Source organism: Ursus arctos, unplaced genomic scaffold, assembly GCF_023065955.2.
Source record: "Ursus arctos isolate Adak ecotype North America unplaced genomic scaffold, UrsArc2.0 scaffold_21, whole genome shotgun sequence".
Lineage (NCBI taxonomy): Eukaryota > Metazoa > Chordata > Mammalia > Carnivora > Ursidae > Ursus > Ursus arctos.
Window position 1 is genome coordinate 49,946,428 of NW_026622886.1, and position 246,466 is coordinate 50,192,893.

Below are 246,466 nucleotides of genomic sequence, written 5' to 3' on the forward strand. Positions count from 1 at the left end.
TCCCTGTTTCCCAGACTAGGGAACCCCTTATCTAGACCCCTGCAAATGAGAAATGAAGATCAATTCCTGCACTGATACAGGCTTAGAAAGAGGCGCTATCAGGGTAATGCATGTGTTTAACTAGAGTATTGTGCTGGGATAACACGACAAAAATAAAAGTTGCTCTGATTTGATCTGACTTGCCGGTAGATTCTATTTTCTCATTTTTCTACCTGGTAAGTCCATTGAATGAGAACTGTTTTGGGGCCTCCTGCCCAGAAATCATTGGCATTCCTGCCTTTTGCCTCCCTGCTTCCCCAGAAGAGACTGGGGAATTTTTCCTGATCTAGGTTCAGGTCTAGAGAAATCCTTAGGGTGACAGGGATATGAGGCAGGAAGAGCAGTTAGCCACAAAGGGCGATGGCCCTTTTGTCAGCATGGGGCAAAGGTGAGGGGGAAAAGCCTGAGCCAGGAAGAGGTGGATAAATATTTGTGAACATCTGTCCTGCACTGTTTTCAGAAGGGCCAACTTTTTTTGGCTGGGGTGTAGAGAAGGTGAGCCCTAGGAAGTTGTCATTCAGATTAGAGAAGCACCGAGGAAAGGACGTGTTTGGGCCATCTTGTTCCTCCGGCTTGTTTCTTTCTGGAGCAGGTAAGGACTGCCCACAGCTTGTAAGGGTGGGGGTGAAGCTATGTCCAGGGTAACTGAAGTTCCCAAGGGTAGAGCCACTTCTTAGCTCTGAGTGGTCTTGGTGTCTGTTTATCCCAAGCCTTTCCCCACTTCCCACCCCGACCACTACTTCCTTCCTGTTTCCTGTGAGCTGTTCCTGCTGACCCACCATGAGCCAGGCTGTGCTGCTCTTTTGCTGTGTCTTTTTTTAAATTATTTTTAAGATTTTATTTTTAAGTAATCTCTACACTCAACATAGGGCTCGAACTTATAGCCCTGAGATCGAGTCTCATGCTCTACCAACTGGGCCAGCCAGGCACCCCTTTGCTGTGTCTTGCTGTCCGCGTTGGCTGTCTCTCCAAGAAATGCCCAGAAAGGGGCCCTGAACTTCCAGCCATCTTTCACAAAAACTGGCCATCCTCCAAACACACTCTCCAGCCAGGTCCCTCTTCCAGATCCCAAGACCTGCCCAGATCTCTTGCACACTGCCCCCTCCTTAGCCCCTCTGCCTGAGTACCTATCCAGCTCAGCTCTGGGGGTGGCCCTGGAGGAGGCTGGTCACCCGACTGAGGCCCACGCTCTGCAGCTTCAGCTTGTTAGGGTGGGAGGGAAGGACATCGCTGAAACTGCCCCCCCCCCACCATGAGAGGAGAGCACAATGAGGAGAAAAGCGTTGGCAATACTAAGGTCACTCGGAGGGATCTGGGGGGGCCTGCAGGGAAGCTTGGATGAACCTAACAGCTGTTTACCCTGAGGACTGTATTGCCGGTGGCGAATACACACATGGGCGTGCTAGGTCCTCCAGCCGTCTGCCGTGCTGCCGAGGTCAGTATCCCCTAGAGCTGCAGGAATGAGTGCTGGGAGTGTGAGGAAGAATTGGGCAAAAAGCTGAAGAAACCTGGAAGTTAAGAACCTCTCAGTGTCTACAGATGATGATAATTTATCAAACGTTCCACAGTTATTTGGGAGTGCTTTATGGAGAGATTCGTTCAGGAATTTGTCTAGGTTTACTTCAGATATTCAATGCCACTTAGGCAACAAGTCTCTCTTCTCAGGACTATGCTCAAGGATGGGACATAGTAAGTAGTTAGAAATGTAGAAGACCAGGGGCGCCTGGGGGGCTCAGTCGGTTAGGCATCTGCCCTCGGCTCAGGTCATGATCCCATGGATCCTAGGATCGAGCCCTGCGTTGGACTCCCTGCTCAGCAGAGTCTGCTTCCCTCTCCCTCTGCCCCTCTCCCCTGCTCCTGTGTGCGCTCTCTCTCTCTCAAATAAATGAAATCTTTAAAACAAAGAAAAACAAATGTAGAAGACCGCTCAGGACAGATGTACTTTATTTCATGCCAGTGCTAAAACACACGTGACTGGTGTTAGCCTTGACCCTCTCCACTTAGTAGTTCCCGGCCCCTCTTATTCCATTTTTCTTTTTCTTTCTTTCTTTTTTATTTATTTATTTATTTTTTGGGTCTTTTCTTTCAGTCATCATATACTGTGCATGTAATATGTACTAAGCATGAGAGGTGATTTGACCTTTTTCTCATTCATCCACCCTGTACTAAATCCTAACTTAATTCTTAAACTGAAAAGAGATACAATGAGAGAGAGAATCACAGATATCTAATCTCTCCTAACTCTGGGTCTCCCAGCTCATATCATGAGCTAGAGTGGAAAAGTGACAGGAACGTGTAGGAAATGCCAAGGAATAGGGTCTTAGGTGTTGAGGTCAATGTGTGACAAGGGGACAAGGTTTGAGCAGCCAATACAAATGGACAAATATTTGCAGAGATTGCATCTTACTGATTATGGGGAAAAGCAAATATCTCCTCTCTTCATGGGGCAGAGGAGGAGGCAGAACTGGATCAAGGAGCAACCAAACTTATCAAAACATTCTCACTTCGCGCCTGAACTTTGTGGTACTTTGGGGCCCCCTATAAATGGGTGGAAATGAAGCAGAGGATGTCTGTGGTGACTGGAAGATCGGGAAGGCCAAGTGGGAACAATTAGGCTGCATTTCCTGATTCTTGGGCCTTTGCCTAAAATAACAAGTCTGGAGATGATGGATGGGGTGTGCCCTGAGCCACGGGCTCATTTCAGACCACAGCCCTTAGGGAAATGGTTTGTATGTTTCTGGTTTCTCCCCTCTCCAGTGTACTCTGTTTCAGACATGAGTGGCTTCAGATCCATCACGATACAAGTTGAGCTGCTTTTTTGCTACCTCTTGCTGCACCCTGTGGATGTCATTTCATATGGAAACCGGACAAATATTCCCTCATCCTTGAAACCCTGGCCACCTTCCTCAGACCCCTTGTCCTGCCAGACACTGCTCCCAAAGTCCCTGCCTGGCTTCACCCACATGGCTCCTCTACCCAAGTTCCTGGTAGCCTTGCCACTGGTGATCGCCCTGGAAAAAGCCGGTTGCCTGGCTGATGTCTGGACCCTGCAACTTCAGCTGTACCGCCAGGGGGGTATACAAGCTACACAGAAACTCATCCAACATCTTCAAGAGCTCCAGAAAAGTAGAAGCACAGGGAGGGCAGTTTCAGTGGATGCCCTGGTCTCTGCTCTACAGCTGTTGGCCAGGGAGCAACCAGGCCCCAAACGGGCCCAACGCTCCCTCCCTATCAATGACTGTGACCAGGAGCAGGAGCAAGGCGTGCACAATATACTCCAGTGGTTTCCAGGAGTGGACACCTACTACAATCTTGGCACAGCTTTGTATTACGCTGCTCAGAACTGTCCAGTCAAGGCCAAGGAACGAGGCCAAGATGGGGTCATAGATATGGGTTATGACCTTCTGATGACCATGGCTGGATTGTCTGGAGGACCCACAGGACTACTAATCAACGCTGCACTTAAACCTGCAGTGAAGGCTGGGATTGAGCAGTTGATCCAGTATTACTATGTGAAAGAGGCAAACACCGCTCTGCCAGAGATCAGCAGGGGGGCCTGGGGGGGGACCTCAGATGTGAGTGACCTGGAAGAAACAACTACCGTGGCCTTTTAGTGTTGGTTCAGCTTGCTGATTAGTTCAGGGCTTATTTAATGGCTATGACTTAGATCCTGGGAATGGCAGTCTTGGGATATAAAAGGTGATGATCACGGAATGAAAAAATCTAATATTTTGACAAGCTGTAATGTGTGTATGTTCAAAATCCAAATCTCTGGTTTGTTTTTTTTTTTTTTTTTTAAATCTCTGGTTTGTTATCAAGGAGGAAGGCAGTGCTGTAAAATGGAGGAATTTTAAAGTTTGGGGTTTGGAGTCCGAGGATTTGGATTTGAATCCAGGCTCCACTTGTAAGAGCCTCAGTGATCGCTGACCAATAACAATTTTTCTCCAAGCTCAGTTTTTAAAACGTCTGAAGTAGTGGTAATCCTTTTCACCTGGCTGGGTTTTGTGGCAATTAAAAACGATACAATGAACCTCAAATTCTTAGCAACGTACCATCAAAAATATTTATGACTACAAAATATACAAAAAAATATTATGACTACAGCTCGTCCTTTCCTATCCCAAAGTGTCCCACCTCTCATGGAGCGCTCAGAGCCTACAGTGCCCTGGGCTAATCTCGGTTTCGTTCCTACGGCGCGGGTTCTCGGAAATCAGCTGTTACAGTCCCGGGCTATTCCATTAATCGGACTCCTCCCTCCGCGGACATGGTAGTTGAGGATCCCACCAATCGCTGGGGCTGGAGGTGTGGTTTCGGCGCTTGAATGGCAGCCAGCGTCGGGGTTGCCAGGCAGCGAATGGCGAGCTCCCGGGTTCAGCCGTCCGCCCCAGCCCGTCAGCTACAAGGGGCGGATCCGAGGGGCGGGCCGAAGCCGAGGGCGGAGCGCGAGCGCGGGTGCAGGAGGTCTTGCGGCCGGAAGCCTTACCCTGAGCCGCTGGAGAGAGCGGGGATTGAGACCCTAACCAGGTACGGGCCCAGAGGGGACGCGCGGGGGTCTGGGTGCAGGCGCGAGTTCCTACCTGGGAAAGACGGCAGGCCCCGGGGGTATGTCCCGTAGTGGTAGACTTCGTCCCCAGCTGTCGCCTGCTGCATAACCGAATCTCCCCATCCAGCCCAGCTCTCCAACCCATCTTCCCAAGTCTCCGGCAGCCTACGATAGCTACTTAGCCAATGCGTTTACCTTCCGGTCTGTCTTAATTTTGATTCTCACCAAGAAAAAAAACAAACAAAAAAAACGGTGTCTACAGGTAGATACGATTTTACTTCATTGTTATGTTAAGAAGTATAAGGGACAGGGGCGCCTGGGTGGCGCAGTCGTTAAGCGTCTGCCTTCGGCTCAGGGTGTGATCCCGTTGTTTCGGGATCGAGTCCCACATCGGGCTCCTCCGCTGGGAGCCTGTTTCTTCCTCTCCCACTCCCTGCTATGTTCCCTCTGTCGCTGGCTGTCTCTCTGTCACATAAATAAATAAAATCTTAAAAAAAAAAAAGTATAAGGGACAGAAAGGTGAAACTATTGGCCTGAGGTCACATACAAAATGCAATTCTTTTCCGAAAAGCAGATTGAGCACAAAATATATACCTAAGAGAGTGAGGGATAGCGGAAAAAAACGTAAGTGTTACAGCCTTTAACCCTCGTGTTTGGGATCTGTTTGGAAAGACCATGGTTTTTGTTGTTTTGCTTTTTTATATTTAAACCTCAGGATTAACCTGCCCACCTTGCTCTTTTAATACTAGCCAGATTCGTTCTTTGAGAAGTGGGGCGTCTCCTTTGTGTTTTTTTGTTTTTGTTTTTTTTAAGCAGTACAGGTGCATAGTTTAAAAAGCTAAGAACTAGTAAGAGGATTAAAATGAAAAATAGGAGCTCCTGACCAGTCCTTTCCTCCCCGTCTTTCTACTTCAAAGAAGTAGAAAAACATGTCATGATTATTCATACTGGTGGAAGAGAATCTCTCCCACCCCAGGCATTTTTCTTTCATTTGTAATAAGATCATGTGACCTTTTTTAGACCACAGATGTATGTAAATAACTCTTTTCTGTTAGGTTCAGGCTGCAGCAAGAATAAGTTTTGATTTCCTAAACAGACAGATGGCAGGGGGTGGGGAAAGAGAGGAAGAAAGATTCTTCGCCCAGCCTACTTGGTGACAGGCAAAAATGAGTTTTGAGTGAAATTTCACGGTGAAAAAACAAACACCTTTGCTTTCTTTGCCCAACCCCTCCCCAGTGGGGAAAAAAAAAAGACATTTCCGGGTCTTTCACAAATTTGGTATTCTACCTGAAGAATCAGAGGTCAATAGAGGTCTTAAAAGTATCCCAGTCTTAGGGATTGAGTAACCCCTTGCACGGGATTTAAATATCTAGAATGGAGTTCCTCCTTCCTATATGGAGAGCAGATTATAAGGTATACCAATCTCAAAAGAGGTGTCAGCCCTTGATAAAGCTTTGGGGCTGGCAGGGATCATGCTGAAATAAATATTTATCACCCACTTATGATCTTGAAATGCTCCAGCATAAGTGAATACAAACACAAACAAATCTAAGATAAATTCATTGAGGGCGATAGATGAAACAAAGATGGTGGAAATGTTTAGTGAAGCTGAGTGATGGGTACATGGATGATTCTTGTACTAGTCACATTACTTGGTGTGTGTTTGAAAATTATCATTAAAACAAAAAGGCCCATATATTGGCGCTCTTAGATAGTACTCTCTGGAAGAAAGTGAACCAAACTAATAATACTGGTTACCTGTGGAGAGAAGGGGAGGGGACCAAGATTGGGAGTGGGGTCAGTGTAGCTTTAATTTGTGTGTGTGTGTGTGTGTGTGTGTGTGTGTGTGTGTATTTTTTTCTTACCTGTATAATTAAAAATTTTTATTGTAGTGATAAACAATCATGAGACTGTAGATGATTTAGTCCAGCAAAATTTCTGGTTGGGAACCTACATCCTTCAGACTCAGATCCCAAATGGCGCAGTGGGAGATGTTGCAGAATCTCAGCAGCCCATTTCAGGACCGGCTGCACCAGCTGTACTCAGATAGCCTCCTGCCAATGGACATTCGACAGTGCTTAGCTGTCTGGATTGAAGACCAGAACTGGTGAGTGCCTCAGGAAGTTGGGTGCGGGTGGGATGAGGAAAGTAGTTTCTTCTGAGCCCCCAGGATCCTGGAGACACCAAGGGCAGGGAGGGGTTAGAAGGCCTCAAAAGACAGTAGCAACCCTGCAGAGATGCTAATCCCTGGTCCCCAGGCAGGAGGCTGCACTGGGCAATGATGATTCCAAGGCTACCGTGCTGTTCTTCCACTTCTTGGACCAACTGAACAACGAGTGTGGCCGCTGCAGCCAGGACCCCGATCTCTTGTTACTACAGCACAACTTGCGAAAATTCTCTCGGGACATTCAGGTACTTGGAGGAGCCAGGAATAGTCAAAAAGCTGAATAGAAAGGGAACTGAGCGTAGAGGAGTATGGTTTAGGTTATGGAACAGGACCTGGAGAGGTGAAGGGGTGGGGGCAGATCTGGGGAAAGAGAGGACGAGGTCTGGACTTGGGGGATCACTGGCAGAGAGAAAGGCAAAGTCTAGATGACCCTGTTGGGGAGAGGCTGGGTTCTGGGGTACCATGGTGAAGAGGGGAAGGGCTAGGGACTCCGAAGGGGGGGGAAGAGCTGGGGTCGCTGGTGGGGAAGGTCTGGAGGGCTAGATCATTGAAGACAGTTGAGTTCAATCAGTTCTTTCTCTTCCTACTGCAGGCCTTTCCCCAGGGCCCTACCCAATTGGCTGAGATGATCTTTAATCTCCTTCTGGAAGAAAAAAGAATTCTGATCCAGGCCCAGAGGGCTCAGTTGGTAAGAACAATTTGTAGTGATTTTGAAAGCTCCTGGAGTAGAGAGTGACTGTGGAAAGGACTCAGGAAGTTTGTCTCAGAACAGGATCCCCCCACATCCTGTGACATAATTGCAGGCCTGGATTTCAGGGATGAAAGGTCGGAATTGAAATGTGCTCAGAGTCTCTTATTTCAGGAGCAAGGAGAGCCAGCCCTCGAAGCACCCGTAGAGAGCCAGCAGCATGAGATTGAGTCCCGGATACTGGAATTAAAGACTATGATGGAGGTTAGTGGATGTGGAAAGAGTCAGGGTGGGTAGGGCTCATCCTGCCGCCTCCCACAGAAGCAGCCTCATCTTGGTCTTATCCCCCGTACAGACGCTGGTGAAATCCATCTCCCAGCTGAAAGACCAGCAGGATGTCTTCTGCTTCCGGTATAAGACCCAGGCCCAAGGTAGGAAGCAAGCACACCAAGGAGTGGGAGAAAGACAGGTGCCTGCTAGGAGGCCAAGGGTGGAAGAGAGGAGAAGTGACAAGCCCCCGTAAGCAGTAATCTCTGGCTGCTACGCTGCGCTGGCTACAGTCCCGCTGCCATGCAAAGCTAAAAGTGCCAGCGTGTGATGGAGGTTGAGCTGGAGATGTGGCTGAGGGACAGCTGCTGTGTGTTGGGGGAGATGCATGGAAAACTGGCTTAGCAGATTGAGTGGGCTTTTGGTGCCAGCATGACCATTCAGAATTTGCCCGAGGGGCCAGAGGTGCCTCTGCTTTGCTTGGTTCCCCTTCTCCCTTCAAACTTCCCCCCACCTGACTCTGACTGAGGTCCTGGTCAGGATGGAAAGGGAAGGAGCCCTAGGTCTGAGCTCCTACTTCTGCCATCCAGTGAAGACACTCTCTTTAGACCCCCATCAGACGAGACAGCGGCAGCTGCTGCAGGAGACTCTCAATGAACTGGACAGAAGGAGAAAGGTGGGAGGCAGACAGAGGGAGTGGGCGGCAGGGAACTGGGGAAGATGAGGGATGCGGGGGCCCTGGCCTCTTAGCCCTGGCTACTTTGTCTCTTCCTCCCCAGTTGGGCGGTGGGGGGTGATGATGAGAAGTGCTCACCACTCACTTTATGTCTTTCTTAGGAGGTGCTGGACGCCACCAAAGCCTTGCTAGGCCAATTAACAACCCTCGTTGAGCTACTGCTGCCCAAGTTGGAGGAATGGAAAGTCCAGCAGCAGAAAGCCTGCGTTGGAGCCCCTCTGGATGCAGGGTTGGAACAGCTGGAGAAGTGGTAAGGGGCACCTCCCGCCCAGCCCTGTCCCAGCCACCCCGCTGTGCTTTGTAAGTTGTAAACTGTGAATTGTAATGAATTTTCTCATTCCTGCAATGAATTGCCTCTCCAGGCAAGAGCTATTGCTGTCCTTGCTCTCTGCTCCCAAAATGATCCCAGCTCCCTCCCTTGACCTGACTACAGTGACTCTCTCTTCATTCTTACCACGCAGGGAACCCAAAGCCCAGTCTTGGCTTAGGTGAAAGGAGTGGATTAATCCACAAGGTGGTTTCTCCTTCCTTTTTAATCATCCAAGAAATAAATAAATATATATATATTTAAGATTTATTTATTTATTTTAGAGAGGGAATGGGGGGGGGAGGGACAGAGGGAGAGGGAGAGAGAATCATTAAGCAGATTCCCCACTGAGTATGGAGCCCGACACAGGGCTAGATCCCAGGACCCTGAGATGATGATATGAGCCGAGATCCAAGCCAGCCACTTAGCCAGCTGAGCTACCCAGGTGCCCCTCTACTTTTTTTTTTTTTTTAACTGTAATGACTATAATGTCGGAAAAAAAGAATGACCATTACCTATTATCTTACTACCCAGATGTAGCTACTGTAATATACAAAAATTGAATTGTATTTTTGTGCTGTTTTGAGAACTGTGGTTTTTGCTTTCTAACTTAGCAGTGTATTACAGTATTTAGCCATGTCATTTATTTTTATTTATTTATTTTTAAAAATTTTTTAAAGGATTTTAGTATTTGAGAGAGAGAGAGAGTGCGTGAGCAGGGGTGGGAGGAGCAGAGGGAGGGAGAGAAGCAGACTCCCCACTGAGCAGGGAGCCCTATGTGGGGCTCAATCCCAGGACCCCTGGGATCATGACCCAAGCCAAAGGCAGAGCTTAACTGACTGAGCCACCCAGGCGCCCATATTTATTTATTTTTTTAAATAAGACAGGCTGATGTTTCTTTTTTTTTAAGACTTTATTTATTTATTAAGTAAACTCTACACCTGACGTTGGGCTCAAACTCGCCACCGCGAGATCAAGAGTCACGTGCTGTACCACCGGAGCTAGCCAGGCACCCCTGCCCATGTTTTGGGGTTTGTTTAAGTAGGCTCCAAGCCCAGCATGAACCCAGTGTGGGGCTTGAACTCACGACCCTGAGATCAAGACCTGAGCTGAAATAAGAGTCAGCGCTTAACCAGCTGAGCCACCCAGGTGTCCCATACGCATGTTATTTTTAATGGTTGCTTCATAGTTCCCTATATGGAGGTAACATAAGTTAGTTAATGAGCTCCTATTTTTGGACATTTAGGTTTTTTAATTTCTTGCTATTTTTTTAGTAAGCTCTTTTATATTAATTTTTTTGTAATGTGGAGAAAGTAACTAGTATGTCTTTCAATACTTAGAATACCTACTGTTTTAAATATTTTCTAATGAGAAAATTCAATATAATTTATTAAAAATGGGGGTGCCTGGCTGGTTCAGTTGGTAGAGCATGCAACTCTTAATCTTGGGGTCATGAGTTCAAGCCCCATATTGGGGGTAGAGTTTACTTTTTTAAAAAATAAATCATATTTTAAAAAGTAAATTATTGGGGTGCCTGGGTGGCTCAGTCAGTTAATCATCTGCCTTCAGCTCAGGTCCTGGGATTGCGCCCTGTGTCGGCCTCCCTGCTCCACGGGGAGTCTGCTTCTCCCTCTCCCTCTGCTGCTCCCCCTGCTTGTACTCTCTCTCCCCCCTCTCTCTGTCTCTGTCAAATAAATAAATAAAAATCTTAAAAATAAATAAATAAAAAGTAAGCTATTAAGAATGAATCACAACAACGTTCAGGTAAATTGAAAACAGGTCTATAGGGCTTAGTCACCGAATCACTATTTAAATTGCAGTTGCAAACATATCCATCATTTGTATTAGCAAACTATGACCTACTAGTGATATCTTGCTACTTTTAATTTTTAAATTTTTTTTTTTTTAAGTTCCAGGTTAGTTAACATAGTTTCAGGAGTAGAAGTCAGGTATTCATCACTTACATACAACACCCAGTGCTCATCACAACAAATGTCCTCCTTAGTGCCCATCACCCAGTTAGCCCCTCTCCCCGCCCACCTCCCCTCCAGCAACCCTCAGTTTGTTCTGTATCATTTAAGAGTCTGTTTTCTGGTATGCCTCTATCTGTTTCATTTCTTAAGTTCCACACATGAGTGAAATCACATGGTATTTGTCGGTCTCTGACTGACTTATCTCGCTTAGCATACTACCCTCTGGCTCCATCCACGTCATTGCAAATGGCAAGACTATTCTTTTTATGGCTGAGAATTCCATTGTATATATTCAACAAATACTTCAGGGAGTTTTTTCCCCCCAAGTTTTGTATTTCCTTTCTTTTTTTGGGGGGGGGTGGAATGGGTCAGTTATTAGGTTCTTTGTAAGAAGTGTAGAACACCAGGTTGTGAGGGTAAACTCCATTTGTGGGAGAAAACACGGAGCAGAGGTAGCCCTGAAGCTGAGGAACAGCTTTGAGTTTTGGCAGAATTCACGAGTGCACAGCTTTCTGATCAACCTTGCTGTACTCTGTAATCTCACATTTCTCTTTCTCCCTGTCAAAGACCTTCCCAGTGTCTGGGTTTACATCACTTCTTCTAGAAATAAGCATCAGTGAGATGCTTGGGAGTTTTCACACTGCTGATAGCAATTTTTGTGGAGGTGGGAATGACAGATTTCTGGTGTGTTCTTCATAGAGGAACTCAACTGAGGACCAGAGGTCCAGTCACAAGTAGCAAGCCACTGCTCAGATACTTCAGGAAAACCATTCTCTTGCCTCTATGGTGCCCAGTGAGGTTGATCACAGTGGTGCCAGGAGGGGCACCTGGGTGGCCCAGTCAGTTAAGTGTCTGCCTTCCGCTCAGATCATGATCTCAGGGTCCTGGGATCGAGCCCTGCATGGGGTTCCCTGCTCAGCTTCTCCTTCTTCTTCTCCCTCTGCCCTTCTCCCTGCTCATGCTCTCTCTCTCTCTCTCTCTCAGGTAAATAAATAAAATCTTATTTTTTAAAAAATGGTGCCAGGAGTGACGCTAGCTTGCAGTTTTCTCACATGCTGACTGAGAGGGTTTTCTTTCCTCTGTGGCTCAATAGCTTTCAGGCCACATCTTCAGTAGGATAATACCTAGACATTTTGTGAAGTTTAACCACTCATGTACCTTGTCACCACCAGCTTATTTTGTGACAGTAGCAAGAACTTTCTCCTTTTTCTTTTCAACTCTGGGTTTAGCTGCTGAATACTTCCCGTTGTACGTGGCCTTTGTGGAATACGTAGCCGATGGGAAATATCTGCCAATCCCTCCGACTAGGACAGGGTTTTGGCGGCAGTGGGGCTTCCCTTTCTTTGGCATTTTAGCCTTGAGGTTGCCCTTCTTAATCTTGCCACGAGCATCAGCCTTCTTGATTCCAGGTTTCTTCTCCTTAGTGTCCGGCTTCTCAGCTTTTTTCACCCACCATCTTGCAAGATGGGATTGGATTTTTTTTTAAGTTTATTTATTTTTTATTTAAACAATCTCTGCACCTAATGTGGGGCTCAAACTCACAACCCTGGGATCAAGAATTGTGGGCTCATCTGACTGAGCCAGCTGGGTGCCCCGCTTTCTTGCTATTTTAAACAGTGCTGCAGTAAATATCCTCATAGCTACATCTTTATTTACATCCCTCATTATTTCTGTGATAGAAATTCTCAGAAGTGGTATTCCTGGGTTAAAGGATATACCTTTTCTTTTTGGTGGTGTTACTGTGTTTCATTATTTGTTTTGTTTTTATTTTTTTTAAGATTTTATTTATTTATTTGTCAGAGAGAGCGAGCACAAGCAGGGGGAGCAGCAGGCAGAGGGAGAAGCAGGCTCCCCTCTGAGCAAGGAACTCATGTGGGACTCGATCCCAGGACCCTGGGGTCATGACCTGAGCTGAAGGCAGACTCTTAACCAGCTGAGCCATCCAGGCATCCCTTGTTTTGTTTTTAAAGATTTTATTTATTTATTTATTTATTTATTTATTTATTTATTTATTTATTTGAGAGGGTATGAGGGGGGGAGGGAGGAAGGGGCAGAGGGAGAGGGCAAGAAGCAGACTCCCCACTGAGCATAGAGCCCAACATGGGGCTCCATCCCCGGACCCTGAGATCGTGACCTGAGCCAAAATCAGTCGGTTAAGCATCCAACTCTTGCTTTGGGGCAGGTCATGGTCTTGGGGTCATGGGATTGAACCCTGTGGGGGGTTGCCCACTCAGTGTGGAGTCTGCTTGAGATTCTTTGCCCCTCCTTTTCTCTCCCCCTCTTCTCCCCACCGCCACTCTCCCTCTCTCTAAAATAAATAAATAAAATCTTTAAGGGGCGCCTGGGTGGCACAGCGGTTAAGCATCTGCCTTCAGCTCAGGGCGTGATCCCAGCGTTTGGGATCGAGCCCCACATCAGGCTCCTCCGCTCGGAGCCTGCTTCTTCCTCTCCCACTCCCCCTGCTTGTGTTCCCTCTCTCGCTGGCTGTCTCTCTATGTCAGATTAATAAAAATAAAATAAAATAAAATAAAATCTTTTAAAAAAAAAGAAAGCTTTATTGATTTTTCTGATTATAAATATGTGTCCCAATTGGAAAAAGAAAATTCAGACAACCTAAAAGAAAGTAAAAACTGCCCATCTGCATAACCTGATCATGCAGGGGTACTCATTAGGGCTTTTGAATACATTTTTTTAGATTTTCCCTATGCATATACATAAATATACATCTATACATCTATTTTAAAGATTTTAAGTAATTGCTACACCCAACATGGGGCTCGAACTTACAACCCTAAGATCAAGAGTCACATGTTCCACTGACTGAGCCAGCTGGGCGCCCCAAATGTATATTTTATCTTTTTAAAAAAGATTTTATTTATTTATTTGAGAGCGAGAGCGAGAGAGCACAAGCAGGGGGAGCAGGAGAGGAAGAGGGAGAAGCAGACTCCCCACTGAGCAGGGAGCCCGATGTGGGACTCGATCCCAGGACTCCAGGATTATGGCCTGAGCTGAAAGCAGACGCTTAACTGACTTAGCTGCCCCGGTACCCCTATACATTTATTTTAAACAGAAGTCATATATGTACTGTCTTGTGATTTTTAAAAATTTAATATTTTGGGATATTTTTTCCAAGTTAAAAATTTGAGCCTGGGGCTGGCTGGCTCAGTTTGTGGAGTGTGTGACTCTTGATCTCAGGGTTGTGAGTTTGAGCTCTACGCTGGGTGTAGAGATGACTTAAATAAATGAATAAACTTAAAAACAGTTGAGTCTATATGATTATTTTTAATAGTTGCTGTTTGATTATTTCCTTAGGACACAGCTTAGAAATGGAATACTGCGGGGGCACCGGGGTGGCTGTGTCCAACTCTTGATCTTAGCTCAGGTCTTGATCTCAGGGTTGTGAGTTCAAGGCCCATGTTGGGCTCCATGCTGGGCGTGGAGCCTACTTTAAAAAAAAAAAAAAGGAATACTGCAAATTGTGTGCATGTTTTTTGAGGCTTTTTAAAAGATAGTTCCAAATTGCTATCCCAGTCTATTTGCTGATATGTACTATGATTGGCTTCCTGTCACCACATTGCCTATTTTTTTTTTTTTTAAGATTTTATTTATTTATTCGACAGAGAGAGACAGCCAGCGAGAGAGGGAACACAAGCAGGGGTTGTGGGAGAGGAAGAAGCAGGCTCACAGCAGAAGAGCCTGACGTGGGGCTCGATCCCAGAACTCCGGGGTCACGCCCTGAGCCGAAGGCAGAGGCCCAACCGCTGTGCCACCCAGGCGCCCCCACATTGCCTATTATTATTACTTTTGGTTACAGAGACAGTAAAGGACAGAAGTTAAAAGTGTTATGGCTGGCTCAGTCGGAAGGGCATGTGACTCTCAATCTCGGGGTCGTGAGTTCGAGCCCCACGCTGGGTGTGGAGCCTACTTAAAAAACTACGGATTGTGCAGCCAGGCTACCCGGATCAGCTACAGCTCACTCCATACTGGGTCTGTGACCTGGAGCGAGTCACTTAACCTTTCTCTACTTGAGTTTAATTATCTGTAAAATGGGGCTAATCATCGTAGCTACCTCACAGGGTTGTTACGAGGATTAAATACATTAAGTACTTGGAATAATAGTACATACTAAGCATTATATGAAAAGTAGCTTCATTATAGAAATAAATCTTTCACCAGTTTTATCTGCGAAAGTGGCTTTGATTTTTATTTCTTGGATTATGAGTCATGTTGCATAATCTTGCGTATGCTTCTGGGTTCTTTTTTTGTCCCAATCAGTTCTGCCTCTACATGCGTAGTTAAAGGGGAGCTTCTGGCGCTTGCCGGGGGCACCGGGAAACTCATCAGTTCTCTCTCTCTGGAATCCTGTCACCCAGGTTCACAGCCGGAGCCAGGCTGCTGTTTCACCTGCGTCAGCTGTTGAAGGAGCTGGAGGGACTGAGTCGCCTGGTTAGCTATAAGGATGACCCTCTGACCACCGGGGTGGACCTGCGGAAGGCCCAGGTCACGGAGTTGCTACAGCACCTGCTCCAGAGGTCTAGAAGCCAGGGCAGGCCCTCCCGGGAGGGAAGGAGAGAGCAAGAAGGGCCATTCGTACAGGGACTGAGCTATATTCTCTCTGCCCTCTCTCTCTGCAGGGCCTTTGTGGTAGAAACCCAGCCCTGCATGCCCCAAATTCCCCATCGACCCCTCATCCTCAAGACTGGGAGCAAGTTCATTGTCCAAGCAAGGTTGGCATTTCAGAACTCATCCCTGCTTCCTTTTTCCAGTCCTGGTACTACGGTTTGCTCTCTGACTTTACAGATCTTTCCGCTCCTGTCTTCTCTCTTTTCTCCTCCACCCACCCACCTCTTCTTCTTCTTCTTCTTCCCCCCCCCACCTACCTCTTCTAATCTCTTACCTTTGCTTTTGCAAACATCTGATCTATCCAGGAGATTGAGGCTGAGCGCTTTCCGCTATCCACCCCCCTTCTCCCTAGGCTGCTCGTGAGACTCCAGGAAGGCAATGAGTCACTAACGGCAGAAGTCTCCATTGACAGGTAAGCTGGGGCCCATGCAGCCACAGGGTGGCCGGGCACGGGCTGCTGGGGCTGAGGAGACACACACTCTTCAGCATAGGGCCTTGGGGCTGTGTCCTTACCCCTCCATTCCTACCTCAGAAGTAATAACTCCTCGATTTTCTTGAGCACTATATGACATGCAGTTTGTCAAGTGCTCATTTGTCATGGGAGCCCCGTGAGTTAGCTATCATCAGTGCACCATTCAAATGAAGAAACAAGCCCAGAGAGATTGTGTCTCTTGTGCAAGGCCACATGGCTAGTGAGCACAGATCTGGGTTTGAACCCAGGTCTGTCTGATCCTAAAGACTAAATTCCTAACTTCTACACTATTGTGCTTCCCAATGATTTTTTTTAATGTCTTTTCAGGAATCCTCCTCAGTCACAAGGGTAGGTGTCTGACAAGGGTGCTGCAAACATTTGTGCACTGCATGGCCTGCATGACCACACGGGGGCGCAGACGAGGAGGTTGATTTGGTTGGGGTATGGACGAAGGGAGAAGGGGAGGTCTGAAATGAAGTGGAAATTTTGTTGTTTTTCCTGCTGAGTTGTGAGAGTAACTCTGTTCCTATTCTCCATATATCTTCTTCCTCCTGGAATAGCTTCCGGAAGTTCAACATTCTAACCTCAAACCAGAAAACTTTGACCCCCGAGAAGGGGCAGAGTCAGGGCTTAATTTGGGACTTCGGCTATCTGGTAAGAAGGGCTAGTAGCTTAAGCTTCTGGTCCAATGGAACAGGCTGAGGGAAGTTCCCAGGCCTTGGGAAGTCTTGAGGTAAAATAGGGGGTTCCAGGGACCCTGGGGTCCCCACTCTGGCATTTTTCTCTCCTTCTCTCAACTCACAGACTCTAGTGGAGCAACGTTCAGGTGGCTCAGGAAAGGGCTGCAATAAGGTGAGGCCTGGACAGAGGATTGGGGGTGGGAGGAACTGGCCAAAGGGCCCTCTGACCGTGTGTCTTCGGCCATCCTAGGGAATGCTGGGCGTGACAGAGGAGCTGCACGTCATCAGCATTACGGTCAACTACACCTACCAGGGTCTGAAGCAGGAGCTGAGAGTGAGTGCAAATGGAGGGCAGGGGGAGATGAAGCAGCTTTGGCAGAAGGCATTAAGGAGGGGTTAAATAGAAGCCTCTCAGTGTGGGAAGTTCTCCCCCTTTGCCCCTGTCAAAGCTGGAAACGTCACGTCCCTCCTCTGACTCCTGTTTTCTCTTCAGACGGACACCCTCCCTGTGGTGATTATATCTAACATGAGCCAAGTCTCCATTGCCTGGGCCTCGGTTCTTTGGTTCAATCTGCTTAGCTCAAACCCCCAGGTAGGAGGTGGGGCCGACAGTGAAGGATGCCCAGGAGGGGTGTGGAAGCTTGATATAAGGGCACTCCTTCTGAGCCGCTCTGCCCTCTTCCCACCCTTGCAGAATCAGCAGTTCTTCTCCAGCCCCCCCAAGGCCCCCTGGAACTTGCTGGGCCCTGCTCTCAGTTGGCAGTTCTCCTCCTACGTTGGCCGAGGCCTTGACCCAGACCAGCTGAGCATGCTGAGGAACAAGCTGTTTGGTACAGACCTCCTTTCCTCTCAGCCTTTCCCTGGCCGTCATCTCCCCAGCCCTCCGTCCTTTCTATTCCAGGGACCCTGGCCTTGCCTCCTTCCATTATCTGAACTGTCTCTCTGCCCGCAGGGCAGAACTCTAGGACTGAGGGTGCATCGTTATCCTGGGCTGACTTCACTAAGGTAACTCCCTGCATCCCTTGCGGCTAGATCTAGCCCCTATGCAAACGCTAGTCCTTCCCCTCCATACTCCTTCTGCTCACTTCGGGCAACTCCACATTTCTTCGCGCGTTTCCATTCCTCCTGCAGCGAGAGAGCCCTCCTGGCAAGCTACCATTCTGGACATGGTTAGACAAAATTCTGGAGCTGGTGCATGACCACCTGAAGGATCTCTGGAATGATGGGTAAGGCCTTGGTCAGCCTCCCTCTCCCCACCCCTACCTTTCTGCCTTTCTGGGCTTGAGAGCGGACCCCGTGCGCCCTCATGTGGCAGAAAGGGAGAGAGCAAACACTGGTGCGAGGTTGCAAGGTCACAGCCTCCCATTTGCGAAAATAGCCCTAGCCCACGTGTGTCCGGCATCTGCCATGCTCCAGAGCCTCTGGGCGCTCTTTATGAATGCTGTCGTGTAATCCTTACAGCCACGCTGAGTCGCAGAGAGGTGAAAGAATTCACCCAATGGGCAGAGTTGGGATTCAAACCCAGGCCTGTCTGACTGCAGGCCTGTGCTCCCCCCACGACACTGCCTGCTCAGTGGTACAGCCGTTGCCTCTTACAAGGTGCTTTTTGGCTGTGTGACCTCGCTGATGCCTCGTCCTCCTCCAGCTCTGGAAGGTGGACACTGTCCGTACGATGAAGTGACTAGGCCGAGAGAAGCAGGCCGTGCCGTACAGGCGGGAGAGCAGGGAGGCAGGGCAGCCTCGCAGCAGCTCTCGGTGTTTCAGACGCATCATGGGCTTTGTGAGCCGGAGCCAGGAGCGCAAGCTGCTGAAGAAGACCATCTCCGGCACCTTCCTGCTGCGCTTCAGCGAGACGTCGGAGGGAGGCATTACCTGCTCCTGGGTGGAACACCAGGACGATGGTCAGCTGCTCCGCCCAGACGCTCCCCCAGCCTGTCCTCCCTGTCCCTCGGCCGGCCCTTGGCTTCCCTGGCTCTGTCCCGAACCTCGCCGCGGGCTTGGGGTTGGACAGCCAGGGCGGGGACGTCCCAGGCCCAGCCTCTTCTTTCAGGCCTGCCTGTCCCCACGTCCATTCTACAGATAGGGTGCTCATCTACTCTGTGCAGCCCTTCACCAAGGAAGTGCTGCAGTCTCTCCCGCTGACCAAAATCATTCGCCACTACCAGCTGCTCACGGACGAGAACATCCCCGAGAACCCACTGTGCTTCCTCTACCCCCGGATACCCCGGGATGAGGCTTTCGGGCACTACTACCAGGAGAAAGGTGAGAATCCTTGACATATGTCACCGGAAGATGGCAGGGATTCTACAAATCTGACTCCTTTCTTCCAGACGTGGAAAAACCGATAGCCAGAGAAGTGAAAAGATTTGTGCCTGGGATACTGCTCGTTAGTAGGGAGACCTGATTATCAGGACCATTTGCACAAGGGGTCCTTGGGTACACGTCCAGCCCACTGACCTCCCTGTCCTCCTGCATATGCGCCCACAGTTAACCTCGAGGAACGGAGGAAGTACCTGAAACATAAGCTCATTGTGGTCTCTAACAGGTGAGAGATGCATTTTTCGCCCACCCTCCCTAACCCTTGTTGGCTGATGTACTGACCCAAACCTGCTCGCGTCACCTCGCCGGCCTTCTCTCCTGCTGACCCATACTCTGCAGCCTCTAGGCCTTTTTTCTGGTTCTGCTAGCCTCTTTCCTCTCTAGCGTTCTGCTGCCATCCTTAGGTTGCTTCCACGGGGCCTCCCTGCTAATAATCATCATAATCACTGACGGTCATGGGCGTCTGCATGAAGCATGGTACTAGACATTTTTTTTAAGAACAGATTTTTTCATTTTATTGAATTCTTTTGAGAACCCATCCAAGTAAGTGATAACAGCCACATTTAATACAAGTTTATTATATGGCAGGTATGGGGCTAAGTGTTTGTGTTTAGTTTCTTATTTTTCGAATCTCCATAATAGTCCCGTGAGGCTGACTTGGGTATGACTCTTTTTTAGCCGCAGAAGCGGAGGTTCAGTGTGGTGAGGTGGCATGCCTGAGGCACACGGCTAATAAATGATCCAGGTCTGCCAGATTCCAAAGTCCTGCTTTTAACCATCCTCCTGCCTCTCGAGTGTTGTTAGGCGGTGGTGTTGCCGTTCCATCGATGCCATATCTGAGGCTCAGAAAGCTAAAGATGACCCAGCTAATAAACGATAGGAGGCAGACGCTGGCAAACCTGATTCCGAAGCCTGCACTCTTAAGCCCTCTGCTCTGTTCCCCCCTACTCTTCCTCCTCCTCCTCCTTCTTTCTTCTTTCTTCTATTTTCTTCTTCTTCGATTTTATTTATTTATTTTAGAGAGAAAGAGCAAGTGAGCGTGGGGCAGGGGGGTAGAGGGAGAGGCAGAGAGAAAATCTCAAGCAGACTTCCCATTGAGTGTGGAGCCTGCCTCGGGGTTCAGTCTCACAACCCCGAGATCCTGACCGGAGCCGAAATCAAGAGTCAGCTGCTTCACTGACTGAGCCAGCCACGCGCCCCCGCTCTGTTGCCTTGTAGCCTAGAGAGACAGTGTCTGCTTGCTCTGCCATTCCCCACTTCACCGAACCATCCAAGCCCTGCCCCTTTGTCTGTACTGCCGTATCCAGACAGGTTGATGAGCTGCAGCAACCACCGGACCTTAAGCTGGAGCCAGAAGCGGAGTCGTTTGAGCTGGAGTCAGGACTGGCCCCACTGCTACAGCTAGAGCCAGGCCTGGAGTTGGAGCCACTGCTGGAGGCAGGACTGAATCTGGGGCCAGCCCTGGAGCCCCTGCTGGAGCCCGCACTGGATGTGGCACAAAGAGTGTCAGAGCCAGACTTGGGACCAGAGCTGAAGCTGGAGCCTATTCTAGACCCCGCATCACAGGCAGTGCCAGAGCCAGATTTGCCCCATGATCTGAGACACTTGAACACCGAGGAAATGGAAAGTAAGTGATGAGATGGGGCTGGGGAAGAGAGGACACATTCCCTTTACCACCTGCCCTCCCTTACCCGTTATAGGCAAGGCCGAACGCTAAGCTCCGCATTGGAGGAAGGCTCATTTCTTTGTGATTCCTTTTATTAGGAACCACACATGCCTCCTCCTTCCCGGACCTAAGTGCCTCCTCAGGCCTTGTTCAGGCCTCCACTGCCATCCTGCCTCATTTTCCCTACTGGGTTGGGAACTCCTTACCTAAGATCAGGGCCTGATTTCTTTCTTTGGACTACTTAGTCTTCAGAAACAGTATGAAGATTGAAGAAATCATGCCAAATGGTGACCCACTGTTTGCTGGACAGAACACCGTGGACGAGGCTTACGCTTTCCATCCCAGCCATTTCTGCACGGACGGGCCCTTGATTCCTTCTGACTACTAGAAACGACGTTTCCTCTGTTCTTGCTGTATCTTCTGCCCTCCTACCCCGCACGTGATGTTGCTCTCCAAGGATGGAAAATCCATTCTAAGCTGGATAACTCTGGGTTTTGGAGTGGGAAAAAAAGGCGTACTATGGGTAAGGAAGGGGCCCCAGTGAATCAGAATAGATGTTAGCCATGGCTCTAACCAGGATCTTTGAGGCCAGCTGCTGTTTGGGGAGGTATAGGAGTTCTGAGGGTAGGCCAGTGCAGTTAGGAGGTACTGAGATGGCTCAGGCACTTGGAGTGGCTTCTTTCCAGTATGGGAGGATGTCAACATTTGAATAGTTGGTAAGGCTAACGTAGTGGTGCCCACTAGCATTGGCCATCAGTAGGGAACAGAGATGTGAGATAGGATTCCATTTCTCTCTTCTGGTTCTTTCATGTCTACAATAATCTTTTCCTTCCTTCTTCCCCTCACACCTGATTCAAGTCCTAAATTCCTTTGTTTCCTGCAGAGACTGAGAGCTTTCTGCTTCAGCCCACCATGTGCAGCTCCCCTCAGAAGAAGGGAATAGGAGATAAGCCTCCTCTGCTTGCCAGTCTCCCCCATTGCCCCCCCAAGATGGCCACACCCATTCCTTCCCCTAAAATGATCCTGCCAGTCTAATATGCCTCTGTAGCTTTGCACAGTAATTTATTCTGTCTAGTCTCCACTTCCTCAGTGCTTAGGAGACGAATCACTCTTGGAGGCCAGGGATCGTCGGGTGGCTGAGAATTTAGAGATCACTTTTTATAGTATTAGATGGAATTTCGTATTTTCACAGAGGAAGAGAAGCCCTGGGTCTTAGATATTTCTTTGTTAAGATAACCATTCATTCTTTTGTACGATATATTGCTTATCTGAAAGAGTTTCTATTCCTTGGTTGTGGACCTGGGCAAAGACCAGGTTCCTGGAACTTAGAACCTTGAGCGTTTATCATGGGGCTTTGGACAACCTCACACATGAGTCATTCCCAGGGAGCCCCAGGACAACTGCCTTTGCTCTAAGATGTGTTTCTAGTATAACTTGAGATGTAATGAAAGGCCCTGAACATGTGGCTGTTTTCTGGCTGGTATGTTAGAGGAATAGTCCTGTTCAGAAAGAGGCCCTTCTGAGCAGAAGTGGCTAATAAACTTTGTGCTGATCTAGAAGTGTTTCTTCTCCGAACTTCTTCACTTCTCTGCTCACAAAGACTGACAATGTCCTTGGACACACCAGCAGGCCATGTAGGATCAAGGTCAGCAAATCGTGACCTATCTTCCAGCCACCCCAGTAGGCACCCTCTTGTAATGTTTTTCTTCTCACCCGTTTAGAACAGCTTTTCCTGTCCTTTAGATTCTTCTGCGGGACTGGGAGCCATATATGAGTTGAGGGGTATGGTGAGCAGTTCTGTAACTAGCCCATTGTCACTTGCCTGGTTGGTGACAAAGCCAAGATAAAAGCCTGGGTCTGTTTGACCTCAATGCCCATGTGTTTTTAATGTTGTGACTATGGAGAAAAGGAAGGGGAATGACCACAGGAGCCTTCCCCTTCTCTTTATTTCAAAGGTAGTTGACCTCCCCTTGGGTAGTCAAACTGTCTGATGGGGCTCACAGATGTCCATTAAGGGAGAATCCCATTAATTTGGGGGATTTACCACCATCTTCTTGGAATGCCCTTCCTGCTTGAAACAGCTCTGACTTTCGATCCTGCAGTGATCGGGACTCCTGTCTTTGGCCAAGTACACTCTTCACCAAGAAAGTAAGGAGGCACAGGGTCAGGCAGCAAAAGCAGTCACATTTAGGGGCCCAACTTCCTAATCTTAACCCTTGGTAATCCCGTTCAGCTTACTCAGCTATCAGGGATCCAGACCAAAAAGATCCCTGTTACTGTACGTATACACCAGAGGGTCGTGAGGATAGAGCCTTCTCCTCTGGAGCCGTGCAGACTAGAAGGACGCATATTGGAGTCCTTGGGCCCTATCTTTCCTGTTCCTAACCAAGCCTAGGAATCAGACTCGGATATCCACATAAATAAGTCTTTATTGAAAAAAGTACATAATTCAGAATAAATATAATAAATAATCCTCCCCCAGCTGCTGCCCTGAGGATAAATAATCTCAAGTTTTCCCTTCCTATTTAATAAATAGTCAACTTTGTCCTAGGTCAGCAGCATAAATTAGTCAGTATTGGTAATTTTCAACATAGGCAAGTCTCATTAGAATTAATGGACTAACTTGTTGGCTCACAGGTGCCTGGGCTGATTGATTTTAGCACTGCTGAGCCGTGGAGATCTGGGTGCCATCCTTAAACCGTTGGCTTTAGGGGCTCAGGGTTGCTGCTCCGTGGGCAAAGACCCGAGCAGCTACAGCCACAAAGGCCTGGAGGCTGCGAAGGATCTTGAAGCGGAGAAGGAGGCGCTGCCATGGCTGGCTGGGGCTGGGGCTTGGAGTTTGTTCAGTCTCTCTGTGGTGACCCTCAGGCTGAAAGGACACAGGACACAATCAGAGAGAACTCTAGATCCTTCACCCTCCAGTCCTTGCCTCTGATACCTGCAAGCCCCCGCTCTCCAGGCCCCTAGTTCATACCTGCAAAAGTTGCCTAAGGCCCAGGAGGGAGGCGTGAAGCTGGCCCACAGGGCCATCGGGAAGTAGAGAAGGCTCCCCTGTGAAAATGTCTGAGCCCAGCAGCTTCTCATAAAAAACCAGGCCCTGGTGGATCCTTTGTAAGCAGAACTGGGAGGGAAAAGAAAGCGGTGAAAGGAAACAGATCCCTTCCTCCCACTCCATTCACCAAAGACCCACCTAGTTCTTTGCCATTCCTAGACACTGCTATGGGCTGAATGTTTGTGTCCCCACAAAATTCAGATGTTGAATTCCAACCCCGCCCCCCCAAGTATAATGGCTTTGGGAGGATGGGCTTTCACGAGGTGATGACGTCATGAGGGTGGGGCCCTTCTGAATGCAATTAGTAGTCTTCTAAAAGAGACCCACGGGACTCCCAAGGCCCCCGCCATATGAAGACACAAGGAGAAGTCCGCAGTCTGGAAGAAGGCCCTCACCTGACCGTGCTAGCACCCTGATCTCTGACTTCCGGCCTCCAGAACAGTGAGAACTAAATTTTTGATGTTCATAAGCCACCCGGTCTGTGTTAGTTATTATAGCAGGCTGAACGGATGAGGACAGAACTTTCACTAATTCAGCATGATACCCAACGATGTCCCAGTCCCCTCTTCCTTGTGGTCCAGCCTCATCTTACTACCTGACTGTTGTCTCTGAGTCCTTGGGGATCACAGCCATCCCCACACTGGATGCGGGGGACCTCATCTGTAGTCTCGTCATCTCCCTCTTCTCTTGGTAGGTCCTGGAATGGAGGAGGGGGTGGGGAGAGTGAAGAGGTAAGAGAAGTGCTTTCAAACTCCACTAGGACCCTCAGGCTCATGACTCTCCCAGGAGCCCCACTCCCCCATCCTCTCTTACTCTGTGATGACCTTCGACCCTCTAGCTTCCATCGAAAGCCAGAGTCTTCCCCTGCAGCCTTGGAGAGCTTGGATAGGCTCCTGTTTGGAGCCGGAGCCCGTTACTTACCACCTGTCCCATCGGCGGATGTGCGCTCCAGGCCAGCGTGCAGAGCCTCTGTGAGAGCTGCTGGCCCTGAACCCAGGCAGGGCGACCGCCCGCAGGCACAGCCCGGGTCTGAGCCCCCCAGAGCAGCAGCAGAAGCAGCATCACAGCCCTGCTCCCCAGCATCTTGTTGGCTGCTTCTCAAATCTGGCTGGATCCGCGCCTCGAACTGGTCCTTGTGGAATCTCTGCCCACTTCCCTTTCTTCTGAGCCTGATGCTGTCCGTTCTGTGCGTCTCTGGTTTGGTTCCTTCTGTTGTTCACTAAGTTCCTGAGCAGGTTCCTGCTGTTTTTCTCCCCTTGTCTCTGAGTCTCTTTTTAAGGTCCCTGCATTGAAAGGCCCGCCCTTTATACTGGCAGGTGACTCACAGCAGGTGGGATTCCCCTCCCTGCATCATCCCCCTCCGCGGGGAGCCCAGGTATGCAGGCCTCAGTTCCAAGGGAAATGAGATGTGTGGTTGCTGTGGCTGGAGGCCTGGGATGGGGCCTATGTGTAATGCTCTCCATGAATCGCAATGGCTTGTGGAGGGGGTGGGGGTAGGAGGAATGAATATTTAAATGAATCTCGTCTCAAGTTCCTTCCTGTTTAACTTTCCCTCATCTTTTTGCCTCTCAAAGCTATATCCTTCACCCCCAGTACCTAATTTCCTTACCTCCCGCCTGAGGAAAAACCAAAAACGGAAGCATTCATTTGTTTCCCAAAAGAATAGCGAGCTCCGTTTGGAATGAAGTTTGATTCCCACACGGTGCCCTCTGTCTGAGAACCGAGGGGGGGGGGGGTTCTTTTTCTCCCTTGGGAACAGTAATTTTCACTGGAAGAGAATGGACTCGATGCACATTGTGAACTGGGAAGCCATATAATGCCGCATAAGGTATTTCTGCTCCCACTTCAGGCCTCACTGTGGAAGTTAGGAGGGCTCTTGGAGGGAGAGAGTTGTTGCTAAGAACCATCTGATTCCTCAGCCTTAGTGGCCAAAAGTTTCATAGGCTCTGTGGAGTTCAGGTGATGGTGCTTTTGGGATACCAATGTAAGCAAGGGCTAGAAGTCAAATTTAGATATTCTGGCAACCAGCCGCTATCCCACAGCTAGGAAATCCAGGAGTTCTGGGGAGTTGAAGGTATACCGTGTCAGTGACCCTGGCCAGTCCTTCAGCCTGTTGCATCCATGGGTAAAATCCGCTGACACTGATTTCATCACCCTCCCTGATGCAACATCCAGTGAAACAGCTGAGAATGTGAGGTTGGGCGTGGGAGTGGGGGGTGGTCCAAATCTGGGACTGCCCCAACCCCAGTGGAGGGTCCCAGAACAATTTGGACGTCAGAATGAGGACATGGCTGACCACACGGATGGTCCTCAAAGCCTCCCCCAAGAGGTTGACCCTTCTCTGAGAAAGTTACCCTTGATAGAAGTCTCCCTTCCCTTAGAACTATTCAAAATTGCCCAATGAAATATTTGATTCAAATATTAGGACTCTGTGGTAAATCTATCCTTTGGATAGAACGTTCCCAGCATCAGGACAGGTTATCTCAGTTTGAGTGAGAAATGGTTTGCCTCTCTCTACATATGGTAGACACAAATGGAATAAGAAAATGGGTGGGAGGGAGGAGGGGAAGCTCCCCTCACTTGTGTTTAATATCTCTTGCGTTCTTCCCTTCTCTAGCCCCATTCTGGGAGGCTAAAGGTTAGGGGATGAAAGGTAAAAGAAGGAAGAGGAAGTAGACTCCTGGGGGATGGGATGACAGGGACAAGGGTGAGTTGGAGGCACGGGGCTCTGCTGCTTTGTTTCACTTCCTGGTACTTCGAGAATTGGGTAGGAAGCAAGGTTGGTGGGGTGATTGTGGGACTGTTCTGTGGCAGGAACTACTTCCAGGACTAGATCTGACCTGGAGCTGCAGTGACCCCTTGACGTCAGCAGGGCCTCAACCGTTATGCAAATCACATTCACAGGACACTCCTAAGCAGGCCTTTCCAGTTGGATGCCCAGGCTCCAAATCCAGTTGAAGTTCCCCTAGGGAGTTAATAATGATGGCTAATATATATGCAACTCTCACTTTATGCCAAGTACTTGGTCTAAGTACTTTTCATATATTAACGCATTTAATCCTCACAGCAACCCAGTGACGTAGGTACTCTTATTATCCCTATATTACATACATTACATATGAAGAAACAGAGGTAAGTAATTTACCCAAGATCACAGAGCTGAGTGGCCAGAATTCCAGGGCAGACAAACTGGTTTCAGATCCTGCATTTTCAATCATTCTATTACACTGGACACTGTGAAGACACACAAAGTATCTTTATAAAGTGGGTCATTTAGCCCAGATATCTCTGAGTATCTCAGGCCCTATAATTTTCATGGGTCTGTGAAGTCTTTCTCAATCTGAGACCTCGATGTGGAAATTTCTCAAAGGGTACAAACTGTCCAGGTCTTTCAGCACCCATCTTTTCCCGAGATTTTAAATCTAGTCAACTGTGAAGTCAGATCAGTTTGACAGACCCTCTGAATTAAGGTGTTTTTCTCTCCATCTTTGACTTCTGACTGATTCTAGGACCCCTGTGAATCCTGGAAGTCTAAACTATGGAGTCCTTTCCTTTTTTAAAAGATTTTATTTATTTATTTATTTATTTATTTATTTATTTATTTATAAAGATTTTATTTTTATTTATTTGACAGAGCGAGCACAAATAGGGGGAGCAGCAGGCAGAGGGAGAAGCAGGCTCCCCGCTGAGCAGGAAGCCGGATGTGGGGCTCAATCCCAGGACCCTGGGATCATGACCTGAGCCAAAGGCAGACTCTTAACAACTGAGACATCCAGGCGCCCCAAATATTTTATTTATTTGAGAGAGAGAGAGAGAGCAGAGAGAGCACGAGTGGGGGGAGGGGCAGCGGGAGAGGGAGAAGCAGGCTCCCCACTGAGCAGGGAGCCCGATGTGGGGTGATCAGGACCTGAGCCAAAGACAGATGCTTTACTGACTGAGCCACCCAGGAACCCCTTAAGTCCTTTATAAAGTGTATTGAGAGAGAAATGCTTTAACACTCTATCCTCGGTGAGAAGTTCCTTCCATCAGAGAGGCTCCATGTGGCCTTTAGAAACTAGCTAAAGTGCCGTGGAGACGTGTCACAACCTGACCCCATTCCACAGCAGTTCCAGCTCAGAATTAGACCCCAAGAATCCCTAAAAATAACTGTTGGCGCTAAATCTGTAAGAGTTTGGGGTAAGCAAATGCCCCAATTTGCCCTGCTCATCCCCCTCTGAGTGAGAATGCCGAGCTTCAAGAGCTAGGGGAATTTGATAGCTGAGGGGTCTTGCTCCCTGGGACTACCACCGGGGCATATGGGGAGGGGATAATCACAGATGGGAGTTTCAGATGGATGCCTACAGAATCGTAGAAGACGCGGCTAGTTGGGCCGTGTTAAGAGCCTAGCTCCCGCTTCCTTTTTTCTCTCCCATTCCTGGAAATGATAGGAAATGCCGGCGAGTTTCGGGGGCAACAGGGTGAGAGGTGGCGGAGTAGCTCACAAGAGTACCGCGGCCAGAGGGGGTGGACTGGACCATCCTGGGAATACCCAGCAGTCGATTCCCAGTACTTTACCTTGGGCGTCCCTTATTCTAGAGTCTCTAAAGTTATAGGGAGTCTGAGAGTTCAGGTTTCCAAGCGAGTTCTCTAGTTTTGTTCAAACAAAGGTTTAAAAAGAAGGGGTTACGTTTCACGACACCAAATACGGCCAAGGTCTGACACCGTTTGTCCCCACCGGCGGCCCGTAACCTTGTTTTTGCCCAGTCCTTACGTCACGGGTCTTCTCGCGGAGCCTTCTGTACCTGGCTCCTTCTGATTGGCTTAGGTGAGCCCCACACCCTTCCTGATTGGAAGCTCCGAGTGGGAGAGCGACGTCCTTTCCGCCGTAGGGTTTGGTTGAGCATCAGGCGCGGGGGAGAATTGGGGAAACTGGAATTTCCCGCGGAGCTGACGGCGCTTTCTCTCCCCCTACTCGTTTTAATTCCACGCGCTCCAAAATATCCGCCATGGAGAAATCTTGGTAATGACCCAATCCCCATAAGCATCCCAAGAACACATCTGACCCCTGCCCTAATCCCTCCCCTCCCCGCTGCCGGGGGAGAATTCTGGGTAATTGATTTCTCTGGTTCCCCTAGAGAATTGTGGGTAACTAACCATTTTCATCATGTCCCCCCACCCCCGCCCCAGTTGTGGGTAACTGGACATTCTTATTTTTCCCTGGAGAATCCTGGGTAACATTGCAGAGGATTCTGGGAAACTGACTTCTCTGGTTCTCACCTCCCAACCCCCCACTCCTCATCCCTAATTTGGGGAAACAAGCACTTTAGCCCCCCTGCCTAACTCTAATCCCGCAGTTGCTGCTCCTTCCACTGATGGTTCTGGGGTGAACCAGGCAAGTGAGCAGGCCTGAAGGGAGATGGAAAGGAAGTCAAGTATTAGGTGAGATAGTGGGGTGGTGGAGAGTACAGAAGGACCAGAGGAGAAAAAGGGACTAGACGTTCACCTCTACCCCCACTGCCCATCCCCTCCCTGCCTGCTTCGTCCCCTACCTGGCATTTTCACATCTGCCTGCCTCATCTCCCTCCTGCCCTGATAATGGAGAACACACTAAATACAAGTACTTGGGCCTGCCACTGACTCAGCTACCTCTTTCCCTTTGCAGGCCAGGATGTCCAGTCTAGGCCCACTGGTGCTGTTCTGCTGAAGGTTGGGTCAGGCCTCTTACGGGGCTGTTGCAAGGGAGGGTGTGACAAGGGTCTAATCTGCCATCGTCATCATGAACTTCGAGGGTCTGGACCCTGGACTGGCAGAGTATGCCCCAGCCATGCATTCTGCCCTGGACCCTGTCCTGGACGCCCACCTGAACCCAAGTCTGCTACAGAATGTGGAGCTGGATCCGGAGGGGGTGGCCTTGGAGGCTCTTCCTGTCCAGGAGTCAGTGCACATAATGGAAGGTGTCTACTCTGAATTGCACAGTGTGGTGGCTGAAGTGGGTGTGCCTGTCTCCGTCTCCCACTTTGACTTGCACGAGGAGATGCTGTGGGTGGGAAGCCACGGGGTAAGAACTGTACCCCTTTGTGAGGGATGAAACGAGATGTTGGAGGTCTTTTATCTGGTTTTAGCCCAAAACAGCTGCTTTACTGGGAGCCAGAGAATTAGTTGTGTCTCAGTCAAGTCAGGAGGAGGGCAGTGGAAGGAACCATAGGATCCAGGGAGAAGTTACATAGGCATTCTTTTTCAGAAGTCGTCCTATTTCTACCACTATTTGCCCCTTCCAAGCTTTGATTAATCTTGATAACTGTACCCATCAGTTAGTCTGTGGTGTCCAAATCCAGTCTCTAATGCGCCTCCTCTGTTTTCCATTTTTATAATTATAGAATGTTTAATACATGTTTCTGTGTACCTTACATGGAATCATTTTGTCTTCTCTGGCTGATTTTAATCTCTGTGAGAGCAGTTATCAAGGCTGATTTTTGAAAATTTTTTTAAAAAAATTACCAATATGCTAGGGAGCCCAAGATTTTGTAAGAAATAACATGTTATCCTTGGTTTACTAATATACTTTCCATAGAGCATGAATTGTGCTTTTTTCATTAGAAAGAATGAGCTTTTTCGGTAATACATTCATTTCAGTAGGCACTGTTTACTGCTATGCTAGGCCCAGGCAATAAAGCTGAATGAAACATAATCCTTACCTTCAAGGAATTTATAGAACAATGAGGAAAAAACGATATGTAAACAGATAACTTCATGATCCTTTAGAAGAAACTAAACTGTTCCACTTTTTTAAAAATTATTTATTTATTTGACAGAGAGACAGCAAGAGAGGAAACGCAAATGGGGGGGGGGGTGTGAGAGGGAGAAGCAGGCTTCCCGCTGAGCAGGGAGCCCAGTGTGGGGCTTGGACCCTGGGATCAGGACCTGAGCCGAAGGCAGACCCATAACAGCTGAGCCACCCAGGCGCCCCTAAACTGTTTCACTTACTAATTACAAACTTAAGATATAAACTACTAAGTGCCAGTATAAAAACATGTACTGGGTAGAGAAGGGTCAGAGGGCCCCCAGAAGGAAGTGATACCTGAAGTGAGTTTTTGAGACGTGAGTAGAAGTCAGGTGAAGAAGAGGGGAAAATGCTGTCTTGGCCAAAGCAACAGGAGAAAGATTTCCAAGATACTATACAGTGTAACAGCAGAGTGCAGGAACTATAAGCAATGGGGGTTTACTGCACTGGGAGATAAAGCTGAAGAGATAGACATGACTTCATTCAACTAGTGTTTTTTGAGCGCCTACTAGGTGCCAGACCTTGCTCTGTGGTCTAGGTTTAGAATGAACATTTAAGAGGGCAACAAAAATCTTTTTGTAATATATTAAATGTTGTTTAGTATCTTTAAGGAAAATAAAGTGGAGTTAAGGGGGTTGAGGTAACGAAGGTTGGGAGGTGTTACTGTTTTAGATAGTTGGTCGGGGAAAGGTCTCTCTGATACAAAGCCACATTTGAGTAGAGACCTGGATGCAGGCCATGCTGTCCATTCTAAGTCTTCTAGAGGGGAGAGAGGAAGCCATGTAGATACCTGGGGGGAGAACATTCCAGAGAAACCTCATATGCTGTGTTAAAAAAGCTTGGACTTGACACCACTGAAGATTTTTATCCAGAATGATAAGGCTAGGGGCACCTCGGTGGCTCAGTCCTTAAGTGTCTGCCTTCGGCTCAGGGCGTGATCCCGGCGTTCTGGGATCGAGCCCCACATCAGGCTCCTCTGCTGGGAGCCTGCTTCTTCCTCTCCCACTCCCCCTGCTTGTGTTCCCTCTCTCGCTGGCTGTCTCTATCTTTGTCGAATAAATAAATAAAATCTTAAAAAAAAGAATGATAAGGTTAGGTTTGTATCTTAGAGGGCTGAGGTAGAAGTAGAGAGTTTGGTTTAAGGGGGACAGGGCAGGACTCCATGAGGTCAGTTTGGAGGTTATTGTAGCAGTTCGCATAGAATATGAAGGCCTGAGTGAAGCATTTAGAGATGTATACGTGAGCACACGTGAGCACAGATTTGGGAAATACTTAGGAAGTAAACAAGACTTAAGTTGACTATCAATGACTTAGTCCATTACATAGATCATGGTACCATAGGGAATGTATTTAAGAAGGATTGAAATGAGGTCAAAATGACATTTAATTTGGAATGTAATGAGTTTGGGGTTCTCATGGAATATCTAAAGAGAGATGTGTGTAGGTATTTGGATGTATAAGTCTGAAGCTTGAGGCAGTGGTCTGGGCTAGGGAAGGGAGTAAGGATCCATCAGTTTAAAAACATGGATGGCTAAAACCTTGAGAATGGATGAGATTACCTAGGAACACTAGTGAGAAAATAGTGGACTGGGAATAGCCATGTCTCAAGAGAGTGGTCTGAAGGGAAACAGAGAAGGAGAAGGTATGAGCTAAGAGTCAGCAGAGAAACCAGTAGTGAACGATGTCGTAGGAGTCAAGGGTGGAATGAGTTTCACATTCTCTCTGTTCCAGCCTGTGACCCACAGTACACATTTCGCAGACAGCCGGTAGAGAATAAGACTTGACTATGGAACCAGAAAGCCACTGCAGGATCGGACCCACGTCCCTGACCTGAAACTATTCTAACCAACTGAGCCCTTACCGGTTCAGCAGGGTCATTGTGAGGATAAAATGAGGTAGTGTTTACAAAAGTACTTTGTAAAGCATTAAAGGAACATAGATAGTATCATCAATGTCTTTATCACTTAGATCGGTCCCTGGGCTAATGCCTTAGGGGCTGCCCGCGGGAAAGGCCAAGCAAGAATGGAGGAAAGCTGAACAACGTCCAGGCCCTGACCTGTATCTGGGATGGCCCCGCCCCTCCATTCAGGGTGTGTCTCATCTTTTTCCCCACAGGGCCATGCTACTTCGTTTTTCGGCCCAGCCTTGGAGCGTTACTCATCCTTTCAGGTCAATGGCAGTGATGACATACGACAGATCCAGAGCCTGGAAAATGGTATCCTTTTTCTCACCAAGAACAACCTCAAGTATATGGCCCGTGGGGGCCTCATTATATTTGATTACCTGTAAGTGGTTTCTCAGCTCTAGACTGGGAAAGAGGGTCCCTCCTAGAACGGGAAGACTAAAGAATTGGAAGCTTCTGAGGGCCGGGTCCCTTAGCCTTTTCTCTGCACCACAGGCTAGAGGAAAGTGAGGATATGCACAGTCTCCTGCTGACGGACAGCAGCACTCTGCTTGTTGGTGGGCTGCAGAACCACATATTGGAGATTGACCTTAACACTGTCCAGGAGACTCAGAAGGTACAAGCCTGGGGCAGGAAAGACCCAGCAGCGTCTGAGACTTTCGGGGAGCTGGGGATATATCTGGGCTGGGAACATGACTAAGTGTATGTGCGACCTTTCTGTTCCTTTGGTCTGTGGGAAGAATTATTCTCACTGGTTTTTCTTGCTTTCCTCCCCAGTATGCCGTCGAAACGCCTGGAGTCACTATTATGAGGCAGACAAATCGCTTCTTCTTCTGTGGCCACACGTCTGGCAAGGTGGCTCGGTTCTGTGTTTCCTCCTACCACAAGGCCGTTTCATCAGACGTGTGCTTGGGCTCTTCCTTTCCCTCAATGCTGGGGCTGTAGTGGGAGGGACGGGAGGAGTGAACGGAGTTCCTCCTCAGCCACATTATACTAGATTATCTTTCACCCTAACGGTTTCTGTTGTAACTAGATACCTTCCAGGCGAAAGAGTAAACAAGAGCTCTCTTTGGGGTCCCTTTCAACGCTTGGCTTCTCTTTCTGCCTCTTCTGCGCTTTAATTGCCTGTATCCTAGAGCCTTAGTTCTTTGGGCAGGGGCCTTGAGGTAGGTGGCAGGTCCTTTTCCTGATGACAGTGTTGGAAGATAACCCCGTCATCTCTTCTTCAGGTTTCCCTGCGAGACCTCCGTACTTTTAAGGTGGAGCATGAGTTTGATGCTTTCTCGGGGAGTCTGTCGGATTTTGATGTGCATGGCAACCTGCTGGCCGCCTGTGGCTTCTCCAGCCGCCTCACCGGCCTGGCCTGTGACCGTTTCCTCAAGGTGTATGACCTGCGCATGATGCGTGCCATCACCCCGCTCCAAGTACACGTGGATCCCGCCTTCTTGCGCTTCATCCCTACATACACCTCTCGACTTGCTATCATCTCCCAGTCAGGTAGGAAGGAATATAGGGTGGGGTAGGGGGCACTGATGAGTGAAGGGGAACTAGGTACCAGAAGGACCGTACTCCCGGGAACCTCTTTGTTGGAGAAAACAGTAACCTTTCAGTGGGCTGTCAGGGTCTCACTTAGTTTTGGTCAGAGAGTAGGACTTTTATTTTTCCCCCAGTATGAAGAACACAGAACAAGATAAAGGCAGAGCAGGCAAAACAACCTTAGAACTGCCTTTACTGGGTAGCAGACTTGCCTGTGGTTTGTGGGAAGGCATCCGATGGTATTCTTTGTATCTCTAGGCATGAATTGAGGCCCCATCTTTCCTTGATACCAGGGCATAAAAGAACGGCCCCCTTTCAGCTTCCCAGGGCTCATTGAGCTTCCTCCTCTCTTCTAGGGCAGTGCCAGTTTTGTGAGCCCACAGGCCTGGCCAACCCAGCAGACATCTTTCATGTGAATCCTGTAGGGCCTCTGCTAATGACATTTGACGTATCAGCCAGCAAGCAGGCCCTGGCCTTTGGGGATTCTGAGGGCTGTGTGCACCTCTGGACTGATTCCCCTGAGCCTTCCTTCAACCCTTACTCCCGTGAGACCGAGTTTGCTTTGCCCTGTCTCGTGGACTCACTGCCTCCTCTGGACTGGAGTCAGGACCTGCTGCCTCTTTCCCTCATCCCTGTCCCGCTCACCACTGACACACTTCTCTCTGATTGGCCTGCGGCCAACTCCGCTCCAGCTCCCAGGTTGTACCTTACATCTGGGCCAAAAGGAGGGAGGGGAAAGGGCCGAGATGCCAGGATTCTCAGCAAGCCCTGTAGTAGTCATTGCCTTTCCTGATTTTTGTCTGCCTTCAGTATCTTCTTTTTTTCTGGCTCCTTGGGCGTTGGTTGGGTTTTGGTGGGCAGACACCACAACCTCCCAGCCTTAGAACTATACTACATTACAGACGCGCACCCCCTGTGGATGCAGAGATTCTTCGCACCATGAAGAAGGTGGGCTTCATTGGCTATGCGCCCAACCCCCGCACCCGGTTGCGCAATCAGGTATGTTCAGAGGGGAGAGGGGCAGCTCCCAGCCATTCTCCTGTCTTGTTTCTTTACTAGTCTGCAGGAGTTTTTGCTTTTAGTCAGTCAGTAAAGGTGTTTTGAGGCCTACTGAATCAAAGGTACCATGCTAGGTGTGAGGGAGAATTCAGAGATACAGAAGATTGTCTTTACTGTTAAGAAGTTTAGTTTTTAGTTGGTAAAGATAAGACCTGTCTGGAACAAATTATGTTCTCTTGTGAAACACTGAAGGATTGTTACAAACATTTGGTGCCAGGGCTGTTTGGAGGGAAAGTGTTATTCTGGGCCAGAGTAGTCAGGGAAGACCTACTGAAAAAGGTGGATATTGAGCTGGAAAGGTGAAAGATGGGTAAGTAGAAAGTAACATGGGTGCATGTTCAAGATGAGAGATCAGTGTTAGCAAAGGTCTCAAGAAGCATAACTGCAAAAGGCATGTCTGGTGGGGACTGTGACTGGACCAGTCTGGCTATAGCAGTGGTCAGTATTGAGAAATCGCCAGACGTTAAGGTTGGAAGGGGCCCAGTTGTGAAGCCTCGAATACCAAGTGTATAGTGGGAGAAGTGACGTGCTGAAATAGGCTTTTTGGAAGAGTTTGGTAGTGGGATGCCGGACAAGGTGAATGTGCAGATCCCGGTGGGGAAGCCATCATCGTTGTCCAGCTGTGATGAGGTGGGGTGTTGGCAGTGGGAATAAAAAGGAAGCAGTGGCTGCTGAAAACCCCCACGAAATCTGAATGTTCCGTGTTGGGATAAAGGTGGGGGGAAACCAAAGATAATTAAGACATCCAACAAAATTACCTCTTCTTAAAAATTCTAGATTCCTTACCGACTCAAGGAGTCTGACAGTGAATTTGACAGCTTCAGCCAGGTCACTGAGTCACCAATAGGGCGGGAAGAGGAGCCACATCTCCACATGGTTTCTAAGAAGTACCGCAAGGTGCTGGGGGATACCAAGGAAGGAGCCCTCGGGGACGTGGGGAAAGGTTCCCTGGGAAAAGGGGTCATACGAGAAAGGACTGAAGGACTCAGTCGAGATGCCTTCACCTACCACCTGGACTCGGGAGGGAGGTTCCGGGGAAGGTTATGACTACTCGGAAGATACAGGGGACTCTGAGGATATCTTCATCTTGCTCAGACTGTTTCTGCCTCAGGTAACCATCAAATATTCCAAGCTAGGGCTGGAGGACTTTGACTTCAAACACTACAATAAGACCCTGTTTGCTGGATTAGAGCCCCACATCCCCAATGCCTACTGTAACTGCATGATCCAGGTAAGGGTGGGTACGCCTGCGACTTGAACACGCCTACTGCATTTCTCCTTCTCTGTAGCCCTACACCCACTACTCTTTTTCCAGGCCTCTCCAACCAAGCCCACTTTACCATGGCCTCCGCTACCATTCTTTCTTGCTCCGCAGCCTTCAAATCGCCTGTGCGCATTCCATTCTTCAGTGGCCTCCTGCTTTGTATTCTTCACCAGCTCCCTTAACCTTCCCGTCTTTCTTTCTCCCCACACCGGTTGCCTTTCCCACCAGGTGCTCTACTTCCTGGAGCCTGTTCGCTGTCTAATCCAGAACCATCTTTGCCAGAAGGAGTTCTGCTTGGCGTGTGAGCTGGGCTTCCTCTTCCACATGTTGGATCTCTCTCGAGGTGACCCTTGTCAGGTCAGTGTCTGGAGACCTGAGACCATAAAAGGGGAAGGGAGGTGGAGAGTAGGTGGGGACATTGCTGTGCAAATGACCACAAAAGAGAAAATTGCCCCATTTTACCAACATACTTCCTGGATTCCAGGGCAGTAATTTTCTTCGGGCATTCCGCACCATCCCTGAGGCGTCAGCCCTTGGTCTGATCCTGGCTGACTCAGATGAGGCTTCAGGCAAAGGCAATCTGGCCAGGCTTATTCAGAGGTGGAATCGCTTCATTCTCACTCAGCTGCATCAGGACATGCAGGAGCTCGAAGTACCCCAGGCTTATCGAGGTGCTGGAGGCAGGTATGATATCGGGCCGTGAACAGTGAAGGCCCCTTGGTGACTTCACGGGTCTCCTAACTGCCTCCATGTGCATGCATTGCCTTCCCCACTCTTAGCAGCTTTTGCTCATCGGGGGACTCGGTCATCGGGCAGCTGTTCAGCTGTGAGATGGAGAACTGCAGCCTCTGCCGCTGTGGCAGTGAGACCGTGCGAGCCTCATCCACCCTGCTCTTCACGCTCTCCTACCCCGAGGGTAGCACCAGTGGTATACCCTGCAGCTGGGTCGGGAAGCCTCCCCCACACGTCCCGGAACATCAAGGAGAGGGTGTTGGGGGGCTAACAGTGGGCCAAAGGGTGGACATAGAGTGAAGCATCCAGTTTCCCTGCAGATAAAACCGGGAAGAGCTGTGACTTTGCTCAGGTCCTAAAGCGAAGCATCTGCCTGGAGCAGAATACACAGGCCTGGTGTGACAACTGTGAAAAGTACCAGCCCACGGTGAGCCCTCCGTGCTGGGGACTTGGCTGCACTCTCCTCTGCCACTGGCCGTGTCAGCACTGCCATCCAGGGAGCCATAGGGAGTGGGAGGAACCTCAGTTCAAAAGTGCAGGCCCAAGTTTCTCTGTTCCCGTCCAGGTTCCTTTCGTGTAGGCTCCCTGCCACTCCTTGTTTGTTTTGTCCTCTCAGATTCAGACCCGCAACATCCGCCATCTGCCAGATATTCTCGTCATCAACTGTGAGGTGAACAGCTTGAAAGAAGCTGATTTCTGGAGAATGCAGGCTGAGGTAAGGACCAGGTCTGGAAGCAGGGCTTTAGGTGTACTTTTTAGTTTGCTCTCCGTTCTGTGCTCCATTTGTGATTAATGTTCCTGGGGAATCAGGTTTTTTGTTGTTTTTTTTTTAAGATTTTATTTACCTATTTGAGGGAGGGAGAGAGAGCGCGTGAGCGCAGGGCGAGGAGCAGAGGGAGAGGGACAAACACACTCTGCTGAGTGCAGAGCCTGACACGGGGCTTGATCCCATGACCCTGAGATCATGACCTGAGCTGAAACCAAGAGTTGGACATTTAACCAGCTGAGCCAGCCACGCACCCTGGGAATCAGATATTTTTTCTTTTGTGTTCAGGTTGCCTTCAAAATGGCAATAAAGAAGCATGGTGGAGAAATCTCCAAGAACAAGGAGTTTGCTTTGGCTGATTGGTACGTACAGCCTGAGGCAGTAGTCAAAGGATTGAGCTACCCAGTGGCTCCTCTTGTCACTGGCTAGATTTCAGAACAAATTTCTAATTCTCTTGTCCTGATAGGAAAGAACTAGGAAGTCCAGAGGGCATGCTCATGTGTTCCTCCATTGAGGAGTTGAAGAATGTCTGGCTTCCTTTCTCCATTCGCATGAAGATGACCAAGAACAAAGGGCTGGATGTTTGCAATTGGACTGATGGGGATGAGATACAGGTTGTTGAACAACTGGGAAGAGAAAGGGGAATAAGGGAGAGAAGGTTGGGACAGAAGCAGGGCAAGGGGAAGATGGAACTTAGTATAGGGAAAAGGAAGGGAATAAAGCCGAGGATTTACCAGTTGTGGGCTTTTCCAGAGTGACTCAGTTCAGTATTGAGACTCATAGCTGGGCTAGGATGGAGAGAACACACCCTGGTCCCCCATCCCCATACTCCAAACTCCCTGTCCTCTATCCCCATTCCCCTTCTTTCCCCATCCTTAAACTTAGCTTAGCAGCCTGGGTACCCCCTCACAGTGGGGCCCAGCCAGGGCAGAGGAGGAGCATGGTGTCTATGTGTATGACCTGATGGCTACTGTGGTGCACATCCTGGACTCACGCACAGGGGGCAGCCTGGTGGCTCACATCAAAGTTGGAGAGACCTACCACCAGCGTAAGGAGGTAAGTGAGATTATACGCGGCAGGGACACTCCTGGTGGTAGCCACTGAGGAGTCCCAGGTCTGTCCCTATCTTGAGTCTGAGCCGGTGTGGTCCAGCTGTCACTTTAGCATCCATCTTTTTTCTGTATCTTCACAGGGTGTTACCCACCAGCAGTGGTATCTCTTCAATGACTTTCTTATTGAACCTATTGATAAGGTTAGTTGTAACACATTCCGTTGTCCCTTTCATCTCCCCCTTTCCTCGCGTTCCCATCCTCATCCTAGAGAATGCCACGCAGATTCGGGAGGGAGGCGGGGATCCTTAAGAATAAAAAGCGTTAGCAGAATTAAAAATAGCACCTGAGTTCTATCTTTTGTCTGGCTAGGGAAAAAGGAAAAAGGGACATATACGTAGGCCATTAAGTGCTTTTTCTTTTATAGCACGAAGCTGTGCAGTTTGACATGAATTGGAAAGTACCTGCTATCCTTTATTACGTCAAAAGGAATCTTAATTCCAAATACAACCTGAACAGTAAGTGGTACAGAGTAGACCAAAGGGTGTGGGCACTTTAGATTGGTCTTTAGGAAGAGATCTTGTTAAGATTAGGACAGGTAACAGTGTTAATATTTCCAGGGATACTAAAGATAGTCCTGTTCATCGGCCCTTAAATTTAGAATCTGGAGATCCTGAGGTGTAGTGGGGAAGAGCTGATGGGGGGAAATCTGATCAAAATGACTAAGGTTATGATTTTGATTCTAATCATTCTTCCCCCCCCCCAAGTGAAGCTTTCATCTTCTTTTGGAGATTAACTCCTTATTAAGGCCCTTTTTGGTGCCTTTATTTTATTTTTTATTTTTTAAAGATTTTATTTATTTATTTTACAGAGAGAGAGACAGCCAGTGAGAGAGGGAACACAAGCAGGGGGAGTGGGAGAGGAAGAAGCAGGCTCCCAGCAGAGGAGCCTGATGCGGGGCTCGATCCCAGAATGCTGGGATCACGCCCTGAGCCGAAGGCAGACGCCTAACGACTGAGCCACCCAGGCACCCCCTTTTTGGTGCCTTTAAACCGTAGTTTCCCTGCAACTTTATTTTTCTGGTTTTTTAAAGCTAAAGACCAAAGCTAAAGTCTTACTCTTTCTTCTCTTTTTTGTTTTTTCTTTTTTCTTTTCTTTTCTTTTTTTTTTTTAAAGATTTTATTTATTTATTTGACAGAGATAGAGACAGCCAGCGAGAGAGGGAACACAAGCAGGGGGAGTGGGAGAGGAAGAAGCAGGCTCATAGCGGAAGAGCCTGATGTGGGACTCGATCCCGTAACGCCGGGATCACGCCCTGAGCCGAAGGCAGACGCTTAACCGCTGTGCCACCCAGGCGTCCCCCTTTTTTGTTTTTTCTTAACATATTTCTTAATAGTTTTCTGATTTGATCTGTTCCATCCATCTGTTCATCAGACATGATCTTTTTACTCACATGCTTTGATGATTGAGGGATCACAGTGTAGACCCAGTCTCTGGTCAGCCATCTGGATTTCCCTTCTACGGTTACTTCCCTTTCCCCAGCCATCTGTCTTCTGGACTTTCCCTTCCAGTCAAGAACCCTATTGAGGCAAGTGTCCTGCTGGCTGAAGCCTCACTAGCACGGAAGCAGCGGAAAACACATACTACCTTTATTCCACTGATGCTGAATGAGATGCCACAGGTTGGGGACCTGGTGGGCCTGGATGCTGAGTTTGTCACCCTTAATGAGGTAACAAAGTCCAAAAGGCTGTGGTGGTGGAACAGAACCCTGGAGATAGTAGGAGTCATAAGCAGTTCTCTGATTTCCTTATCAACTCTTCTCACGTAGGAGGAAGCAGAGTTACGCAGTGATGGCACCAAGTCTACCATCAAACCAAGCCAGATGTCAGTAGCGAGGATCACCTGTGTTCGGGGCCAGGGACCCAATGAGGGTATTCCCTTCATTGATGACTACATCTCTACCCAGGAGCAGGTATTAGGATATGGAGGGGCAAGTGAGACGGACCTTGTGTGTATGTAGAGTGCTCTAGAACCCAGGGAGGAGTGGTAGAGGGATACTCTGCACCTCACCTCCCAAGCGACTGACCCTTTTCTCTGTGCCTAGGTGGTGGATTACTTGACTCAGTACTCGGGGATAAAGCCAGGAGACCTAGATGCGAAGATTTCCTCTAAGCACCTCACAACTCTCAAGTCTACCTACTTAAAGCTTCGTTTTCTTATTGACATTGGAGTCAAGTTTGTGGGTCATGGTCTGCAGAAGGACTTCCGGGTCATCAACCTCATGGTTCGGGCAGGGCTTTTTTTTTTTTTTTTTTTTAAGATTTTATTTATTTATTCGACGGAGATAGAGACAGCCAGCGAGAGAGGGAACACATGCAGGGGGAGTGGGAGAGGAAGAAGCAGGCTCATAGCAGAGGAGCCTGATGTGGGGCTCGATCCCATAACGCCGGGATCACGCCCTGAGCCGAAGGCAGACGCTTAACCGCTGTGCCACCCAGGCGCCCCTGGGCAGGGCTCTTTTAGGAGTCTTTGAATGTGGGCCCTTTAGGGTATATGTTGTGCTTTTGGAGAATGGGAAATTATGATCACCTGCCTTCAGTTTCCCACTCTTTTATCTCTGCCAGGTGCCCAAGGACCAAGTCCTTGACACTGTCTATCTCTTTCACATGCCCCGAAAACGAATGATTTCCCTGCGATTCCTTGCTTGGTACTTTCTAGGTGAGTTGGTGTACCTTGTAGGCCCTTGTGGTGCTCAGTAAGCAGAAAAAAATGTTGGAGTTGTCAGAGGAGTAGGGAGGACCCTGAGTTAGTGGTGAGAGTTACTAATGGATTTAAGTAGCTTCAGTATCCCTGTGCACTAGGGATGGTGTTTGGCTCTTTCCCTTAGGGGCAGTCAAGTTTTTTATTGTTTATTGGGAGCTGGAGATGTGAGTAGAGGACATGTTCTTACCTTCCTTTGCTAGGTACCAAACTGTTCCACTTCTAATTCCCCCAGACTTGAAGATTCAAGGGGAAACCCATGACAGTATTGAGGATGCCCGCACAGCTCTTCAGCTCTACCGAAAATATCTGGAGCTAAGCAAAAATGGCACCGAGCCTGAGTCCTTCCACAAAGTGCTCAAGGGTCTTTACGAGAAGGGTCGAAAGATGGACTGGAAGGTGCCTGAACCTGAGGGCCAGACAAGCCCCAAGAGTAAGACCTGAAGTGGGACAAGGGAAACTGGACAGGGTGGGGTTAGATTGCATATGTGAAGATTATACCCACAATGATAATAATGATCATGGTGATGTCAGCAACAGTACCACCCCTACCTTGTATTTGTAAGGCACTCAGTAGTTCATAAAGCACTTAATCTTCCCAACATTCAGTGAGATAGATTTTACTACTGAAACTCCATTGATCCTGACCTCCTTTTGTCCAGTTCTAAAATGTTTGGGCAGGCTTGCCCTCTTTTCTCTTGCTTTTTCTACACTCACCTTAAGAGTCAATGCTCTTGGTTTTGTCTCTGACAGATGCAGCTGTCTTCTCCTCAGTGTTGGCGCTCTGACCTCACCCTCTCCCAGCGAACTACCCCTCTCCCTTCAGTGTTCTGTGGCCCCAGAACTGGGAGATGGCTTCCCAAGTTGGCTATACCTTGTCCGCTTCCAGAATTGGACCTGCTCAGGGTCTGCAGATGGTGCTATTAATAGAACTGGAATGCAGCAGAATTGTTGCAAAGGGAAGAGGAGCCAGATTCCTTTTTCATCCTTTGCAAAATAGCAGGCCAGAAACAGAGTCTAGAAATGACCCAAATGGAAAGTAATTGGTATTCTCAATAAATATCCTGGGTAATTAATATCCAAGCAAACACACAACACAACACAACACAACACAACAAAATGCTCCTGGAACTAGTACTCTCAGTTCCTACTTGGCTAAGGACTGAAGTCTTGGACAGTGACAGGCTTACAACAGAAACTCAAGACAGCTCAAATCTCTGACTGCTTGAGGGTTGCCTGGAGGGGCCAGGACATAGAGTATTGGTGGCCCTAGCAAATCAGTGTTGCCAACACCATCATTGCCAAAAGGGCCTCTGGGTCCTAGATGAAGCTTGGCTGCTGGCTTCACTCCTGCTGACAGCTGAGAAGCATCTGTCTTCCATCCACTCTCCTGTTCCAAGTTTTGTTACTTTTTAAAATTTTGTTTTAAACTGCATGTTTTATAAAATAAAAACAAAACTGTTACTGGCTGTCATCTATGTCATTAGAGACCTGGGACTGTGGGATGCTCGGACTTAAGCCCTCCTCTACTTTTTGTTTGGCTTTCTCTTACAACTGGAAAAAAACAAAGCTTTCAAATTTCCATCTAGAAATGAAGGTGAAGCTCTGGAGTCCAAAGTTAAAGATGTTGGAGGAATATAATTATGACTTTCCTGCACAATGTTAGGTCTTTGCTGTGGCTGCCTGGTACCCTAAGGTCGGATTCTTTTAAACGTACGGTATGGTTTCCTCCTTAATTGTGCAAAAGGAAAGTTGGAGGAGCTGACAAACTACAGGTTTCAGGTTATCTTGAGACCTGTAGATATTAACAGGATCTCTGTAGTGCTGCGGTGCTTCCTGGGAGATGTAGTTTCTTGACTAGAAACCAGGACTTCTCACCCGCTAGCCGTGCACCTTTCTTCTGGAAGGTCCTAGCCCACCTAGACTGACACGCGCGCGCGTCTGACCGCCACCTTACGTCACGCCGCGCTCTGTCCTTGCTTCAGGCCACTCCTATTCTTCGGCTGACCCCTGGTGGTCACGTGGAGCTGCTCGCCACGCAAGTCTGGGTCCTTCTGCGATCCACCGGGGTCCTCGATGCCTGGAAGCCGGTCCTGAGCTGCCTGTTCGCGCGAGAGTTTGGAGGGGCGGGTTTGGGGTCGGTCTCTCGTGTGGGGCTCGCACCGCCGTGCACCGGAGCCCTGCTTAGGCGCCCGCTTAGAGTGGGGGGAGCTGGGTCAGGCAGTCGCTGGGGCACCCGTGCCTGGAAAGTGCCGGAGCGCTCTGGAGAAGCCTGGACAGCCCCGCTCCCCAGCAGCCAGGTGCTAGGGTCCGGAGCTAAAGTGAGAGTCCGGCCGTTTTCGAGCGCCTGGGCCACGGCGGCGGCCCTGGGAGCAGAGGTGGGACGGGTGCGAGTGGCCCTAAGTGTCGGGGATGGACTCGAGCGAAGGCCGTGGCGGCGTCCTTAGAAAGGGGGCTGGTCCGCACGGGAAATAGCTTATAGGCTGGAGGTGGGGATGCTGTAATCTAAGGTGGTGGGTCCAAATAGGCCCCAGTTACTGAGTGCTCTTCTCCCGCCCACCACCTCGCTGCCTCCTGGCGGGAATCAGCTGCCTCCCTTGCCGGCAGCTCCTCTGTGCCTGCCGTCCTCGCTTAGTGGCCAGCCTCTGTTCCGCAGCTGCCACATAACCCTGTGCGCCCTAGGCAGCCGACGCTGAAGTACCAACATCTGGGGCCTCACCTGTCGACGTAGCATCTGGAGGGCTGAGCCCCAAGTCCCTAGCTCGCGCTCTCACTCACCGCCGGGAGAATCCGAGTCCTCAAGCGCTGGGAACAGAGGAGTCCCTTTGTGTCCTGGCCATTTCCTGAAAAGTAGAGTCAGAGTCACAGTGAGGCCTTTGTAGGCCTTGGGATGAGGGATGGGGGGGTGGGGGTCATGGAGCCGCCTGTTCACACCTATGTTTTATTCCAACCCAAATCCAGGTGGAGCAACCCCGTTCCGCTAAAGATGAAAGGCTGGGGTTGTCTGGCCCTGCTTCTGGGGGCCCTGCTGGGAACTGCCTGGGCTCGAAGGAGCCAGGATCTACACTGTGGAGGTAAGGGTACAAAGAGAAGTGAGAGAAGGAGGGTGGGGAAAACAGAGCCTTGGGAGAGCATGAGATCCAGGGCCTGGGAGAAGGATGAATGGAAACCCCTGGGTGATTCCCTTCTTCCCTCCTCCCTCCTCCCATCTCTCCCCTCACACCAGCTTGCAGGGCTCTGGTGGATGAACTAGAGTGGGAAATTGCCCAGGTGGATCCCAAGAAGACCCTTCAGATGGGCTCTTTCCGAATTAATCCGGATGGCAGCCAGTCAGTGGTGGAGGTAACTGTTACTGTTCCCCCAAATAAAGTAGCTCACTCGGACTTTGAATGAGAACTCAACTAATTAAGGACCTTGGTTTAATAGAAATGAAGAAAACATTGACCCAGAGAGATATCGAAAAGATTGGGCTGTCTCATTTGTAAGAGGCTGGAGGCTTATACCCTATGCACTTGCTTCCTGGCCCCAAATCTTAAGACTTTATTTCTGCTGTAGTTGTTAGCAAACCCTGACCAGCCTCCTTCTCCACATCCTTAATTCATGTCACTCATGTTTTCACTATGGCATAATCGTATACATACAAACATTCATTCAAAAAAGAAGGTCTTATTCTTGTATTTAGGAAATTTATGTTTTAGTTGAAAACGTAACACAAATACACAAAGCTGTATCTGGTGAGCAGTATATAAAGAAAAGTTAAGGCTATGATGTTTGTGAGATGCTTTAATAATTGTTATCCTCCAAGCCTATACTGCCTCTCTAATGCTTTTGTTGAGGATAGGTATTAGTCTGCTTAATACAAAGAAAGAAAATCATTAGCTTACACCCATAAGAATTAAGGGAATTCACAGGAAAAGAACACATAGTTAACTAGGATTAATCCAAGAGGTCTCTGTTTATCTAGAATTTGGAGCTAATGACACTTTGCATTTCTTAGAATTGTATAGTGAGGTAAATAAGGTCATATATTTGAAAGCATTTGGAACTATACAGATAAACTACTGTTTTTCATTAGGGAAGGCTTTTTAGAATAGGTTGGTTGAACTAGATTTGGAAGGAAAAGTAAGGATATAAATTACTAATGTACAGACGTAGCAGAATGTGACCCAAGGCTGAGGACATTTCTAGGTGCCTTATGCTCGCTCAGAGGCCCACCTCACAGAGCTGCTAGAGGAGGTATGTGACCGGATGAAGGAGTATGGGGAACAGATTGACCCTTCCACTCACCGCAAGAACTACGTACGTGTAGTGGGCCGGAATGGAGAATCCAGTGAACTGGACCTACAGGGCATCCGAATTGATTCAGACATCAGTGGCACTCTCAAGTTTGCGGTGAGCTTTGGGAGTGGGTAGCTGGTTTTTGAAAATTCGGGGAGTTATTGGAGCCCAAGTGGCAAGTTGTGTCCTCTTCCTCTCTGGAGGTGGGGGCAGAAGGCTTCTTCTTGCCACCCCCTCTCACTCATTTCTCCCTTGGGTTGACAGTGTGAGAGCATTGTGGAGGAATATGAGGATGAACTCATTGAATTCTTTTCCCGAGAGGCTGACAATGTTAAAGACAAACTTTGTAGTAAGCGAACAGGTAAACTACTCCCGCTTTACTGCCTGTCCTCAGAGCCCTTTGGAACCCGGCACATTCTCTAGCATGTTCCTCCACCTCCCTCCCCCCGCCCCCCCCATCCTCTGATATCAGCTCAAGACTTGGCTTCGATTACCTGTGACTTAGGGACTTGGGTTCTTCCTCTCCATTCTCTTCCTGTCAGCTTTCAGAATTTGTGGCTCCCTCACCTGAGATACAGGTGAGAGGATAGTGAGAATGTTTTGTCATTTAAAAGGTTACGCTCTGAAAAATGGTGGATGGTGTGTGCCAGTTTGGTTTTGGGTATTTTCTCGGTAGTGGCTTATATCAGTATGAGCGTGGCATTTTCCTTCAAACTGTTATGTGCTATTTGCAGATCTATGTGACCATGCCCTGCACATATCGCATGATGAGCTATGAACCACTGGAGCGGCCCAGGCTGACAGGCTTGATGGATCACCCCCAGGAGGGGAAGAGGGTGGCAATGCCTTTTATATAATGTTTTTACTGAAATGAACTGAAAAATTGTGAAACCAAAAGTATGAACTGTGTTGTCTTTTCATACCCAGAATCAACCCTTACAGTAGGCTTGAAGATAGGGGATTCCAGATAGGAAAGGAAAGGGAAGGAGGAGCTTTGGAAATGGTGTAGCATGAAGGTAAGAGGAGTCTGAGGCTTACATTCTTTTGCCATCTGAGATTTCTGCTGGACTCACAGACTAGATAAGCACTTAGCAGTGCTTCCTCAGTACCATGTGTTTAGAGTCTAATTGTGGAGAGAAGAGGAACCTCTCTGAATAAGCAAGGGAACATAGGTAAGTGTACGGTAGTATGGGATTCTAGAAATTACTTGTATTTATACTGATGAAACATACAGTAAGACAGAGCTTGGTCTTGGAATAACGGACGTGCATTATTCTCCCCTCCCTGCCCTTCCAGATGGAGGGGTCAGCAATAGCAGACAGAAAGGGGAAATGGATATGATCAACTCATCTGAAAAGTAAGGGCTTTCTCAGATAGGGAGAGATGAGGTAAGCACTGTTATTTCATGAAGGCCCTTGCTTGCTGGCCTGAGCTTTTAGATTTGATGCCAAGTGCAACACTAAAGTATACCTTTATCATCTCCATCTGTCACTCTGGACTGTAAGTCTGTCCCCACTTTGTATGTGTAGAGATTCTGTACTGGGTCCTGGGGATGAAAACCTAAAGGACGCCGTCTCTGAGGAGCTTCTTAAACACCCTGATCCCCAGGTGTGTCTGTCTCAGGGTTTGGAATGGAGCATTTGTATCCCAGGAGTGCCTCAGGGAAAGAACACCTGAATAAACATTTTGAAGACTTTTTAAATTAAGCGTTTTAGAATCTAAAGAGACCTTGGAGGTCGTCTGCTTCACCTCTGCCCATTTTACAGATGAAGAAACTGAGGCCCAGAGATACCATAGGTCCTGAAGTTCTGTGGTGGCAAAATTGGATCAATAAGCTAATGTTCCCAAGTGTCAATCTGATCTAATATAGCTGTAAAGTAGCTTCTATTTTACGTCTTTTTTTCTCTTAATATCTTGCACTAAGCCTGGCACACATAGTGAATGGGTTCAGTGAAGCTTTCTTGTACCACAAATCCCTATGAAATCTAACACACGAACTAATTCAGAGCAAGTATCCTGATGTTAGTTGACAACTAAACTCAGGGTCTAGTGTTAATTCCTTCTTCTCTCATTCAGCCATAAGAAATGCTATATCCTTGCTATATCCTGTCAAGTCCATTCTCCAGACCAGCTGTTACTAACCATTATTTCTTCTGTGATGCACATGAATCATGTTCATATGCTTCACACCCCTGTGAGTATACCCAGGATTCTGTCCATCGCCTACTTCGTGTCTAAAAACTTACTCTTCCTTCAGAAAGCTTATCAGAAAAGTGAGAAAACTCTTAGAAGGAACTCAAAATTGTGTTAATGTACAAAAAAGCAAATTATTTGCAAGTATTAATAAAATACTGTTAGTTGGTAATACATTACTTGTGATACACCTCACTAGTCTGTCAAGATACAGCTGTTAAGAACTCTCCTGCCCAAGAGTCTTTGCCGTTGCTACCCAGGGGTGTGTCCTACATAGGGAAGAGTGCACATTATCGTCCTTGACTTGATCCTCAGAACGGTAGGAGGATATAGTTTGCACATCACTATTCACATCAGAGGTCACCACAAGGAATCCACGAATTTATCTGATCCCTTCTGGAGGCTCCCGACAGCAAATTATTCTAGCCCAGTATTTGGGCAGATCAAACAGTAACGTTGCGTATCTGGTTATACCTTAAGCTTTAGATGTCTTCTAAATTAATTTATCAGTAAAATGTTAGAACTTAAACATTCTCAAAGACAGTTTTAAATGAGATCTGGATGTGACTAAGAAAAATTATTATGTGAAAATCTAGTCCTTTAAAAGTTTTAAAGGTGGCTCAGTTAAGCATCTGTCTTTGGCTCAGGTCATGATCCCAGGGTCCTGGGTCAAGCCCCACATAGGGCTCCCTGCTCAGTGGGGATCCTGCTTCTCCCTCTCCCCCTGCTCATGTGCTTTCTCTTTCCCACTCTTTCTCTCAAATAAATAAATAAATAAATAAATAAATAAATAAATAAAATCTTATAAAAAATAAACAAAAATAAGTTTTAGAGGGTTTTTATGCTGTTAAAAAGGATCCAGAGCAGGGACAAGATTCCTTTAAATACAGGACAGGAATGAATAGCAAGGGCAAAGGAACTAAGACATGGCGGCGACTCCTATAACAAGCACATACACCTTATTTAATCTTTCCAAGTCTAAGAAGTAGATGCTACTCCCATTTTACAGATGAAGAAACTAAGCTCAAAGAGGTGGTGTTCTGGGGAGTCAAGACTTCAACCTTAGTGATCGTCTTATCCCTAGGCCAGTGGTCTTTCTGCCACATCCCGTTCCCTGTAGTGGAGTCTCCATGTAGTCCCCAGTGACTGTGCACACTAGTACTTGTATTTGTTTGAAAACTACCTCCAAGTCTGAACACATGCCCTCTGACTCTAATAATCAGTAGTGAAAAGGCATCATATCCTCCTTTCAGCTATTTCTCCAGACTGATTATTCATTGTAATGAGAAACCCATCCTACCCCCGGGTCACTTTAGGTGCTAGATGTCTGTCTTTCCTAACTTTATGTATTCCGGGAGGGTCACAATTTCTCATGTATTTCAGGTATGGATGTACAAAGGTTTTACAGATATTTGTAAAATATTTTAAAATATAGAACACACTGAGCTGGTGTGCCCAGGAGACAGTTAACAATGACTCAGAGTTGCAGCTGATAGTTCACAGTCATCACCATATAAACAATACAGCTTAGTAGTTAAGATACAGCTTCTGGCCAATTAGGTACTATGATCTTCAACAGGATACTTTATCTAAACCTTGGTTTCCTCCTCTGTAGAGATACTATTATCTACATCCCTTAGAGGAGTTGTGAGGATTAATTAAGATAATGTGTGTACCACATTTAGATAGTACCTAGAAATTGTAAGTATTTAATAAATTTTAGCTATTACCCATTAAATACAGGACTCTTGATTTACTGAAGTAGACAGTTTCAACTGATGTTTAGACTGCATTTTCCCACTTACCCTTAACCACCAGGGGGCACCATTGCCTCTGTCCATTTTAAAGAGGTCCTTCCAAGGTCAAGATGACTTCAATTGTAAGCCTTCTCTCCATTGCCCCCTCTTCTCAGGCACTTAGGTGTATTTGGACCTAAAGCTCATTTGGCTACTTTATTCATGCCAATCCTCCCTTAACTTTCTTCTCTCCTCCCCAGGTCCCATTCACATTTAGAAAGAGATTCGGGGAGGACTGGGTGGCTCAGTCGTTACGTGGCTGCCTTCAGCTCAGGTCATGATCTCAGTGTTCTGGGATCAAGTCCCGCATCGCATCAGGCTCCCCACTCAGCGGAAGCCTGCTTCTCCCTCTCTCACTCCCCCTTGTGTGTTCCCTCTCTCACTGCCTCTCTCTCTGTCAAATAAATAAGTAAAATATAGAAAGAGAAAGAAAGAAAGAAAGAAAGAAAGAAAGAAAGAAAGAAAGAAAGAAAGAAAGAAAGAAAGAAAGAAGAAAGAAAGAAAGAGAAGAAGAAGAAAGGAAGGAAGAAAAAGATAGATAGATAGATAGATAGATAGATTCTAAGCTAGCTCCTAGGAGGAAACATTTAGTCCTTCTGATCCCTGGGCTTTCCCACTGGCTTTTTAGTAGTGGGCATCAGGACTAAACAACTTCAAAACAAGCCCATAAAGACTTCATAACACTAGGCTCCAGGACACAGTGTCAAGGTGCTTAGAGCATTGCTGTTTCCCATCCTCCCTCCAATCATTAGAGCTCCAAAATAGGTTACCCTTATGGCCACTCAATGGTTATCTCTTTGGGGGGGGGGGGACCTGGCTGGTTCACTAGGTAAAGCATGTGACTCTTGATCTCATGGTTGTGAGTTTGAGCCCCACACTGGGTATAGAGATTACTTAAAAATAAACTTTCCAACAATAATAAATATAATAATATTGATAATAATAACTATTATTATTTGGTAGCCTTACCCTGAGAATGCCCCTGTCTTTTGGGGGCACTGGAGTTCAAGCCTCTGGTCAGCTGGTTTGTCTCTGTGGATAATTAACCAGAGAGCAGAAACCAGGTCAGACTATTCTAGGGTTAGGAGGAAATCCTCTGTGAGATGCTAAATTGGGAGCAAATATTGATCAGTGGAGCTTTGAAGTCACCGAGAAGGTAGTTGAGGTCAGCGTTCCTTTGGGGCTCTGCTTGGCTTCTCTTTTTGAAGTTCTTTCCTAAGACCTACCTATTTGATCCCCAAGCCAAAGGAGTATTGTTTGGTAGGTGTGAAGCTAGGTACAAGGTAACTTGAGAAGAGAAAATGGTGGTTTTCCTCTCTTTCCCCAACTCGAAGCTATACACTACTTTCTTTATAAAGTAGGTCTATTTAAACCTGGGTTGAATGGTACTGAGACTCCTGAATCTTGTTACTGCTATGTGAAGAGATAAAAGGACTGTTCATCTGGGGCTTAGGATTTATAGATAAGGTGTTCTGGTCCTTGCGTCAGTTCTCCTCTGCCCTTAGGTCAATGACAAAGATATTCTTAGGAGGTAGAAAGGTCCTGAGGTCTTGTCTACCTACAGGAGTTAGTCAAGAGTGATGTGGAAGATTACTTTAGTACCGTGGTTCATTTAATGGTCTCTGGGAAGCATAGGATAAGAGTGTCTAGAAGACGGCCAAGTAGGAGAAGGGACCCAGAGGCCCTATGGGAGTGATGGGAGTGATGAAAAGGGAGGGTGCTTAATGCCTGATTTTGGTTATGGGGCTAGTCTGCAGCTTTTGATCTTATGGCCAGTTGTGGGGTGGGCTGGCTGCATGGGGTTATGTGACTGGAGTGGCAGTGAGACTAATGCCCAGGACTCCAAGGTTCTGGCCTGTGCTAGAAGCCTTCATTTGTTTTGTTTTTTACGATTTTATTTATTTAAGTAATCTCTACACCCAAGGTAGGGCTCCAGCCTACAACCCTGATATCAAAAGTGACATGCTCCACCTATAGAGCCAGCCAGGCGCCCTTTGAAGCCTTCATATTAAGGGGGCATGTCAAAGACTTAGATTTCCCGACGCTGGACGCCCAACTGACAGCCTGCCTTTGCTTTCCTTTTCCACATATTGGGGTCTCTTCGTATCTATAATACCATGGCCTCGGCTGACCTCAAATGATCACCAGGCAGCCAACTCTGGCACCATAGCCTGTGTCCACATGACGTCACCTCTATGGCCATTAAGTCATTCACCAAAGACATTGATCACGAAAGCGTGCCAACAGGGTAGGAGGAGCCCGCAATGATCAGTAGCGGTGATAGTATGTTAAGGGATTGGCTTCCGAGGACCTTCTAAGGTCGGACTCCTTGGGGCCTTTTTCTCTCATATTCACATCAGAACAAACCCCAAATGTATTAAGGACAAGAAGGGAAGCCTAAGAAGGAAGTTAACTGAGTTATCAGGCACATATTTAGTCACCTACACGTCCCCCCGCACCAACCCATCCTTAATTAGCCTAACCCAGGCGGTCCAATCCTGCCCTCCACAACTGCTGTCAACGGCTCAGGTCCCGCCCCCACACACACCGGACCAATGGCCGAGCCCGAAGCGAGTCCCCTGAGAGGGGCGGGAGCGAGTTCGGGCAATGGGCGGGGCCTCACTGAGGACCCCGGGCTGGGCGCCGCCGCCGGTTTGTCTACCCTTTCCCTCAGCCACCTCCTTTCAACCTTGTCCACCCGTCGGCGCGGCCTTTGGTGCAGCGGCGGCGGCTCCCGTTCCTGCCGCAGCTCTCTCCCCTCCTGCCCTCCCCACCAGATCCCTGAGTTCGCCCGTCATGGCTTTACTCACTGCGGCAGCCCGGCTCTTCGGAGCCAAGGTGAGCAACTCTGGGAGGGAGCGCGCGGCCCCAGGGTGGGGCTGAGGCGACTGCAGGCCCTCCAGCGCCGGGGTCTCCCTCCCCTACCCATACGCACCCCCGCGAGCCTTAAAGGGGCCCTGCGCTCGGCTGGCCGCCAGCCCCCTGTGGGGCTCTCAGGACCATGTGCTACGCTGGCCTTCTGCCCCTGGGGGTGAAGAGAGCGCTGCCCGCCCCCGGCGTGCGGTCTTGGGCGGGTGGAGAGCTCGGACCCTGCTGTCACCCGCGTGTCTAGGGTGGAAGAGCCCTGGGAAAAAGAGGAGCTGCCGGTGGAGAACATAGGTGTTGTGTTCCATTGGAGTTAGGGAAAGGGCCTGTTTGGAGGAGGGGGTGCGGGGGTAGGAGAAGTGGCAAGGGTGAACAGATGTGCTCACTGTCCCAGGACCAGAGCTGGAGCGGTGGCTAATTTCGGCTTCTGTTTTGTAGGGCAGGCCTTGTCGGTTCCTAAACTGCCTTTTTCTCCGACCAATTTCTGAAGCTTTTAGTGACCAAGCTTTAGCAGTTCCTGCTAGTGGAGTGGGACTCTGGTCCTTTTTGTCCTTGGGACTCTTGCACTTAGTCTTCATATAGGAGGAGCTTGGGTGGGGTGGAGCCCTTCTGTAAAATGTTCTGCATGATTATCACATATGATTGGAGAAAGAACCAGAAAGATTGTTCCTCCAAACCGCAGGCCAATAAGTGAAGATACTGGGCAGGATATAGTACTGCGAAAGTCACATGACCAACCCTACTACTTGCTCACTCAGGTTTAGCTATTGCTCTTAAGTCAACCCCGGAGAGTCCTCTCATTCTTTGAGGCCCTAATTTACTTGAATTCTGTTGCCTTTGGATCATAGGAATCTTGTTGCAGGTAATGGTGTTTTCAATTTCAAATTGCCAGTACTTTTGTCTCTGGGTAACTTAGCTCTTTAAATAGAGAAACTGCTGTGTAGAGGGGGAGTCCCAGTCCTCTAATCCAGGCAGGGACAGTCCCACAAGTGACCTTGACTTCTGCAAAGAATTTATACTTTCTCTTCTGCAGATTAAAGCTGCCAGCACCTGAAGGAAAGGAAAATCTTAGAATGGTTTTGCTGTGTGTTACCTTGCATGGTTGGCAGTTAAGGTGAAGCCTGTAGAATTACACTGGGGTTCTTCCAGGTACCCAGCAGCAAGGTGGAGACTGATCATTTGGGAGACACTTGTCTTACTTGACTGTTGCTTCTTCTGCTGCCAGGGAACAGGGTAAGGAAGCCTCTTGGGAAATGAAGCAAGTTCTAGATAGTGTTTTGGCAGAATAGGGGACACGACGCTATAATTAGCTCATTCCGGAGCTCCTAACCCGGACCAGATAGATAATCTAACCCTTCGGTGAATTTGAAAAAGCTTTTAGAATTTACCTTTTGAATATATTTTGTCTTTTAAGCCTCTGGGGGAAGCCCAGAAAGCTTTTGGGATGACAGCGCTACATAATTGTAGAATCATTATTGTTTTGTTTACTTTACTGTTAGGAATGAACCTAAGGATCCCAGAAACCTGTAACTTGGAAGCGGTTTGAAGTCTTTTGACCCTTAAAACTAGCAAAGCCCAAAAAACGCAGGAGTGGAAATTTCCTGAGATCTAAGTAGAATGACCAGGATACCAGGAAGCCTGTTCAGTTTGTCAGCATTGCTAGCACCTGCTTGAGGTTTCCAGATGTGCCTGCAGCTTAACTGGTACTCAGTTTTACTCTTGCTATTAAGGTAGGCTTTAAAAGGCAAAAATAAATAGTTTTCTGATCTGGGAGAACTCACCACCCTACCACTTTGATTCTCAAGGTCAGATGTAGTTTCACTTTTCTCAGAAGAGATTTTTTTTTTAACCTTGCTGGGTGACACAAATGCCAGTCGTTGTTGTTCCACCTTACCCACTTTAAGGTAATTTAATGAACACCTGAGTTGAAGAGCGACAAATTCAGAGCCTCCAGACTGTTTGACTTCTTGTTTACCCAGATGACTTTATACTAAGCAATGGCCTTAGTATCAGCTGTGGGTGCCTTAGCTTTATGATGTATTATCTTTTCACATGTGATCTGGGTCTGGATTTGGGTTGGGAGTTAGAGTATGGCCACCAATTCACTTCTGGACTCTTAACACCAGTGTGACTTAACAAATCCTAGTTACTTCTTGTACCATTGAGAATTGCTCCTCTAAGCTAGGATGTTCAATGACTTTGAGAAAATCAAGCCAAAAGTGTTTTTATGTTATTTCTAGACCTTTTCAAGAAGGTATCACTTAAATGAATACCCATTATTCCTTTACAGTAGACCTACACCACTGAACATCTGTATAAATCCTTGTCTGAAACTGGGTTCAACAAAACTAAGTCAGTTTTTTCTGTGAAATGTAAGTTAGGCTTACAGCCCAGAACTTTAATTTTTATATTTTTAACATTTTTTTAAGTTTATTTAAGTAATCTGTACACCCAGCATAGGGCTTGAACCCACAACCCCAAGATCAAGAGTCCCATGCTCTTCCAACTGAGCCAGCCAGGCGCCCTTTACAGCCGAGAACTTTAAAGGCAAGCACTCAAATCTGTGTGCCTTCACTTTGGTTACCAGCCTACCCAGAGTGATGTCAGTTCCTTGATGCTTACTAGATGGGCTAAAGATGAAAACAGAAAGTAAAGCCTCCTCGTGTGCTAATGGTGGGATGCCTGCATTTGTCCTTCCTAGTGGCCTTTAGATTGGTAACAGATGAATACGTGGGTGTGAGGAAGCAGTGAGGTGAGCAGTGCTAAAGTGGATCATTAGAAGGGAAGACTGGCATTCCTGTTTCTTAGAATCCAAGTGGGCAGAAGGTAGGAAGCCAGATGTGGATCTCTCTAAAACTACACTGTAATTCTTTTTGCCCTGTTTCAGTGCTTTATGTGATAAAGTTGAGTAGGGCATGAAATTTAAAGCAGTAGTGAAGCAAGCTAGCAGTAGGTCTTTCTGGCTATTTGACTGTCTTTCAGTTTTTCCCTCAACTGCCCAAATTCTTCTTTTTTTTTTTTTTTAAGATTTTGTTTTTAAACAATCTCTACACCCGACATGGGGCTCAAACTCATGACCCCAAGATCAAGAGTCACACACCCTCGACTGAGCCAGTGCTCCTGAACTACCCAGATTCTTTACGTCCCTGTATTTCGTTTATTTTTTTTTTAAGATTTTATTCATTTGAGAGAGAGTGCAGGGTGAGGGGCAGAGGGAGAAGCAGACTTCCCACTGAGCAAGGAGCCCGATGTGGGGCCTGATCCAGGGACTCCAGGATCATGACCCGAGCTGAAGGCAGATCCCCAACCAGCTGAGCCACCCAGGCGCCCCTGGGTCCCTGTATTTCTTTTAACACATTATCATTTTAAAAGTTCTTGGGGTGCCTGGGTGGCTCATTTGTTTTAAGCATGTGGCTCTTGATTTTGAGATCAAGCCCCGAGTTGGGCTTAGTGCTGGGCATAGAGCCTGCTTGAGATTCTGTCTGTCTCTCTCCTTCTGCCCCTCCCCACCCCGAAAGAAATGAAAAATATAAATAGGGGCACATGGGTGGCTCGGTCAGTTGAGTGTCTGCCTTCGACTCAGGTCATGATTCTGGGATCCCGGGAGCGAGCCCTGTGTTGGACTCCCTGCTCGGTCTGCTTCTCCCTCTGCCTCTCACCCGGCTCGTGCTCACTCTCTCACTCTTTCTGTCCCTCAAATAAATAAATAAATAATCTAAAATATATTTAAAAGAGAAAAAAATAATAAAAAGGTGAAAGTTCTATAAATGCACAGTGGGCATCATCACCTGGGTTTCTTGTTCACATTGCAAATTCATGAATCCTGTCTTCAGATTCTGATTCAGCAAAGGTGGGATGAGATCTGGAAACTTGTTTTTTTTTTTCCCCCAAGTACTTCTGTTGATTGATGATGCCTGGTGGTCCCCTTCTGTTGGGCCAGTAAAGCCACATGCAGGCCTTTTTATTTGCAACTTTATTGAATATATATATGAAATTTTTGAGTATTTGGGCTTTTTTTTTAGTTAGTGATTATTTTAAAAATGTACTTCAAAAGTGATTATTCTAAGCAATAGTTCATTTAGGCTATTTTCTCTAGGTTTATCTTCCTAGACCTTTTTTTCAAATGCCTTTAGAAAAGTTTCTCGGGATCCCTGGATGGCTCAGGTGGTTCCTGTCCGACTCAGGTCATGATCCCAGGGTCCTGGGATCTAGTACTGCTTTGGGCTCCTTGCTCAGTGAAGAGCCTGCTTCTCTGCCAGCTTCTCCTCCTGCTTGTACGCTCGCTCTCTTTGATAAATAAAATCTTTGGAAGGAAGGAAAGTTTGGAAAGTTTCTTATCAATTTTTGGACCAAAGTGTTAGGCACTAAAATTTGTAAGTACTCCTAGTGGAAGTGAGAACAGTTACTAGTTCCCCAGAAATTAGGACAGCAGATCCTATATACTTTATTCACTAGTGTACACGTAGTATGTGCAGAATAAGTAAGCGTTCAGAAAATATTTGTTAAAGAACTGTAAGGATTTCTGTTGAAAGCAAAATTAGGACTCTTGAGTATTTTCTGAGGTCTTTGGTGGTCTTCCTTGGAGTGAATCTGTAGGGAAGAGTCTGTTAGAAAATGACAATTAGGGGCGCCTGGGTGGCACAGCGGTTAAGCGTCTGCCTTCAGCTCAGGGCGTGATCCTGGCGTTATGGGATCGAGCCCCACATCGGGCTCCTCCACTAGGAGCCTGCTTCTTCCTCTCCCACTCCCCCTGCTTGTGTTCCCTCTCTCGCTGGCTGTCTGTCTCTGTCAAATAAATAAATAAAATCTTAAAAAAAAAAAAAGAAAATGACAATTAGATAGAATTATTAAGGAAACTCCTGTCAGTATGAAGGGGGTCAATGTATGAAATCTGAAGATTACTGTGCTCTGGCTGTTAAGTGGCCTGACCAAGTAGTGCAGGCTGACTTCCAATATCACCATTGTGAAACACAAATGTTAGAAGGCTTTAGTTCTCTGACCTGGTTTTGGGGAGAGAGGAGCCTTTGTCTTATGCGTGTTCTTTTTCCCTTAATGCAAGTCGTTCCTTCTGCATTGGAAGCCTTTGCAGCACAAGATTTTTCCTACCAGTTATTAGTGCATTGTGTTTGCTTCATCAACTAAGCCAGTTTTGCTGGCTTGGCAAGCTCTGATATTTTTTTGATGAAGGACAAGGGCTCTATTAAAATCAGGAGCATTTCTCTCAGGCTTTTAATGTTGGAGCTCTTGGATATATTGCAGGACATGTTCTGTATGTGCCTGGGATGGAGGGTCAAATAAAATGGCTTTTCCCCTTTGGAGTAAAGGTCCAGGGTGTGGATCAATGATAATAGGCTAAGAGGAGTAAGAGGGAAAGAACCACTTTTTAAAGTGCTTATTCAAATAGGATTCTTTTGTTCCTAGAATTTTAGGGAAGAGAGAGTAGTTTCAGATGATTTTTGGTGATTCATCCAATACCCTATTCCAGAAATACCCTAAGTATTATAGGCAAGGCAAGTCTTTGGCATGGCAGAATTTCCTGCATTTACTATTTGTCCTTATCCTCTCTTGGTCCTTTAAGATAGTGGTTCTTTTAATTATATTGTTCTGTTCTAGCACATTTGAGAACTACAGTGCAGTTCATCAATAATAGCGAACTCACTAGGAGAGTTCTTGCAAGGGGTGGCAGCATTTGAGGTTTGAAGAAAGCCTCTTAGTGATTGTAATACCCCCACCCCCACCCTGCAGAGAATCCTGGCTGTCAAACACGTGAGCCAGGCCCTTGTTTTTGGAAGTAGCTCTCCCCATGAAAGAGCTGACCTATTGAATGAGGTGACTCTCTGATTCACCTGACAGCTGCTGTTCCAGTAGGGTGACTCTACACGTGGCATGCTACCAGAAGGCAAAAGTCTAGTTGCCACACCTCTGGGATTTAGGGGGAGGAGCTGGTAGGTGAAAGTTCAGGGATGACTCAGAGGTTTGTAATCTGCCTGTCCCATCAGTGAGTATAGTCTGAACGTACTATACAAAGCTATTCAGCAGGTTTCTTTGGCAGCTAGGAGGTAGATGAACTGAGGTGTGTAGCCTTGGTGTAAGAGTCCTCCAGTATCTCCTTTCTAGTCATTTGTTCTGGGTAGTTAAATTTGTTTCCTCTCCTTGAGACTCCTCCCCTTTTGATCGGGAGGCTCTTAAGGCCCTTAAAACGGAAATCAGGGCTTTATTTCCTGTTCTACAGGTAGAGGGAATTACCCGTTCACCCCTTCCTCAGGCTTGACTGCCTCTTTCCCGGAATCCAACTCTAGGAGAGAGTAGTGACACTTGACATGGTAGGTAATAGGCCAACACTTTTCTAAGAAACACATATTTATTTATTGAACTCGCTTATGTAGAAGGCACTGTTCTAGATGCTTTCATGCAGATTATTTTGTACAGTCTACTTGTCTACCCCAAAATTGGCTTTATTATTATCCATTTAGAGACATGGAACCTGAGACTTAGAAGTTAGGTCATATAGCCAAGGTAACATGGCAAGATAGTGGCAGAGCCTGGATTTAACACTTGATCTTAATAACTATACATCCCAGGGTCTACATTCTACCCTTCTGTTCCCTTGCTTAACACTTTAAACTATGTATGTGTCTCAAACTTTATTGTTCATATGAATCACGTAGTGAGCTTCTTAAACTGTAGATTTGGATGCAGTAGGTCCGAGGTGAGGCCCAAGATTGTGTATTTCTTTTTTTCTTTTCTTAAGATTTTATTTATTTACTTGACAGAGAGCTAGAGAGCACAAGCAGGGGGAGAGGGAGAAGCAGGCTCCTTGCTGAGCAGGGAGCCCCAGGTGGGGCTCGATCCCAGGACACTGGGATCATGACCTGAGCTGAAGGCAGACACTTAACCGACGGAGCCACCCAGGTGCCCCAAGATTCTGAATTTCTTTTTTTTTTGTAAAGATTTTATTTATTCATTTGACAGAGAGAGAGACAGCCAGTGAGAGAGGGAACACAAGCAGGAGGAGTGGGAGAGAAAGAAGCAGGCTCCCAGCGGAAGAGCCTGACGTGGGGCTCGATCCCAGAACTCCAGGATCACGCCCTGAGCCGAAGGCAGACGCTTAACGACTGAGCCACCCAGGCGCCCCAAGATTCTGAATTTCTGACAAGCTCCAAGTAATGCTAATGCTGCTGGCTAGGCAGTCATATACTAAATAGCAAGGCTTTTGAGTACCTTTACATATGTCCTTATTAGACTTATCAGACTTTGAGCTAAGTACCTTGAGTGTTGTTCTAAATATGGAGAAGGAAAGGGAAACAATACAGTTGACCCTTGAGCAACATAGTTTGAACTGTGCTGGTCCACTTATATGTGGATTTTTTACAGTATAGTACTGCAAATATATTTTCGTTTCTTTATGATTTTCTTAGTAACATTTTCTCTAGCTTTTTTGTAAGAATACAGTGTGTAGTCTATATATATACAAGATAGGTATGAATAGACTTTATATTATCAGTAAAGCTTCTGGTCAACAGTAGGCTATTAGTAGTTAAGTTTTGGGAGAGTCAAGAGTTATAACCAGATTTTTGACTGCATGGGGGGGGGGGGCACCGGTCTGCATCTGTAATTCCTATATTGTTCAAGAGTCAACTGTAGTTAGTTGTTTTGCTTTGGATGTCTGTTATTTAGTAATGGAGCTGGGCTAGAACCCAGATTTCTTTTCCAAATTCCAAGTTATGTGCTCTGTCTTCTACATTAGGTAAAATTGTCCTAACTTGAATTTTTCCTGTTCTGCGCTTTCGAGTGGTTATATCAATGAATTGCTGCCTTTAAAGTCCTTCTAATTTCTTCAGTCCTTCTTTTTCTTTTAAGCTGCAGGGTTAGCTAAAAACATGACTAATCCTGATGCTGAAGGGTGTGAGAAAATGGCCATACTGTTTAATTTTATATATTTATTATATAACAAATGCAGAGTATTTGCTTTAGGCCAGACGTCATTTTAAGAGCTTTGTAAGTCTTGACTTAATTAAATCCTCACAGCAATCCTTTGAAATAGATACTGATATTGTTCCCATTTTACAGATAAGGAAATGGAGGCATAGAAACATTAAATGACTTGGCTGGAATCACATAGGTAATAAGTGGCAGAAAGGGCAGTAGAAACAGAATATGCTAGCTTTAGTCTATAGCTCCATAGCCACACTATCCACAAACTGGTGTTGCTCTGCAAAGTGGAGATCTGGCTAAGAAGTGTTGCTGATGGAGATCAGGGACAGTTGAGGTCAGCCCTCTAAGTTACTCCTGAAGCCCCTCACATGAAATGGCAAAGATGCTCAGTGCAAAGGTAATGAAGATGTCACTGATGGTGGAAGTGGGGTGATAGTTCAGTTCTAAGTGTCTTTTCCTATGCATTCTTTTAAAGTAACATTCATATAAATAGATCTGAGAAATGACTATAATAAAGCAGCAGTCATGACCCATCTGATTCCTTTAAATGATGTCTCATTCTCACAGCCTTGTTAGGTGATCTGCCATTCTTTTCTTTCTGATTTCCTCTTTTTTGTTGTTTTTTGTTTGTTTGTTTTATCTTGAAGTAAAAGAAAAGGGCAGCTCATTAATTCTAGCAGTTCTCTCTCACAAGGAGGAAAGAAGCTATTTTTGTTTTATGTTCATATTTGTGAAAGAAAAGGCCTCCAAGCTGAGGGAATTCCATTTTCGTCTTTTTTTTTTTTTAAGATTTTATTTATTTATTTGAGACAGAGAGAGAGCATGAGTAAGGGGAAGGGGCAGAGGTAGAGGGACAAGCAGACTTCCTGCTGACCGCAGAGCCCAATGTGGGGTTTGATCCCAGGACCCTGAGATCATGACCTGAGCCAAAGTCAGACACTTTGACCAACTGAGCCACCCAGGCATCACTCCATTTTTATCTTAATTAAGATCTGGACAGTCACTCTTTGCTGAGCTTGGATAGATTTTTTTATTAAAAATTCCCATTTTACAGATAAGGAAATGGAGGCATAGAAACATTAAATGACTTGGCTGGAATCACATAGGTAATAAGTGGCAAAAAGGGCAGTAGAAACAGGGCTTGAACTCAACCTCAAGATAAGAGTCGCATGCTCTTCCGACTGAGCCAGCAGGGTGTCCCTGCCATTATAGAAACTTAAAGATGATTTAAAAGTGGAAAAATGGGGGCGCCTGGGTGGCACAGCGGTTAAGCGTCTGCCTTTGGCTCAAGGCGTGATCCTGGTGTTGTGGGATTGAGCCCCACATCAGGCTCCTCCGCTATGAGCCTGCTTCTTCCTCTCCCACTCTCCCTGCTTGTGTTCCCTCTCTCGCTGGCTGTCTCTCTCTCTCTCTGTCGAATAAATAAATAAAAAATCTTTAAAAAAAAAAAGTGGAAAAATGATCATTATGAAGAGATTTTTAACGTCTTTCTTCTCTCAGATGAGATGTTCCCCTGTAGCCTTTTTGGAAACCAAACCACCACAACAACCAACCACCCACAATTAAAAGGTCTGCTGCGGGGCTGATATAGTCTCTGGGAGGTGGCCCTTCTATAACAGGGGATCTGTGGGACCGTGGAGCATGGAATAGAACTTACTCGCATGTTTTCTCTTGTACCCTTTTTGGTGACTAGTAAGAAAAGGTAAAATTATTTCTTAGGTGCTAGGTCAAGTTCCCATTTACCCCATGTAGGGTGAAGAGACTAACGGCCTGTTTGTGCTACCTCCTTTTGCCCCAGTGGTCCTCAGTGAGGCAGAAGAGACTCTTTTGGAAGTTAATGAAAGAAGTTAAATTCAGGCCTGGTTAACAAGCTGAGGTAGTCCCCCTTTGCTTTAGGGACATAGTAGCTTACTTGGTACTCTCTGAATTTAGCTTTGAATTGTTTGTTTTTTTTTTTAAGATTGTATTTGTTTATTTGACAGAGAGACAGCCAGCGGGAGAGGGAACACAAGCAGGGGGAGTGGGAGAGGAAGAAGCAGGCTCCCAGCGGAGGAGCCCGATGTGGAGCTCGATCCCATAACGCCGGGTTCACACCCTGAGCCGAAAGCAGACGCTTAACGACTGAGCCACCCAGACACCCCTGAATTGATTATTTTTATTTATTTTTTATTTTTCTAATCTTTTTAGTTTTTAAGGATTTTATTTAGAGAGTGTGTGTGCGTGCACGTGGGAGAGGAGCAGGGGGAGGGAGCAGAGGGACAGACAGAATCTCAAGCGGTCTTCACACTCTTGATTTTGGCTAAGGTCATAATCTCAGGGTCATGGGATCAAGCTCTGCTTGGCTCCTCGCTTGGTGCAGAACCTGCTTAAGATTCTCCCTCCCTCTCCCTTTGCCCCTCCCCCTTCTCTAAAAAACAAAACAAAAAAAACACCTTTTTTTTTTTTTAAAGATTTTATTTATTTATTTGTCAGAGCACAAGCAGGGGGAGCAGCAGGCAGAGCAGGCAGAGGGAAAAGCAGGCTCCCCGCTGAGCAGGGAGCCCCCATGCGGAACTTAATCCTGGGACCCTGGGATCATGACCTGAGCCAAAGGCAGACATTTAACCAACTGAGCCACCCAGGCATCCCCCTTTTCTGAAGGATCTCATCCCTTTTCAGTTCTCCCTGATGCCCCAACAGAAGGAGTACTAAATTCTAAAAAATCTCCAGCCTTACTGAACTCTCACTTTAGGCATGTAGTGTTTTGGGAGTTTACACAGTACTATTGCTTCAAATGATTTTCAGCACAATCCAACAGCAATGCAATAGTTACAAGAAAAGGTGTATCTGGCCTTTTGGCAAAGACAGGAAAGGCTTGGTCTTGCTCATGGATTAGTTTGTATGTGTATGTAATCTTTTTAGTTTGCAAAGTGCTTTCACATCATTGTAATTTAATTATTACAAGACAGCCTGTGAGATGTGTGGTGGGTATTTAACACCAGTTTTATAGATGAGGCTTACTTTGACTATCTCATTTTATCTTCAAAATAATCTTGTGCAGAAAAGTTAAATCTTGTCAAATTTATAGCTAGTTAGTATAATTGGTTGTCCTTTTCAAAGGCAGTGTAGAACTTTCTGTTGCTACTCAGCAATCTTCTCATAGAAAATAGCTTTTCTTTTGGGGAGAAAAACCTATCTCTAAACATAGAAAACATAGCCTAGCTACACTATTCATCTTTGTAGTGAAGAATAGGCTTGAATCTCAGACCTGTCTTTACGGTTCTCAAGTATATCTTTAAAAATTCCTTTAGTACAGTTGTGTAGGTGATAAACTCAGCTTTTGTTTATCTGAAATGTCCTTACTTCACCCCCTTCGTTAAGACTTTTTCCTCACCTGGATATACAACTTTAGCTTAATAATTATTTTCTGTCAGCACTTGAAAGGCAATTTTCCAGTTTTCTAGTTTCCCAGTGCTGTTGTTGAGTAGTCCGTCAGTTGTTACATTGTAGGTATTCTGTCTTCTCTGCTTTTTCCAGGAACCTTTGAAGTAGTGTGGTGAAAGGCTGCCTCTGCCTGTGGGCTCTCTAGGCTGGAGAGGTTGAAGTACTGCCAAAAGACTAGGTGCTGGAGAGATCTTACCAGCAGGGTTAAGTAGTTGATCAGTTTCCTCTTTTGCTTTTCTGAGGGCCACTGAGAACTATTGACGGCTAGATTGGGATGGCCTGGGTACTCTAACAGCTGCCTCTCTGACCTTTTCTGTGCCTAACAAAACCCAGCCCGGAAACCCAGGTGATGGGAAAGAGCCTCTCCTCAGGGAATGCTACTAAAGCTATTGGATGCAAGACGCAGAGTGAAATCTGCAATTGCCTCCAGACTGGGAACTCCTTCAGAGCTGTTCAGGGCCTTTTACAGTTTTTTTATGTCAGACTGTCCTTGGAGGCTAAGGTGGAGAGAAAGAGGATGAGTCACTATTACTCCTTCTTGTTAATATATAGGAGGGAAGAGTAACTGTTGCATAAGGTTTTGTGTTTTCTTTTCAGAATGCATCTTGTCTTCTTCTTGCTGCTCGGCATGCCAGTGCTTCCTCTACGGTAAGGTTTGGAAAAGAGGACTGAGAATCACTGAGGCAGTCTGACCCTAGGATGGTTGGGTGGGGAGCAGCAGTTGGTTACTACCTGGCCTCTCATCGTTATCCTAAGTAACTCTGAGAGGTGTCCATTGTTATTGTTGTTATAGCTATTAGTATTACTACTATTTTAAGAAATAATTTATTCAGTGGTGTAGTGAGATCGGAATATGAAATATTTTTGCCTAATGTTTTTAAGTTGTATAAAATAGGCATCACATAAAATTTTCCATTTTAAGCGTCTTTAAGTGTGTAGTTTAGTGACAGTAAGCGCATTCACATCGTTGTACAGCAGTCACCGCTGTCCATCTCCAGAACTTTCTCATCTTCCCAAACTGAAATTCTGTACCTACTAAATAATAAACTCTCCACTCCCTTCCCTCTCTGCCTAATTCTTTACCTCATCTCTGCAGAGCATCTGTCCAGATTTCTCTGGCAGAGAGAGCCAAATTCTAAAAAGCAGTCTCAATATACCTACTTTGTCGGAAAAATCTAATCAACATTTTGACCATCACTTAACCTCTCTACTTCTCTTGTTAGAATTTGAAAGACATATTGGCCGATCTGATACCTAAGGAGCAGGCCAGAATAAAGACTTTCAGGCAGCAACATGGGAAGACGGTGGTGGGCCAAATCACTGTGGACATGGTAAGATTATGGGGTTTTGGCTGGAAAAAGTAGCTGGAAAAACAAAAGTACCATTCTCTTCACAGACTATTCAGAAGCATCCTGTCCCATACATGGAAATATTGGTGCTTATGATGTTCATTAGAAATTAGACTGTTTTTTTTTCTGTGAATTTAATAGTTCAGCCTAACCTAATTTACCTATGGGAGGGATGAATGAAGTTTCTATTCTTCTTCCCAACACCTGAGCTTTTGGGGCCAGGACTGTTAGAATTAATGCTGTGCTGGTCATCCATTTATACCACAGCTCTAGCAGGCCATCTAGAACAGTTTTAGGATGGCTGCTTCTCCAGCCTGAAGAGTCTGAGCAGCTCAAATAATTCTACAGCAGTGTTTAGCCTTTGGTCTTCTATCTCCTTTCCCTGTTGTAGATCCCGTTCTTTCTTTTTTTCCCTTAAGATTTTACTTATGTATTTGACAGACAACACAAGCGGGGGGGGGGGGGGGTGTCAGGCAGAGGGAGAGGGAGAAGCAGGCTCCCCACTGAGTAGAGAGCCTGAAGTGGGGCTCAGTCCCAGGACTCTGGGATCATGACCTGAGCCGAAGGCAGTGGCCTTCGTCTGAGCCACCCAGGCGCCCCTGTAGATCCCATTCTCTTGACTTTGGTTGGTGGAAATGAGGGTGTAAGAGTGGGTAGAAGAAAAAATAAAATACAAGAGGGGCGCCTGGGTGGCTCAGTTGGTTGAGTGTCTACCTTTGGCTCGGGTCGTGGTCCCGGGGTCCTGGGCTCGAGCCCCACATCGGGCTTCCCTCCTCGGCGGGGAGCCTGCTTCTCCCTCTCCCTCTGCCTGCTGCTCCCCCTACTTGCTCTCTCCCTCTCTGTCAAATAATAAAATCTTTAAAAAAATAAAATAAAATACCAGAAGAAAAGGAAGCAAACAGACGCAGACACATTAAATAAAGATAGCGATTTTTCAACTTAAAAATTTCATTTCCAATGTTAGCAGGCTTTCTTACAAAGTTTTAAGTTTCCTCCTCAGAAATCTTCCCACAAATGACGTCTTGCAAGTCAGAGAATGTATTTCCTCTCTCAGATCCCATGAAACACTAACAAGCTCTAGCCTGAATTATTCTGACTACTGGTTACATCCTGTCTTTCTTTAGATGTACGGTGGCATGAGAGGCATGAAGGGATTGGTATATGAAACATCAGTTCTTGATCCTGATGAGGTAAGAGACCCTCACGTCAGTACTAATAATCACTGAGTTTACTGACTGTTGTGCACACCATGGATGAGACTGGTGAGGGTAAGGGAAACAAAGCATCTGCCTTCGTGTTTTGGAAGATGGAAAATAGGTACATATGGAAAAACTGACGAACAAGTCTACATTTTCAGTATATCAACAAGTAAAACTAAAAGTACCAAACAGAATTATGTGAAGATTTAAGCTTTAAAAATTCTTTTTTTTTTTTTTAAGCTTTAGAAATTCTAACTTGTTAAAAGGTGTGATAAGAGTGAGAGTAGTCAATTATGTAACTTCCAGGCTGATAAATTTAAGATTTGCACCTCTTACTCTTTTCCATCAAGGGCATCCGTTTCCGAGGCTACAGTATCCCTGAATGCCAGAAACTGCTGCCCAAGGCTAAAGGGGGTGAAGAACCCCTGCCAGAGGGCTTATTTTGGTTGCTGGTAACTGGACAAATCCCAACAGAGGAACAGGTAAAGCAGGATATTAGCCCTTCTCATTCTCCTCCTCCTTTGCCTTTCTCTAATCTCAGACACTTAATCCTGATCTGGCTCTGGGTGGTGGTTTATAGTGATGTGTAGTGAGGGGAAGGAATCAGAGCAGAGTTCTGCTGTATAAGTGGCCTGGGTTGAATTCTCTTGGATTTTCTTTACTCTGTTGTCACTGTCTTTTTATTTCTCTTCTTTTCCCTTGCCTAGTGTTCTGAGCAATGTTTCCCTTTCCACAGGTGTCTTGGCTCTCAAAAGAATGGGCAAAGAGGGCAGCTCTACCTTCCCATGTGGTCACCATGCTGGACAACTTTCCCACCAATCTACACCCCATGTCTCAGCTCAGTGCAGCCATTACAGCCCTCAACAGTGAAAGTAACTTTGCCCGAGCATATGCAGAGGGTATCAACCGAACCAAGTATTGGGAGGTAGGAAATTTTGATGCAATGATTGACGTGTGGTGGGGATTCAAAGGACTTGAGTGTGAAGGAAGAAAAAGGAATGTAGAATCTTCAGAAGAATGGCTTCTCTGAGTTATGCCAGAAGCTCATTTAACAAATTTTTATTTTAGGCTTGCTTTCTTTCAGTCCTTGGGATTACATAGATAAATGGAACATGCTTTCTATCACCAAGGTTATTGGTTTGGTTAGGGTGATATACATGTAAAAAATTGCAATTCAGTAATCTTGCTGTAATAGAGGTATTACACAGGGCTGTTGGAACATTGGAAAGGATGTGACTTAACTGCAGGGTCCCTGGGGAAGATTTCGCGGAGTAGTCTTACCCTAGCCCCAGAAAGTCCCTTCTTCTTGTTCTTCAAATAAAGAGAACCTTGAGATGTTAGGTGAATGGCAGCTAAGGCAGTTCTAGAGTCTAGGAGGACTAATGCCAGTGAGCCACTGTTCTGTACTGTCCGGCTCAAGGTACCTCTCAGAGGCAGAGGGATGGTTGGTGTCCTGGAAGTAGGATCCAGACACAAACGAGCTTTATTTTCTGAAAATGAAATGTGACCCTAATAGCTTGAACTGGTCAGAGTATGTAAAGACTATTGTGCCTTGTCCCAGTGCATAGTACATAATTCCTTTCATCCTCTTTCCAGTACCCTACATGGTACTTACAAGACACTGGGTAAAGGACAAGTTATCTGGCTAGGTTTACAGCAGGACATCTCATTTTCTTTTCTTGTTTGGAGACAGATAATATGGGAACAGAATGGTTTCGTTTTGTAAAGCAAGTACGCTAGATGATTTGACCAGGAGAGAGCCCCCCCAGAGTTCACCTGATGCATGGCACAGAAGAGCATGCGTAGCCCACTGGGCTGATGCAATCCTCTTGGGGTTTTGGCAAATCCTGCTTCATTTGGTTGGTCAATATTTACTCAGTGCCAACTGTGTATAAAGAATTGTGTTTGCTCTCGGGGGAGAGTGAGTTTGAAATTAGTCTGGTTGGCATTGAGAAGGAAGGTATAGGAATGATAGAAAATATACACATTCACAAGCACTTGAAGCATATATAAAGCCATACATGAGCAGGTTCAGAAGTTTGTATAATCTGAATCTGTTGCTTTCCATTTTCTTTTTTAAATGCTATTCAAGCAGTTCTTACTTGTGTGGGTCACCCTGACAGAAAAGGTGAAATTGAGATCAGCAGTTCTCCTATTTTAAAACTTCTCTTTTAGAAATTGACCACTCAGATGTGCCCGTTACTGCTTACAGTGCTGTTGTCTTGACTGTCACAAGAGGGGGAGAAAACAGCTGCTTCATGCTTTACAATAGATGCCTATAAGGTATTTCCGAGGCATCCAAACATGCTTCATTGCTGCATACTATCCTTTATCGAATCGTTAAAATGAATCTTGTTTCAACGTATAGTCATTGATTGTCTTGCCATTACCTGTTCGTGAGATGTCATGTGAGTGTGGTTGTCTTGAGGTGAATGTGTTGTATATATTCCAGGACGTTGCCGATCTTTTGGAGAGTATTATATAAGCAGTACTGATGTATTTGTCAGCCTTAGGCTGTGTGTCTGATAAGTTGACACGGCACAAATATTAGCACCAGTAATTGCTTTAGTTTGGTAGAACTTCATGCTCTTTTGCTATTACACCTTGTATCTCTCTCAAAGGCCAGACACACTCTTTCTGTTCAATTCTCTGCCTTGGTTAATTTAACCATAGGCTTCTTAAGTAGAAATGCATGACATCATTAGGCTGGTTATTTCTGTTTACAAATCTATGTTGAGGCGTTTATGTATGACCTGAGTTGTTACTAGAGCCATCAGTTCATACTGTTTTTTTTACATATACCTCAAGAGGATGATCTGCATGCAACATTTCTTCCGTAACAGAGATACATAGTATAATCTATTGAGTTGAAGAAGTTAGGTCTGTTGTTGAATGACCTCACTTCACTCATGACCAAGAGATTGCTATGATGCAACCAGCTGTGTAATTGTGAAATAGCCTTAAGATGTTGAATTCAGTAAAATTTGCTAAGTAGCTGAGAGATCAGGTTTTGCTGATAATGCCACCTTTGTAAAGCCAATGAACGGTATACATATGTTTTGAATTTTTTATAATAAAATCATCATCCAAACACCTGAAAACTCTTGAAAACATGCCACATATTATGCTTAAATGCTTTATAATCATTATCTGATTTAATCCTCAGAGCAACCCTATGAGGTAGATTTTACTTGTTATTCTCATTTTACTGAATGGGAAAACTGAGGACTAGAGAAGTAGCTTGCCCGAGGTCATGCAGCTAATAAGTGATAGAGACCAGATTCAGACTTGAGTTTCTTTCCCCCAAGGGGCTCTTCGCCATTAATACTAGCTTTCTTTTTTTTCTGTGTCTCCTTAATAATGATTGAAAGCTAACTACCTGGCCAGGATTTTACTAATAGAGATGCTGGCTCACGTTGGTGATTACAATCAGCTTTGTAACCTTTATTCCAGATAATTGTGACGTTGGCATGTCTTAATTGTCTTTTTATTTCCAAGGCTTTATCGATGAAGAATGTGTTGGTACAAATAGCTAATAGCACCTCATTCTTAGCTTATTAAAGAAGAAATAGCAGGAGTTCTCTGTCAGATTTTGTTTTGTTTTGATCTCTTCTTAACTATACAGCATTGACCATGACAAAAAGCAGGGTAAGGATCCCACATTGTCACACCTGGTCTGATACATGTTGATTCATAAACTTCATTCTCCGTAGCGGAAATTGACACGATCTCCTTGATGTGTTTTCTTTTTGATGCGGCCATTCATACTTTCCAGATAGTTTTGCAAGTTAGTATATATTCCATAGATAACAGTTTATCTAGCCCAGGATCCTGTTCTTTGCATTATTAATAAGCTAATCAATCTGGGTCTCTTAGAACTGCATATACTTGATGCAGGCTTCTGGAAGTAACCTACTTCCTTGGGGGATATAAAGGAAGTGTACTTAGTAGTATGATTGTCATGTAAGTAATCTCTTGAGAACCTGAAAGTGTTAGGCTGTGTCTTGCTTCAAGTAGCTTTTTAATTTTGGCAGTATTCTTATTGAATCCAGTGGCATTGACAAAATTCACTGTTTGATACTTTTTAAAAGTTGTTTTAAAAAGGAAAACAGTACCTAAACCCTGTCTTCTCCCTAAGGAACTTAAAATCCCTTTGAGAAGATAAAATTGAGACATAAGAGTTGAGCAAGCTATTAATATCACAGGCAACTAGATTATATGTTTCTCTTTTTTAAAAAGATTTCATTTTTAACTAATCTCTACACCCAATGTGGGGCTCAAACTTACAACCCCAAGATCAAGAGTCTCATGCTCTACCAACTGTGTTTCTCTTTTTTTCTTTTTCTATATTTCTCTTAACAAATGAGCACAACGCTATTTATCAGGTAGTCTCTTCTGTTTTAAGTTTAAATTCCAGTTAACATACAGTGTAATATTAGTTTCCGATTACAGTACAGTGGTTCAATACTTCCATACGTCACTGTGTGCTCATTCGGGTAGTCTTCCTAAAGAAAAATTGAATCTGAATCTACTCAAGCCTTTAGATCGAACTCTCAGTTTGTAGGAAATACAGTAGACAGAGAAACACATTTAATGATATCACAGGTATATAAGCAGCAAAATCTAAACTGGGAAATTCTCTAGAATTGTGTGATCCGATTTTCCACGAATGAATTGCGAAGTTAAAAGAAAGAGAGAGCGAGCACAAGAGGGAGCTTAACATTGATTAAAAGAGACTTCAGAGACATATGAGATGATTGCAATGTGGGCTGTTTTCAGTCCTGAATCAAACAAATGAGGTGGGGGGCTTTATGATCAGGGAAATTTGAATACTGAGTAGATATTTAATGATATTGAGGATTTAATTTTTTCCTGTGGGATAATGGTTTTGTGATTTTTATTTATCAATAGCTTTTATCTTTTAGAGATATATGCTTAAATATTTATACGTTGGAATATATAATGTCTGGAATTCACTAACAGTAATTTGGGAGGGGAAAGTAAGGGTGTGATGAAACAGGAGTGTCCGTGAGTTGATTGTTTAAGCTACATGATGCTTATAGCCAAGTGGGTAACTTTGGGCCAGTTACTTGACCTGGCCAAGCCCCAGTTTCTTCATTTATAAAATGAGGGATAGGGGCGCCTGGGTGCCTCAGTCGTTAGGCATCTGCCTTCGGCTCGAGTCATGATCCCAGGGTGCTGGGATCGAGCCCTGCGTCGGGCTCCCTGCTCAGCCGGGAGCCTGCTTCTCCCTCTCCCACTTGCCCTGCTTGTGTTCCCTCTCTCGCTGTCTTTCTCTGTCAAATAAATAAATAAAATCTAAAAAATAAATAAATAAATAAATAAATGCTGTATTACCTTACAGGACTATTGTGGGAAAAGAAAAAAAAATGCAGATAACCTGTCATAGTGCCTGTTACATAGTTAAGTGCTTAAAAAATGGAAGCCTTTGTTATTAATTAACAATTGAATGCCAGTCTTTGACCCTTGGCATATATGGTGAATTTTCTTTGAAAGATGGAACATAGAATTAATAGTTAAAACCTGGTGTCTTAGCACATTCATTGGGTCATGTACTGGGAAAGATCATGATTAAACATAAAAGTCTTCAAAATCTGACTTTGGGGGCGTCTAGGTAACTTAGTTGGTTAAGCATCTGACTCTTGATTTTGGCTCAGGTGTCATGAGGTAGACCCCTGCATGGGATTCCGTGCTCAGTGGAGAGTCTGCTTGAGATTCTCTCCCCTCTCCTTTTGCCTCTTCCCCCCCCAATAAATAAATAAATCTTTTTTAAAAATCTGACTTCTGCATTTAACTGAATGCTCTGAGCTTTAGTTCCCTCATCTTTAAAATAGAGGTCATTATGTAATTCGTTGAGTGGTAAAAATTGGAAATAAATAAATAAAATCTTTAAAAAAAATAAATAAAATCTTTAAAAAAATTATTTGACATAGAGAGAGAGGGAGCACAAGGACGGGAAGCAGCAGAGGGAGAGGGAGAAGCAGGCTCTCCGCTGAGCAGGGAGCCCAGGACTCTGGAATCATGACCTGAGTTGAAGGCAGACACTTAACCGATTGAGCCCCCCAGGCGCCCCGGAAATAATGTTTTAATACACACAAGATATACATGAGATATTATGTGTGAATCACTTAGTGCAGAGCCTGGGTCATAAAATTATTGAGTTAAACAGTTATTGTTGACCTCCCTATATAACCACTGAGCATAAAACCATCAACCAAGTAGCCCAATCCCTGGAGGACAAACAACATCCTTGCCTAATTCTTTTTTGTTGATAAATCGTTTTCTTTTTTTTCCCATTTCCTCCTCTCATCAGTTGATTTACGAAGATTGTATGGATCTGATCGCAAAGCTACCTTGTGTGGCAGCAAAGATCTACCGGAATCTCTACCGGGAGGGCAGCAGTATTGGGGCTATTGACTCTAAGCTGGACTGGTCCCACAATTTCACCAACATGTTAGGCTATACCGATGCTCAGTTCACCGAGCTCATGCGCTTGTACCTCACCATCCACAGGTAAGCTAGACGCAGAACCGTAGCCCCCAGATGGCCGCTTGGCAGGGAATTGTAAGAAAAGCTCCTTAACAGTCTCATCTTCTGGGAACAGGTGGTAGGCAACACGGAGATGGAAACATGGCATAAGGGATCACACAGGGCAAGAAAGGAGTCTAGTCAAGGAAGTCTAGAGGTGTGCGGAAACTAACCGCAATCATATGAAGAAGAAAGTAATGCTTCTAAGAAACTGGGGAGAGGTACTAGTTGGTCACAGTAGGTGATCTTTCAGCTTTCCAGGAGTCTAGTCAAGGAAGTCTATAATATATAATATATATATATTATAATATATTATATATATATTATAATATATATATATAATATATAATCATATGAAGAAGAAAGTAATGCTTCTAAGAAACTGGGGAGAGGTACTAGTTGGTCACAGTAGGTGATCTTTCAGCTTTCCAGGAGCTCCCTCTTCTGGCCATTGCTATTAAAGCTGGAGTGAGAGTCTGGAAGCTTGGCACACAGGCATCATCAACCAGTGACCTCTCCAGCCCTGTGGATTAGGAAACAAAGGCTGGTAGTGAGATTGGGACATCTCTTACCAGAGCTTTTCTCCTTTCTCATTTCCCCCACAGTGACCATGAGGGAGGCAATGTAAGTGCCCATACCAGCCACCTGGTGGGCAGTACCCTTTCAGACCCCTACCTGTCCTTTGCAGCAGCCATGAACGGGCTAGCAGGGCCCCTGCATGGTTTGGCAAACCAGGTAAGACTCTTCCTTTTCTTTTCCTGCTCCATGTTTTTCTTACTCCCACGCTTTTCTTCTGATTTTGGCATTCTCTGCTGGCATATGTGTTGATACTGTCTTACTCCCCAAACCTTACCCATAGGAAGTACTTGTTTGGTTGACACAACTACAGAAAGAAGTTGGCAAAGATGTGTCAGATGAGAAGTTACGAGACTACATATGGAACACACTGAACTCAGGACGGGTAAGCAGAGATGCTTAACAGCTAGGAAAGAAGCCAAGACCCAAATTGTGCAATTTGGAAGAATTGAGAATAGAATAAAAGAGGTCCCCTAAGTCAGAGAAGACTTTTCCCCCCCATATTTGTCTATCCTGAAGAATTTAAAAAGACAGGAACTTCTACTTGAGAATACAACTGGCTTTTTTACCCTCATTCTTTGCAGGTTGTCCCAGGCTATGGCCATGCGGTACTAAGGAAGACAGATCCACGATATACCTGTCAGCGAGAGTTTGCTCTGAAACACCTGCCTCATGACTCCATGTTTAAGCTGGTTGCTCAACTGTACAAGATTGTGCCCAATGTCCTGTTAGAGCAGGGCAAGGCCAAGAATCCGTGGCCCAATGTAGATGCTCACAGTGGGGTGCTGCTCCAGGTGAGTCTTCCCTTCCCTGCTTTCCCTTGAATTTGTGCCAAACCCATGTTCGCTGCCATGCAGAAAGTCACCTTCCTAGTCAGAGCAAGGACTCATGCCTCCTTCCTTATCCCTTTGATAAAGTTGCCTATGGCGGAGGGCAGGTGCAGGCAGGAGGAAAGGAGTGTTCTCTTTTCAGAATCCCAGTTACTGTACTTTTCCTAGTGTCATTTCTATTTAAGGCTGACTCGGTTAAGGTTTCTGTCACCCTGGACTTGTGCGTGCCATTACCTCGGGGCGTTTAACAAAACTTTTTTCTCTTTTATCTTACAGTACTACGGCATGACAGAGATGAATTACTACACAGTCCTGTTTGGGGTGTCACGGGCACTGGGTGTACTGGCACAGCTCATCTGGAGCCGAGCCCTAGGCTTTCCACTAGAGAGGCCCAAGTCCATGAGCACGGATGGTCTGATGAAGTTTGTGGACTCTAAGTCAGGGTAAAACTGAAGACTGGGGGAAACTACCAGAAAGTGAGGGAGCTTTAAAAAAAAGTATAATTTTGTTTTGTTTCAGGGGGCTTTTTAAGACTTAAGATTAAATTGTATCTGAGGCACTGATAATAAGTTTGAGGTTAAAATATAAATTAAGACTTTAAAAGATAAAAAGTAACCCTTTCTTCCCCAACCAGTTCCTTTTTCCTGCCTGGTGAGTTGCCCATCAACTGTAGGGTGACCAGGACTAGTGCATGTGGTATGGGTTAGGTTTGGGCCTCCCACCATCTCTAGAGTGAGAATCTGGCTCTTCTTTGCCTCAGTCAAAGCTGTTTGCAGAGAATCTGTAGTCACTTCAGAGCTTTTGGTTCTACTCTCTCCAGCCCTTCATAGGCCAGCAAATCAGGATTCTGCCTCTTCTGTTTCCATAGGAATCATGTTGGATTGTCAGCTTTATCAAGCCCCATTGCCCTCTCCCGTGCACACAGACACTTCCTAGCAAGACCTGTAGTTAGTTGGACATCTTTGGCATTTTTTTTATGCTACCAGGTGACCATAAATGCCATGGCATTTGTTGTGACTGGCACCCAGTGTTCGATTTTTTTAAATTATCCTATGAAAATTAAGATCTGGAGTGTCCTTTTCCCCACTACTTTAATACTCCCCTCCTTGCAGATTTTCTATACCTACTGCACCTCAAGCTGAGGGTGCTGTGGACCTCCCCTTCTTGGTCCTCACTAGAGACCTCTTTCAGCAGGCTGTATATGCCACTGTCTAAGCTGTGGTCCTTCCCAGTCATTTGGCTTTTTCAGTGCTTAACATGAACTGAGTTTTCACTTCTGTGGAACATAAACCACTACCCTCTGACTTCTTTCCCCCTTTATTTTAATATGCCATGGGCCATCAAATAAGGACTTGGGAATGACCAGCATGGTATCTTCATAGTCTGGTTCCAGGGATATGGGTACTTCTTTCTGAGCAGGGAAATTATTTAAGATTGAATGTGGTTTCCTTTGAATATCAGGTCCTGGGGCTGAGAACATTAAAAATAGTAGGCCTCCCTCCTCTTTCCCTGCTACAAGGAAATATCCCTTTATTTATCAAGGTCCTTATCCAGCCCCTTCGCCAAGAGCTCACAGTACAGTGTTTGTTTTTTAGAAGCCCCATTTGCACAGGTTTTCAGTGACTCAGAATGCTCTACTGCCTTTTCTTTAAGAAAGGATTGAAATACACTCCTCCTGTGCCCCTTCCTTCCCTTGCAACTCCTGCCTGTGTTTGTGTGGACCCCTAATCCCAGAACCACTCTGAGATGGACACACTGTCTGTAAACCCCTGGGTAACTGTCAAGTCATGATCCAGACTTCAGGTTGTTCTGTATAAAATGCAAAATAAATGTTTTTATTAACAATGCTTGAGCCTGCTATCAAATAAGGCCTGGAAGAATCTCTGTTATAAGGTAAGGAATCTGGCTAGCAAGATCCTGGACAAAGTGGGTTCTAAGTTATGCTGCACATCCCTTTATCGTTAGGTGGGTTTGACATTCATTTACCCTAATAAGACAGGGTCTCTATGAAATTTCCAAAGGAGAGTTCTGTTTTTCCTCAGTGTTAGAAGTCCTTGACCTTTAGCTCCCCCATCCTTCCTAATTTTGTTGGAAGATAGAACACTCAAGGACCATAGCTGAGACCTCACAACTGCTTGTGACTAATGCAAGGAAACTGGTGCAGCCCCCTGGGTGAAAAGAACAAACCATACCAAGGGCAAACGGAGGAGGACTGCTAGCTCTGGACCCGAGCCACTAGAGGGCTCTGGTACTGTGTGGAATGCCTATTCTTTGCAGTCTCTCTTAAGGAAGTCCTCAAAATAAGAGGTGGTCCTAAGCCCATCAGCTATGTGGTAGATCTGAGGCCAGATTATTCTGTCCTGAGATTCCTGCTGCAACTGACCTTCTGAAAAAGTCTATAAATAGGCGAGGGAGTGGGTACTAGGTCCTGGCTTGTAGAATGTGCTACTATAGTTAGCAGGGACACTATGTCCAAGAGGCCTTCTTGCACCTTTACTCCCCTGAGGAAGGAAGCCATGACTTTCTTCTGCTCTGCTATAGCTACATCATTCCCCCAAGACACAGTATAAAAAAGCCAAATTCACACTGTCACAATTAATTTATTGACATTTTATAAAAACTCAGCCAAGTAGAAGAAAAAGGTACAACCCAAGAGTACAATTCTCTTCAGTGCTTTTTTTCTCCTTGCCCCTGTGGCACTGATGTTAAGACAGCCCCTTGCTCTCCACTAACCAGGCAGCATAGAAATATTCTTAAAGTGAGGTCCTATGGATTTCAAGCTGGGGCCAGGTCTCAGGCATTTCCTGAGGCATCTCAGGCAGGCAACAGTTACCACCCAATACCTCTGTCAGAGGAAAAAGCTCAGTTTATTCAGTCCCTAGAAAATTGCTATCTTCCCCTGGTCAGACACTAAGGCACCCTGACAGGGTCAAAGACAGCCAACAGTCCTGACTATAATTCACTGTAAGAAGGCTGCAGACATCAGGCATATGGGGCACTCAAGATGAGCCTGACCATTTCCTAGGCATGTCTCCTTTCCATAACCTCCTGCCTTTCCACCCCAGCATTTCCAGCCAGCTTATAACCCAATTTCTGGGGAAGTGAGGGGGAGAACATCATCATGAACACAGACTCTTCTCTTAGATTGGAGCAGGAGCCAAATGCAATAAATAAGAGAGTTGGGTTGGGAGGGAGAGGAGAGGAGAGGCTAGGGAAAAATCCTGCCTCAAGTCTGGTGCACCTCATGGAACATCAGTTCACGGGGGATGGCTGTTTCTGGACCAAACTTGGTAGCTGCCCGACGCTCGAAGGCAGCGACATTCTGCTTGACAACCTCATCAAAAAACATGGTGGCCAGCTGGGAGTGCAGCAGAGAACGAAATTCAAAGGAAATCTGGGAATAGGTAAGAGACAGAAATCATTCAGGACCATGTTGGATAGTCCCTGGCCAAACACAAGAATACTATTCAGTGTCTTTCCCCCTGCCCCGCCCCGTTCCTTAGATCCCCTCAAAAGCCCTTACTTAGGACTGAGCACAGAATACAAGTTTGATGTAAGCTCAGACCTGTGGCAATTGACGGGAAATGCTAAGTGCAAGCTATACTTAATAACTTCATGATACCTTGCTCAACCCTCACAACCTAGTTGTAGCTCTATGCTACATAGCCTCCTGACTCACCGAAAAGTCCACAGTGCAAGTTCGCGGGTAGGCAGGAATACCAGGGCTGAATCGCCAAATGGTCTCTAAATGGTTGAAGAGCTTGCCATCAGTGCAAACAGCCTAGAAGAGGGCAGTTAGTTAAATAATATTACAACGGGATAAAACATGCAGTAGGTATATAGGAGGGTATAAGAAAGAACTGAAAAATGTTTTCCTTTCCTTCTAATGTTTTATTAGGGAAGTATTTGACACATGGAGCTAAAATCATTACAAAGAAGGCCAAAATAACCCTTAAATGTAAAAATGCTAGAGAGCACAAAAACTTTGCTAATTAATCCCTTCCAGTGCCTCACCTTGACCATGTGAGGTTTGACCATGGAAACAGCAGAGGTATAACGTTCCACAATAGGTGGAAAGCCAACCTCTAACTGGGCCTTCAGGTGACCTTTGCGGCTAGATACCACCAAGGACTTCTTACACCAGGGCACAAACTCACGATACTCCTGGACATTGGACACCACTTCAAACATCTCCTGCATTGAGTACCTAAGGGAAGGAATCAGAGAGAGGCCAAGGAACTGCCAGCTGGGACAGGTTCCTTCCTGTCCTGGGTGCCCGTCCCCACCCCATGCCTTTGCCCACTAAACATTCACCTTCAGAACTAGAGATCCCAAAGAAACCTGGATGAATGGCTTCCCAAAAGGAAACATGGAAATTTCCATGATGTTAAAGTTACGTTTCTTTGTTGTTGTTTTTTAAGATTTTATTTATTTATTTGACGGAGAGAGAGAGACAGCCAGCTAGAGAGGGAGCACAAGCAGGGGAGTGGGAGAGGAGGAAGAAGCAGGCCCCCAGCCGACCCCGGATCACGCCCTGAGCCGAAGGCAGACACTTAACGACTGAGCCACCCAGGTGCCCCTAAAGTTATGTTTTGCAGTTCACAGAATGCTTTTGCATTTAGTATCTATTTTGATCCTAAGAGGGACCATCTAGGGGAAACAGGCTATTCGTTGTACTGGTGATCACACAAGAACTCAGATCCTACCTCTACAACTTTCTAACAACGTAGTCCTAAGTAAATTACCTGTGCCTCCATTTTCTCATCTGTAAATCAGAGTTAATAATAGTACCCGATACATAGTCTGTTGAGAGGATCAAATGAGAAAACCTACCTAAAACACTTAAGTAGCCTAACTACTAGCTGTAGCAAGTGTTCAGTGTTAGTCTTATATCTTGCCCACAAATACGTTTAAAAGGTCAACAGAGAAATAATACCCTGTTGTCTTATATTGTCCAATTCTAATCACCTTTCTCTTAATGCACATGCTGGGCAACCAAGAAGGGAAATTAAGGTTGGAAGGCTGGCAGGGAAGAATAAAAGATCAATAATAATAGCTGGGGAGAGGGACGGCCGAGGATGAATCTTGCCCACTATTGCTCCCCTTACATTCTAGCCTGGATTTAGTCATTTGTTTGGAGAGGAAGGGAATGTGGAAGGATGCTGGACAGGGGAGGATGCTCACCCCATGATCCTACGCTCAGAGTAAGCTTTTCGCTTGTTGGTGAAGGGGGCGGCAAAGCCCATGAAGGAACGCGTGGGAGGTAAGCCAACATCAGCCACCAAGGCTTGGGCAGCCCGAGGCAAGAAAAGGCTGCAGGACATCAGAAATCTAAGGACAAAAGGAAAGGAGAGAGGACGTCACGATTCTTTGTATTCCTCAACCATTCCCAGGTGAAGGGGGGGGTGCATCCCAGAGGAAGGTCATCCGAACAAGCGTTTCCCCCGGCACCTGCTGCAGCCCGCCAGGCTCCCTGGCCAGGCAGTCACGAGTGCGAAAGGTCGAGGGCGGCTGAGGACAGTGGCGGGGGAGGAGATGGGGAAAAGTGGGGTGCGTGCGAAGCGCAGCTGCCTTGGAGTGTGGGCTACGATACCGTTAAAAGCTAGGACTCTTCAGAAAGTATCACAGTCTCTGGGGCCTTGCCAAGCCGGGCGTTGCCAGGGCACCCGCAAGGGGCACGTAGTGGCTGGGCACCCACCCCGGGAACATCCCCTCGCGAATCACTTGCAAAAGCATTCCCCAAAGCTCTACATTACACCCGTAGCTAAAACCGCTGCCGCCCCACGCCGCGCCCGCACCGCAGCGCCGCAACCCTACACGGTGGAACTTCGGGGCCCTGGGCGACCCCCTTTCCAGCGGCGCGGCCGCTCGCGCCTCCCTCTCACCTCATTGGTCGCGGCCGTCGCGGAGGGCCCGGGGGCGGAGCCGGGCGCGCGCCCGGGCGGAGCGCGAAGCCGCCGCAACGCTGGGCCGCCGCGCGCGTCCCGGCTGGGAGCCGCCGCGCGCCCGCCGAGGCCATGCGCGGGACCGACCCTCCCTTGCCCTCTCGGCTCTGACCCCCGCTGCGCCCTCCTCACTCCCGAGGAAAAGCGGCCGCCGGGCTGGTTCAGGGTCCCCGAGAACAGGAGCAGCTTGAGGCTGCGGCTCCTCTCGCCCTGCTCCCGCCCGGGCGGCGGGGTAGGCTAGAACTGAAGCTGCGACCGCTGCTCCCGCAGCTCCCAGTACCCCCACGTCACGCCGTTGCCATGGCTCGGAACGGGGAGAGGGAGGAAGAAGGGGACAACGCGGCCTTTCGGGAGATGTAGTTTCACACCTCTAGCGAGAAAGGGCGCAGGAGAGGGCGTGTGAGAAGCTGCAGAGATGGCCAGGAGGAACGAAGTCGCCTGGCAAACGACTTGGCGAGTCTGTGGTCACAGAATTGATACATAAGCACAGAAGCGACTTCGGGGGCGTGTCGTCAGCAGACATCTGCTGATCTTCTGAACGTCTCTTTTAGAGCCTTTATTATATTCCTCGTTCATAGTTAGAAGTTCTATTAGTCTTTGTAGCCTCTATCTATGGTGCCTAGTACTATGCTGTACATCTTTGAGGAAGGAAATTAATCTTCCAAGCTCTGGGCTAAGACTTTGCATAGTTTTCTCTTTTAATATTTATAGAAAGAAGTGGGGGTGGGGGTGAGGGGAAGAACCAGACTTAATTTTAGGGGAGAAAACCGTCTCTGTCTGGAAGTGTGCACTTGATGAAGGGTGAGACCTCAGGGAGGGAACCCAGGCAAAGAAATGTCACTGTACTGCTTTCCGTCGTGATAACAAGTAGGGGGGGAAATGCTCTTGATAAAAGTGGGAAGAACAAAAGGAAAATAAAAAAAGAGAGATTGGATCTAGATGGGTACAAAAGTCATTGAAATTCTCCCACGGTGGAGTAGAGGAAGGCCATTTTAAGAATGGTGGTGCCTCGTGTGCCTGGGTGGCTCAGTCGTAAAGTGTCTGCCTTCAGCTCAGGTCATGATCCCAGGGTCCTGGGATAGAGCCCCTCCAGGAGTAGGGCTCCCTGCTTAGCAGGGAGCCTGCTTCTCCCTCCCTGCCCCCGCCCCCCCACCCCCGTGTGCTCTCTCTCTGCCTCTCAAATAAATAAATGGGGAAAATCTTTTTTAAAAAATCTTTTATTTGTATTTATTCATGACAGACAGAGAGAGCGGCAGAGGCAGAGGGAGAAGCAGACTCCTTGCTGAGCAGGGAGCCCCCATGCAGGCTCCATCCCAGAACCCTGGGATCATGACCTGAGCCGAAGGCAGATGCTTAACCAACTGAGCCACCCAAGTGCCCCTAAACAAATAAAATCTTAAAAAAAAAAAAAAAAAAAAGAATGGTGGTGGCTGCTGTCGCATTCAGAGATGTTCACGCTATTATAGTGTGAGCCCTTCCTCTGCTTTTGTTCTAAATCTTTGGTCACATTTCCATACTCAGTAAAGTTTTGTCTGAGTAATGTGTGGAAGGTGAAAGGAGGATAAAGTAAAGTAACTGTGTCGCCTTTGGGGTCCAACTGGTGTGGAAGAGAACTTCCCTAGAAGTGGGGGCTGGAAACAGATAGAAATCCTCCCTCTCCCCACTCCTCCTTGAGATTGGCATTAATTTTGGGATTTCCATTGCATATGGATTGATTTAATCTTTTTTTAAGATTTTATTTTTTAGTGACTCCTGGGTGGCTCAGTCAGTTAAGCGTCTGCCTTCTGCTCGGGTCATGATCCCAGGCTCCTGGGATCGAGTCCCACATTGGGCTTTTTGCTCAGCGGGGAACCTGCTTCCCTCTCTGCCTGTGGTTGCCCCTGCTTGTGCGCTCTCGCTCTCTCTCTCTCTGATAAATAAATAAATAAATAAATAAATAAATAAATAAAATCTTAAAAAAAAAAAGATTTTATTTTTTAAAGTAATCTCTACACCCAACATGGGGCTCGAACTCACAACTCTGAGATCCTTTACAGACTGAACCAGTCGGATACCCCTGGATTGCTTTAAATTTTGAGCCTATTTTATTTGAATGTCAAAGAGCAAGAGCCCTCCCTTTGACTCTGGCTTACATTTAACATTTTTAACGAAGGCATTTTTGGGGAATGCCTGGGTGGCTCAGTTGGTTAAGCATCTGCCTTGGGCTCAGGTCCTGATCCCCAGGGTCCTGGAATTAAGTCCCACATTGGGCTCCTTGCTCAGCAGGGAGACTGCTTCTCCCTCTGCCTGTCACTCCTCCCTGCTTATGCTTGCGTTCTCTCTCTCTGACAAATAAATAACATCTTTTTTAAAAAGGAAGGCATGTGAATCCTTATTTTATATGTATATTATATATACGTGAAGCCCCATATTGGGGAATGATCTCACCTCTTTTTCTCTCCTAACGTTTCTTCTTCTCCCCTCAGCACCGCTACGCCCACCACCAGGATACAGTATCGCTTTCCAGTTCAAAGATGGTACTCTGGAGCCACTCAGATGGGCATGTGACCTTGAGGGACAGATTTACTCTTTACAACCCTGCTTTCTTGTCCAGACCCACTCCCTCTGACTAAGGGCTTACACATGTGAGACAGCTGCTTAGAGTGAGGAGAAAGGATCTGGCTGGATAAAAGACAGAAATTAACCGGGATACATGACTTAACTCTGACCTCATTAACACTATGCCTTAACCGAGTTAACTGCTGCAGAATCCCCAAGGTACAATAGGCCTGCCAAGCCAATTTGCTTGTTGTCCCCCTACTAATTAGATTAGCTAATTACTGCCATTTAAACTTTTCCTAGTTCATTCCTCGTACTTGAACAACTAATTTCTTGCCATTTGCCTGTCATTCTACATCAGTAACTTCCTTCAGGTACTAACTCAAAACACATCTACTCAAGGAAGACCCTCTTTTGACTGAACCCATCCTTGAACATTACCCCAAACACATAATGCCACGTAAAATAGCATGTATCCTGGGGCGCCTGGGTGGCTTAGTCGGTTGAGCATCTGCCTTCAGCTCAGGTCATGACCCACATTGGCATTGGGCTCCCTGCTCAGCTCCCTGCTGCTCTCTCCCCTGCTCCCCCTGCTTGTGCTCTCTCTCTCTGCCAAATAAATAAACAAATAAATAAAATCTTTTTAAAAAAATAGCATGTATCCTATATTCTCTAGTTGTTTCATAAGTATATGTATGCTCTTCTAAGTTCCACAGAAATAGACACTATTACTTCTAAGTTTCTACTTCCAAACCAGTTAGTATAGTGCTGTATATGCATTCTATAATGGTTGAGTCCTCAATCAGCATTTGTTAAAAGAATGGAAACTGAGGCTTAAAAATAGGTGGGTATCTGCCTAGAGGTACCCAAATGTGAATTCAGTAGTTGAATCACAGGACTGTCTTCATAGAAGGGCATTGCACCCACTTCCAGCCTAAATACACCCCCAACCCCTGTGCATCTCCCTGAACCTTGGAAGTATCTGTGTTAACTACATCATATCCCTTTTTTCCCTACTGGGAAATCCTCTTTCTGTGCTCTAAATAATATTAAAAATAACTCTTTAGCCCTTCCTCCTTCTTCCAGCTGCCCAGAGAACCCGGCTGGCAACCTCGCTTGTTCACCTCTACTCCCACGCCAGAACCAGGCACGTGACCCCAGCTCAACCCCTGACTCCAATTCCTCAGGTTACCAAGAGCTATTTCAGGCAACGAAGGCCATGTAGTCCCCTCCTCCCCATCCTCTGGGCCATATCCTAGCTCAGCCCTTCCTGGAAGGTCCAATAGTCAAGTCAACATGTCCCAACACCCATTTCCATGTGATTCCAGCTACCGTTAGTTTCAACTTCTTCGGCCTCATCCATCCTCCTAATCAGATGTTAAGTGCCTGTTCCTGCTGTTAGAGCTACAAAGAATAATGTAATACCCTGGCTGTAGGAGAGCTCAAAATCCTTTTTTATAGAAAACAAAACAAAACCAAAGCAAGGTACAGTCCTGTGTTGGAAGATTGGCTAAGAAGGAGTTTAAAATCTGTTCTGAAATTTTGGACACTTGTATGTCAAAGACGTAAGGTGAAATGAGAACAAAGGTGTGCGATTTAAACCTGACTGCTACAGTGTAAACTAAATATGTGCTAAGGAAGCCTAACGAAAGGGAAAGAACCCGTTAACCAGGGAAGACTCCTTGGAAGAGGTTAAGTGTTAAGTAATACTGCAAATTTTAGTTTCAATATGGTGAAAGTTCAAAAATTATTAAAGGTATGTAGTGATAGGTATTTTTCCCTCTCATTCCTCATTCCCTGTTCCCCAGTTTCTGTCTCCAGGAAAAAGCACGGGGATCAGTGTCTTGTATATCTTTCTGGTAGGAATCAAGATACCAAAAGCAATGAAGGACATAGATTGTTAGAGAGCAAAGGAGAGCTGTTATTATATCTATGCCTTGACAGGGGGCCAACTTGCTACACTTCTTCCTAAATGTGTTCCCTCTTAAACACTTATATTGAGTTGCTGAGCTCTAAACAGGACCCTGGATCACCTTTTACAAATTGCACCAATTTTTCAATATCCAGTTTTCTTCCCTCTTTTCCTTTTCTGGGCTGGGATGACCTCCATCCAGATCTTGCCTGATTGGCTGCTCTCTGGCCTCGCCAGGGGAGGAGGGAAAGCACCCCACCCTTTTCTGGGGAGAAGCCATTGATCCTCTTAAAGTGTAGCCACCCTACCACCTTAACCTGGCAATGGAGTAATTAGGAATTCGGGAAGTGCCCCTTCTGTTGGCCTTGGAGGCCTTCGTCAGCGGCCAGCTGTCCCAGCCTCCTAGTGCGGATTTTCTGCAGCTGGAGAGTCCTTTTGGGGATTTCTCTCAGCAGTTTGAGCACTTTCGCTATTTCCTTTCTACCCAACTCATGTCACCGCCAGTGGAGATACGCGTCTTCCTTCTCTCTGGGGCTATTGCCATATACAATCCCCGGGTCTCCACGCCCCTCTTTCCCCAAGTCTGTGGCGGATTTGGGGGTATGTAATCGCAGACGGGAGGAGTTCGCTCCGGCGGAGGCATTGTGGTGGGCTGGGGGGTGGGAGGCACCGCGGCGCCAAGGCCCGAGTTGGCGCTTGAGTCTTGGGAGAAACCGCCCCCCGCCCCCCTGCCCCCCCCCCCCAGCCTCCAGACTGGAGAGCACAGCGCTGCCGGCTTGCGGGGCCGGGGAAGCAGCGCGCGAGGTGGGGGGCGCCGGGGCCGTTCCGGGAGCCAGGGCGGGGCGGAGGGCGCCAGGCGGGGGCCGCCTGCGCGGCAAGCGCCCCGCAGCCCGGCCCAGGACGGCCGCCAGGGAGCGCTGCGGGCTCCCGCTCGCCCGCCCCCCGGTAGGCGGGGCCGCGCTCTCCCCGCAGCCGCCGCCGCAGCCGCCGCCTGGGCCGCCCCGTGTCCCCGGTGGAGCCGCCGCCGCCGCCGCCGGGAGCTCGATGCGGACGGAGCCCGGGCCGGGCCATGGGGATCCTCAGCATCACGGACCAGGTCAGCCCTCCTGTCCTTGCCCGCTTCCTCCTTCCAGGGTCCGGCGCCGCCGCCACGCGAGCCCGGGGATGTGCGGCCTAGGCTGGGCCCGAGCCCGGGGCTCCAGCGGCTCCCGCCCCGCCCCACGCCGTGCTCCCCTCAACCGAGCCGGTGTCCTTGGGGGCCTGGCGACCGGCCAACATGCCGCGGGAGTCCCCTGCAGCCAGGACCCCAGAGCGGAGCCCCTCCAGCGACGCCCCTCATCAAACCAGGTGTCCCCCCCGCCCCCCACCCCCGGTTCCGCTCCGGCCCGCTCTCTGAACGCCGGTTCTTCCTGCAGCCGCCTCTGGTCCAGGCCATCTTTAGCCGAGATGTGGAGGAAGTGCGTTCCCTCCTCTCGCAGAAGGAGAACATTAATGTACTGGTGAGTTGGGATCAGGGAGGATGGGGAGCCAGTAATCTGGGCCCTGGTGTTCTGGACCCCTCCCAACCAGTGGGGCGGCTCCGTGGCTCCTTGGCTCGGATGAGGCCGCAGCTCTTTCTACCCAGGGATGGGCGCCTGCTCTACATTTGGAGATGGAGAGCAGGTCAGGCTTGAAGCATAGACCAGTGGAGCTGAGGATGCCCAGAAACGGTGTTCTCTTCTGAACCATCAGTGTCTGCAGCGCCCCCACCCCTCCTGGAAGAAGGAGACTGCCTCACAGCCCCTTGGCCCTGACCCCCTGACTCCCTGACTCCACCCTCCCTAGGTGCTTGTTTTGACCTAAGACAGGCATTTAGAAGGCTGCAGAACCTATGGGAAGAGGTGGGGAAAGGCCTGGAGCTCTAAGACTTGGGCTAGGGTCCTTTATAGTTCCCCGACCGCCACAGCTGCTGCTCTTTTCTGCCTTCCCAGGACCAAGAGAGGCGGACCCCATTGCATGCTGCTGCCTACGTAGGCGATGTCCCCATCCTCCAGTTGCTACTGATGTCAGGTGAAAGTGGGGAGCTGGAAGGTGTGGCACCTAGGAGGGGACCTGAGGGAAGAGCCTTTTTTTTCCCCCCATATCCAAGAATTGTTCTCTGGTACTGGGTCCGGGAGAGGCTTCATCTCTGTCCATATTCCTTAGCCTAATTACTGGCTTCCTTCCTTGCTGTCCACCTCCCACCAAAAGAGGAAATTCTATCCCCACAGGTGCTAATGTCAATGCTAAGGACACACTGTGGCTGACCCCTCTTCATCGTGCTGCTGCTTCCCGAAATGAGGTATCGGCCTCCTCTGTCCTTTCACCCTCTCAAAGAGGATGAGTTGGCTAAAGGTGGAAGTTAAGGATTGGAGAGCCTCAGCTGTCTGCGTACAAGCTGGGCTACCCCTAGGTCAGGAGACTAGACCTTGGCCCCTCCCTCCTACCCCTAGAATTGGCTGGTAAGGGGGGGCTGAGTGTTGCCAGCTGATGTGACGTCAGGGGAGAGCTTAACACTGGGCTGGCAGACGGCAGGGGGCCCTGCTGCCAGGCCTGAGTGACTCATCCCTCCCTGGGGGGCCTCCTTGGAGCCCGATCCCCCTCTGGGCACTGAGATTTCTTACCTTGTGAAGGAGGCATTGAGGGTAGTGATCTGTTGCATCCCTGCCCCTCAAGCAGCATGAAAGTTGACAGCCAGAGGTCAAACATGCCTCATCAGTTGGGTCCATCAACCTGAGGGGGGGGCGGGGGTTGAGGGAAGGGGGCTAAGGAGACCTCTCTCTTGGTTCGATGGTCAGTTCCCTGGCTCCGACCACCAGGGGGAGGGACTAAGGCCAATGAGAATGGGGTGGGCTGTGATTAGGAGTAGGCTTTTAGCCTGAGTTTTAGAGAGGAACCAGCATCTGTTTGCTTACTGAGGTAATGGTGGAAATGATTTTGGTGCCTATGGAAGGACTGAAGGAGGGTATTCGGGGCCTTAAGGTAGCAGGAGCATGTATTTTTCCTAGTGAAAAGTAGTGAGCGATTGGGATCCTCTATATATATGAATTTGCTTGGTCGTGGCTGCATGTGTGGGTGAAGATTTTCAGGGTCTGGGTTGGGGAGGTGGCTTGAGGAAGAAGAAGGGACCGTGCTTTCCTCACCAAGGCAGGGAAGGTTTTAAACTCTAAGAAGATCCAGAAGATGGGAAGTAGGCACTGAGCAGCTACGTATGTTGGAAAAATGAGAAGAGACTCTGTGCTGGGGGGCTGAGGGGATGGGGCCACATGGGCCATGCTGACCTGTTCTTCCCTCCGCTATTTGTTTCACCTCCTACTTCCCCTCTCTCTTCTGTCGTATCCCCTGCTCCTTAACAGAAGGTGCTGGGACTGCTGCTGGCACATTCAGCAGATGTGAACGCCCGGGACAAGCTGTGGCAGACACCATTGCATGTGGCTGCCGCCAACCGGGCCACGAAGTGTGCTGAGGCCCTGGCACCCCTGTTGAGTAGCCTCAACGTGGCTGACAGGAGTGGGCGCAGTGCCCTGCACCACGCGGTGCATAGTGGGCATCTAGAGGTGAGGACTGCTCCGACCCATACCCAGCCTACTCCTGTCCCTCCCCTCCCCTCCCCTCCTCTCCCCTCCCCTCCCCTTCCCTTTCTTCCCCACCCAACCCCACTCCACCCCACCCCACTCACCTTCCTCTGCTTCTGGGCCATCAGGTCTGGAGAGAAGCAACCTGGGTGACTATATAGACAGTTGGGCTCAAGCACCAAATGAATGATTGGGTTAGATTGAAATACTTGACTTGGACTTGAAGTCCAAGGTAAACTCTCTGAAGTTGCGGGGAAAATGTGTGCCTACATGCCTTCTTCTGGAGCGAGTGTCCGTGTTTTTCAAAATGTTTTAGAAGATTTTTCAAAAGAATTCAAGAACCACCAGACCATATCAAGAGACTCCCTTGAGTTTCCCTCAAACTTCCAGACCTGTATGGGATCTCCTTCTTAGTATCTGCTTCCTCTGTTCCCTCTAGTTCTCCAGATTGTTCTGTTCAAGAACAAAGACATTTGGCTGCCTCAGCCTTTCAGGAGCGGAGGCCTCTGCCCTTAGGGACAGTGAGAGCACGAGCGTGGCTCTGAACGGTGTTTTTCATGCCCTGATACAGACGGTGAGCCTGCTCCTGAACAAGGGGGCCAGCCTGAATGTCTGCGACAAAAAGGAACGGCAGCCTCTGCACTGGGCGGCTTTTCTAGGTGAGAAAGGGTTCGTGGAAAGAGGAGGAATTTTTTTTTTTTTTTTTTTAAGATTTTATTTATTTGACAGAGACACAGCGAGAGAGGGAACACAAGCAGGGGGAGTGGGAGAGGGAGAAGCAGGCTTCCTGCTGAGCAGGGAGCCCGACGCAGGGCTCGATCCCAGGACCCTGGGATCATGCCCTGGGCTGAAGGCAGATGCTTAACGACTGAGCCACCCAGGGGCCCCAAGAGGAGGAATTTGACATTTAGGATTTCTGAAGCTGGGATGGGGGTCGCAGCCTTTGGAGAGAGGCACTGGGGGTCTTAGTTCACCCTCCACCCCCTTGAGAGCTGTCTCTTTCTTCCTAGGGCATTTGGAGGTCCTGAAGCTGCTGGTGGCACGAGGAGCGGACCTGGGCTGCAAGGACCGCAAGGGCTACGGGCTGCTCCACACGGCTGCTGCCAGTGGCCAGCTCGAAGTGGTGAAGTACCTGCTCCGGCTGGGGGCCGAGGTCAGGGTGCCGAGCACGGGCCGGGCGCTAAGGGCGGGGAGGTGGAGGCCAGAGCCCGCGTGCGGAGATGTGAGGGTGCTGGGATTGTGGGAGTGGTTTGGGGAGGTCGGCAGGATACGGTGGGATGTGATGAACGGTGCTTGCCGTAAGGAATAGGCTCAGTTTATTGAGTCAGGAGCCTGAGGTGTCTCGGGCGGTTTTTGGAATTCTGGGATTCTCTACGCTATCTGTGCCGGTGTCCATTTTATTTAAACTGATACCTCCCTATCTCCTTACCTGCACCCCTGGAAATCCAGATCGACGAGCCCAACGCTTTTGGAAACACAGCTTTGCACATCGCCTGCTACCTGGGCCAGGATGCTGTGGCTATTGAGCTGGTCAATGCGGGAGCCAATGTCAACCAGCCGAATGACAAGGGCTTCACGCCACTGCATGTGGCTGCAGTCTCCACCAATGGCGCTCTCTGCTTGGAGCTGTTGGTCAATAATGGGGCTGATGTCAACTACCAGGTGCCTGAAGGGATGAGGCCGCAGCCTGGCTCTGAGAGTCCTGGGAGAGGAACTTGGCTCTGGGGGTCCTGACCATATCTTCCCCTCTGGATAACTTTGGGGAATCGCCCACTTGCCCCCTGGGTTGATCAGACCTTGCCAGGGACCCAGGAGAGTGTGGACTGAGCAGATGTCCACAGGACCAGTCCATCCTCAGAGATGTGTCCTTTTGAAAGGGGAATAGGGCCTTCTCAGTGACTTGCATTGAAAAAAAAATTGCTATATTTTCACAGAGCAAGGAAGGGAAAAGTCCTCTGCACATGGCTGCTATCCATGGTCGTTTCACCCGCTCCCAGATCCTCATCCAGAATGGTATGGACTCGGGAGACTTTGTGCCCTCTTCTCCTGCTCCCCCAGAGAACTCATCCCTAGAAACCCCTTCGTTTCCTTATTCTACCTCCCACACCACCTTCAGGGTGGGCACCTGTAGCTCTGAGCAAGGCACCTGTGGAAATGGCCCTGGTCTGCATGCCCCGTCTCCTAAGACTTACAAACAACGTAACACACGTGGCAGGCTTAGCCTGGGACGTGGCACGTAACCAGCACTCACGAGGTAGCTGGCTAGTGGGAGCGGTCTGGAGCCAAAGGTCGGCCTGAGTTTGTGCATCCCCTCTCAGGCAGCGAGATTGATTGTGCCGACAAATTTGGGAACACGCCACTGCACGTGGCTGCTCGCTACGGACACGAGCTGCTCATCAGCACCCTCATGACCAATGGCGCGGATACCGCCCGGTGAGTCAGGGCCCCTCGGCCCTCCGGTCAAACGTGGAGGCACAAAGAAGCTTGCTGAAAGGAAGCTCGCACAACCTCGCAGTCTCCTGGGCTGGAGGGGGGCGGCGCAGAAAAGAGGTCTACACCTGGTCTGTCCTGGACCTAAGGACTGAGTGTCTCAACTTCTCCCTAGGCGCGGCATTCATGACATGTTCCCTCTGCACTTAGCTGTTCTCTTTGGATTCTCTGACTGTTGCCGTAAGCTTCTTTCCTCAGGTATGTGCTGACTGGGTGGGGGGTCGGCCCTCTCCCCACTCCGCCCGGCGCCCTCAGATGGGATCTGTGGCTGTTCTGGGCCTGCAGGTCAGCTGTACAGCATTGTATCTTCACTCAGCAATGAGCACGTGCTTTCAGCTGGGTTTGACATCAACACGCCTGACAACCTTGGCCGCACCTGTCTTCATGCTGCTGCTTCCGGAGGGTGAGTTCTCTTCTCTCTCTCCCAGGCGCCGAGAGGAGATCTGGGCGAGGGTGTGGGCCCTTCTCTGCTGCCCAGATCTCTCCCCCGCGTCGCAGCAGAAAGGGCCGACCAGCGCCGTCCTTCCTCAGCCCCTCCCTGTGCCTGTGGCTGCTCTTTGAGGCTCTCGCTCTCTTAGCCCTCATCCTCTTTCCGTTTAGGAACGTTGAGTGTCTTAATTTGCTGTTGAGCAGTGGAGCTGACTTGAGGAGGAGAGACAAATTTGGAAGGTGTGTCGACGTGCAGGGGCAGACGTGGGGACTGCCGGGGAGGAGAGCGGGGAGGGCGTGGGAGGGGCTTGGAGACTGCGGAGGAGAGCGGTACACAGCAGTGCCGGGCTGCTCGTCTGCTTGCCTGTGCGTCTGTCCTTGGCTCTCGCGCCATCCTCCTTCCCGTCCTCCACGCAGGACCCCACTGCACTATGCAGCCGCCAATGGCAGCTACCAGTGTGCAGTCACGCTGGTGACGGCCGGCGCGGGCGTCAATGAGGCCGACTGTAAAGGCTGCTCTCCCCTGCACTACGCTGCTGCCTCTGACACTTACAGGAGGTGAGAGTCCCACTTTGGCCTTCTCAGCCCTGCTCACCTCCCTGAGCCGCTCCCGACTTCACTGTCTGTACTCCAGAGCGGAACCCCACTCATCTTCCAGCCACGATGCTGAAGAGGACGAGCCGCTGAAGGAGTCCCGCAGGAAGGAGGCCTTCTTGTGAGTGGCTGAGCAGAGTCCCGGGACACGCTTTCCCGGCAGTGTCAGCTCTGGCCCTGCCGCTCTCCCGCCCCCTCCAAATCCTGCCCCCTCACTTGCGCTGCTCGCAGCCGGCCCGCCCGCCCGCAGTGCGTTGGGAGCACTCCGAGCTTAGTCCTGGACTAAGTACTGTGGGTAAAAGCAAAAGTGTGAGACCTAGTTCCTTCCTCAGGGAGCAGATGGTCTTCTTGAGAGAGTCAGAATAGCTAAACATGCCAAATCGTTTATCTATTCTGTAAGAATTAAGTGAGGCTTTACTTATTAGGTACGAAGTACTGTGCTAGGTACCAGGGATAAAAGATGAATTACCCTCAGGGCATCTGGGTGGCTCAGTTAAGCGTCAGACTCTTGATTTCGCTCAGGTCAGGATCTCAGGGTCGTGAGATCAAGCCTGGCGTCAGGCTCTGCACTGGGCTTGGAGGCTGCTTGAGAATCTCTCTCTACCTCTCCTGCTGCCCTCCCGCCTCCCTCTCTCTAAAAAAAAAAAAAAAAGAATTACCTCAAATTTCTGGCCTTTGAAAACTAATAATCTGTTGGGAATGAAGGGACACTTAGGCATTCTAACGTAAGATGTTACCGATAGGGAGAATGGTGCAGAGTACATGGGAACTCGAGACTATTTTCACAGTCTTTCTATAAATCTACAAGTGTTCTGAAACGAAAGGGTTGTTTTTTTTTTAAGAAGGATACTTTCAATCGAAGAACCTCAACTGTGTGACCTTTGACAACTTAACCTCTCTGTGCCTCGATTTCCTTAACCGTGGTAGGAATAAGAATAGTACCATAGGGTCATGATGTGGACTGAGTGATTTCATACACACGAAGTGCTCAGAACAGTGCTTGACACGTAGTAAGTGCTAACTATTATTACTACAGCTAGTACTTCTAAGCTGACCCTACTGGGAAGGGTGCCAAGGGAGTACAGAGCACCTCACTGGGAGGGTTGGGGAAGGCCTCACAGAGGAGAGGAGGCTGGGAACGAGTTTGGGATGAGTAGGACTTCTTCGGATGGGTTGGAAGGAAAGGGCGGTCGAGACAGGGCTCGGCAGGTCTGGAAGTGGGCGGGAAGTGTTGATCAGCGTATTGATAGCTGGCAATTGTATTCTGGGTTCTCTAGGAGAGCGTCCCAAGGATCAAGGAAGGCATTGAAGCCAGAGCAGTGCAGGGCTGATGTGAAGGAGGTGGCGGGTCTGGAGCTGGGGTTGAATGTGCAGGAGTTAGCCTACATAGAGCAGAGGACGGGTGTTGGCCAGCTAGGCCTGGAGGAGCTCCCTTGCCCCTCTCCTCTGCTCTTTCCACAACCGGGTCCTCCCCAGCTGGGCCTGTCCCCGCCTCACAGTCTGCCCGTGTCCCCCAGCTGTCTGGAGTTCTTACTGGATAACGGTGCAGACCCCTCCCTGCGGGACAGGCAGGGCTACACAGCTGTGCACTATGCAGCCGCCTACGGCAACAGACAGAACCTCGAACTGGTACGTGTGGGGTCTGGCCTGGAGCAGAGGGAGCAGGGCGCACAGCCACCTTTGTGTCTGTGGATTCTGAAGCCAAGGGGTGGTTGACTCAGATGTGGTCTCTAGCTCCGGGGGCTTAGGGGATTACTGGGGGGGGAGTGGATAACATTTTAGGAGTTCGAGAACCTCAGTCCCTACTTTCCTGTCTATTGCAGCTCTTAGAAATGTCCTTTAACTGCCTGGAGGATGTGGAGAGCACCATTCCAGTCAGCCCTTTGCACTTAGCTGTGAGTCCCTAGTCCTTTCCCCCTGCCTTCCTTGTCCTTACCTGCCCCAGGCCCACGCACAGGCGCGAGCGCTTGGGACTCTGTCCTGGCTTCTGCCTTCCTGTGGGCATGTGGCAAGCAGGCCGTGGTCTGGGGAGGGTGGGCATGGTGCAGGTTGAGAGCCTGAGAGGCCCGAGAAGCTCGTGGGGAGGACTGCTACCTGGAGTTTCCCCATGGGGCCCAAGAGCAGAGTGGGGGCGGTGTCCCGAGCTGTACCCGGCGGTTGCCTGCCCCGCCCCCCCAGGCCTACAACGGTCACTGTGAAGCCCTGAAGACACTGGCTGAGACGCTGGTGAATCTGGATGTAAGGGACCACAAGGGCCGGACCGCGCTCTTCCTGGCCACCGAGCGAGGCTCTACTGAGTGTGTGGAGGTGCTTACGGCCCACGGCGCCTCTGCACTCATCAAGGAGCGCAAACGCAAGTGGACACCCCTGCACGCTGCTGGTTAGCATGCCCTCCAGGCTCTTCCCTCCCCTTGCCACACCGGGCCTCGGAGACTGGTCCCCCTGTGAGCCCTCCTGAATGGGGTTAGGGTTGGGAGTGGAGCAGGGTGAGGAGAGTGGAAACTTCAAGTCCTGATTCATGGCTTCCTATCCCCCAAGACTTTGGCCTGCCCCCCAGGTCTTCCCATAATCTCCACCCTTGAGTCCTTTATGCTTGGCCTGGCTGCCTCCTTGCCCTTGACCGTGCCCTGACGCAGACCCTTTTCTCCTAGCTGCCTCTGGCCACACTGATTCCCTGCACTTGCTGATCGACAGTGGGGAACGAGCTGACATCACAGATGTCATGGATGCCTATGGACAGTGAGTGTGGGCCAGGGGCAGGATGCAGCTTTTCCTGTCCCTGCAGGCCCTCACCTTTCTCCTGCCCCCTCCGTAGAACCCCACTGATGCTGGCCATCATGAATGGCCACGTGGATTGTGTCCATCTGCTGCTAGAGAAAGGATCCACGGCTGATGCTGCTGACCTCCGGGGCCGCACCGCCCTCCACCGTGGGGTGAGTGACCTCCTGGGTGGGGCTGCTCACAGACAGGGCTGGACATGGGAGCACAGGACCCATCAGCAGTAGGACAGCAGGCTGTCTAGCAGGTGGGCAGTATTTTGTGCCCAGGGTCTTGCTGGGCCTTACTGTGTTTGCTCCAGGGTGAGTGTCTGACGTCCGTAGCAGATCTCCCTGATTCCCTTGCTCTGTAACCTCATACAGCCGCGTGCTCACTGCCCACACTCTGCTCCAGGATACCCAGACTCTGGTCCTGGCCCACTGGCTAACGATGCCACTATCTCAGGCCTTCTCCACGATCAGCTGGCCTAAAGCTGTCTCCCTCATTCCAGGGGATGCTTCGATCCCTAAGTCCTCTTACTCTGCCATTTGTCCCCTACTCCAGAGTGCCAGAATTAAGTCTTGCCATCCTGGTTTTCTGTTGGCATAGAGAGGATGAAGGAAGGAGATGCTGAGTCCTAACATTTAGAGTCGTCGTTGTAAAGACAAGGCTTGTTGCCCTGGAAGTGGCTCTTATTCCGGGGCGAGCTCCCGTGACTGGCTTTCGGACAGGGAGGGGCCCGTCACCCTCCCTCACACCATCACGTCGCCCATAGGCAGTGACTGGCTGTGAGGACTGCCTGGCTGCCCTGCTGGACCACGACGCATTTGTGCTGTGCCGAGACTTCAAGGGCCGCACCCCCATTCACCTGGCCTCCGCCTGTGGCCACACCGCGGTGCTGCGGACCCTGCTGCAGGCTGCCCTCTCCACAGACCCCCTGGATGCTGGCGTGGATTACAGCGGATACTCGCCCATGCACTGGGCCTCCTACACTGGTGCGGGCCCGGGGCCGCAGCGGGCGCAGGAGCGGGGGAGCGGCGTGGGGCAGGGCAGACCAGGACAGAGACCGAGGCCCCGTGGGTTGAGGGTGGGACCCGGGGTAAGCCGGATCTGGCCGTGGGGCGTCTAGAGATGGCACTGGGCAGAGACGGCCATCGTCCCTCTCCACCCCGCCGCTCTTGCTTTCTCCTGCTCAGGACATGAAGACTGTCTGGAGTTGCTACTTGAACATAGCCCGTTTTCATACCTGGAGGGAAACCCCTTCACTCCTTTGCACTGTGCAGTGTAAGTCCCTTCCTGCGCCTCAGCCCTGCTCGAGGGTCTGTGACCGGGGCTTAGGACAGGCATTCTCTTTCCCTCGTCCCTCCTGCTGAGCCTTCCTCTTCCCCCAGAATTAATAACCAGGACAGCACCACAGAGATGCTGCTGGGAGCTCTGGGTGCCAAGATTGTGAACAGCCGAGATGCCAAAGGACGGTGAGTAGCGGAAGGCTTCGGGAGAAGCCTCGATTGCCTCTGGCCTCTTTCTGCCCAGGCGAACGAGCCTTCCCTTTTTGCTCTGCCCTGACCGCCCCCCTCCCCCGCCCCCGCAGGACCCCTCTTCACGCCGCTGCCTTCGCGGACAATCTATCTGGGCTCCGGATGCTGCTGCAGCATCAAGCCGAGGTGAACGCCACTGACCACACTGGCCGCACCGCGCTCATGACGGCGGCCGAGAACGGCCAGACCGCTGCTGTGGGTGTGTAGGGGCCGTGTGTGGAAGGGAGGAGCGCCCCTGGGGCTTCTGCAGGACGGGGCGGCCCTGCCTGTGGCGGGGCTCGGGAAGCAGGAGGCATGCCTTTGGGTAGTTCAGCCTCTGCAGATGGCACGCGAAGTGGACGCAACCCGGAGGGCCGGGGGCCGCGAGGGCTGCCGCTCTGGGGGGAAGGCGTCAGTCCTCTGCCCCCTTTCTCTTGCAGAGTTTCTGCTGTATCGGGGGAAGGCAGACCTTACTGTGCTGGATGAGAACAAGAACACTGCCCTCCACTTGGCTTGTAGCAAGGTACGGCCCGGATCGGTGGTGGCGAGGGCCGCGTCCGGGGCAGGGCTTGACGAGGGGGCGGGTCGGCGCGGCTAGAGAGCGGCCTGGAGCGGCCATCAGGGTTGTCCAGCCTGTGTAGCTCCTTGTCCTCCCGCCGGTCTGCCCGGCGCCCGCTCTGCAGCCTGTCTGCTTCCCCTCCACCTCTGTCCCTCTCCCTCAGGGCCATGAGAAGTGTGCCCTCATGATCCTGGCAGAAACTCAAGACCTTGGCCTTATCAATGCTACCAACAGTGCGCTGCAGATGTGAGTGCCTGGGAAGGGGGCTCCTGGCTGGGGGAGGCAGGTGGGTGAAGAAGGAGCCCCCCGCCTTCCAGGGCTTCTCTGGAACTCACAGGATTTGTTCGGCACTCGTGCTGCTCCGGCTGGCTGTGGAAGGGCAGCGTGGTACCCTGTGGACTTCTTGTTCCTGTTTCCTTTCTTTCAAGGCCACTCCACATTGCTGCCCGGAACGGTCTAGCTTCTGTGGTGCAGGCCCTGCTGAGTCGTGGGGCCACAGTGCTGGCTGTGGATGAAGAAGGTGGGTGGGGTCCAGAGCTCCCCGCCTCTCCCAGGTTTGGGGTCAGGGACAGTCTTTAGGAGGTGACTTCTTAACCTTGCTACAAACTGGGGTTTTTTTTCCCAGGGGATCTCTTCAGAGCAGGGACCCAATACCATATACTAGAGTCTGTGAGGGCAGTCTGACAGAACTGGTGGAGCCGGCAGGGCCCTTGGGAAGACCTCCCACACACCTCAGCCTCCCAGCCTTGTGTCCCCTGTCCTCCGCCCTTTACCCCACACTGTGACAGTCTGCCCGTCAGCAACCCCCTCCCCCCCCCCCCCGCCCCAGCCCTTGTCAGCCTTGAATTCCGGTGGTACTAGCTGCTTGCCTGTCTCGGCTCCCCTCCGCAGATGAGAGCTCAGGGCCGGGGAGGTGGGTGGAGCCCCGGGGATGCAGAACCCCATGCCTCAGTGCCCCCTCTGTCTTGCAGGTCACACCCCAGCGCTGGCCTGCGCCCCCAACAAAGACGTGGCCGACTGCCTGGCCTTGATCCTCTCCACCATGAAGCCTTTCCCACCCAAGGACGCCGTCAGTCCCTTCAGCTTCAGCCTGCTCAAGAACTGCGGCATCGCAGCAGCCAAGACGGTGGGTGGCTGCGGCGCCCTGCCCCACGGGGCCTCCTGCCCCTACAGCCAGGAGCGGCACGGCGCCATCGGGTTAGACGGCTGCTACTCGGAGTAGCCCCCCTTCAGTGTCCCTCCCCCTGCCGGTGGCTTGATATCTTATTCTATTTATTTAGAGAAAGTCTATACATTTAGGGCACTTTAAAGGAGAACACGACTGGGTGGGGGGGACAGAGAGGGGGGGAAAGCACTGGGGAGCAGCTGCTCACCCCTTTGCCACACCATCCTGGCCTGGCAGGGATCTGGGACCGACAGGGAGCACCCCAGGCCCTTGGCACCCCCAGGGCAACCCCTTCTGCCAAGTGTCCCCAAATGATTGCTAAATGCCTGGCTACCCTCTCTTTTACCCCATCTCTCAGTTCCCCCTTTCTGCTGCCAGCTCCCCCCACCCTTCCCTCTGTCTCTCCTCTCTGTGTCCCCCTCCCCCTGCCCCTACTGCCAGGCAGATCCCTCCTCTTCTTCCATACCCATCACTGCCTCCCTGCTCGGCTGGCCCCTCCATCCCCGCAGCAGTGAGAAGCCTTAATTTCTGGTACTGTGTGAGCACTCTGGGGGTGTCCCCCTCCCCCTTCAGGGGCAGCTAGTGGATGAGGGGGGAGGGTATTTAGCACTGGGGCCTGGAGCTTTTCCCCCACTTCTGTACCCCATCACCCCTGAAGTTCAAATGCAAAACACTTGAAGCAGCAACTACTGTACCTGGGCCCCAATCCTGCACTCTCCCCTGGCTCCTCATATGCAAATCAAGGGCTGGTTCTGCCCCCACAGCCTGCTCCTCCCCGACTCCCTTCCACTCCTGGCCTGGCCCCTAACCACGCACTTTAACCTTGCTTCTTTCTTTTAACTTCTTTTGGGAGGGCAGAGCCTGTGGCCATTCCCTCCCTGGCTCCCCTCTCCCTTAACTTTGAGGCTTGTCATGAATTTTTAAGTAAGCATTTTATCCTTTAGGGGAAGAAACAAATTAATTTCCTGCCCATTTCAACACCACAGCCCTAGTATGTCCTGTGTGTTTCAGGCATGTGTTTGCATGTGTGGGGAGGGAAGGACCATGTTCTTCCTCCTGTGCCCCCCAAACCCATAGTCCCTCTGTGCGCCCACCTTCCGTTATGTCCAAGAGTACCCACCGCCCCCAGTCACTCCTGATCTGAAGCCAAAGATGGTGGGAGGGGCAGGGCAGACTAGGGACCGCGGCTACTCGGGACCCCGGCTTCCCCTCCGGTGTGAGGCTGAAGCTCTGATCTAGGGAGCGACGAATACACGCTGAGGCTCGGTCCCTGCCCTCCCGGCCACAGGGAGAGATGGGATTGAGCTAGGGGCTGCACTGAGAAGATTCCTAAAAGTCGCACCCCAAAAGCCAAACTGGGCCGGAGTGAGGAGGGGGCAGTTTTCTCTCTAAATGTAGCATTGAATTTGGCCCTGGTCCCTTCCAACGCCCTGTCCATCCATCTCCCAGCTAAGCCTCCTGGACAGTTGGACCCACTCCCATAGCCCAGTGTTCCCTTCCTCACACTCAATACCTCAGCCAGGGGCCAAGACACAGAACTTGAATAGAGGTCATGCCCCCTCCACCCCCACAGTGCATCCTTGCCCAGTTTGGCTGCCATCAGTATTGTCCCCTGAGAACTGGACAGGCTTCGTTTACACAGTACAGGGTCTCCCCTGGGGGATCCCTCGGTCTCCTTCCCCCACCCACGCTTGCTTTGTTCACAACCTCACCCACTTCAGTTGTGTCCCCTGCAAGTCTTGCCGCCCTCGCCAAGGGGGGGGCTGAGGGGAAAGGGGGGCATCCCAGGGACCCCTCCCTTCCTAACAGATACCCTTAACCATACCTCATGCTGGTTCCCTGAAGGCTGGGGTGTTTGTCCAAGTCCTTATTCTTTTTGTCATGGTCTCTTTTTATCCCCTCTTTCTGTGTCTTGCTTCCCCCAACCCTCAGTTCCTAAACCATTTCAAAGCTTCCAAATGACCATTATTGGTGAGAAGGATTGTGCAGCTTTTAGTTTTTAGTTTTGTTTTCAAAGCCAAAGGGCCTTGCGACGCCCCTCTTGCCCACCTCCCTTCACACCCTGTCCTCCCCTATACGACAATCAATGTGACCTCTCTTAAGGGCTGCAGCCCCCCACCCCCAACCCTGCTCGTTCTGCAAAGCTTGCCCCTAACTTCAACTCTCTCTCCTGAAATCTTCCCATTCCACCCCCTCCCTCTCATTTTGGTGCTGGGAATTAGGTGACGAGGGGGGGGCAGGGGGAGCAGAGAGATGGGTCCTCCAGAGAAGACTCTCGGGGTATCAGTCGTGTTCTCCTTTATCAATGTTTGGCGATGACAGGAAGAAACTGAGTATTTGTCAGGAGCCCCATTGTTTTGCTAGATGAGATTTCTGGAGGCTGCCTGTTCCCCTGCTGCCCCTTCAGCACACCGTCAGCAGTGCTGGGGCAGGTCATGGGGAGTCCTCTGCCCCTCCTCGTGTGGCTGTGAGGAGGCGTGGAGGACAAGCAGCCTCCTCTCCTTATGCCAAAGGAAATCCCACACCCCACCCCGGGCTCCCCAGCCCCTAGTGTTTTTTGAAGTGTTTTGACCATTCTCATGGCCACTGCATATTTATTTTAATGTTAAGATTTTTTTTTTAAAACCTCTTTGACTTAAACGGGTGTGGAGAAGTAAAACAGGCAGAATGCCCCCCAATCTTAAGGGGGTAGGGTGGGGAGGAAACACCTCCTTCCCTCCGCCCTCCCTCTTCCCTCCCCCTCTCCCCACCGCAGCTCTAAAGCACTTGCTTCAAGTAATAAGCACTTTTGAGAAAAGGCCTATTTTTAAGTGAGGACCCTGGGAGCAGCCCCAGGTCCCAGCAAAGGAGACAGAGCGAGGGCTACATAGGAGACAGGGAAACAGGCTTGTGAATCAGAGGGCGAGTTGAAAAGAGCCAGTTTTTAGTTTCTGATTTTTGGGGAGATGTTTCTGATTGGGCGGTGGCTTTGGTAGGGTTGTGTACCATCCTTCAGAAAAACAAATGGCACAAACTGTGGGTCCCAGGATGGGCCAACAGACCCGGGTCACTGCCACTGTCCAACCGAGACTGACGGGCCACCTCCCCCGCTGTGGCCCCCTGAGCCATAGGACTGCTGAAAACCACTGAATGTACAGCCCAGGTTGGGGTGGGGAGCAGCCCCTGGGGGAGGGGGCTTCTCCTTCTGTTTGGTGCTGTGGGGGGTGGGAGAGAGGAGACTGAGGGACTGCCACCCCACTTAGACATGTGTTCCTTGGGGTGGAGGGGCTGAGGAGGGCCGCCTCCTTCTCCAACCCCAGCATGGCCCCTCTTCCTTCCTCATCCCTATCCGTTTGACTGTAAGTCCAGCTCACCTTTGCCTTCAATATGTAACCAAAGGAAAACTCAATACTGTTTCCACCGCTGTCTGCCCACCCGAGCACCTTCTTACTCCCCGGACCTAGAAGGGGAGGAGAGGCTGGGGGTGGGGTGGGGGGTGTGGGGCCAGAGGGAACGGTTCTGCAGCTGTACCCCCGGAACCTCCTCTGGGGTCTTAGAAGGGACCCCGAGAGGTGAGGGCGGGGCCTGGCTGGAGGGGCTGGGAGCAGGCCCACTCTATCTTGTGCACAGGAGTGTTTCTTCGTCTAAATGACTCCGTGACTGCGCTCCAGCAGGGAGGCCCCTTCCTCCTTCCCTCTCCGCCATTTCTCCCCCTCTCCCCACACCCCGTGTTCATCCCCACCTCCCCTTCCCACCGCAAAGGAAAATAGCCTTACAGACCCTAGCCCAGAAGCCCTCCTCCTGGGGCAAACCAGTATGGGGCCCCATCCCACCTAGTTTGAACCCTACCTTTTAAGAAGGAGGGATAAGGAGCAAAGCAGCCCCTTCCCCTCTAATTGTGGTGGCTCCAGCCCTCCGCGGCCTTGACCCTGGTTGGGCAAGGGCGGAGGCAAGGAATCTTTGAGGACCAAGCCCAGTGGTCTGGGAAGAGGGAGGTAGAGAGGGAAGGGCCTGACTTGGGGACTCCCTCCTCCCGACCCAACCCTAGAGAAGCGACCAAATCCCAGAGATGGGAGGAAGCTGGGGTGGGGAGGGTCTGTTCTATGAATTACTTGAAGGTACTGACTCCGAGGCTGCTGTTGCCCACTTAGGTGTGAGGGGGACACTGTCACTGCATTTGGGAGGGCAGGGGGTGGCGGGTGACGAGAGCGTCCGCCCTTGGCCCTCGCTCGCTCCTGCTAGGCCCTTTCCCTGGGGGAGCCTGGCTTTGCCCCCCAGGGAAGTCGGGGAGAGCCTTCCCCTCCCATCTCCATCCCTCACTCTGGGCACCCTCTCCAATTGCACTAAAGTAGCTGTTGTGCCAGTCTTACCCCCACACCAGGGTGGGGTCTCTGCTTCCAGTCCTTTCTCCCCCGACTGCCTCTGCTCCTGTCCCGGACAATCTCCTTGTTCCCCTGTATTCCTGGATAGCTCAGCTTTGTATGTGTGTGTTTGGGGGGTGGGGGTGGGTTCTGGCTGGAGTGGGTTTGGTAGGGGTTTGGGAAGGGCTAGGGGCAAGATGGAGGACAAAGTCTCCTACCCCCTTCCTCAACTCCAAGCCACAGAAGCCTGGGAGGGAGGGTGCCTACTCTCGCTGCCGCGTGTCTTGCAGATGTGCCAAAATGGGGGTGGGGGGGTGGGGAGGGGAGGGGAGGGTGCCTGGCAGAGCGGCCCCCAGGGTGGCTCTCTCAAAGCAATACAGTCCCTCCTGCCTGGGGGACGGCAAGACAGGGGAGAGGGTTGGGTTGGGGACCTGGGGGTTCCCTGTGTACAGCTGTGTATATTCAGGGGTGTTCTCTGTCTGGTACCCGCTGTGGGCGTCTCCGTGTGTGTGAACCTCCCCTTCCCCGTGCCCTGCATGACCTGTGATGCTGCAGACACCACCATCCTGTGTGCAGGGGTGTGTTGGGGGCACCGGGGGGCATGTTTCATGTCCAGTTGCCCCCTCCACCCTGTGACCCATGTACTCGGTTGTAGGAAGTAAAGAGAACTGAGCACAATTCACTGGATTCTAGTTGAATCTTTCTCTAAGCAATTCTCCCGTTCCCGCCCTTCTCCCTGCCTCGGACCCACCTGTGGTGCTAGCGTTGGGGTCGGGGGTGTTTAATGCTGGTGGGCAGCAATAAAGGGCACACCTGCCCAGATGCCTGTATCCCCAGGGTGCTGAGGGCAGCAGGAAAAAGTGGGGACCTTGCGGTGCATTTGCCCCACCCCTCCCCCTCCTCCCTGGGCTAAAGCACAATGCTCTCCCTGCAGATGGATGCACCCTGCACCCTCCAGGCCCCTGCTCATGCCCCCCCCCGCCCCCACCTGCTTTGAGCCCTCCTCCCGCCACATCCTGGTTTTCTATGCTGTTTTGGTGCAAGTACAACTGTCGTAGTCATGGCTTTGGGATGGGTTCTGTTTATTAAAATCCTATTGCTCCTACTGGCCCTGTGTCCCGCCTCCATTCCTGTGGTTGGGGGGAAGGAAGGGCACCCTGGACGCCTTTCCAGTGGCCCCCATCAGCCCTCAGAGACCGGGGGCCACAGCCGCTCCTCCAGCAGGGCTATGGTGAGCATGAGGCCGCCCCCCAGCAGCAGCCCCAGCCCCTGCAGTAGCACGTGGGGCGCAGGCAGGGGCTCGGGGGGACGAAGCAGGGCAGGTAGCTGAAAGAAAGGAGGAATGTCAGGGTCCTGGCCTTGCCGCTGTCCCCCGAAGCATGAGAGGGAGGTGTCCGAAAGTACCGGCAGCCCCTCCGAACTCTTCCGGCCCTGGGGTCCGGCACCCTACAGGGTGGCCAGGCGGGGAGGTGGAGGGACCGGTACTTCCCTCCCCGCCGAACCCACCTCCCCGCTTCCCTAGCTTTCACCGCACCACACCGCCCCACACCTCTCACCATGTCCACAAGGGCCACATAGAGGAAGACCCCAGCAGTGACCCCAAACACCCAGGGAGTGAGGGGGACAGGGCCCAAACTGAGCCCCACCCCCAGGGCTGCACCCCCTAGTCCCAGGGCTCCAGACACCAGGCTCAGCAGCAGCAGGCTCCGGAAGGGCAGCCCGGCCTGGAGCAGCATCGCGAAGTCACCTGTGGGGAAGAGAGGACAGGGTGGGAGGGAATAAGCCAGGGCTGGCCTCTCCTTTCTGGGGCCGCCCCACCCTTCTGCCCTTCCTACCCAGTTCGTGGGGGAGCTCGTGGCAGAAGACGGCTAGGGTGGTGCTGAGGCCACTGGAGAAGCCGTTGGTGAAGGCGGCACCTGGGGTCGGCAGGGTTGGAGGTCGTCAGTCTGGGGGAAAGCTCTCCCCGGGGGGGCACGGCCGCCACCGTTCCCTCCTCTCCCCCACTTCCTGGGAGCCCCCTCCTAGGCCCTGCCTCCCTCCTTCCCCTCCCCTCGCACCTATGGCCAGCCCATCAGTGAGGTTGTGCAGACCGTCTCCCAGGAGCACCATCCACGTGATGTTGGCGCCACCGCCACCCTGGGGCCCGTGACTGTGGCCTTGGTGCCCAGTAGGGCCCGCGGCTGGTGGGGGCTGGCCGGCCTGCTCCCTGCGGCCCTGAGCTTCCGGCTCTGCAGGAAGGACAAGGACAGTGCTGGTGGCTGCCTGGGAGAGCTGGGAGCTGGGAGCTGACTCTTCATTTTCTCCTCTGCTTACCTGGAGCTGCCTGTAGAGGCTGAAGGGCCATCCCACCACCATCCTCCAGGTCCAGGGTCGGTCCTCCAAGAGCCTTTCTTTTTCGCCTGCAGCATCTCTGAAATGGGAGGGTATCCCTCCTGGTGGAGGAGGCAGCAGAGCCGGGGGCTAAGGAGAGGCCAGGCTGCCGGCTGGGAGACTGAACACCTGGGCTCTGTCTAGCGCTTGGGCTGTGTTTTGGCCTCTCCCCTCTTCCTAGATTGGTGGCTCCCTGTTTCTTGTTGACTTGAACTTGGGAGAGGGGGCCCTTTGGCCAGAAATCCTGGGTCTATGCGGAGGAGCCCCTGAGCGCTCACTGTTGGCTGTCAGGTCCTGCCCCCTCAGGCAAACGTCAGAGCCCCAGGAGCACCCTCGGCGCCTCACCTCCTGGCTTGTGTGGCCTGCTCTTGGCCAGAATTCTGGTTTTGGTGGAAGGAGGAGAAAAGGGTATCACTCACTGGTCTGAGCCCTGGACGCCGCAAAAGCCCTAGCATGTTCTCCAGCACAAAGAGCAGGAAGAGACCTCCAAGTACTGACAGTCCCGGTCCCAGGTCCTCCTCCGGTTGTCCGCTAGGTCCAGCGTGCTGCCCTCCTTGTGCCTGCCAGAGAGGGGGTCAGGGCAGACCCCAGAAGCCTGTGCACTGACAACACCCCCTCCTGTGGGGAAGGTGGCAAGCCTTCATTCCCTTTCTACTAGAAGGCTGCTGTGGGCTGCCGCCGGGGCCAGGGAGTGGAAGTGGGAGGGGAACCCTTGGGGACACGGAGGCTGTCCGCCACTGCGGGCGGGCGGGGCGAGGAAGGGGCTTGACGTACATGTGGCAGCAGGTGGAGCAGCGCGTCCCCACAAAGCGTGCCCACGGCCAGGGCCCCCAGGAAGCCCAGCAGGGGCCGCAATAGACGTGGTCCCAGGAGCCGCAGCAGTAGCAGGGAGAGGGGAGCGGGGAGGCTGAGCAGCAGGACTGCCAGGGCACTATGAACCAGGGCTGGGGAGAATCAGGGTCTGAAGTTAGGCTAGGGATGGAGGCAGGGTCTCGGAAGCAAGGTGGGGCAGAGATACACTGCAAGGGGAGGCAGCACCCCCAGTGAACCCCTTGCTTGGCTAAGGGCCCACTCCCTACCAGGATTCAAGGCACCCTGCCACCCACTCTCACCCACTGACCAGACAGAAGATCCCCCGGGGGGGTTGGGGTTGGGGCCTGGATGCAGACGCGGCTGTCGATCTGATAAAGCAGGGCTGGACACAGCAGAGCAAACTGATGAGGGGTCAGAGGAGCAGCGGGGCTCAGGCCAAAATTGACCAGCAGCTGGGAGCCATTCAGACACTAGGGGAGTTGAGTTGGAGGTCATACATTGGGGCATCGCTGAGAACTGTGACTCAGATCTTTAATGTCTGTCCTTCTGTTGCATGGACTCCTGGGTCTATCCAGGGTCCCCTTTGCTCACCCTGGCACGTGCGTCAGGGACTAGGGATAGTTCCGTATGATCAGTGTGTGTTAATTATCAGCGAACATTCAATCCAGTGCACTGTTCAATTCAGTACAGATTGGGTGCTAGTAAACAATTCCACCATCTCCCTCCTTCCCTCCCAAGGCCCTGATGATTTCATTGGTTTGGTGATGGAGTTGGTTGGACTAGAGCCCTCCATTGCAGAATCTTAGAAGGGAAAGAACTCGAAATGCCATCCAACCTTCCTCGCAACAGCCCTGTCACATGTTCATCTGGCCTTGGCTTGAATGCCCCCTGTGATGGGGTGCTTACCCTCGCCAGGCCCACTTCAGAGTTAGCTTTTGCTGCCCTCTGGTGTGCATGGAACAAGCTCACTTTCTGGCTGAAGACAGCCTTCCACTCGCTGCAGGTTTCCTCTCCAGAGAGCCAGCCCCAAATCCTACCCTGGGCTATTTCTGTGGATTCTCTGCTTTGCCTAGTGTGGTCCCTAAACCAGGTCTTGGAGATTTGGGTATGGGCTCATGCGCGCCGATCTCAGAGGAACCGTATTTCACTATTGGAATAACATAACCTAAGATCACACCTGGATTGGTTTTTTTTCTAAAATTAATTGTATTAAATTACTCTTTAGGGGGCGCCTGGGTGGCTCAGTTGGTTTAAGTGACTGCCTTCAGCTCAGGTCATGATCCTGGAGTCTCGGGATCGAGTCCCACATGGGCTCCCTGCTGGGCAGGGAGTCTGCTTCTCCCTCTGACCCTCCATCCTCTCACATTCTCTCTCTCTCTCATTCTCTCTCTCTCAAATAAATAAATAAAATCTTTAAAAAAAAATTACTCTTTAGGGGTGCCTGGGTGGCTTAGTGAGTTAAGCGTCTGCCTTCGGCTCAGGTCATGATCCCAGGGTCCTGGGATCGAGCCCTGCATCGGCTTCCTGCTCAGCAGGGAGCCTGCTTCTCCCTCTCCCTCTCCCCCTTTCTGTCTCTCGTGCCCATGCTCTCTCTCTCTAATAAATAAATAAAATCTTTTAAAAACTAAATGACTCTTTAAACATTTCAGGCCATCTAAATCCCATGGTCCTTCCCCCGCACCTAGAGGTCACGAGACTCACATCCTCATTCAGATGGTCAGCCAGTGAATGGTCCAGCAGCAGAAGCCTGTGAAAGAGGTCCAGGCCCGAGGGCGCTGGCCCATGGGGTGATGCTGGGGCCTTTGGCTCCTCTGGGCCACCCCACCCCGAGGGACCCAGAGGCAGCGCCGCCCAGACATCCACACTCAGCTCGGGGTCCTGTGATCTGGAATGGATGGGATAGCAAGTCAGACTGGCTCATGTTCTTTAAGAAACTCCCCTTGAGGGGCGCCTGGGTGGTGCAGTCTGTTAAGCGTCGGTCTCTTGGTTTCAGCTCAAGTCATGATCTCAGGATCATGAGATCGAGCCCTGAATCGGGCTCTGAGCTCAGCGTGGAGTCCACTTAAGACTCTCTCTGCCCCTCCCCCCGCTCTCTTGCGCTCTCTCTCAAATAAATAAATCTTTAAAAAAGAAGAAAGAACACTCCCCTTGAGGCTCCTAGGGCGCTTAGGGGGAAAGGGAGGCACAGGCACTAGCTGGAGTTCCTGGGACCCAGAAACCGTGGAATGTCAGTTCTAGGAGGATTTGAGAATTATCCGTTTATATTAGGGTCTAGGAATGGGGAGGGGGGCGTGAGAATGAGAGACACTGGGGGAGGCAGCCAAAAATGCTACAAATTGGGAGCCAAGTCAGCCTGGAGACATTGAGCACTGGGACTAAGAGCAAGAGTTGAGGGCCCAGGGATTTGGCAGAAAGAATTAGAAGGCAGTAGAGGCAAGGGGCGGGGGTGGCACGTGAAGGAACACAGGGAGTCAGATTTTGAAAAATTTGTTTTTGTTTTTTTTTTGTTTTTTTTAAAGATTTTATTTATTTATTTATGTGACAGAGAGACAGCCAGCGAGAAAGGGAACACAAGCAGGGGGAGTGGGAGAGGAAGAAGCAGGCTCCCAGCGGAAGAGCCCGATGTGGGACTCGATTCCAGAATGCCGGGATCACGCCCTGAGCCTAAGGCAGACGCTTAACGACTGCGCTACCCAGGCGCCCCCAGATTTTGAAAAATTTGTAATTCCAGGAATCTGATTTTAAGAAGCCAGAGCTAGGCCACTAGAGACTGATGCAAGCCCTGAGAAGAGCAGGGGATGTGGCATTTCGGGGTGTGGGTGGGGGAAGGGGTTAGTACCTGTGCGTGGAATTGTCTCCAGCTGGGGGTGTGGCCCGACCAGCTGGAGGCCCGTGGTGTCCCAGGCGAAGTGCCTGAACTCGGCCTAGCCCCAGGCTGTGGAGAAGCCGCGCTAGACCCCCTGCGGTCAGTGTCCCGTTCTCCCCATACAGGCCAAACAGCTGGGCCAGGTAATGGTTCTGCTCCTGCTCGGCAGGGCCCAGGTTGGGGGCTGAGCCCCCTACCGAGCCCAAGGTCATCCACACACACAGGCCAGCCAGCAGATGACTCACTGGGGGCCCCATTATTGGGGGGACTGGCTTACAGGTCTGGTTCCGGCTTCTACTCCCCTTGGAACATCCTGAGGACTGTGCCCTAGAGGAACAAGGAGGAAGGGACTGGGCTTCTGCTCTGCTGTCCAGCTCAGGCCCGGGAGACCCTCACTCCTTGTACTGCCCCACCTTGATCCTAGCAGCAGCCCCCACTCCAGCCTCCTTTCTCCCTCCCCATTGCCTCCTTCTGGAACAGCGTCTTATTTGCCAGTTCCTAGAACACCTTCCTTGACCCAGAGTGCCTCCCTCACCTGATCCAGAGCTGACCGGCCATCCTGTTCCCAAAACCCCACTGCTCAATCCTGCCCCACCTGTCTCCCTCAAACCACAGGGACTCACCCTCTTTGGCAGTGTGAGAGCTGTCTCCTCAGGTCCTGGGCAGCCTTTATTGGGGACGCTAAGAAGTTCCTGAGTCAGGAAGGAGAGCAGGGCTCAGCCTCCAGGCGTCCAGGTGGAATGGAGGCCACGTCAGATAGGAGGCTGGGATGGACACCCCCCCCCCCAACTCCTAGCCCACCTGCCTAGGGGCGGGGTCAGGGAGGGGAGGGGCCAGTGTGGGAAGGCTCACGTCAGAGAGGAGTTAATGGTTCACTGGTCTCTGGGGTGGGGGTCAAAGGTCAGTCTTGGCTGGGCCCCTGAGTAGGGAGGGGCCACCCTCTGCCCCTGGAAAAGCCACATGGCTAAAGAAAACCTGAGCCTGGCCTTTTCTTCTAAATAATTCACCCCACTATCCCAGTTGGTACCATTTTAGCCTTTCCCTGCATATCCTCCCACCCCCGCCACCTTACATCTGGTACTAGGCTTCCTTCATTTCCACCCCCCATTCCCCACATTCCCTAGGACAGTGGGATCCGGGTGTCCCTCAGCTGGAAAGGGGGTGAAGAGGCAGCTAGGTGGCAACCCCAGGTATGTGGGTAAGAAACCGTTCTTAGCAACTCCTTGTCCTAGCAGAGGAAGAGCCAGAGCTCTGGGAAATGATGACCAAGAAGGGGAAGCTCTGGTGGAAAGAGGAAAGAAGTGTCTGGGCTCCCCTCAGATGTCTCACCTGGCTTAAGATCAGGGGAGCAGTCTGATTAGGGCAAATGTCCAGGGGGTTGAGGCTAGCGTTACCTGACAGCAAGAGACTGGAAGGACGCCCAGAGGAAGGGGGACACAGCCTTCTCGGTTCCAGCTGTGGGGGGGTAGGCAGGCAGGCGGGCAAGGGTCACCTGCAGGGAGGGGGCAGGGGAGGGAACTACCTTAAAGGGGCAGGCCTGCTTTGCCTAAGCCTCGTTACCTGTACCGTGTCTTCCTTCCACCTCCTAGGGATAGCACACTTTCCCAAACGTCCGACCGCTAACCTCTTCCTTTTCCCACAAAAAGCAAAGGAGTCCAGTACAGAGTGGTAACGTTTATTAGGAAGAAGGGATTCAATTCGACTTCCACATCACACACACCAGAAACAGCCTGTGACTGTCATTTCTAAGAGGACGGAGGGTGGGCAGAGGGCCTTGAGCCCCAGGGGATAGGCAGCTTCAGCTGGGCAAGGCAGGGAGTACGGGCTTAGGGTGGATAAGGCCACTGCTCACCACCCCTCCAGTAAAATTTAGTGGCTAAAATACTACCCCCCCCCAAAATACCTACCCACCCCCACCCCCCAAAAGCCAGGAGCCTCGTAGAAGGCTGTGTGCTCCAGGAGATGCTGGGGTTATGGTGGGTGGTGGGAAGGGAGAAGAACGTCTTGCTATCTCTTGCTGCTCCTTCGGGTTTCTTTGCCGTTACTGACAGGGTTGCTGGAGGGGCCGGGAGGGCCGGCAGGTGTGTGGTTGGGCTGGCTTCGGGTAATTCGGGTGCTGGGGGGATGCGAGGGTGCGTGGGGGGGGTGCGGGCCGCCACCAGGACCTGGTGGGGCACTCAGTCCATTCCCGTTCTGGTTCTCAGAGGCTAGCAGTGGGAGGAGGGGAAGAAACACAGGAATTAGAGAACTAAGGTAGGACAGAGGTCCATCCCCAAGGCCTCGCTCCAGGTCCCAGAGAGGAGCACAGTCTTCATCAAACACAGCTGCACATTCCTGCCAACCTGACCAACAGCAAGGAGTGGAGGTTGTATGAATGGAGCCCCAGAGAAGCCTCAAGCAGTCATTTGGGAAGTTGCTACCCGAACCCTAGTGTGGTATTTTTCTTTTTTATTCATCTTTGTATCGGGGAGGTCAGACCTAGAATTCACTGTTTAGTTATAGGCTCAAGGACCTCTGACAAAATGCCCCTTTGTCAAAAGACTTTGTAAAACTGGAGAAGCATGGGTACAGGCAGGGCCCAAAGTTTCTGTATTAAAATGTAAGAAGGATCTTTAAAAAAAAAGAAAGGGCGGTGGGTATCACAATGATACATATGTTTTCATTCTGGAAAATCTAGGTAAGAGTGAGTAAAACAGGGGCGCCTGGGTGGCACAGCGGTTAAGCGTCTGCCTTCGGCTCAGGGCATGATCCCGGCGTTCTGGGATCGAGCCCCACATCAGGCTTCTCCACTATGAGCCTGCTTCTTCCTCTCCCACTCCCCCTGCTTGTGTTCCCTCTCTCGCTGGCTATCTCTGTTAAATAAATAAATAAAATCTTTAAAAAAAAAAAAAAAAAAAGAGTGAGTAAAACAGTGACTACTCACAGCCCCCAAATAATAAGTAGCATTTTTGTGTGTAGCTTGCACGTTTGATGGGAGCCGGGTGCATGAGGTGGTTTTCCTGAGCGCCCATGATGGTGCATATTTCTAACCTCGCTGCTCCCACAGTGTTACCGTATGTAGGACTACCTCCTTCACAGGCTACAGGCTCCTAAAGGCCGGCGCTGTGTTTTATTCCTTGGCCTTCCTCCGCTGACATGCTTGTTAAATGAAGACAGCGGCCTGCCTCGCCTATACAGAGGGCACTATGAACCCTAACTGGGGTAGAAGTCATAGGCTAGTGGTTCTCCAACCACATCCCCACTCAGACCCGGCTGCTCCAGACTAAGTTACCTGCAGCCAAAATGGAAAAATAACGCCTTTCCCTCAATTACAAAAAGTGTTAGGAGAGTATATAGAAAGTTCTTCTGTTAAGTTTTTATGCCATGAATGTTTTTTGTTAAGCCTTTTGTACCTGTCAGATAACCAAGTGAATAAATATCTGCTAGATGCACACGAGGGGCCAACCGGCTTAAAGGTACCTTATTTAAAACACTTCTTACAAATCATGGAGTTATGGAGACCTGAAAATATGTAACAGTCATATTTTCCGTTGAAACCATGGATGTTGGGGCGCCTGGGTGGCTCAGCTGGTTAAGCGACTGCCTTCACCTCAGGTCATGATCCCAGGGTCCTGCTCCTTGGGGAGCCTGCTTCTCCCTCTCCCTCAGCCTGCCTCTCCCCCTGCTGTGCTCTCTCTCTGTCAAATAAATAAATAAAATCTTAAAAAAAAAAAAAAAAGAAAGAAAGAAAGAAAAGGAAGCATGGATGTTGGGATGCCTGGACCTTCAGCGCAGGTCATGATCCCAGGGTCCTGGGATCGAGTCCCACACTGGGCTCCTTGCTGGTGGGGAGCCTGCTTCTCCTTCTGCCTGCTGCTCCCCCTGCTTGTGCTCTCTCCCCCTGCCCTCTGATAAATAAATAAATAAAACCTTAAAACTTATTAAAAAAAAAAAAAGGAAAGAAAACACGCGGATTTTTGTGGTGGAATTAAATGTTATTTCGTGATGTGCAAAAAGCCCCATGACCCTAGTGGTTCTGACAAACAATTCTGAAAACCATGGCAACTGGGGATGTAGACACAGACCGAGGAAGGGCAGATGCAGCCCGAAGCCTAGTGTCACAGGGAGAAACCTAACGCACAGATCAGACGCAAGAGAGAGCCAAGGGAGCCAGGGCTCTCCCTAGAGAACCAGGGCTCTCCCTAGAGCCAGGGAGTACTCGGGTGAGCTGGGAGAGGACCCAGAAGGAGAAAAAGAGCAGTAAAAATCCAGTTCCTAAGGAAGAGCGAGGGGATGAAGGAGATGATGTTGGTGAGTGAGTCCAAACAAAAGAAAGAGAGCAAAAAGTATAGGCTTGAAGTACAGGAGTGAAAGAATCATAATCCTGAGGTCCAAGGCACAGAAGAAGGGTCTTTCAAGAAAGGTGATGACCCTAAAAGGGAACTACTTGGTGCTCTAAAGCTACGAAGTGTGGACTCCATGTTAAGTCCTATACACCCATATCAGGACCGTGGAATGAACTGAAAGGGCAAGGGGAAAAGGGCAAGCACCTGCCCAAGAAGCCGAGAGAAACGAGCTCGGAGGAAGGAGTGCAATCTCTGTGGAGAAACTGTTCTCATTTGTGTCCTTGAGCGGTAGTGGCACAGGAGTACCAGAACTCTATCAGTGATAGAAACAGGTCCCCAAATCTTTTACCCACAAGGACTTGCAAAAGACCTGGGAGAAGGACTGGGTGGAAGGGAATACATTGAGAGAAGAGAAACTGGGAAAAGGGATGAAGGCAATGCATCTTTCCAGGCTGGGGAGAGAAGGGGAGCGAGGAGAACCAGTGGCTGGAAGGGAACAGGTGTACCTGGAGAAACGGCAGGGGGGCCGGTGGTAGGCTGGGGAGCCGTAGGGCTGCTGTCGTTCTGCACCTGAAGGCACAAAATACATACTCAGACCTTGCTTCCCACCATGTTTCTTGGCCTGGCCTGCCCTCCTTCCCCACGTGGAGGCCATGGGACTCACCGTCTTGTTGGGTGCCTGCTGGGCGCTGTACTCTGGGTTTGGCTCACTGAAGTTAGGAACCTCAGAATAAACCATACAGAATCTGCGAGGGGAGAAACTGGCTAAAGCCTCAGGCCCACCCCTGGGGCCCCGCTAGAGGCCTCAGAAAGGTCCAGCTACAAGACATGGGCTGTACACCCTTACACTGCCTCCTTGCAAAGCTTCAACGTACACCTTCGGCCTGCTGCTTCTACATCCCGATCCCCAAGATACTTACTCTCCAATCTTTTGCAGATCACCCCCACGTCCAGTGTATAGTGTCAGACAACCTTTAAACACTGAAGCGTACCTGTGAGGGCACATCAACGTAGGATTCAGAATACTCAGAAGAGTTACAGGGGCTGTTAACTCTTAACTCGACCCCCCTTGGCTGTGACTGCCCTTGGATAACCAGGAGTAAGCAGGAATTACCCTTTGGTGAGCCGAATGATGTCTCCAGGCTGAATCAGGTTGCCCACGTCGTCCCAGACAGAGATATTGATGCTGCCTGTTTTGTCTGCCACTTTGCAGGTCCGAACCTCGTGCCCGTCCTTTGTCTTGGTCACTCGGCCTGAAGGGAAGAGATATATGTTGGGACAGGTGGGAGGAAGAAATGGTCAGAGGGATGAGATCTAGATGCTGGTGGGGTGAGGGGGAGTGGAGGGACAGCACCATGGAGAGGGCCCTGAGTGGAAAGAGGCCTGAGTAGGGCTGGAAGCTTGGATCTTGCAAGTTCCATCTACCCTATACTTGACTACAACTCTCCAGGCCAGGGTCTAGGACAGACTGGGTGTGAGCAGTTTCTTGGGGTGTGCCCTGGCATCCCGGTAGCTAGTTAAGCGTGGAGGTGGTGTTCTCCCCCTCCGACCCCCACCCCCACCCCGAAAACCCGTGCAGGGGGCCCACCACCCCAGAATACTCACCCGTCTCCAGCACAATGAAGATGAGGTTCAGATTCTTGAGCCCGGGCTTGATATCCTTCACAAAGGTCTCCGTCGTCATGCTGCCCGAGCCTCGGCACTACACAGAAGGGGGAAAGGGGAATGAACCTCGAGGCTTGGTCTTTAACCCCCATGCTCCACTTCCCAAGGCCTACCTACCACACTAGGCTGGAGTCAGGCAGCCGCAAATCCTCTAATTCTTCTAAAAGGCTAGAAACGAACTTCCCCAGGAGCTTCCAACTTCAAGATCAGAATTTGAGGGTCTCTGGATAGGCTGCTTCGGGGCTGGAAGGCCCCGTTCCGGGATGCTCTTTCAGTCTCAAGCCCCGAAGTCGGGGAGCTGACGGAGACGGGGGTAGGGAAACTGGTGCAGATCCAAGGAATGGAATCTTACTCTCCAAACCTTCCCGAACCCTCATCGGGACAACCCAGGACTCGGTCCATCCCCTCCCCCACCCACAGACCACCACCCACCACCCAGCCAGCCAGCGGGCCGGACAGCGCACGCCACAGAGCCGCCCGCAGGGGGAGCCACAGGCCCCGCCGCCGCCGGATGCAGCCCGATGGAACGCGGGAGTGCGGACATTCCCGGAAGTTTCCGGCTGGCCTGCTCCGACCAATCAGCACTGTCCCTACGCACCCCCGCGCCCTGCCGCCGGCCCCCACTCAGCCAATCGGGATCCGAGATTCACGCGCCGCGAAAGGGGCGGATTTTAAGTATTAAAGGAGCCCAGCAAATGGTTGGCTCCGCGAGAAAGATTGACCACCAGGGGGCACCCCCAGTCCAATTTTCCTTACTTGCCTGGGAGCCTATACTTAGGCTATACTTAGGGGTTTTGGAATACGGCGGACAAAAGTCTGAAACAGGCTCAGCACTTCACTTATTTTCTCGACAGTTCTTAAATATGGTATTCCCTTTTGCAGACAAGAGAATGTAAGTTATAGAAAAAACAGTGCTTAGCACACAGCAGGCACAGTTTCTTCTTCTCCCACTGCTATAACCCTCATCTTCATTCCTGATTTGGGTTCCTCATCCTTCATGCACTACCCAGCTTCGTCAGGGTTTTGGAAAAAGTAGCCTTCACGCGAGAGGCTGACTCACCCTTTTAGGAAAAATGGAATCCAGGGCACAGAGAACATCATTTGCATTAGTCCCTCTCAGAGTGTGATAGGCACCTCTTCCTAATGCATATATCTCCCTAAATCCCAGGGTCTCCCCCACCCCCAGAAGATTTAACAGAGGAGGCCCGAACCTTTAGTTCCCCTTGGGACTTGTTAGAAAATCAACAAAAGCTTCTAGCTCTGTAATGTTGTGTATAAACCAGTTACATATATACAAACCACAACCATTTGTTTAGCGAATATCCATAAAAAAATACTATTTAATATCAGATTAGCCTAACAGGTCATGTAATTGTAATGTCTTGGCTTCATTATTTCCTTACCTTCTGGAGCGCTTTAGGCTCCGCCTTGACTTTCCTCGGATCCCAGGTTCTCTCCCGCCCACACCCCCAACTACGGTGCTGTATCCTAAGGAAATCAGAGCATAACGTAGGAAGAGGGACATCTTATCTCCCCTCCCCTTAGGTGTTTCAGGGAACTCTAGGAGTGTCCGGAGAGCCAACGTAGATACAGCAGGAGTGCGGCTAGGAGAGAGGCAGGCAACCCGTTGGGCGCCCTAGATCAAAGCTTTGTGGTTGGACACTCCCCCATCCTCCACCCAGTGGTCGCCCTGTAGACTACAGTATCCACTCCCATGACTATGAGTCATAGGGTCGGGAGGCTACGGGACGCTGACCACCGCTCTGCAAACAGGAGATGGCAGGTCACACTGCAAGCCAGCCTCCTCGCAATGATCTCGCACCTCGCCGCATCAGCCTTCGGAGACGGGACTCGTACGCCCTTCCAAAGCGAAGTCTAGCCCTCCCGGCAGTCAGCCTCGGGCTCCGCCCCCTCCATTCACGCCGGGAAGAACATAGAGTTCTCTCTCCCAAATGGCTATATAGTCCCCGTTGGGATCAGAAAGTTTCCGGTGTAGAGAGGAAGCCCGGGTAACCTTCCTCCCTCCTCGTTGGTCGCTCCGGGCTTCTAGGCTAGATCCGAGTTAAACAAAGAGGCGGAGTCTGGTGACGAGCTTCCGCCGGGTTGCGTAGCAGCGGTGGGCGGGGCAAGGGGCCCATCTCACACGGCGACGAGTGGTTGGAACCTACCCTCTCCTTCCCCTTCCCCTTCCCCTTCCCCTCCCAGGATAGGCTGGGACCCGGCACCGGAGCTATCCCGTGGCCGCTGCGGCCTCAGCTCCAGCCGGGCCGGGGTACGGAGAGTCCAGACCGCTTCCAGGGCGGTGCGTACTGCGCCTGCGCCGGCTCCCACCTAAAAAAAGGGTGTGGGACGGGAGGGGGCGATGTCCCATGGGGATTGGGGCGGGGGTTCAAGATATTGGAGGTCAGGAGAAAGGATAGGAGTAAAGATGAAAAATGGAGGAAGGGAAGAGGAATAGGGAGGAGTCCGGAGGTGAGAAAGGGGCGCTGGAGAGTGGGTTGTTGGGGAGGTGCATTGGAGTAGGGGGAGTCTTAAGTGCGGGAGGGGGTCTGGGCTGACTGGAGGACAGGGAGGAGGGGACCTGGGGTTACAACGTGGTGTTTAAATGGGCAGTTACGACGGGCTGGAAGGGGAGGGAGGGAACGTTCTGGGGGCTAGCCTGGGCAGGGGCGGCGGAATCTGAACCCCCGCCCTCGAAGCGCCATAGCTTGGCTCCTCTCCCGTGCCTTGTCTTTGGCAGCCTTGTCTTTCCTCCTCCATTCCTTTCCCCCCTCCCCCTCTCACCCCTCCTTGAAGGAATCTCACATTCCTTACATCCCTTCCTTGGCTTTGCAGCCAGGCCCTTTCACAGGCTTAACACACCGGAAAGCCTTCCCCCAACCCAGAGCTCGGCGAAATTGGGGAATGGGGAGGAGGGGGCTGGAGAAGGAGCAGAAAGCTGAGAGAGGTGAAAGTGTTTTGTTCGAGGGACTGACAAGACATCTTCCCCATTCAGAAACTGACTTCATTCTTCCTAATAACATCTGTGGCAGTTGAAGGAGTCACTGTTCTTGGGGACCGCGCTGTGATAGTGATAGTTTAACCACTTCCTAAACAGGTGGTTTTAGAGTCTGACAATAGGGCAAGAAGCTGATAGTGTTGCTGGTTGATAGTTTTCCCCCAGATGGGAATAGGGAATCTGAGTGATGTGATAATGTTACTACTCGGTGTGTCCAGCTGTGTGTGGGCCTGGTTGCCGGTAATTGAAAAGGAACAAGCTCCTTTCAAGCATTTCCTCACTAGCCTTCAGTACTCTACATTTATTTTGCATTCTAGTACAAATACCTTACCTAAAACATAGCTGTATTGAGTATATTTTCACATTTATTATGTCTTTGACTTTCCAGGACAAGATACAAGGTAGATAAAGGCAGGTGTGTCTTCCCTACTTGTCAGGTGAAGACATTGAAAACTAGAGAAGAGATACATGGCTTGTTTAAAGCCCTACAGTTGGCAGAGCTGGGACCAGAACCCAAGTCTCCTGACTCCTGGTCCTCCTCTCAGTTGAAAAAATCCTGTTTTCTTCTGGCTAAGGGAACATCCCATCATGGGCAAGATTCTGAGTCTGGAGCTTGTCACTAGAAGACTCAGCATAACCAGCAACAGTGGTTCCTGGAAGCATTTCGTGAAGTACAGGCTGTTGGGAAATAGGGTGTTGTCAAAATGGAAACAGCATTATACTCGGCTCTGTGTTACAGATGAGGGAGAAACAACTTCCTCGCTACCCCCGAAAGAGAAAGTGTGTCTGACCTTGCACCTTTATTTCTCTGGTTAGTTTAAAAATACTACACTAAACGTGTTGTGACTGATGAGCGTAGGAAACTAATGAGCATGTGTACTGAACTCAGAAGATGAACTGGTCTCAGTTTTATGTGTAAAAATTATCACCATCCTATTGCTTTGTAACACAGCCCTTAATCTGTTGATAGCCATGTGACGGGGAGGAAAGGAGTTTGAATAGTTACTCTTCTCCTGTGTAGTATTGAGTAGATCTCACAGCATCCTTCATCTGAAGCCTTGTTCCCCTTTACTTGGTCCCATTTTTTAGTAATGATAGTTTAGTCAGCCTAATCATACCTCTAGTCTTCCCAGTCGCCCACTCGGGAGTAATTTCCCATTTCACTGCCTCCTCCACTTCTTCTTCTTCTTTTCTTTTAAAAGGCTGATCCCCTCAGGAATATTTTCTGATTTGGGAAATAGAATCACACCTGTACGAATTCTTGAGTATCTTCTCCTTATGAAATAGTATTTTCCAATTGGAGGGTAGGATTAGAATTCTTTTTACATGACATGTGAAAGCATTTCGGAAACATTAAAGCATCTACTGTGCACGTAAGCTATCACCGATCTCTGCATTGTATAGTTGCAGATCTGGAATCATTGACATTACCTGTGGTTGTGTGCACTGAATAAGAGAATCTTTTTCTGTCTCAAACAGTCTTCTTCTTTACGTTTTTTCTTGTGCCTTTCTCTGCTCTCAGCTATGGTTGAATCTCCTGGACTGTGTGTGTATGTGATTCCTTAGCCAGGGATCTCGATCTTTAGAAGGCAGTCCTGTGTCCCCAGCCCTGAAACCTGTTGCCCTTAATGGAATCATCTCATCCTCCTCAACCAACCTCCAGATCCAAGGCTGTCTAGTCTCACTGCCAGGTGAGGGTAGTTCCCCTGACTCACCTTTTTCTTCCTTGTTCCTATTAATAGAGTGCTCCTGATTGTGACATCACATCCATCCCCTTGGCGATGGAGCTTGTCACTAGGAAGGAAGACTCAGTCGGACAGTAGCCAACAAGATGGGTTACTGGGAGCGTCTCCTGAGTGGCACTGAGTGGAGGCCTCAGGGGGTTGGAGCCTTGTGAACAGGGAACCTACCCCCCAACACTTGGAAGGTAAAGAGCCTTGATTCAGAATCCCATTCCAGCCTTCAGGTCTCTTCTCAGCCTATCTGGATTCCCTCTGCTTTTGAAAACCTGATTCTTAAGATTCTTCTGCATAAAGCTTTCTGTGATTAACCCACATCAGTCTGTTCTTTGCATATTTATGTCTGACAGTAACTATTAACTTGTTGGTAAATTGCTCAGTCAATTTTATGTCTTTTTATGTGTTTTATATCTTGTATACTCACTCATTGGGCTCAAGCCTACACCTTAGTTTGAGGATGAGGATTATGTTTCCTGTATCTTTTACGTGTCTCTACTGGCAAAGGGACTGTGTGTAGGCGATGAAGTTGACGTTTGGGGCAACCACACAAGTAGTGCTTGGAGTTGGTGACTAAGTGGGAGGTCCTTGCTGACCTTTGAGGCCTGGTAGGCCTCACTTCAAGTGTTAAATGAGTTCTTGAGGAATTGTGTGCCTTCTGGATTCTTTTGTAAATTGAACCAATTAAAATGTACTGAAGAATTCAATTTAATTTTTAAAAAATTTTAAAATTTATTTTTTATGAGAGATGGAGCATGCGTGGGGGGGAGGGGCAGAGAGAGAGAGCGGGAGAGTGACAATTCCAAGCAAGCTCCATGCTCAGTTCAGTACGGAGCCGGATGTGGGGCTTCATCCCACCACCATGAGATCATGACCTGAGTCGAAGCCAAGAGTCAGACGCTTAACCAACTGAGCCACCCAGGTGCCCCCTGAAGAATTTTAATTTTAAAAACCCCTGTGGTGGGGCACATGGCTGGCTCAGTCAGTAGACCATGGGACTCTTGATTTCAGGGTACTCTTGATCTCACGGTCATGAGTTCAAGCCCCATATTGGGTGTAGAGCTTACTAAATCAGTCAATTAATCAGTCACTACCTTGTGGTAAATCCAGTATGGATCACAGAATTCTAGAATTAAACAGAATCTTTGGGGCGATGTAGCCCACCCCCTCATCTCACAAGTGAGGAAACTGAATTCCTCAGAAGTCCTTTCTCTAAGAGGAGTGAGTTCAGTATAAGGACTCTACTGCTTAAATAAAAAGACCACTTCTTTTCTAAGATTTTATTTATTTATTTAACACAGAGCAAGAGAGAGAGGGAGAGAGCAAGCACAAGCAGGGGGAGTGGCAGAGGGAGAGGGAGAAGACTCCCTGATCAAGCCCCAATGCAAGGCTTGATCCCAGGCCCAGACCTGAGCCAAAGCCAGATGCTTAACGACTGAGCCACCCACCCAGGTGCCCCAAGACCACTTCCTTTCACTTAAAAAAGTTGAGTTTCACTTAAAAAAGAGAGTCACCTAAAGAGAACAGGTCAGTTAGTGGTAAAGCCAGGGCATCTTCTATAAGGTAATTACCCCCTAATTTAGCTATTTTTGTTTTATATGCTGAATCTCAGAGTCCTGCAACTTGTCGAGCACCTCAGAATGTATGTAGCCCAAGATGCTTTATTTCTTGTGTGGTAAGGGAACTGAGGCCCAGAGCAATTAGGTAACTTGCCCAAGGTCACACATTTGGTCGGTAATAGAACTAGAACTGGGTCTCAAGTTTCTGGATTCCCAACTCAGTTTCCTTTTTTTTTTCATACCTATTCCTTCTTTGGGAGATTTGCAATGAAATGTGAGACCCTTCACCAGTTAATTTCTTCACTATGTTGAAATTCCTAGAAGTCACCTGTTCTTTACGTTGGAGCAGGTTATAGGATCTGCATCAGGCTTCCTGCTCAGCGGGGAGTCTGCTTCTCCCTCTGCCTCTGCCCCTCCCCCAGCTTGTACTCTCTCTCCCTCTCTCAAATTAATAAATAAAATCTTTAAAAAAAGAGAGAAAGACAGGGTGCATGGTTTGCACATCTGTACCTGGGTTCAAGAAACCCTGAATAAAGGAGGATAAATGTTCAGGTTCCTTTAGGAACAATCTGTTTTGAATTCCTGGCTCTCCCTGGGGTAGACCAGAGAATGCAACTTCAGCAGCAAGTTAAAAGGGTATAGAAAGGGATCTGAGAGAGCTTTTGCATTTTATGATAATAGTGATGACGAGAACTATATAGAGAGACCCCAGTGTGACAGTAAGGGAATAAAACGGTTGAGCTCTGGTTGACAGAAAAGAAGGCTGGGAATGCAATCTTCAGGTTGGGTTTGGGATGTTCAATTCAGGAAGGTTGGCAGAACAGCCGGAAGGGACACCTCAGTGCGACTTTAGTTCAGCTCCCCAATTTGAGTGAAACCTTCGAAGACCTTTTTTTCTATTCCACAACTCAAGGAGAATATCCAGGAAACTGTGCTTCCAACGGTTATGGTCACTGGCTGTGACTCTTGAGGTCCCTGTGGTTTCAGTTTTATTAAAGCTTCTACCCCCAGGGCAGTGAGCAGTTGAGTTCTTTTTTTTTTTTTTTTTTTTTAAGATTTTATTTATTTGAGCGAGAGAGAGACAGCCAGCGAGAGAGGGAACACAGGCAGGGGGAGTGGGAGAGGAAGAAGTAGGCTCCCAGCGGGGGAGCCCGATGCGGTGCTGGATCCCAGGACCCTGGGATCAGGCCCTGAGGTGAAGGCAGACGCTTAAAAACGACTGAGCCACCCAGGTGCTCTGAGCAGTTGAGTTCTTGTGAGGCATCCCGCTTGGAGTGATAACCTGCTCCTGTGACAGCCCCAGAGCAGTGTTGAGAGTCCCAGGGAGCAGAAGGAATAATCAAGGAGCCTAGCCCATCAGGTTGACTATCTGCCTGGGGGCAGGGCAAGGCAGGGCAGAGAGCTGGCTTCCAAGGTTGTATATGACATTTGTTTCCCATAGATGACAAATAGGGAATACCCTAATCAGATTACAAATCTAAATTTCCCCTTAATTCTTGAGGCCGCACCTCTGAAGGAATGCAGTTGTGCAAGAGAGGATAAAACAGTAGAATCTCTAATCTGATAAAGGGGGTTTTGATTCAGAAAGAGCAATGCCAGGGTGCCTGGCTGGCTGGGTTGGAGGAGCCTGTGACTCTTGATCTCTGGGTTGTGAGTTTGAGCTCCCCATTTTGTGTAGAAATTACTATAAATGAATGAACGAATGAATGAATGAAACTAGAAAGAACAATGCCTGGCGTCTCTGGAGTTTTGTAAATGCTGACTTTATGGTGGGAACCTTACAGCTGTTAACCCTTACTAGTGGCTTCCCACCCCCTCGGATCATCCCTTTGCCAACAGAGACAAGTTCTCTGCCATTTATTTTGGAAAATGGGATCTCCTGAGACCCCATTAAGATCAGTTTCAGAATTTGTATTCCTCCTTAAGAAAATATTATTAGCATTGATATAAAATGAAAACGCAGGGGCACCTGGGTGACTTGGTTGTGTCTGACTCTTGATCTCAGCTCATGTCTTGATCTCAGGGTCATGAATTCAAGCCTCATGTTGGGTATGCCCAGCATGGAGCCTACTTTAAAATAAAATAAAATGAAATGAAAGTGCTAAATAAATAATAATTAAAAAAAAAAAGTACAAGGACGCCTGGCTGGCTCAGTCTGTAGAGCATGGACTCTTGATCTTGGGATCATGAGTTTGAGCCCCATGTTGGGTATAGAAATTACTTAAAAAAATAAAATACAGGGAGACCTGGGCAGCTCAGGTCATGATCCCAGAGTCCTGGGATCGAGTCCCACGTCGGGTTCCTTGCTCAGTGGGGAGCCTGCTTCTCCCTCTGCCTCCTGCTCCCCCTGCTTCTGCTTTCTCTCTGACAAATAAATAAAAAATATAAATATAAGTAAAATGAAATGAAAGTGCAGTGAAGCAGAGTATAAACTCTAGGCCTGCTTTCTATATTGCCCGATAGCAACAAGGGGGAAAAGGGAAATGTTATTTCAATTTTTGTCCTTTGCTCTAAGGATAACTGATTTTTTAAAAAACTTACAATCTTGCAGAATATATAACCTGATCAAAAGTAAAATCTTAATGAGGCGCCTGGCTGGCTTAGGTAGGGCATGCAGCTCTTAAACTCAGGGTCATGAATTCAAGCCCCACGTTGGGTGTAGAGCCTATTTAAAATAAAAAATTTTGAAAAAAGAAAAACAAGTGAAATTTTAGTGTCTAGATATTTTTAAAATTTATTTGAGATAGAACGAGGGAGAGAGGGAGGAACGAGCAGGGGGTAGGGCAGAGGGAGAGGGAGAAGGTGAGCCGAAGGCAGCTGTTTAACCGACTGAGCCACCCGGGCCCTTAGTGTCTAGATTTTTTTAATGTATACAATACACATAGTAATTTTTATTTATTTCTTTTAAAGATTTTATTTTTAAGTAATCTCTGAGCCAGTCATCCCTATTTTTTTTTTTTTAAGATTTTATTTATTAGAGAGACTGAGCAGAGGGAGGAGCAAAAGGAGGGGGACAAGCAGATTCTGCACTGAGTGCGGAGCCTGATACAGGGCTTGATCCCTCCACCCAGAGATGATGACCTGAGCCAAAATCAAGAGTCTGATGCCAAACCAACTGAGCCACCCAGGCGCCTCCAGGCACCCCTAATTTTTATTTTTTAAATTGTTCTTATGAAAGTGGGACCATCCTATTCATACAACATGCCTTTTGCAGCTTGCATTTTTTCAAATGGAGAGGTGGGTTAGGATGGTGGTTAGAGCTTGGGCTCTGGAGCCCGTCGGCCTGGGTTTGAATCTGGCTCCACCACTTGCGAGCTATATGATTTTAGACAAGCTTTTTAACCTTTGTGTATCTGTTACTCATCTGTAAAATGTGGATAATGACAGTCCAGACCTCACAGAGTAACTTAGAGAGTTGTAAGAATTAGATGAGTTAATGTACAAGAAATGCTTGGAATAGTGCCTAGCGTATAGAAATGCTCTATGAATGTTGACTTCATTGTTATTATTTTTGACTTCATTATTATTTTAATTGTATAACTAAAACATGATCATTATAGAAAAATTGGGAAAAATACCAATAAAGCAAAACTGAGTGAAATTAAAAGTACTAAAAGCAGGAGTACCTGGCTGGGTCAGTTGGTGGAGAATGCGACTGTTGATCTTGGGGTTGTGAGTTCCAATCCCACATTGGGTGTTAGAGATTACTTAAAAATAAAATCTTCTTTTTTTCTTTTTTAAGATTTTATTTCTTTGAGAGAGAGACAGAGATAGTAAGAGAGAGCAGGAGCTAGGAGGAGAGGGTTCAGAAGCAGACTCCCCGCTGAGCAAGGAGCCCGACGCGGGGCTGGATCCCAGGACCCTGGGAACACGACCTGAGCCAGAGGCAGATGCTTAATCTACTGAGCCACCCAGGTGCCCCATTGTTGTTCTTTTTTTTTTTTTTTAATGATTTTTTATTATATTACGTTAGTCACCATACAGTACATCCCCGGTTTCCGATGTAAAGTTTGATGATTCATTAGTTGCGTATAACACCCAGTGCACCATGCAATACGTGCCCTCCTTACTACCCATCACCGGTCTATCCCATTCCCCCACCCCCCTCCCCTCTGAAGCCCTCAGTTTGTTTCTCAGAGTCCATAGTCTCTCATGTTTCATTCCCCCTTCTGATTACCCCCCTTTCTTTATCCCTTTCTTCCCCATTGTTGTTCTTTTTAAAACATTTTTTTATTAGTGAAATATAGTTGACATATGATGTTATATTTTCATATGTATAACATAGTGATTTGATATGTCTATACATTCTTTACTCAGTGCTCACAGTACACCGTGCAACATTATTACAGTATTGTTGACTATGTTCCCCATGCTGTACTTATATCCCATCGACTTATTTATAACTGGAAGTCTGTGACTTACTTAGTTTATAACCAGAAGTTTGTACCTTTTAATCCCCTTCACCTGTTTTACCCACCCACCATGCCCCCCCTTTACTGCTTCTTTTGTTGTCATTCAGTTTGATCAGCTTTTTCTTGCAAGAGTACCTTTTTTCCAGACTTTGCTATAGAATATGACAGTTGTGGGATGCCTGGGTCACTCGGTTAAGCGTCTGCCTTCGGGTCAGGTCACGATCCCAGGAGGGTCGTGGGATCAAGTCCCGCATCAGGCTCCTTGCTCCTCAGGGAGTCTGCTTCTCCCTGTCCCTTTGGTGCTCCCCCTGCTTGTGCTCTCTCCCTCTGTCAAATAAATAAATAAAATCTTAAAAAAAAAAAAAGGAATATGACAGGTTAAACATGTGTATCATATGTTATATGACGTAAGATATGTATAGTGTATGACCCATTTAGTGAATATTCTGGACATGTTTTAACTTTAATACTTTACTTTCATAATTTAGGATAGTTATAGACTTATATCTTTACTTGAATATTAGATACGCAGAAAACAGTTTTTTAAAGTTTATTTATTTAAGTAATCTCTACACTCGGCGTGGGGCTTGAACCCACAACTCCAAGATCAAGAGTTGCCCGCTCTTCCAGCTGAGCCAGCCAGGCACCCCAAGGAAATCTTTTTCAAAGGTTCAAAGGGATAATTCAAGAAATTAAAATATATCCTCCCATTCCTGTTCCTTAGTTACCTCTCCTCAGCAGCAAGCACTGTTGGCGATTTCCTACGTATCCTTCTGGGGAGTTCCATGCATACATAAGCATATAATACATACATGTTGGGTTTTTTTACTCATGGTGGCATACGTTACATATACTGTTGTGTACCTTAGTTTTTTTCTCTTAACAGTGTATCTTGGCGATCTTCTCACACCTGGTGCGTTGAAGGCAGCAATGCTTTTTTTTTTTTTTTTCCTTCTGATGAATGTTATACCTATGGTAGAGGTTCCAAATTATAATTTGTTTATTTAATTGAGGTAGAAATTGTAAAGTCAGCAGTTGAGCAGATGACTTATGGCTATTTGGTGATATTTTTGCTATCCTATAGAAGCCACTTCAGATAGCTCCTCTTCTTGACTTTTTCTCTTCCCTTCCACTTCCTCCCACCCCTGTGTGTGGGTCTGGTTGGCAGTAGCTACCATCCAGAATAGACTGACCAGTCTTAGGTTGCATTAATTGAAGTAGAGAGGAAAGGTAGTAATAATCCCACTGTGTCCATATTGGTCAGTCCGCATGTGAAACTCTGGGTACCCTGTTTTAGAGGGACATAGGCATTCTAGAATACTATGAGAGAAATGAGTCTGGGCTAGATAGATATTTGTCATCTGTGCTCTTGCTGCACCCTTGACCTTTCCCAGGAGTGTCTAAGCACAGGGTGACTGACTGTTGGGTGCTGTGGAGAGGATTCCTGCCCTTGGTGTTAAACCACATGGTCTCTTACAGTCCATTCTAATTCCAAAGGCAAACATAAGAGTCTTAACCAGGTCCATGGGAGACACTTCCAGGTATGATCAAATTCTGCCATCTTTTATTACTGTACTTCAAAAGTAAAAGCATTCCGGGTTTTTTTAATTCTCGAGTCGTTTCTAAATTTAAAAAGTACATATTTTTTCATAATGTGGAAGACTGTTTAAAGTTGAATTATGACTTTTAAAAAAATGTACATACTAAAGTTTTTGGTAACCAAAAGTAGAAAAAAACCCACCTTTATCCTATACCCAAATAAAACCACTGGTAACATTTTGGTCATTCTTTCTGGTCTCTTTATGTATGGATTATTCATAAATATATGATGTTCTTAAACAGCTCGGTATTCAATTTTGTGTCCTTCTGTTTTCACCTTCCGTTATTCTATTGCATACTCCTCATAAGCGTCATTTAAAATAGATACATTCTTCCATCCTATGGGCTTACATTACCATATCACTCAGCCATATACTTTGCTGGTCATGTAAATGAATAAGGGGTCATCTGATTTTTTTTTAAGGTTTACTGACATGATTTTTGAAAACCTGTCTGGACTGCTTTCAGTACCATTCTTCCTTCCTGCTTCAGAGGTGTCCCTCTTCTGTTTAACATCATTCCAGATCTCCTGCCCACGGTTGCATCAGTGACCCCCCTTCACTGGCACTTTCCTCTCTGTACATCAGCGTCCTGGGACCTTTCTCATTGGAAGGGAGTTACCCCCACACAACACACTTCCACAACCTCCTGTCCTTCTCAGGGTAGTTCTCTTTCCCTTCCTTTGAAATCAAGCTTTGGACAGAATTCTCTGCAGCCCCTGCCCCTCTGCCTCCTGTCTTGTTCACTCGGGACCCCTGAGATCTGGTTCCACTCCCATGCTCCACTCTAGCTGCCCTTCATGGCACCTCCCAGCTGCTTGCAACCACACTCTGCCCTGGTGTCCGCTCCCACGTCCTGGCCATTTTTTTTTTTTTTAAAGATTTTATTTATTTATTTGACAGAGATAGAGACAGCCAGCAAGAGAGGGAACACAAGCAGGGGGAGTGGGAGAGGAAGAAGCAGGCTCACAGCAGAGGAGCCTGATGTGGGGCTCGATCCCACAACACCGGGATCACGCCCTGAGCCAAAGGCAGATGCTCAACCGCTGTGCCACCCAGGCGCCCCCCCCTTTTTTTTTAATCAGACTTCACTGCAGCTTTTGACACTTCCCTCCCCTCCTTCAAGCATTCCACTTCCTTGACTTTTTTATTGTGGTGAAAAACACGTAACATAGAGTTTGCCATCTGAACCATTTTTGAGTGTACAGTTCAGAATGTTAAGTATGTTCACATGGTTGTGAAACATCTCCAGAGCTGTTTTATCTTACAGAACTGAAACGCTGTACCCATTAAACAAAAAGTCCCCTTCCTCCAACTCCCTTGACTTTTATGAGCCTCTTCAGGATTTTCTCTCATCTCTGATCAGTCTTTCTCAGTCTTTTTTTTTTTTTTTTTTTTTTAAGACTACCCATCTGTTTATCTGAGAGAGGACACGCGGCTGTGAGCAGGGGTGGAGGTGGGGTGGGGGGGTGGAGGGACAAGCAGACTCCCTGCTGAGCAGAGAGCGGAAGCCAGCTTGATCCCAGGACCCGGAGATCACGAGCTGAGCCAAAGTCAGGTGCTTAATCCACGGAGCCACCCAGGCCCCTCTCAGTCTTTTTTGGAGGGGGGGGGGCTCTTTTTTTTTTCTTTCCTTTTAAATGTCTTTGCTAAAGTATTCTCATGCACTCCTGGTGGTGTCTAAATTGAAAAGGCCTTTCCAGAGGATAGTATAGAAGTATATTATCTAGAAAAATAAATAGTAGGCACACCATTCAACCCAGCAGTTCCTCCTGTAGGTATCCGTCTTAGGAGAGAGATTTGATCTTCTGTTCCAAAAAAATCTTGTTACTAGGATGTTAATTGCAACATGATTTGTTTCAGGGGGAAAAATGACAACCAGGCAAACTGAAGTCCTGAGGCGAATGGCAAAATACACTGTAATCAAGGTTTAGACTGGTAGATTGGAAAAATTTTTTTAAAGATTTATTTGTTTATTTTTAGAGAGAGCATGAGTGAGAGGGGCAGAGGGAGAGTGAGGGAGATTCTCAAGCAGACTCTGCTGAGCGTACAGCCCGACACGGGGCTGCATCCCAGGACCCTGAGATCAGGACCTGAGCTCAAACCAAGAGTTGGACCCTTAACCGACTGTGCCACCCGGGCGCCCCTGGAGATTTTTTTTTTTTTTAAGATTTTATTTTTAAGTAATCTCTACACCCAACATGGGGCTCAGACTCATAACCCCGAGATCAAGAGTCACACGCTCCACCGACTGAGCCAACCACTTTTTATCACTAGAGTATAAACTACATGAGAGCAGGGACCTTGTCTGTCTTGTCCATACATGACTCTATGTACGGCAATGAAGGTGAATTGAAAGAATGGGGGAGAGAAAAGTGGGAAGAGAGGCTAGTAATTACATTCTCTCAGTCTTTTAAAATGAGAATGTAGTCATATATTACTTGTGAAAAAAGGAAGGCTAAGAAATAAAGCAAAGCAGGGCACCTGGGTGGCTCAGTTGGTTAAGTGGCTGCCTTCGGCTCTGGTCATGATCCCAGGGTCCTGAAATCGAGCCCCAAGTTGGGCTCCTTGCTCCGCGGGAGTCTGCTTCTCCCTCTCCCTCTGCCCCTCCCCCCCGCTTGTTCTCTCTCTGATAAATAAATAAAATCTTAAAGAAGATTAGTAACTCTAAAAATAAAAAAAAAAAGATTAGTAACTCTACATTAGAGAAACCTTTCCAGCAGCACTTAACCAAAGGATCAGAGTTATGTCACCGGCCGGGAAAGGTGCAAATCAACATGTGCTCCTGGTGTGATATATTAAGAATACAGTATTACTTCGTGACATTTTCCCCCATTTGAACCCTGAATTTAATCATGAGGAAACATCAGACAAACCCACCCTGAGAGACCTTCTCATTATACTGGCCTGTATTCTTTTTTTTTTTTTTTAATAAATTTCTGGTTTTTTTTAAGATGTTATTTATTTATTTGACAGAGAGAGAGGGAGAGAGCACAAGCAAGGCAGAGGGGTAGAGAGAGAGAGGGAGAAGCAGCCTCCCCACTGAGCAGGGAGCCTGATAGGAGACTCAATCCCTCCTGGGATCGTGACCTGAGCTGAAAGCAGATGCCCAGCTGACTGAGCCATCCAGGCGCCTGTATACTGGCCTGTATTCTTAAAAAATACCAACGCGGGGCGCCTGGGTGGCCCACTCGGTTGAGTCCCTGCTCTCGTGATCCCAGGGTCCTGGGATGGAGCCCCGCATTGGGCTCCATGGGGACCCTGCTTCTTCCTCTCCCTCTGCCTGCTGCTCTCCCTGCTTAAGCTCTTTCTCTCTCTGTCAAATAGATAAATCTTTAAAATGTAAATTTAAAAAAAAAAATCAAGGTCATGAAAGACCCAAAAGCATTAGTAATTTTTTCAGATTAAAAGAGTTTAAATGGGCTCCTGGGTGGCTCAGTTGGTTGAGCGTCCAACTCTTGATTTCTGTTCAGGTCCTGATCCCAGGGTCAGGGCCGTGAGAGTGAGCTGTGCATGGGAGTCCGTGCTCAGCAGGGAGTCCGCTTGAGATTCTCTCCCTCTGCCACTCTCCCCTGCTCGCACGTTCTCTCTCTCAAATAAATAAAATCTTTTTAAAAAAGTAAATAAAAGTTTAGAGAAGCTTAGCCACTCAGTGCAACACATAGTCTTGAATGTTCTTTTGCTAAAGGAGATTATTGGGACAAGTGGCAAAATTGGAAGAGGGTTTGTAAATAATAGTATTATGTCAATGTTAATATCTTGATTTCTATAACTTTACTATCGTTATATAAGAATTTTTTTGTTTTTTTAAAGATTTATTTGACACAGAGGTCGGGGGGAGAGAGCCAGCATAACCAGGGGGAGCGGCAGGCAGAGGGAAAAGGCAGACTCCGCACTGAGCAAGCCCTGATGTGGGGCTCGATCCCAGGACTCTAGGATCACTACCCGAGCCGAAGGCAGATGCTTAACCGACTGATCCCCCCAGGCGCCCAGAGAATGTTCTTTTTAGGAAATACACAATGAAGTTATTTAGGGATAAGGGCATCCAGGGTATAATTTTTTCTCAGGAGTTCAGAGAGTTTTTATCTATTCATGTATATAGAGAGGGATTATAAAAAATGTGGTAAAACGTTAACATTTAGGGAATCTAGATGAAGGGTATATGGGATCCTTTTACTATTTGTGGAACTCTTCTGAGAGTCTGAAAGTGTCAAAAGATTTTTTTAAAAAGATTTTGTTTATTTGAGAGAGAGCGAGAAAGAGAGAGAGCACAAGCAGGGCAGAGGGGTAGAGGGAGAGCGGGAGAAGCAGATCCCTGCTGAACAGGGAGCCCGATGAAGGACTCGATCCCAGGACCCTGGGATCATGACCTGAGCGGAAGGCAGACACTTAACCAACACTTAACCAACTGAGCCACCCAGGCACCCAAAATAAAAGATCAAAGCGTATAAATGGATGTCAACAAAGGAAATCCTTCAGATACTCCCATAGCTTTCAGGTTAATTCTGAGTCTAGTGCAGTGTCCCAGGGCCTTCCGTGCTTGGCTCCTGCTGGCCTCTCTGTGCACATCTTCCAGCATTATCTCTGCACCAACCCTTAGCTGACTTCTTGCTTCTTGCTTCATGCTATTTTGTCTACCTAGAAGACCTGTGCCCTGCTCCATGGTGCTAACTCCTCATTTTTTAAACCAGTGGTTCTCAGCCAGGGGTGATTTCGTCCCACCGAGGATATATGCCAATGTCTGGAGACATTCTGGGTGTCACAGCTGGAGAACTGCTACCAGCTTCTAGTGGGTGGAGGCCAGGGATGCTGCTAAACCTTCTTCAGTGCGTAGGCCACCCCCCCCACAAGGAATTTTCTAGCCCAAATGACTGCAGTGCTGTGGTTGTGAACCTTTGTTCTAAACCTGTTGTGAGAGCCATTTCCAGGAAGTCTTTCTGACCATCCCCAGTCTGATTTAGAACTCCCTCTTTTTTTTAATTTAAATTCAAGTTAGTTAACATATAGCGTAGTCTTGGTTTCAGGAGTACAATTTAGTGATTCATCACTTACGTATAACACCCAGTGCTCATCACATCAAGTGCCCTCCTTAATGCCCATCACCCAGTTAGCCCATCCCACACCCACCTCCCCTCCAGCAACTCTCAGTGTGTTCTCTATAGTTAAGGGTCACTTACGGTTTGCCTCCCGCTCTGTTTTTATCTTATTTTCTTTTTCCTTCCCTTCTCCTATGTTCATGTGTTTGGTTTCTTAAATTCCACATGTGCGTGAAATCATATGATCTTTGTCTTTCTCTGACTTACTTTGCTTAGCATAATACACTGTAGTTCCGTCCACATCGTTGCAGCTGGCAAGATTTTGTTCTTTTTGATGGTAGAACTCCCTCTTCTGTGTTCCTCTAATACCTTGTGCTTGCCTCCTCGTCACTTACTCACAGGGACTAGGTTTCATTAGGCTTACCGATGCACAGCTAGTACTCAGTAAATGTCTGTTAACTGAATACTGTGTAGGTTGTTTTACAGTACGGCTTTTTGACTAAACTTTTAAAAACCAGGTTTAAGGGGTGCCTGGGTGGCTCAGTCGGTTGAGCATCTGCCTTTGGCTCAAGTCATGATCCCAGGGTCTTAGTATCGAGCTCCTCGTTGGGCTCCCCGCTCTGTGGGGAGCCTGCTTCTCCCTCTGCCCCTCCCCCGCTCATGCTTTTTTTCTCTCTCTCAAATAAATAAATACAATCTTAAAAAAAAAAAAGTAAAAATGAAATAAAATGAAAACCAGGTTTAAGATTAAAGGAAAACATTGATCTAAATTTGTCCTTCACTGTCTGACTTCTGATATTAATGTGCCGTTTCTTTGCTGCTTTAGAAGCCAGGGTTCTTTGGGCTGTAAGGTGGAGAAACCCAACTGGAAGCAGCATCAGCAAAAAGAGGGTACTAAGGTGTTTCACAGAAACTAAAGACAGGAAGGCCTTGGGGACAAACCAGGCACTGGAAGCCTCAGGACTCTTTCCATCTCTCATCTGAGCTTTTCTCACTGTGTCTGTTCCAAGCTTTTCTTTCCATCTGTAGATTTTTGTCTTCCTCAGTCCACAGGACAACCAGAAAAAGAATGACTTAACTTTCTTGGTGTTCAGCTCAATTAAATTCTCGGGGATAGGATCCGTTGGCCCCACTTGGATAGGATAACCCTTTGCCCAATCAGTTGTAGCAAGTACTAGTGGGGCAACTCCCACCGGAGCCACGTGGATGAGAGAGAAAGGAGCATAAGCGCTGGAATGTGGCCGCTGGGGGACCAGTGCCATGGGGCCCTCTGCAGCTCTCAGTAATTACAGTACACGGAACAAAGACACCGTGGGCTGCTCTCATTCCCTTACCACTATCCTCATTGTTCAGTGCGGTGCGACAAGGAGAATCACAGGGACCTTAGTTCTGGGTTTTATATTTTCTTGTGTTATTGCTTCAATATTACCATTCATGTACTCACTGTTGATAGATCCAGGAGAATTACACCCTTTGCTTCCATTTTTTCCCCTATTATGTTGGTCTTGGAACAAATCAGTGGTCTGAGGGGAGACACGTACATGGTCGGTATCCCCCTCCCCACCCCATTTTATAGGCGATAGTCTGGCCAAGGTGGTTTACAGTGACAATTTCAGAGGATTGTTTATAAGCTTTAGGCCCTAGAAAAGGAGGAACAAGTATATAGAGAAATGGTCGTGCTAGAGGTCAGTATAAATGAAGCACCGTCATGGGGTATCATTGTTCCTGTATAAAATGGGTAAAGAAAGATTTCTTGTATCTGTTAGCCTTGTGGGGTTTTTTGGTTTGGTTTGGGTTTGTTTGTTTGTTTTTTGTTTTTTAAGTAATTCCACACCCGTTGTGGGCTCGTACTCACAACCCCGAGATCAGCAGTTGTTTCCTCTACCAACTGAGCCAGCCAGGCATCGCCAGGATTTTTCTCAATCCAAAGAGACAAAAAGCCAGCTCAAACTAGCCTACACGTAATATGAGAATTTGGTGGTTCGTGTAACTGATGTTCAAAAGGTGATTGTGGCTTCAGGCATCACTGAATCCAGGACCTCAAATGATCTCAGCTGAATTGTCTCTCAGCTCTGCTTGCTTCTTTTTTTTTTTTTTTTTAAGATTTTATTTATTCATTTGACAGAGAGAGAGGGAGCACAAGCAGGGGAAGCGGTAGAGGGAGAAACAGGCTCTCCATTGAGCAGGGAGCCCCATGTGGGGCTAGATCCCAGGACCCTAGGATCATGACCTGAGCCAAAGGCAAGTGCTTAACCGACTGAGCCACCCAGGTGCCCCTCAGCTCTGCTTTCTTCATCAGGCTCTCCTCATTAATGGCAGAAATGATCTCTAACCACTCTGGGTTGTACATTGTGTCAGCTGTGCAGCCCTAGGGGAAAGAGCCACCCTTGAGAGCTCCATGGAAGTGCCAGGCATCACTGTCGCTGTCCTGGGTGGGTCACATGTCCCCAAGGAAGCCGGCTATGATTCCTAAAGGAAAACTGGTGCTATTTAAAGAAAATGGGATGTTAGGTGAAATAGGAGACGTCCACTATGTCCTCACTGCTAAAACTCCTAGTGAAAGCAACATTTGAACACACCACACGCTTTATTGATTCGTAAGGACCTAGGCTTGGTATGTTGGATGCAGAACCTAAGTTTCTGCTCTTAAGGAATTTTTATTTTTATTTATTTGTTTGTTTGTTTATTTTTAAGTTTTAATTTATTTATTCATTTTAAGTAATCTCTGCACCCAGCGTGGGGCTCAAACTCATGACTCTGAGATCACGAGTCGCATGCTCTACTGACATAGCCAGCCAGGCACCCCTGCTCTTAAGGAATTTTTAATCAAGTAGTAGAAATTAAACATATATATAAATAGTGATTATTCTCATGTGTTGAGTGCCTACTATAGGCCAGTAGGCACTTTGCTAAATGTGTGCTTTGTTCTGTTAAGATTTATTTGTATATTTTAGAGAGAGCACGTGCTAGCAGGGGGAGGGGCAAAGGGAGAGAGAGAAGGAGAGAAGCGGACCTCCTGCTGAGCTTGGAGCCCAACGCAGGGTGATCTCATGACCCCGAGACCATGATCTGAGCCAAAATCGAGAGTCAGACCCTCAACTGACTGAGCCACCCAAGCGGCCCTAAATGTTTTATATATATTAGCTCTTTGTGGATAACGCTGTGAAAGTTGCTTCTATTATTATTTATACCCATTTTATCTATTTTAAAAAAATAAACAAACAGGCTTAGGAAGTTGATGTAGCCTGTCCAAGGTCACATAGGTAGTGAATAATAGCCGGTGAATCCAGTCAGTTCTGACTCAGTCCAGTGCTGTACTTTAGCTTGCACTGACCTAGCAAGACCTTTCTTTCTTTTTTTTTTTTTTTTAATATTTTATTTATTTATTTGACAGAGAGACAAGCAGGGGGAGTGGGGGAGGAAGAAGCAGGCTCCCAGCAGAGGAGCCTGATGTGGGGCTCGATCCCACAACGCCGGGATCATGCCCTGAGCCGAAGGCAGACGCTTAACGACTGAGCCACCCAGGTGTCCCGGAGCAAGACCTTTCTGCATCCCATTCTTTCTACCCTTTTAAGTCAGCGTGATTCTAAATTCCTGAGAACTATCCGATGCAGCTCATCTTTTCTAGGACCTCACTCACAGCTGATGGCTGGTCTGTGGTGTGGCCGCCCTTGAATTAGGTGCCCATCCTCAGTCCAGTTAGCCCACCAATTAGAAATCCACAGGAGGGTTTCAGTCACTGTGCAGCGACTTCTTTGGGTTTGACGCTTAAAAAGCCGAAGAAGAGGCCTGGCAGCCTCACTACTCTGAGTCCTTGCTCTCCTGAACTTCCCTTCTTTATCCTCATCACCACCACCTAAGTTCAGACTATCACCATCTCTCTCCTGCCTACACGCTCTTCCTGTCTCTAATCTCACCCCTGTTGACAGGGTGAAGAGCATTTCTATTGCATCATTGCTTTGAAGTCTTTCGGTGGTTTCCCATAGACTTCAGGATAAAGCCCAAACTCCTTACATAAGACTTCACATGGCCTGACCCTTGGTTGCCTCTCTAGCCACTCTCTCCTCCAGATCCTTCAGATTAGCCTTTTTCTGAAGCATTCAGGGTTCTTGAACCTATCGTATGTCCTCTTACTTCTGGGCTTTTAAATGTACAGTTTCATGTGCCTAAAGCCCTAATGCTAATGCCCCACCCTGCCCCCATCCCCAACACCTAGCTCCTCTTGCTTGTCCTGTTGATGACACCTGCTCCTGTAAGACTTCTCAGAATCTCCCTCTCTCAGCCTGAGTCAGGTATCCACATCTTTTGCCCTCATAATGCCCTGTCAAGGCATTTATCATTTCATATTTTAAACGTATGCTTATGTAGTATCTTCTCCCATTAGAATTAAGTTTCTGGAGTCAGATTTTCCCCCCCAAATGAGTAGCACATACCAGGCGCTCAATAAATAGTTGTTGAACAAATGAATGGATCTTGGTAGTGAGTTCAGACTGGCACATATTTGTGGCTTCTTTTGAACTGGCTGCTTTTTTTTTTTCCTCTTGCTCCTTCCAGGACCTGGGTTTCAGTGATGAGACATGGGGTATGATGTAACCCGTTTCCAGGGGGATGTTGACGAAGACCTTATCTGTCCTATTTGCAGTGGAGTCTTGGAGGAGCCAGTCCAGGTGAGTTGGTGTGATGGCAGTTTTGGTGGGGGCCATAGACGACAGTGGAGCTAATGAAAAATATTCATAGGTGATGGGACCAGTGGGGGAGTCACTGTGTTCTGGCTCCCCTCCCCCACCGCCTTGGCGCCACACGTACACAGACTAGAGGATTGGTGCAGAGGAGCAGTGGCGGCTGCAAAAGGAATAGGGCCTTCCAGAGTCTGTCTAGACGTAGATGCCACAGGAGTCCGGTGCTTCTGATTTTCTTCTGAGGTTGCGTGGAGATTTTTCTGCTGTAAAATGGTCACCTTTTTTTCTGTCTTCTGATAGTAGCTCAGGAACTTCCTTTCCTCTGCAGGGGCTCTGATGAGGTTCCATCTTCCTAGCTGTGATGAACTTCTGGACTTTCCTGATGAGTTCTCTCTCTGTGATGATGTAATGTTTCAGTTAATCAGCCGGTCTGCCCGCAGGCCTTTTCAGCCTGCTTGCTAACTAACAAACAGGGAGTGGGAACTGTATGTATTGTCCTGTTTTCTTCCTGGGATTTCTTAGAAAAACCACTTTTTGATGCAGCCGTGTACCCTGCATGTTGATACGAAAGCTGCCACCTTCATTAGGTCGTTTCTGTACGAGCCTTGCCAGACCAGAGTCGGTTGTATCTTCCTGGGGCAAGTATGAGGAGAAACTCATGATTAACAGGCAAGTGTCATGAGCGAGATGAATTCTTAGCCGTGGTATTCGTGGACATCATCCTGCATGGTTCTTACTGCCCGCCCTCTGTAAATACCAGTTAATCCTCTGGCACTCCTGGCTAGCCAGACCTAATCCCATTTTCCAAACCAGGCCACTAGTCAGTGAGGTCTCGTGGCCCTTCCCCCACTCACTGCTTCTACAGCTCCCAGGGGGCTCCTCTTGATCCTTTGAGTTTACTCTTACTCCAGTGTTCAAGCACCCAAAGGAGTGCAGATGCCTGAGCTGACTGAAAACCAGACTGCATTCCAGTGGCAGCTAGCCCTGGACCTAGCGCCTGTCTGGGCCTTCGCAGCCTACTGCCATTAGAAGCAGATTGGCTGGGGATGGAGCATGCTCTCCCGGTGGTGTCAAGAGGTCATGGGCTGTGTCAGTTCCTTCCCTCCCCTGGCACTGTCATTTGAGGTGAGTCACGTGTGGAGAAGTCAGTGTTGGTTGGTGACAGTCTAAGTCAGGAGCCGCCCCCCACCTCCGCCTTCTGAGGAGCAGGTCTGGCAGACCTCAGGATGCCAGGTCACCAGATACGTATCTAAGGATGGAAGGCACCTGCTAGGAATGCTGATTTCCCTACATCATTTTTTTTTTTTCTAATCTCTGCCCCCAATATGGGGCTCAGACTCACGACTCTGAGATCAAGAGTTGCACACTCCTCTGAGACAGCCAGGTGCCCCCCTACATCATAATTTCTGAAGAGGCAATAAATTCGTTTGCTTCAGAAATCAAGCCAGTATAAAAAGGCATACAGTGAGAACTCTTATTCCATCCTCGTCCCAGCCCGTGCAGTCCCCCCCCGATAGTTAACTCTTTATAGTAGTTTATTTGTCTAACTTTTCTTACACAGAGCATAGCACATTCTGTATATTTTTGCAGGAGTGGCAGGATCAGGATCGGATGGGATGGTCATGAGAGAGGTGACAGTTGGGATGAGATCTGAGTAATAAGGGGACGTTCATGCTGAGCTTTAGAGGAAGAGCATTTCAGGCAAGGAGGAGCAGCAGAAGCCAAGGCCCTGAGGCAGGAGGGAGCTGGATGTAAACAAAGAACAGAAAGGAGGCCAGACTGGCCTGAACACAGTGCTGGGAGCGCCGCGTGAGGTGAGGAGAGGTCAGAGGCACAGGGCCAGATCCAGCAGGACTTTATAGGTTCCGAGTAGGAGTTTGGATTTATTTTAAGTACAGTGGGAAGCCATTGTAAATTTTAAGCAGGGGAGTGATAAGATCTAGTTTTCATTTTGAAGTGATCACTCTGGCTGATGAAGGTAGACTGAATTATAAAGGGGTGGGGTAGAAGTAGGAAGGCCAGCTAGAAGACACACTTAATGTAGGTGAGAGATGATAACTTGAACTGGGTTAGTGGCAGGACAGATGGGGAAAAGTGGACAAATTTCAGGGTTGTTGTTTTTTTTTTTTTTGAGATAGGGTCTGTAAAGATTTTTTTTTTTAAGATTTTATTTACTTGATAGCACAAATAGGGGGAGCAGCAGGCAGAGGGAGAAGCAGACTCCCCACTGAGCAGGGAGCCTGATGCGGGGCTTGATCCCAGGACCCTGGGGTCATGACCTGAGCCGAAGGCAGATGCTTAACCGACTGAGCCACCCAGGCACCCTGAGAATGAATTCTTCCCTTACGAGGCCTTTCTGTGTTTCCAGTCTTTAGTGTCTGTGAACATCTCGAAGGCAGAACCTGTCTTTTGTATCTTAAGCACCTAGCAGAGTGTTTGGGACATAGTACGCCATTTATTCATCAACTGCTAAGTGTCTAATGTGTTTCTCCCATGCCAGAAGCCAGATGGTGTCTCCACAGAAGCCTGGGAATCCTCTCACTTTGAGGGATTAACTTTAGAGGTTATCTGAGTTATCAAGGAAGTAAGCTGAAATATGATCTTTATGAAACTGAAAAGAATGTGATTCTGTGAGAAAATGGCCTTGTTTTGGAGGATAGGCCTTGCCATTAGGATTCAGGGCAATGCTTCAGGTCACCCCTCGTAAGATAGGAACTTGGGCCCCTACAGAGAGGACTTTGAACCTCTAACCAGAGTTCCAGGCTTTTGTTTTGCTTTGCTTTTTTACATTGCATTTTTGCCAGTAAATCTCTTCCCTGTGTTCTCTCTACTAATCCTTCAAGACCCATATCAAATTCTGTCCTCTCCATAAATACCTGCCCTCACTGACCTAGCCTAGAAAGATCTCATCCTCCTCTGGACTTTGGCAGTTACTGTGTATGCAGTCCAGTTGGCAATTAATAATTGACTGCCTTATGTCATTCCTCCTGTTGTCGTGGAATATTATTTATACCTCTTATTGTTATATAACTTCTTACTTGTTTGTCTTATGTCACAATCCATTTGGAATCTTGAGCGCAGGAAATCTCTCTGAACCCTGTCCCTGCACAATGCCTTGTCCATGGCGCATCTGTACTTTGCCGTGACCCCAGGGACCTCTGGTCTCGGAAGCTGCTCAGACGCTTGAGTGGCTTTGCAGAGTTATCGTATTCAGGCTCTTAGCTCCTGCTAATTCTCTTGTGCCCCCTTTACCCTGCCTTTCCTTCTAGGCACCTCACTGTGAGCATGCTTTCTGCAATGCCTGCATCACCCAGTGGTTCTCCCAGCAGCAGACGTGTCCGGTGGACCGTAGCGTGGTGACGGTCGCCCACCTGCGCCCGGTACCTCGGATCATGCGGAACATGTTGTCAAAGCTGCAGATTGCCTGCGACAACGCTGTGTTTGGCTGTAGTGCTGTTGTCCGGCTTGACAACCTCATGTCTCACCTCAGTGACTGTGAGCACAACCCCAAACGGCCTGTGACCTGTGAACAAGGCTGCGGGTGAGATCACTTCCCTTCCTCTGCCCCGCACAGATAAGGGCCTTCCGGCGTATGGCCCCCAACCCCCCATACTCCCCGTTCCCACTCCCCCGTCTCCGGATCCCCTGCTCACCAGCTCAGGAGGTCTCCTCTGAATGTACGCAAGGAGTGTCCTTGGCCTCCCTGGCTCCCCGCCCCAAGATCTTACTTCCGTGTTGCTTTTCAACTGTGGTCTTTTTGCTTGTGCTTTAATAAAAGAAAGGAGGCAAAAATTCCCAGTCTGTGTGCTAATACTAAGGACTGATTGCCTTTATTCTTCCCTGTCAGCCTGGTACTCCTTTCTCTTTGTCAGATTGACTGCTCTAATTTCTAGGCTTCTCATATTTCCTCCTGCCCTGGCTTTTTGCTTTCTTTGGGGTGTGAAGTATTTGATTAAATGCTGCTAGCTAGGGCTATGAATGTAGGGCGTCTCAGAAGGAATGAGTGCACGGGCAGAATCTGTAGGAAGAAAAGAGCCATGTGGTAGATGAAACACTGTCTTAGAAAGGGAAAGAGGCCCGGAGAAAGTAGAGAGCAAAGGAGTAGGGGCAGGGGTGGGGGGAGCTGGGGAGAAGGAAGTGAAGGGAATAAAGAAGAGGGGGGCCCAAATATTCAAAATAGGGGCTAGAGGAAAGCCCCTTGGGCAATTTCCTGCCTTCGCCCTCATGTCCCATTGAACGGTCCTGTTCTGCTTTTCTCCCACCCTGGGCGGCAGCCTGGAGATGCCCAAAGATGAGCTGCCAAACCACAACTGCATTAAGCACCTGCGCTCGGTGGTGCAGCAGCAGCAGACGCGCATCGCAGAGCTGGAGAAGAGCTCGGCCGAGCACAAGCACCAGCTGGCGGAGCAGGTAGGCCCTGGAGAGCGCGGGACAGGACCCGTCCCTATGCGGAGAGGTGCAGAGAACAGCTGTGGAACTGCCTGTGTGTGCGTGCGCGCCCGTGCGCCTGGGTGCGTGGATCCTCTGCCTGTGGCTTGGTAGGGAATCAGATTGGAGGTCTTCTCCCTTTCCTTCAGTGTCATTCATTGACCTGACGTTATTAAATGCCTCCTCTAAGAAGGTACTCTGCTAAGCACTAGGGATACAGCTGTGAATGAGACAGTCACATCCCCATCTTCGTGAAACTTACAGGTCTGGGTGTTCCCCAGATCCCTCAGTTGCCCTCCTTCGAAGACAAACTTTTGTTTTTCATTTGTTGTCTGCCCTGACCATCATCCCTGATGATTCTTCGCTCCCACAGAAGCGAGATATCCAGCTGCTAAAGGCATACATGCGTGCGATCCGCAGTGTCAACCCCAACCTTCAGAACCTGGAGGAGACAATCGAATACAACGAGATCTTAGAGTGAGTGTCACTCAGGACAGGAGTCACTGTGCTCCACGTCCTGGCACCGAGCCCTGAAAGGAGGAGGAGCAGGGGGTGGCAGAAGGGGGGTGATAAGAGGGCTGGGCTGGGGCCACCGCTTTTCAGACGTTGGGATGAAGGACAGGGACAGAGAAGAGGATGAGTTTCAGCCCCACTGTACCACTGTAGGCTCTCTTATTCTTTTGGGTGGATGGAAGGGAAAGCTTACCCAAGTCTGCCGTTGATCCAGACTTCAGTGAGTACCCACACGTGCAAAGCCCTGTATTAAAGGCTGTGGAGTGCCAGGAGGACCAAGAAGAAAGAGATTGTCTCTGTCGTCAGGTAGCTTACAATCCAGAGAAGAGAGTGAATGCAAATCCGGGAGAGTGATCTAAACCGCAGCATCAAGAAGCAAAGTCTAAAGTCCCTCTCCGTGCTGGAGTCCCGTACAATTCACAGACTAAGTTCTAAGTGTGAATCAGGATATATAGTGCAAACAGTGCTGCGCGGGACCCAGCGTAGAGGAACCATTGCTTCATCCAGTACACGTTTGTTGAGCACTTAGTACGTGCCAGGCACTGTATGTGCTAAGTATTGGGATTTTTCAGAAAAATGACAGAAACTCTTCACTTGGAGAGTTGAATCTGGTGACTTGTAGTGACTCACATGGGACCAACTAGGGAAAGATTTGGAGTTTCTGAACCAGGGGTGGAAAAAGGAAGATGGAAGATCCAGGGCTAAGCCGAGCACAGAGGGGTGGTCACTCCTAACTGGAGAAAACGCCAGTGCAGGAAAGGGGGGATGAGCTGGGAATGACCATCTCCCACCCGCTCCACACAGGTGGGTGAACTCCCTGCAGCCCGCAAGAGTGACCCGCTGGGGAGGGATGATCTCGACCCCAGATGCCGTACTCCAGGCTGTAATCAAGCGCTCCCTGGTGGAGAGTGGCTGTCCGGCCTCTATCGTCAACGAGCTGATTGAAAATGCCCACGAGCGGAGCTGGCCCCAGGGTCTGGCCACCCTGGAGACAAGACAGATGAACCGGCGCTACTACGAGAACTACGTGGCCAAGCGCATCCCCGGCAAGCAGGCCGTCGTCGTGATGGCCTGCGAGAACCAGCACATGGGCGATGACATGGTGCAGGAGCCGGGGCTTGTCATGATCTTCGCGCATGGCGTGGAAGAGATATAGGAGTCTCGACGGGCTCGCGGGAAGGGACGGCGAGCAGAAAACCCACCACTCCAGCAGCTGGCCCCTGAGTCCTCCCTCCTCTCCACAATACTGTGGCCTACACGTGGGCCGCACGTTTCCCTCCTCTTCTGGCCCTGAAGGGCCCAGGGCACTTTGCTCAGCCTTTCAGGTGGGAAACCCAGATTCCTTCCTTTTGCCTCATTTCTTCCCCTAAGATGTCTGTAAATTTTCAGTCAGTTTGGGGAAAGTCCCCACCTCTATATCTGTTTTCCTGCCTAGGGTCCCTGGTTGTAGATATTTTAGAAAGCACAAAGAATTCATTTTCTCTAGAGGATCGGTGGAGCGAGGACTGTCTGATCGTTCCCCCTCCTCCCAAACCAGGGATACGGAGCGGGCAGGCGTGTTGACGCTAAACAGCATGAGAGGGCAGCTCTGGGGAGCAGACATCCTGAAGAAATGGTGAGGGTGGAGTCAAAAACCCTAGACGTAAGCAGTGAGGCCACTAACTGGCCCTGAGGGGAACTGATGGCCCTGAGGGGAAGACTGGACCTCTGTCCAGCCCACCTCGCCGTGCAGGCCCTGCTCGTTCTGCGGGCGTGCAGGCTGGGATGCCGAAATTTTCCGGATGAGCCCTGTTTTCCTACGTTTTCTCATAATTAGGGAACGACAGGGTTGGGGTGGGGGATTAGTCTGTTGGGGTGGGTGTGCTCAGCGAAAAGCAGCTCGCTCTAGCTTTTGCTGAGATCAGGTAGGCACTGCCTCTGGCAGATGGGCCGTGATAGTTCCACAGACCCCTCTCCAGCCCTGTGATTGTAACTAGTTATTTTGAGAATTTCCTTTGGCCATTGTTGTTTGTTTGTATTTCTCTCCCTCCCACTTTTTTTTTTTTTTTTTTAGAATGGCCTGGTTATGGCTACCCCATTTTTCCAGCCCAGCCACATTGTTGGCAATCTAATTTATTTACTTTTTTTTTTTTTTTTAAGAAAGGAAAAAGAAAAAAAAATTAACAAAGCTCAAAACTTTCTTTTTGATGTTCCTGTTGTGGGGATTCTGGATAGGGCGGGACAGGGATGGGGGATCTCTTTTATATTTTTCCTTTTCAGCACAACCTTTGGCTTTAATATAGGAAGGGCCAAGGGAGTCCTCGGCTGAACCTTTGTCCGCCCCAACCCTCCATTACCCCATCTGAGATGAGGCGCTTCCTCTGTTCCAGTGATGGATGCGACAGTCCAGCATTGATGCCTGTGCCCTCTGGAGAACTTTGCTCCTAGCCCTTCCACGGGTCTCCTTGTAAAACTCTGTATTTATAGAGTATTAATTTTGAAGACATTTCCACCTCCCAATCTCCAGTTTCCTTGGAGATCCAGAATTGGATTCTAAGCTTCACCAGGCCAGGGGGGAGAGACATGATGTCTCTGTGTCTCTGAGTACAGGCTGTGCTCTGGTCTCACCCATGTGCTCTGAGGACTTCAGCTCCATTTTCGGCTACCCAGCATTCCTTGATCCCTGGGGTGGCTGGTAGAGTAAGAGAAGGGGCAGGATAGAGGGTGTGATTATTTTAATAGGCAGGTGGGAGTGGGGTGGAAGAGATCTGGCCATATAACAGCTTCTTCTCTCTTTGGAGTTTTATTCCAGGCCAGCTTGTTGTAGGTCTGAGGACTTGGGTCAGGGCTCCACTGGGAATGGGGAGGAGGGATACAGCTTGAAGGGAGTAGGGAACAGTCCTATGTTCCAGCTCCAGGACATTGTGCTCAGGAATTTGAAAACGCTGCTATACTTAGTCTGGCTACTACATTTCTTCCACTCCCCTCTGCCCCTGCCTGCCTTACCAAGGCCTATACCCTCCTGTCGTCACCCTCCGACGGAGCCAGGAAGCTCAGTCAGGGCTTCCCTCCCCTTTGCACTAGTGTCTCTGCGGGTTGCTGGTTGTGTTATATGTGCTGGTCCATGGTGTTAACTGCACTAATAATAAACCTTTTACTCAATTCTCAGTTCTTAATCCAACATCACTCCCTTTCTTGTGAAGCTTTCTTCTCTGCTTTGGCCTTTCTCTCACCTTGATTCCCCTTATTTCTTGCTTTATAACCTACCCCTGTCTCAGAACTAACCTCTGTTTTAGCAGGATGTCTGTCTGGGAGTGTGCACCTCACTTTTTTGCCCTTTATGCCCTCCTACCACCTTCCCTCCTGTCCCGTGTTCTGTAGCAGCCGACATGTTCTTGCCAGTGATCTGAACTGTGTTCTTTCCAGAGTTTGCCTTTGCCCCAAATTCCATGTCTTCCCTAAGTGCTCCTGGAGTTTTAGGACCCTTTCTACAGAAGATACGCATGCACCCTTCCCTTGTCCCACAAGCACCTTTGTTTTGGAATCTGGGATTCCATTGCCCAGTGTCTCCTAACTAAGAAAGTAAACACAAGGAAGGGAGCCTGGGGTGACTACACTGCTCTGGTGGTCAAATCTCGATAAAGCCTTACGTGGGCAGTCGCCGCCACCTGCCCCTCGGTCATGAGAAAAAGGAAATCTTTTCCCCCAGTAGTATATTTTAAATTGTGGATCATTTATGATGCACTTAATGTAAATCCATTAGCACTCTAGGTACTCTAGTGGGGCTAAAAAAAGCAAAAGGGCATAAGGACATTCCTGTGCCCACTGAGTCCGTTATGCTTGCATGCACAAGGTCTGAGGGCACATCACACTGCAGAGCGGAAGAGGCGATGTGTGTAGCATCTAGTACGTATGTAGTATCTAGAGACACCGGGGTGCTCTTTTTCCCTTGCAGCTCCTTCACAATTACTTTCAGAACGTGCTGCTCGTTCTTGTAAATGTCACAAGTGGTGCCAAATCTTTGTTTTGGGGTAGATTTGGTTTTGGGGAACATTATTCATTGAATATCTTCCGCAAGGAGCTCAGGTGGGGATGGATGTCGTGTAGCACGGTGGCACCGACTTTGAAAGAACTTATTCCATAGGGAGATAAATACATAATGGAATAAGACATAGTAATAATTGTGGTAAGCAGATCTACAAGCAGAATGTGAGCAGAGGGAAGATAAAAGCACTGACTCTGATGGGTACGAGGCAGGACTTGTTTCAGAGACGACGTATCTTTTCTGGATCAGAGGTTGGCAAACTAGAGCTCGAATCCTGCCGCCCGCTTTCGCAAACAGCGTTTTCCTGGAACGCGGCCATGCCCGTTTCCTTCTGTATTGTCTGTGGCTGCTTTTAGATTACAGCAGCGGAGCGGAGTAGTTCCACAGAACCATGACCCATAAAGCCTAAAACATTGACTGCTTGGCTCTGTAGAAAGTTCGCCAACCCATTCTAGACTTTTAACTTTGGGAGAATGGGCGGGGGAAGTATGAAGGTGGTTTTGATTTACTTCAGTATTTTAATTTGAAGAATCAGAACATTTTTCTACGTTGCTACCATAACAAATGCTTAAAATGAATCTGTATTCACATTTCTCCATTTGTCTCAAGAAAAGTACTTTTAATTAATTAATTTAATTTATTTATTTATTTGTGAGAGAGCACACAAGCGGGGAGGGGCAGAGGGAGAGGGAGAAGCAGGCTCCCCGCTGAATAGGGAGCCTAATGTGGGGCTCAATCCCAGGACCCTGAGATCATGACCTGAGCCAAAGGCAGATGCTAAACAAACTGAGTCACCCAGGCACCCCACTTTTATACTTTCTTAAAAAGATATGATTTATTGAGGGACACCTGGGTGGCTCATTTGGTTGGGCGTCTGCCTTTGGCTTGGGTCATAATCCCAGAGTCCTGGGATCGAGTCCCGCATCAGGCTTCTTGCTCAGTGGGGAGCCTGCCGCCTCTGCCTCTCCCCCTGCTTGTGCTCTCTCTCTCTGATAAATAAATAAAATCTTTACAAAAATTTAAAAAGACTTTCATTTAAAAAAAATCTTATTTATTGAGAGAAAGCACGCGTAAGTTGGGGTGAGGGGCAGAGGGAGTGGGAGAGAGAATCCCAAACAGACTTCGCTGAGCGTGGAGCCTGACGGGCTCCATCTCAGGACCCTGAGATCATGACCCGAGCTGAAATCAATAGTTCGATGCTTAACTGACTGAGCTGCCCAGGTGCCCCATTTATACTCTCAATCTAGATTCCTGGAACAACCTTTTTTATAACAGTTATCTGTTGAAGAGATTGGGCCCATTGTCCTGGAGAGTGGTCTTTGGATTTGATTGATTGCTTCTTCGCAGTGCCCCTTAACTTCCTCTACCCCTGTTTTTACTAAGCAGAATTAGATCTAGGATCTGAGAGATGGAAGTTAGGCAGTTCTGGGGATAGAAGACATCACAGGAGAGATGTTCTTTATGTTGTGTAACATCAGGAGATAGGTCCAGATGTCCCACCATCAGCCTGATTTCTTCATTTACACTAGGGTTGTCGAGAGGTTTTTTAAAAGCTGGCTAAGTGCCCTGAAAGAAGGGGGCAGCGAGCAGTGCAGCTCAAGAGGCTCCTGCCACAGAAGAACAGGGGCCCCACATTGTCCAATCTTATTTTTCAAGAACCATTGGCCATCCTAATTTTAAATGTTAGCTCAATTTAAAAAAATAACTTGTGGCTGCCCCCAAAAATCTAGGGGCCATCAGTTTGCAGCCTCTGCTTTAGGTTTAGATCATAGCACGAATAAAAACAAGTGGAGGTGAGGGATATGTCGAAGAAGGAAGAGACTAGTGTCATCTGGAGCATTGAATTTGATGAAGGAAATAATGGGAAATAAGCGTAGATAAGACTAGAAAATTATTCTGGGGCCAATTCCTGGGGGGCTTTGAATACGTGGCAGGGAATTTGGACTTCGATTATAGTTTTACAAGTAAGTTTTTGACAAGGGGAGTAACTTCCAGCTTATGATTCTGGTGGCAATATTAAATAAGCTTTGCCCTAATTCATGCAATAGGTTTAGAGCTTGAAAGAGCAGGAGGACAAGAGACATCAGGGAAGAAAATAGACAGGCCTTAGTAAGTGACTAGATTGACTCAGCCAGCATGTATAGCATACCTGTCCCGTGTCACGTGTGCTAGGCATAGAAGATACACAAGTCATTGAGAAGTCTTTAAAGGAATTTGCGGTTTAGTAGGTGACATGCACTTGAACAAGGAATGGGAAATACAGAACAATACATTGCTAATAAGGATTCAGTACGATGGGACAATGAGGAGGAAAGGGGTCAACTACCTACTACCAATGGTGACATGCTGCTCAGAAGAATCCCTGAACTGAGTTCTGAACAGGTTCAGATACTGGCAGTGAGGAAAGGGCGTTGAGCATTTACTGTGAGTCGGGCACTATTTTAAGTATCAAATATTTCGACTTCCCAACAATTTTATTAAAAGGCGCTATTGCCATCTCCATTTTCTGTGTGGGGAAGCAGGCAATAAAATTCACATGGGTAAGGATCAGGGCTGGGATTTGAACCCAGAAAGTCATTGCAGAGCCTGAGTCCCTAACCGCTGCACATAACAAGAGGCACATAACCAAAGATGAATCACAGATAAAGGCTAAGATTTCTGGTCTCTGAGAATGAAAGACAGGGTCATTACTAACCTGAATAGGGAGGAGGAGAGGAGGAGCAGGTTTCGGGGTGAAGTAATGAGCTCATGTGGGGAACTTCGGGGTTAAAAATGCTCCCACATAAAGGTGTTTAGCCAGTAAATGGAAACGTGGATGTGGAGCTTAAAAGCAACAAGTTAGGGTTAAAGATGTGGCTTTGGGAGTTATCTGCCCAAAGGTGATCAAGAAATTCTAGGAATGAATGCAAGCGCTAAAAGGATAGGAGGAAGGCTAAGAATGGGACTTTGGGGAATTCCAGAAGTAATCTGGAACAAAATCTGAAAAATAGATGAATGATAAAGATGGCGAATGCCTCAGCTTTTTTAAATAAAAGTAATTTTGAAGGAATGATTTGTATGATACTAGGATTATGGTGTGTGTGTTTTGAGTACAGTTGACAAGTAATGAATCATTTAAATGTGGCTCGTAAACTAGCCATGAAGGAGTTCCAGAAATGTTTTGTGCAATGACCACATTCCTAAGATAAGTGTAGGTTGAGATAATTTCAGTTGAAGTCCTCTAATGATCACTGGATAAACTACAGAGATCCAGACCTCTTAACATTTGGAATAAGTCAGCAACGTGGAAGGGGACAATAAGTTCTTGTGTGCCAGATGTCCCCCACATTAGCATTTTAGTCACATAAAAGAATTTTAGTTAAGATCTAAGAATTTGTCGCTGAAAAGATCAGTATAGGGTGGCAATAGCTACTTGGCTATAAGGTGAAGGAGCTGCATGAGAGAAGGAATCAAGCTGTCACGTGGAGATGCTCAGCCTGAATAGATTGGGGGTATCTTGCTGGAAAGAATTAAGGATTTTTAAAAATGGGTGAGTTAGGCTCAGAGGAGCATGTGTGTGATCAGATAGGGCGTTGAAGTCCCTGGGCAGGGGAGCATGATGAAAGCAGTGTTGTAGAGCTCAGTGTGGTGAAACTGGGGCGCCTGGAAGGCCATTGTAACAAATTAGATGATGTGGTGGAAGAAGCAATGATTGATGAATATCGGGCATGGGAGAAAGAAGAATGCCAGATTAATTCTTAAAGTTGGAAACAATGGAATTGCAAGAACAGCATTAACAGAAGTGGGAAGAGTCAAGAATGTCATTCTGGGAAGGGAAGTTTTGTTTGCATTTTAGGTGATGTATGGGTAGCTGGAGGTATAGGACCACAGTTTGGCTTTGGATTTTTGTCTTGGGAAGAGGGAAAAGAATAAAGCTTTTGGCAGAATTCCACAGAAGGAGGGAGAAAACAAATGAGATGGAGAAACCATGTTCTAAGAGGAAAACGAGAGTACAGTGTCTCTGAAGTCCAGTAAGAAATCAATGGTTCCAAACATAGCAAAGGTTTTTACAACAGGATATTAAGATAGTGTGAAGCTGGATGCCGAGAGTATACATTTTATTCAAAATAGAAGGAAGTAGGGGTTCCTGGCTGGCTTAGTGGAGCACGGGACTCCTGATTTTGGGGTTGTAAATTCGAGCCCCAAGTTGAGTGTAGAGACTACTTTAAAATCTAAAGAAAAAAATGGAAGTAGAAAACAACGTGATCATTTGGAATTGTCAAGTGAGGGTGTAATTTAGTTCTGATTTAATGGATTGATCCAGTGGGATAGAATTTGAACATGTCATGGAAGGATGTTAATGGAAGTTTCCTTAGGAGGTTGAAATGAGTAGGATCACAAGCCTAGGTGAAGGTAGCTGTCGGGCAGATGAGCAAAGTCAAACACCGAACCAGAAACTAAGGAATGCCTGGGGGGTACCTGATCGTAAAACCCAAGGAAATACATGAGGACAGAGGATTTGTTGAATGGAAGAGGAAAGGTAAAGGAATTGGGGAGTTGCGGTGGGCTGTGGGGATGGTAGAAATTTGAAATTATCTATTGTACATTAAGGATTGAAGCCGTGGACTCTCATCTATGACAGTTACAAAGGAAGCATTTGAGAGCGAAAGGTAGGATCTCCAAGTACCCAACAACCTCTGCTAGCTTTTGCGTCCAGGTCCTCCATTTTGTAAGCCACAGTGCCGCCTTCCCTTCGCAACACAGTTGTTGGTTGCCCTCTGCTGGTCAGTTTTGGTTTTGCCTCTCCAGACATTTAAGTCTGAGAGCATGCGCAAAATGGCACTTGGTAGGAAGCTCAGTACTGAGCCTGTTAAGGGTCTGTTCTTTCAGTACATACTCGATCACATCTGCGTATAAAGGCCTAGTAAAGGAAATACAGAACAAAACCAAAATACACAGTCCTGTCAAGAAGCTTATAGTCCAGCCTGAGTGAAGATTAAAATATGCATCCATAACTACTGTAAAAAATCCATTTACTCAACAAAGTTTATTTATTTATTTAATTCTCAATCGAGTGGCTTGTATTGTGCCATGAGTTGATGTTCTACTGGGGAAGAAAGACTTCACAAAACATGATTAGGGTATGGTGGGTGACGAGGGGTTAGAGATGACTTACCAGGAGAACCAAAACTGATGTGGAGGCTGAGTAGAAGGTGAGGATGGGAAAGATTGATTCAGGCAGAGAATAGCATGAACACAGACAAATACTATACCAGGAACTAAAAGAATGCCATTGGTTGGAAAGTAGTGAGTAGGAAAGAATGGTGAGTGAATAGGGACCAGGTCATGAGACACACAAAGCAGTCACGGAAGGGTTTAAGGTCTCGGCTACAATTGGATGCTTTACAACCTCCTTTCCTAATGACTCCAGTAAGTGGTTGGTCTAGCCTGCACGTACCCTGAGAAACGTGAACAGATCTAAGATCTATTTAGGAAGCCGAATATTACTTTTATTTTAATTAGTTCTTACAGAGGGGTGTCAAAGATGTCTTGCATGCAACCAAGTCGGTGGTGGTGGTAGAATGACTCCAGCTGGAGTAATCAAGAGCCTCAAAGAGGAAGGATAAAAGGATGTGCAGGATGGGAAGTTATAAATGATGGGAGTGCTGGGGTGGGAAGGAGACAGTGGCGGGGATGATCTCAGAAGAGCATGAGTAAGGGTACAAAGGCGGGAAACTGTAAAGTAGAAACGTGTAGAAAGCTCTGTGAATTACTCTTGAACTCCCTGCCCTATGGGAGATCCTTCTTGGAGAAAATGATGCTGTGTAAGATAATGAAATACAAAAAGAACATCCTCAACAAGTATCCTACATATTCCCCGTGATCAGAAATTGGGGGATAGGAAGAACCAGATAAGGTGAGTACAGGAGGGTTGGAGGTTAAAGAAGGAATTAATTCCCTAGCTTGGTTAATACACGGAGACTTTAGAACAGTACTTGGCACCTAATGAGCATTCAGTAAAAAGGATTATCTCCCCACACTCCAGCTAGATGTGTAGTGTTTACGTTTCAACAGGCTACTTCCTCCTAGCTCAGTGAGAGCCGAGATGAGCCGCCTCAAAGAAATCCAAATGAGAGAAATGCCTTTTCCTGGGTCTCAATTATAATCACACTCAGGTCATGAAATCCAGAGGTGCCCCCTTTCCTGGAAACTCTAATTTTGACTATTATAGCACAACAGGCATTCACATTTCCCAAAACCTACCCTTCTTCCACCAAATCCTTTGCCATTCCCTTCCCCAAGAATGAAACGTGTGCCAAAGCTCTAACAAACCTGAAGTTACAGAATTCGGAAAGTGCCTTGTGTCCTGGCCGCCAGTTATGTCCAATCCAGTTGTGCACGAGTAAGCCGCTCATGATCACCTCCGTCCCTCCCAATCCAGAGGTGAGACCTCTCGGCTTCTATTTCTGAGACAGAAAGGGAAGTGCACGAAAGACACGTGCGCGGGGCGGAGGGGGGGTCCCCTTTACGTATCCTGAAGGGGGGGAAAAAAGCGGCCGTCACGAACAGGATTCGAACCTGTGCGGGGAAACCCCATTGGATTTCGAGTCCAACGCCTTAACCACTCGGCCACCGTGACTTCCAAAACCGTGTCTGGCCGCGCGCTTACAGAAGGGGTCCGCATTGCGACCACGGACGGAGTGTGGCAATGGGAGGCCGGCCCCGACCCCATACACACACACCCTGTGACCCCCGCCCTCCGCCCCTTACCCCGCCTCTACGCCACTCAAAGGAACAGGCTGGTGGACCGGGTGACCCGGAGGGGGGGTCCTCCCGCCCAGACAAGTTTGGGGTCTCAAAGAGCGCAAAGCTATTTAGAAGGCGATGGCGGGGCCTGCAGAGTAGTCAGTTGGAGGGAAGGGGCTGGGCCCCAGGGTGGCGGCTAGAGGACTCCTCGGGTTAAGGAGTGACAGGGGGTGCTGAGGCAAGGTGTTAGGAGTGAGGGAGACTCAGAAAGAGTTGAAAAAGGGAAGTCCTGGGGATGGATGAAAGAAAGGAACTTCCTGGGGAAAGGGGTTTGGGGCTCCTTGGGATTAAGGGCTCCGTGGGGTCGGAAATGTGCAAGGTAAGGACCCCTCGGAGCTATGAGCTGGGGGTTCCTCCAGCGACGGACGTCGGCTTGGGGTAGGCTAGAGACGTACCCCACTCCCTGGGCTGAGCGGCCGAGGGAGGAAAGGCTTCGCGTCGGGTAGAGAACGATCTCAGGGGAGTGGGCGCCCCCTCCAGGAAGCAGCCGCCTTCCCAAAGCTCCCGCGGCCGCCGCCGCCGCCGCCGGGGAGGCCGCCAGGGTGGGTCCCGCGCCGGGAGCTTGGCCGCCGCCGTGCCCGACAGGTCGGCAGGGGGCGCTGCGCGGGCCGGGGCCGGCCCAGGCGGCGGGAGGCGGCGGCCGCGGCGGCGGGAGGCGGCGGGAGGCGGGCGGAGGAGGAGGCGGAGGAGGCGGGAGCTGAGCTGAGCGGGGCGGGCGGCGGCGGCGGGGCCCGAGCCCGAGAAGATGGCGGTGCGGAAGAAGGACGGCGGCCCCAACGTGAAGTACTACGAGGCCGCGGACACCGTGACCCAGTTCGACAACGTGAGGCTCTGGCTCGGCAAGAACTACAAGAAGGTACGCGGGCAGGGCCGCGCGGGGGCCGGGGGCGGGACAAAGGGACCGCGGCCCCGCAGCCCCCCTCCCGGCTCCTGCCCACCCTCGAGCGGCCCGCGGCCCCTCCCCCGCGGCCTCGGGAGCAGCCCCAGCGCGCCCGCCGGCGCCCCGCGCCCCTCCCCCAGCCTCTTTTACTGCCCCCCCCCCCCCCGCAGCCTGGGATTCCAGCCCCCGCCCTCCCTGCTGCGCCCTCTGCCCCTTGTTTTTCTCCACTGCCCGGCGGGTCCCGATGCCAGCCGCCCACCCTCCCCTGGGCCAGAGCCTTCCGGGCTTTTCCGGGAGAGGCGGCCGAGGGTGGACGGGGTGCCTGATGCCCCCCCCTCCCCAGCGTGCCCGCCACGGTGCCCGCCAGAGCTTCCCACGGAGCCAGGTACTGGCAGGGCTGAGGCCTCCCTAGTGCTTTGTGTATGTTCGGAGAGATGATGAAGGCAGGAGGGTAAACAGCCACAGAGCAGGCCCTTGGCTGCTCATCAGCCTGAAGAAGCCCCCCCCCCCCACCTGTCTCTGTCGCTCGTCCCCCACCTCCATCCGAGGGGCAACAGAACCCCTTGCGGGCCAGGTTATAGCAGTTCCTGGGCAGCAACCTCTTCACCATTCCTCAGCTTCACAATGAAGTCACCCGTCCACCTGGCCTCGCGTTGCCTTTGGTTTGGGGTTCAGAGGCTAAGACACGCTTTATATCTCCAGCCCCCCAGCCCGTAACTGGAGATAATAAGGTAGTGAACAAAGGGTTCAAAAAGCCTTACCTGACTTTTCTATCAAACCTCTTCCTGGTGTTGTCTTTGTCTTTCGGCCTGGTGGAAGGGAACATCTATACATGGGGTTTTTCTGTGGAGATGGTTTGCCTCTTCCTTTTCACTACCCCCAGTTAGAGGTTCTCTTTCTGGCTTTCCTTTAGCTCCCCAGTTCTTCCTGCCCAGCTTTGCAGCCTGTCAGAAGTGTGATGGGTGGCTGAGGAGTACACCCCTCTGATCCTGGTTCTGGCCATCTCCGAGGTCTCTCTGAGTGTCAGAACCCTGACAAACAGCTGCTGGGTCTGTGGTTTGCCTGTACCCCAGCGTGAGGCTCTGGTTCCCAGGCCTCCACCTTTGACCTTTTGGAGGGGAGATCAGTCTAGGGGCTTAGTCTCTGGCCCTGGGGGGATTGACAGCCTGTGAGCTTTCAAATTCAGCTTTCGAGTTCTTAGCTCTTTGTCATTTACCTTTTCCTTCAAGGCTTTCTTCACATCTCCCACTGAGAGGAGCACTTTTCTCTGTGATTAGGGTTGAGGAAACAGGGGTCAAAAGGTAAAGAGAAAGTTAGCCTCCTGCCTCAGATTTAAATTAGAACAGGAGGCTAGGATACTAGGTAGCATAACATGGAAATGTGTAAGAGGGCCCAGGTTGCTTGTCTCAGATACAGTTTCTTCAGAAAGCATGGATGTTTTCTTGCTCTTTCTCACCAGGCTGGGTAGTAGCTGGTCCTTGCCATCTAGGAGAGCCTGCGAAGACATTTGTGCCCTGTTCCTAGCAGAAGCAGAATGCACAAACTCACTCTCTCAGTCTGTTTGCCTTGCCTCACTTCTTCGCACCTTTCTTATTAGGCTACGTTATAGGGGGAATGACCCTTCAGAATTTTACCGCCCTCAGTGCTGTTGGCTAGAAATCAGGGTCCTACAACTCCAATTTCAGAGAACAGCTGAGAAGGAGGAGGAAGCCCCACTTGCCTCCAGCACCCAATGATGGCAGGCTCGGTTGGGGGTCAGCAGAATTTCAACTTCCTGTGAGGGGCTTAGAGGGCTTCCCTTCTGCCATTTTCTTTATAGAAACTAGACATATGGGAGAAGACACTATTTTTTCTACCCCAGATGCTTCCAGAGCCCCCTAGGAAGAAATAAGGGAGATAGTGGACAGTTTATCTAGGGTCTACTTTCCTTCCCTTTGCCTCTGTTTCCCCAGTATATACAAGCTGAACCACCTACCAACAAGTCCTTGTCTAGCCTGGTTGTGCAGTTGCTACAATTTCAGGAAGAAGTTTTTGGCAAACATGTCAGCAACGCACCGCTCACTAAACTGCCGGTGAGTGCCAACGCCAGGGGATGAACCCTCCAAACTGGAGAGGGAGTTGTGGGGTTTTTGTAAATTTCATACCTTTTGGGATTTGGGTAATTGCCTATTATCCCCATTCCTGGTTAGGGCATTACTGGCTTGCCCTAGTCCCCCATTTACCACTCCCTTTGTCTTAGTAATATTTTGTGCAACAAGGGCCGCCTGGCTGACTGAGTCCATGGAGCGTGTGATTCTTGATCTGGGGGTTGTAAATTCGAACCCTACTTTGGGTGTAGAGGTCGCTGAAGATCTTTAAAAAATAAAAATAAATAAATAAAATAAAATATTTCATTCAACAGGTTATCTGAGAGTGTCTAAGCTCATATATGAAACTCCCATAGCATGGTTAAAAGGGTACGAGATTTGGTTTTGCATAGGCTTGTGTTCAAATCCTGGCTCTGCCACTTAGTATCTCTGTGATTTTAGGCAAGCCATTTAAGCCTTTTGAGTGTCTGTTCCTTCATCTCTGGATGGGATTAATATCTCTACCTTATAGGGTTTCTGTAATGGTCGATGAGGTAACCCAGTAAGTACAGGGCACAAGGTGGGGCTTTGTGAATACTGGTTTCTTCCCCCCCCCCTTCTTCTGGACTAAATGATACTGTTGCATAGGGGTTAAGGAATTCCAACTTTGGGGCCCCAGAGTGGCTAAGCCGTTTGAGCCTCCAACTCTTGATTTTGGCTCAGGCTGTGATCTCAGGGTCTTGGGATCGAGCCCTGCATCAGGCTCCGTGCTCAGCAAGGAGTCTGCTTAAGACTCTCTCTCCCTCTCCTGCCCCTCCCCCCACACGCTCTTTCCCGCTCTCAAATAGATAAATCTTAAAAAAAAAAAAAAAAAAAAAAGAATTCCAGCTTTGAGAGAGAGGTTAGTTCAGCAAGGGATTTTGTGAAAGGATTGCCAATAAGAGAATTTAGGATGTAACTCTCATATACTTCTTTCCTGTCTCAATTTTGTAGATCAAATGTTTCCTAGATTTCAAAGCAGGAGGCTCCCTGTGCCACATACTTGCAGCTGCCTACAAATTCAAGAGTGACCAGGGATGGTGAGATGCCTTCTTCACTAAGCTTCTTACATTTAGGGGGACTCCCCCTTTATGATTTCCTATGTCCTTCTCGGGGTGGGAGAGCATACGTAGACATTCTTGCGAGTCTTTTACTTTGCTAGGTCCGTAGGCCTGACTTGCTGGGTCAGAAGAGTGGCTGAGAGTCAGAGCCAAAATAGTCTCTAAGAGCGAATGAGCATGTGTGTGTGCGGTGCTGTGTGTATCGTAGAGGAAAGAGGATTCTTTGGTTGGCATCTCAAGCTTTTCTTTGTCCTTTCGGACTAAGTACGAAGTGATTCATGGAGTTGAGATTCGTGAACCCCAGATCCCAGGCCATTTTGACAACAGTTGTGAGCAAGATAGCTTCCTGATTTCCCATGCTACGAAGTCACATATCCTACCTCATCTTCAGACCTGATCTACATCACTCACTAGATTATTGCCTCTTCTCAAGGCGGCGTTACGATTTCCAGAATCCATCACGCATGGACCGCAACGTGGAAATGTTCATGACCATTGAGAAGTCCTTGGTGCAGGTAATAGTCAAGCACCCCACCCCACCCCTGCCCCCCATTCACCTCCTTTCCCTCAGTGAAAATCCAGAACATCCAGAACACACCTTCCACATGATCTCATCCTTTCTATTTCTTCTTCCCACAGAATAACTGCCTGTCTCGACCTAACATTTTTCTGTGCCCAGAAATTGAACCCAAACTGCTAGGGAAATTAAAGGACATTATCAAGAGACACCAGGTGAGTGGGTGGGTCAGAAGAAATTTTGGAAACTCCATGACTCTTCCTGATGTTTTCAGTACAATAAGCAGCCCTTTGGGTGACAAGTTTTCTATTGCAAAGACAGCTCTGCCTACTTGGAGAAAGACTAGAGTTAAAGCCTTGCCCGTCTCTTTCTCAGTTCACTCCTCCCATTTCCCAGTCTTGACAGGTTTGGATCTCTGTCCTACAGACTGCATTGGCCTGGGGGTGAGGAAAGCCAGAGATTGCCTGATTTCAGGGAAATGAAACCTTTACTCTGGAACTCTCTAATAACAAACAGATGCCATTGCTAAGGACATATAGTCAGCCTCACATTTCCCATGTGCAGATTATCTATTCGGGGGATTATTTGCAGCAACTTTTAGGTCCTTAGTTTTTCTTCATTATTAGCACTATCCCAGCTATTTCCCTCTGCCTCTCTGCTGGTGTGTGTTTGAAGAACGCAAACTAACTTTAATACCATTCTGGGCAAAATATGATTAGGAAGGCAGAGCTGTGGTTAAATCTTATTTTGGCTTGTTTGCACCCATGAGTAATTCAGAGGGGACTGTATTTACCCGCTTTTCCTCATGCCATCCAGGGAACAGTCACTGAAGATAAGAACAATGCCTCCCATGTTGTGTATCCTGTCCCAGGGAACCTGGAAGAAGGTGAGACCTGGGTTGTCCTGGCCTCTGCAGTGCTTGGACTAGGAGTGGGGGACTCTTCAGCCCCCGCACAGTGCCTGGGCTCGTCCTCTCTCCTTTCAACCCTGAGCCCTCCTACTGCCTTATGTCCCTATTTCCGGGTCCCTGGCTGGAGCACGAGTTGTAAACAGTTATTTTCTGTGTATCCCTTTAGCTTATCTCTCTCCTTATTCTGTCTCTATCCCCAGAGGAATGGGTACGACCAGTCATGAAGCGGGATAAGCAGGTTCTTCTGCACTGGGGCTACTATCCTGACAGGTGAGGACAGGGCCCTGGGGCAGGTTTAACTTCAGGAGCCAGACTGAGAAGAAGCCCTAGAACATCTAGCAGAGCAAGCAGGCACTCTTTTGGGGTTATTTTTAGGTCTGTTAATTTGTTCTTCTCTATTATGAGAATTTTCCATCATGGGAGAGGTTTGGACTTATTCGATGAGGGTTAGGCTAAAAAGATTGGGGCTTTATGTGTGAAATGGTTATTCCAGTATAATCTGTGATAAATAAATGTTAGAAACACTCTAAATGTCTATTGGGAAAATGTTTCAGCAATTTGAATATCTACTCAGTGGACTGCTATGCAGCCATCAAACTGGTAGAAATAACATGGGAAAAAAAGAAATCACATGGATAATTTGTAGATGAATATTAAATGCAAAAAGTAGGATTATAAAATAACATGTAACATTGCAATTATGTAAAAACAAAATTGTACAGGAGAAATTTACCAGGAAAAAATAAATACCAAATAGTTGTGTCGGGTGATTCTTTTCTTTCTTTCTTTTATTTTTGGAGTTGTTTTTATTACTTTATGATGGAAAGAATCCCAATATTAATTGGAAAAATAGTCATACCAAAAAAGAACCCAACAACCCTATACATTTTGTAAAAGTGGAAAAGGTGAAACGCACTTTACTTTTCTATGACCCCATCCTATCAATCCTGCTTCACGCTCGATTTCCCGGGGCAGTTACGACACGTGGATCCCGGCCAGTGAAGTTGAAGCGTCTGTGGAGGATGCTCCAACCCCTGAGAAACCTCGGAAGGTGAGCGTTTCTTGTCCCCGACCCCAGACAGCATGCTGGGCGCCCGGCTGGCTCAGTCGGTAGAGCGTGTGACTCTTGACCTTGGGGTTGTAAGTTCGAGCCCCACGCTGTGTGTAGATGTTACTTAGAAATCAAATCTTTTTTAGGGGTCCCTGGGTGGCTCAGCTCAGGTCATGGTCCCAGGGTCCAGTGGGGAGCCTCCTTCTCCCTCTCCCACTCCCCCTGCTTATGTTAAAAAAAAGAAAAGAAATAACATCTTTTTTAAAGAAAAGATGAATACCGGGACCAGACCTCTCTTTGGAGGTGAAGCACGGGCTCGTGCGTCCTCGGGCTTTTCCGTTACAGGCGCCCTGACAGCTGTGGCTTTCAGGCTTCTCTCCAGCACAGCCTGCCTTTGTACTTCAGGTTCATGCAAAGTGGATTCTGGACACAGACACGTTCAATGAATGGATGAACGAGGAAGACTACGAGGTAAATGATGACAAAAGCCCCGTCTCCCGCCGAAAGAAGATTTCAGCCAAGACGCTGACAGACGAGGTGAAAAGTCCTCTTCTTTCTTCACTGATCCCTTAGCCTAAGTCTCGGGATAAGTCTTCAGTGGGGCTTGTTAGCTGACATTCGCTCCCATTCTCCAACCTGCAGGTGAACAGCCCAGATTCAGATCGACGGGACAAGAAAGGGGGGAACTATAAGAAGAGGAAGCGCTCCCCCTCTCCTTCACCAACCCCAGAAGCTAAGAAGAAAAATGCTAAGAAAGGGTATGCCGGCCCCTTCCCTGCCCCCACCTTCGCCATTCTCTCCTCACCATGTTGAAGGAAGGAAGGGCAAACTCCTTCCCATAACCACCCGGCCCTGACCGGGATAGGCCGGATTCCTGCAGGTGTCCGGAGAGGGAGGATGAGGCCTTCTCTAGCTGCCCAGTTGTTAGTTCTAGTTGCAGCCATGGGTGAACTCGGAGAGAGCTAAATCTTCAAGGGAAAGCCTCTGCCCCTCCCAGTACTCTGTCGCGTTTGGGTTCTGTGAATGCTCAGCTCCGCCTTTGGGATGCTCTCTTGCTTCGCTGCCCTTGAATCTCAACTTCTCCAAGGATGACTGGCTTATCTTTCACTCCCTTTCCTTCCTAGTCCCTCGACACCTTACACCAAGTCGAAGCGTGGACACAGAGAGGAGGAGCAAGAAGATCTGACAAAGGACATGGATGAGCCTTCACCAGTCCCCAACGTAGAGGAGGTGACGTTGCCTAAAACAGGTATGGGCCACACCGAGCTCCAGGGACCTACCTTCTGTCAGGATGGAGTTCTCCAGCCCAGCTCCGGGTCTGGAGGATCTTTCCCTTCAGTTTAGCTGGTTATTTTTCATCACCACGGACAGTCCTCTGACCTTATCCATATCGGAGTTGTGGACTGCGCCTCGCACCTGTCAGTGGTTGTCTCCAGACTGCTTTTGGTCATGTGCTCCCATCAGTACAGTATTTAAGCACAAGTTAGAGATACGTACTGCCGTACCATTACTTCAGGAACATTATAAAACACACGCAAACGTTACCTGAAAACGGGAAAATGTAAAGGATAAGATGAAAAAACATGTAAAGAGAAGTTCCGCGATTCCCTGCCTGTATTCCGGTGGACCATCTCTTGCATCCTATGTGAGGACCCCACTTGGGAGACCATTGCTCCGCAGTGTTAGAGTGGTACAGTTGCAGGGGTGGACTGTGATCTGTATTCCGTAGACAAGCTGCACATCTCCAGGAGTGTACTTTCGGGTGGGGGAGGGGGGCCACGGAGAGAGAGGAGTGCTGGCTTCCATCCCCTCGTCAGTCACAGCAGAGAGCCCGGCAGCTCTCTTCTGTATTCGTGTTTTCTCCTGAGCTGTGTACGGATTCAGTAAGGGAAGCCCTCTGCTTTAGAAAATGCTGAAGATCCAACCACTCCTGTACAGAGTGATTTGGTCAGACTCTGTCTCGGTCCAGTAAGAACTCACAGACACATGGATGGAACTAAGAGGGGCCTGTCAAAGACAGGAATGCCTCATGAGTGTTCCTAGAGTAGAAGATGCTTCTTTATAGGAAAAAAGTGAATTTTTGGCAGGGGAAGGAGGGAAAGTGGCAAGTGAGTTTCAAGGCCTAGAATGACTGTGCCCGGAGGGAATTACCACCCTTTGTGATCCGATGGGGAAAGTTTTGGGGGGAAATGAGATCTCCAGAATTGTTAATGGTGGAGAGGTAAGGGCTCGGTTTGGACAGAACCTGTCTGATAGAATGACTCTCTCTCCTGGCAGTCAACACTAAGAAGGATTCAGAGTCAGCCCCAGTCAAAGGAGGCACCGTGACTGACCTGGGTAAGGAGGTCTGCCAGCCTCCCCTAGCCTGCCGGGGCTTTTCAGAGAGTGGGATTCTGCTGCCCCTCCGGAGGCTCCAACCTCCTCTTTTGCGTCTCTGTCTTTCAGATGAACAGGAGGATGAAAGCATGGAGACCACGGGCAAGGTGGAGCCAATTTAGAGAGGCCCTCTCTACCTCTCTATGGGATTCTGAGTTGTGCTGATAAAGTTCCTTCTGCCCAGAACTTTCCACTGCCTGGAGTTTTCCCACCTTAGACTAGTTCTAGCTGTTGTTCAAAACTCAAAACTCTGACCCTTTCCAAGTTCCGGGGCCTATAACTGTTCATTCTCATACCCATCCTTAGTGCCCACTTTCCTGGGACGTGGGAGAAACAGAGGGTTGCTGGGGGGGCAAAATGAAAATGCTGAGTGTCCAGCAGCCTCCATACTTGTAGGATGAGGATGAAAACAGTACGGGGAACAAGGGGGAGCAGACGAAGAATCCGGACCTACATGAGGACAACGTGACTGAACAGACCCACCACATCATCATTCCCAGCTACGCTGCCTGGTTTGACTATAATAGGTATTGTGGCGCCAACTGCTCACTGCTTCCCTATTTCCCTGCCACCAGGGGCCATCGTGTGTTGTTCCTCTTCCTGTCTCCAAATAAGTAATTTCTTCATCAGCCGGGTAGATTGGGGAACACTTCGGTTTTAGGGGAGCTCCTAGTATCTTTGAACCTTACTGCCCTAGGGGAATTTCTCCCCAAGGAAGGGAGAACTGCTGTGTTCTCCCTCCCTCCCTTCTAGGCTTTTCCTTCTGAGGCTTCCATCCCTCCACCAATGCCTTCTGAATCTATTCCATCTTCTCTTGCAGTGTTCATGCCATTGAGCGGAGGGCTCTCCCCGAGTTCTTTAACGGCAAGAACAAGTCCAAGACTCCAGAAATGTAAGGAAATCTCAGCTCACGACTCTCTTTCTCCCTCCTGTCCCTGATCACGCTTCCCGATCCAGCGATATTGCATTTAGCAAATGTTTCTTGAGCTCTAAGAGCCGGGCACTGTGTTCCTCTTAACAAAGACCTGATCTCTGCCCGCAGGCAGCCCCAGCCCAGCACTGTGGCCACAGTAGCATGCTCTCTAGGATTTGCCTGGGGGCAGGATTAAGCATGGTCTTCAAAACGGGTACCTGCTCTGGTGCCTCCATTTCTTTGAACAGAGTCTAGAGCCTTCCAATCCATAATTACTAAGATATCTAAAATGCACATGTCCCCAGCATACATAATAGCTTCGACTAGAATGCAAATGACCCTGCTGGTCCCTGAGAGTAGGTTTTAATAGAAAAACAAGAGGAGGAACTATGAAGATCCAAGACTCTGAATTAAGGGCTGGAGAAGTCTCTCTGGAGAGAGAGAGGAGTTGTGTAAAGTACAGGCTTCAGGCTTGGAAGTCTTCGTCAAGGTGTTGCCTCAAGCCAAACCTGTTTGGCTTTGAATGAGTCTTGGCAATCTTCTATGGTTGGGGATGCTCCAGGATGAATGTCATAATGAGAAGGGTGAGAAAGTGTTGATCTCCCTGAGAACTGAATGAGCTTGCTTCCCAGCTGTTCCTCAGCTTCCCCTCTCTAGGGCCATCTTGCCTTCCCACCATGTTTTTTTCCCTGTAACCTGGTATGGTTCACTCCTCTTCTTCCTGGGGAATGCAGTTTATATGAAGAAACTTGCTCTCTCCAGAGGAAAAGGGACTTATGACCTGGTGACAGGAGTTCAACATAGTCTGTAGGCAGGGCTGGATCTAGAATTGTTCTACACTTTGTTCTCTTGGTGTAAGATAGTAAATAGTGATAATTGCCTGCACTTACTGAAAGTGTACTATTTCCCAGGCACAATCCTAAGTGTCTTACAGGCATTGACTAATCTTCATATCAGCTTTAGAGGTAGGTGTTATTATCCTCTCCAGTTTTCTGATTAGGAAACTGGGATACAGAGAAGTTAAGTCACTTGATTAAGGTCACACAGCCAGTGAGTAGAAGAACCAGGATCTGAATCCTTTAGACTGGCTCATGTTCTCAAACTTTATGCTATACCACCCAATAGCTACCATTTGCTGAGCTGCTGAAATGTGCCTGGCACTGTACTAGATCTTTACAGATCTTTCTATTCCTTAGCAGACACTCCACTTTACAGATTAGGAGACTGTGGTTCAAAAATTTAAGTAGTTGCCCAAGGCCATCATGGTAGAACTGGGAGTTAAACTTAGATCTTTCCACCTTCAAAATATATATTGTAGGGGCGCTTGGGTGGTTCAGTCAGTTAAGACTCTGACTTTTGATTTTGGCTCAGGTCATGATCTCAGGGTCATGAGATCGAGCCCGGCATCCAGTGGAGCCTGCTTAAGATTCTCTGTCTCCGTTGGGGCACCTGGATGGCTCAGTCGGTTGAGCATCCGACTAGTGATTTCAGCTCAGGTCATGACTTCAAAGGTCGTGGGATCAAGCCCCACATTGGGCTCCACACTCAGTGGGGAGTCTGCTTGAGATTCTCTCCCTCTGCCCCTGCCCCCACTCACACTCTCTCTCTCTCTCTCTCAAATAAATAAATCTTAAAAAGATTCTCTCCCTCTGCCCCTTCCCTGCACATGCTCTCCCTTTAATAAAAAATATAGGTAAATAAACGCAAATATACATGTGTGTGTATATATATATATATATATATATATATATTTTTTTTTTTTCAGTGAGCTCCACACCCAGTGTGGGGCTTACTTAAAACACGAAAACATATATTCTTTACAGTACGACATGCATGGATAAAGACTTCCCCTTAACATCTGCCTTTGGAAATAAGGGCACCTTTTCTTGCATTTTGATCGCTTGTTCAAAAGTTCGATGAAACTTCCCCAAGTACAGCCAGGGAAATGATTCGCTTAAACTAAACAACCGCCATCAAGGAAAATGTGGCAGGGGCTGACGCGCTTGCGTCTAGCATGGAGTAGATCCGCAGTGTTTACTGAGGCAGACGATCCGCTCTGTTCTCCGTCACACAGGAGCAACCATGAGCTCTTGTATCACTTTCCCTACCCCTCAGTCCTCAGCAAACTTATTTTTCTTCCTTTCATGCATCTCTCACTCTCTCCCCTAAGCTACCTGGCTTATCGAAACTTCATGATTGACACATACCGGCTGAACCCCCAAGAGTATCTCACCTCCACTGCCTGCCGCAGGAACCTGGCCGGTGATGTCTGTGCCATCATGAGGTGGGTCTGCTGCTGAGGGGAGGGGGCTGCGTAAGGATGTCTGCCCACAGACGTCTCTTGGCAGAAAGGAGAGCTGTCAGCAAAGATTCTAGGGGAACAAGCGGAAAAAAACGCCTCTAGAGAAAGGCACGGTTCACGTTCTGGGCATGTGTGTGACTTGAGGGAATGGCAGTGGCGTCCTCTGGCGCGTGGAAGAAAGGAGAAGGCGTGCGTGTGTAGTTGAAGCATTCTGGTTCAATTTGCCTGGCTCTCGAGGAAGAGATGTTGCCTAGGTGGGTGGATATGGAGAGAGGCCCCGGCTGGAGACGGAGGCCTGGGTGTCCCTGACATTTAGGGATTGGCCAGGGAGTAGAAGGGGCAGAGAAGAGGGCTGGGGAAAGGGAGCTTAATGCCCCCACCTCTGCCCCGTTTTGGTGGCCCCACGTGACCCTTTCTCCGCCTCTTTCCTGCCAGGGTCCATGCCTTCCTAGAGCAGTGGGGTCTTATTAACTACCAGGTGGATGCTGAGAGTCGACCAACCCCGATGGGGCCTCCGCCCACCTCTCACTTCCATGTCTTGGCAGACACGCCATCAGGGCTGGTGCCTCTGCAGCCTAAGACCCCGCAGGTAGGGTGAGGGGCTGTGGGGGCAGGGGGGCGGCTGGGAAACACTGGGCTTCTTTGGACTTTTCTTTTTCTGGTTTTTTAGGGTAATGGTTCAGGAGTGTTTTGAGGCTTCTTCCTTTTCCGTGGGATGCAAAGGGCCACAGGAGTCAGCCCCGTATGTTTAGCGCCCTCTCTCAGCCTCTGTACCTAAGACTGTGAGGACTTGCTGAGGGAGAAGAGATGCTCCTTGTCCTCGAGGAGCAGACAGGCCAGTGTAGGGCATGGAGCAGATAGAGAAAAATGGCTGAAAATTAAGTTGCATGAAATTTTTTAACTTTGTCGTATTTCCAACATTTTTTTTTTCATTTTTGCTTCATAATTATTATCACTTCCATTTTTTTTTCCACTTCCATTCCATACATTACAAAAATTAAGAGGAGACAGATTACGTGGCTTGCCCAGGGTCACAGAGTACCAAATCTAGGATTAGAACCTAATTGTCCAGCTCCTGAGGGAACCTATAAAGTTATATGTGAACACAAATGGGGATCATGCCAACTACAGATCTAATTAATCATTAAGGGAACACGGAACAGTGGCATGAGTGCCCCCAGAGCTTGCGGGCCGCCCAGCATTTGGTCTTGAGGCCTCCAGGGCCTTGGCCTGGTCATTTGCCGCCCAGCCTCCATGACGCCAAGCTCTGTCCCCCAGGGCCGCCAGGTTGATGCTGATACCAAGGCTGGGCGAAAGGGCAAAGAGCTGGATGACCTGGTGCCAGAGACGGCTAAGGGCAAGCCAGAGCTGGTAGGTGGGGTGTAGACCCCGCTGGGCTTCTTATTTGCCCCTTTATTGGGGGGCCCCTGCCCGGGAAGAAGAGACGTGAGAGCAGAGGAGCTACAGCAGTGAGGGAGGAAGTCCCACCCAGGGGTGTCCCTGGCTTTGGGAAGGAAGCTCCTTCTGTCTGTTTTCTCTCTCTGTCCGCCCCTGGCTCCTGCGGTCACTTGTCCTCACCTCTTGCTTTCCCCTCCACAAATAGCAGACCTCTGCTTCCCAGCAAATGCTCAACTTCCCTGACAAAGGCAAAGAGAAGCCGACAGACATGCAGAACTTTGGGCTGCGCACAGACATGTACACAAAGAAGAACGTGCCCTCCAAGGTATGGAGGTGGGGGCTGACTCCAGGCGGGGAGGACCTTCGTCCTTCCGCGGTCACGGGCTCCTCTGTCTGACCCGCCTGTTTCTCCTGCAGAGTAAAGCTGCGGCCAGTGCCACTCGAGAGTGGACGGAACAGGAGACCCTGCTGCTCCTGGAGGTAATTGGGGCAAGGAAAGGAGAGTTTTCTATGAAAACGGAAGTGGCCAGGGTGCCAGCCACACTCGTGAGTGGGCAGAGCTTGATCTTGTCCCCAGTCTTTCTCTTCCCTGATGCCTGCCACACCTGCCCCAGGGAACAGCTCCAGGCCAGGCATTTGGGCCATTTCATTAACTCCATATCCTCTCGTAGTGCTACTTGGAGATTCCCCTGGGACCCAGCAGAATCCACAAATACCACAACACAGAGAGCTTTGAAGCCCGCTGCCCTTAGTAGGATGGGGGGAGTTGACCTTCAAGGAAAGTGGCTAAGTAAGGAAGTTGTGTCTCCACCACTACCACCAGGCACTGGAAATGTACAAAGATGACTGGAACAAAGTGTCAGAGCACGTGGGAAGCCGCACGCAGGATGAGTGCATCTTGCATTTTCTTCGTCTTCCCATTGAAGACCCGTACCTGGAGGACTCAGAGGCCTCCCTGGGCCCCCTGGCCTACCAACCTATCCCCTTCAGTCAGTCAGGCAACCCTGTTATGAGCACTGTTGCCTTCCTGGCCTCTGTCGTCGATCCTCGAGTCGCCTCTGCTGCTGCGAAGTCGGCCCTAGGTAATGTGGAGGGGTCCTGGCCTCTTTGGTTTGAAAGGCTGGTTACTCAGACCTTGAAAGGCCCTCAAGTTTGGCTGCCCTACTGGCACGGTCTGCCGCTGGCGTCAGCTCAGGCCCCGGTCTAGCTCCACGCTGGTCTAGATGAAGAGATGGGCTTGTGAGGCAGCTTTCGCAGGGACAGCCAGCACGGCCTGCCCGCCCCTGCCCCCAGCCTTGTCCTCTCTGGATCTTGCAGAAGAGTTCTCCAAAATGAAGGAAGAAGTGCCCACAGCCTTGGTGGAGGCCCACGTTCGGAAAGTGGAGGAGGCCGCCAAAGTGACGGGCAAGGCCGACCCAGCCTTTGGTCTGGAGAGCAGCGGTATCGCGGGAACCACGTCTGACGAGCCCGAGAGGATCGGTAAGGGCTGCCAGGTGCCCAGACTCCTCCACTTTCACCAAGAGCTGCAGCCACCCGGTGCCCCCCCTGCCATCCCTGCCTAGCCGTCTCCTCAGAGCACAAGACGAATGGGGAGAACTAGTAGGGGTGTTCTTTTCCCCGGGACTCCCCCTTAGGGACTGCGGCCCCCTGCCCGTGCTCTCACTAAGGTTTTGGCTGGGAGATCGAGCTTTTGGAAAAGCGTTACAGAGACAGACTCTGTATCAGGCATTTCCCATTCTCTCCCCCCCACCCCTTGGGGCCCAGAGGAGAGCGGGACAGACGAGGCGCGGGCGGAGGGCCAGGCTGCGGAGGAGAAGAAGGAGCCCAAGGTATAGCGGGAATGGGCTGGGCCGGGAGGGTGGCGGCGCCAGTGGCCCTTGGGGAGGGGAGTCACGGTACCTCCGACGGAAGATGTGGAAGTTCACTTCCCAGTCTGGCCCTTTGTGTGAGGACCAGCTGCCCTGACGCTGTCAACTTTTCTTTTACTGGCATTCCAGGAACCCCGAGAAGGAGTTGGGGCTGCCGAAGAAGAAACAAAGGAGAAGACCAGCGAGGTCCCCAAGAAGGACGAAGAGAGAGGGAAACAAGGTGACAGCGAGAAGGAGTCAGAGAAGAGCGACGGGGACCCCATAGGTGAGCCTCCCAGCGTGGTGGTTGGGTGTCCAGGGGAGAGAAGTAGGCGGCAGGCCTGACCCCACCTTCTTCCTGGCCCAGTTGACCCGGACAAGGAGAAGGAGCCAAAGGAAGGGCAAGAGGAAGTGCTGAAGGACGTGGTGGAGTCGGAGGGGGAGAGGAAGACGAAGGTGGAGCGCGACATTGGTGAGGGCAATCTTTCCACCGCCGCCGCTGCCGCCCTGGCCGCTGCCGCCGTGAAGGCCAAGGTGAGGGCCGGGGTCCCAGGAGACCCCCAGGGAAGGCGCTGCCCCCTTCTCTGATCTCACTGCCCCTGTGGAACTCCTTCCACGCTCACTTCCATAATGCTGGCCGTTGCCTTCTCAATTTGACCTGAGAGGGAGAGGTGGTCATCTCTAGGCTCTTCGAAGCTTGTTACCATTAGGCCTGTTTTTATCCTCTCATTATTTGACCTTGTCTCATCTTTTGCCACTTTTTCTTTTTTTTCACGTTCTCTTAAGAATATGAAGCCTTTGCTACTCTGGGGGTTGTGACCATAGCAAGTCTTTCTTAAAACCTGCCAGCCTGTGCTCTACCGCCCTACCGCCCTACCACTCTGTCCCCGGCCCGCCTCCGGTGGGCCCTCCCGCTCACGTGCCGCCCTCCCTGCCTTCCCTAGCACCTGGCCGCCGTGGAGGAGAGGAAGATCAAATCGCTGGTGGCCCTGCTGGTGGAGACCCAGATGAAGAAGCTGGAGATCAAACTCCGACACTTTGAAGAGTTGGAGACGATCATGGACCGGGAGCGAGAGGCAGTGAGTAGCATCCCCTGGGGGCCAGTGGAGCCCGGGCCCACACCTTGACACTGAGCTGGGGGGAGCAGCAGCGGAGGAAGCCTGAAGAGTGACAGGGCTTCACAGCGGAGGGGCAGGAGGAGCTCGCCCCTGGCCGTTGAGGACAAGTGGCCCACAGGCAAAGCCTGGAGCCCGAGGTCCCCCAGAGTGTTGGCATCAGGGGCAGAGAGTCTAGTCGGTTTTGTCATTGCCTCGCGTCCAGGTCCTTGGCCGGTGTTTGACACATTGTAGACTCTCAGTAAATGTTTGTTGAGCCATCGAGCAGGTTTAATGGACGATGAGAGGGAAGAGGCTTCAGATCCGGGAGGTGAACTTGGAAAGGAGATGGGATGGGCTGGGTATTGAACAGTTTTGTTTTTGAGATGATAGAAAAAGAAACATAAGACAGGGATCCTAACAGAACCTACGGTTTAATTGAAGACATCCAGTATTCAGTACGGAGGCATCGAAAAGAGTGAACGCTTGAAGTATCTGACAGATTCAGGTTAAAAGTCATGAGAGATAATGAAACAAAGGCAAAGCTCAGAGGCGAAAGAGTTGATCTGAGATGGCTTCCTAAGAATTGTGAGTGTTTAGCCAGTTTTGAGGGAAGGAAAGAACATGAGCTGACAAGAGGAACTGGAAGCGTTTTTCCAAATGAAAATAATGACAGAGGGGCACCTGGGTGGCTCAGTCAGTTAAACGTCTGCCTTTGGCTCAGGTCATGATCTCAGAGTCCTGGGATCGAGCCCCACGTTGGGCTCCCTGCTTGGCGGGGAGCCTGCTTCTGCCTCTCCCTCTGCCTGCCGCTCCCCCTGCTTGTGCTCTCTTTCTCTCTCTCACTTTGTCAAATAAAGTCTTAAAAGAAAAGGAAAGAATGACAGATTCAGAGCTTCGGAGCGGAAGTGAGTGAGGGCTCCCACTAGATGAATCCGTTGCAGCGAGCATGCAGGCAGCCCAAAGACTCGGTGGTGGCAGTCGTGGAGGGGAGGACAGGGCAGGGCTGGGAAGCCCAAGCGCAGGGTTCACGTTTGGTGTGGGGAGCTGCCAGAACGAGAAGCCGGGGGTGGCGGAGGGCAGCTCAGGGGGCAGGGCCTCGTGCACAGGGGTGACGGGTAATGGTCCTCACTTGGCACCGGCAGCTGGAGTATCAGAGGCAGCAGCTCCTGGCCGACAGACAAGCCTTCCACATGGAGCAGCTGAAGTATGCGGAGATGAGGGCCCGGCAGCAGCACTTCCAGCAAATGCACCAACAGCAGCAGCAGCCTCCGCCAGCCCTGCCCCCAGGCTCCCAGCCCGTCCCACCTGCGGGCTCCGCTGGGCCGCCCACGGTTCACAGCCTGGCTATGGCTCCGGCCTCTGTGGCCCCTGCCCCTGCTGGCGGTGGGGCTCCCCCTGGAAGCTTGGGCCCCTCTGAACAGATTGGGCAGGCAGGGTCAGCCGCGGGGCCGCCGCAGCAGCAGCCAGCTGGAGCGCCCCAGCCTGGGGCAGTCCCACCAGGGGTACCCCCCCCTGGACCCCATGGTGAGTGATGGCTTCTGGAACTCTTGCCCAGGGGGCTCTGGGTGAACGGTCCAAGTCCCCCTCAGAAGGGATACAGGACAGGACCAGAAGGTTCTAGAGCGGGGCTCACCTCTGTGACATCCCTGAGCTAGCAGGGCTCCCTCCCCACACCCAGATGGTTGAGGTTTTGTTCCAAGGATTCAGCACTTAGTCTCCTGTCAGGAAAAGTGGTGCGGAGGGGTAGCTAGATGGCCCTCTGTATGACAGTGAGTTGGTCAGGGAGATGGTCTGCCTCTAACCTTCTTGGTCTCTTCTCTTTGTTCCCAGGCCCCTCACCGTTCCCCAACCAACAAACTCCTCCCGCAATGATGCCAGGGGCAGTGCCAGGCAGCGGGCACCCAGGCGTGGCGGGTAATGCTCCTTTGGGTTTGCCTTTTGGCATGCCGCCTCCTCCTCCTCCTCCCGCTCCATCCATCATCCCATTCGGTAGTCTAGCCGACTCCATCAGTATTAACCTGCCCCCTCCTCCTAACCTGCATGGGCATCACCACCATCTCCCGTTTGCCCCGGGCACTCTCCCCCCACCTAACCTGCCTGTGTCCATGGCGAACCCTCTCCATCCTAACCTGCCGGCGACCACCACCATGCCATCTTCCTTGCCTCTCGGGCCGGGGCTCGGATCCGCCGCAGCCCAGAGCCCTGCCATTGTGGCAGCTGTTCAGGGCAACCTCCTGCCCAGTGCCAGCCCACTGCCAGGTGAGAAGGGTCCTGGAGGGGAGAAGGGTGAGGGAGAGGGGTCCACGTGGAGGGCTGGGGGGCAGGTAGGGGAAGGGCTTAGGTCCTAGAACTTCCACAATCCCTCTTGAACGCTCTGGTGAATGAGAACACAGGGGGAAGGGCCTCTCTGGCTGTCCTCCACCATTCCCCACCCTGGCAGCAGCCACCCCTGGGATGACGTTGGGGCCTTTTCACTGGTGGGTCACGGAGGAGTCCTAAGGCACAGCATCTCAGTTGTAAACTTGAAAAACAGCTACCTGTTTGCATGATGATTGGCACCCCCTTTGCTTGCTCCCATCACGTTCAGATGCCCCGTTTAGAGAGTTCCCTTGGGGGCAGGAAGATTTGGGGTGGTTCAGTTTTCCCAGCGTGAGGTGGGAGAGGGCGTTGGGGAAAGGCTACCTCAGTCACCTACCCACCCATTGCATGCCATGCCCAGTTCTGTGTGTCTGTGGTGGCCTGGGTCTGGATCCCTGTCCTGCTCACCCTGGCTGATTCCTCTTCCTTTTCTCCACAGACCCAGGTACCCCCCTGCCTCCAGACCCCACGGCCCCGAGCCCAGGCACAGTTACCCCTGTGCCACCTCCACAGTGAGGAGCCAGCCAGACATCTCTCTCCCTCACCCCCTATGGAGATCAAGGTTCCAGGAACAGCCCTCTCCCCACCACTGGGACCCCTCCCCAGCCTGGAGAGTTCATCACTACGTAAGGAAAGCTCCTCCTGCCCCTCCAAAGCCCCCACCATGCCTGTCAGAGGCATGCATTTTTATATCGGATTATTCAAGGACTTCTGTTTAAAAGATGTTTCTAATGTCGGGGAGAGAGGATAGGATGGGGATGCTGCCCTCAAAGAAAGGGCTGGGGAAAGGTGTTTATACAAGGTTCTAATTAACCACTTTTAAGGGTGCACCCCCTCAAAACTACTGCATTTTTTATGGATGAAAAAACAAAACAAACGAAGCCCTTCAAAGGAAGTAGAGAGATATAAAAAAGCCACATTGGAGCTCCCTCCACCCACTAAAAAAAAAAAAAAAAAAAAAAAATCCAACTTTTACATTTTTTTGGAGGAGGGAGGGGACAGGAAAGGGAATTAAGGTTCTGGGAGAGCTCTGGGGGTAGAATAGGGTGCGGAATCTGTCTCCTCCAGCCCCTCGCTAGTGACCGAATCGACTCCCAAACCCCTCAGCCACCCCATCCCCAGTTTATTCCTACTAATCTCTCTTGCTGCCTCCTCGGTGTTGCTGTTTTAGGCCACCCCAGCTCAGCCCATGACCCCTTGCCCCCTGAATGTCGGTTTTGTGTTTTTAAAAGTCACCTGCGTAGTTGATGTCAGCGTATGTGTATTTGGTGGGGAAACATATTTTGGGGATTCCTGTGGTAGGTAATAGAGGACAAAAGGGCACTGTTCCTCCTCCCTGGGCCCTGTCACTGGGCTCCTAGAAGACATGGAGAGGGGAGCTAGAGAGGATGGGGAGTTGTAAAAACCTGAATTTTTCAAAAAGCACTTAAGCACCTCCTTCTTATGACTTGGTGGGTCACCCCTCTAACCTCTTCCACCAAGACCATCAGAACCTTGACTGGTAGCTAGGGGTTCCCTGGGATTTGGCGACAGTGGAGGAGGGGTACCCAACCCAGGGTAGTGCCTACCCCCAGCTTACAGCTTGGCTCTGCTCCCTGGATTCCACTGCCTCCCCTACCACCTTTCCCTTCTTCATCCTTGACGTGAAGGCAGACGGGACTCCGGGCTCTCCACCAGTTCTTCCTGGTCCCTCCCACCAGAACTTTGTTCCTCACGTCCCCGTGTTTCTCTTCCTCTGCGTCTTGACACCTTTCTTCTGTTCAAAAAAGTTTTCTGTAAATTTTCTTTTTTCTTTTCTTTTCTTTTTTCTTTTTCTTTTCTTTTTTTTTTTTTTTTTATAAATTAATTTGCTTTCAGTTCCATCTTGTGAATGCCTTCTGTGTTCTCTGACCTGTGGCTGTCAGGAAGGGGAATTTGGGCTGGGGGCAGCCTTCCCGGAGTCCTTCCCAGGGGCATTCGCCTGGGCTGGAGAGGCACTGGGCAAGCCACGGGCAGACACTAGGCCTCTCTCCACAACAGGCTGAAGGCAGCACAGCTGTCGGGACTGTGCTCTGGTACGGGAGCTGGGCAGAGGCTCTCACCTGCCCTAAAAATAGCTGTTTGAGACTTGGAAGGACATCCTCACAACCTGGAGATTTTGTATATTTATCCTTGCAGAAGTAGTGGCTTCATTCCTTCCCTTATTAGGCGGGAGGAAGGCAGGCATCTCATACTTGTTATTATTGGCCCCCAGCCCTGCCGAAGTGACGGATAGGCTCAGGCAGTGCTAATACGGCCTGGCTTTTCCTCCATCAAACACTCCCTGGGCTTCCCCCAGAAAAGGCTGTCAGTGCTTGGAAGGGTGAGGGCTGGGTTTAACCAGTTGGAGGGCTAGGAAGACCTCCTGGTAGGAGACAGGACGAGGACAGTCGAGGACAGTCGGCCTCGGTCCTACAGGGATGTATGGCTTCCTTAATCCTCCAAAGGGTAGCCTTTGTAGCATCAATGAATGGGGCCAGCATTTCTTAAATGACACAGAGATGGATCCTACAAGCCCTTCCCCCAGCTCTCCCAACCCCTGGTCTATTGACCCTAGATGGTCTCTCTTCCCCTTCACCCTGCTCAGGAAGGAAAGCAGAACCATACTTAGGGCACAGAGCAAGTTTATTTGGTGAATGCTGACAGCAAATATCATCCAAGAGAGACAAGCTGGCAACGGTGCTGTGACAAGAGGACCTAGGACGGCTTCAGGGCTACATGCAGTCTCACACAGGGGAAGGCACGGGGCTCGGGTACACCACAAATGTCCTCAGCCATTCAACACCATACGGACGAGCTCTGTGGATCGGAGAGACGGGTGAGCCAGGGAGTAGGGCCGCGGGGAGGGGTCCACCAGGGGCCAGGAGACCACAGGACCACAAAGGTAGCATAGGAGCGTGCCTGCAGAAACCATTCTGGGCTTTGCAGAGGGGCCACCTTGAGCCTGCCCAGTTCTCTCAGCCCCCAGCTCCCCTCCCACCCGCTGTTAGCCCCTCCACCCCACCATGAGCAGCAAGAACACAGCAGGAGGCAGAAAAGTTCTCAACTACACCTACAGCTACTGTCAGCCACTGGCAGGAGAAGACAGAGGTTTGGGTTAGGGTACCTCCAAGCTGCCCAGCAGAAGGAAGACGACGACTACTCAGCTACAGCAGCACAATGGGGCAGGCAACCAACCCCCCCATGCCAACCACCTATGCCCCAGGGCCAAAGGATCACCCTGAAGCAAGATGGGGACAGACTGGTGCAAGTTCCCAGACACCAGCACCCTGGGCCCTATAAGCAAAACCTCAGAGCCCATTCTAGGAGAAAAGGAGGTACCACACCCCCAGGCTGTCTTCCTCTTTGAGGAACCCCTCCCCTCCCTGGTCAGCTCCATGCAGAAACATGCTAGGAGGAAGTCAGATGGTAGTAGGGGAAGGGCAGGGGCTAGAGAGCAGACATTGGGCAGAAAAACACTGGGGAGGGGGCAACTAGAGAAGGGGAGGCTGGGAGGAGCCGTACCCGCCCCATGGGCCCGTCACCCCGACAGGATATGCCTCACAAACGCTGCAGGAAGGAAGAGACATTCATGGTGAAGACAAGACACAGACATGGGGTGAAGGGGTCAGGTGGTGGGGGAACAGACATTCCCTTTATTTGACTTCCCATTCCTCCCCCCCCCCACACACATTACCCCTTCCTTTCCTGTCATATTCCCATGGCCTCCCACTCCTGGGCTTGGCCGGGCCCTGCCCCTTGCCTCCTGGCTCTTTTGGAGCCCAGGGACAGGGAGAGCCCGAACCGCTGGGCGTGACCTGCCTGGACAGCTGCTTCCTCCACGAGAGCCCCAATTCATCCCTCACCTTCATAGTTGATACAACCATTGCTGTCCTCATGCCCTGCCACCAGCATCTCTACTTCTTCCTCCGTCATCTTCTCACCTGCAGAGGGAAAGGAAAAAAGCATTTTGGGAACTGGATGGCAGGCGTGTATCAGGTGGCACCTCCGCTCAAGGAGCAAGGGCAGAGCCTTACCCAGCGTGACAAGAACATGCCGGATTTCAGCACCCATGACGGTGCCATTCCCTTCCTTGTCGAACACCCGAAGACCTTCAACATAGTCCTCGTAGGTGCCCTGGTCCTTGTTCTTGGCCACCGTCTGCAGCATGGGCAGGAAGTGTTCGAAGTCCAGCACCTTCACATTCATCTCTGCCATAAAGGAGGTGGAGGGAAAGTCACACGGGTTCTCGGGACTGCGGAGATTACGGGGACCACAACTGAGCTGGTGGCTCCCACTCAAAGCAGGAGAAATCTGTGGGATTTGCTACTTGAGACAAACCTGCTTGAGTTCTGGGCCTATGAAGATAAAGGGAAGCTCTCAGCTGAAGAACTGTAGGCCCATTACCACACTGAGAAACTGTTCATGAGGACCCTCACCATCACTCTTGGGGTTCCCCAGGACCTTGAGCACCTCGGCGTTGGTGGGATTCTGGCCCAGGGCCCTCATCACGTCCCCACACTGGCTGTACAGGATCTTGCCATCCCCTGTTCGGTCAAACAGCTGAAAGGCCTCCTTGAACTCTGAAGATTCAGATACACATCAGCACTGAGCATATGGGGGTTAACCAAAACCCTCCCTCACAACCCCTTCTGCCCATTCAACTTTGATCATGCTGAGGAAACCAGGTATCTGTACCACTGTACACCCACGTCCACTAAGAGGGACCTAGTGTCCCTGCCTCCCAGCACAGGTGTCCCACATAATGACATAGCCTCCCTCCTCCCTGGGCAGAATGGTAACGTCCATTTACAGGCCCCTCTGCCTACAACAAGCCTGCCCAGCCTTCTCACTACTCTACTCAGGGCAGGAATTTGCCACCGCCCTGTTTGGGTCCTGTCCTTATAAGGAAGTGGGAGCAGCAGCCTGGGACTGGGGTCATCCCAGCCTGCCACTTCCCACCCCTCCTGTACAGAAGACCTTCAGAGGGTACAGCTATGAAATATCCTCAGCAAATCCCCCTGTCCCATTTTCACAAAATTCCAGGTCACTGCTTTTTACAATTTTCACAATTCCAAGCTGGGGGGGGGGGTGTTATCACAGGAGTAGGAAAGAGGCAGAAGCAGATAAGGGACAGAGGAGCACAGGCAACTTAATACACCCTCCCCACACCCCACACACAGCAGGCATTAGGTGACCAAGTTGTTTCACATACCCACACCACCTAAAACTCACCAGGGGCTTGGGGCTCGGATCTAGAGTGGAAGGGGAGGGAGGAAGAAAGAGTGTGAAAAGAAAATGGAGGATCCAGAAAGAGGGAGAAGGGGATCCAGGAAGTACTTCCCTGGGGTTGCTGAAGAGATGACAGGTTGGGGTTAGGAGGTAGGTGCTAGAGGCGGGGGTCCCTCTCCCTAAACATGACCTCAGTAGGGGTCAGGGATCACTTACCTGCAGTCTGGTCCTCGGTGAAATCACACTGCTCAGAGAAGAGAGGAGCAGTCAGCATCTGAACCCCAATCCCCTAAGCTTCTAAGCCCAGCCCCACAAACTGAGCCACAAACTCCAGTTCCGTGCCGAGGACTCGCTTCCCGACAGGACAGAACCCCCAAACTTTCCAACCCTACCCCCGACCTTCCAGGCCCTCAGGTTCCCTTTGCAAACCCCCACCCTCGACTTCCCGCCTCTCGCCCCAAATCCCGCTCATCGTTCCAGGCCCCGGGCCCCACCATCTTGACGGCTGCGCTCCGCGGGACCTTTTCCTGCAGTAATGGCTCCGGTTCCCGGCCCAACCCTAGTCTTAGTACGTCCCAATGACGTCACCCTCAGCTGATCCAGCCAATAGGAGTCCTGGCCTGGCTTTAGGCGGATAACAGTGCTACATTAATAATGAGGTGGGCGGAGCCCGCTGCTTCTTCCTCCAGCATAGCCCTACCCGGGAAACGAAAGCGCAGGAGCGGGTCGTGCGGGGCGCAGGGAATCCGCTCCTCTGTGCAGCAGGAAGATCGAAGGCTATCGGACTGGGGAGAGGAGAGCCCACCCTTCCGTCCCCCACCTCTGAAGAAAGCAACAGTCGGACGCCTAGAGAGGAAACGTCTCTTTATTTTGAAACAATAGGTGGCCTCCTAGTGGCAGGAACGTGCTTCCGCCAGCCGGGGAAGGGGGGGTAGTGTCCGACCCCACCGCATCTGTGGAAAAAGATGAAAGTTGCCAAGGCCTGTCGCTCGCGCGCAGCAGGACATGAAAACGCACTGCCCTGCTTTTCTGCCCAGGCTGAGGGAAGGAAAGGAAACTTGCCTGTCCAGGTGGGGTGTGGGGAGCCCTACCTGTAGAGCTCAGACGCTTAGGATGTGCTTCAGGAAGGCTGCAGAGAGGAGGCAACATGGCTTCAGAAGCAGGCCCTTGGATCATCCATCTGATTTTAGCCAATCCAGGCCCCCGGGTGTCCCCACCCACATACCCATACCGTGAGCCTTCTGCCTCCCCTCCTCCCCTGTGCCTTCTGCTCCTCAAGCCCCTCACCTTCATAGTTGATGCAGCCATTGCTGTCCTCGTGTCCTGCCAGAACAGTCTCCACCTCCTCTTCAGTCATCCTCTCTCCTGAGCCCCAGACATAGCATTTTAGTCCCTGCCCTCCCTCCCACCCCAACCAGGCCTTTCTCTTCAGGGTGGTACCTTCTCTTCTCCCACCCTCGGAAACTTGTTCATAGCAACAGAACCCCAAAGGAATCCTCTCCTTGTAATGGTAACATCTCAAATGTGTCCCTGCATCTTGCTTTCCATTTCACCTGCATTAGCACCTGGCGAAAGCTCTGACAGAAAGAAAGTGAACTCCACAGGGTTAAGGAGCTACCAGATCACAGAGCACAAGCATCTCTTCCACAGCAGAAAATCAGGGTTTCCACCTCATTCCCTTTCCTCTGTTCTTTGGGGGGCATCTGCATCTACCCTCACTTCACCTCCTGCAGGAAGAAGCCCTTCAGGTTCTGCCCCCTTGGCTCTGACCTTCTCAGTCTCCTGCCCATGACCTATAGGCCGATAATCCTTCCCTGGCTCTGCCGACTTGGCTAACCTTGGTCCACCCCCTCCACTCCAACCCACGGGAGTTCTGGTCCCCTGCCTCACCCAGGGTGGTGAGGACATGTCTGAGCTCTGCTCCCATGACTTTGCCGTTCCCCTCTTTGTCAAACACCCGAAGCCCCTCCAGGTAGTCCTCATATGAGCCTTGGTCCCGGTTTTTGGCTACGGCCTGGAGCATGGGCAGGAAGGTCTCAAAGTCCACACGCCGGGACTTCAGCTCTAGAGGTTGGAAAGGGGAGGGAGAGGTCACTGTAGTGTCACCTTGGACCCAGCTTCCATCCCTACCACGAAGGCTTTCATCATGTTCAACATTCAGTTTGTTTTTCTACCCCTTGTTTGACAGTTTTTTAAGTCCTGAGACCCACCCCAGCATCCTTTGTCACCTTGCCAACATTCCTCCTCAGTTCTACCACCACACTGAAAACCCGCATTGTTCTAGGTGTCCCCCTCACCATCACTCTTGGGGTTCCCCAGGACCTTGAGCACCTCGGCGTTGGTGGGGTTCTGGCCCAGGGCCCTCATCACGTCCCCACACTGACCGTACAGGATCTTGCCATCCCCTACTCGATCAAACAGCTCAAAGGCCTCCTTGAACTCTGAAGTAAAAGGAGAGGTCGGTGTTGGGACCAGGGGTTCCCATCACCACCCCTCCCCCACCCCTAACAGAAAGGAGGTTCAGAGGCTATGTGCTAGAGCTGGGCAGAACAGGGGACACAAAGACCACTAGCATGGAAGGTTTCAAGTTTGGGATTGGAGTCAGGGGAACAGAAAGAGGATCTGACCAGGGGCTTGGGGCTAGACGGTGGGGCTTAAGGGACCAGCTTCTCCTTACCCTCCAGCTGGTCCTTGTTAAACTCGATCTGTGGAAGAAAAGAGCAGGTGAGGAGGGATGACAGGGCTCATTCAATCTCTCTCCAGCACTCCTCCCAACCAACTGGCAGCCACTTCTGGGGAGGGGCCCAAAGAGAACAGGCTGGGAGCCCAGCCACCTCAGTCCCATTCCCAGCTCTGGACCTTGGGAGAATCCCAAGAGGAGGAATTGTGGGGGGGAGGGTTTCCTGGGAACAGGGTTAATCCCATGCCACCTGTTTCCCTCCCTCCAGTGCCCTGAGCTCTGCATCCCTCACATAATTGGGGGCTGAACAAAGGCTAAATTTACCCCTGGCCCCCAGCTGTGATTGTCTAACAAGTCTGTCCTCTTCAGCCTTCCCTCCTGGGGTTCAGAGCTGTGGCTTTTAGAATTGAACAGTCAGCCAGGCACAGGCACCAGCTCCCTCTCTTCACCTTGAAACTGTCCTCAGAACCCAGATGTTCCCCATCTCATGGGTCCCTGCCTCCAGCAGGGGGGTCAGTGAGAATGTGTGTACATACCCACACACATGTTACAGTTTAGAGGGACAGAACAAAAAAGAACAGCAGAGTCATAAGCCTGGATGCTTCCAAATGGGGACTAAGAGGAATCTTTAATATCTGTCCAGTGCTCACTGATTCCCTGTCTTCTAGATATCCCCTAATCCCCTAGGCTGTTTCCCACCCCATATCATCCCTTCCAAATTCTTTCCTCACTTTCCCGGGACTCACCACAACTTTGGAGAGATCGATGGGGGGCTCCTGGGTTTTCTGAGGGGCTGGAGGGGCAGCTGGAGCTGGCTCAGCCTTGGTCTTGGCTGGAGGGGCCGCTGCTGCTGCTGCTGCTGCTGCTGCTGGTTTGGCAGCAGGCTTGGCAATAGAGGGTCCCGCAGGTTTCTTCACAGGAACATCCTTCTTGGGAGGCATGATGTCCAGTGGCCAAAGGACAGTGTGCCGATGGGGGCACCCATCTCTGTTTAAATAGCCAGGGAGTCTGGGATGTCAAGGGGCGGGGGCAGGGGCAGGGAGCCAGTTGGCGGTGGGGAGGGTGAGATAGAGGAGAGATATGCTGGCCTGCCTTGGACTCCTATGGTTCAGGACTCCTGCCCCAAGGTCTTCTCTCTTCTGTTCACTTGGCCTCAAATGCTGGGCAGAACAATGGCCCCTTTGGGGGCAGGGGAAGGAAGCCAGAGACTGCCCAGAACGAGGGAGTTAACCTCCGGGGTAAGGATAGGATGCTTGCCAGTGACAGACACTGACATGGGTGAAGCAAAGAAGAGGATCCAGGCATTCCAGGCCTCAACCTCCTGACATAGAGTAGCCTTTTTTTCTAAGCAGCTTTAGATTCTTGAAGGCTGAGGCAGAGAGGGGGGCCTTGTGAACTGGGATTGTTAAAGTGGGGTCTGGGAGGGGCACCTGGCTGGCTCAGTCAGTAAAACATGTGACTTCTGATCTGTCCGGGTTGTGGGTTCGGGCCCCACACTGGGTGTGCAGACTACTTAAAAATAAAATCTTTAAAAAAAAAAAGTGGGGTCTGGGAGCAGTGAAAGGTGAAAAAAAAAGCAGCTCCTCCACTCCCCTCTGACCATGGTTGAGGAGCAGGGGTAGCTGACCCTCCAAATCTTACAGTCCCTGTCCCCCTCCCTCCCAGCCCAGAACTGGAATTGTGCACAATATAGATAAAGAATAGTAACAGAAAGAGGAGTGTGACAGCCCCTATTGTTTCCTGTTCCCAGTGTTGTCTTAAGGGTGAGGGTGGGGGCAAGGATCAGGTTTAACACCCACCACCCATACTTCCAAGGAAGGAACCCTTTTCCACAAGCCCATGGTCATTCAAGTCAGACAAAGGTGGGGTGCCTGCTGAACTTACAGGGACTCACTCTGCGATGGCACCTGAGGGGAAGGGCAGGCCCTGAGAGGCAAAGGGCCTAAATCCTAAAATTTCTAATCCAAAAGGATGTGGGAGGTTCTATGGGCTCCACGGGTACTTACCCCCAACTAGAGAATAATAAAAACCCGACACTGGCATCCGGTCCCAAACCTTGCTGGGGGCACCAGGGTAGGGTCTAAGTCAGAGGTGGTTGGGAGAGGGGAGGCATTGCTGGCTACTTTTGTTCCAGGGATAAGGAAGGAAAGGATTTAGGCAGCATCCTGAGGAAGATAGTAGTGATTCCACTTGGACCCTGGGGTTCAGAGTTGATGGTCTGTCTCCCACTTGCAAAAATATGTCTGAATCTCATTACTGAACATTGTCCCATTTTAGAAAAATCAGAATCATTCCACCCTCCCAGAATACATCACACACACGCGCGCACACACACACACATATACACACACACTCACATGCACGCACGCACGCACCCCTTAAATCAAGCTTAAATAATGGAAAGAGTCCCTCCCCAGCTCCCAAAAACTCACCCTGCGGCGTCCAGGTAAGGACGGAGGCGGGGCGCTGAGAGGAGGCTGCAAGCCCCGAAGGGTTAACCCAGCGGCCTCGGAGCATGCCGGGAGTCGTAGTCCTCGAGCGCCCGCGGGCTCACGGGAAACGCCGCTCTCAAGCTGGAAAAGGACTTCCAGGCAGTGGCTTCCGGCAGGGGCGGTGGTTGGTGACTCAGGCTGTTTTGGCGCTCTTCGTGTCCCGGAACTAAAAGGCAGTGATTCATTTACAGTCCCCTCCCCTGAGCCTCAAACCGTGCGGGGGCCCCCCAGGATAGCTCCCTTGCCCAGCCGTGAGTTCCCCGTTTAGTGTGTGCTGGGGTATTTTCCCGGGTCGGCTGGTGGCAGAACGCCGAACCACGGGGAAGGCCGAAGCTGCCGCGGGCCGGATGGAAGGCGTGGTGGGAAGCACCCAGGCCCGGGAGAGAGTGGTGCGGTCGGCTTAGCTTACGCTCTCGCGGTTTGGTAGTAAGAGCAGAGGCCGCTGAGTGCTGTGTCACCTGGAACAGTAACTCCAAAGTTTTTCTTCTCTTTTACTTTTTTTTTTTTTTTTTTTTTTTAACGAGCTGGTAGTTGAAGTAAATGTTAAGATTTGGAGTTAAGCCTACTCACCTGCCCCAGTTTCTCCCCAGTTGAAGGTTCTCCATACTGCGGCCGGGACCTCACGGGTCCGCCTGGAATGGAGGGCTCGGCCCTCTGCCCTTTCAGTCTGTGACGCCTCTGCCGGCATTGGACATCTCCTTCCCCAGACCATTATCAGAGGCTCCCCTGTGCTGGGAGGGAACCGACCGGTCCGCCCCTGGTTCAGTAAATGCCCTGGCCGCGCCCCTGGTGCTGGAGGCTGGGGCTGCCCAGGCGTGCAGACAGAATTTCAGAGTGGAAAGCCCACGCGAGGTCAGGAGGGTGAGGCATAAATAAACTTTACGGGCAGTAAGTGATGTTTGCTGCTTGGGGCAAGCTGCTCGAAAGAGTAGAAATGGCTCGTATGCAGAAATAACAGTGATCATGGAGAGGAGGATGATAGCAACTATCCCCAGAGGCCTCCGCCAAGCCCTTACCGCTTAGGGGCCTAAATTATCTCAGAGAGGCAGCAAAGGCAGCTGAAGAGAATGGGCTCACACCACTCTGTTTAGATTAGAACCCAGATTCTGCCAGGTATTTGCTGGTAACCTGCAGCAAGTTTAGTTATCACTCAGTTCCCCCATCTATAAACTAAGGATAATAGTACCTAGCTCATAAGGCTGTTGGGAGGATGAGATGTGTTAATATTTGTAAAATAGAATGGGCCTGGCAGTAGTAGGATATAAGTGTTTGTGAACTAAATTTCCTTTATTCTTCCCAACATAGGAAGTAGTTGGTATATCCCCGTTCTACACCCATAAAGGATCACTGAGTCTGAAGAACTGGAGCAAGAAGAAATACATTTCTTGTAGGTGTTCGCTTCCAAGGCTGGGGAGGGGCTGTATCACAAATGCCTTGTGTCTTTCATCATGTCAGCAGTAGTTGATTTGGAAAATGTTGTTTTTTGATTTTTTTCCCTCTTCCCCTTGGTCTAGCTGTAGCCCTCTTTTGGCACTTTGTCAAGTAGAAGCGGTTATGGCATCATCTGACTTTTCAGCATTTTTATCTCCTTTATAAAGAAATAGTGCAAAGAGAAAACGAACTTGGCAAACAGATTGAAGGAACGTCCTTCATTTTTTGTACTGTTCTTGTCTTTTTTTTTTTTTTTTAAAGATTTTATTTATTTATTCGACAGAGATAGAGACAGCCAGCGAGAGAGGGAACACAAGCAGGGGAAGTGGGAGAGGAAGAAGCAGGCTCATAGCGGAGGAGCCTGATGTGGGGCTTGATCCCATAATGCCGGGATCACGCCCTGAGCCGAAGGCAGACGCTTAACCGCTGTGCCACCCAGGCGCCCCTGTTCTTGTCTTTTAATCGTAAATAATGTAAACTGTACTGAGCATGATCTTAACCGGGCATAGGTGATTTCTACATGTATGTGGATTTTCTGTGACAAATGCCTCTCTGCTATCTCCCCGCATAGCATGTGACTTGTATGTTTTTAGGGATTGCATATTTATTCTAATATTAGTCTCAACATAAAATAATTAGAAAGGGCATGTCTTTAAAAGTAAAAGAAAAAGACACATTAAAAACCTAAGAGAACAGGGACGCCTAGGTGACTCAGTCAGTTGAGCATCTGACTCTTGACTTCGATTCGGGTCATGATCTCAGGGTTGTGAGATGGAGCCCCATGTGAGCTCCACTCTGGGCATGGGGCCTGCTTAACGTTCTCTCTGTCCCTCTGCCCCTCCCCCCTGCATTCGAGGCACTTTCTCTCTCTTAAAAAAAACAAACTAACTAATAGAACAACTTTAGGAATTACACAGCACTGTAGATCTTCAGTTACTTGAATAATTGTGGGTTTACCCTATAGAACTTAACTATAATTGTGGGTTCACCCTACAGAGCTTAACTAGCTCTTTAAACACTAGCTAATGTGTTAAGATGCCTAATAGTTTAGGAAGAGAGAACACTATTTCCTAAGTAAATAGAGAATTTGTTAGGAGAAATATCTTCAGTCCTTTGGCATTTTGACCAGGAAGTGGTATTCATGGCCACCCATAATAGAAAGGAGGAGAATAAGGATGTTTTATGATACATGGGTAGTTTATAAAGTCTTCTCCAAGTTCCATTTTTTTTTTTAAGATTTTATTTGAGAGAGAGCAAGCGAGCGAGCCTGGGTGCACAAGGAGGGGGGAGGGGTAGAGGGAGAAGCAGCTCCCTGCTGAGCTGGTAGCTGATGTGGGACTCGATCCCAGAACCCTGGGATCATGACTTGAGCCGAAGGCAGACGCTTAACTGACTGAGCCACCCAGGTGCCCCAAGTCCCATTTTTATAAGCCCACACTAGATGCAAGATATAAGCAGAAAAAGAAGTTTTATGGTAAGTACATTGGTTTCATTTTTTTAATGCTCTAAAACAGTGGTTCTCAGACTTCGCTGTTCTTCAGAATCTCCTGGGAGCTTTGTAAACAGACTTCCAGACTCTGCCTCCAAAGATTCTGACTCTAGGTCTGTGTTAGGGCCTGGGAATCTATTTGAAATATTTTTAGCTATGGAAAGGACAGAGAACAAACTAACATAGGTAACTATAGGTTTAATAAGAGGAGTGATCTTTTCAAAATGTGCAATTGATCATGTCATCTCCCTACCTAAAATCCTTCCATGTGTTTTGATAAAGACTAAATCTTTAGGTGGCCCACAAAACCTGGCAGTTTCAAACACTGATTGCTTGTACCAGCCACACCTCTGTACCAGCCACATCTCTTGGCTTTCAGATCTTCAAAGGGGTCGTGTTCCCTTTTCTCAGGTTGTTGCCACTCTCTTTTCTGTCTCTGCCTCCTCTCCCTACCAACACACTCTTTCTAGGGCCAAGCAGAGTACGGTGCCTGGCATGTTCTGGGCAATCAAATATCTGGAGAATGAGTGGCTATCTGGATAAAAGGGAAGGGTCAAGGATGGACACCGACACTAGTAAATTGATAAGGAGATAGACTGGGGATTCAGGAGATCAAGAGAGCTCCCAGGTATTTTTAGTAGAATATGAGGTGATTGATTTGCTAAGAGAGGAAGGAGGAGGAGGTAGCTTGAGAAAATAGTGAGGGTTTGAAACAGGGGCTGTGAAAAGTGGGAGGCGGCTTACTGGGGACCCATTCACAAATACTCATTCGACACTTACTGAGTGCCTCCTCTGTGCTCCCTGCATGAACTTGCTGAGCAGCATGGAGGGTGGTTGCAGTGGGAGATCACGAGTTCATAAGCATGCCAGTCCACGAGGTCGTGATTTCCTCCTTGCAGCAGTACTCGGCTGCTTGGATGATTGAGCTAGAGCAGAGAGGCAACTTGAATGGTAATAGATTGGAGTTTTGTGGAGTAGGGATGATGGATAAACATGGAAGCGACTGAGAGTCTGAGTCAAAGAGGGTTTGTGGTCTAGGCAACGTAGAGGAATGAGTATACAAGTGGCCTATTACTGGCATCTGGCTGGCTCAGAGGATAGAGCATGAGACCTTTGATCTCAGGGTCATGAGTTTAAGCCCCACATTGGGTGTAGAGCTTACTTAAGAAAATAAAAGTGACCTATTAGATTGAGAGAACATAAAAAGTGACTAACAGGCTTGGGTCTCGAGGTTGAAGAAGTAAGGTGGTTGGAGATCTCGTAGTTGGAGAAAATAGTGCATTTGAGATTAAAATTTCAAAGGATATAGAGGAAGACAGGAACTAGGTTGAGTGGCCATGGGAGTGAATGGTTGGAAGGACAGGGAGCTGAAGGTTATTGGATCTGAGAATGTTCCTTAGGGCTTTTTCAATTGTAAGTAGCAAAAATCTGACTAAAACTGGCTAACCAATAAAGAGGATTTATTGGCTTGTGTAATTGAAAAGTCAAGAGGTAGGGTGGGATTCAAATTCATTTTGATGCAGAAATTTCATGACATCGCAAAAGAATTTTTTAGTTTTCTTGCTACTGCCCTCCATTTGTTAGCTTTTACTTGGATTCTCTCCTGGAGCCATATCTCACTTAGCTACACAGGGACCACAAGAGGAAGAGAGGGAGCTTAGTTTGCTTTTCTTTCTTAATTTGGAAGTATTTAATTATATTTTATTTTTACTTTTATTTTTTTTAAGATTTAAAATATATATATTATTTTTATTTTTATTTTATTTTATTTATTTTTTTAAGTAAGCTCTGTGCCCAGCATGGGGCTTGAACTCATGACCCTGAGCTCAGGAGTCTTATGCTCTACTGAGCCAGCCAGGCGCAGTGTAGTGAGCTTTCTTCACCATTGAAATCAGTTGCTGAACTTCACTCTGACTAGACTGACTTAGAAAAGTGCCCATCAACCCTTGACTTAATCACCATGACTAGGGAAATAATGTGCCCTATTTGCCTTAGGCGTGGGGTTTTTCCCGTGCCTGTGACTAGGAGGATGGTGTTACTCTGACAGGCCAGTCAGGGTTTGTCTGCCATTGGAGGTGAATTGGAGTCAGTCCAAATGGGGAGGAGTAGAAAGGACACTGGGGAGGAAACCTACATTGTCCACCACAACGAGGAACTATGATGTTAATTACTGACTAACTTACAATATACATTGAAGACGCCAGGATGACAGCAGTATTCAAGGTGTCGTACCCTTCAGTAAATAATGAGTGTCCGTGTATTTAGTGAATGACAGAGATGAGAGAAGGTAGAGACGGTATATCAGATTAGCATCAATTCCAAAGGAGCTGAGATTTTTACTGCTCTGAGAATAACAGTGGGGAAGCAGCACTGGGGTGCAAGGAGAATGTGGACCCCACCTCCCAGTGTAAGAATATCGGGCTCACGGAAAGGAGCAGTCTCCCCTCCGGCGTGCTCCAGCTGAATGAGGTCTCTTGGGAGGTGAGCCAGATTTTGGAGGAGGCCAGAGCAAGCTTTGTGTAAATAAAGGTAAAGAATGTTAAGGGGTGGGGTGGGGTGGGGTGGAAGTGTTAGGTGAACATAGGTTTTGCAGAGGCAATATAAGGCCCCTCAGCTGCCCTCTTAGTTCCCCTTTATTCTTTGTACCTTTCTTATGCTCAGTTTTGTGTATATAATCACTCTATTTGCCTGATCCTAGATTTTTAGTCCTTTTTTTTTTCTTTCTATTGATGTACAGTTGACATGTAACATTAGTTTTAGGTGTGTAACATGATCCTATATTTGTATACATTGTGAGATAATCACACTGAGTTTAATTAACGTCCATTACCACACATAGTTCGAAAAAATTTTTTCTTATGATGAAAACTTCTAAGATCTCTCTCAGCAGCTTTCAAATATGCAGTACGGTGTTATTAACTGTCGTGCCCATGCATGTGTACATTACATCTCCAGGACTTAACTCATTTTATAACTGGAAGTTTGTTCCTTTTGACGCTCTTTACCCATTTCTCCTGCCATCAGAGCTTCCCCTCCCCTCGCCCCCACAGCCATTCTGTTTTATGAATCTGTGAGCTCAGTGTTTTATTTGTGTGTTTTTACAGTTAAGTGAGGGCTTACCGTATTTGCCTTTCTCTGACTTCATTTAGCATAATGCCCCGGAGGTCCATCCATATTGTTGCAAATGGCGAGTTTTCCCTTTTTTTAATGACTGAATAATATTTCATTGTATGTATATGCTGCATGACGCTAATTTATAAAATATGTATTCCTTAATCATGCTAGCTTTTCCTCCTTATTGTTAGTCACCTCATGGCCTTAAAGAAGGCTGCTGCAGCTCCAGGCATCACATCCTTCCAACAGTGACCCAACCAGAAAGGAAGGAGGCAATGAGGGCTTTCTTCAGTTGACACTCCGGTCGCCAGCTGACTTCCTTTTACATCTTATGACTAGAGCTGGGGCTACACAGAGCCACCCCAAATTACAGGGGAGACTGGGAAAGAGTATCTAGCAAAGAGGATCGTGATGAATCCCCAGGGGCTGGCACACACACTGCCACCAGGAATGCTCTGGGATTCTGTATATAGGGGAGAGGGGAAAATGGCTGTTAGGCAGACAACTCTATTGCCATACCCAGTTAATTACAGCACTTCGGGCCAGTAAAGCCACATTTCAAGAGAGTAGTATTTGTGGGGCGCCTGGTGAGCTCAGTCAGAAGAGCATGTGACTCTTGATCTCAGTGTTGTGAGTTTGAGCTCCACATGGGGTGTAGAGAACCTAAATAAGTAAAACTTTCAAAAAAAGAGGGTAGTATTTGCAGACATCAGTGACTGTGTACACGTGTGTGGTGGTATCTGCCTTTCTCTGGAATAGGCAGCATCTGGTATGTGTTAGTGTCCAAGGCCAGCTGTTTGAGAAATAACAGATGTACGTTTGTTTAATTCTTGTGATTAATGACCCTTAATTTCTTCATCTTTGTATATGTAAGTGCAACAATGTACTGAATTGTGTCTCATCTTGAATTTAACATACAGATCAGTACCTCCTTCCTTATATATCCTGAACTGGCAGAGGTTGAGAAAGATTAGGGACCCTTCTGGATGGGAGAATGTGTGCCATGTCCTCTGGTTTTTTGGAAATGTAATTACTTGAAATGATGAACTAGGTCAAGAGTGCTTCTTAAAACCACACGTTGCAAACTCCCTGTTTGTATTAACTGAAGCCAGCTAGACCAGCAGGCCTTGGGCCACATGCCCAGTATCAAATAACTCGATAAGAGACTTCAGAAATGTAAGTTCCTCTGCCCTGTGTTTTTTTGGTTTTCCTTCCTTAAGTTTCTCGGTTAGAGGGGAGGGAGGGCAGCTGTGTCCTCTTGCTCATGACCAAGGCTTGAGAATCCTGTTCAGTTGGTGGGAAGGAAACAGACAGCAGAAGACCAGCAGTGAGTACAAAAGAGTTATTGAAAAATTAGGAGCTGAGTTCATGGATGGCATGAAGTTTAAATTCAGCTTTTGCTAATAAGGTGAATTTTGACAACGCCTTGTGGAACTGAGGCTTTCCTCTCCTCCCGGTGGACAGCATCCTGAGGCTTATATTCTTCCAGAGAAGATCATAAAGCACCCCCCTCCCAAGGCAGTTCTGAAATCACCTAGTCCACTGACCCTGTTTTCAGTAATCTGTTCTTCCTCCCCCTCACTCTGCTTGCATGTGGTAGTTAGAACAGATGGAGTACAGCTTCTCTAGCTGCCATTCGAGGAAGGGCCCCAAAAGGAGCAGAGCTCAAAGTGAGCATGTCTGAGTGGTAGGCCTGAAGCCTTTTTGGACATGGCGACACCTGCCACTAAGACGCACCGTGAGCCCATGCTGGTGCGCAGGGCCTCCGGATTCACCGGCTTAAGAGTCCTTTCCCTGCACAGCCCGTGAGATCAGAATGGGCAGCAGACGGTAGGTGGGCGACTGCCTTCATTCATCACTGTGACTGGGAATGAGTGTCACTGAGAAACTCAAAAGGAATTCCTTCACACAGGTCCCTTGACCATCCTCAGCGGAACCAACACTCTTGGTGGCTGCATCCACAGTAGGTTGTGACCACTAATTAAACTGATGTGATTCATAAATCGAAAGGCTTTTAAAAAAAATTCAACTTGTGTTTTTCCTTTTTATATTTAAAAAAATTAACACTGACATAGAACATTAAATTAGTTTCAGGTATACAACATAATATTTCAGTATTTGTATACCTCTCAAAACCATAAACAGTCCAGTTTAGCTAACATCCATCACCTTACATAGTTTTTTTCCCTTGTGATGAGTACTTTTCAGATCTCTAGTCTTAGCAGCTTCCAAATATACAATATGGTTTTATTAGCTATAGTCACGATGCTGTACTTCGCGTCCCACGTCTTATTTTATAGCTGGAAGCTTGTATCTTTTGACCCCCTTCACCCATTTCCCCCAACCCCCACCTCTGCAATCACCGATATGTTCTCTGTATCTATGAGCTTTTTTTTAGTACTATTATTAGATTCCACATGTACGTGAGATTATACGGTATTTGTCTTTGACTTGTTTCACTTAGCATGATGCCCTTGAGGTCCATCCATGTTGTTGTAAATGGTAAGATTTCCTTCTTTTTATGACTGAATAATATTCCGATGTGTGTGTATACACACGTGCACACCCCACATTTCTTTATCCATCCATTCTTTTGTGGTCACTTAGGTTGTTTCCCTGTCTTGGCTTTTGTAAATAATGCTACAGTGAATATGGGGGTACAGGTGTCTTTTTGAGAGAGTGATTTCCTTTAGATACATACCCAGAAGTGGAATTGTTGGATCACACGGCAGTTCTATTTTTAATTTTTTGAGGACCTTCCATGCTGTTTTCCCTAGTTCTTGCACCAGTTTATATCCTGCCAACAGTGTACAAGGGTTCCTGTTCTCACCAACACTTGTTATTTCTTGTCTTTGTGATGATAGCCATTCTAAAAGGTGTGAGTGATGTATGGTTGTAGTTTAAATTTGCATTTCCCTGATGATTCGTGATGGTGAACATCTTTTCAGGGACTTGGTGACCATCTGTATGTCGTCTTTGGAAAAATGTCTATTCAAATCTGCCCATTTTTAAATTTTTTTTTTTTTTTTGCTATTGAGTTGTGTGAGTTCTTTGTATATTTCAAATATTAACCCCCTACCAGATACATAATTTGCAAATATTTTCTCCCCCTCAGTAGTTTGCCTTTTCATTTTGTTGGTTTTGTATGCGGCGCAGGAACTTTTTAGTTTGATGTCGATGATTATTTGTGCTTTTGTTGCCTTTGCTTTGGGTATCACATCAAAAAAATGTCATTGCCAAGACCCATGTCAAAGAGCTTATTGCGTATTTTTTCTAGTTTTGTGGTTTCGGGTCTTACGTTCAAGTGTGTAACCCATTTTTAGTTGATTTTTGTGTAGAGTGTAAGATAGTGTTCCAGTCTCGTTGTTTTGCATACGGCTGTCTAGTTTTCCCAGTATGTTAGGGACTGTCCTTTCCCCATTATGTAGAGTACTGGCTCCTTTGTCCTAAATCAGCCATATGCAGATAGCTGCTTTGTGAAAGTCCATGTTAGGCCACTTTGCTTTTAAGAAAGACCTACATTAGGACCTCTTTTCACTAACCAAAAGAAATCCGAAGGGGATTTTTGCTTTTACGAAGAAGGGTGAAAAGCAAAAATGGCATTCAGCTTTTGTTTTGTGGCGAGCCATCACAGGGGCTGTGAGCACCCCATGCCGGGAGAGTGGCCCCCCAAGCTTCTTCCTGGGCATACGTGCAGCATCTGAATGCCACAGGTTTGAACTATGAGTGTCTGTGCCTTATTTCAATTTATTTCATGCGTCCGTTAGCAGGATGTGTCCTGAAGTGTCAGAGACGCCTGAAAGAGAGTATTTTGGGGGTCTGGGAATTCTCAAAAATTTCTCCATCTAAATTAGCAGTAATTGATTTTTCACTTTATATCAGTCATTTTGGCTCATGGAAGGTTTCGCAGGAACACTGTACTTTCAGATAGCAGAGAAACCTGTATCGTGTGGGTTTGCTTCTGGGCTGTTCTGTTGATCTGTGTGTTTTTATGCCAACACCATACCGTTCTGATTACTGTATCTTCATAAAATCGTTTGAACTCAAGGAGTATGATGCCTCTAGCTTTGTTCTTTGGGGACTTTTGTGGTTCCATGAAAATTTTAGGATTATTTCTGTGCAAGATGCCATTGGATTTTTGATAGGGATCGCATGGACTCTGTAGCTTGTTTTGGGTAGTATGGCTATTTTGACCGTACTTGCAGCCCTGAGCATGGAATGTCTTTTCATTTATTTGTGTCTTCGATTCCTTTCCTAATGTTGTGTACGGGTTTTTCACCTCCTTGGTTAAATTTATTTCTAGGTATTTTATTCTCTTTGAAGCAACTGTAAATGGGACTGTTTTAATTTATTTAGTAGCTATTGGTACCTAGAAATACAACAGATTTTTGTATGTTATATCCTACAGCTTTACTGAATTTTCAGTTCTAACGGTTTTTTGATGGAGTCTTTAGGATTTCCTATATGCAATACGTCACCTGCAAATAGTGACAGTAGGCTGGATTCCCTGTCTTTAAGGAAAAGAGCCACAGCTGGTTTGAGTATGTTTACTATAAGATACAGTGGATTGCCAGGTTTGGTGCAAAACCAAGAGATTCAGTTCTAGTCAGTGAGTTAACAGCCTAGACACCTGAACCGAATATCGGCCCCGCTGGCTCCAGTCCTCCGAGGCCCGCCGCACACACCAGCCAGACGCCCCAAGACTGACAGATTCTGAGTCTTCAAGTAGTGGCTAAGCGTTCTGGTTCCCAAAGTGAATCAAGAGGCCGGCCCTAGTCATCACAGGTGGTGTAATTTTCGGGACAGACTTGAGGAGAAGTGGGAGCAGAACTGGACAGAAGGCCTGGGTTACTGTGCGCTGATGACACGAGTAGTCCCAGAGGCTCTTGGCTGGAGTGGTTAGCCCGTCCACCTTCCTACCCGTGTGTTTGCCCTCCCTGACTGTTCACGGTAGGGAAGAAGGTGGCCATCCGGTTAAGGAGAAAAAGTTCTTTCCAGAAGCTGTATTTGGCATAAGCGAACGCCACTGCTAGTGCTGCCAGCGGCCAGGCACAGATAAAGAAGGCCCTGAGGAGTTGCGACGGAAGGAGGAGAATGTGCAGGCAGAGCGGGGAACAGCCAGCTCGGGTCTCTGCCTCAGGAGCCCAGAAGGATAAAGGCCATGCAGTAAAGGATGACATGTGGTCCTCCTCTTTGGTCAGGCAAAGGCCCCAGCACGGGGGTGAGAGGGCGGAGGGGGCGCAGGCTCTGCCCTCAGGCCCTAGCTTTAGGCTCGTCACATCGAGGTGGTGATGTAGCGAGAGGCAAGGCAAGGAGACAGTGGTCAGGCTGGGAATCTTTGGTTCCTAAGAGCTGCCCTTGTCATCCATGAGGTCATACCTGTGGGAAGAAGCAGAGAAGGCAAGGGGACTTGTGGCCTCTCAGAAATGAAGCATGACCCAAGGGCCCTTGTGCTACAGAGAATCAGTGGTTCTCACTCAGAATGCATTCTTTTCTCCCTTCCCATGACTGGGATTTCTCTTGCTTAAACACCCAGGCTCACCCCGTGCCCATCAGATACTCACCACTGGGCCGCTCCCTGGGAAAGGTCTATCTCGGCAAGGTCCAGCTGCACCTGCATTGGAGGATGGTGGGGGCCAGATGTTATTCTGAGATCTCCAAAGACCACATCCCACCATCCCACACTCCTGCTCCAAACCGGTCCAGAGGTGCTCAGGTCACGTGTCTAGTAGGGTCACCTGCAGGGCTTCCTCCCTAAGTCCCGGAGGGCGGACAGCCTTGCTCCCAGCAGCGTGCAAGCCTTACCTTTGCCTTGCTCATCCTCGCCCGCTTACCTTCCCCAGTAGCTCACGCTCTCTTGACATGAAGGAGGAACTAGACTTCACAGAGACATCCAGCTTTCGCCTCAGGGCCTCATCCAGGAGCAGTTCCCACTCAAATCTGGGGGTGGGGGGTGGGACTGCGTATTAGGGGCAGGGATTCCTTCCCGAGCCGCCCATCTCTCCACCTGAATGCCTACTGACTGACCGTTCATTGAATTCAGGATTTAGGGTTCTCTTCTTCTGTGAGGTCTTCCTCTTGGTGCCCCGGTTCTTGTCTGGCAGTAGCAACAGTGACACGTAGGGGTCAGGGGGATCCCGTCCGTTCTGTCGAAGGGCCCTGCACAGGAAGATGAAGGTAAGAAGGCAGCCGAGGGGGAGGGCGGCCGGGGACCGGGAGGAGAGGGCGGCCGGGGTCTCACCGGCAACTGTGAACGATGCTGACCAGCTTTCGTTCTTCGCTGTAGTACCAGACGGTTAGTCTCACCTGGCCCAGGGGCCCAGGCGGAGCCTCGGGGGGACTGTGGAGAGATGGAGACAGGTCTGGGAGAAGGTAGGGCCCCGGGAAGCCGTAGCCCGTCCTTCATCTTCCCGACTGCACACCATCTTTCTGTCCTCGCCCCTCACCTGTCACCATGCGGCAGGCGCTGCCGCAGCTCCGGGGCTGAGGAGGTGCTATGAGGGAGTCCCCCCCAGAGCTCCGGTTCTTCACTCAGAGAGGAGGAGCTGGGGCTGTAGCTGGGGCTGTGCGCTTCCACTCCTGAGTGCTGGGACACCAGGATCTAGGTGGGCAAGACAGCTGTGAGCTGGGCTGAGTCCTGCTCGGCTCCCCGGCTACGAGAACATGGCCCCTGGTCTCTGTCCTCCCTCGGCCCGTCATCTCCTGGCACTCACCCCCAGCTGCGCCCGCAGAAGCACCTGCCCTTGCCCGTTGTTAAGTGGAAACCAATGGTCCAGGCAGAGCTGGTCGGCCACGAGTAGCTCCGAGAGGGGCAGGGAGAATGAGCCCAGTGTGCCAGTCCCCTCACCCCGAACCTGTGGGATCAAGAGGCCAATGATTTAACCGTGGTGTTCCAGGTCCAAACACTTGGGTGGTTTGGGAGAGACTCCCCTTTGTGACAGCCACAGGGAAGCCCTGTTGCTGGCCCTGCTTCCCTTCCTTTCCTAAGCAGACTAGACTGTGCTCTACTTCCTAAGCTTTCACAAGTTATACCTGAGGGCTGTAACAGCTGCACAGGGTGGAGAAAGAGAACACCAGAAATGGAATTCAATGGTTCCTGCCCATCCAGCCCCCTTTTCCATACTCCTGCAAATGTAGATGTCATGACCTGCAGACCCTTCCTGTCTTCTGAGTTCTAGCATAATTCTAGCTAATATGCCCGTATTTCTGTCGTGATTTGTCAGCTTGAGTGTCCCCGGACCCCTGCTGTGCAAGGGAAGGACTGCGGCTTACTGACACGCTTCCCTGCCTCTGCTGTTGCTGTTCAGTGACGTTATCTTTAAGGTCTCTTGGTTTCTGTTCGTTAATTCTCTACTTATTATTTTATCAACTGCAGAAGGTCTTTGACTCCTCCCACTCTGGAAGAGGAAAAGCACCCCTGTATTACCTCCACCACCCTCCCCCCACTCCCCTACCTCTTTACTTTTGTTCACCCTTCAACCCCCTGAAATCCAGTTTCTCCTCCGTGCTGAGGTTGCTCCAATCACCAGCTACCTCAGTTTCACAGTCAGTCATTCTCCGTCATCTCATTTTGTTTCTCGGGAACATTGGCCACTTCCTGTCTTTTCAGACACTCTTCTTTGGCTTCCGTACCCCCTTCTGCCCTGGCGAAAGCCCCACTGCCCCGGCTACACCTCAGACCCTTTGAAGGGCTCCTCTTCCTCCGTCAGCAAGTCTGCTCTTTCATTGCTGCCGTGCTCAAGCGTCCCTCCTTAGTCTTCGGACCGCAGGCCCTCAGGGGGCTCGTTCACACCCCGACTGTAGTTGGACTGTAGTTGCTCCGCGTGCTTGCCCATGATGCTCAAACAAGAGGGAGGGGCAAGAACACCGTCGTGGGCCGCAGATCTACCTTCTGGATGGCTGTTTCCCCTTGGGTGGTCTCAGAGATCTCTAATTCGAGAACTCCTGCTTTGACCATTCCCCGTGTTGGCCGTGGCACCCTCCTCTGTCCCACTACCCCAGGCTAAAAACGCAGGAGTTCGTGTCTAGGCTCTTCCTTGTTCCTTCTCCCCCCATGTCAAAGTAACCACCACTAAATACCATCGGCCTTCGTCATTCTTGTTTCATGGCCTGTTAGCTGACCACCCTGCCGCCAGCACCATCTTCCTTCAGGCCATGCTTCGCCCTGCTGTCAGCAGGATCTCTGGAAAGTGCAAATCTGGGTATGTCACCCCTCCTTTAAATGTTTCCTTATGCCTTTAGGTTAAATCCACATTCTTAGCATAAGAGTCAAGAGGGAGCCCTTTTGACCCTGCTTCTATCTGCCTCTGTGATGTACAGTTTGCCTTCTCCTCGTTCCCTTCTCAGCCTGAAGACTTTTCCTTCTCTTCTTGGTCACAGCCTGTCTGCCCTTAAGCTCAGGGTCATCGAGGGCTACCGCTCCCACTGCCTCCACCTTTCCCCCTTGTCTGAGGTAGACGCGCTCCTTTTCCCCACAGTGCCTTTAACCTCAGCAGTTGTCAGCCTGGAAGTTGTCCCTGGTTATTTTTCTCCCAAAAGAGAGAGTGAGCTCCGTAAAGATAAGAACTAAATCTTTTCTCTCTGAACGGCCCGTGCCTGGTTCAGTGCCTAGCCCATGGTGGCAGAATGTTCGCAGAATGAATTTACGGTACCTGCAGCTCCAGGCTCTCGGTGTTTGGTTTCCTGATGAGAAAGGAGGCACTCTCGTCCCAGACAGGGGCTGCGGTTTGGGCAATAGTCTGGTGGAGGTGAGAGGTTATGGTCAGTGCTTGGAACGCTCTCCTTTGCGTCTCTTATCCCTCCCAGACAGCCCTGCGGCATTTCCTCATACCTTCGTCTTATGAGAAGTATCTCCTACGGTGAGAGTAGCGTAAGTGCTGGGAGGCTTGGTCCCTTTTCGGAGCTAGAGAGAGAATATCGCGTTGAATATTAAATATGGTCTTAAACTCAGACCTAGTGAGGCAGATCTCCCGCTCACGGATCACATCCCCGGCCAGCAAGCAGGTCCCCATGGTCACTTGACAGCCACCACCCTCCTGGCCTTGAACGGACCATTCTTCCCACGCCAGCACCACCCTGGGAAGGAGGAATTTGGAATTTCCTATTCCAAATACCCCAGCAGCATCCAAACCTGAGGGAGGCGGAGGAAGGGCCAGGGAGCTACAGGGCGTGGGGAGCAGCTCTCACCGGCAGCTCGTCCGCCCGCTCCAGATACACGGACAGCAGGGCGGCGGCCAGCTCCGCGCTCTTCTGCGTCTGGATCAGACTGTTCACCTGCAGCACCTGCGGGAGGACACGGCGGGCTTGGGGAGCCATGACCCACACGCCGGGGCCTGGCCTACTCCTCGGAAACGGACGGAAGACTTCGCCGTGCCCCATCCGGAGTCCCTTCCCTACCTCCTCTAACTCGGCAGCCGTGGGCCGCGGGGTCAGACGCTCCAGACGCAAGTGCAGGCGGCCAGATGGCACGTCCTCCAGGGTCAGCCACTGTGGACAAAGGCGGGCTTAAGACTTGGGGTGTGGGGACAGAGGAACAATGAGATTGAGACATGGGTCCAGATCAGGAGGGATTATTGATTGTACTCCCTTGCTCACCTCATCGAGGAAGCCAGTGTTTAGGACTGCGGTGAGACTCACTTTACACCTGTCGAGGAGAAAAATGCAAACAAGAGGCCAGTGGTCAGAACCAAGTCTCTTATCTCCCCGAAGCCAGACTTCCATGGCCCACAGAGGCCTAGCCTGTCTTCTCCTCTGGACTTCCATCCTCTCACCTGCCCAGAAAGTCATCCTTGTCCAGATCCTTGTCAAAAACTTCAATGTCTAGCTCTTGGCCTGGAATTGATGTGACAATCACCTAGTGGGAGAAAACAATGCCAAGGCGGAGTCGTCTTCTTCTTCAAATGACTGGGAACCTCACCCTCAACCACCTGAACCCCAGAGGGCTTTCGGCGCACTCTCAGAGCTACAGGGAAGAAGGAGAAGGGACTGGAAAGAGTCCTAGCTGCTCAGTTCTGACCTCAAAAATCTCATTCCAGCGGGGATTGAGATCTTCCCGAACAACACGGCTCCGGAAGCTTCGTCCTGCCAGCTTTAGTTTGACATACGGGTCTGATTTGCCCTTCACCAGTCCCCCCAAGAAACGGTCTTTGGCAATCAGGTCCTGGGCCTCTAGTACGTGAATCCGAAGCACACTCTGCAAAAGGGACAGATAGAGGCCCCAGATGGCAGTCAGAGAGAAAGCTCTCAAAACCAGCCCTGAAACAGGCTTTGCACGCTTAGGCAACAGACCCTAGGTAGTCCTTTCCAGATCTAGACTCACCTCCATCCCAAAGTCACTATCAGGAGTAGTGTGAGAAGGTCGAGGCGGGGCATCCACACTGCTGCCTGTCTGGGGGCTCTCGTCCAGGTCCCAAGCACCAGGAGTTCCAGGCACAGTGGGAAAGTGTACTTCTGATGAATCCAAGTACAAGATCTGGGAAAGGTAGTGATTGTCCCATCAAAGAAGTGCAGCGAGCCACCAGCAGGCAACGGATGTCGGGGGAGGGGTAGAGCAGAGGCTCTGATGGGGAAAACAGGCCCCTGCCTCGGCTGGGCTCATCTCTAGAGGGTTCCTTCCACACTCCTCCTACTCGTATACCACATTTTCCCCCATCTGGTCAACAAACTTTTTGTGTGCCTGCTAGATGCTTCCACATACACTAGCTCATTAGATCTTAGAGGATTCCCCTTCTTTATTCCTAATACCAAGGAATCTACAAGGCCCCTCACCACCCTCAGCGTATCCGGTCTACATACCCTCATAACCAATTTCATGTAGAGCCTGGAGTTTGGGCCAGAGCTGCTGAGCTGGAACCACTGGTCCAAGGTGAGTTCAGAGGCAGTCAGCAGGCGAGCCAGAGGCAGGGTCAGTGCCCCTAACGTCAGAGCCCTGGAGTCATCCTTCACCTAGAGTCATAGGAAGAGGGCATGTAGAGAAGCAGGAAAACAGAGACCTACTCAATTTCAGTGAGGCATAATTTACCATGAAAATCACTCATTTTAAGTATACAACTCTCAGTTATAAAGGATGATTCTAGGGGCGCCTGGGTGACTCAGTCGGTTAAGCGTCTGCCTTCTGCTCAGGTCATGATCCCAGGGTCCTGGGATTAATGGGCCCCCTGCTCAATGGGGAGTCTGCTTCTCCCTCTCCCTCTGCCCCTCCCCCTCCATTCATGCGTGTGCTTTCTTGCTCTCTCAAATAAAATCTTTTTTTTAAGAAAGTTTAAGTAATCTCTATACCCAACATATGGCTCGAACTCATATCCCCAAGGTCAAGAATTGCATGCTCTTCCAATGAGCCAGCCAGGTGCCCCTATAAAGAATGATTCTAGAGTGGCACCTGGGTAGCTCAGTCGGTTGACCGACTCTTGGTTTTGGCTCAGGTCACAATCTCAGGGTCCTGGGATCAAGCCCCGCATCAGGCTCTGCACTCAGCAGGGAGTTTCCTTGAGATTCTCTCCCTCTGCCCCTCCCCCCATTCACACATGCACACGCAGTCTCTCCCCGGAATAAAAAAAATCTTAAAAAAAGTGATGATTCTAGAGAGATCATTGGGGAAGAGTGGGGAGCATGAAGGAGATGGAGAGTCTAGGTAGATGGACTGGAATTTGATCAAAGGGAAGAGAGAGGGACACGGTACAGACCTGGGAAGGCAGAAGAGGGTATTCAGGAGGGGCTCAGTAGGTGATTAGCTCACCTGCACATCGAGCTCCTGGCTTCGAGGGTCTTGTAGGAAGAACCGGAAAGCCTCCTCCCACACCGGGCTGTTGGTGCAGTAGACAGCCTGGAGGTGCGCAGGACGGGATTAAGGGGACATGCTGCGGTACCATTCCTGTTTCTCCAGAAAACCTTTGCCCTTACAGACAGCCCAAAGGGGAGACTTCATCCCAAGAACAGTCCTCCCAATCACACTCGCACTCACACCCCCCCCCCCCCACAATGCTGTCCTGGTCCTCACCTTGCTCTCCTGGGTCATATCCTGAATTGACAGTTGTACCATGGGGTTGGGTTCCTTGTTCCCCTTCTTCAGCTGTGGGAGTAGAATTCAGAAGTCACCATCTTGGGTGTTTCTGGTTTTGTCTCAGAAAGGAAGGCGGGCTCTCAGAATCTTTTCTCTGAGGTGGCTCTGATGCCCTCCCTGGAACCCTTGTGTCACATGCTGCTGCTTCTGAAGCCAAGCAGGGAGGGGCAAGAGCGGATATGGGAACGCCGCATCCAGGGCCTCCTGTCTAGCCGCCCTCAGAAGCCCCACTCACAGGAAGATCCTGGGCCCGATCCAGATAGACAACTAAGATGGCGGCCGACGGGGGCTCTGGGCGGGAGGAGACTCCTCGATTCCACTGCAGAACCTGGAGGGAAGGGGAGTGGGAGTAGTCAGACCCTTGCCCCTCTAGTTTCCTATATTTCCAGCTTCCTGTTTCCCATATTGGTTACCTGCTCTAGTTTTTCTGCATTTGACAAAAGTGACAGCCACTCTAGCTTTAAGTGAACTTGGCCTTGCCCGCCTTGCAGAGGAAACCACTGGAGGGAGGGGCAGAAGAAAGTGAGGTATGAAAGATCAGATATTCACACAACCGCTTCCCCACCGATGTAGCATCCGATGGGTGAGACCACGCCCCCTCTTCCTCTTCTCTCAACTTACATCATCCAGTACTCCAGCCTGCAATACCTTCCCTACATCCAGCTTCATCCTGGAGGGGGTGGGGAGGGGTGGCAGTGAGCGGAGAAAAAGGAGAGCACTGAAATTAGGAGCATGTCATTGGCCCTCCACTCACCCACCCAGAAATAAATGGCAAATTTCAGACTCCTTTCTTATACTCAGCAGATCCTTGTGTGTGTGTGTGTGTGTATCTACGTGTGTATACACGTGTGTGTGGTGGAGGCGAGGGGTGGGGAGGTCGGGAAGGAAAATGATAGACAATTCTCAGGCCTGGAAAAGGATTCTAATTACCTCTGCGACCCTGGTAGCACTGAGGCTTTAGAGCCCTAACAGGCAGGGTCTCACCTGCCCAGAAAGTCGTCTTTGTCTGGATCCTTGTCAAACACCTCCACCTCAATCTCCTGCCCCGGGACCTCGTGTACCATCACCTGAAGGACACAGGGACAAGGGTCTCACCGGCTACCCTGTGAGGATCATCCAATCGGCATCTTCTCTCACGGCCCCCAGGGCCTCCCCCCATTTGATGGTCCCACTCCTCAGCTCTCCCACCTCGTAAGTCTCCCCCCACTGGGGGTTGAGGTCCTCATCAATGACTCGACTGCAGAATGCCTGGGTGCCCACTCGCACAAGCGCGTAGGGGTCTGACTTGCCCTCAATCAGGCCCTTCACGTATTTGTCCTTGGAGCCCAGACCTCGGGCAGCCAGCAGGTGAATCCGAATAATGCCCTGTGCAGAGGAATCAGACCATGAGAAACTAAGGACCCAGCATGAGGTTCCCAAGAGGAGGAGCTGTCTGATGGGGGAGAGGCCATACCCTGGGAAGAGGGGAACGCAACTGGGCCACGTCATGAAGGTCAGGCACAAGGGGCACCAATAATCGGTTGGGCAACACAAGGAAGGCAGCAATGGAATCCATGATCATGGTGTCAGAGAGGGAGCTGAATGGAGTAGAAAAGGAGGTGAGTGTGGCCCCAACTTCTAGTATCACCCCAACCCCAGCTCTGCTTCCCACAACTAAGACCTAAAGCTAGAGGGACATCCTTTCCTGAAAATCCTTCTTTGCTACTCTTCTACCCTGATCCCCACCCACTGCTCTGAACCTTCGCTGCTGTCCCAGCTCCTTTCTGTTTACGCCTGCGGAGCAGCCTGCAGCCTCTTCACCGTCTACCTAAACACGTGCTCCCCCACGGGAGAAACATCACAGTATGGGACTTCTCCGGTCTCTGTCGTCTCTCCAGCGGGGATGGGCAAGGCTCCTGGAGGGTACTGGCTGCCTCTTGTACTGCTCTGTATCCTGAAAACCCACAGCCCAGGGCTGGAACGCTTAGGTGCTCAATAAATCCTTGACACCTGAGTCCTGGGATATCCAGCAGGTTGGTCATCCCCGTCCAGTTGATATCTAGAGTCTGGAAGGAAAGAACAGGGGGATCAATACAGAGCACGTGGTGGCATGGTCACACCCATCCAACAGTTGCCAGACCCCTCAGCCTTCCCCTCCCGCCCCCCCCCTGCCAAGCCCCAGAACTGGCCACCCTCTCCCTCCCCATCCTGTTTTCCCTGCTTCCCCATCCCCCTCAATGTTTTCCCTTACCGGGCGTCGGATGAAGAACATCGACACAGCCCCCACAATAGGAAGGTCCCCCATGAGTGGCTCGAGAATCACCCGTAAGACACCATGTAGCTGGGGCAAGAGAAGAGCAGAGCATTTCTCCACAAAAGGCCTTCTTTCCAACCTAGACTTCCCCAGCCTTGGATTTTCCCAACCTCCCACTTCCTCATATCCCATGAAATTTAGGGCAAAGGCTCCCTATTACGGGGGGCCCTGACATCTGCCCTACCTGCATGCCTTTGACTCCTGCTTTGCAGAAATATTTCTTCACTTCCACATCAATTTGCACATCACCGACATAGCTGCAGTTGACAAGGAAGAGAACGAAGAGGGTTGGCACAAGGCTGACATGGGGGGAGGGGAGTGAAGTGCTCAGAGTGACCAGGATCCTGTTGAAGGGGAAGCTGGAAGAATGAGCGCCATTACCTGATGTTCAAATCCAGGAGGATCTGTTCTTTGCTCTGACCAGGGTGAACCTTGACGCCTACAATGCGCAATGGCTGCGGAGAGATGAATTCTTAAGAGAGAGAAGAGGGAAAGCGGAAGTATCTCAGTCCTTCTGGGCCACCCACCTCCCCTGCCCTGTCTCCTTCCTCCCATTACTTTCCTTCCTCCACACGCACCTTTTCACCCAGTTCCACCCGTGTAAATGTGAACGTCTGCAGATGGGTGTTAGAGCCTCGAACAGCTGGGGCCACAGTTTCTGCCAGAAGCTTCTCCATGTACTGGCCCAGGAAGGGCCAGACCTGGGCCACAATCTGGACGGAGAGGGGACCTGTCACAGGAGAGCCTAATCTTCCCCCTAAAGACAAGTTCCTTCAGAATCCTCCCCACAGAGAGCACAGGGTCTGGACCTGAAGCGTGGCAGGGTCTGGCTGGAGAAACGAACCCTGTTCCCCGCTCAGAAAAAAAAGACAACGCTCACCTTATTTAGCCACTCAGCCTTTTCAACATCTGGAAAGCTGACCTAGAGGTGAGGAAGGGGAGAGAGGGGTGAGCACAACCCCCACCTGTGGCTTCCTGCTAGGAGGCTGAGTGGCATCCCCACAGAGGGAAGGAAACAAGCTGTGAAAGAACCTCCTCTCGCCCAGGGCTCGTGGGGAGGGGCTGGGATGTCAAGTACCCACTCCTCCACAGGGTTTGGGGGTGCGGAGGCCTGAAGAGGGGGCCTGCCCGGGTGTGGGCCACACAAAGGTGCTTTGCAGACAGCTGGGGGACGTGAAATGACCGCAGCTGCTGGAGCAGAGGGGGAGGAAGGGGGAGGTCCTGACAAATCAGAGTTTAAGGAGGAAATCCTGGGATTGGAGAAGTCTCGGTCCCTTTTCACAGCCTTAGTCGTCTTCCACACCAAGAAGGTGCAGAGGGAAGTAGCTCTAGAGTTAGGGAGGGGCCAGAAGAGCTATTTAGGCCCCAGCCGGGTTTTGTGTTGTTGTTTTTCTCCTTTTTCTTCTTTTTATCAGTGTGCCTCCTTCTATGGGAAAGAAGGACACCTGCGCTTTGTACTGGGGGAGGAAGAGGGACAGTTGCTTCAGGAAGAAGACTGCTTTCCATGAGGAGGACGAACAAAGACAGTTGCTGACTGGGCTGCACGTCCCCTGGGACGATCTCTCCCCCTTTCCCCTCTCCAGCCCCGGGCCTGCGCAGCATGGCCCTATCTGCCTAGTGTCAACTTTGATTCCTCTCTTCTGCCATCCCCCCCTAGGCTGGCACCTCTGCTGGGAAGGGCAGGAGAGCGGAGGCAGGGAGGGGCCGGGTAACGGGCCGGAGAGAAGGCAGGAGGTGAGGGGGCGCAGACCTAGGGTCCGGGTCCCAACCGAGCAGGCGCAGCGCACAGTCCGGAAAAGGGTGGGGCCGACCAGGGGCGGTGGAGTGTGGGCAGCGGGCACTGCAGCAGTCGCACTACCCTCCCCCCCGCCCCCCCGCCCTTCGTCCCGCAGCCGCCTCTGCTGCGCTGCGGCCCAACCGCCTGGGGCTGGGAGGCGAGGGCCGGGGGGTCGGTCGGGGGCGGCGGCTCTCCTGGGCAGTGCTCCTGGAGGTGGGTCCCGGCGGGTCCCCGGAGATAAGAGCGGGAAAAGGGAGAACCTTATGGCCTTAAATAGGCAAAAAAAAAAAAAAAAAAAAAAAAAAAAAGTCTCAAGGAAGAGTGGAGAGACGAGGGAACCCTCTGAGCCGCAACGGGGATGTCCGGGAGCAGCAAGGCGTGAGCGGCGCCAGAAGCGAGGAGCGCTCAAGCAGCATGGCTAGGAGGGAGAGCCACGGCTGAGACCGACTCCCCAGCTGTTCTTACTGCTTGCCCAGGAGCAGAGGAAGAAGTCCTGATTCTGTGGAAGGATCGGGATCTGGGCGCGCGGAAGGGAGGGGGAAGGGGAGAGAGTGGCTACTCGGTCCCAAGAGTGGTGCGTCCCAGCAGGCAGGCGGCTAGCGGGGCGAGAGAGGAGTCTCCCTCCCATTGTCCCAGGGTGGGGAGCTGACTTTAGGGCAGGAGGGAGACGCCCGGGGCTATGCAGCACTGAGAGTGTTCGCTCACCCAGGCAGGTAGCTCTCGATGGCTCATATAAAGTGTTTTCGCCGTGAGCCGCTCCTCGTCGTCCAGGAGCTGCCGCGCTGCTCGAAGGCTCCGTTCTTTCTCATCGCGGACCCGGCGCCAGCCCAGGTAGAGGGCGAGGCCGAAGAGCACGAAACCCACGCTGAGTCCCACTGCGCCGGCCAGGTACACCGGCACCAGAACCAGCAGCCGCCGCCCGAACGAAGTCAGCAGCGCCAGGGCCTCACCCGCCGCGCCTGGGCCGGCAGGTTGGTTCCCAGAACTCAGGTCCGGCTTTGTGTGAGCAGGGGGGGGCTGGTCAGGGGGGTCGGAGGGAGCAGAGGGCTGGTCCACGAGGCTGGGACTGGAGCCGTCTCCAGGAGAGCGCTCCATCGTACCCCCTCTGGGAGGACCCGCCCGACCCAGAGACCAGTTGGAGGTGGCTCAGTCTGGCGCCCAGCTACCCCTGCAAACAGTAAACCCCACACTGGGGGAGGGGACCTGAGGCCACGCCCCCTCTATCTGACGGCTCGGGTTGGCCGGCGCTGCACAGACCAAGGTGGAGTCAAAAGATAGAAACCCTGCCCCTCTTCCGCCGGGAGCCGGTAAGGTTCGGGAGAGGCAGGACCTCCGTGATTAGACCGGCGCGCCAAGATGGGCGGTCTGGGACAGCGGGAAAAGGAGGGAAGAGGCTAAAGAGGGGCATTTGATTGGTCAGAAAGAGAAGGAGGCGTGGCATACCATTTAAAGAGAGGCGGACCAGGAGCGCCCCCACATGGGATTGGCGAGCCTGAGGTATGACGTCATGCGGAGCCGCACATCCAATTACTCTTTTACAGGGACTTGGGGTTGCGAAGTGAAGGGTTTGTGGAAGACCAATCCACTCCATTTGAACGGTCTGGCAGGATTTGACTGGGATTCCCAACATGTTCATTTGTCAGTTTCCCCTAGTCTTCATACTCTTAAGTACGTTACTTATCCTTCAGTGTTTCCCTGGCTGTCCGTAAAAAGAAAAGGAAAACTCCCCAGGTGGAATGAAAATGTTTGAAGACCGACCCTGTCTACCTGTCCCGTCCTCTACTTTGTGCAGTGCAACGACAGCCGCTAGAAAACACTGGAACATACGAGAATTACAGAGTTAAGATTATCCAGCCTTCAGGGAAGAGAGAGGGAGACAGAATGGCGTGAATAGGAAGTGAGGCTTTATTATTATTTTTTAGAAATCTTCAAGACTTAGTTATTCCTATCATAGAGAACAAATTAAATTGTCTCCCAAAAGGTGGGGGTTAGGAGAGACGCCTCAGCTGCAGTGGATTTGATTACATTTTCCAAGAATTTCCTGACCCTGAGGAACTGCTCTCACACTAAAATGAGAAATCGAGAGTAAAGAGGCAATTCCATTTTGTATTTGCCTGAGTTGGAAGGAAAGTTTGGAATACAGTCAGCTGTAGAACTAATGCAATTCCACGTTGTACTGTGTATGCTTAGGAAGGGAGAAGTGCAGGGTATAGTGATGACTACTGTTACTAGTTAACTGCACTCACGAGTGTTGTCCAGGCACTTAGAAACTAAACTGGAAGCCCAGGAGGGAAGAGTTGGTCATAAAATGATTATCTTTTAATGCAGGATGTGTGGGGCTTGTTGTGTTATTGTTTGGTGCAGCACGGGAAGTAGGGTTGGTTGGTGGGGAGAGCCTAGCTCTGCAGCTGATAAATGTTATCTGCCTCTGCAGGGCAGATTTCATGACTGCGTTGCACTGTTTAAAACCTATCCCTGCTCAGCCGTACCCCCTCAATCTTAAATGTTCCCACTTCCCCTTCTCTACTTCCCTGAGGCTAACAGTATCTAGAGTGCTTCATTCAGTGTGCAGAACTGCACAGGGAACGGCTTTCTATCTCCTGTGTCCATCTTCCATGTTCTCAGAGTAAGCAGGTAGGAAGGAGCTCATGGAGTTTGGAAGAGGTAAGGGTGACCTGCTCACCAACTGATGAAACAGAACCATAGCAGGAAAATGGATGAGCCTCCTTAGAGGGAAACCTCTCTGTAAACTGAAATTTGCCAAGCACCAGGGTAGGAGCAGGTCACTTAGGTTACGGGGTGGAGAGCGCGACCCACGGAGTTTCCTTTCCAAGCTTCTCCACTTTCTCACCCCATCCCGATCATCAGACCCTTCTACTAAAGGCGGTCTCTGCAAGACAAAAGTCCATCCTCAGGAAGGTCTCTTCCCAGCTGGGGCTCAGAAGCCACAGGATCAGCAGCTGCAATGCAGGCACCAGAACAAGTAAACAGGGTGGGTCCCTGCCCAGAGACAATTCTGCTGCCCAGGTGCCACCTGGTGGTGATAAGCAGTAAATCAGTACCGGGGGAAAGCCTGGCCATTTGTTAGAGGAAGTACCTAAGGGACGAGAATACCAAGACTTCCTGGATTTGCAATCTGCGTCTACATGTAAACTTCATTTACCTCCTAGGGGAGGCAGAGGGTTACACGTGGTAACCTAGTTCCTGCCCTCTCTTCAAGATGGAAGGGACAACGGGACTTGAGGAAATTTCCTCTATTATTCCTCAAAAGTTACTGCAAAGTAGTTCTATCATTAGAATTTTATGCCGAGTCTGGAGTCAGACTGCCTGAATAAACTCCTGGCTCCATTCCTTACTAGTTGCAGAACCCTGGGCAGCTGACTCTTGTTAAGCCTGCTCTCTCCTCTACAAAATGGGTTCGATAATAGTACCCATTGTGTCAATGAGGTGATGCATGTAAAGTGCAGGCACAGTGCCTTGGCTTGTATTAATAAGTACTTAGCTATTCCTCTAGAACTCCGCTTATTTCCTGTGCAGCAAGACATGAACTTCTGCAGAGCCCTTCAAACAACTGAAGATATCTATTGGGTCTCCCCTCAGTCTTGTCCGTTTTTTTCCCCCTGCTACCCCACTAGTTTATCAATGGGCCTCTTTAAAAATTACATTTAGAACACACAGTTTAGGTGTGGCTCCACTCAAACAGACATGGTAGAACTGCTCTATTTACAATGCATTTACTACAGTTCTGTTACCCTTATGGAGCTCCTCAAAAGGGGCCTAGAACATAGCAGTCTTTTAATATTTATGAATTGCCCTACTAGGACTGAGACTTTAATTTTTTTTATAATCAACTGGAAGTCCTGTGTTGTTTTCATGTGAATTACTGCTAACCTAGATCTCTGCATCTCTTCCTCAGGCAGGCTCAAGCAATTTTTTAGGGGAGGGTCAATCCAAATTGATCCAAACTGACCTCTTGGATTAATTCAGTGAATCCACATTACAGCACTTTCAGGGTTACTTGGTACTTCGTTGTGTTCTGTTGATAATAGGGCTTTTCATATTTTTATACAAGTTTTCCTTTTCCTTTTTTTTTTTTTTTAAACAGAACATAGCCTTTGGGTATGTCACCAGAGACTAGAAGTTTCTCTAAATGCACTGATCAACATTTACGAGGCACAGATGTTGAGTTTTGATTCCACCAAACTCGACTATTAATTGAGCCATGATTACTCTCTTATCTTCTTAGTAGGTGAGAAGCAGGACCGCAGCCCTCCCATCGGGGAACTGGCCTATTACAGCGGGGCTTCGGATCTGTTAGGGGCTGAGCTGGGCTCACCGCTGGGAAATGGTGTTCTCCTACTGGACACAATCTCACAAAACACCAACATCACACAAGGGCACTCAGTGACGGTGATGAAGTGAGGCAAAAAACAAGATCACACATTTTTGTTTAAACATGAAATATGGTCAGTGTGCAAATCATGAAATAGCAACCATCCCCCTCTCCCAGCTAATGAGCGACTGCTGCTTTGTCACCAATTTCAGCATCACTCTAGTCTGCCCTTTTCCTAGATAAGCTAAAGATACCCAATCACATTAGTGTCTCTACTTCCCTGACAGGACCCAATCCAGAGTCAAGCCCCACTTCCTTGAACCTTCCCCCAAATCACTTAACCAAAGTCCAAGTCCTGAAAGTGCTTTCTAGTACCCCCCTTGCTAGGACACACCATGGGTCCCATGTGCCACGCTTTCTCCACCACTGCAGTGAGCATTAAACCCAGCTTGTTCGACTACAGGTGTATTCCTGGTGGCCTTTAGCTGCCATATGTTAATAAAGAACATACAATGTCTACAGTTTCCCAAATCTACCTCTTCAGAGATACTTGGCAAAGAAAACAGTCAGGATTTGGCTGGGATAACCTCATGTTGGTATCTATGATCACATTTGTCTCTAAATGTTTATAAACCATCTCTTTTAATAATCTAGAATTGTGCCAGAAAAATCAACATTAAGCTTATCAACGTGTGGTTTCTAAAGTCCACAAACAGTATTTCAGTATTTGCCCACTTTTAGTCTTTAGGCTTTTTTTTTTTTTAATTTCTTTTTTATAGCCAGCCTTGACTTAGCGCACCATCTCCAACCCCAGGTGTAACCTGAGTGATCAACCAGACAAGAAAGCAAGAGGTAGCAGGAGATATGATGGGGGAAGCACAACTCAGGATCACTTTCTCTACCCCAAATCCACTGTCCCGTCAGACACCTGAGTTGTTTCCCCTACGTCAGCCATGAGCTGAGGAGGAACTGAGGTTTGGCTATGGGGCTCCCTGGCCTTACTGACTCTTAAATGGATTTAAAACCTCTGTGGTTCTATTTGGAGGCAGAGGGAAGAGATGAACACTGAGGCTCGTGTCCCCAGAAGAACTTTCCTTTTCCCAGCACCTCCCAAGCCTTGAAGGCTTAAGGCATTGTAACTGAGGAAGGGATGGGGTAAGAGGGATACTAACTGCCATCAACAACTCAGAGAGCAACTGCCACCTGTCCTACTGTTTGAATAAGGGAAGGATCTGTCAATACATATCCTATTCTCGTTTCCCAGCACAGCCACCCCTCCTTAGTATCTGCCCCCCTAAATGACCCCAGGAGCCCTGGTTACTAAGGTATCCTGGGAATAGTACATGCAGATAGAAACCAGAAACAGATGGGACTATTTTTAAACTAGACTAGGTGGCTCCAATGTTTTCACCCCACAAAGCCCCATTTGGTCTTGTTCTGGGTCCCTACCCTTCACCTGGCCTCAGCCCAACCTTATCCAAGCTATGTGAGGGTGGGGTCTTCACCCCATTTTGGCATGAGATCTATTTACTGCTCCCATCTTCCACACAGAATATCTAAGCAAGTTTTCACTGCCTCCATTTGTTAAAAATAATTCTTTTTTTATTTCTTTGGAAAGTGGTGGGCCCTGCCCTATGGATCTCCAGGCGAAGCCAAGGTAATGAATGCTCCCCTCATCTTTGGGCTGGAGAACTATGGTCCCCACCTTCCCATGGGCCCAGGAACAGTTCCTGTATTGTCCCAACTCCACTAGGCCCCCAGTTGTCTGAAGGCTCCTATCAGGCCTTCTCTCCTGACCACCCGCTTCCCAATCTTTCCTGGCTTTCCCTCTAGGCAGGGCATTTTTTCCTACAAAGCCAGTGCTGGAACCTGTGCTATGCAGAAGAGAGGACAAGACCAGGATGTCCCCATCTTCCCAACAGGGCATATACAGCCCCTTGGTCAGTCCTTCCTCTATGCTGGCTTCAGTCCTGCACTCCTACGCAAGCCCCCTCTGTGAGGCTTGAAGGAAGATGGACAAGAGGACCCTCATAAAAGGGAGGTGGGAGAAAAGAAACCAGCCCAACCCCTTCTCAGAAGCAAACTCCTTGTAGTCTCTCGTCCTAGTTCTTGAGTGAGCCCTTCAGACAGGGCCTGGGAGGGCTAGGCGAGTGGGTAAGGGCCCCTCGACCCCAGCCCTGGGAGGCTATACCAGGGGAGTGTCCATTAGCCCCATCAGTGTGGCATGGCTGTGATACGCATGCTCTGGGAAGCGATGGGGTAAGTCACCATGGGAGTGGTGGTGTGGCTCATTGTGATTCCTGCCAAGGGCTGGGCCATCGATACAGCCACAGGGGCCACAGGAGCCACAGATACAGCCACAGGAGCCATGGAGACAGGTGGGGGTGCCATTCCCTGGGCAATCGTTTGAGCCAGAGCAGCTGACAATGGCGTGATCTCTGGGTTCAAGTGTGGGGGTGGGGGTGGGGGAGCAGCAGGAGGTGCAGCATTAGTTGGGGGAGCAGCTGGAGCTCCAGTGGGGGCCACCAGTTCTTGCTGGGATACAGGGCGAGGCTGTAGGGCCTGGCTGCTGAGAGTAGTGTGAGTCTGGGCAATGCCATGGTTAAAAGTGGCGACAGTGCCCACGGTGGGGGCCAGAGTCTGCTCTGTCGCTGGTGCGGTCGAGCTCAGGGTCATGACCTTGGCCTGACTGCGGAACTGGGCATTTTGTTCCAGCAGTACCTCATTGGTGGCCAGCAGGTTGCTGACCTGCTTCTTTAGCTCCTCCACCCGCTTCCTGAGCATGGCATTCTCCTCCTCCAGCAGTCTGCACTCCACCCCGCGGGGTGGAGCCAGGCTATATTCATAGGATTCAAAATGGGGGCCATCCGGGGGGCAGCATCCACCTCGCCGGCGCTTGGGGCCTGGCTCATGGTCCTCAAAGCCCCTGTCGGGGAGGTCGTAGATATCGTAGAGGTCATGACGTCGTCCCGGAGGGACGGGGCCTGTTGAGCCACCACCACCACTGCCTCCTCCACCCCGAGCATCAAACTCAAAATCCCGTTGCAGGTGGCGGAACTTGCACTTGGCTCCTCTCTGGCAGTCACCCTTGAGAAAGTCGCGGCAGATAGGGACCTCCTCCTTGCCATTGGGCAGGTCAGCCGGTGAAAGGCCCAGGCCGGCTGCCACTTTCTGCCTCAGCCGCGGGGGAAGCTCTCCTGTCTTCTTATAACCATCCTCATCCTCCTTGGAGCCGTGGATGAATCGGCAGTTTGGGCGGCTACATTCCTTGTTCTGGAAGTCATGGCAGAAGATGAACTCATTTTTGCTCACCCCCAAGTTGGATACCTCACTCATGTCTGGATGGCGATAGCGGCAACGCTTGCCTCGCTTGCACACATTCCTCAGGAAGTCTCTACAGATGGCATCTGAGCTGGCCCCGCCACTGCCTGCCCCTGCCCCACTGGCCTCCTCACTGCCACCGCCTCCAGGGCCTCCACTGCTGCTCCCAGTGCCGTTGGCATAGCTGTCCCGGTCAGGCATCCTGGTCCCCCCCAACTCAGGGCTTTCTTCTTTTTCTTGCCACCCTTGGTGACCACTAGGAAAGAGGAGAACTGTGTCAAACAGGAATCTTCCAGAGAGGCCACATTCTTCCCAGCTATAGAGCAGGCAGTCCAGCAAGAGGCAGGCCAGAGGGACAATGGCTTTGGAGATGGAAAATCTAAGGGATGAGAATTCTGGCTGGACTGGCTGGCTTGTCAGAAGTCCCGCCCGTGTGCACCTGGTCTGGGTCAGAATGATTCACACTAGCCTGGCTAATGGGGGAGGCAGGGAGGGAGGGAGCTGGGGTGAAGCCACCTCATCTCACTAATGATGTTAGGCTAAGGAGGGTACAAGGAGAAAATAGTGTTAGGTTTTATTTCCCCTTCTAGCTGACCTTATTAAAGTCGAGGAAGTGAAATTAAAACTGCTGTCTCAGTGTCTCAATAGGTTAGGAGGAGGCTGGGAAGTGGCCAAGATGGGCTGGTGAGCTTACTAGGGCTCTGGATAATGGGACACTGCAGACAAAACTTCCCTTAACCCCTCTTCTATGGGATCTCAGGTGAGGGCACTGTGAAATATCAGATCTCTAGACCCCAGGAAATCCTAAGTGAAGAGATTGGTGTCACCAGCTTGAGGGCAGTCCCTAAACCTATCATTTTTTAGTATTCTCTCCCATCTCACTACCGCTCTCAACCCATGTGGTCGGCCCCCTCCACTCCAATTCAAGGTAAGAGTTCTACAGCTGGAATCTCCACTTACAGACCCCCCAAAGGACAAAACCATTTGTGGTAAGATCAAGGTGGGAGGAAGGAGTTAATTTCACAGGAACAAGTGACCTTTCTTTCCCCATTCTACACCCCCCTCCTATTCCCCATTAGAAGATCCCACTGACATCAAACCACACCATTCCTCACCCCATAAAGATCCTCTTTATTTATAGACTCTATAAAAGCTTTTTAAGTCTCCTCTTTCCCAAGAGAGCTCTGGAATGTCAGTCTACTGCCCTGGTTCTAGCCCTCCCCTCTCCCCACCCCCAAAAAGACTGGGAGTCCCTGCCACCACGTGTCTGACCTCATAAGCCTTTCTAAGGCAGTGATCAGGCTCCCCCTGCTGTTCAAATAGGAAAACTTCATATTGTTTCCCTTTGAGTATAAGAAAATCTTCCCTGGTTTCTTTGGTCTTCATCTCCCCCCAAGCACCTTCCCCATTGCCTTAATTTGCCTTCAGAGCTTCCTAAAATGAACCAACCAGATCAGAGCCCAGAATTACAGAAGAACCTGTAAAAGAAGAGGGATCCTCTTCTTCCAAAGGGATGTAGTCCCAGGATAGAAGCAATCAAGGAAAAAAGAATGGTAAAAAGGAAGATACAAACTTTTTCTACAAGGGAAATGGCCTGGTGAAAAATAAATACCATCTCTCCAAGCCTGAACCATGTTGCAAATCCCACCAGAGGCAGATAATCAGATATGATACTCCTCCCCACCCAACTCTCCCAGGATAGTTCAATACCTGAGGTAGCTCAGGTGAAGTCCGGGGCTTCTGTGGGTCTCCACCTCCACATCACTGCTGGGTTCTGAACAGGAATAAAAAACAAACAGAGACTTGGGTGGGAGAAGGGGTAAGAACAGAGGACTGTAAGATGTTGGTTACAATAAAGAAGTTTGACAAAATGGCAAGAGCTCTGAGCACTTCCAAGATTTCCTTCAAGCTGAATTTCACCTGTGAAAGGTAGAAGTTGTCAGTAAAAAGAGTAAGAAGATAGAACTAATCTGGAGGGCCTAGGAAGATGGGTTGGAAAACCACCCCTGGGTGAACAAAGGGTGAGGGGTACCGGGCCTCAAGATGAAGGAAGATGTGGGGATCAGAGCCCGGCCTAGGGTTGCGGTTAGTTAACTCCGAATGGGAGCCGTGTAAGGGCAGCGACTGACAATGCAGTGGGATGGCTGATTAGACTTGGAGGCGGTGATTATGACGCTTCGCAACACCCCAGAGTTTGGGGGGAAACTCCTAGGAGTTTCCACAGCAAGTCTTCTAGCTTGCCAGGTTCTGTGCAGTGCGACCGGCACTCAGCCGTGGACTAGACGAATAGGACACTAAGGGAGCACAAGTGAAGCGGGAAGGGGAGACTCCAGGTGACATCAAGCTGCGGGGATGGGCAGGGCTGTGACGTCACGGAGCTGGCGTTTGTTCGCGAAGCGGGGTCAGTCAGAAAAAGGGCTCGGCCCTGGGGCGTGAGAAAGAAACAGCTCGGTCCTGGGGGGCCTTGTGTAGCCCGGCCGAGCCCAGCTGCTGGGCCGGCCCCGACTCCTCCCCTCCGGGCGCGGCCTCCACCTAAGTCTCCCGCCTCCCTCACCTGCCGCCGCCGCCGTAGTTGCTGCTGCCGCCTGCCGGTCCTCTAGCTTCGACAAAGAGCCGCCTACCCTGTCGCCCTTCCGCTTCCTGCGGAAGAAATGACGCTCTAGCCACTAGACCCGGAACTACTCTATGGTGTGCAAAGTACTTGTGCGGCTTGCCGCAGGAAGTTCCCAGCAAGCTTTGCGTGTCACCATAGCAACCCAACCCAACAATACAGTTGGTGCCGAACAGCGGGAACTTTCAGCAACGCAGGCCCAAACAAGAGTAAGAGCGGAATCGCCGTTTGCCCCTAATTTGGCCGCAAACCACCTTGAAATGCGTCCCCTTCCGTGTACTACACCCAATACGGGAAGGGCCACCCAGTTACCTAGCTGTTCCGAGGGCCTGGGAACCAGATGTTGGCCGGCGACAGAGTCACACTCCGGCTGTAGCCCACGTAGCGTGCTTGACACACTACAGCACGGGGTACTCAAGAGCGCCTGCTGCACTGATCCAGAACCCCCAGCCAATGGAACCATAAAAACCACGTATCAGACAAAACCATTTTTTTTTTCTTCAGCTAAGACAGCAGAAGAGATGATTTATTGTACACGTGTTACATTCAGCCACAAATGAAAACAGAATTAGTCCCGAAAGTCACAGGTGCAGGGCAAAGGACCAAAAGGGACTGTTTTGCTATGAACAAGGCGGGTCTCTCAAAGGTGGTCGTTGTGATCACACGGCGATGGGACGGTCTAGATCCATTCAGTCAAGCTCTAGAAAGTAGACATGCAGTCCAACCACTGGTACCAGCGTCCCTGGCCTCTGGCTTTCCTTATTTCTGCTCCTGTGGCTCCACGGGTGCACAAGCTAGTGGTTTACTTGGACCTCTGCCTCATCTTTCTTCTTTTACGCTTCAGCCTGAAAAGCAGACACGGGAATACATCTCCTGCCCACACACCCAAGTTCAGTCTTTTCCCTCCCATCTTAAAAAAATGTGCATCCGATACCTGGGGTGGCAAAACGAACAAGCACATTGGTCCTATTATCTTGTGTTCAGTCCCTGACCAGTAAAGCCAATACTTAGAACTGTTTTTCACTTAAAGTTCTTTAGATTTCTAAACCAAATGTTCCTCCCACGTTTTGTCCAAGGCACGCTACATTTCCCTCTTCCTGTTTTGGCCGGTCAAGTCTCAACATACCTGCGCATTCGCTTCTTCCTCCACTGGCAAACGATCATAACCAGAGGCAGTGAATAAAACAAGAGATTATTAGCTTTAGTAACAGGCTTAGGCAGGGATGTGAAGGACACTATTTAAAACCTGGGAGGTTCCTGACCAAGTATGAGGGCTCAGTCGCACTAGCCCTATCAATTTGGACTCTCACCCTCACCCGCCGACATAAACCTGAATCCCGCGTTTTTCTACTCCCGCCCTCTCTACCCACAGTACTTACCTACCTCCTCTGCTTCTTTCCAAATTATCCTTCCTCCCCCACTAGCCCTTGGGCACCCCTGAGAACCCAGAGGCTCGGGAACCATGGCGGACTTCCCTTGCCTGGCTATCCCCCCACCCATCACCAATCGCTACGGCCTCAGCTTACTCCCAGGGACTGCTTACCTTGGCTCTCATGGCGCAGAGGTTTCTACAGGTAAAGAGAAAAAGGCTACAGTTAGTTTGCCGCAACGATGGCAAGTGCAGAGATCAGATGTTAATGGATTGTGCACGAAATCCGAACATAGGAAGCAATTACACTCACCCAAGAAGATGGCGCTAAGGCCGAGAGAGCGCCAGCGGCCCGCCTCCAGCTATTTAATAGGGAGCTGTGTCGTCACTTCCGCTGTTTCACTCTTCCCTCCAGGGGCGGGGCTGCCCAAGGAGAGTAACAATGGTTTTCAGCCCCTCAGGAGCCAGACTAAGTGACTGAATTATAAATTCTCTTGGAAACATTTTAAATTTGAGTTACAAGATTCCCCTCCCCAATTTTATTATGAGGACATTGTATTATTTCAACGTGAGCACATATTTCCAATGTGGGACCGAGAGGTGCAGACGAGCAAATGATAGCGACTTCCGCCTTCCCTCTCACTGCTTCATGGGAGTTGCAGTTTCCTGGGGACACCTCCATTTTATTATGGATAGGTGAGGATCCTACAAAAATTCCTAATTTGTTTTACTGATTTATTTTCTAAATTGCTGTAGGGAGATTCTATCTCGGAACTTACGAAGGTCCTCAGATTACAGAACGTGGGAGGATGTACAGTGGGGAGTCGAGAAAGCCGTTATACTACAAAGAGACCTTTGTCATTTAGATCAACGCTTTTTCCTTGTCAACTACGTCTTTCCCACAATACCTGAGGCTGAATGTTACAAGGTTCCTGGCCACAATGCATCTTGTTCAGAAAACTTAAGTGATTCTCCCTCTACCTACGGGTGAAGATCAAATCAATGGACAGAGGAAGCAAGATCAGCTGTCTTCTCTAGAGTGAGAATGTTTGGTGTTAAAGAACTTCCCAGTCTTACGATATGGTCAGGTCAGAAGCACTCAGAACTAAAATACCCATAGGTTTAGCTATATGAAACTTGACTTAGGAAGGATGAAAAGAATCCTATACCATGCAGACTTGGCTTTACTTTTATAAGAAACTGTAAGGCTTTTTGTGATCATCCTTTTTTCGTTGTTTCTCTTAATAATTTATACAGTAATACTTTACCTTTTTAACTCTGGAAAAAACCGGTTTTTGATTTTTTTACACTTACGGACGGCCCTTATTCCAAGCTCTTAAGTAGTCTAGTATTGTCCCATCAGAATATAAAAAAATTTCAAGAACTAAAAGCCCCAGCAACATTATATCAAGTCCACCAGGATTTCACCTGTTGATTGCCCACTGCAGTTGACACTTCGTCACAGGTTTGACTGCCATGGATACACACGTACTTGTGTGTTTTAACACATGTACCTGCAGAGTTTTAACATACACACAATACGGTAAATGTATTTTCTCTGCCTGATTTTACTTCCTCTAGCTTACTATAATAGTGTATATAACGCATGTAACATGTGAAATGTGTTAATGGACTGTTATCCTACAGCTTCTGGTTAAAAGTAGGCCATTTAGCTTTGGGGAGTCAAAAGTTATATATGGATTTCCAACTCTGCTAGCACTTTGGTGCCCCTAACCCTCGTGTTGTTCAGGGGTCAACTGTAGTCTATAAGCTCTTATGAAGGGACCTATGTTCAGTTTTACTACAGGATCTCCAGGTCAGCAATGCCTCACATGTGAGAGTCTAATAAATTATCCATCCATCTCAGACTGGCCCTGGAAAATAGTGTAATAATAAAGGCATTCTTCCTGGCTTCCTAAATCAAGATAAACACTTGTATACAGTGCTTTATTTTTTGCAGTACACCTTGTCCTGAACAAACTGTCACCAACAAGGGGTAAGATTTTACTCTCAAAAAATTAAAAACCTTTCATAAAAAGGTAGTCTTAATTCAGAGAACCCAGGATTTAGGTCTTCCCCAGCCCACAGTATTTCTTGTTTTAGAAAGGCAGAATATGGCAATATAGAAAACTAGTTCCAAATGACCATCACTTCAACTGACATTTCCCCCACCTCCATCAAATAAGAGCATACAAAGGCACATGATTATGAGCAAATCCAAATTTATTTTAACGCCATGTCATTTCAACATGTTTAAAAACCTCATAAGTTAGCGGGAGCCCTAGTTCCCTGGGACAGCATGCCAGAGGTACTGAAATTCATCACCTTTCTCTCCAAACCCCTAGCAATTCGTCCAATCCAAGTCCACAGCTTCAAAAAGCCAGGAGTTGTCTCTTCAGTCAGTCTGCTCCTCTGGTTCCTGGTCTTTCTTTCAGGGAGGGAGGTCAAAATATTTCAAACAGGGAACAAAAACCACAGTTGAGCTTCCAGCTCAGGTTTCTAAGATGGAGCAGGGGAATGCACCCCCCCACCATTGACTCCAAAGAAATGGACAAGGTTGAGATGGATTACTCCTTTACAGCTTTGTGAAGACCCCCCCCCCCAAAAAAAAAAAAAAGAGTCCTGTGGAACAAAAATGACTAAAGAGATTTACAAATGAGGATCCATTTGATAGATGAGAATCCCTTGGTAAATGCAGGCTCCGGCTCCTGAAAATGAGAGGGGCCTAACCAGACAGTCTGGATCAGAAAAGGAATCTGCCACATGTGAATAAAAACAATCTGAAGAATATAGCTCCTCTCTATTTTGAGGCCTGATAAAATACCTGGGGAGAGTGGGAAAAGAGAGGAACAAGCCCCAACAGATGGGAAAATGCTGACACCAGAGTGGTATAAAAAAATTTCAGCTGAGTTTTTAGTGGTGGTGGCTACTTTAGCCTTCTCCCTGTTCTGTTGTAGGGCCATAAACCTTGACCAAGCAGAGAGTAGTAGAAAAAGGCTAGAAAGAGGGGCTTGAAGACGATGAATTTTGACTCCTGATTTTATTATTCAATTTCTCTTTTCTATTTAAAGTAGTCTTCGGTGGCTGGGAAGCCTGGCCTCCCAAGACCAGAGTCAGTTGGAGCTGGTTGTTGTTGGAAGGGGGTTGGGGTGGGGACAGGGATGGGGGCAGGGAGACCCTGCTCTGTTGGCGGTCCTGGGTGGAGAAGACGAACTGCACTTCACAGAGCCTGGGGTGTGGTGGGAGAGGGATGAGGCAGGAGCAGCAAGCTGGGGAGATGGGACCCACCTCAGTCCCCAGCTTCATTCTCTTCTAATGTTTCCCCACTGGTGGCATTCTCTGCAGTCTTGGAGGCCTATATTCATGGAAGGGAGAGGAAGACTTCTCAGTTTCCAACTACTTGCAATAGTATCTAGGAGACCAAGGACAAAAATATCCTAATGCTCTAGGTCAGGGCTGAGGTGGGGGGGGGGGGTAAGGATACAGAAATATGAATGCCCATCACAACCCAGGAAAGTAGGCTAAAGAGGGGTCAGGTTCACTCTGCCAGAGAGCGAAGATCATAACACACCTTCTTTTTTTTCTTTTTCTGGGTTTTCCGACTTGCAGAACTCTGGAGGAGGGCCTGAAAAATGGGAAAAAGAAGGAAAACAAACTTTGAGCAATATAGAGGAAACATGAAGTGTCACTCTCAGTATCATAGCTCTTTTCAGGGCTTTGCTGACAACATCCTCACGCCTAGGACAGGTGCCATACGCTCCCACTTTCCATCACACACTGACCTTTAGCTCTGCATCCTGGACCTCCATCTCAGACTTGTAGAGGTCAGGTTCAAAGGGACCACTGGTTATCCTCATGGGGCCATTGGGCATGAGCAGGACTGTAAATTTAAACTGGGCAACAAATTCACCTACAGGAGAAAGACTGGGTTTTGGTAAAATGCCCCCCGCCAGACAGAGGGGACCCTAATCACGGGCTCTAAAGGAAACGCTCTTCTTAGAACTCACCCTCCTTCTCATAGAGAACATTAAATGGCTGCAGCAGTTCATGTTTGGCACACTCCACCACACCCATCCGGGCCTTCTTCTCATCTTCAAATGCTCTGGGTGGCGGAAGACAAATTCGGGTATCCTTAACCCCCTCTATCAAGTCTTACCATTTTCCTTATGTTTTTAAGTAGCTCCTACCCTCCGGCAGAAATCATGCTTAGGACTGCTCTTTCACATCAGCTTCAATGAGAGGGCAGTGGGCCGAGGGAGAGAAGGCATGCACGCGGGCTGGAGCTGCAAGTCCAGGCAGGGGCGGGGTGGGAGGGGGTTGCACTGGGAGAAGGAACAGTGTTCCTGGGTGTGTGGTCTATGAGTCAGACTGGTTCCAAGGCCTCTTTCTGCTAAGTGCAGTCGTAGTACCTTAAAGTAAATGGCATGGCATCAAAACGCCTTTCAACCTCACTGAAGAAGGCACGTGAAGTTTTCATTTTCAGGCCATACTGCTTAGAAGGGTCTCGTTTGTAAATGGTGGTCCTCTGTCCTGCATCCTTGGCCTAAAACAGTATGAAGTTAGGTCACGTTTGGTCTGGCGCTCTTAGGACACACCTCAGTCGCCCCTCTTCGCCAGCGCCGGCACTCTCCTCACCTTGCCCTCTCCTGAGCTGACGAGAACATCCACAGCATATACTTCGTGTACCTCAAATTCTGCTTTTTCATGGTCCTTCCTAAAAGAAATAAAAAGGGAATCATAAAAACAATGAGTAGTTCCTGGAGTCTAAAGCAGATGGCAGACACGATGAGGCTGGGAGTATGGAAGAAAACATTCACGACTAGTCTCAGCTGGTGGAAGGCGAAGGGTGGAATTGGCACCTACTTCTGCTGGTCTGTGGGATTCTGGATAATGGTTTTCTCTCCATCGATAACATGCTGCTTCAACTGATGTGACAACATACCTGTAGACAGGACAAAGCCATCTAGAATCCCAAGAGGTTTCCAAATCCACCCACCTACGTTGTTTGATGGGGCAGGCAACGAGGGAAAAATGCCTGGCTACGAAAACTCACAGTAGTAAGGGTTTTGGCTTAGACTGTGCTAGAGCCAGGATGGATCCTCAAAGGAACAAAATCCTTAGTTGAACTAAATTAGAGCCTCAACCCTGTTATCTGAGGTCTCACCTTCTATTGGTGTGCAATTAAACGAGTGGGCAACTTTGTTCCAGGCTTCCGTCACTTGCGTGTTCTAGAAGTACAAGATCAAACACAGGTGAGGTGCACCAGGGCCGAGGAGCTCTCTCCCACGAGAATGAAAAGCACAGAAGAACTGAGAACCCCACACCCTCCATCAAGAGCAACAAGGCTCCTTGGGCTTTCGCTTCATAGTCCTACTAGCCCCACAGCCTAGAATACCCTACGTTCGCATTTTACAGGGCGCTCTCACAGACGGCCTGACTAGACCGCGGTTCTTAAAGGTCAACGGGGCAGATCTACATTCCATATCCCGATTTAGAAGACGTAGAAACGGAGGCTCAGAAAGGTTAAGAAATTTGCCCAGGGGTAAGCCAGTCAACTGAAAGAAACTGGAATAAACGGGTTTTCTGGTGATAAATCCAGTGTTTATTCCACACTCTCTGTTGAGAGGGGACAACAAGCTCTGATTTTCCCCTTTTTACCTCTTTCAAATATGATCTGATCCCCATCTATCTCATTTGTTTCATTAAACAAAATGAAAAAGAGAATAATCACAACTAATATTATTAAACTATGTGTGAGGTACTTTACAAGGATCATCTCAATTGTCACAACCACCCCTGAGACAATAAGGGGCAATTTTATTTTTCCCATTTTGCAGATGAGGAAATCCGAATTCAAAGTTATTTTTAAACAGGAAGGGGTGGCAACAGGGCAAGAACCCAGAAATTCTTTTTTTTTTTTTTTTTTAAGATTTTATTTATTTATTTGACAGAGACAGCCAGCGAGAGAGGGAACAGAAGCAGGGGGAGTGGGAGAGGAAGAAGCAGGCTCATAGCGGAGGAGCCTGATGTGGGGCTCGATCCCATAACGCCGGGATCACGCCCTGAGCTGAAGGCATACGCTTAACCGCTGTGCCACCCAGGCGCCCCAGAACCCAGAAATTCTGATGTATGTCATAACTATACAATAGCCACTATACACTACTACCTTCCAGTGGAGACACACAGTAGGTAGTACATAAAAAATAAAAATAATCAATGTGCAAAGTAATTATAGGCAACACAAGTGCTTACTGTGTGCCGGGCACTGTTCAAAGTGCTTTGTAACAGCTCTGTGAAGCAGGTATCATTATAAGGAAACCGAGACAGAGGTTTAAGTAAAAATGATGGAACCGAGTAACAACGGGGATGCAGTACAAACTGATTAAAAGGATGAAGAACAAGAGAGCACAGGGGAAAAAAGGGGGGAAGCTTTAAGTACTGAACAGGACCCTGGAGAATGAAGAGTTAGAAAAAATGTCTCCACTCATAATCTAAGATGTAAAATTGTATTAATTCATGACAGTTCATGAACCCTGCGCTTCTTAATATCATCTTGCAAGCACAGAACTAACTTTTGGCCTCTCTCTGCCACCAGTATTCGGGTATTATGATTTCTGTTTCATAAGCTTTTAAAGTTGTGTGTTTTGGGGGTAACTGGCCGGCTCAGTTGGAAGGGCGACTCTTGATCCTGGGGATGTGAGTTTGAAGCCCATGTTGGGTGTAGAGACTACTTAAGTAATTAAGTTAGGGAAAAAAGTTTTTGTTTTCCACATTTAAAGAAAAAAAAAGATTTCATTTATTTATTTGTCGGAGAGAGAGGGAGAGAGAGAGAGGGACACGGAACAAGCAGGGGGAGCGGCAGGCAGAGGGAGAAGCAGGCTCCCAACTGAGCAGACAGCCTGATGTTGGGCTCGATCCCAGGACCCTGGGACCATGACCTGAGCCAAAGGCAGCTGCTTAACCGACTGAGCCACCCAGACGTCCCTGTTTTTTACGTGTGTTTTACTGTAAGTGATACACGTCAAATTATTTAGAAAAAGATGCACATCCAAACATGAGTAAGGAAGGATCTCTAGGCTCCGTGAAGAAAGGACCATATATCCCCATACACTCAGCACGGAACTTATCTATGATAGGTACTGAGAGTTAACTGCTGTTTAGCTAACTGCCTCTTCTCTTTCAGAAATCCCATTCTGAGATGCAGCTAACTTTAAAGAGCTGTCTGTATTAGGGGCACCTGGCTGGCTCACTCAGTAGAGCATGCGACTCTTGATCTCAGGGTTGTGAGTTCAAGCCCCACCTTGAGTAAAGAGCTTACTTTAAAACAAAACAAAACAAAAAAGCTGTTTTATAAGGGGGCTGCAGAAGCTGGCAATTCAATACAGAACAGCTACAGATGACTAACGCATCCTTGGCTCTATCACCTTTGAGCTGGACTAAACGGCTTACCTGGTTTCCAGGTTTGACCAGGCGTAGGGCAGCTTCAGCACAAAGGTGAGCTGCCTTAATCACATCTGCTTTCCGCCCTGTTACTTGGGTCCCCTGCAGATAAGGAAATGCAGTCAGTGCCTTTCGGGAAAGCACTTTAACTCAACTGGTCACTATGCAAGGCCAGCCAACGAGCCGGAGAGAAAACAGTTTTCTCCTTTTATTTCTCTTGGGACTCTCTCAAAACGTACTTGGTGGGCAGCAGCTTATTCCCCTCCACTCCCCACAGGTGGACCAGAGTTCAACGCAGGCCACCCACCTGAGCTACATCAACCACGAAAGTGTGAGCCACATTAGCGATGAAGCCATCCACGTGGACCCCGAGGTCACTGAAAGGCAAGAGTAAGCACAGCATTAGCGACTAGCACTATGCAAATGCTTAGGAAAAAGACGAGTACTCTAAAATGGCTTAAGCTTACATTTTTACCAAGTCACCTTCCTTGAGAATATAGTCCTGGTCGCTCTTCAAAGGGGAGAAGTGACATACACAGTTATTTACTGAAATGCTGGTGGGAAAGGCAATACCTGTAAAGAGACAATCATCAGCCTTACTGCCTTGCTGTCTCTCTTGCCCAGTCTCTCTTGGGAGCCCTGTTGCCCCTCAGAAAAATGGAGGGATTTTCTTCAGGGTCTTGCCTGTTTAATCAGTTTGGACTGGGTAGGAAACTGCTTGCATCCCACCTGCCATTCCAAATTTCCAATATCTCAACCACAGCTCGGGTGGGGTTACATCATTACAACAAAACAAACAGGACTGAGTAAGGGTCAAACTTGGGGAATTGGTGGGGGATTGTTTTTTTACCTTTCTTCATTTCTTTTTCTTTCTTGAAAATTTTCCCTGTCTCTTCCATAATCATGGCATCACCTTTCTCACACAGGCTCAGTACCGACACACCTGAGCAGGATGCTTCCACCAAAGACCGAAGTACTCCTGGGGACAGAATCCCACCATGTCAGCCCTGCAAGTGTTGTCTAAGTTACCATCCAAACAATACCTAGAAGTTAAGAGTTTCTAATATTCCCTAGTGCCACTGCCCAAAGGTTGAAAGAGTGAACAAGTTTTGCCTCTTGGAATATACCTACCTATAATCACTAAATTTCTGCCTTCCTTCTCCTAAAATAAGAAAGTCAACACACCCTTCCCTCCCTATAGAATGTGACAACTGGACAAAACACCATCTGTCTCTCTAGTCAAGGGAGACTTTTCAAAGATACCTGTGGTATGGTAAGACAGTTACCAAGTTCAAGAGGGTTCTCACCAACGTAACCAACATACATGCAAAGCAGACTAGAAGAAATTTATAGGCGTCAGGAACAACAGGAAGGTAGACACAGAACTGCTGACTTGAAGCTGATGCATTGTTAAATGCTACCTTCTATCCTTCTCAGACACCCCAATTAGATGTTAGTAATCTCAATCTGTGTAAACTTATTTCCTCATCAACCAGTGTATAAACCAAGGGACTTAATCTAAGTTTCCTGGGCTTCAACAGGTTCATGGCTTACAGCTCTTAGCACATCTCAAAGAGGTGTAAGACCCGAAAAAGTTTCAAACTGGTATCTGGGATCACGAGTGATCTGGGATCACAAGTGCCTCAGAAGTTAAGCTGCAAGGGAAATAATTTTTTTCTGATTCAAACCACTAAGACTAAAAAGTACTCCAAATGGGGGTACTACAGTAAATGTTATAAAGCACTGTTCTGTTCACTGGAAGTCCTCTCCACGGCCTTCCCTGAACTACAAGTTTGATTTTTGTGATCTAGGCTTTGGTGAATCAAAGTGTGAAAAACTCAGGTTTTCAGCCATAGAACTAAAGGGATCTTAAATACCTATCTTTACTGTCAAAACCATTTAAAAGCCCAAACCCAAGCATCTTCTGTCCCCCTAACTGGGTATTAAAGTGAAAAGATGAACTGGAAAGAGAAAATAGAAAGTGAGACATCTGCCTGGATTGGCAGGCAGCTGCTGAGAAAGTAAGACCACAGGCGTAATAAGAATGACTTCTGAGATCCTAAACTCAGCCCCCCCCCCCTTTCAGTACTATTCACAAGACTGCCTAGTTGGGGTGAGAACCTCAAAAGACTCCTAGAGTTGTCAAGCCCCAGAGAACAATCAAACGTGACGGCTAACTAAGGCTATCTGCACAGATTGTTGGTAGTAATGAGTAACTTCAAGGAAAGCCAGATATATCTCCAAGACTTGGGTTAGGATCTCCAGGGGTGCCCTCCAACGGTCCCTGAGCTGGCCCAAGAGTAGAAAGGGGCCCCCACCAGCGAAGGAGTTGAAGTAAAAACCGAAAGACTCCAGCAAAGCACGTGGTAGGGAAGCTAGTGTCAGGGACGGTAGCAGAGGAAGAAGGGAGCCGGCGATCCGCATGGGAACCCGGCGACACGTGCCGGCAGGGCCCCTGACGCCGGGGAGCCAAAACAAAATAGAGGGGCGCTTCCGTCGCCAACAGCTGGGTGCTTCCTTTTCGAGGTGGCCTCGCCGCTGCCAGAATCAGAGGAGGCAGGGATCCGGACCCAAGGGTGAGGGGCTGAAGATGCGCCCTGACTCCTGATTAACGGCCTAAGGTCCAAGCCGGCTGGGGGCCCCGCTCTGCGCTCCACCCGGTCGTGGGCCCGCACCTCCCCGGACTCCAGCCCAGGCCTGGCGGCTCAGGTCCCAGGCGCAACACGGAGTCTTCCCACCACGCCACCCCCAGCGGACCGGAGCGGGGCCCTCAGTAGCTCACTCTGCATGACCCCGCCGCTCCAGCCCCTCCGGAGCCAGCCCAGCACCATCCCCTTTGCCTCCCCCTCTCAGCCTCGATCTCCGGACCCCCGAGGCCCGCACTCACGGTTGGCGATGTCGCCCCCCATCTTATACTTGGTCACGACCAGGTCCTCGGCGATAGTTTGTTCCTGCTGCTCGTCCTCGCCCGACATCTTCCCACCACCACCACCACTGCAGCCTCGTTCCCCCTGAGCCGCCGCCTCTGTCTCCCTTCCCAGCCACAGGCTGTGGCTAGAACCCCTTCGATCCGCGAGGAGAGCGCGAGCGAAAGCGCGAGCTTGCAAGGGAGCGGGCGGGCGGGCGAGAGCGAGAAGCTGCGAGCGCGCGGGCTGAGGCGCAAGGCACGCTGGGACAACGAGTCCTTTCTACAGCCCGCCTCTAGCCGACCTTGCGGACTCTTGAACTACAATTCCCAGCCCGCCTTTCGCGCTCCTAAGCCAGGCCCTGGGGCCTTGCCCTCCGAGGGCCTCGCACGCCGGAATCGCCGAGCACGCTGGGAAGGGTCAGGCTCCGGCGGGAAGGCGGAGCCGTTGGCGAGCCTGAGGGGAAGCGTGGTCTCTCCCGGAAAAACCACATCCACCAGGAGCACTGAGCGAGAAGCCGTAATAGAGAGGGGCGGGCTAAAGGGAGAAGGGGCGGAGCTACGGCGGGGCCCTGGGAGTAGAGGCAGCTGGGCAGGGTGGAGCAGGGTGGAGCAGGGTGGAGCCTCGGCGATGGGGGACTGACTGCTGTAAGGGCGGGGAGGCTGGGTGCGCCCTTCCCCGGATCCCCGGAGCGGCTGGCGGGACCTGCCCAGCCGGTCCAATCATCCTCCGATGTTGGCAGCACGGGGACCGGCAAGAGCGGCGTGGAAGGAGACCCAAGGGTGCCAGGAGCGGGGGCTAACTGGGCAGCTGGACTCCGGAGGGATTATCCATTTACAGCCTCCCAGTCTAGAGGCCAGACTCCCACTGAAGATGGCACTATTGTTTCAACAATGGCTTTGATGGCACCTAAGGGAAGTGTTCGTACAGACTTTTTCAAGAGCACGAGTTCCGAAACATATGGCAGTTTCAGCGTGCCACCTCATGAGGCACCACACCTATAGGGCTTTTTCTTATTTTCCCAAACGTGGGTTTTCTTGTTTTTGTTATTCCCAGTTGGTTGTTCTGTAGAGATTCCTAGTAAAAGCCTTCAATGAAAAGGACTGTGTGCTATGCTTGGGAATACAAAAAAAAGTAGGGCTGGAGAAAGCTGCAAGGTGCAGAATAGGAGTGTCAGAAAACAGAAAGCAGCATGCGGTGGTGGCTATCCACTGCTGAGGAGCACAGGGGTGATCTGTCTTACACACTAAAGGTTTTCTTCATTTGACAGACAGGAAGTTGCAAAACCAGCATTTTTATTCAGGTGTGTATAAAAACAAAACTAACATCTCCACTGATACAAGATATCTTGTTTCCCATCCAAGGGGACAAAGGCCTGAAGCTGGGTCCTCTTTCTATCCCAACCGGAAGTTTCCCACTACTGGGTGAGAACAGACCCTTATAGTGGCTCTTGGGACTCTTGTGAATGTGTCCCTTGGGTAAGAAGTGATCATTTACAGCACATAGAGGTTATGGTTTACACAAAAATGTCCAGTTATTTTTCCTTCCGAACACCCCCTTTCCTGAGATGAGAAGTCTGGGTGTAGGAGGAGGCTGCGGTTGTTGGGGTTAGACTTGATTCAGTGCAAAAACAAGAAGACAATGCCCCTTACAAGGACTCTGACTTGTATCAGTTTGCCTTGATACCTTACAGTGAGAAAACTTGCACTGGAAGATTCTAAATCCTGGACCCACCGCTTAATTTGCGTAATCTCTTTAAGGCTCAGTTTCCTTATTTATGAAATGGGAATTGTAGCTCACAGAATTGTTGTAAGGATTAGGTGAGATAGTGTAGGTAAACTTTAGCATAATGGCTGGCATCGTAAATGTTCAATTAATAGTACTCGTTAATATCTATGCCCAACCTCTTTCTTCACTCAAGATTTGAAGCTTTCCATTCTTTCCAGGGGGTTGAGTCATCAGCCAAAATTTTACATTCCCCTGCCAGGTTATCCCCCTTTTCCTCTTCCTTAGGAGTCTGGTGGGAAACAAAAGCACACTTTAAAGCCTAATCTCAGTGAGTCAGAGTCTGAGAGAAAAGGACATAGGAGTAATCCTTCATATCTCCAGGGAGTCCCCCTGAGGAAGCAGAGGAATGGGATTAGGAAAGCACACAAAATAGGAAAAATCTCCTTTCCTGGGATTGGGAAAGAGAAGAAAGTGCACAGCTGGCTACATCTCACAAGAATTTTGTGTCGAAGTGTTTAAAAGCCTCCAAAGGTTGAGTGGAATTGTCTAGGACTGGGGAAAGAGGGCTGAGACCTGGGAGGGAGGGACTAGGGAGAAGAGGGGCACCCTCTAGAGGCACTAGCTGCCATGAAATGCTGCCCTGAGTACTTCAGGGAGCAGGGGTTATGTTCTCTGAGCATTAGCCTTGGGGAAAAGCCTGCTATGCCAGTAATCAGGGTTGTCAAAAGCAGAGTCAGTGGCTTCTAAACTACGGAGAGTTTTGAGGCGGGCACAATGGACATGGGGTGTATGGTGTCCAGGCCCCTGGAAAGCTCTCATCTCTTCATACCCCTGCTCAGCTGCTGGGCAGGCGCCCATGGCTGCGTAATCTCCCCCAGGGGCTCCTCCGCCATGTCGCCGATTCATATATTCATAGTCCTCATCTGGGGTTGTGCCAGCAGCGGGCATGAGGGGCCCAGGGTTGAGTGGGCAACTCTGTGTGCTGCCCAGGGAAGCACTGAGGTCTGATCCCACATCCATGTACTCATAACCCAGCTCCTCGAGAGAACTGGGCCTAGGGGGACGAGTTGGACTGCGCCTTCTCCTCCGGTTCATGTATTCGTACTCATCATCTTCATCTTCTTCTTCAGTACCCAGGACAGAACTGAGGCCCACTGAAGAAAGGGTGCCTTCCCGGGAGGAGGGAGTACCTGGGGATTGAGAAGAGAGGACAGGTATGTAGAGAACATGGCGGTAGGTGGTGGGGAGTCGGGGGGAAGTTAGGAAAAAATGAAAAGGGAGGGATAAGATCAGAGAAGATGAAAGGATTAAGAGGAGCCTGGGGAAAGGATCAGAGAAGGATTTGAGGAAAGCTCTAGGAAGAGTCAGGCACCTTTGAGGTGTGCATCTGGCATGACATATCCATTGACATCCTCTTCCTCTAACCCTGGTGGGGACAGTGGGGTGACAGGAGTGAGCAGGCTGTGGCGCTGGGAATGGTAGGCACTGTCTCCACGTGGCCGTGGGCTCCGGCTCCGGCTCCTACACATTGACACCTTCTCCTGGAGCTCAGCCTCAGAGCCCGTCATCACATGGCCCTCTGAGGACTCTGATGCCAGGCGTCCCCGTGGCACTGGGTGCAAAGAGGCTGGACGAGGGCACCGCTCACCACTCCCACAAACTGCAGACTCCTGAGGAGGAAAGTAATACACAGAGATTTATTCAGAGACGAGGAAAGAGATATTTGTTTAGAAGACTAGGTTGTTCAATGCCTTCTTTTTCGTGGGGCACTGATTAAACCTCAAAGATCTCCAACATCTCCCACACTGCCCCTGTGGATCCTAAGACACTGCCACCCAGCCTCTCAGCAGCCCCTTGAAGAGACAGACCTTACCTGGCAAGTCTCCCCAAGATTACCCTGGTTCATAGGCATATATCCAGATGATGGGCTTAAAAGGCTCTGGCTCTAGGATGAAAAAGGTGAGGAAGAGGTGGAGATTAAAGGAGACATCTACTCACCATGGAGGCCTTTGAGCAGTTAATCTGGGCATCAGTGGGGTTCATGAGGGTGCAGGTAGGTAGAGGGCTCAGGGAGCAGAAAGTCTTAAAATGCTGGGAAATGCCTTACCCCACGGGGCCGATTAAGTGTTCCAACTGGCAGGCTGAGGGCAGAGCCTAGTGTAGTCGCCAGACCGTCCTCTTCTGCCTCCAAGTCCAGGTCTAGCTCTAGTTCTGGCTCCAGCTCCACCTCCTCCAGTTCCTTGTTTGTCAGAGCAGGGGGCTCTGCCCCAGGGGAGATTCCAGGCCCACTGTCTCTCTGAGGGACAGGCGGTTGTTAAGGTGGTTCCTAGTTCCAGCCAAGTCCCCTTGCCTCTAGATCTCCTTGACAACTCCTGACCACTGCTCACCTTTATGACCAGATACCGTGGTGGGTCTCGGGCCATCCTGGTGAACTCATTGGCTAGTTCTTTAAAGGTTGGACGAATGTTCTCATCAATCATCCAACCTGGGGGTAAGATGTAGGAAGTAGAGCCATAAGAGGGGAGTGTAGGAGGGAGGGAAGTCAGTTAGAAAATGGCTGGGGGGTGCCTGGGTGGTGTAGTCAGTTAAGCCCCGATTCTTGGTTTCGGCTCAGGTCATGAGATCAAGTCAAGAATCAGACTCCTGGGGCGCCTGAATGGTTCAGTCGTTAAGCGTCTGCCTTCGGCTCAGGGCGTGATCCCAGCGTTTCGGGATCGAGCCCCGCATCAGGCTCCTCCGCTTGGAGCCTGCTTCTTCCTCTCCCACTCCCCCTGCTTGTGTTCCCTCTCTCAGTCAAATAAATAAATAAAATCTTAAAAAAAAAAAAAAAAAGAATCAGACTCCTTGCTCAGCACAGAGTCTGCTTGGGACTCTTACTCTCTCTCCCCCTGTCCCCCCTCCACACGCACTCTCTCTCTCTCAAATAAGTAAATCAATCTAAAAAGGAAGGGAGGGAGGGAGGGAAGGAGGGAGGGAGGGAGGGAAATAAATGGCTGGGATCAACAGGGAACTCACACTTGACCATGACCATGTAGACATCAATGGTACAGATCTGGGGCTGCGCCAATCGCTCCCCCTTCTCTAGCAGGTCTGGTACTTCAGCCAGTCGTAGTCCAGCATAGGGCTCCGCCCCAAAGGTCATCAGCTCCCAAACGGTCACTCCTGGTATAGGAAGACATGACTAGTTGACGGCAAAATAGTAGACATGGGCGTGAAGATGAAGGGAAAGCAGAACTCGATCTAACACAAGGATCTGGAGGGCTTAGAAATTCTAAGAAGGAGTCTCTCAAAAGGCAACTATGGAATTTGGGCCAGCGATGGGATGGAGGGTATCCAAATGGACTGACCATAACTCCAGACGTCACTCTGGTGTGTGTATTTCCCAAAGTGGATACTCTCCAGGGCCATCCACTTAATTGGAGTCTGGGGAATTAAAGCCAAAAGTGTCATCAGTTGACTTCCACAGATTTTCTCAGCACTTCTAAACCCCAAGTTCTTAGTCATTCTTCTCTCTGTTGCCTTCTGAACTTGAGCTTCTGGCATCTCCTTGAACTTACTGCGCAGCCTGTCTGCCTCTGAAGGAGACCGCTCACTGCTCTCTACTCCCACGCTTCACTCCGTGCCCACCTCCTTGCGCAGCCCTTCGTGTCACCTCACCTTGGCCTCACTGTGTAGTAGTTGCTTATCATCGGGGGGAAGCAGGTCAGCCACCCCAAAATCTGCCACCTGAACCTGACTGGGTGACTTCAGTAGCACATTTCGGGCCGCCAGGTTCCTGTGCACCATACCATGCTCCTCAAGGTAGTACATTCCCTACAGAGGAAGGAGGTATTCTGAAGGTTGGGGGAACTGATCCTCGAGATCCAGGATCACCCCAAACCCTGAAGGCACCTCTCAGAACTTCAGCCTCCTGCCAGCCACCAGCCAGGCGGTTCAGTCATAGAACTCTTCCAGGTTCCTCTCACCTTGGCAATCTGTACTCCCCAGTTGAGCAGCAGCTGGGGCCCCAGTGCTCCACGGTGTTGTCTCACGTGATCCAGCAGGGAGCCCAGAGGCAAGTACTGAGTGACGAGCTGCAGAGATGACCCAGGGCACAGTCCCAGCAGCCGTACAATGTGGGCATGGTCTAGGCTGCCAATAGCCAGCATATGCTACGAGACACAGAAGGGGTTATCCAGGGATCAAAAAGGTCCACATATACCCAGATCAGGGCTACCCCAACATTCAAGGCCATCAGTATGGCTAACAGTATCTGCTGACACAGGACCATGCTTCTACGACACCGTATCTAATAGTGACCCCTCTCCCAGTGGCATACACAATACCCTTCCCTCACTCACATCCGTCACATCTTGGAAACTTTGCCGTCCACTCTTGTCCTCAATGACTTTAATGCAGACTGGAATCTTGATTGATTCACCCTCAGGAATCCATACTCCCTGGGAAGTTTTGGGCAGGAGTCAGCCTAAGGTCAATCTCCCCAGGCTAGCCCTTTCCCTAAAATCTTTCTCTCCTTCACCCTAGATCATCCTTTTCCCTCCTCCTCCACAGACTTCCTGTGGGCCACTCACTTTGTGCACGGTTCCAAAGACGCCTGAACCAAGCACTTTAAGCTTCCTCAGCTCTGTTTCTTTGAAGATTCTGGCCAAGACTTTGTTAGCCTTCTCACTGGGATCCAGAGGCTCTATGCTCTGAGGAGCAGAAGGGAAGAAAATACTCAGGGAAGTCCATTCCCATGTCCCACTCCAACCCCCTCTCTATGGGTTGTTGCCCAGAGCGACAAAGCCCAAAGGCGTGGAGAGCAAGAAGAGGAACTGTCTTTAATCTTAAAAAACATTGCAGGCATATTGGGCAGTAACAGACCCTAAGGATTGAGGACGTTGTTTGTGTTCATGAGATCAAGAATCAAGAGCGTTGGGTTTCCCCTTTGATGGGAGGAAGGGGGGAGAGCTGGTAATGCTACCCCTTTGAATACTTTTATACAATTCTCTACGCTTTCCAAAGCACTTTCACACACACCATCCCCTTTCACCCTTACAGCCATCCTCTAAGGATGAATGTTATTATTTCTTCCGTATATGTGCATAAAATGAGGCACAGAGAAGGAAAGTACTTCAAGTCATGCTGACAAATAATCGCAAAATCAGGGCTGGAACGCATGTCTCCCATTTCTCCAGCCAGAGTTCTTTCTAATGGATCATACTACCTCCTTGAGGAAAGGAATCAAATCTCTGGGAAAGGAGGCGGCTCTTAAAAACTGACGGTATAGGGTACCTTTCAAGAGCAAGCTAGGCACTCACCTCACCCCGTTCCAAGTACCGCCTCATAGCCCTCTTATTCTGAATCCGGCGCCCACGCCAATAGAGAAAAGTGCCTCCCAGGATCAGGAAAATCACTGCCAACCCTACTACCACTGTTAAACCCACTGCCAGATGGGTTTTGCTGTGGGAAAGAGAAGTCCAGCATTATCCTGGGTCTACACCTCCCTTCCAAATGTCATCTATGCCTATATTACAGGTACAGTACAGATCTGGGGCAAGAAATTAACATTCATGTATACACATATCCTCGAGCACTGAAAGGGTTAACCTAAGTCTGGACCTCCTGAGGATACTACAAGTTAAGTTTAGGAAGGGAAGGCCAGAAGCCTGGATTCTTGTGTCTTCAAGTCCAGTGACAGTGCTGTATATAGAAGGTCAGAATGAATAGAGACTCTTCTCTTCCCAGCAGATAAACTCCCCCCTCCCTAGCCTCTCTCCCAAATATTCCCAGCTTCCTCAATCTCCAAGTCCATCATACCTGATCAGTGCCAGTGTTTGACCTAAACAGTCTTGTAGCTCTGGTCCCTTACACCTGGGAAAGAAAGTCATCTCCTTAAACGGGAGCTTGGGAGACTCCCACAGGAAGCTCAATTCCAACAGCCTCAACATACAACACTGTTTCAGACCCTACCATGGTATCCCATCCTTGAGCTCAATCATATCATAAGACACGGCCCCCGTCTCTAGCTTGCCAACTGTCCCTGTGTCCCTCTCTTGAATCAAAGTCCCCTGAGCTGAGGTTATTCCAGGCTCTCAAAACTGTGGTATAATTTTGTGCTGTTTTTGAGAGATCCCCTTTCTCCAATTCTTCCTAATATAGCTTGGAGTGATTCTTAAATCAAATCATAGTCCCTTTCTTCTTTCAGCTCCCCTTTATCCTCTTCTTTCCCCCTAGTTTTGTTTCTCCCCCTCCCCCCTTATCATCCCATCACTGACCCCTGGGTGCAATTCTCGTGGCAGGGCCGACATTCATTCTGAGCATCTGGGTACTTGTAGATGGGGCCCTTGGCACCGAGGACTCCACTGGGGCAGCTGTTCACACAGTGGGGCCCATCTCGAAAATGGGCACACTGAGCACAAGCATCAGAGCCCTGGGTAGAAGAGAGAAGGTTGGGAAAAATGGGATCCCAAGGTCAATTTCATACCTCCCGGCCAGGAGCACCCAGCCATTTGGGCTGCTCCATCCACAGCATTATCTGGCCTCTCTGTGTTGGCCTTGTGATTTGGCCATGTCATTCCCAAGACCACCTCGTGTTGCCCTTGCCCTCTCTCCCTTAGAGATCCTGGTGCTGCTACTGTACCGAGCCGTTGCACGTGGCAGCACCCTCCATGGGTCGGCACTCCGGGTGGCAGGAGAAGCATTCAGCCTCATGGGCAAACTCACGAGGCTCCCTGCAGTGGGGGGCAAAGGGAGAGGGTCACTTCTAAGTTCTGACCTTTATGTCCCAATCCCCCAACCACAGTTTCCCCTTACTCATTCCCACCAAGGCATATGCAGAAAGCTGTCTAGGGGCACCTCGGTGGCGTAGTCGGTTAAGTGTCCCAACTCTTGGTTTCAGGTCAGGCTATGATCTCAGAGTCATGAAATCAGGCCCCATGTCAGGCTCAAGTCTGCTTGGGCTTCTCTCTCCCTCTCCCGCTGCCCTTCCCCCAACCCTCCCTAAAATAAATAAATCAATCTTAAAAAAGAAAGAAAGTTGACTAAAGCTTTTCAGGTGCCACCTGAATCACTCCATCCCAGGGCCCCATCCCCTCAGCCCTGCTTGACTCTCGCCCCTCAGCATTACCCATTCAGAAAGTTGCAGTGGGTCACACAGACACCTCCTCGGCTGTAGTTTCGACAGGACAGGCACTGACCAGGACCTGGGCCCCAGCATCCCCCAGAGGAGCACAGGCGATCACACACTTTGCCCTCTGCCACTGGAAGGGAAGGGGTGAGTTAGGAGGGGTCTCCTCACACGCCCTCTTCTGAAGTCTTCCTCATAAGTGCTTCCAGCCTAACACGCCCCTCTCCTTGGCTCTGCCACCGCCGCCCTGCCCGCCACCCCTACTCCTGCTTCCAGGGCAGAACAGTCCTTACACCTACCCTCTCCTCCCAGACTTCCTCTTCCCCGCCACCCCGTGGGCCCGTTCCTCACCGCAGTCCCTGCGGGGCCGATTGTGCTTGATGTCTAGTCTCTCTTCCGCAGGCCCCCGCAGCAGCCTGGTCCAGTTCAGAGAATGGTGGTAGCAGAGCTGCCTGTTGGCGCTTATGTAGATACGCCCGGCACTAATTTCTCTCAGAGATCGGAGGCCCAAAGAGGTTATATTCAAGTTCTTCATGATCAACAAAGAGAAGCCCCGGCTGAGAACAATGAGACAGGGTAAGAAGGGAGACTATACTGGGAAAAATGACCATGGAGTGGATTCATTTTCATTCAACACATTTGCTCTGGGCCAGTCACCAGTAAGAGCGAGTCCCCCTCCTTTTGCCTTTTCCCCTTCCCCTTCAAACTCTCAGACCCTTTGGGCGTGCCGTATGAGACAAGGGTGCCTATGAAACAGGGTTCATTGCCTGGGTTCACGCTACCACCGCCACACTCCTTACTACTCACTTGTATAGGCTTCTGCCCCCGATGGTTGTCAGGTTGGAAAAGACACTGAAGTTGTGCATGTGGGGAGGCCAGGACTGGATGTTTAGGTAACCTGAGGGGTTGAAGAGACGCAGGTGAGCAGGGAGTCTTCTCCCCTTGCTTTCTCAGGTTCTATCGGTCCCTCCCCTCTCACTTGGGACATGATTTTCTAAGTAGTTATACAACAATTTGTGCCAGTGGTTCACCTCTTCCTCCAGAAAGGGCAGCCTCTCCCCCCACTCACCTGTGATCTCTCGTACTGTCCGGAAGACGTTGAGCTTCTCGGGGTCCAGGGCAGGGATCTTGTGCCAGGGGTCTCTGGAGATAACAGTGAAAACTAGTCGACAAGGTAGAGGGAGAAGCCAGTAACAAGCAGCATGCCTCGCCTCAGAACTTAGTTTCTAAATATCATTCTCCACTAAAAGGAAAGAGGGCTCCTTGGAGAAATAGCTAGGGCAGGAGAAATAGAACATGAGTTTATAGCGGCTGATGCAAAAAAGTACGGAAGTGCTCAGAGAATGAGGGTACAAGCCTGAAGAACACAGGATCTGGCTTGAAGAAGCCCCCAGTGGCCAGATGAAAGACAACTGAACACCAAAATAATGACTATAAAGATTATAAAGGACTGAATGAAATAGGTATAATCAACCCATCAATGGGAAGGGAAGACTCTTCTTAACACTAAAATACCAACAAACAAATGCAACTCTCATTAAAAAATTGATTCAGGGGGCACGTGGTGGCTCAACTGGCTGAGCATCCAACTCTTGGTTTCAGCTGGGGTCATGATCCCAGGGTCGTGGGATCGAGCCCCAGGTCAGCTCTGTGCTCACCTCCTTCTCCCTCCCCATCTGCTTCTCCCTCCACTCCCATGTGCTCTCTCTCTCTTATATATATAATATATAATATATAAATATATATATATAATTATTACATATTTAAATTTATATATATATATATATATAAAATCTTTAAAAAAATGGATTCAGGCAGGGGCACCTGGCTGGCTCAGTTGGTGGAGCATGTGACTTAGTCTCAGAGTTACAAATTCAAGCCCCAAGGGGGCAGAGATTACATAAAGATAAAATCTTAAGGGGGCCTGGGTGGCTCAGCCCATAAGGCATCGGACTCTTGATTTCGGCTCAAGTCATGATCTCAGGGACGTGAGATCGGGCTCCATATATGGCTGTGTGCCTGGCATGGAACCTATTGGGATTCTCTCTCTCCCTCTTGCCCTCACTCCCCCACCTTCTGCGCTCTCTCTAAAAAATAAATAAAGAGTAAGTAAAATCTTTAAAAAAAGAAAAAAAAAGAAGTAGGAGGACACAAAGTCCTTGTCCCCTGCCACTCAGCTAGACCGTATCAGATTGCTCTGAGATGTCTCTGAGGGGATTCAAGCCCTGGGTGGGAGACAGTTAGGTATGGTCAGGTACTGTGTGACCTCTACAATTTTATGATTTATATTCCTTTTATTTTTTTTTTTAATTTTTTGAAAAGGATATTGATTGATTGATTGATTGACTGACTGATTTATGTTGAGAGAGAGAGAGAGAAAGCAGGGAGACGAGCAAGGGAGGAGGGAGAAAATCTCAAGCATGAAGCAGGATATGGGGCTCTATCTCACAACCCTGAGATCATGATCTGAGCTGAAATGAAGAGTCCGACACTTAACCGACTGAGCCACCCAGGCGCCCCTGTGATTTATATTCCCAATCAGCTGCCCATTTGAAGGGTTGAGCCAAATGCAATGAATTGTGAGGGATGGATGGAGTGGGGGATTAAAGAGGGAAAGCAGAATCTCTAACCCATTGAGGCCAGTGATAAGAAAGTCCAGGTTCCCCAGGATCTTGGTGCAGTTCACAAATCCATCGATGTTGCTGGAGTCCACAGTCTGGAAGCGGCTCCCCGAGCCTGTCCCCTCACAGGCTGTGAACACAAAAGAGGCTCAGTGGGTGAGGCCCGACTGCTCTCTGGGGAAAGGAGGTCTCTTCACCACCTCCTCACCATCTCCTGCTCACCTTTGGGGCACAGCCCCCCACAAGGTTCACACATCTTGAGTCCATTTTTATCTACTTCCATCTTGTCAGGAGGACAGGCCCGGACACAAGACGTCTGATCCACCACGAAGTTATCTAGGAATGAGGAGGGCACCATTAGAGACACTGCCGTTAGAGAAACGCTGCCAACGGCCAACTGAACCTTGCTCCCTCCTGCTCTGTGCTGGATTTGTCCCAATCCACCACCCAAGGTTCCTTGAGCACTGTCCTACGGACGAGAAAGGCCCTTTGCTCTTTGTTGCAGAACTAGGAGCAATTGCCAAAATCACGGGGAAGTAAATAGGGGAGCAGGACACAGGGGTCATTCGCTGGAGGCGGTTAGACAACCACAGCCTACATCCTCGAGTTACCACCAACTTGATCCTTTTCACCTCCGAAAATTTTGTCTAAAATCCTGGTTCCACTACCATTCTCCCTCTTCATAGGCACTTACGGGGACAGCTGGCTACACAAACTCCACCATACTGATACTTGGTATGGGGATTGGGTTCCAGCTGGAACGTGAGCTTGTTGTAAACAAGAGGCTGTGGACACTGGCGCACACAGGCCCCGCTGTCATTGAAGAGTCGACAGGCCTAGGGACACAGGAGAGTCATAAAACTCACGTTACGTACGTATCCCTGCTTCCTCCCCAAAGCCCACATCCCCATTTCAGAACCCAGGCGCACGGTGGCACGTACAAAGCAGTCTGTATCCTGGGGGCCCGAGCAGCCTCCTGCGCACTCATCATGGCAGCACTGGTTGGGGTTGGGCCCAAAGCAGTGACCGTTACACTGAGGAGCACAGATGGTCTTGGTCACTATAGAAAGAGAGAAAGCATGGCAGTCGGGTCTCTTAAGACTGTCTTCTGAGGCCATTGCTCCCCCTCTTGCCCCCTAGGGTTGTCCCTACCCGCAGTGTTGCCATAGGTTGGGGTGGGCAGGGATATGAAAGTGTATGAGCTTGAAGTGTTTGGAGGGGAGTAAACTCACATGTCTGGCAGTCTTCTGGTCTAGGACCCCAGCACCGCCCCTTGCAGGCCTCATGACACGGGGGACCTGGTTGGGAAGGAAAGCAACACAAAGGGCTGTCAGGGCTAAGAAAAGCTTGCTTGAATCCACAGGGTATGATGTCAGCACACAGGCACCCCAGTCCCACGAAGCAAAGAGCCAGGGCAGTGTCCCTCCTTGCCCTTGCAGAGCAGGGCTGGGCTCAAGTGAACCTGTCAACAGGGGGCGGAGCCACACCTCCGCACGCCCACAGGGCAGCTGAACGGGAGGGTCTGGGGCAATTGCCAAGCTCAGCCCCAGTCCCAACCCAGGAACTTGGTTCCTTCTTGGCAAACTGAACCCAGTAGGCATATGTGCGTGTGAGTGGACAGGGAGCAGCAGACTGTGATCAGGGGAGGTAGGTTCCAAGGAGAAGGGAGAATGTTGTAATGGAAAGAGATGTGGCTGTGGCTGTGGAGTCCAGAGATCTGGCTTCCCCAGTTAGCACACAGAGACCTTTTGCTCCTTTTCTTCACATAATGCTTCGGGAGTTTGGATCCTAGGAGACTGACCTGCTCTCTCCTGGCAGGCTCCTTGGGTCTAGGGCCTGAGATTTTTTTTTTTTGGTGGAGAGCTGGATTCAGATTAGGGATATAATGAAGATGGGAAAGGGGTCATTCTGTGTGAGCAGAGGAGCAATCTTGATCATGGTCACTCACAGCTCCTGCCATTGTCCTTCACCACTATCTCGGCATCTCGGTCCCTCACGATGTCCCTCCAGTCGATTGTGTCCATGTGACAAAGTTTATCATTCTTCTCAATATAAACGCCCCCCGACAGAATCTCTGAGGTAGGGAAGAGAAATGACAGGGTTTAAGGGCTACAGCAGACCTCCTCTTCCCTATCCCTCCCCCCCCAACACAAAAGACCACCCAAGACTCAGGAGAAGGGGAAATGGGGCAGACAAGTATGTCTAATTAAATCCAAACTGCAGAGAAGGCTTGCCTTGTAAGACAGAGGAGGAGCCAGGCCAAAAGAAACTCCTGCCTCCTCAGACACCTGTCCAGATCCGGTTTAGCCAGTGGGGGAGGGGAAAGGAAAGAAAGAGAGAAGATCCCTGACTCAATCACCTCCTTCCTCCGCCCTACCTGCGTGTTTCCCAACTGACTGGGACAGGGAGAAGTAAAAGGTAGCCATGTGGTATTTAATCCCCTATTCCCCAGCTTGTGGGGAATTGTGAGGGGGAGGAGATGGGATTCCCATTCCCAGGGAAGGGGGGACATCGAGGTACACTGTACTTTAAAGACAGAGGAGTGGGTAAGAGATCCGGCTCCAACTCCAGCCCCGCGGGATGAGGACCCTCGCCCTGGGGAGTCGTGGACCTTTAGCGCATTGGTCAAGGTGGTGGCCCCACGAAGGGGGCACTTAGTGAGCAGTCTTGGGTTATCATCGAGGAGGCACCTGTCTGCAGGTTGGCGGAGGGGCCAGACTAGAAGGAATCGGCGGGCACTGACCAGTGAGCTGAGTAAAACGGAGCTGGCGCAGAGCGTGGCTGGAGTTGGTGTGATAGTTCAGCATGACAAAGACGGCAAACTTCCCATCGTACACCTGAGTGCCCCGCACCACCCGGAGGTTGGGCAGTGGCAGCGTAGAGAACTCATTCATGGCCACGAGGACATAGCCAGTCACTTCTCGGATCCACTGTGATGGAACAGATCATGTCAGTGGGAGGGATGACAGGGCAAAAAGCCTCACTCCCCTCATTAAGGAATCCCTAACCCCTCTAATTCTAATTCCCAACATGGAGTAGGGAGTAGCTGGTGTCACACTGCTGTGTCCCTTCTGCCAAGGAAGACAGGTGGCAGAAGTGACTGAGGAATTCTAATCTCTTACCCTTTCCCTCTCAGAGCTCCTCATGCCAGGAGGGTCCTTGGCCCCCTCCTCATCTTCCTAGGTGCCCCTCTCCATTGGCTTCTGGTGCAGACCACTATCCCACCCCTGCCCGCTTCTCCTTGCCAGCCCCTGTGCATCCCTGGCTACAGACACCAGACCAGAGGTCCGATTCCAGCCACCATCCCCATAAACACACAGGTGTGGGTCTTGCGAACTGCAGAGTTTGAGGAATGCTGACTCCAGCAGAGGGTAGCCCTGAGGAAGGGAAGGGGGCTTCTGTGGGGAGGCTGAAGGGGGAAGAGGTTGCGGTAGGAAGTCAGGCACTCTAACCTGCAGGAAGGAGAGGTCGGCGTTGTGTCCTGTGAGCACAATCTCGAGGTTCCCCATCACCACCTCGCACCTCTCGTAGAGCTTATACAAGGTCTGGTACTGGTTCTCGGCATCACCCGTCACGCTCAGCCCATTCAGAGTCCCAGGACACACTGCTCAAAGTGGGGGTGAGAATGTCAGACAGCTGGACCCAAGTTTTTGGCCTGGTCCCCCAAAATCATCCCCTCGGTTGCCCTCCTACAGGAACATTCAACAAGATCAAGAAGCAGCCTCCTCCAACCGTCATCCCTAGAGAAAAAAGGCCTATGTTGGACTGAGATCCTCTCTGGAATCCCCTCACCATCTCTCCGAACAGGCAGGTGCAAAGGTTTTCCACCACAGCCGCCTCCATGCCTCTTTCAGGTATGACTTTGGGTGCTAAGGAGTTAATCAAAGAGGATGTAGGGTTTTCTCTCCCTCCCTAGAGAGGTTAGAAAAGGACCACAACTTGGTTACCCTCCTCTTCCCTTCCCCCTCTCTGACCAGGGTACTTACTTCTCTACCCCCATCCTGCCTCTCTCTAGGTCCTGGAATAAATATCTCTTTGGGGCGAGCACACAGCCCCTATTGTGTCTACTGAGGGTGGGATGGGGGCAGAGGGTGGGGGCAGTGCCCAGGGCCACAGTTCAGCCCACAATGCAGCAATTCTGTCTAGGAGGAGGGCCTGCTCCACCCTGTCCCGAGACACCCTGTCCTCAGTAGCACCGCCCCCCTCCACCCTCAAGGCTTGGGCTCAGACAAGTGACCTCACGAGAGGGGGAGCTCTGGTGGGGAGAGGGGGTCAATGTGAGCTTTGTCTTTAAAGCTGAAAGATAAGGAGCTGGTTGCCTACCCCACACCCCCCCTTCCTAAACTCTGGCTTCCCTTTCCCTTCCCCTATCCCAATACACCCCAGCTCCTCAGAATCACACTTTCCAGCAAATACACAGTTGCCTGGAGGGAAACAGCAGAGGATTCCCCCCATTCTAAGCCTTTCACCCCATTTCATTGTCAAAAGATTCATTAAAAAGCTTTCCAACATGGCAATCCTCATGAGGCGTGCCAGTCTTGGGGGTTCACTTGACCTTGTAGGTATGGAGGATACAGGGGCTATGGGAAATCTTGGCCCCTGAAGCCCGACCCGTCTCTTTGCTCTGGCTCACTGACAGACTGTGAGGATGGTGGGGGGTAGATACCACCTGTTCCAACCACCCTTCCCGGAGGCGCTGGCAGCTTAGCAGGAGGGCGGGAGTGGGAACGGAGGAAGGGAGGTCAATGAGGCCCCAACCCCTCCTCCTAGATACACCCCTAGTCTGACCACTTGACCTTTGAGGGCTCCCATTCCCTATTGCTTCCCACAATGGGAAGGAAGGGGGTGGGCTAGACCCAGCAGAGGGGTAAACGGGCTGGGAGCTCCCAGAGGAGCCTGGGAACTCTAGGGTCCTTGGGTTAAAATGAAAGAAACTAGGAAGGTTAGTCATTTAGGGAACAGCCCCTTCCTGGCAGTACACCCCCTCTTCCAAGTTAAGGTGCCAATCGTTCTCCCCAGATAAGGGAGGAGCCAAGATTTCTGCACAGAGCAGTGGGGTATGTATGTGATGTGTGTGTACATGCGTGTGTCACACACACACGCACACAGATAAGTGTGTACCCAGCTCCCCCACTGGCCCAGAAATCTATACTGGTTCTGTCCTTGGGTTTCCTTATAAGGAAATAGTTCAGGTGGCCCCATCCATCCCACCTGCCTTTATGTGTTTGTGCAGACTCTGTGTCTGTGTCTGGAAGGCTACAGTGTTAGAGGTCCCAGTTCTCTGCCACCCTGAGGGTAAAGTCCATATTACACAAACAGGGAGCAAAGGGCCTGCTCAGGAAAAAAACATGAAAACCACCTCTAAGGAGGAACGGGCAGCTTGGGGAGCAGGGCAGGGGGAAGGGAAAAATCCCTGCTGTACCCAGGCACCAGGGGCCTAGGGAGGGGCCTGGGCACTCCTTTGGTAGAGAGCAGTGGGGTGGGTCAGACCAGGAATCTTCAGCCCCTCCTCAACCAGAGGCCTCCTCTCCAATATCCCCCACCCCCATCACAGCCAGGACAAAGGGACTATAGAAGGACTGAGACAGGGCCGGATGCCCAGAGGCTGCAGGATCCAGATAAAGGGTAAAGAAACCCAACCATGCCTGCCTCCTGTCTCCCTCAGGGAAGGTGGCCAGGATCTGGGACTCCTGGGTTCCTGGTTGAAGATTCCAAGGGTCTGGATGGGACCCTGATGCAGTCATTCTATTTGGTCCCTCCCACTCCAGTCCCCAGACCCCCGCCCTCCACCAGCTGGGAGTTTCACATTCAAGATCCCAGGTCTAAATTTAGGCCCAGCAACTGTGGGGGAAGCACAGGTGTTTCTCCCACTCCCACTCTGGGGAAGAGGCCCTGGCTGTGCCAAACCCCAAGCTGAGGTCTGAGGGAGGGGAAGAGATCAACAGGATTCCTCCAAGTCAAGCAACACTAGCACCCTCAGGTGTTCATGGTCCCAGAGACACCCCAAGGGGGTGGGCTCAGATGGTATGGGAGTTGGAGGAACAGATGAGCAATGTGACTCTTGTCCAGACTCCAAGAGACAGAGTCCAACAATAAACAGAACGTAGGTGGGGGAGAAGCTGGGCTTAGGAAGGACCTCCAGGACAGGAAGCTCAGAAGGTGGGAGAGATGCCCTGTTGGGTCTCAGGATAGGGAGGGAAAAGACAAACTGAGAAACACAGGTTGGAAGTCCTTGACCCTACAGCTCCTGGCCCAGAGCCTTGTCCATAGTAGATGCTCAATAAATATTAATGGGATTGATCTGGGTCTTGACAAAGAGAGGTTGGTCAAGTCAGGGACCAGCCAGCTTTATTATTTTCAGGAAAAGAGGGAGGTCAGCCTCTGCGTGGTCTCTCACCCTGATGTCACCTGTACTTGGCCCTTTGGTTAGTCTCAGCCCTTCCCAGGGCACTCACGGAAGAGGAGGTGCCAATCTTGTTTTTCCAAACGCGGAGAACAACAACCCCCTCCAACCCTTCCATAGCTCCGCCCTGTCGGCAAAACAACGAAACTGGAGGTGCTGAAACCCGAGGGGTGGGGTTGGGGAACAGACTGAGAGCCCCCACCCCCTTCTCCAAGACCTCCACCTCCGATCATCTCCTCACGTTTACAGAACGGAGGTCCCAGCTCCCCTCCCTACAGGGCCCCTCGGAAGTGTGATCTGTCTCGGCGTCAGTCCCCTCGAGAGAGAGACAAATCAGAAGGCCGGGGACGCGCGGCGGAGGGTTGTGTGTGCGGGGGGGGGGGGGGGGGGGAGGTGTGATCAGGAATCCCGACCCCGCCCGGACCGCGCCGAGAACCCGAACCTGACGGCCCCTGCCTAGGTGGCCCCAGCGGAGCCGCCCCTGCCCTCCAGGATTCCGCGCTCTCGGTTCGGGATCCCGGGTCCCGAGACGGCCGGTGCTCCCGCGCCGCTTACCTGCCTGGGAGTTGCCCACCTCGGAGCCCCCGGCCAGGTTGAGAAGGAAGCCCAGCACCTGCAGAGCCGCCTTCGCCCTCATGGCTCCCGCGGAGGGCGACGGCAGCCCCGCCGAATCCGGCCCGGGGGGGCCCCTGGACTAGGACATCGAAGCGGAGCCACCTGAGCCGCCAGCGACTCGGGAGCGGCGGCAGAGGACGTTGCAAACTGCAATCGGAGCCGGAGCCAGAGTCCGGGGCGGGATAGCAGGGGAGGGGTGTATGTCTGTGAGAGGGCGAAGGAGGGAGCGCAGGGGGAGGGGGTGAGTCACGGCCGCGCCCCCTCCGGCGCGAGGCTGGCGTGGAGCTGGCTGGAGCCGCCGACTGGCCGCCGCGAGCGCGCCCCACGCCGCAGTGCGTGCCCGCTTGGGCCCCGCACAGCGAGCACGGGTCTCACCGCAACCTTTCTGCGGGAGCTAAGGGGAGGCCAGGATTCCAAACGCCCCCAAATGCCTCCAAAGGGAAAAGGTACTGGGGGTGGGGAGAGCGCTTCGAAGCCCGGCCCCCTGAAAGTTGGCCTCGCCCATTAACCAAATCACTCAACTTCCCTAGCCGGTTGGGTCACTTGGGGGATTTTCTCTCTGAATATTTTTTTCTGTGTGTGTTTTAGGAGGAAGGTGTTTGCCTCACGCTCAGGCCACCTCAGTTTCCCCGGAAGCCCCTCGAAACCCCATAATTCATCTACCCTGCCGAGGAACCCGAGCCCCAGAGACCGCGTGAAATCGCACTGTCTCCGGCCGCTTCCTCCTCCAGACCCGGCGCCGGCCCGGCCTCTCCGGGGGATTTGGCTGGGGGGGCGGGGGCGGGGGTGGTTTGCAGCCTGGGAACAGTCCCGAAGCCCGCCTTTTCATTTCCACCCCGGGAGGGGCTCCCGCACCTGTCGCGGTCCCCTCTGCTGCCCCCCACGGCCGCCTGGGAGAACAGCTGCCTCTCCTTCCACACTGGAGGCACCGCGCCGTCGGGGCGGCCGGACTTCCCGCCTCTTTAATGCGGACCCACACCGGCAAGACGGTCCCCACTACAGGCGTTCACATCTTCTCGGGCGCCTTCCCAGCCCGGGCTCGCGCTGGGAAGGGGGACGTAAAGAGGGCACTAGAGACTGCGTCCACGAACGGCACGGACCTCTGGCACCTCTAGCACCAGCTCCCGGATCCTGGCCGCAGGCGGTCGGGCGCACGGCGAGTGGCTGCCCCAAACCCTGCCAGCCTCCGGCCGGATCCGATGGGCGCCCCCTGGTGCCCAACGGGCGGCAGTGAAGCCCCACAGAGCGTCGCACTTCAGATTCCTAAAATTGGCAATCTGGATCTCGTCCAGAGAGCCTAATTATTTTCCCAAGTTTCAAGCCAAAGACCCAAACCCTTGATGAAGAAAAATTTCTCGCCTTACTGAGCCAAGATTGCCGGCTGAAATTCTTTATAAACTTGCTCTGTATTGATATGCACCTGGGGCGCCCATTCTCTACGGGAGACTTACCTTTGCCCTCAGGCGTTGGCCTTGCCCCGGACACTTGCATAACAGTCATAATAGTAATAGCAACAGGGAAACATTAACATATACATACATATATCACTTCATTTGCAAACGTTTCCTCAAACTTAGATAATGTTTCACTTAACATAAACATGTGAGGTAGGCAACATCACTCCATTTTACAGAACTGGAAGTGTGTGAATCCTCCGAGGTCACCCATCTGGTAACAGTGGATCAGGAGAGGGAGCGCAGGGTTTTGCGTAGATTTCTTCTGTCACGGAGCCCGGAGCTTCATCGGCTCAGAAGCGAGTTCTCATCAGCTGACTGAGCTACGGGCATTTTAAGTGGCCTTTCCTTTTATTAAGCACCCACCTAATGTTCAAGGCTCTGGTTGTGAAAGAGAAAACCCTCCTTAGTTTCTTTGTGAAACAGTTGTATCTATCTACAAGGTTGTTAGAATGCAATGAGAAAAGGCTAAGTAGAGCTCTTAATTACAGTGTCATGCTGGTCCTTTAAGAAGCGTTCCATGAGGGACACCTGGGTGGCTCAGTCAGCTAAGCCACCGACTCTTGGATTCCTCCCCAGTCAGGATTTCCTGGTGGTGGGATCCAGCTCGGGGTCAGGCTCAGAGTGGAGTCCGCTTCAGATTCTTTCTCCCTCTCTCAAGCAGATACATAACATATATTTTTAAAAGATTTAATTTATTTGAGAGAGAAAGAAAGCAGGCACGAGGCAGGGGGCAGAGGGAGAGGGAGAAGCAGACTCCTGCTGAGCAGGGAGCTGGACCTGGGCCTCAATACCGGGACCCTGGGATCATGACCCCAGCGGAGGGAAGATGGTTAACCAACTGAGCCACCCAGGCACCCCAATAAATAAAATCTAAAAAAAAAGAAGCATTCAATGAATGCTAGCTGTATTTATTCCTATTATCGACAACCCCACTTTTCCCCTCTCCAGCTAGATCCCAAGGTGTGTTTGCTGGTATACATTCTTAGACATAGAGAGACATTACGCTAAACATCAGAGATATGAACACTGTTTTAAAGCGGACACCTAAGGGACCATCTGTGTTGGGTTCTGCCCTCAACGTATAAATGAAGAAAGGGAGGCTTTATTGACAAAAGCTCTCAGAAGTTATCTAGAATCCCTTATCTGAATTTACTCTTAGCTGATGACTGGTTCTT

The 246,466-nt window shown here is 49.6% G+C and overlaps 18 protein-coding genes, 3 long non-coding RNA genes, 1 other non-coding gene and 1 pseudogene across 63 annotated transcripts; 9 read left to right on the forward strand and 14 right to left on the reverse strand.

Moving 5' to 3' along the window:
- The first annotated feature begins 541 nt into the window (after positions 1–541).
- On the forward strand, positions 542–22,036 carry STAT2 (signal transducer and activator of transcription 2). Of its 3 annotated transcripts, none has more exons than XM_044384706.3 (24): positions 542–631; positions 6,475–6,689; positions 6,841–6,994; positions 7,342–7,437; positions 7,612–7,701; positions 7,793–7,868; positions 8,295–8,380; positions 8,542–8,690; positions 15,094–15,252; positions 15,355–15,447; positions 15,696–15,755; positions 16,143–16,163; positions 16,376–16,469; positions 16,620–16,667; positions 16,746–16,829; positions 16,989–17,087; positions 17,190–17,325; positions 17,448–17,500; positions 17,627–17,721; positions 18,260–18,396; positions 18,575–18,757; positions 18,983–19,040; positions 20,122–20,441; positions 20,726–22,036. In XM_044384706.3, the coding sequence occupies exons 2-24, from the start codon at positions 6,559–6,561 to the stop codon at positions 20,866–20,868; spliced, it is 2,565 nt and encodes an 854-aa protein (XP_044240641.2). In that variant the 5' UTR covers positions 542–631; positions 6,475–6,558; the 3' UTR covers positions 20,869–22,036. The 3 variants fall into 3 exon arrangements, with proteins under 3 accessions (XP_044240641.2, XP_044240639.2, XP_044240640.2); XM_044384704.3 differs by lacking the exon at positions 542–631 and adding an exon at positions 4,361–4,563 and having other exon boundaries at positions 6,546–6,689; XM_044384705.3 differs by lacking the exon at positions 542–631 and adding an exon at positions 4,361–4,563 and having other exon boundaries at positions 6,546–6,689; positions 8,313–8,380.
- APOF (apolipoprotein F) lies at positions 2,814–4,134 on the forward strand. Its single transcript, XM_057316253.1, has one exon. The coding sequence runs from the start codon at positions 2,814–2,816 to the stop codon at positions 3,651–3,653; it is 840 nt and encodes a 279-aa protein (XP_057172236.1). The 3' UTR covers positions 3,654–4,134.
- On the reverse strand, positions 11,064–14,702 carry LOC113255954 (60S ribosomal protein L6-like; annotated as a pseudogene).
- An 858-nt stretch (positions 22,037–22,894) lies between the features above and the next one.
- On the reverse strand, positions 22,895–27,067 carry IL23A (interleukin 23 subunit alpha). 2 transcript variants are annotated; one of them, XM_057316254.1, is made up of 4 exons: positions 26,678–27,067; positions 24,128–26,497; positions 23,455–23,601; positions 22,895–23,349 (listed from the first exon to the last, which is right to left on the reverse strand). In XM_057316254.1, the coding sequence occupies exons 2-4, from the start codon at positions 24,305–24,307 to the stop codon at positions 23,188–23,190; spliced, it is 489 nt and encodes a 162-aa protein (XP_057172237.1). In that variant the 5' UTR covers positions 24,308–26,497; positions 26,678–27,067; the 3' UTR covers positions 22,895–23,187. The 2 variants fall into 2 exon arrangements, with proteins under 2 accessions (XP_057172237.1, XP_026356047.1); XM_026500262.4 differs by having other exon boundaries at positions 24,128–24,229; positions 24,454–27,067.
- A 1,299-nt stretch (positions 27,068–28,366) lies between these two features.
- Positions 28,367–42,825, forward strand: PAN2 (poly(A) specific ribonuclease subunit PAN2). Of its 11 annotated transcripts, none has more exons than XM_026500263.4 (26): positions 28,368–28,531; positions 29,174–29,569; positions 32,408–32,577; positions 32,691–32,811; positions 32,973–33,050; positions 33,425–33,692; positions 34,088–34,430; positions 34,634–34,730; positions 35,568–35,687; positions 35,902–36,021; positions 36,283–36,411; positions 36,539–36,738; positions 36,834–36,982; positions 37,107–37,213; positions 37,403–37,501; positions 37,841–37,914; positions 38,019–38,166; positions 38,438–38,608; positions 38,745–38,804; positions 39,029–39,119; positions 40,173–40,330; positions 40,430–40,573; positions 40,706–40,885; positions 41,226–41,319; positions 41,597–41,794; positions 42,115–42,825. In XM_026500263.4, the coding sequence occupies exons 2-26, from the start codon at positions 29,288–29,290 to the stop codon at positions 42,147–42,149; spliced, it is 3,636 nt and encodes a 1,211-aa protein (XP_026356048.1). In that variant the 5' UTR covers positions 28,368–28,531; positions 29,174–29,287; the 3' UTR covers positions 42,150–42,825. The 11 variants fall into 11 exon arrangements, with proteins under 11 accessions (XP_048074174.1, XP_026356048.1, XP_026356052.1 ...); XM_026500267.4 differs by having other exon boundaries at positions 38,465–38,608; XM_026500265.4 differs by having other exon boundaries at positions 36,834–36,970.
- On the reverse strand, positions 40,899–46,206 carry LOC130544438 (uncharacterized). Its single transcript, XR_008960718.1, has 2 exons — positions 46,134–46,206; positions 40,899–44,204 (listed from the first exon to the last, which is right to left on the reverse strand). It is a non-coding gene; the product is annotated as an uncharacterized LOC130544438 (long non-coding RNA).
- On the forward strand, positions 43,474–48,011 carry CNPY2 (canopy FGF signaling regulator 2). Of its 4 annotated transcripts, none has more exons than XM_044384710.3 (6): positions 43,474–43,498; positions 44,323–44,435; positions 44,588–44,703; positions 45,550–45,753; positions 45,904–46,000; positions 46,374–48,011. In XM_044384710.3, exons 2-6 carry the CDS (start codon positions 44,348–44,350, stop codon positions 46,415–46,417), a joined length of 549 nt encoding a protein of 182 aa, XP_044240645.1. In that variant the 5' UTR covers positions 43,474–43,498; positions 44,323–44,347; the 3' UTR covers positions 46,418–48,011. The 4 variants fall into 4 exon arrangements, with proteins under 4 accessions (XP_044240645.1, XP_026356060.1, XP_026356058.1 ...); XM_026500275.4 differs by lacking the exon at positions 43,474–43,498 and adding an exon at positions 43,596–43,682; XM_026500273.4 differs by lacking the exon at positions 43,474–43,498 and adding an exon at positions 43,652–43,739.
- Positions 48,012–52,229: 4,218 nt separating this feature from the next.
- On the forward strand, positions 52,230–76,199 carry CS (citrate synthase). Its single transcript, XM_026500276.4, has 11 exons — positions 52,230–52,466; positions 64,449–64,499; positions 65,075–65,182; positions 66,325–66,390; positions 66,750–66,881; positions 67,136–67,324; positions 72,734–72,933; positions 73,554–73,683; positions 73,808–73,909; positions 74,109–74,318; positions 74,631–76,199. Exons 1-11 carry the CDS (start codon positions 52,236–52,238, stop codon positions 74,799–74,801), a joined length of 1,590 nt encoding a protein of 529 aa, XP_026356061.2. The 5' UTR covers positions 52,230–52,235; the 3' UTR covers positions 74,802–76,199.
- Positions 76,200–76,937: 738 nt separating this feature from the next.
- Positions 76,938–80,571, reverse strand: COQ10A (coenzyme Q10A). Of its 2 annotated transcripts, none has more exons than XM_026500277.4 (5): positions 80,240–80,571; positions 79,539–79,685; positions 78,369–78,561; positions 78,034–78,135; positions 76,938–77,748 (listed from the first exon to the last, which is right to left on the reverse strand). In XM_026500277.4, exons 1-5 carry the CDS (start codon positions 80,371–80,373, stop codon positions 77,581–77,583), a joined length of 744 nt encoding a protein of 247 aa, XP_026356062.1. In that variant the 5' UTR covers positions 80,374–80,571; the 3' UTR covers positions 76,938–77,580. The 2 variants fall into 2 exon arrangements, with proteins under 2 accessions (XP_026356062.1, XP_026356063.1); XM_026500278.4 differs by lacking the exon at positions 80,240–80,571 and adding an exon at positions 79,948–80,127.
- A 5,161-nt stretch (positions 80,572–85,732) lies between these two features.
- On the forward strand, positions 85,733–103,300 carry ANKRD52 (ankyrin repeat domain 52). The gene is made up of 28 exons (XM_026500279.4): positions 85,733–85,845; positions 86,165–86,248; positions 86,720–86,798; positions 86,999–87,069; positions 88,124–88,324; positions 88,914–89,001; positions 89,353–89,495; positions 89,792–90,004; positions 90,277–90,355; positions 90,661–90,775; positions 90,948–91,030; positions 91,118–91,235; positions 91,433–91,501; positions 91,679–91,819; positions 91,896–91,976; positions 93,373–93,484; positions 93,679–93,750; positions 94,034–94,235; positions 94,507–94,594; positions 94,671–94,788; positions 95,388–95,607; positions 95,809–95,896; positions 96,004–96,087; positions 96,204–96,349; positions 96,570–96,652; positions 96,852–96,934; positions 97,117–97,208; positions 97,660–103,300. The coding sequence occupies exons 1-28, from the start codon at positions 85,819–85,821 to the stop codon at positions 97,908–97,910; spliced, it is 3,231 nt and encodes a 1,076-aa protein (XP_026356064.2). The 5' UTR covers positions 85,733–85,818; the 3' UTR covers positions 97,911–103,300.
- SLC39A5 (solute carrier family 39 member 5) lies at positions 103,259–109,840 on the reverse strand. 5 transcript variants are annotated; one of them, XM_057316258.1, is made up of 12 exons: positions 109,572–109,834; positions 108,866–108,934; positions 108,216–108,569; positions 107,078–107,261; positions 105,684–105,846; positions 105,338–105,507; positions 104,983–105,123; positions 104,507–104,603; positions 104,251–104,421; positions 104,029–104,109; positions 103,840–103,940; positions 103,259–103,519 (listed from the first exon to the last, which is right to left on the reverse strand). In XM_057316258.1, the coding sequence occupies exons 3-12, from the start codon at positions 108,497–108,499 to the stop codon at positions 103,376–103,378; spliced, it is 1,536 nt and encodes a 511-aa protein (XP_057172241.1). In that variant the 5' UTR covers positions 108,500–108,569; positions 108,866–108,934; positions 109,572–109,834; the 3' UTR covers positions 103,259–103,375. The 5 variants fall into 5 exon arrangements, with proteins under 5 accessions (XP_057172241.1, XP_026356066.1, XP_044240647.1 ...); XM_026500281.4 differs by having other exon boundaries at positions 103,750–103,940; positions 109,637–109,833; XM_044384712.3 differs by having other exon boundaries at positions 103,750–103,940; positions 109,572–109,708.
- A 63-nt stretch (positions 109,841–109,903) lies between these two features.
- On the reverse strand, positions 109,904–114,687 carry NABP2 (nucleic acid binding protein 2). Its single transcript, XM_026500284.4, has 7 exons — positions 114,350–114,687; positions 114,173–114,269; positions 113,682–113,820; positions 113,488–113,559; positions 113,232–113,313; positions 113,074–113,137; positions 109,904–110,449 (listed from the first exon to the last, which is right to left on the reverse strand). Exons 2-7 carry the CDS (start codon positions 114,249–114,251, stop codon positions 110,250–110,252), a joined length of 636 nt encoding a protein of 211 aa, XP_026356069.1. The 5' UTR covers positions 114,252–114,269; positions 114,350–114,687; the 3' UTR covers positions 109,904–110,249.
- A 21,442-nt stretch (positions 114,688–136,129) lies between these two features.
- Positions 136,130–143,366, forward strand: RNF41 (ring finger protein 41). Of its 2 annotated transcripts, none has more exons than XM_057316259.1 (5): positions 136,130–136,238; positions 139,520–139,791; positions 140,525–140,660; positions 141,052–141,155; positions 141,996–143,366. In XM_057316259.1, the coding sequence occupies exons 1-5, from the start codon at positions 136,149–136,151 to the stop codon at positions 142,345–142,347; spliced, it is 954 nt and encodes a 317-aa protein (XP_057172242.1). In that variant the 5' UTR covers positions 136,130–136,148; the 3' UTR covers positions 142,348–143,366. The 2 variants fall into 2 exon arrangements, with proteins under 2 accessions (XP_057172242.1, XP_044240648.1); XM_044384713.3 differs by lacking the exon at positions 136,130–136,238 and adding an exon at positions 136,579–136,655.
- On the reverse strand, positions 136,233–152,551 carry LOC113256433 (uncharacterized). Its single transcript, XR_006409759.3, has 3 exons — positions 152,397–152,551; positions 151,528–151,729; positions 136,233–136,883 (listed from the first exon to the last, which is right to left on the reverse strand). It is a non-coding gene; the product is annotated as an uncharacterized LOC113256433 (long non-coding RNA).
- On the reverse strand, positions 151,753–151,834 carry TRNAS-CGA (transfer RNA serine (anticodon CGA)). Its single transcript has one exon. It is a non-coding gene; the product is annotated as a tRNA-Ser (tRNA).
- A 124-nt stretch (positions 152,552–152,675) lies between the features above and the next one.
- SMARCC2 (SWI/SNF related, matrix associated, actin dependent regulator of chromatin subfamily c member 2) lies at positions 152,676–172,678 on the forward strand. 13 transcript variants are annotated; one of them, XM_044384714.3, is made up of 30 exons: positions 152,676–152,857; positions 154,834–154,953; positions 155,941–156,026; positions 156,481–156,562; positions 156,687–156,779; positions 157,381–157,450; positions 157,675–157,744; positions 158,450–158,525; positions 158,931–159,062; positions 159,168–159,283; positions 159,650–159,774; positions 160,803–160,862; positions 160,971–161,008; positions 161,298–161,428; positions 161,722–161,793; positions 163,985–164,098; positions 164,552–164,705; positions 165,395–165,487; positions 165,720–165,839; positions 165,932–165,994; positions 166,338–166,596; positions 166,832–166,993; positions 167,279–167,343; positions 167,512–167,647; positions 167,729–167,895; positions 168,306–168,440; positions 169,601–169,982; positions 170,289–170,372; positions 170,652–170,717; positions 171,256–172,678. In XM_044384714.3, exons 1-30 carry the CDS (start codon positions 152,747–152,749, stop codon positions 171,330–171,332), a joined length of 3,459 nt encoding a protein of 1,152 aa, XP_044240649.1. In that variant the 5' UTR covers positions 152,676–152,746; the 3' UTR covers positions 171,333–172,678. The 13 variants fall into 13 exon arrangements, with proteins under 13 accessions (XP_044240649.1, XP_026356075.1, XP_048073829.1 ...); XM_044384715.3 differs by having other exon boundaries at positions 152,695–152,857; positions 165,723–165,839; XM_026500290.4 differs by lacking the exon at positions 170,652–170,717.
- Positions 172,679–173,441: 763 nt separating this feature from the next.
- MYL6 (myosin light chain 6) lies at positions 173,442–176,880 on the reverse strand. Of its 3 annotated transcripts, XM_026500294.3 has the most exons (7): positions 176,540–176,798; positions 176,262–176,289; positions 175,253–175,396; positions 174,851–175,024; positions 174,680–174,757; positions 174,339–174,383; positions 173,442–173,633 (listed from the first exon to the last, which is right to left on the reverse strand). In XM_026500294.3, the coding sequence occupies exons 1-6, from the start codon at positions 176,540–176,542 to the stop codon at positions 174,355–174,357; spliced, it is 456 nt and encodes a 151-aa protein (XP_026356079.1). In that variant the 5' UTR covers positions 176,543–176,798; the 3' UTR covers positions 173,442–173,633; positions 174,339–174,354. The 3 variants fall into 3 exon arrangements, with proteins under 3 accessions (XP_026356079.1, XP_026356078.1, XP_057172174.1); XM_026500293.3 differs by lacking the exon at positions 174,339–174,383 and having other exon boundaries at positions 176,540–176,880; XM_057316191.1 differs by having other exon boundaries at positions 173,442–175,024; positions 176,540–176,639.
- Positions 176,881–176,894: 14 nt separating this feature from the next.
- On the reverse strand, positions 176,895–181,228 carry MYL6B (myosin light chain 6B). Of its 2 annotated transcripts, XM_026500291.3 has the most exons (8): positions 181,158–181,228; positions 179,472–179,712; positions 178,723–178,750; positions 178,343–178,486; positions 177,936–178,109; positions 177,333–177,410; positions 177,137–177,174; positions 176,895–176,998 (listed from the first exon to the last, which is right to left on the reverse strand). In XM_026500291.3, exons 2-7 carry the CDS (start codon positions 179,664–179,666, stop codon positions 177,146–177,148), a joined length of 648 nt encoding a protein of 215 aa, XP_026356076.1. In that variant the 5' UTR covers positions 179,667–179,712; positions 181,158–181,228; the 3' UTR covers positions 176,895–176,998; positions 177,137–177,145. The 2 variants fall into 2 exon arrangements, with proteins under 2 accessions (XP_026356076.1, XP_026356077.1); XM_026500292.4 differs by lacking the exon at positions 181,158–181,228 and having other exon boundaries at positions 177,108–177,174.
- Positions 181,229–191,784: 10,556 nt separating this feature from the next.
- Positions 191,785–207,411, reverse strand: ESYT1 (extended synaptotagmin 1). Its single transcript, XM_026500296.4, has 31 exons — positions 204,085–207,411; positions 202,483–202,524; positions 202,181–202,315; positions 201,984–202,057; positions 201,787–201,859; positions 201,540–201,629; positions 201,299–201,354; positions 200,763–200,886; positions 200,498–200,674; positions 200,294–200,376; positions 199,931–199,979; positions 199,723–199,809; positions 199,545–199,637; positions 199,247–199,318; positions 198,986–199,072; positions 198,046–198,195; positions 197,570–197,722; positions 197,267–197,443; positions 197,022–197,104; positions 196,846–196,894; positions 196,648–196,737; positions 196,438–196,533; positions 196,082–196,153; positions 195,903–195,989; positions 193,965–194,105; positions 193,698–193,852; positions 193,493–193,591; positions 193,279–193,410; positions 193,086–193,191; positions 192,816–192,865; positions 191,785–192,630 (listed from the first exon to the last, which is right to left on the reverse strand). Exons 1-31 carry the CDS (start codon positions 204,472–204,474, stop codon positions 192,597–192,599), a joined length of 3,306 nt encoding a protein of 1,101 aa, XP_026356081.1. The 5' UTR covers positions 204,475–207,411; the 3' UTR covers positions 191,785–192,596.
- Positions 207,412–208,335: 924 nt separating this feature from the next.
- Positions 208,336–215,355, reverse strand: ZC3H10 (zinc finger CCCH-type containing 10). 3 transcript variants are annotated; one of them, XM_057316158.1, is made up of 6 exons: positions 215,327–215,355; positions 215,188–215,212; positions 214,771–214,793; positions 213,588–214,489; positions 212,744–212,807; positions 208,336–211,289 (listed from the first exon to the last, which is right to left on the reverse strand). In XM_057316158.1, the coding sequence occupies exon 6, from the start codon at positions 211,232–211,234 to the stop codon at positions 209,927–209,929; it is 1,308 nt and encodes a 435-aa protein (XP_057172141.1). In that variant the 5' UTR covers positions 211,235–211,289; positions 212,744–212,807; positions 213,588–214,489; positions 214,771–214,793; positions 215,188–215,212; positions 215,327–215,355; the 3' UTR covers positions 208,336–209,926. The 3 variants fall into 3 exon arrangements, 2 of the variants coding, with proteins under 2 accessions (XP_057172141.1, XP_057172142.1); XR_008960705.1 differs by lacking the exon at positions 215,327–215,355 and having other exon boundaries at positions 209,293–210,985; positions 215,188–215,323; XM_057316159.1 differs by having other exon boundaries at positions 208,336–212,807; positions 215,188–215,342.
- Positions 215,356–217,221: 1,866 nt separating this feature from the next.
- On the reverse strand, positions 217,222–225,852 carry PA2G4 (proliferation-associated 2G4). The gene is made up of 13 exons (XM_048217911.2): positions 225,341–225,852; positions 223,304–223,432; positions 222,921–223,026; positions 222,761–222,830; positions 222,463–222,555; positions 220,178–220,241; positions 219,877–219,955; positions 219,649–219,727; positions 219,423–219,556; positions 219,021–219,115; positions 218,796–218,923; positions 218,585–218,638; positions 217,222–218,368 (listed from the first exon to the last, which is right to left on the reverse strand). The coding sequence occupies exons 1-13, from the start codon at positions 225,426–225,428 to the stop codon at positions 218,303–218,305; spliced, it is 1,185 nt and encodes a 394-aa protein (XP_048073868.1). The 5' UTR covers positions 225,429–225,852; the 3' UTR covers positions 217,222–218,302.
- On the forward strand, positions 225,705–229,919 carry LOC130544448 (uncharacterized). Of its 3 annotated transcripts, XR_008960736.1 has the most exons (4): positions 225,705–225,878; positions 226,630–226,662; positions 228,218–228,301; positions 229,702–229,919. It is a non-coding gene; the product is annotated as an uncharacterized LOC130544448 (long non-coding RNA). The 3 variants fall into 3 exon arrangements; XR_008960735.1 differs by having other exon boundaries at positions 225,708–225,878; positions 226,630–228,301; XR_008960737.1 differs by having other exon boundaries at positions 225,708–225,878; positions 226,634–228,301.
- ERBB3 (erb-b2 receptor tyrosine kinase 3) lies at positions 226,638–244,020 on the reverse strand. Its single transcript, XM_026500298.4, has 28 exons — positions 243,775–244,020; positions 240,269–240,420; positions 239,560–239,746; positions 238,765–238,890; positions 238,049–238,114; positions 237,758–237,876; positions 237,511–237,652; positions 237,039–237,152; positions 236,826–236,946; positions 235,265–235,338; positions 235,003–235,093; positions 234,547–234,752; positions 234,196–234,328; positions 233,710–233,800; positions 233,345–233,499; positions 232,887–232,940; positions 232,388–232,529; positions 231,659–231,778; positions 231,428–231,526; positions 231,053–231,238; positions 230,745–230,900; positions 230,435–230,510; positions 230,103–230,249; positions 229,475–229,572; positions 229,195–229,383; positions 228,961–229,032; positions 228,460–228,757; positions 226,638–228,277 (listed from the first exon to the last, which is right to left on the reverse strand). The coding sequence occupies exons 1-28, from the start codon at positions 243,854–243,856 to the stop codon at positions 227,751–227,753; spliced, it is 4,023 nt and encodes a 1,340-aa protein (XP_026356083.1). The 5' UTR covers positions 243,857–244,020; the 3' UTR covers positions 226,638–227,750.
- Positions 244,021–246,466: the final 2,446 nt, after the last annotated feature.

What these genes read in the sequence shown, in the direction of transcription:
- ANKRD52 (XM_026500279.4), top strand. Translation starts at nt 85,819, where the DNA reads ATGGGGATCCTCAGCATCACGGACCAG. An exon ending in AGGAGAGACAAATTTGGAAG is followed by an intron (nt 91,502 to 91,678) that starts GTGTGTCGACGT and finishes TCCTCCACGCAG; the next exon opens with GACCCCACTGCACTATGCAG. An exon ending in CGCAGGAAGGAGGCCTTCTT is followed by an intron (nt 91,977 to 93,372) that starts GTGAGTGGCTGA and finishes CGTGTCCCCCAG; the next exon opens with CTGTCTGGAGTTCTTACTGG.
- STAT2 (XM_044384704.3), top strand. Translation starts at nt 4,361, where the DNA reads ATGGCAGCCAGCGTCGGGGTTGCCAGGCAGCGAATGGCGAGCTCCCGG. An exon ending in AATCCTCCTCAGTCACAAGG is followed by an intron (nt 16,164 to 16,375) that starts GTAGGTGTCTGA and finishes CTCCTGGAATAG; the next exon opens with CTTCCGGAAGTTCAACATTC. An exon ending in CCTGGGCTGACTTCACTAAG is followed by an intron (nt 17,501 to 17,626) that starts GTAACTCCCTGC and finishes TTCCTCCTGCAG; the next exon opens with CGAGAGAGCCCTCCTGGCAA.
- MYL6B (XM_026500291.3), bottom strand. Translation starts at nt 179,666, where the DNA reads ATGCCTCCCAAGAAGGATGTTCCTGTGAAGAAACCTGCGGGACCCTCT. An exon ending in TCGATCTCTCCAAAGTTGTG is followed by an intron (nt 178,751 to 179,471) that starts GTGAGTCCCGGG and finishes TTTCTTCCACAG; the next exon opens with ATCGAGTTTAACAAGGACCA. An exon ending in ACATGTCCTCACCACCCTGG is followed by an intron (nt 177,411 to 177,935) that starts GTGAGGCAGGGG and finishes TCTGGGGCTCAG; the next exon opens with GAGAGAGGATGACTGAAGAG.
- ERBB3 (XM_026500298.4), bottom strand. Translation starts at nt 243,856, where the DNA reads ATGAGGGCGAAGGCGGCTCTGCAGGTGCTGGGCTTCCTTCTCAACCTG. An exon ending in CACGAGAATTGCACCCAGGG is followed by an intron (nt 232,941 to 233,344) that starts GTCAGTGATGGG and finishes TTTCTTTCCCAG; the next exon opens with GTGTAAGGGACCAGAGCTAC. An exon ending in ATCTTGGGGAGACTTGCCAG is followed by an intron (nt 228,758 to 228,960) that starts GTAAGGTCTGTC and finishes TTTCCTCCTCAG; the next exon opens with GAGTCTGCAGTTTGTGGGAG.
- ZC3H10 (XM_057316158.1), bottom strand. Translation starts at nt 211,234, where the DNA reads ATGCCTGACCGGGACAGCTATGCCAACGGCACTGGGAGCAGCAGTGGA.
- PAN2 (XM_026500263.4), top strand. Translation starts at nt 29,288, where the DNA reads ATGAACTTCGAGGGTCTGGACCCTGGACTGGCAGAGTATGCCCCAGCC. An exon ending in CCCCGAGGGTAGCACCAGTG is followed by an intron (nt 36,983 to 37,106) that starts GTATACCCTGCA and finishes GTTTCCCTGCAG; the next exon opens with ATAAAACCGGGAAGAGCTGT. An exon ending in CTGATGGGGATGAGATACAG is followed by an intron (nt 38,167 to 38,437) that starts GTTGTTGAACAA and finishes CCTTAAACTTAG; the next exon opens with CTTAGCAGCCTGGGTACCCC.
- COQ10A (XM_026500277.4), bottom strand. Translation starts at nt 80,373, where the DNA reads ATGGCCTCGGCGGGCGCGCGGCGGCTCCCAGCCGGGACGCGCGCGGCG. An exon ending in CGACGGCCGCGACCAATGAG is followed by an intron (nt 79,686 to 80,239) that starts GTGAGAGGGAGG and finishes TTTTGTCCTTAG; the next exon opens with ATTTCTGATGTCCTGCAGCC. An exon ending in CTTGCACTGTGGACTTTTCG is followed by an intron (nt 77,749 to 78,033) that starts GTGAGTCAGGAG and finishes ACCTATTCCCAG; the next exon opens with ATTTCCTTTGAATTTCGTTC.
- PA2G4 (XM_048217911.2), bottom strand. Translation starts at nt 225,428, where the DNA reads ATGTCGGGCGAGGACGAGCAGCAGGAACAAACTATCGCCGAGGACCTG. An exon ending in GGGGGGCGACATCGCCAACC is followed by an intron (nt 223,433 to 225,340) that starts GTGAGTGCGGGC and finishes TTCTGTCCCCAG; the next exon opens with GAGTACTTCGGTCTTTGGTG. An exon ending in TCGTGGTTGATGTAGCTCAG is followed by an intron (nt 222,556 to 222,760) that starts GTGGGTGGCCTG and finishes CCTTATCTGCAG; the next exon opens with GGGACCCAAGTAACAGGGCG.
- SMARCC2 (XM_057316186.1), top strand. Translation starts at nt 152,747, where the DNA reads ATGGCGGTGCGGAAGAAGGACGGCGGCCCCAACGTGAAGTACTACGAG. An exon ending in TTCAAGAGTGACCAGGGATG is followed by an intron (nt 156,027 to 156,480) that starts GTGAGATGCCTT and finishes CCTCTTCTCAAG; the next exon opens with GCGGCGTTACGATTTCCAGA. An exon ending in CCCCTGAGAAACCTCGGAAG is followed by an intron (nt 158,526 to 158,930) that starts GTGAGCGTTTCT and finishes TTTGTACTTCAG; the next exon opens with GTTCATGCAAAGTGGATTCT.
- SLC39A5 (XM_057316256.1), bottom strand. Translation starts at nt 108,499, where the DNA reads ATGGGGCCCCCAGTGAGTCATCTGCTGGCTGGCCTGTGTGTGTGGATG. An exon ending in CTGACCATCTGAATGAGGAT is followed by an intron (nt 105,847 to 107,077) that starts GTGAGTCTCGTG and finishes CAACTCCCCTAG; the next exon opens with TGTCTGAATGGCTCCCAGCT. An exon ending in CACTGATGGGCTGGCCATAG is followed by an intron (nt 104,110 to 104,250) that starts GTGCGAGGGGAG and finishes TGCCGACCCCAG; the next exon opens with GTGCCGCCTTCACCAACGGC.
- CS (XM_026500276.4), top strand. Translation starts at nt 52,236, where the DNA reads ATGGGCGGGGCCTCACTGAGGACCCCGGGCTGGGCGCCGCCGCCGGTT. An exon ending in CCCGGCTCTTCGGAGCCAAG is followed by an intron (nt 52,467 to 64,448) that starts GTGAGCAACTCT and finishes TTTTCTTTTCAG; the next exon opens with AATGCATCTTGTCTTCTTCT. An exon ending in ACAGTGGGGTGCTGCTCCAG is followed by an intron (nt 74,319 to 74,630) that starts GTGAGTCTTCCC and finishes TTTATCTTACAG; the next exon opens with TACTACGGCATGACAGAGAT.
- CNPY2 (XM_044384710.3), top strand. Translation starts at nt 44,348, where the DNA reads ATGAAAGGCTGGGGTTGTCTGGCCCTGCTTCTGGGGGCCCTGCTGGGA. An exon ending in CCAGGATCTACACTGTGGAG is followed by an intron (nt 44,436 to 44,587) that starts GTAAGGGTACAA and finishes CCCTCACACCAG; the next exon opens with CTTGCAGGGCTCTGGTGGAT. An exon ending in GCAGCCAGTCAGTGGTGGAG is followed by an intron (nt 44,704 to 45,549) that starts GTAACTGTTACT and finishes GGACATTTCTAG; the next exon opens with GTGCCTTATGCTCGCTCAGA.
- NABP2 (XM_026500284.4), bottom strand. Translation starts at nt 114,251, where the DNA reads ATGACGACGGAGACCTTTGTGAAGGATATCAAGCCCGGGCTCAAGAAT. An exon ending in ATCATTCGGCTCACCAAAGG is followed by an intron (nt 113,560 to 113,681) that starts GTAATTCCTGCT and finishes GTGCCCTCACAG; the next exon opens with GTACGCTTCAGTGTTTAAAG. An exon ending in CCCCCCTGCCGTTTCTCCAG is followed by an intron (nt 110,450 to 113,073) that starts GTACACCTGTTC and finishes TCCCACTGCTAG; the next exon opens with CCTCTGAGAACCAGAACGGG.
- RNF41 (XM_057316259.1), top strand. Translation starts at nt 136,149, where the DNA reads ATGGGGTATGATGTAACCCGTTTCCAGGGGGATGTTGACGAAGACCTT. An exon ending in AGCACCAGCTGGCGGAGCAG is followed by an intron (nt 140,661 to 141,051) that starts GTAGGCCCTGGA and finishes TCGCTCCCACAG; the next exon opens with AAGCGAGATATCCAGCTGCT. An exon ending in GAATACAACGAGATCTTAGA is followed by an intron (nt 141,156 to 141,995) that starts GTGAGTGTCACT and finishes CGCTCCACACAG; the next exon opens with GTGGGTGAACTCCCTGCAGC.
- APOF (XM_057316253.1), top strand. Translation starts at nt 2,814, where the DNA reads ATGAGTGGCTTCAGATCCATCACGATACAAGTTGAGCTGCTTTTTTGC.
- MYL6 (XM_057316191.1), bottom strand. An exon ending in CACCGAGGACCAGACTGCAG is followed by an intron (nt 175,397 to 176,261) that starts GTAAGTGATCCC and finishes CTGAATCTTCAG; the next exon opens with AGTTCAAGGAGGCCTTTCAG. An exon ending in GGGGAACCCCAAGAGTGATG is followed by an intron (nt 175,025 to 175,252) that starts GTGAGGGTCCTC and finishes CCTTTATGGCAG; the next exon opens with AGATGAATGTGAAGGTGCTG.
- IL23A (XM_026500262.4), bottom strand. Translation starts at nt 24,615, where the DNA reads ATGCTGGGGAGCAGGGCTGTGATGCTGCTTCTGCTGCTGCTCTGGGGG. An exon ending in GACTCAGAGACAACAGTCAG is followed by an intron (nt 23,602 to 24,127) that starts GTAGTAAGATGA and finishes TTTCCCTCCCAG; the next exon opens with TTCTGCTTACAAAGGATCCA. An exon ending in GCCTTAGGCAACTTTTGCAG is followed by an intron (nt 23,350 to 23,454) that starts GTATGAACTAGG and finishes GTGTCCTTTCAG; the next exon opens with CCTGAGGGTCACCACAGAGA.
- ESYT1 (XM_026500296.4), bottom strand. Translation starts at nt 204,474, where the DNA reads ATGGAGCGCTCTCCTGGAGACGGCTCCAGTCCCAGCCTCGTGGACCAG. An exon ending in TTCTGCGGGCGCAGCTGGGG is followed by an intron (nt 193,853 to 193,964) that starts GTGAGTGCCAGG and finishes TTGCCCACCTAG; the next exon opens with ATCCTGGTGTCCCAGCACTC. An exon ending in AGCATCGTTCACAGTTGCCG is followed by an intron (nt 193,411 to 193,492) that starts GTGAGACCCCGG and finishes CTTCCTGTGCAG; the next exon opens with GGCCCTTCGACAGAACGGAC.